Here is a 284,382-nt window from a genome sequence, read left to right as displayed (position 1 = left end):
CGGGAGTGCTTAGTGCTCAACTGTTCAGTCATGTTGCGAGGGCAGAAATCAACAGCAATATCAGCTAAAGAGAGTTCGTCTTGGTTCTTTATTTCCAGGGCTGAATAAGGTCCTAATCAGGCTCAGGAAATGTCTGCCCTTTACTCTTAGAAACTTGTAAGAGTCTGTCAACTTGGTTTAAAAAAATGCATGAGTTACATAGTGTGCTGTCAGATACACTCTTACACTTGTCTCGAACTTTGAATTGAAGTGTACTTTCCTTTAATTTTAAGTGCCAGCAATTTGCTTCACGCCATAAAAGATGAGAAACGGCTCTCATTCTTGAGCAGAACTTGTTCTGTATAAAATAGACATAGAAAGATCTAGATGTGCTGAGGAAGCTAGGGGAGAGTGATGTAATAATTTTTAATTTTTTGTTTTGATTTAGTGGGATGTTATTTTTGGATGTCAAACTATGTGGATTGCGAGGGGAAAATGGAACAGAGCCAATTCTGCGATGAAACAAGATCGTAGAAGACAGCACAGCTACTCTGCACTGCCATGCAAGACATAACTGGAGCCGAAAGAGGCAAAAGTGGAGCAGTTCTCAAGGCATGGTAACATCACAGGGGCCTGATATCACCAAATTCCCATTCTGTGAGTTTAAATGGGTACTGTGCTAGTTGTGTAGGCATAGTTTTCTCCTATGTCATGGACTAAGAGAGAAAGGAGCTATTCCAAACTCTGATTCATCCTGGCATAGAACTAAATTAGGACAGACGATTTGCTTCCTAGAAGAGTCTCAGTTGCTTCATCAGTTATGAAGGGACCCAAGCCACTTGTTAAAATGTGATGCCTAAAGAGTAAGGCGGCCTTACCTGCTTGTAGAGGCCAAGGAAGCCCACTAATACCTGTTATTTTGACCCCTGAAGACTGTAATGAATTCGGCTCTGTCAGCTTGATTGGCTCATTGGATTTCATTTTCCCTGGCAAACGGAAGAATCTAGAGCTGATTTTGTTTCATTTGGAAGTCTGGTGGTAGACTAGAGAACAGAGAATTTGATAGCAGGCAAATACCGCCTTTCAGTGTTTAGTAGTTGTCTTTATGAAGGCTGCGCAGTAACTCTGGCTGCTTTGGCACGGCATTGCTTATGGGTTTATCTCCAGTGACAGTGCTGTGTGAAGAAGCACGTTAGTGTACATGGTGATGCAGGCATGAAAACTGTGCTTCCTAAATTGCTTTGATCTTGGTCTCTTTGGTGATCTCAAAGCCGAGGGATGAGTCTCTTCTGGAGGAGCCATTCTGTTGTGACTGATGAAGAAAACAAGCAAATGGAGGAACAAGAGAAAAGAGGTTAAACTGGACAAAAGGCTTGGACCGAAATCTGAAAAATGCTTCCTTTATTTCTCTTTGCTTTACTCTAAACAAGTCTTTGATTTCTTTAATCTGACACTGGCTAACTTCAAACAAAATGAGTTTTCTTCTAGCTTGGTTCCCTTCTGCTTGGCATCTCTCTCCTTCCACACCTGCTGGTCCTTGGCAGAGAAGAACAGGCCCTCTCATTTTGCTCCCCCTTGGATCCCAGCTCTGCCTGCATGAGTGACAGCTGCTGTCTGACCATTTGGTCGACTGATGATTGTGCATTTGTCTAAGACTGCACAATGAGGTACGATACAAGTTAGACAATCTACAGATGCCATCCATCTGTTCTATCGCTGGCTTCTCGTAGAAACGGACTTTCTTCCATTGTCCTCGAAAGTTTCTTTTCTGGATCTCTTCTTCCGCTCTGAAGACAGTGAACTTTTCTTCACAGGTGCAGTTCTGCAGTGCTGGTCCTGGCCTGAGTGACTTCTCAGGCTTTTCGATATTTCAGAGCTACTCTGGCAGTCTGTTGGGGTGCACCTCATGTCTGTCTGCTTCCTGCAGGGCTCTGTTTATGAGCTGCTCTCATATGTCCTCACTACTTTCGCCCTCTTGTTTTCCAGGATCCATCTTCTAGCTAAGGCTTCTCCGGTCATAACAGAAATGATGTCTGCTGTCCTTCCCGGGGAGGTGAAGAATTAGAGGATTTTTCCCATGTGCAAAAATGAATGGTATTTCTAGCCATCATATTTGCCCTTCTCTATGTTATGAACTGTGAACCACAAAACATTTTTTTTGTCCCATCAAAGGAACAATTGGGCTTCCTGGTGAATTTATTACTTTTTTTTTTTTTAAAGCGATTCCCTGAGGTTAGGACTTTGAGAGTCCCTAAAGCTGAAGGCTGCCACCAACATCAAGGAGAAATTATTTATCTCCTTCTGAAGAAAATCCTGGGTTTGGCTGGACATCCTCTCAGATGCCCAGTCTCTCCTAGGGTGCTTCCATCTGACCTGCCATTCTCTTTCAACTCTGCCTTGGGCCTACCTTACCTGGAGGCAGTTTTGATCCTCAGCGCTCCCTCCCCTCTCTTCATCCCTCCTCCCAAGCCACCGCACACTCTTCAGCCAAGGCATATTTGGCAGGATAGACAGGAACTATTCCAAGAATAGGATCTTTATCAGTCAAGCAGTTGCCTGTCATCTTGTCCCCTCCTGATTCACAGGTGGCTTTGAGCTTCCCCGTCTGGCAACACAGGAGGCAACTGCTAACAGAGCCTCGTTGATTCAACTCAATAAAACAGAAGAATTTGGAATGACAGGATGAAAGACCCCCTTTTTGCACTGTGGTAACCTGAAGGCAGGCTTCTTATTCTGCAAAATCTTGGAAATTGTGGTTGACGTCAGCCTTGATGGAATGAAATATGGGTCCTGTCCAGCCCAAGGTTCCCATGTTGTGTTTAATGTTTGATTAGTTGGTTCGTGGCATCACTATCTGTCTCCTGTACCTGTTGAGAGTATGCCATAGACTCGCTGTGCCAGTTTATCTATGTGAGCTTAATCTTTATTGACTTGGATTTTTCTGTGGTCTAACCTTTGCAATTGGCCAGTTCAGCTATGGCTGTACTTAGCTGCATGGCAAGTATGGGTCTTACTGCTTGCATTCCTAGCTATACGATAGACATGGGATAATTCAGATTGAAAGGGACCTCAGAAAGCCATCTGGTCCACCTCCCCACTTTTAAAGCAGCGTCAGCTTTGAATTCAGGCCATAAAGAACAATGGGGTTAACAGCACTGGAAAGAAGGTGCAGAAGGCTGATTTGCTGATTGTGTGTATCCAAGTCGTATTTTGTTGGGGGGTATTAATTGCTTTTTGGTGTAAGGGTTGCTCTTTGGACAGTGGAGTAAACCAAGTCTGGTTTCCTGGGAAATTATGTCCAACAGGTTCCTCCCCATGAAGACTCCTAAGACTCCCTTAAATCGCTCTGGAGTACCCAATGTGCTCTGCTGCGTCCCCCAACTTCTGGGTGGATGAGCGGCCATCTGTGTTGTGGATTCTTGTGAAATATACATTAACATCTCGCATATCTCTCATATATTAGCATACGTGCTAACCAGACACTAGTTCACACATTTTGACTGGTAAACAGATGGGATAAACAACAAGCTACTGCTGAGCTCACTCTGTAGCCTTTGTTTTAGTGAGGGACTAATTCATATTTCTGAACTTTGCATTGAATTTTTTGCACAAAATTTATTGGAGCATAATTTTTTTTAAATCTTTTATGCCTCTGCCACATTTGGTTAAAATGGACTAATGGCCTAAAAAAACCCACCCTAGAAATTCGGAGAGAAGAATCAGTTTGGATATATCCATGGTGAGATCCTGAGCTTACATTCTGGTTTCAGTTTAGGAAAAAGCTTTAGTTCCTAACATAGGAAATCGTGAAGTCTGTAATGGAGGTGACATGCGAGGCATCGCAAGATCTATATGTTAAGGGAACAACTAGTCCTTTAGCAGGTAACTGCTGAAAAGTGCCTTAACTGTTGCCATTAAGTGTTCTTCTAGAAAAAGCACAGTCTATAGGGCTATCGGATATGAACTGGAATAAATTACAAATCCTTGGGTAACAACCCATCTCCAGTTCTCACCAGGTTTTCCACCTGGCAGCTAGCATTGCCTCAGTCACACCTGGTTTAAAGCTTAGCCAGGTAACTCCACTTGCAAGTGACATTCAATCAGATAGTGGCTGAAATAATTGGGGTTCGCTTAGCCAGATAAAACAGAGACACTGGACTCCCCATGGAAGGTGATACAGCGTTATTCCTGTGCAGCAGTTCAAAGGCATAAATCTGAAGTAACTCTTTCCCAGGCTTGAGGGCTTAATCTTTATTACAGTGTCCTGTAGCAGCACGGAGCTCAGGGTGGCTTTGTTATGCAGATTTTTACTTGAAATTCTTCGTGGGGGCCCTCTGCTCTATGGGTACCCTCGCAAATGATACGTGTTTCGCTTGTCCCAGCACAAAAGACAAAGAATACTCCCTAAAAGTCAGACGATACTGGGTTGGATACGTGAACGAGGGGTTCGTTTGGTGAACAGGCTGATGTGACAGTGAAAGATGTGTTTTGGGGCCACATTATGCAGAAGGCGAAGTGTTGTGAAGCTGCAGAGTAGGAGTTGTGCCCTCTGGAAAGATTCCTACGGGAGTGGGGCACTGATGGGAAGGTCTCTTTCCTCCTTCTCCTTGCCCAAATGCGATCCAGTGCTATGCTTCTCTCCTGCTTTCTGTCCAGATGGTGAATGAGTGAGAGTTTCTTGGTCTGTGTTTCTGGTATTCAGGCTAGCTCGGGTATTGCTTTTATGAAGGGCAGTCCCTTTTATATAGGAATAGAAAAATAGCTTTAAAGCATATTTAGAATAATATGGTCTTGGTCCAAGATGGACACTAGCTGTTTTTGAAGTTCTTAGGCAAGGACGGAAAAGCATTTTAGCCACTGAAGTTCCTGATTCTCCAAGGAAAGCTTTTTTTTTTTTTTCCCCCATACCTCTGTGAAATTTGTTTTTTTGCAATGTGGCTGTCATCTGAGGTTGGAGGAGCATGGCTACTGATCTCTCTTTCCAATACACAGAGGAGGGAAGGTGCCTCGCTCATAACCCAAGCAGAGAAACAGTTAAGCATCTTAAGCTGTGTAAGCAAAAAAGAGAAAAAAAGTTGCCAACATATTTTTGACAAAAGACAGGAAAATGACAGGCTGTTTGGGGTATGCAAAAAATTTTTCCTTTCATACATATTGACAGCCAGAGGGGGGTTATTATTGAGAATATGGGTGAAGTTACTGCCAGTTTCTGCTGGTACTCATGTTTAAAAAGAAACTATGGAAACCAGGAGTAGGAATATTAATTAAGTTCAAATTTGGAATGCCTTTGCCAGGAGTGGCTGTATGAATTCAATGAAGCAGCCTGTTGGGTTGCAATTCACTATGTTGTTTGCAATTTAATAGAACGCTGAACTTTTCATAAATTAACGTGTTGTTTCAATAATCTGATTAAAAGGTTATATGTTGATAAGATTAGCCTTAGCTGAGTTTTTTCCCCTTCTTGCTTAAAGAACCAGTGTATATTTTCTTTAATCAGTGTGCAGCCGTAAACTGTACCTTAGGAGCAAGATCATTGACTCATTTAGATTGTGGAAGTGCAGATGAAGTCAGTGCAGCTGTGACAGTTTACACCACCTGAGGGTATGACCCCAGATTCTGGTGAGCATCTTAATTATAAAGATATTCCAAAAATATTGATTTTGAAAAAGATTTTGATTAGCTGTGGAAGTAGATGTAATCCTATTTTTATAGAATAGTATAGCACTGATGATACTTTTCTCTTCTAGTTTGTCTTTTTCTTACTCATAATTTGACTATATTACATACCGTATGTTTAAAAAAGTTGTAAAGATACGTATATTTGTGTATCAATATACATATATGCAGAGAGAGAGAAGGGGAGACACACACGCTCATAAACAGATGCAGGAAGAAACCTTTGCTTGTGGAGGATCACCTCCTAGGACGTTTAAGATATCTGCAATGGAAAGCTGAGTCGACTGAACACTGCAACATCCAGTTTAGAAACTCAGATCCACAAAAGTACCCGGGTGTCTAAATCCCATAGTTCTGAAGAGGCTTTACATGCCTGAATAATTTTAATGGGTCTGTGCCATCGTTTGGCATACCCTAGTGCTCTGCAAGCATTAGCTGATTCCACGAGGATGGATGTGAATGATGGGATGTATATTGTTTTCTCTGGTAGTAGCCAAAGAAATGGAAGCACAGAACCGCAGATGGAAATGCCTTCAAGCAGAGCAGACAGGTCCTTGTTCATGTAGACAGCTACCTTCTCTGCCTGATTCCTTGTGTACCTTCTCCTCTACATGGATTTAGCCCCACTTGAGTCCCACAACTGTTCATCTGTGTGCAGCTCTCCATATAACTTGCATGTGCAGGTACATCAGTTGGCATGACAGTTGTTGAGCAGAAATAACCAAAGACCAAGAATGACATCAATTTTACATCAAATAAGGAAAACCACATATCTGTTTGCCTGGAAAATCAGGTACTAAGCGATGAGTTAGGGGCCAGAGCAGCCAGTTCTGTTAACTATTCCCATAAACTATTCCCAGCTCATGACCCAATCCTGAGCTCAGTCCACTGAACTGGCATATACATTCAACGTTAACATTTGTTGACCAATCTCGCTCTCACATGGCCTTTTCCAACAGCGAAGGAGAGACTTTCGAAGCGGCAACTCTAGCTTTGCCGAAGCGTCTTGTAGCTCAACCAGGGGAACGTAGGAGAAGCGGTGGAGGAGGGGAGAGGTGGGGGACAGAGTAAGAAGGCTGAGAGTTGAGTGCCTTGCGTGCAGGATGACAGGCAGAGTTATCCATGGGATGCTGCTCTGGTTTTGGAAGTACGATAAAATGCATTCCAAGTAATTCTCTCAAGACCCTTCGTGTGAGAGGCAGTGATTCCGGAAGGCTGCCAGGTCTGTATAAGAATAGAGTAGCTGCTCTGGTTTTTAACTGCCTTACATCTTTGTGATAAGAATGGTGAGTGTGTTCAGAAAGCACTTATTAAGCCAAAAATAACCCCCCATTTTTCTGTGAAAAGCGAGTTATAAATATAATCGCAGTCAGCAGTAGTTCTCAAATCTAAATTGTGTGCTTTGCTGAGACTTTTTTTTTCCCCAAACAGAGGTAAGCAGATGGTGAAGATGCACTTCCCTGAGATGGTAGAAGGGAGGCAGCCTTGTTTCAAGTAATGCTGTTTCTGGGCGATAATCCAAAATGCACAGTAGGCAGAAGTTAAAAGGAAGTGCTTGCTTTTAGGTTTTTAAACTATATCCCTTAATCCTGGGTGATGATTGACAATCGTGATTTAGAGTATGAGGTGCCCCTTTCTAATCCGGCAAGTTTGATGTTATTTGCGTATCTAGTATGGCTTTATTCAACTAAAACTAAATGGGAGCCTGTGCAATTGATGCCACATTTCAGAGATGAGTCCTGGACTGGGAGTCTATTTACAGATTAGTGGATACACAGTATCCATAGTACTGGCCTTTTTTAACGTGCGTGTGTAATTTAAAGACTCCAAAAGGCAAATTTACAATTAAAATGTTTCTTGCTGGGTAAGAATACTAGTGGGAGACTTTTTACATAATTTAATTCACCGTGAAGGGAAGCAATATACAAGATTATATTAATCCTAGTTTGATAATTATAGTAAAATAAGAATACATGTTTGTATTTAATAATGATAAAAAAGCTATCATTTATTGCCTTTGTGTTTTTTATTATAACATATGTGCTTGATCTTAGTTTCAACAGAAATGCTTCTCCTCTTGCTGAAGTTTGCAGTAAGTGAATATAAAATGAAGACGACAAAACAGTTAATGAGTATTTGCCCACGGTTTGTTATTTGTAAAGGTGAGGTGACGCTTCTTATCTTCTGTGATCAGCAGCTTTTAAATCAATTTTGCTTAAAGAAAAGAAGTAACAGATCATGATACATTAGAAATGGCAAATAGAGGAAGCGTTTGAAAAAAGCTGGATAAACTTAAGCATGTAAAGCTTTGCAGCATCTTCTGCATTTTATAGGGTTTACTGTTGATTTACCAAATACAGACTAGCTAAGATGCACACTCTTGCTGATTGAAGCTTGGCATGTATATTTAGCATTAATCACAAGCAGCTGTGGTGGAGGGAAACCTTCTTTCTAGCCAGCCAGATTATATTAGATTAAAATGATCCATATGTAAGGTGTTGCAATACCTACTACTGGGGCAGGAGGGAAATCACATTATACTTGCAACTAGATTAACACAGGGATTGAGCTGACAAATAATTCTCTCCTGCTTTTTATTTTGTCAGGTGGGAGAAATAAAATGTTGCTACACCAGTGAACTGCCTCGACGAGGCATGCTTCTGTAATTGCTTTGGGCGCACACGCCGGCTCCTCGAGCCCACGGAGGATCCCGGCAGAGCCCGATGCCGTAGGATATACGTGGTTAAACCCCAGTTACACAACCCCGTCTGCAGGGAATGCAGCTGCCTGTAAGCTGCAATGGGCCAATTAGTGGATGATGTTGGGTGCATAGTTTTGCACCTCAGATGCTGGAGAAAGCTGACTGTCAGCCGGCCGAGGGGGGAGCCCGCTGTTGGGACAGTGCCTAGGGTAACATCAGCGGGAGAAATAGGCTGCACTCGATTATAATCTGGTGTACCATCCATCGTGAGAGCGTGCTACCATGAATGGGGCGTAAGCACGTGCTGTGTGCTTGCAAAACTCATCTGTGAGGGCAGGAATATTTTCCTTTGTGGCTTGAGACTGTCAGTGGAGGACAATACGTGATGTTTTCTGTACTGTCCTAGGGAAACAATAGCTCAATAAAATATTGCATAGAGCTAAGGATTGGGGGACAGGGGGGCTGAGCTGCATTTGCATAACGCCAGTGTAGGAATTTGGCTGCCAGCGGGGCAGGGGGAAGCAGGGGGCTATAGAATTCAGTCTCTTGATCGTGAATAGCACCGGGGGCTCTGCGCTGAACTACAGGGATGGAGCCGTGGTGGGCCTGGGCATGCTTCCAGCACACTCTGTCACAGAGGAAATTCCTCTCTTCAGTAGTTTTGTCTGAGCAAAGAGGACAGGGCCAGGATCTTGATTATCTGGGACTCTTGAGGAACCCATCTATATTGTCATCTTGTTTTCCTGATTATTTTTTTTTTTAATTTTTTTTTTCCCCATAACCTCTAATGGCATCAGATTTTGGGACCCCATTGGACCCTCTCAGAACCAGGTCTAAGGCTGTATTCTGGCATCCATTCATTCCTATGCTAAGAGCACCTCCTTACTAATTTCTGGTCTCATGCATTGAATGTGAAGCTCAAAGCTGGCTCCTGCTCCCTGAAATGGAAAGCCGGTGTCTCATACACCGGCAGTGCAGCGCTGCTGCCCTGTGCTGCTCTTCTACCTCGTAGGCCAGCTGTAGCTGTCTTGAGAGAAGGGTCTTGGACTGCGAGAAGGGCCGTGGTGCTGTACCGCAGCTTGGGTCCTGTGTCCCCGCGGCATCTTGTGCTCTCCCGGGGAGAGGCATATTGCTGGGTTGCAGCTGAGCACTCAGCTTTTCCTGGTCCTCTAACTCAGCCGGTGAGATGTCGCATGTTGGGAGAGAAAAGACCTGAGAGGTCTGGTCTGTTACTAGGAAATAAGGTCCAAGCGGTGAACGCCTGTGGAATGGGTGTTTGCCATCCACAGCGAGGTGCTGGGGTAACGACAGGGTGGCCAAAGGAGCAAGGGGGCTTGGTCAGAGCATACCCAGCTGCAGTTTCGATGTTTGTTATTAGACCTTGATCCCTGCTTGCAGGGTAGAATGACTAGGATGTATGATTACCCCTGGCCCTCTCCTGGCTCAAGGGGAGAGTGTGTTTGGGCCACAGTCCAGCACTTCTGTTTTGTGCCTTGCCTCCGTGCTGCTCGTAACAGACTTTCTCTTCTGCTCCTTTTCTTTTCTACTGGTTAGCCAAAAGTTGACTTCACCCGATAGCAACATGCTTTCCTTTTTCTGCTTTTTGCTTGTACTGAGCCCTCTCTCTCATTGTCAGTCTGCTTCCTTCATCAATCTGCTTCTCAGCTTATTTTTTCATTTTCCACCTGCCTTGCATCACCTAAGGTCTGGTGGCATAAGAAGTTTGAGTCCTACCACACTCAAAGAGCTCTAACTGCGGATGTATTATTGTACCCTTTCTAACATAAGGTCTGTATTACGTATTTGAAGAACATAGTAGGGTCTGAGTGTTTATGCTTGCAGAGCTGTTATGGTCTCCAACCAAATCCTATGGGTGATAATGCTCAACTAGCAGTTTATTTTAGCTTTAGTGTTCTATACACTAATGCATTTAATTGATGTGACAAAAATCTCTGGGTAGGAATTTTTAAAATGCGAGGCTTGCAGAGGAAGGCTCACTTGGAAGCTAACCAATGTGTACTGCAACATATCTCGAAGATTCTGGCCATCTTCCTACCCTGTCCTGTTAAATATGATACCATGGGACTATGTGTGATGCTTCAGGCCATTTACATGTGAAAAATGCAGGGAATACTTTGGTTTCTACCAGAACTTGGATGTCTGTCATTTTTTCCAGGCAGCGACTCCATTTTCGATGGGGTCTCAGGCTGCATCTGCAGCGTATTGCTGCAGTATCATTTTTCAGTAACAATGCTGCAGCTGGAGGCAAAGCAGGGCAGGGACTTTGAAGCACTTTCAGTAAGTCAGGAGTGCAAAGATCTGAAAGGCATCGGTGTTAGGACTCCTGATTTCACTCAGGATTCCTTGAAAATGAAATCTGTTGAGCTCAATTAAACCCTTTCCTGTTTAGTTTAATGAATACTCTGGGTACCTGAAACACATGCCAGTAAACCTTAAAAACATATTCCACAGCTTATGGCTTCTTGTTATCTTTCCTTGCATTTCAGAGTATGACAGCAAGCTAGTGTGTGAAGGATCAGCTGAACAACAGTGCGGTAGCATCACTATTTAGGTATGAAATCAGAAAGGGCTTTCAAATGGTGCCTATGAAACGTCTGTCCCTGCAATTACTGTCTCTTCAGTTTAAGATGTGTATTTCTCAAGCAGAAGTGGTGGGAAAGAACTTTCGTACTCCTATTTTCATTCGGGCTGGGTTTAGGTATGTGTCTACCTGTAAAGCCACATGTCCTTGTATCATAGGTCCAATGCAAGGGCATCTTCAGGAGGGTGGAAGTGATAACTACAAGAGCCCAGAGCAACTTTTACAGGTTATAATCAGGAATCTGATCTCTCATAGCCTAGGACATGGCCCCTGCTTATAAGCTTTGGTAATGTGTTGAGAAAGGCAAACTCTGGTGATGAACTGCTGTTTTCTCCCTGTGTAGGTAATACCTTGAACAGGACTTGCCACTGCTCTAAGATTAAATGTTGTTACCATTCTTCTAGGGTAACTCTGTTTCCACCCATGTGAAAAACATCTGTTTCTTGTGAATTTCTAGATATAAACAGTGGTGGTTTGGACAATTGATGTCTTTAAAAGATGTCTTGTTCTGTACATCTCAATGAGATTTAAAAAAAAATCAGAGTCTGAAAACTGTATATTCTCCACGAATCTAATGAATGCATGTCACTATGAGAAATTGCAGCTTGCATTATATTTTGAATTAATTGGCAAACAGTTACATAAAGAGATCATATTAAGGTCTCTGAAGGAGGAAGCTGGGTTAAGAATGAGCTTTCATCTTTAAATCTCCTTTTTCTGACTTTTTAAAAGCTTGATTTGTCAAGATGTAGTTGACTCTTCTGTTTTGTGTATAGATTTTCTATCTTTGTTTTTCTTTTAAACAAAGCATGTGGCGGGGAAGCCAATATAACATCAAAGCATTAAAATAAAGAGCTTTAAGGGAAGAAAAAGAGAGATGTTAAGATTAGGTGAATGAGGGAAGGCAAAGGTGCAGAGGAGATATAATCAAGTAAATAAAGACATGGCAGTGAACTGCTCTAATGAGACACAAGGCTAATTAAAGAAAAGGAACAGATTTAATTATTCTCAGATATTTTACAAGGCACAAGAATGAGGCTGACTGAATTCTCAGTCCTGCTGCAACTCCAAATTTTTTAATTTTTTTTTTTTTTTTTTTTTTAAATCTTCCCCTATGAAGGCACTGAAAACCTCCCTGAGACCTGGCCTCATGAATCATGTGCTATTTTCCTTCTGGTGATGCTGTTTCAAGAGGTAGAGTACGTATTGTTTTCCTGGCCCTGCTTTCCACTTGATGTTTAGGGAACCATATTTGAAACCTGGGTTTCAAACAATTTGCAGCCTCTGCTCCATCAGAAGAGTAGAGCCTGGGTCTCGCGTTTATTCCTGGATGAGCCCTATTTTAGGACTCAAACTGTGGGCCATAGCATCAATTCCTATTAATCTGAGCCTACCTAGAAATGAAGTGCCTGGCCCTGGCCCATCGCTCCTATCCTGCGGTGGAGGTAGCAGCTTGGACCTAGTCTGCATCTCTTGGGCTATAGGCTGGCCTATGGGCATATTGTTCCTTACAAATCTCAGGAAAGGATGGAGAAAAATGGAAGTGCGAGTTGTTTGGACCGTGCTGAATAAAGGTCACGGGCTTACTGTTTTAAGCATGAGCTGCGAAAGACTCATCAGCCAAATTCAGAGGCCTCCAGCTCTCCCCACCCACTGATGAAGGAACCCAGGCAGGCACTGCGAAGCTGTAGGGTCTCTTGGGACCGAACGCCTGGACGTTGGGCTTTGCTACCCCCAATTCATCAGGGCCTAAATGCTTCATTGGGTCAAATGTGTCAGCCTAAAAACCTGAGTGCTTGATCCGCCTCACCTGAAAAGGGAGCGATTTGTAAAGATTAAATTATGAAAATCGGGCTCATTCACGCTCAAGGCTGGGGACTGAAGGCTCAAGGACTGAAGCTGCCTCTGCAGAAGTTAATGGCAAACCTTCCGTTGCCTTCCATGGTCCGGATTATTGTTGACCTGTTCTGTTATCACGAAAAAGGAAAGACCTTTCTGACCGGTTCAGCTTTCAGACAAGACGCCTTTCTCCCCCCTCGCACTCCTCACCCCCTCCTCCTTCCGTTCCCCTCGTCCTCCAAAGAAAACTTGTGCGCGCTCGCGTCTTTCGCCGCCTTGGCACTGTATGAGAATACGTGCAGCGAAAGGAAAGAAAGGAAAAATCCTGAAAGCCATGCTTTTCCCTGTAGGTTGGCACCATCGCTTCAGCTTTCATCAGCGGGAGCAGCGTGCCAATCTCACGCCAGCACAAACAGATGTGACTCTAGAGCTTTGAGTGTCCAATGAAAGAGGCATTACTCGCTGAACTACGCTCTGAAAGCGGCCAAATGCACCAGCCTTAGGATTTTCCATTGAGACAGACGGTTTCTCAGAGCTTTGCTTCAAGGTGCCTGGATTTTGGTTTTCTTTATTTATTTATTTTCCCTTCCTTTGTGCGCTGACATTATTCCAACGTTCAGCATATGATTTCTGTTTCATAAGAATGTTATCAGACCAGGGTAAGTGCATGGGAAGGCTGTTTGCTGCTCGCTGAAAACCACTACGTACATAATGCAGGACTGTATATATAGATGGGATGAAATGTATTCCACATGCATTGGGAGCTCACGTGTATTGAAAATTTGTGCAACAGATAAACTGTATTTTAATTTCCACAAAACCAGCCAGTTTTCATGCTATTTGAAATATATAAAGCAGTAAAATACGTACGATTCAGTACGCTCCGCTGAATCAGAAAAAGGAGGTGCTTAGTTGGCAAAACCACTTAATCCAGACATCTACAAGGGAAATCATGTAAGTCCAACGATGCTTAGTGGCAATGAGTGCCACTTAATAGGGATTGTAGTTCCGCTTAACTGGGACACCTCCAGATGCTTTAGTAGGCTTAGTGGAACGGGGTGAACAATTTGCAGGCTGTATTCTTCCGAACACGTCCCTTTTTCTGATATGCAAAAAAAAATCACCGAATGGCCTGCAATATTTGGGCTATTTGCTCCTCAGAATTTTGCAAAGGCTTCCCTATGCTTGCTCCTTGCATGGCCTGCGTGCTGATACAGTAAGAAATCACTGCTTGCTCATGAGCCTGAGCTGACAGTTGGCCACAGTGGATTAGCCAATTTTTTGTAAGACTAGCAGGATCTACTACGATCATCTGTCCTGACATCTGACCTATATTAGCTGGAGAATTTCATCCTGAAGTCTCTCCATCAGGACCATCAATTTTAAGTTGAAATACAATTCAGCTTTTGTCAGGGTAGGAGTCACAAAACTTCCTTCTTCAGTGATGCCTTCCTGCTGTTCTTGCAATAAACATTGAATTAGAGACGAAATCCCTTCAGACCCAGAAGCCTCATACCAGGGTGAGAGAAGAAACAGTTCTTAAGTGGCAAACCATATTGAGAAGCAATGATGTAGCTGATCCATGGTCTTCCAGACAGGATCAGTTTTGTTTAAAACATTCTGGAGAGTTTTTTTTTGTCTAACCTGGCTTTAAAAGCTGCATACGCAATGATATCTTTTGGTGTTATTTCACTGGTTTTCACTAATATTGCTACATTGCTTAAGGGCTCCAATGGCATTGGATGTCCTGCTCCACAAAGCAAAAGGTAAATATATGCTAAGAAACTATTTCCTAAATAACTTAGGGTCTGGAGAGACTGAACAGACAACCAAAAGCAAGTGGTATTATCCCCGTTCTACAGAGGGAAAGCTGCATCTTGGAGGGATTAAACAAGTTCTTCAAAACTCAGAAGCAAGATCGGGACCTGAACTCTTGTGACTTTGCAGCCTAGTCCTGTCTTAACTGCAAGACTAGCTTCCTCCTGAGATAAGGAATGCTCAAGGTAAGATTAGATCCAGAGACTGGAAAGCAAGTTGAATGCTGAGCTGTATGACAAGATGTTCTTGTGAATTTTTAATCGTTGGCTGTGTAGACATGCGTGTAAGGCAATAACCTGAGGAAGTCTGTCCTACATTTTGGAAACTGTTGTAGTTTTGCAGCTCTTGGAATGAGTCTCAAGTGAAAAATCTGTTCTGTTGCACATTCCCTATCGTGTTCCCTCTAGATAAAGCTTTAAACCTGTCAACTTAGTGGCTGTTATTCCAGGAACTTATCCTTGGAACCAACTGACAATATCCCTAATATTTGGCTAGAAAGAAATCTCTTCTGGGAAAGACTAAGATGGTGCAAGCTGATCACAAATTGATAGTTGTCTGTTTCCTTGTTATACAAATTCAATGCTCTGTGATTTTTCTACCAAAAAAAAAAAAAAAAAAAAAAAAAATCAAGCTAGTCCCTTACAAAATAACTTTGAATCTTTTAGCAGCTTGAAGATAAAAGTTTCTTTTCTCTTTTACCTGGTTCATACCTATTGGTTTCTTCTTATAATTACCAGTGTGAGTTTAATTCCCAGAAACTAAAACTGTGTTAACTTGTTTTAAAGAATACATAAAAATGGAGTTGTACTGCTGTGGTTCCCTACTCCATGGAACCTCCCTGGAGGGTAGGCTGAAGTATCAATTCTGTGGAAAGTAGGATTTTAGAGAGATTTTAGAGATTGGATTCAGTAGAAGAGATGAACATACCTTAATAATCAGTATACAAATGGCTTCAGCTCTAGCGGCAATATTCGCGTACTCTTAGTTAACAGTGCTTCCATTGCAAAGGTGCTCATAAATTTCTAAGTTTCTGCTTTGCTGTCACCAACCATGTGAACGCTTGCAGTCCCGCTCAGCGCAAAGTCAAACAGTGGAGTTAACATCACCAGCGATGTAGCTGCGGAGCATCCCGAGAAGCTGTTCCTTCAGCCTGAGCTCCTCCCGCACCACCCATGGAAGGAGTTCCCACCCTCTTCCCTCCCAGCTCCCCAAAAGGGCTGGTTCTTCTCTTACCCTACGCTTCCTGAAGGTCTTCAAGCATCAACCTATAGGTGCATTGAAGGTTAACTGTGCAGATAATTATTCAGGCTCAGACACAAGCTTAACTAACTGTAGATACACTGTGAGTCACTGGGAAGGTTTTGAAAATCTCACCTTAAAGGTCCAACACAACTGCCATTGAACTCCAAGTACTGACTTCAGTGGAAACTGGGCTGGACCCTTAGCAAGGAATTCTGTGCATGTCCAATAGATGTTACAGTGTTTGTTTGAAAATCACTTTTAAACAGGCATGATGTGCTGAAACACCATGTCTGTGTGTTTGGAATAACTAAGTGGGAACAAATGGAGAGCCTTCTTTTCTCCTAAGGAAAGACAGGACAGGGGAGAAAAGCTTCAGTTAAAACTAATTCATGTTTTTCCTGTGAATTGGATCTAGATCCACATTGTATAATATTTCCTCCTGTTCTTTTGTTCATCTCAGGTTTGAAATATTTCTTAAAGTCTGTCCAGTGTGAGGTGAAGTCCATATTTCTAGAGAAGGATTTTTACTTTGATAGGGGTGTCTTAAGGGCTCTGCTGCTGAAATGGAAGGAAAAGTCAAATTTCGTGCATTGCAGTCTGTAAATTCTTGCTCCGTAATCAGCTGCCTTCACAACTGGCACATACAAAATGGATGTCTGATGGTTTCTGTGATTTTACTTCGCCCCTTGGGACAAGTCAGGAGCTGGACCTGCCTATCAGATCCTTTAAAATTGTGTCCAGTTGTGAAGTCTGGGGGAGAAACAACTTTCAAAATTTAGGAGCTGCTATATTGGAACTCAGCTACAAACTCATTTTAATTTTTTTGATAGTGGTATGGGTCTTAAGATGGGTTATGGGTATCCTACAAAGTGTAATTCATTGCTTGTATTTGGCCCTTACCTACCTGTAACTTCAGAGGGCTCATATCTAGCAGCAACTTCTGTGCATGGTTATTTGTCCATTCCTTTTCAAGTTTGCAATTTGCTCATTCTGAGCTGATAAGTGTTTGCTTGTATGTATCTGCATGTATCAGGTGTAGATTCACTCAGAGCTTAGGAATGATTAAACAACCATTATTACTAAGTGGGACAGTGTGTGTTCCTACACTGTATGACAGCTGTGCATTGCCTATGTCCCCCTTTCATATTTAGAACAGAGCTGCACCGATGCATCCATGGAATAACCAAATGCAGTAGCACTGCTGGTAAGGAACTGCAAAAGAAGCCATTTGCTGATGAATTTACGTTAAAAAAGGAACAGAATTTTCCACTGAATGTGTAAGCTATTAATTATGTTGATGTAACCCCCTCTTTTGGAATGATATGAATTATTTTATCTACCAGACATTGATTAAGATCTAAGAGAGACAGCAACTATCCAAGGTTGGACCAGAATAATAAATCAATAATGATTAATAGCACAGAATGATTTTCATGCGCAGATTGTCTGTTTGGCAGGGAGGAAACCTGAATGGGATGTCGATTCACCAGCAGGACGTGGAGACCCTTTATGGGACCGTAGCCACTGCATTAGTGCTGCCTGATAAAATAGAGGGAAGGAATCTCATAGCCTTACACTTTCCTCTATTTCCATCCTTTTTGCGACTGGACCAGTCTAAGCAAAGTTAGCCAACACCTACGACGATAACATAGTCCAGCTGATGGCAATAGCAAAATTCCTATGGACCTAGAAGCGCAGAAATATTCTGCATCCAATGGACTACTGATATGATCCAGATGGTAAATGTAATGCAAGGAAGGGAGGTGTACATGGGTGGCTTGATTCTCATCTGAAAACTCCAGATTTCCTTACCCTTCAGTGGAATTAGACCTGATTTCCACAATTAAGTGAGACACAGATGCATATGCATGTGTAAGACTACGTACATGTGTTTCAGTCCATATGCAATATCAGTGAAAACATGTATCTTTGAATAACTTCTAGTCCACATCATATAATGTGATGTGCAATTTGCATTTGGTTAGATAATGAAAACAGTGTTTTATGCCATGATGATCCCAATTCCATAGCTGACTGCATGGTCATTTAACAAATCTTTCACAAGCAGGAGATCTCTTTAATGAAATTGTCCCTTTTCTCTCCCTTTTGCTCTTGCTTTAATATGCTGATGAGACAAACTGAGCAGTGGAAACATGTGAACTTTAAATTATTTAGAAGTCGGTATGTTTGAAAGTCAACTGCTTTATAAGCCGTGCTGACGAAAGGTCTCCCAGTTAGTCCAGAGAAGTTTTTTTTGCTGTCATTTCTGTCCTGTTAATTTGAGCAGAAACTGTAATTAGATGTAAGTGGTCTTGTTCCCACAGAAATGAATGGCAGCATCTGGAGAGAGACAACCGTTCCAAATGCTTTTGGCTACCGGCTCTCTACAAGTTAGCAGTATGGAGCAAGGGCCTGAATCCAGACTTCTGTCGGCCTAATTTTATATCTGTGGAAGCACAACACTAAATCCAATATTCAAATGCCATGCCGTGATGGGTGTAGGACAGAGTACATTCCAGACTTTTATGTTGCCTGCTCCTCTTGGGAGGCCAATCCTCACTGCATCTCCGGGTGGGATTGGATGCGTTTCTCCAAATGATGAGGGCTAGGGAAAGGAGGGATGCTGGGGCAAAGGCGCTTTTTTTTTTTTTTTTTTTTCTTTTTTTCCTTCCCCACTCCCTTTTCCTTTTCCATTTCATTATCCAGTTTGACAGTATCTGGGCTCTGCTTCCCCAGACAGGAGCAAGGCTGTGTTTGTAAACAGTAATTGAGTTAAAAGATGTTTTGTGTCAGAGCTGAGCTCATTTCTTTATTTGCTTTCTCTGCAGAAGGGCTGCTCCTGTTCGGAGGTGCGGCTGCTGCCGCCGCAAGTGTCTGCCTTGGAGCACTGGGTCTCCACAAGGTCACGCAGCTCCTTATCGCCACCAAAATACGTCTTCAATGAGCATTTATCGTAATCAGCACCAGGGTGTTGCATTTTTATCAAACTTTCTGTCCCCTAAAGGAGAATCAGACTTGAAGCTGATAGTGCTATTTGGGAGTAAATATTTCCATTCAGCCTTCCCAATTAATTGAAATGGGATGAATTTCTTTCCTTTCTTCAGCTTTTTAAACTTATCTTTCTTGTCATGTTCAGTAGTAACTTGCAGTCTTTCAGAAGGATTTTCATCTCTGGCCAACCGCTATATGCAGCTAACTTTACCTTGTACTACGTGGCATTGCAACATCCCTCGCTTGATACCACGTGTGACAGCTACACGTGCAGGACAAACGTGATGGCACGTCTAAGGCCCTTTTATTAAACTTTCCTGCCATGCAAAGCCAATTCTCTTGTTTTACCTTGCTAACACCGATGATAATGTAGCCTTCTCTCTGCTTGCTGCTCTTCTCCAGGGCTGTATCTAGTTTCTTTAAAATATGCAAAGGGAGGGGGAAGGAATTTAGATTAAAATTTTTTAGAGCTGCCTGAAAGATTTACAGGAAAGGTTCCTATGAGTCTAATGGGACTTGTGTATCTAAACGCTTTCAAAACTCTCAAATCTCTGACTTCTGTTATGCAGGCATCAATGATGGCCCAATAAATGAGGGGAATTGAGATTTACAGTTGAAGGGTTGTCTCAAACTTACTGTTGTGTATAAAAGAAAATACAGTGTTTCTTCCCCAAAGCCAGGGTGCTTACCCTGAGTGCAGAATGAAAGTCTGAGCACTTACAAGTAAATCTGTTATTCAGTGTGGGGAATTAAATTAAATTATTCATCCTTTAAGAAATTTAGGAATGTCAGACTCTTCTTTCCTTGATAATTTCAGTAATACGGTGGTAAAGTCACTTCAAACTTGTCATATGGCTAAGGTTCAGTGACATCTTTTCTCTGTACATTTGGCACTGTTGACTGTGTACATAAAATTATTTTGCAGTCACAAATAGGTATATTCTGTGGGCAGTGATTCATACTGTTAGATGTAAGGAATAATCTTTCTATCGCAAAATCATCTTTTTACTGCTGGTTTTGCAGACTCTAGAAATCTTTGCTGTTATAAGTTGCCCTCTTTTCTCTCTGTCAAGGACATGCTGGTAGTTCTCTGCAAAAATTCATGGACCTCTGAATTTTTCAGAAATGCTTGATTTTATTTCTTTGTCTTCTGGTTGTCTGCAAGGGTGAATGCCTGTAGCATGGCCTTGCCAGAGATGCTTAGTTGGCCTTTCTTCAATCACACTCAGCATTTGCATCCTATTGCTACAATGTGGATTTCATTATGCTCACTCTATTTAGCTGTTCCTATATTTTCCATACTCTCCTATTAGATCTTCTACAGGCCCACAGTCTGAACTCAGGATTCATATTAATGCTATATTTTGAAAGGAAGGGGTTTTTGTTTAGTAAACATCTAGATATAACCATCCACATAAGAACAAGAAGCCCTGCTGCTTTCCAGTTTGGTCTTTTTCTAACATTAGTGATGGTAGTCTGAAGAAGGCTGATCTTGACTGGCATTTGCAAGGCCTGTTTAATGATCCATGAGAATCCATGATCACAAGCAGGAGGAAGAGTAGTTAATTAATTTTTTTTTTGCTTGGTTGTTAGGAGACTAACAGTGCTCTTTTTATATTATTCCCTTGCACAAATGCTATTGGCATGGGGATGTAAGCTACCTGAACTATTACCTACGGTTAGTGAAAGCTAGATAGGCTTGTCCAAACCCTGACCTGCCTCTTGCCATTTCTTCAGGCATCATCGTATTCTGTCGGAGGCTGATTCCGAACTGAAGAAGACTTTCAGTGATTATAATGTAGACTACAAGAACAGAGAGATGGTCTAGGTGACTGGACTCTTAATTATTGTTTTAATGGGATGGTGTGAATTCCTTTGTGAAGGGGTTTCTCTTCGTTACCAGGGTAGCAATTTAGTTGGCTCTCTTTCCAATAGCCTGCCTGGGAAGTTGGAGGACAGGGGTGAGACACACAGGGGATCCCTCATGCAAGCGCTGAGGAGGACAGCAGCTGTAAGACCACTTGTGCTGTCAGAGCAGATGCATGGCAGCACCACTGAGGTCAGAGATTTGGGAATCCAGATGTTTCTGCTGCAGGGGAGCTTTGCCAGACTCCAATGCAGCACTGTGGAAGGAAAGCAAGGGGTGGCCTGAAGCCCACTCACCCTGTGTGCTCGGGCTCAGTCGTATCATGGCATCCCACCGGGTAGGCAGATGTGGGGACAGGAGGAGTGTGGAGAGCACCTAAACCATCATCTCCAAGACCCTCTGAGGCTTTGCAAGGGAAGTGATCTGAAATTACTTCTGCAAACAAGCTTGCCTCCATTAAAGAATTTCCTGGGATACCACGGGTAACATCTCCAGCAGCTATGTATCATGTATCACTTCACTTTCAGTCCTCTGTCTAGACCAAATATTAATGACTTGAGATTAATACAGTTCCCGGTGCTTTAGTCTCTGGTGCTGTAAAACCTGCCCCATTCAGGATGTCTCTTAGTCCTGTTTGTCCCCTCGAGTTATGAATGTGACAGAGCAAGCATAGGGGAGGCAGGAGAATGCCAAGAGGCAGAAATATCTCCAGTCATTCTCAGCTGTGGAATGTTCTCCATAAAAAATCCTTCGTCTTAGTCTGTAGTAGAGGTGGGTAGTAGCTAAGGTGCTGCTGCTAACTGAAGAATAGAAGAGACCTCCCAGGTCACAGAGTTAGGTCACCTCCTGACCCATGCAGTGATGTGCTGTAGTGCCATTCATAAACAGATCAAGGTCCACTTTAATCCTAGCTGGGGTTTGTTTTCTTGGGTGGAGGGGTAGAGCTGTCCTGCCTGTCCACTTAGCCAGGCAACTCTGTACCCTCTCTGATCTTACACTCCAAAACCTTCCTCTAATTTCCAGTCTAAATAAGATCAAGACTTTCTTATGCTTACGTGCGTTACTGTCCTTTAGCTTCAGTAGTTAAACCAACAGATTTATTTACAGCAGATCTATCCCCTACCAGCCTTTTTTGCTAAGGCTGAAGAATTATGCTTTATGTGCTGTCTTGCCCCGTCAATCCCTGTGACAAGGCACGATCCTACTTCTCAAAGAGTTATTGGATATCTGAAGCTGCTTTAATAAGAAGTCACTTAGCTTTTCTCTCCACCAGCTCTTGCATTATTCCCTGAACAAAGCCACTTTGGTCTGCGGAAAGTCTAGAATTCGGCTCAATGTCAGAGTGACATCCAGTGGAAGAGCGGTAGAGCATCTCTATAGCACACCCACCTGGCAAAATCTCGGTTGTCATTGCTTTAAATTTATTTTATTCTTGCTCCACTGAGCAGGGCAAAAACTTGCCAAAGTCAACATGTGATGAATGAAATGGCTTTCGTTGTAAGACCTGTCAATACACTTCAGCTTCCTTACAATAAAAGGGTGACTCCTTTGACGTCTGGGACTTGCACCTGTCCTCCTTCTGAAAGCAATACATTCTCGATATGCTGAAATGCCACTCTTAGGAAATCAACAGAGTTAATCTATTGGGAACACTAAGGTCTCAGGGCCAGCTGTTCAGCTTTTCTTAGTATCATAGCTCCATTGATCTAAAGCAGCTCTGATGATACACACTGACTGCTCATACCAGATAAAATCCCTTTTTTAGTTATTTTGTGCAAGGAGAATAGTGATTAAGGCTGATCTGGGAACAAAACAAAATGGATTATCATAATAAGTAATAACTGGGAAAGGGGAGGTCTCTATAGTTTGGCCATTTAATGTTTAACTTGAAGTGGGAAGGGGTGGGGGGAAGCAGGAGATGCTCTGGGTTTTTTCTGCCCATATTAAGTAGGTGGTGGGCAAAATGAACCTTTACTTCCCATTTCCGTGTGGTTCCCACATGGCTTGCTTTTCCCCATGAGCCACCAGCATCAGTGTCTGGGACTCAGTCCCCTTCCCTTCCCCTACTCACAGGGTTTGGTCACCGGGGTATTTCGTTCAATGGGTTGTAATGATTCCTGATGGTGGGCAGGCAGCGGTTGCTGCTTCAACCCCATGGCAAGCAGAAGGAGAAATGTCAGTTATTGACCCATTTATTGTGATGAGTTTTTATCAGCTTTTTAATTCTCCAAAGAAGGTGTCTAGCTTGTGGATCCTGGAGTACTTGTGGGATGCTGGGAGGATCTTTGACCAGGAAGATTTCCCCATCTCTTCCAAATGTCTTACAGGCAAACAAGAGAAGAGCTTAATTCACTTGAAGAAGCACCAAGTGTTTAAGGTAATTTGAAATCCTTTATCTGTCAGTATTCTTGACAGCAATCAAGCACAATAGAAAATAAATAAATAAATTAAAATCCCGTAGCCATGGAAGCACACTTTAGATCAGATTTCTATTTGCATGCTTCATACATATACATAAAACATATTTCATGTACCAAGTTAAATAATGCACAATACTTAAACTATTCTTACTTTTTATCCTTTGGTTATTGTAATTACAAGTAATTTTGTGAAGGATTTTCTATTTTTAAGAAATCACACTTTTGTACTTGATCCAGCTAACAGGATTTTCTTACATTACTTCATAAAGAGACCATCTTTAAACTTCTAATGTTATTTCTTATTCATTAGTACATATGCCTGTAGGGTATGTTCATAAATGGGTTAAAGTTACAAAGTTATGCTTATAAAAGCTCATGGTAATTTGGAGTATCAGGAGGATTTATTAATTTTGAAATCTTAAAAGAGCAAAAGCTAAAATGAGATTGGATTAAGTATATTCTTGCATGCAGTTATTCTAAACACCCTTAAGGACCGCAGACTAACTTACAGAGGACATTATGCAAATATGAATATATCTCTAAGTGCCTCATAGGCTTGCTGATGTAATATTTTACATGGTTAGTTAAGTACATCAAGTAAAAGGTTTGACCTTGATATACTGTAAAAGGTACTTATCCCACAACACCCAATTGTTTTCAGTGCCATTGTGAAATATATCACTCAAACGTGCAAACAATTTTGTGCATAAATCTCATTAAATGTAGCTCTAGCAGCCAAACAGCTGTCCACAATACCCGGTCTCTTTAGAAGACCAAAGAACTGCTTTATAATTTATCTTTATCAAAATGCTGTTTCTATTTATCGACAGTACCAGGCTGTACTTATGTAGTGAGATGACAATTTCTTACGAGGACAAATAGAGTTTCTAGGCTTTATTACTGGCACCTGTTCCCATTACACAGTTCAATTTTTTTTTTTTTTTTGAGGACATATAGAAGGTGGAAGACTACAATGCCCTAAAGGCAAACAATGTTTTGGGGAAGGAAAACAAGTTCCAGTTTTGATCTCAGCTCGGAATTTCTGCAAATTCTTGGATTTACTTGTCTCTTTGATTATGCAGCAATAAGCTTGACTATAGGGACTTAAACGTTATGTTTTCCTGTATCTTCACTTTTTCTGCCCCCATTCCATTCCATATATATATATGTGTGTGTGTGTGTGTGTGTGTGTGTGTGTGCACGCGTGTGTATTTATATGTATATCCATTGAGGTGGTAATGAAACAGAATAGAAAAATGGATTGCTAAATATTTGTGTTATCTTTTCTGTATGTGTATCTGAAGGGAAGATTGGCTGATGTGGCACCTGCAGATTACTTTAGGGTAAATCCTTGTTTGTTCTGTTTAGCATTTTTGTGGTTATCACTAACTGAACTGGAGGGAGAGACTCTGTAGAGGGATGGGGTAGGTGTGGATTCCTTATATTAATCAGATGAAAAAAACAGATATTCAGTCTTGCACACCAAGATATCAACCCCCTTCTAAAGTCTGTATCATATCAAGCAGTTCCTGTGGGGTTCAAGCAGTAAAGAGTATAATCTCTCTCGAGTCCCTCCAAAGTGACCAAAGTGCTCCAAAAATATTTATGGCACATCATGCTGAACTGTAAATACCCAATTAGGATTGCCTTTCTCACGTGGTGGGTTGACAGTGATCAAATAGTTGGGGGTATAACAAAAAAAGAATTAAATAATGCAGTTTCATTGGGGTGATGTTGATGGTGTGCGATATCGCACTCCGAGTAGTGTTTTTTCATTAGGTCCATCTTAGGAAAATGATGAATTAGCTGGGAAGTACTACTGAGAATATTTCATTAGCATTTGCCAGCTACTTGGGAAAACTTGACCTACTGGATGTGGCACAGAATGAAATATTATCCCAGAAAAAAACCCAGAAGAGTACAACCTTGCATGAGTAAGAGCTATTTCTGTGACTGCCTGCCACGTTGTGGTTTTGCTCAGTGGAAAAAGCCAATGATTTCCAGATCAGATGAATGGCTCTTAGCTCTTCTGTATAGTAGGATGTTACTTTCAAAACTGAGATTGTGTTTTGTGGTGAAATGTTAGCTCTCAGATCCATTTGGTTTAGGGGTCTCCTATTTTGAAGGTTATGTCCCCTGAGAGGAGAAGAGTTTGGAGGCAAGATGAGATTTGAGAAATTATGTTCCTCTCTGAGCCTTACCTGTAAGGAAGCCTGTAATGGTTATGTACCATCAAACGGGGATCGCTCTTGTTTGGCTAGCACTTGAAATGAACCTATTTCCATGTCACGAAGACACATCCAAGAGTGCATGTCAGTTTGTCCCGTAGAGAATAAACGGAATAGAATAGCCATGAATAAATATTCTTTTCCTTGTCTCTCTCCCTTCTTCAGACCAATATTTCTGTGTTCATATGGGTAATTCTGGATATCCATTTCTTCTGTTGGCTGTATCTAACCAGAGTAAGCCTGCTTGCTAAATTAGGATAATGAAAGAAGCTATGTTTTGGGAAAGCTACTGATTTCTTTTGCTTTCACTTGGCAAATATAATTACTACAAAGGATAGTTTTACTAAACGCAGAAGTTACCACCGGGATCTGTGAGGACGTGGTGCCTCTGAACAGAAGCTTCCATCTCTGCAGGAGTGGACGTTAATAAGGAAAGGACTGATCTTTAATGAAGCCTGGTACTTGAAGTAATATGCCACACACATCGTAATTTAGGACCTGATCCACAGAAGTGGGGTATTTGGATAAGCAGTTGGGTGCCTCGTGAATTTACAAACACAATTAAACAGATTAGGTTAGGTTGGTAACTCACTGGAAATATTTGTTGGTTCCTTTTGGCATCTGTCTGCTACTTTGGTCTCCGAGAAACCTGCCTGAATGTGTCTTAATTCTGCATGGTGTTTGAAAGAATTTCTTTTCTTAAGATGAGTTAATTAAGTAGGTTCTCAACTATGCTTTTTTTTTTTTTTAATCCCAGTGTACTGCTATGTATGAGCACACTACATTTATCCTTTTTATCTACTAAAACCTCATAAGCAACAAAAAAAAGTCATTATTAACACATTCATAATGCACACACATAGACAAATCCTGTATAGAAGCACATGCAATGCAGTACGTATGCACATAAAGCAGCAAGTGGTATTCCTCCATCCAAATCTGACTCATTTTAAATTCAGATGGGGGGGGCGGGGGGGGGAATCACTGGAAAGATAACTTATCACGCTGCTGAAGATAGCTTTTCTTTTCTTTTTTTTTTTTTTTCCCCTCACAGTGCTGACTGTGGGTGCACATGAGCTGTAAAAATCAAACCGAAGCAAAATATAGATCTCTTAACGTGAGAATAAGTACAATGCAGTTCTTTAGGGTCCTACAGATTTGTGTTAAGGGTTTCCATGTACATTCACTTTTCTCACTTTCAAGATGACTGGAGAGGGAAAGATCTTTGTTTTGAACTGAAGTAGAAAACTGCAGGGTGAAAGAACGGGATTCTTCCACCTATGCTAGACAGGCAACACAGCTTAATCCACAGGGACCTGGGTGGAAAGCCAAGAGAGCTGGGGTAGATTAACCCCAGGCATACGCGGCCGAGTCGGCGAGCGTAATGTCGACCGGACATATACAGCTGTGCTAGTCACCCTGTGGGTCTGGTGGGAAGCAAAGATGCTTTTAGGGTACAACTCAGTTGACCAGCTTTTGATAGCTACTTTAAGAAAAAGTGAATTGCACCCTATGCTCCACTGATTTATTGACTAGATCCTCAGCGGCTTTAGAGAGAACTCAGAGTCATTAGCTTAGATGTAGCCATGTACTTATAGGCAGAAAAACATAATGCTGGCTGTATAACAAACTTATTTTTATAATCTTATAGTTCCTTCCATCCTCTGCTTATCCTTTATGTTGTAACTTTGAATTAGGGTTCATCTCCGGCACTATATGAAATACAATAGGACATGATGCTGCTTCCAGCTGGGCTTTCTTGGTGTTGCTGAAATGCAAATAACATTTTTATATTTTTTCAAGGAAGCGTAGCAAATATTTTGCACAAATTACAAAACATCAGATGTTTCCTCAAAGTGAATGCCTAGTATCTGGGACATGTATAAACTACTAAAAGTGCAAAAATGAAAGTAAAGCAAGAACCACACCGACCCCCCCAAAACCAACCACTTTTCAGGAGAGCCAAATCTACAACCAGTTTTATTCGCTTGACCCTTCCGCTTGTAATACGTTGGCAATGCCTTGATGATGTGACATCACGTCTCTGCCTTCTCGTCCTGTTGTTGGGATGTCTGTGGGTGGGGGCACTATGGGAAATTGCTTATCCTTCTTGCTGATACCGACTTGCATCCTACCGTCAGAAGGTTAATGTATAAAGGAGCTGGCTGGCTCTCAGCCTTATTGAAATTATCGTGGTACTGTAAAACAATGCAGCTGCATTGACTTGCACTGGCTGAGACTCAGTGCTCCAGAATCTTTATGAAACAATTACTGGGAATATATTAATAGCAGATGATAAGGTCTTGTGGAAGGAAAGGGTCTGTAACACTAATATATCAGCTCATGGCTGTGCTTCCAAAGAAACTGATGACAAATCTTTCTGATAACTGGGATTTGGGGGGAAGGGGATGTCAGTGATGATAACTGAAAATTGGCAAAAATGCTTTTGGTCACATACTACTTTTGAAAAATTTTAATATTCCAAGTAGAAAAAAAAAAATCTCTTTAGGTGGAATTAAAGGTCTTTGAGCCCTAGGTCTTAGAATTATTATTTTTTTAATAAAATTTAAGTATATTTTGAAATGGGAGCATTGGTTTCAGAGGGACCAAAATATTTAGTTTAGAAAGTATTTTTCATCTAAACAACTTGTGATAGTTGCATTAACTTGCTGTGCAGTTTGGTTGACCAGCTTGTCTCTCATGAAAGATGTGTTGTGCACAAACATCCTCTGGCTCTTTTCATTTCTTCCGTTTCCAAGCTCATTGTCAATGTCTGCAGATGTCCCTCCTTTTTCTGTCTCTCTTGCCCATTTTACATTCTCAGATCCTCTTTTGCCAACAAACCACATAAAAGGTTAAAGCTTTTGTCTCTTCAGTTTGGTGTGGTTTTTTTTTTTTTTAACTTCTAGCTTCCTTATATCTTCCATCTTTCATAAAGTGCAGCTATTGCTGGGCACAGTGTACTGCTCTGCAGCCAGATCCTTTCCCTAGCACGTCTTTCAGACTTCTTTTTCCACCACACCTCTCTTCCAGCACATTTCCTTTTACATCCCTTGTCCAGACTTCTCTTCAAAGGCCTTTGCCTCTCCTCCAAGCCTCAATCTGTGGCCACAAACCTTGCAACCTCCCACTCCCTTGGGACACCCAACTGTCCTTTGGTTTATCTCATGTTTGGAGTCCTGGCTTACCATTTCCAAAACATACTTTCACCTCCTGTATTGCAGCATTTTTATGAATCGATGATTTCATAGGTTGAAGGCAAGTGTGGAGAGAAGTGCAATAAAGTGTGGCCATGGGGATCGCACCAATGACTACTCTCCAACCTAGCTGGACACAAGCTAGACCCAGTTTGGAACCTGTATAGACACATTAGCATGGGGCTGTCCCCAAGTTAATAAGCCTTAATAAGCTAATATGGCTCCCTGTCTTCTGGACCAAACCTGGCTTATGCTGTGTCAACCTTGGATCCATCTATACCAGCCTATATAAACATATAATTTTATTTTTCTTGAATCTGTCTCAAAAATTCCTCATGTCTCCTCCCTATGCTGTTGGGAGCTTTCCTGGTGGGTTCTGCTACAACAGGCAATCTGTTGTGTGCAGGAATACAGTTGCTGCCTCTTTCTTGGATAAGAGTAAGGGAAAAACCAGTTGTTGCACAACAGCTCATCTCTGGCGCTGATGAGCGTTGCAAATGCGCTCCCGGGCTGGAGCCCTGGGTGTAGGACGTCACTAGCTGTTCGAAAGAATTGGCAGGTGTAGGAGCGATATGGAGGTGCAGCTGAAATTTAATTTCCTCCAGAACTGTTCTCCACAAGCTGTGCAAACTTTCTTTAGCTAAATAAATACACTTAAAGACAAAGATTTCCCGTTTTCCTAGAAATACTCTTGGTAACAACTGCCTGTGCTTTCGCTCCTGGAGCCTTAACAAACAGTCTGCACATTTGCATTTTCTCTAATAGTCTCAGCAGTAAACTTCCTTCCAAAAAGAGGGGAAAAAAGGAAATCTTGTGTTCCCTGAATGCAGAAAGAAATTACACATTCTGTCTCTGTCTCTCATACATACAGATACACAATTTAGTACTTTACATCTTCAAAGCACTGCTCAAATAGGGACTAAATTGTGTTTGTAAACTCTCGCTTTGGGAGACAAGTTCAAATGGGGCTTAAGTCCCAAATGAAATGTTGATGGTCTCAGTCAAGCTCCTAGTGGACATTTGCCACAAAAGCACAGCATTGTTTGCTTGTATTGATAACAATTAGTATGATTACTCTGTGTTACAGCACAGCCCTGATCAAAGACATATTGTACGATGCACTGGGCATACACAGAATAAAAGACTGGCCTGCCTCAAAATGTGAACACGAAAAAAAAAAAAAAAAGCAGAAATGATCTGTTCTTCTTTCTGTTTTGCAGCGGAGGAACCAGGGGCTGCAGTCCACAGATACAGTTAAACTGATGCTTACTTCTGTCCCGGTTTATTACCTATTTTGCTAAATCCAAGGTAAAATTACAAAGTGGTGTGACCATGGTCACGGGGGGAGTCTATGTCAAAGCCAGGAACAGAACCTAGCTCTCACGAGCCCATAGAAATTGTGTTAACTGGAAGGTTACCCTTCCTCTCCAAATGGAGTTTAATGAATATAACACACTTCAATAGGTGTATTCATAAGAAGTTACCCATTATGGATGTAATGCATGAGTTTTTCTCTCTTGGAAATAGGTTACTCTTACTGGCCATTTCCTGGTCAGGTTTTGATGAGTCCCTTTCAGGCACAGTTCCCATTGAAATAGGTTTGCCTGAATGAGGACTTAAGGAACAACTGAATAAAGACCTCTATAATTGCTCTATAATGATTAAATGGTTCCCATGAGCAAGGCAGTTCAGAAAGACGTGCTTTCACTTAGCAACATTCGCGCTGCCAAAATGAAATAGCCACATCTACTGCAGGCAGAACTTAATTCATTATTGTTGCTGCTGTTATTGTGGCAGGCTAGAGACTGGACAGGATGAGGCCAGGAGAGTGGTAGGCCCTGTACAAGCACACTGTACATGGCAGTCTAAGTCCACGCAGTCTTGGGGTTCTTGGTCTGCTCCCCTGTGTGCTGGTGATGTGCCCATTGGGAACAGTTTCTTTACTTTGCCTTATTTTTGTCCCACCTGTTCTGCTTTTGAAATGATATTTGGGTACAGATGTTAGTGACGCAGTTAAAGGCAATGTTTCTTCAGAAGGATTGGACTGGAGATGAGATGGATATATAAACTTTATTTTGAGGTGAGATGCAAACCATTCCTACAGAAGTGACCGGTTCTTCAGGTCCCATAAGTTTAGCCAACAAAAAAGCCATTTTATTTCCCCACACTCTCAGGGTGTTTTTTTCATTATTTTTTTTTTAATCTATGTACTATGGCTTAAGAGCAAGGACAAGCATTGTATTGAACTCTTTGGTACTGAAAAGGGAGGAGCAGGATAGCCCCTTAGGGTTGATCAAAAACCCACCCCAGAAAGTCTTGCCCTTTGGACCTGTGGATGCTAGATCTGGTCCTAGGAGCACTGTGGGATGGGAGTGGAAGGCAGGAGACGGTGGGTGATGGACTGTTACAAAGCAGCAAGAGGACGCCACAGGAGCTGAGCAATCTTCTTGGAGTTCCCGAGAGCATCCTCTGGTTGTGCACGCATCTTCCCCAAGACTTTTGAGGCTGTTTGTTGAAAGGCTGGAGTTTTCCTCAGCTGGTTTTGAAATGCTCAGCCCCACTTTGGACACACAGGCTGCAGGTCAATGTCACCTGGTGAATGCCTGCACCCCCCAGAGGTAGAAATGGTAATGCTCCAAGTCAAACCATCTTTAGAGATTTCCCTTGAAACTGTGGCTGTCAAATAATGGAGTTGAATCTCTTGAAAATGAGGAGCTCATAAAAATAAGCTATGCATTGTCAGCTGTAAAGAGGGAAGAGCGTTTTGTTCCTCAGGGCCATATTCTAATCTCAGATGCACAGTGTGCATTACCATATAGCTTAAAAAAGCAGATATTGCTAAGATGATATGTGGAGTTGTGTGCAAACCTCTCAAAGAAACCAGTATCCTTTAGTTTTTCATGCACTCAAACATACCCGGCAATGACAAGGGCCCCTCAAAGAGCATCTTTGGTTAACGGGTAAAAGAGAGGATGGAAGAACCAAAAAGGAGTGTAGGAGAAGCAGCAGAATATGCCAGAATTGGAGCTGGAAGCTTGCGAGCAGCCTTTCACTTCTGAGAAGGACGTTTGGCTGCAGTGTGGTAGGTTGTGTATCTCATGATAATATAAGAAGACATCACCGGAACGTAAGACTGGAGAGTGTATTGAGTCTTACAGTGGTACTGAGACAGTAAGGGAAGTTAATACATTTTAAGAGGCTGTGGGTTTTCTCTGTTTATTTGTTTTGGGTTGCTTTTTGTTGTTGTTGTTATTGGTAGTCTTAGCTTGCAACATGAACAGATCATTTGGGCCATTCAAGCCAGAACTAATTGGTGTCAACAGCTAACTGGTGTCTGACCTCTGTCTAGCTGCTGGGAAACAGCTGCCAGCATCGCAAACCCACCCTGACAGCAGGTGGTGGTGAGTAATCGCAGAAAGATGGGGCCAGAAGCAATCTCAGGAGATCATATAATCAATGAACAGGTGTCTCTTCTGCCCCTGCAGGCTGAATGTCAAAGTCTTCACACGTAAAGAGTCCCAACAGGCATACCTCGTGCCTTTGGGAGCTCGTGGGGTGGGGGTTTTAAGAGTGGTAGGTAGCAATGACTCCCCTCGGTGCCGTTCTGCAAGATGGGGCTGGGCTAGGCAGGGTTGGGGTGCAGTGACGCTTGGCAGCCTGGTCAGCAGTCCTCGCTAACTTTTCTCCAGAAACTGCAGAGCGGGACTGCCAAGCAGCCCTTGTGCTGGCACAGGTCTGGCTGGCAGCCGTGGGATGCCGTCTTCCAGGGGAGCTGCGCTCGAGCTGGGTGAGAGCCAAACGGCTGCCCCTGGAAGCTGGAACATCTACTGCTAACAGCTAGTTTTGCAATAGTTAATAGGCGTCCAGCTTAACTGAGGGTGCTTGCGATCATATGGTAGCGTTTCTTGTCTAGGACAACATTTGCGAAACATTGTATGGGTCTACGTAAAGATTGTGAGATATCTCACCCAACAGGATGGGGAAAGCTTAAGCCAGGGTGCAGCACCCTAATTTTTCTGTGCCTGGGTGGTCAGATGTGGCTTTGTGCACCTGAGAGCTGCTTGCCTCAGTTTCACACTGCATACTGGTTACAGGGCTGGTGTCTGAGATGGGAATGGCCCAGTGAATGCTTTGCAGGTTAGCACCTGATTTAAAGGGGTGCAGAATCCTCGTGCAGCAGCAGAACGCTCTCCCTGTTTTATGTTAACCCGTATCAGCTTTCCCTTGGATTTTGGCAATCGCCCTTGGGTGGAACAGGAACCAAGCACAGATACAGCACGGTGGTGGCAGCTCCAGGTTTGTATCTGAAAGGAAGCTTGCATTTCTTGGGTAACCAAAGTGGGGGGAAAAAAACTCCATTCCACGTTGCATGGGAGCTGTAATAGAGCACTGTCGTCCTGATGGCATGTTGAAGGGGTTGAGATTTTAGGGTATTTCCTTTGCATGTTTTTCTTATCCCCAACATCAGTTCCCATGACCATGTGTTGGGCCTTAGCCAGCTTCTTTGTCTTTCATCTAGGAGCTTTTCTTTTACGGGCATCGGGACAGCTGGGGGAGAGAAGACAATTCTGGCTGTGATAGGGAAGTTTCACAGTTTGGCAGGCACCAAAGTCAAATAACATCTCTGAGCCTCGCTCCTGGAGTTCTCACGCAACCTGGTAGTAAAAAGAAGACACGAGTTCGCCTTGTGCATCCTCGAAGAGACAGAACAGATGCTAGTTATGACCCTCCGGGATCCATCTGAGAGGAAGAAGCAAAGCCAACTTCATGACTCTGTTTATCTCCGCCAGGCCTGTAAGATGAATTCAGTCATGCCAGTGTCAAAAATCGCTGTCAGGTCTAGGAGATGAATATGGATATTTGTCATCAAGCTAGAAGCTCTGCTTGCCCCAGCAGAATCATTCCTGTGCCAGTCAAGGATCCAGTGCAGCGTACCTGGTCTTTGGGAAGGGGATGCCACCATAGATTTGTCTCCTGACACCACTCCAACTTTTTCCCTGCCTGCAAACTAGCCTAACCTTCAGTAAAATGGATCACACGGTGACGGCTTCTCAAACACTGGCTTAACTACTGCGTGGCTTGAGGAAACCTCTCTAATAATCTCTTAGAGAGATATTGACCTCCATGGCCAGCAGTGACCTTCTGTTGTGCTATTCTCCAGCCAAAACTGGTGCAGTTTTGACCTTCAGATCCTTTCCAAAGAAGTTCAAGGAAGAAAAACAACAACGACAGACTAGGTTTTGATGGGAGCTAGGGCTCTGCTCTTCACTAAGCGTTCAAGCAGCTCTCCAAAGTCTTAACTGTGCTTTTCTATGGCTAAACGAAGCCGTGACAATGAATTTACAACAGTTATACTCTGCCAGGCCCTGACCCAGCAAAGTACTTACACGAGTGTAACTTCAAGACCATTGAGCGCAATGCAATCGCTCGCGCGCTTAGGCTCGAGCACACCTGTAGTACCTTGCTGGAGGTGGGCTGGTGCTCAGCACCCGGACTCCAAGGCAGGGCTTGCTCAGGAAAGGGCTCAAATAATAGGAAAATAATGACCAAAAAGCCGCCTGTTCGTTGCAGCCTCTCTGGAAACATGGGAGGTGGGTTTGGGGAGCAAGGACAAAATGAAAGTGACAGAACAATAATCTATTTCAAGCACCTGAGAATATATTTCGAGTAAGAGAGAGGTAAAAAAAAGAGACAGTGAAATTTCTGAAGCAGCACTTGAGTGCATTTTTTTCTGCTGCTGGTTGATGTATCACCTTTCTTATTGAATTTTTTTTTTCTTTGCACTGAAAATATACATTATCTTCCAATCCTTCTTCAGTGAAGTGAATCTAAAATGAAAACAAACCACACATTTGGCCAACCCTGCCTTAAAATTACACATCAAGAACATTTCCAGTGACAAATACTTTCAAGGCAAACAAACTGAAGAGAAATTAAAAAATCTCTGTGGGGCATAAATATGTAATTACACTCACACAGGGAGCATTTTATCAGGTAAACCATCCTACTTTGTTAATTGAAATGCTGCAGCACAAGGTTTTTTGACAAAGGGGCTGAATATGCATGCATATTTCTCACTGCTGCTGCTCCATTTCTCCCTCTCCTCCCCCTGTGTGCTCCAGCGATGGGGTAGTGATCACTCCTGCTTTCTTTGTTCAAATATCCTCGTTGCTACCACTGCCACTTAATTCTGGCAGGGAAAGTTTTCCTTTCACTGGAGGCACAGGTTTGTGGGGGGTTTTGTTGATTTGAAAAAGAACCCAAACCCCAGAAACTAAGCCTTTTTCTTAAATTAAATTCTCCAGAAACAATAAAACCTTGAGAATTAAAAAAGAAAGCAGAAAGAATAAAAAGAACTGCAGGAAGTAGGTGCAGCTGTGTTGACCGAATCCCTCTAAAACAATTTTACCAGGGTGAAGATGAGTTACGAGAGTCGATGGGAGCAAGGCTGAAGTTTGGGACTGAAGAGATTTGAGGTCCAGATACCAAGCCTTTGTTATAGAAGCATTTGTCAGTATTTAGTGGCCATGGGCAACACTCAGTGAAATATTTACGGCATGATCACTTCCAAGAAGAATGGCTGCTGGCAGGCTATTTAATTGTCTAAATGCAAGCTGCAATGCCAGCTGTGGTTTTGCTCACCCATCTGCGATGGCTCTGCCATGCCAGTTCTCCTGCTCTGAGAAGGAAGCAGGGCATAACCTTCCCGGGAAGGAGGGGTACAGGCTAGTCCCATAAACGGACCAACTGCTAACGCTTGCTCAGCAGTGGTGACCTAGTGTGACAACAGCTAGGCAGTGAGGATACAGTGCCCAGCCTTCCTCTAGAGCAGAATGGGATGCCGACATCTTTTCTCCCTGCAGATGAATGGAGAATAACATGTTGTTCTTCTCTTTCGTGACCTATTGCCTCATTTGGTCTTTCCCTTGCATTTTCTCTCCCTCTAATATGCAGTACAGAAGGTGCTCCAGTTGCACAGCCTTTAGCCATCATCATGTGGGGAAACTCAAAAAGGTTTCAATGCTTTTCTTAATGAGTTTTGTATGTTCCATAGTCCCTTTTCTCCTCATGCCCATCTCTGCTTTTCTGCATGTATCCTTCTCTTTCACAGTCCCCTTTGTAATGTCCCACAAGTACAATGTTGACTCTATTTCCAGCTCTTTTTCCAGGCTCTGCTGTTTGTTGTGAACAAAATATCCACCTGAGCAATAGAGGGGCTGATGTTTCCAGAGAAGGATGTCTTTACCATACCATGTACTTCTCTAGGTAAGTCATGTCAAAAGCATGTAGACATGTAACCCCCTGGAAATCATTCTAAAATGGCCAAAATAAGTTTGAATGATCTCTTAGTCCGTCTCTGCTTCCTTCGTCTGGCTTTACAACATGATAGTAACAGCGTGTCCTCTCACGGGAGTGATGTGATTGAATAGCTAAGGAATGTGAATTATTTAGAAACGAAACCACTGTGGTTAAAGACCAAGAAGTTGCCAGGACTCGGAAGACATGGTCTCCCTTTCATGTAACCTTGCCACGCAACATAACCCTTCCCCATGATTTAAGTGGATCTGAGGCTAAGATATGTCAGAAAAAAGGCTGAAGAATGAGCCAAGAGCTATTTGTGTGACCAGACCTTTCTTCCATGTCTCAGGTGGGTCATGACCAGGTTAAGAAACAAGTCAGCCCCACAGATCCTATTCCCTGAATGGTTTTAACTGTCGAGTCAGTGAATGACACAGGTACATGCTGTGATTCTTCACAAAAGAAATCAGGTTCAGGGAAGGAAGATTTGCATCCAATTCACACACCAAAATGGAGTCAGGGATGCAGCTGGAGCCTTTGTCTGAACAAAGCTGGAAACATCCCTAGGTCACACAGTTTATACGTGGTGTGGCGCAGTGCAGTCCTACCAAGCTATATGTTGGAAGTAGGAAGGAACTCAAGCTGACCTCTGCCTTTGTTACTCAAATATAATATTGCAGGCACTCAAAATCAGAGGGTGCTGTTGTGTAGGTACTGTACAGGTACAGAACAAAAAGATTATGCCTGCCCCAAGGAGCTGATAACCTCGGTATAGAAGGAGAGTGGAGGAGGCAACATCGTAGAGAGGTGGAAACAAGAAGTTTGTCAGCGTTGGCCGACACGGTTGACGTCAGTTACACTGATCCGGCAGTCTGACAGCTGCCGAACCATTTGGACTTACCAGAGCACAGAGGGGAGATTTGAGAAGGATGGTGAGATATAGGATGCACGTGAAGAACGTCCTCACAGGCATGAGAGGCAGCTTGGAAGAAAGCACGTGTGGAACTGTAACGGGTAGGCAATAAGGCAGGAGTCAGGTCTGGAGAGGCATTATTGTTGGTAGCAACAGAGAGATGGTAGGTTGTGTTAGAAGGGGCTGGGAAGGGTCTTGGAGGGTAAAAAGGAGTAGCTTGTTCCCAATGGCTAGGAAACGCTGATGGTGGCTCCCTCAACCTCAAGTTCACTTAGGTGAACTCTCTCCTGGCGCTAGGTACTGGGGGAGGACAGCCCCTTCCCGCACGCCGCACAGGAAGGTGGCTGGGTGGATGTGGGAGCAGTTGCCTGAGCTGTGAGAAGGACCAGGGCTCTGAACTCCTCTCTAACCCCTTTCTGGAAGGAAGCTCCAGCCGCTGGGCTGTGTTCTGAGTTTAGCCTCTCTCTGTCTTTGCCACAGAAACTGTTCTGCTTTATATGAATATTTAAATATTCCTTCACATCTGGCAAATTAGTACCTTCAACAGGCAAGCAAGAACTGTTTTCTCTCTGACTCTGAATTTTGAATAATTTTACACAAGGAGGATCAGGTTCAGTACAGGACATGCAAGAAATCTAGGGTGGTATATCAACATTTTAACCACTAGAATGTCCTTTCCCTTTTACTTTTGATTGAGTATAGCTTCCCTGTTTCCTCTCTAGAAGAATCCAGTGTGAGAATCCCACTTTGGGATGCTTTGCAGCACCTGGGTGGGCAGATAAGTGTCCAGCAGCTGAAATTCAGGTGCTATGAAGACTTTTCTGGTGGAAACTGGAGCACCCAGAGAATTTAATTGTCTCGAGAGTTAAGCACCAACTTGGCAGAGCTTTTAATCTAGACATCCAAGTTGACTTGTGGTTCTAGATTTTGGGACACCGCGTATTTTATCCTTGGCCTGTTTCATTAGACAAACACTTCTGGCAATAGGATATTTGCCAGACTCTTCAATGTCCTTGGCTGGTTTGTGTCCCTCCTGAGTCACATTCACAGGGATACTTGTCCATCTTTTTCTCTTACCTTTCTTTGTCTTTTGAGCTGTATTGTGGATGTTTGCTCAATAAACAATGTTTGAAGTCAGTCGTCTCCAGGTATCTGTGTTGACTGAAACCACTGTACTGTGGCAGAGAGTGCAAACAGAGCAGCTTAGTAGATACTGTTATGGTTCACGTGAAGCCCTCAAACACGGCTGATGAGGATTTCCTTAGTGACAGATCAGCGGGTGCTTGAAGGAGGTTGACGCTGCATGATTTTTCTGTTTTATTACCATTATTTTCCTAAAATACAGTATTGGCTTACTTGAGTTTATATAAAATGCAAATAAGGCATCTTGCATCAGTTTGGCTGGAAAGCTGGTTATTCAACTCTAATTCTCCACACAGTATTTTCCCAGGAACACCTTTCTTGGACATTTCAGTACCCCTTAGAAGATCTGCAAAACGGAGCAGCCTTTCAGACAGCCACAGCACCCAGTGCTGAATTGTCAGAGATGGGGATGCAGGGGCAAAGTCTTATTGAAAAGTGATGATATGATACTGTGGTTTTGTTTATCATTTAAAAAACAACTTGGGAGCATGCCGAAAATTGGAACACTAACTTCAGCCTGTGGTCTTGCCATGACAACATCAGACTGGTTGGCCAGAGGTTTCCAAACGTTTTGATTGGTACTTTTTCCTTGCATTTTAGTAAAAATATTATGCTCTTGCATTTCCTGCTTGAGCTTTTTGTTATTTCTAATGGGTGAATCTGTATCTATTTCAATGCCTGCCTTTTCTTCCTTATAATGTTAATTAATAAATTCAGGCTGGTTTTGCTGAGAGCTGTAACACTTGCTAGTGCTGGTGGGTAGGGCATTCCATTAATCCAAACTGTGATGCCAACTAAAAGTCCACCTGCCTGTGGTCCTTTAAAATCCCTCAGTGATTTTGTAAACCAGATGATGAGACCAGGAAAGTGTTTGCCAAACTCATATTTAGTCTGTGGTGCAGTGCTGGATGAAGTGTTGAAGTACCGGTTGGATCATATTATTTCCTGGTAAGGCTGCCCTGTCCCTTCTGTAGAATGACAGGAGCGCCTCAGAAAATGGAAAACTGATTTCCCACCTTTTTTTGAAATAGGGAAATTCCTTCTATAAGACGTTGTCTTGCCGTTTCAATGAGTCATTTTAGCTTTCTTCTTCTGTTTCGTTTGCATTTGTCACCAAACCAGGCTGCTCAGTTATCTTCTTTTTTACTGCCTTGAGAGTATGCAGCAGTCCAGAAGTGGACAGGGGCAGCAAGAGATGGGAAGGTTACATGGTGAAGCAGGCTGCAGGGCAGAATTCCTGTTAGCTGGGCTCCATGGACAAGGTCACAGGCTTGGTAGTGGGCAGAAACGGGGAGTCCTGCCTGTGGAGTCATGCTGTACAAACACGTGAGGAATAGTTACAGCTGTTGGAGAGCAGAAGGAAAAAGGCATTTGTGTGAGCATCATACTGGGCTGGTTGGATAAAAACCCCATTTCTTCTCCTCTCCAGATTCAGTATAGGTATTTCTCGAGTAGAAGTCCAGAGAGAGCTATGGAAATCTTCAGTCAGTTTGCTGGCCTGCATTGTCCAACTCTTGTTTTTAATTGAACCATTACATGTATCTTAAAATATTTTTCACAGGTTTTCCTGAGCCTGAATTGCTTGGGAGTAAACAGTGGTGATTCTTAAAGCAATTGCATATATTAATTTTCTTTGAACCTGCTGGCCCCTATTTTGACTGCATAAGCATTTGCAAAGCTTTGCTGGCATACATTAAGTCTCGTTCAATAACTCATGAGCAGGTACTCAGACAGTTTTGTAGTGAAAAGCCAGGCAGCAGACTGTACTTGGAAGAGTAACCTTTCCAACAGTGTTACTCTCAAACAAGGCTTTGACAGTTCCATCCGATGGACTTCACCTCTCATGAACATCGACCACCCCATATAAACCCTGGTTGTCATCTTGATGTTATCTAAATGCACCTGGAGTAGAACAGAGTACATGGCATGTGAATGGGCCTGAAGGATGCTGGAGGGCTCAGGTGTTCAGCTCTGGTATATCTTGGCGTGGGTTGTGTCTTCAGCTTGGTTAGAAGAGCAGGTCAACCCAGCAGCATCGCGTGTGCTCTACACATCTCAAGAATGCTGTTACACAGTGTTGCTTTGCTTCCTGATCTTGTAGACAACCTTTTTTTCTGAACAATGCAGATAGTAACTTTGAAGGGAAAACTGACCCTCAGCCCCCCTCATAAACAAATCCAGCTTCACTTGAAAACCCACGCATTTTCTTGGCCTTGCAGCATCTATCAAAGAGCTGCTTTAGCACCTTAGCGCTTGGGAGCTGTAACTTAACTTCTCCCCTGAACCTATTTGGCTTCTTCTGGTATTTTCTTGTGCTAATGCCAGTTTTCTGTTTAAGTAGGCATCTTTGCTTTGTTGTGGTTACTTCCCTGCCATATTTCTACAGGGCAAGCTGAATGGTTTTGCATCTTCTCTTGGAAGATTGAAACTCCCATCTCCCTGACTCACTCTTCTCTGTACTTGTTGACATGGGAGAATGTCTCCTGAATGAGGCACCCTGCTCTACCAGAGTCCTGGAGAGGGTCAGTGACACTTCCCCAACTCCGTTGGCTATATCTGGCTGGATATACCCTAGGATTGCACTTGGCTTTTCCACTGCCACAGGTTGCTGAGTCCTGTAGGCACCCTGGTAATAGCATATGCTAGTTTCATGTGTCTGTTTTTTGTCAGCTAAAGGGCCTTAAAGTGGGCTTTCTTAAACTACTTTTACATCTGTGACTCCTGAGATTGTCCTCACGTTTCCACAGTTTTTCTGCTTCTCCTAGATGTCTCTCAACCTCATATCTTCAGCAAACTGAGTTTGTATCTTCCCATATTTCTCCCTCCTTTGAAGAAATACCTTTCCATTTGTCTTTACACTCAGATAAACATTTGTTGCTTCATTTCACTTGGGCTTCTTTGCCTGGGCAAAACCTAGAGTCTCTCCATGAGACTGGTTAATGTGACGTGTCAGTGCGAAGAAGTGTCCTTGCTTGGCCATCTCTACAAGGACTTGCCTGCCTGAGCTCTGCAATTATGTGATTTTAATTGGCTTTTAATTTGGGAAGATTATATAATATACTTAAATGAAAACCACAGAGGTGTTGTTAATACGTAGGTTAGAAATTGCAAACAAAATGATAAGTGACTGAATTGCTTCTGAGCTCATACAGGCAAATTCACATTTACTTTCCCATGTACTTAATGTGAAATATACCAGAAAGTCCATAATTAGAAAATTATAAGGATTTAAAACCTATATTGCAAAAATACATTTCTGTGGCTCTGGAGGTTGCAAACATGCTTTCCATGTAGAGCTGTATGTTGCATTTATGCTGATTTAATCATTCATTACACATTAGTAAGAGGCCAATTATGCTGTTCAAGAATAAGATGTTTTACGAGAAAATGACAAAAAGATACATGTAATCATTGAAATGCCAGTTTACAATCAGATAGGATGGGAAATAATCCCTTTAGCAAGCTTAAGCTTTTACATATTAATGGCAACATTGGGGAGAGTGGAAAGAGGGCTTTAACAGCCTTGCGGCCTTCCGGCCCTAATCAGAAAGTGAGTGCTTACGATGCTCCGGACAAAGATTTAACGCACTGTTTTATTCTGTGGCAGAGATACCATGAGACATGCTCTTTAATTGCCCTAGCTGTAGTTTAGCAAGTGTGTGTCGACATATAGATATATAAACATAGAAAAAAATAGGGGTTAGAAACATTATTCTGACTCTTCAGAGAGGTGAGATGTTCTGGGCAGGGAAGAGAGTCAAGATCCACTGGGACATTTCCATACTTATATTTCTGAAGGCCCGTGTCAATCACTTTGTGGAAAAGAGAGGACGACAGAGGGAGGACATATTGGTAAAATCACACCTGTGAAATCATGGCTGCTGTAGAAGCAGGGAGGGACAGAAACTCATTTCTCTACCTCTCTTCCAATACAAGACTTAGGGACACCATACAGAACTCTTGGGTCATAGGTGCAAAATAAACAGAAAGAAGTGGTTCTTTGCACAAAGCGTTGTGAAGCGGTGGAACTCCTTGCCGCAGGACCTGGTGGATGCTCTAAGTTCACATAAGTTCAAAAAGCAAGCAGATAAATTCATGGAAAGAAAGTTGTCTGGGAGCTATTAAGCACCATCTTCCTCTTGCTCTGGAAGTTTCTCAGCTGCAAATTTGTACACATTGGGAAAATGTGCTATGGAAACATCAGTCTGGTTCGTAAACCTACCCTTAGCCATTTGCTTTCTGTGGCTCTTGGAGGCAGGATGATGAGTCAAATGGAGCTTTCAGCTGAACCAGCATGGCCGTTCTTATGTTTTCATATGTGCGTGTATGTGTATATACATCAGTAAAAGTTATTTTTAAAAAAATCTCTTTTTGTGACCTTGCACAGACTCCCGTAAGAAAATCATTCAGCATTGTTTCTCTCACATATAACGTGCACCAGGGACCTAAAGAAGACAACATTCAGCACACCACGGACTGCACTGCTGAGAGAACTGAGGCTGCTTTGGTGCGTATGAGATCAGAAAACAGAAAAGGTTACACCAGGCCAAAAAACTACAGAGGTAAGCTAAAAAAGAAGAAAACAAGACAATTGTTAATTTTAACGTTCCATGAACTCTACTCCAAAGTGACTCACCTTTGAATCTCTCTGGGTACTTTCTGTGTCTGAAAAATCTCACAGTTCCCAGGTTTCCTCCGGGATCTGAGCTCTCCTGTCTTTTTCTCTAAGCACATTTGGACTGAGGGCTGAGTAGGGTTGGGCAAAGAAAATCCATTGTGATCTGAGAAAACACTCAATCTTTATGAAAAATCTAGGACAGGAAGCGCAAAGGTATGGGGACTTGTTTGCAATGAAGAAAATGAATGTGGGACCAAGAGGTCCCGGGGCGAGGACAGAAAAAACAGGGAAGACCCAGGTGAGCAGAAGATGTGTTCCAGATAAACTTCAGCAAAGCCTCACTCCAGCTTCCCAGGGCCGTGCCAAGCATTGATGTTCTCCGGCTGCTTTACCGACTCGTACATCTGGCTGCCCAAAGACACAGCCCCCTTTTCCCAAATCCAGTTGGTCAGCTGTCCCCGTTGCCATGCCGGCCTCTGGGCAACGGACCCGAGCAATGCTGTTGAGAGGGAGAAAAATGTATTCCAGCGATAATATTGAAGGGTTACAGCTGCCAAACACACTGTGTCTGTGGAAACACCTGTTGAGTAGCTGTTGCAGTGGGAAGAGCAAGATGAAGAAAGACAGCTGTAAAAGTGCCAGCAGCAGTAGGAAGCTCTACCAAGACTGCTTTGTGCCAGTTAGAGATGTGCCAAATTATTTGGCTGCATTTCAAATATCTGGGTGTCCACTACATTTGCCAGCTCGCGCTCCCAGGGAATACTTCAGCATTAACACCACTACTGCCATGTTCCCGCTGCTCTTCCACTTTAATTTCAGCCTTTACATTTCTGTATTTCTTTTATTCCTGGTTCCTTCTTGTGCAAAAGAAAGCCCAGTATTGCAGTGCAGAGCCCAAAATATGGGCTGGGATCTGCAGCTGGTAGGAAGACAAAGCATCACTGTAAAGGTTTTTGGCAATTGCCTTGTGAGATCTGCTGGGTTATTATTTTATGTCTCTCCTGTTGTTGTTGTTGGGTTTTTTTTTTTCCCAGAGAATAATAATTTTATCTTTTACAAACAGTTAGCTAACCTGCACACTTCTTCTGCCTGTCCATCTAGAAATCCTTGGAACTGCAGAGCTCAGCTTTGGGAAGTTTACAATGGGAAAGGAGCTGAAATTTGAAAGTTTAGGTGGGCTAGGTGGGTGGTAAGGTGGAAATACAATGGCAGAATGCTATAGGGAAATATTTCCAAATGCTTTGTACCTATTCTGGAGGACTTATGAGTCATCCATAGCACTGGTGATACCCAATGAGGAATGAGCTCACAGCTGGAAAGCGAATTTCTCTTTTCAAAGACAATCTTTCATGAATTAAAAGTGCTCTCTGTAGAAACAAGAAATGGAGAGAAGATGGAGTTGTAGAGTAATGAGAATCGGTTTTAGGTACTCCTCCTCCTAAAGTCCCCAAAAGGTGGAGGTTCATGTCCTGGACCATACCCTCTCAGTTCTTCCTGACTTTCCTTTAAGCCTGTCTGCATCGCCAAAGCCCTGTAAAAAGGCCGCAGTGCAAATCCATCACTTCTCCACAATAAGACCTAGAGGTATGCCCAAAGTTAAGCTTGTCTTTTTAGGAGTTTTGAAAGCTAAAATGAGCAACTAAATCTCAAAGAATTAAATGGCTGATGAAATAATTCCTGTAACTCTCCCAGCTTCTCACCTTGCCCCAGTTTGAATACCAGACAAGCCAAGAGACACCTGAATTGCAGTGCGCTGCTCTACCTATACTGCTGCAGCAGTTTCATTGATTTTCTGTTTGACACAATTGTCTGTTGTCATGGTTTTTTAAAATTCCAAAATCCTAAGGATGATCAAAAACTCCCCTGGACCAAGCAACTAATACTTTTCTCAAGGAGCTTTTTTTTCTTCCCAGGAAGATTTTTCTGTTAAGCATTTGTGGGAAAAATTCATCTTCTTCTGTTTATTTATGCAGATTTCCGAGATATCCTTATCCATGACAGCTGATTAGCCTTGGAGGTGGTATTTCTCTGCGAGGTATCATTGATTTGCTGGTTGCAGACAGAGATGGAAAGGTCTGAGCTCCCAACAAACAGAATTGTAGTGTCCTACCCATTTTGTGTGCCTTCCTTCACCAGGTGGTAAGCCTTCTGGGGCAGAGATTCACTTCTGTTGTTTATTTTTTAGAAAAATAGGGTCCTGTTTGAGCTGGGGTCTCTGGGCCTGACTGTAATGCACATAACAGTGGCTAAACGAAAAATCTTTCACACACCTTCCCTCACAACAGGACCCTTCTTGAGAGTAAAGCTCATTTATTAAAGACAGACAAATCTGTGCTTTTTGAATGAGAAAAAATGTAACATGGTAGAAAGTGGCAGAAGACCAACTATGTCCAGGACAATTTATTTTCCCTTTTGAGCTAACCAAACACCCTTTGCTCCAATTACCCTTTTCTTTTGCCAAGCACCAGTCAACCTGTTCTTCTTCTGGACTGTTTAGGCCAGGATTAGTATCCATATGCCTGACTTAGTCTGATTTTACCTGCAGGTGCAGGTCAAAGAGCCAGCAGTTGTACTTCAATAGGGCTTGCAAGGCTCCTTGCTTAATCTTTGCTCCAAGACTATGGGATTGTTTTACAGAAATTCCTGCTGCTCTGTTCCTGTCTCTGTGCTAACCAGAGAGGGAAGGACAGAGCTATTTTTCCCTGAGATTTCCAATGTCCAGTGGAACAAGAAAGCTACAGCCTCTTGAAAACTCTCTGGCTGGATCTAATAAATAATGAGAAAAGTCTCTGACTGTTGCCTTGGCCATGTCAAACTTCTCTTCAGACAACCAGAAAATTCATCTTTCCTATTAATCTTCCTGACTTTGATGCCAGATTCATGGGTTATGGTCTGTTCATCCTGAGAAAATGTTATCCGAGTCAATATTTAGACAGAATAAGCCTTAATCACAACATAGTTATGCTTCATTAAAGAGGGTTTCCATTTGCTTCATTCGGAAAATAATGCAGAATGTACCAGATGCAAACAAATTGGGTAGATTTCCTATTCATGAAACTCTTTCTTTCTTCCATAGAAATAAAGGGCTAATTACTTGTTCAGAAGCCTTTCTTTTCTTCCTTCAGAGGAGGAATAGGGATACAGTTCCTCGACCTCTCTGGTATAGATATGCTTGTTGGGTTGTGCCCAACTCCACCCATTGCTGGCGAGCAGACCCAGAATGACACAGACTGTTGTCCTCTTAATCCTTCCTGTAGGTACCACCCCAAAATGGTGTTCATCTATGATCCTTCTCTGGTCACAAAGACCATTCTGAAAAACCTACGTTTAGGAGTGGTCCCAACCTTGGTGTACTCCCAGGTCTCCCAGGAGTGTAGCTCAGGCTGGCTGTAGATCCCATTTCACCTTCAGATGGGAAACATCCAAGGAAAAGTCCCCTGCCTGACACCTCCCGTGTCCCCAGGGCTCATACCCCGTCTTTGGCCCCATGGCACAATCACAGGGGACGAGAAAGTAGATGGAGGGGCTGAGACTAAGTCTAAGCAGCTGATCCTTTCCCAGCTGGGCACATGCTAAAGGGCAGATCTCAGGAGCACGAATATGTAGACTAGAGTGTAGGGATGGCAAATATGGCCTCAAAGCCCCTCTACACAGCCATGTGGCCATATTACCATAGTAACTGACCATTCAGCTGTCCTTGATGTATTTCTTTATCCTCACAACATCCTGGCAATGTAAAAAAGTGCTTTCTTCTCCGTGTTGCGCAGAGGAACCTGTGTGCAGTGGCTCACCCAAGGGCACGTAAGCAGGCTGTGACAAAATGATGCTGCCTTGTCTCCCGCAGCCTGGGGCAGCACAGAAATCACGGCGTTTTCCTTCTTTCTTCCACTAAGGAAAGAGGTTGCAGCTCTTCTTCATTTGCTGTTACCCTTCACCCACGAGTGCAGATCAGACTAACTGGGGGAGGTTGCAGGGAAGCCAGTGATGGAGGGAGGCCAAGCGGTGTGTCAGAGCCCGTCCCCTTCTCCAGGGCATGGAAGAGCAGATGATTTTGCCTGCAGTGCTCATAAAATAAATTGATTTCTTTCATCTCTCTCCTGAGCAAAGGCCAGTGCTGAGCCTAGCAGATTATTCAATAACATCCCATAAAAATATTAAACTTCTGTATCGGAACCAAATTAAAATTGTATTTCATGATGTGAACAAAGGTACCCAAGTTGATTTCGTCTCTCTCTCCCTCTTTTTTCAAATTTAATATCACACAGAAGAGAGAAACGAAATCTGTATTTAAATGGCTGTGGAACATTGTGCATTTAAAGTGCACAGCAAGTCACTCCCTAAAGCACTCCATATGATATGTAAATCTTTTGATCTTTCACAAAATGCATGAGTTCCATAAAGAATAATGAGTACTAGCTTGGGAAGTACAATATTGACTGTCACTGTAGTGCACTTAGCCACAATTATTATTTGCATGGCTTTTGCAACATAACTGGAGGGGAGAGTCCTGTGAATATTTTTAATGCATTCTAATAGCTACTAAAAGAGATTTTATTTTATAATAGATGCATTCTTTCTTTTGGGTTTACAAGCATTTTTTTCAATTTATTCATTACATTTTTTGCTCTTTATAAGAAAGCATCTATGGGGAAAAGCAGAAGAGCATTTAAGTCCTGAGGAAAGAAACAATTGACATCCTGCCCTGCCATTAGCTGCAATAAAGCAGAGAAATCGACAATAATGTTTTTTTATTCTTTAAGCCAATGAGTAAAGTTTAACTTGATAAACGATCTTAGGTATGATCTGCCTGAGGGAGCTTGAAGTGATAGTTCCACTTTGAGGCATTTCTGAGAACCAGCCAGATACTCTGCAAGGTGTAAATGTACGGAGATCTCGTAGGATCAGTTTGTCAGTGACCGCTGAGGTCAGCGGAGCCTTCGGCACGAGTCCAGCATGTTGCCTCCGACTTTCAGCATGGAAAGGATTTAAATGCACCAGCCTGGTGGCAGTTGGTGCTTATTTCCAATACTAGTGATGGGGAGGGAGAAGCTGAGCCATGGCAGCCTACGTGCTGAGCCTTTCCCATCTTTCCTCCCAGCTCTCTGGGGATTCATCAGCCCAGACCCCTCCTGGAGGTGGGGATCTGAACCCTGTCTCACAGAAGAAGAGATTTCTCCCGTCTTTCTCATGGACATCAGCATCCTGTTTGTTCACCCAGGAGATGAGAAGACCATAAGTTCATGGTGCAGGAAAGCAAGGGAGGAATAAGGGCTATCACTAATACCACGTTAAAGAAAGTAAAATTAAAGAATTTACTTATTACACCTCTGCTTTCTGGTTCCCTTCCTGAAGCTCTCAATACCTCTCTGAAGGTTTGTTCCAAGTAGCTCGATGCATTTTTTTACTTGCATTACAACAAAGCCCAGAAGCTACAGAGCAATGTTAGAGTTGGTTGAGCTGGCGGGGAGATGGCCCACACTCCCAGGAACACAAAACACAGCAGCTGGGCATGGATGGCTCTGTTTTTCTTGAAGAAGAGAATTTCCTGTAATGCAGAAAGGATCGAGCGGTCCAGAGAGGCGCTCAATGAAGTCAAGTGCTGTTTTACCATTGCCTTCTCCGGGAAGAACGTACATGTGACGGGTTGTGTGTGTGATCAGGCATTGACCACCTGACACCTCTTTGGTGTGCAGTTTACCCCGTCAGCAGGACAGATTTACAGCTGAAGAAACAACGCATGCACCAAAATCAAACCCAAAAGAACGCTCTGCGTCCCTGGTGACCTCTTGGTTCAGAGACCAGACCTTTCCTTGTATCAGGCAACAATGATTCTTAATAGTTTGCATTGATCTGGTCTCAAGGTCCAGTCTACAAGGAGAAAGTAACGTTTTGTCTTTTTGTGCCTCAGTTTCTCTGACTGAAATAGGCATAGTGTCATTTTCTTTCTTTATGAAAGCACTTTGATGGCCAGGAAAGAAAACATTGTAATTAATGGTGTAGCTGAATACTGACAGAGTACTGCAATAGAAAACTGGTCCTCTGATTCGAGGCAGGCTTCAGGAGGCCAGGGTGGTAAAAGACACTTTCTGAGCTCACTGCAGAATCAAAGCCCATTTTCATCCAAAACAGGATTTGTGAAAATTTTTTCAACCTGTTCCAGCTTCATCCTAACCTAGGAAGGACTCAGGACTTGAAAAATTAGTTCTGTCTATGGCAAAGAAGCATCAAAATCCTTTTGTCTGTTTGACTACTTGGTTTAAACTCTGACACGTCACTGGGACATGCTTTTTCCCATTTTTTCATTGCTCTTATCTTTGAAGTTTTGACTTCTGCCCAGCATTGATCATTCAGCTGGCCTTTAAAAGACTAATGAGACTAGTGCAGAGGATGACTTGGATCTTGTGACGTGAGCTAATTCTTTCTGTTTTATTTCCTGGTGCTGAATTGCCCTATGTCTTCTGGTATAATTTTCAGTTTCCCACCTTAGAAACATTGCTCCATGTACAAGCTTATATTTAATGGTAAGAAAAAGACAAATAAGTCTGGGTTGAATGACCATATTGTTGTCTGTAGAACAAGAACCAGACTGTTGATTTTAAGGTTTTCTTTTTTTAAGCCTGGACCATGAGGATAATTTAAAAAAAAAAAAGAATTCCTCTGTGAAAACATTTGTCAGAAATAAGCTGCACCAGTTCCCAAAAATCTACTGAACTTGTTTACCTGGTAAGACTTGTAGTAATTTTCTATAACATATTGCCATTTATTATGCTCTGGAAAGGCACTATAGTGATTTCAAGAGGAGAAAACCAAGAAAGATTATTCATTTCACATCCTCATGCAATTCTTTTGTAGGTGGCTTTCAACAAAGGGTGATATTGGATTACATTCATTTTGGTTCTTAATAAACTAGTAAATCTCCCATTGTTCTATGTTGTCCAATTATAAAAGCAATGAATATGAGACTAAGCACTTCAAGATAACCATAGCTTTAAAGATAGACAAAAAGCTTTATAGATTAGGATCAGAATAAAACTGCCATTTTTGCAGCATTTTGATGAATAATATTTTGTGAATTAAAGCGTTCTCTCTTAGGAATGTCAATAAATTACTCTTTAAGTAGGAACCACTGCAAATCTCAGGAAGAGTTTCCAAATATCTAGGGTACTGAAAAAGAAAGGAAGTAAATCCTTCCTAGAAGTCATTTCCTTGCTGTCTGAAGAGGTGATTATGAAGGGTATTTCCTGAGGTTTGTTTGCCTGTAGGAGTCATCTGTTGGGATTTTCTTGAACCATTTCTGTTGCCTTCCCATTTAGGATGTGGTGCCTTTTCAAACATGCTTCTAAGCTACCTTGTATTTCAAGAGTTGAATCTTCAGTACTTTGTAAAGGCTTAATTGGCAATAAAATTAGCAATTTGAAGTCAGGATTTGCTTATTTTGCTTGGTCCAAAGCAAGGGGTTCCAAAGTCTTCCAAGAACTGCTTCTGAGAGGTCTCTGGAGGTAATGAAGAACAACAACATTGGCAACTGGTTTAAATACACTGGGCAGGGGCTGGACCACTGTAGTAAAATTTTAAGCATCAAAAGTTGTGGGGAAAAAAAAAAAAAAAAGAGTTGCAAACCACAGCTGTAAATATCACAGACCAGATTGCTCTGTGGGCTTGTGAACTGGGATCGTTGCCTTACTCAACTCAGTAAAAATTCATGAGACATTTACAAAAGCATCTATTAATCTATTAATTGCCAACAGATTCTTCGTCAGCAAATCCTTAATGGAAAGTAGAGCCCTCCACCCCTTTAATCCTCATAATCCTACCTTGCATGCAACTTTCCAAACTTGTGATGTGGAATGGCTTAATACTGTAAATTTGTCCATTGACAGAGAAGCAGCAATGACATATGGCTCTCTCCAGTGGTGACACAGGATAAACGTCCCATCCAGTTGCTCATGCTAGTTGTATGTTAAAGCGCAATATAAAGGCAATGTGCACCACAGATGTCAGTTTGGTAAGGAGGAAAATACATAATGAAGAGATGTAGAAAGATGCACGTGGGCAGGCGTGGGGTTTGTCTGGATATCTGAGCCCAAGCATTAAGCCTTTGTCTTGTCTACGTGAAGGTCCAGCACTCATGTCTTCCATTAGCTTGGGCTAAGATGAATTTTTTCATCAGGAAACTGCTACAGCCCCAGAGAAAGCCTGAATCCTCTCTTTGAATGCAGCCTGGGAGGGACACCACGCTTGACAGGTCTGGCAGCAGCATTAGTGGTATAGCTCAAAGGAGAAATGAAGGGTAGAAGAGAAGATGCTTCCCTGCAGTCAATCCTCTCCTCACATCCTTACCCTTTCACTGCTTCCCAGGATTTCAAGCATCTTCATCTCTTCCCGGATGGCTCTTCCATTCGAGAGTGAGCTGCTGGGTAAAAATAATTCTTTTGCTCGGGATTGTCAGTCACATCATGGGACCGTGCCTGAAACTGCAATCACACTTTTTGATCAGTTCTGCTGAAACAACCTGTTGTCTTTTATAATAACATTTCCATTGGGAATATTCAGATGCTGAGGCTAAAAAGAACCATTTCATAGCATACAGACAACTACACACGCAGTGACTTTGCATTTTTATCTTTTTGATTTTCCAGTGGGTGTATTTGCCTGGGTTTTTTTTCAGACCATATCCATCTGCTTCATAGTTCTTACAAAAGCTAGTTTACATGCAATAATTGCCATTAAAAATGTGGAGAGAAAGCTCGTTGCACAAATGCATTGTTTTGCTCCTTTTAAAGCACACAGAAGCTACAAAACTACATGAAGCTGATTGATGGATGGGTTTATTTAATTATTACTTTCAGAAACATGTTCTCTATCTTGCCCATAGCAGGTGCAGGCTGTGACGTGGCATTTGCTCTGGTAATTATGCAGTTTTTTGTAAATAGCAGAACAAGTCAGGATGAAAGATAGCACTGCCCTCAGGTTGTGGGAAATTATTCAGCTTTCTCTTTACCGAATTTCAAATGATACGTTTCAAAGATAGGGTTGCTTTGATTCCTGTTGCACCTCCCACCCCCACCCCTCCTTACTCCTGTGACATGAAACTAAGAGAGAGAGAGGGAGCGGGACTGGAGGATGAATATGTGGAAGGGGCAGTTTGTGATGGATGTTGTTATCGCAGTGAGTGACTGCGGGAACCGAGTGAATAATAAAGCTGATTTGGGTACCCTGCGCTGCAGTATCGCATTAAAAGGCACTGGGATGTAAGAATTAAACTGGTCTTTTGGCAAGGCTAGGGCTTTCCCAAGTGAGGCACTGCAGCTAACCTTCCAGCCATGTGCCCATAGCCTGTCTTGCTCAGGTCTCCTCCAACCTCCTCCATCCTGTGCTTCATCCTGCTCTTCTTCTGTGTTTGAAGGAGTCTGTAGTCAGAGTTCAGGCCATTCTCCAGCATCGCCATCCCTTGTTTCTTTCCCTAAGCAAAGGATAAATAACAGGTGCTGTGCAGGTGGATGGGTGTACTGAATTTCTTCTCCACGAGGAAGACAGCCAACAAGGAATGCCAAGGCAAGCATCCCCCAGCCACCAGGAGATCCTTCCACGGAGAAATGGGATCTCTGAAGAGACTTTGTCGTCCTCTGCCTTGTAAACTGTTCCCTGAACACCTCCTGCCCTTGGGGTCCAAGAACACAGCGTGTGGCTCATGGCTGTCTGCTACATTCAGATTTGGAGTGGGGGGTCCAAAGCAGTAGCTGTCCCCTTTCGCATCGATGTAAGATAACAGGAGATCAACAGCTAAAGCCTATTCCTGTACTCTGCTCAGAGCAGAGCCACAGACAGCTCTTTTGCAGTGGCGTTGGGCTTGCATGCTTCCCAATGGCTTGGGCAACGTAAGGATGTATAGAATCTCCAGGCAGTATTTCCAAACTTGGGTGCCTAAAAATTTCCATCGGGGCCAACATTTTCAAAGCCAGCTAACAATCTTGTGGACTTCTTTTGACTACTCAGTTTGGTCCCTTTGAAGTGGCTCAGCTGGGTTACCCGGGACCACTGGCCACACTGGCTAGGTCCTGGGTCCAAAGCCACATCTGGGAGATTTGGTATCTTAGCATCTCCATTCTCGGCTCACGCTGCTGCGAGCTGCCCGACGTTTTATCAGATGTACTGTTGTACTTGCACTTCACGTTGAAATCAATAGGAATTGATGGTGCTTGGCACCTACTGAAGACGCAGTCTTGCTTACTGATGGCAGTGTGTAAATAACAGGTTGTGAAATACGCACCCTTTGGAAATGTTAGCTTCTCCGCTCTCTATCATCAAGTGTGTGACGAAATGAGAACAAACCTGACAATGAAAATGTTTAGTTCAGTTTATATAAGAGCTTAGCTGAACAATATAATGTTTCAATGGAAGGTGCAGAGTACGTATATGAATGAAAATCAGTTGATTGTTACCATGTGTCTATCAAAATGAAAATAAGGTCATTCACAAATCTTAACATTTTATGGAGGGGAGGAATATTATTTTAATTAGGATTAAAAATATTATCTACTTAAAACGTGCCCATGCATATAGTTCTGGCATAGCCTATGGCAACACCTATAATTTTAAAATAAAACTGTTTTTTCCAAGAAGGAAGTAATTTTGAGTGATAACTAATTTAGATAGTGCTAATTATATTGGTTGGAACTTGCAAGGGAGTCAATGGATAAAAAGTTGATTAAAGCAAAGTTATAAAACAACAATAAAAAGCTCTAACTCTGCTCTTTAAGATGTTCTGAACATTTTAATGTTTGTTCCCGCCAGCTGTCTTAGCTGGGTTGCAAAGTGAATGTTTCCATGCACCTGTTTGAAATTAAATGAGAGGAAAAAGTAAGACTTCTCAGTCAGTTTATGAACAGTGGGTGTATTCTACACCCTGAAATACTGCTGAAGATGATGTAATAAGTTACATAGCAACGTAACTCATCTGATCCTTTGGTTGTCTGTGTTTTGAACTGCTGGTCAGTGTTACTGTGGCTGAGTCAAGCAAGGAGGAGTAGCTGACAGGATTTGTGAACATTTCCATCTCTTGCAGCAAAGCAAGACATTGCCTGGGGTTGCTCACTATAGGTTCTTCCAAGGGCATTAGATGTCTTATGATGTGATGTAAATACAGCTGGACCCTACATTTATGTGTTTTCTTCTGGAAGTGCTTTCCCAGCTTGGATCCCATAGATCAAGAATGCCTCAAGTCTACTTCCAGCTGTTTCATCTTTGGTTTTACATCTGCAGTGAACCCTGGACATGTAATCTCTTAATGTCAGAATGGACAGACTCATTCATGGCTTTGTGGCCAGGAAAAGCACAGGCTTGACAGCCTTGTCCGTGGTGGAGGCGGTTAGGGTTCCTCTGCCCAGGCTAAAATTCTGTCTTTCTCTATCTTCAAGTTCTTCTGCTGGAAAAGTGAGCAGAGACGGACCAAAGCATGGACCTCCTTGAGGCGTGGGGAGAGACAAATGAAGAACATGGTGTAGTTAGTTCTAGCTGGATACTAATTCTGCCAATCATCTGTTTTGGGTTTGTGTGGTGGGGGTTTGGTAGCAGGGGAGGGGCTGCTGCGAGAAGCTGCTAGAAGCTTCCCTGGCTCCAAGTCGGACCTGCCGCTGGCCAAGGCCAAGCCCATCAGCAACGGTGGTAGCACCTCTGGGAGAACGTATTTAAGAAGGGGAACCTGCAGTGGAGAGGAGAGTGGGATGTGAGAGAACCAGCCCTGCAAACCCCCAGGTCAGTGAAGAAGGAGGGGAGGAGGTGCTCCAGGCGCCAGAGCAGAGATTCCCCTGCAGCCCGTGAGGAAGACCATGGTGAGGCAGGCTGTCCCCCTGCAGCCCAGGGAGGTCCACGGTGGAGCAGATCTCCAACTGCAGCCCGGGGAGGACCCCATGCTGGAGCGGGGCGATGCCCCCAAAGATGGCCGTGACCCCGTGGGAAAGCCCACGCTGGAGCAGTCTGTGCCTGAAGGACTGCAGCCCATGGAAGGGACCCACGCTGGAGCAGTTCGTGAAGAACTGCAGCCCGTGGGAGGGACCCCACGCTGGAATGGGGGAAGCGTGAGGAGTCCTGTCCCTGAGGAGGAAGGAGTGGCAGAGACAATGTGTGATGAACTGACCCCAACCCCAATTCCCTGTCCCCCTGTGCCGCTGGCGGGGAGGAGGGAGAGAATTCAGGAGCGGACTTGAGCCAGGAAGGAGGGAGGGGTGGGGGGAAAGTGTTTTAGGTTTGGTTTTACTTCTCAGTATCCTTGTTTTGATTTGATTGGTAACAAATTAAATTGATTTGTTTTTTTTCCCTAAGTCGAGTCTGTTTTGCCCGTGATCATAACTGGTGAGTGATCCCTCCCTGTCCTTGTCTCGACCCACAAGCTTTTTGTTATATTTTCTCCTTCCCATCCCACCGGGGGGGAGGAATGAGCGAGTGGCCTTGTGGTGCTTTGCTGCTGGCTGGGCTTAAACCATGACATCAGCATTTCTCAAGCCATGTGTTCCCTACCCTCCTGGTTGAATAATTTACACAAGAAGATGGTAAGGTTAGTGAGTTTTCCTGAGAAATCAGGAAGATCTGACTGAGCTCCAAAAAGAAGCAGCTGATGCTTTTATCCTAACTGCTGGACCTTGCCTGTGAGCATCCTGGTTTCCCCCAGCTGTATGTGATACCTCTTCCCACCACATCATTCCTTGTGCTCAGAAGGTTCTCCTATGGGAGCTACGCTTTTGTGCTCTCCTTTGCTCAAATTTTGCTGTTTCTTGGAAACATAAACAGCCCAAAGCCTGGAATTACTTCACTTTGTGCATAAATGTGGGCTGTTGCCAGCTGCAGAGAAGTGGCCGTGGATCTCTTCTGCTGCCATACGGTGGAGCATCCCAGGACAGTGCATTGCTGTGAGGAGAGATAAATAGAAGGCAGCAGCAGTAGTAGAAGGCAATATAAGCGCTCCTCATGTTTTACTTGTGTGCTGCTCCTCTTAACCAGCCGCGTGAAGGTCAGGTTTTTGCATTTTAGGCTGTTTTCCTATGCAGATAATCATCACTGTGCACAGTGAAGACCGTGTGTGCCTAAAGATTTTGTGTGTAACGCAAAATTCTGATTATGAAGTGTTGAGGCAATTTTTACCTTTCCAGTTTAAATTCAGCATTATTATTATTATTATTATTATTGGTGTTTCTAGGGCTCATATTTTATTTTATTTTAGCACATATTTGCTTAATGTACAATCCATGGCACCCTATGAGCACTTGAGCATTTTGAAATTATCGAAAGAATGGATAGATGTTAAAAGAAAGGGAAAAACAAATAAGAAATAGAGATATTTAATATAAATCAGCTAGACTGTCTATAAGCAGCCTGGCATAAGTCATCCTTTAATAGAGCTGTAAGAATAATTAATTTTTCAGTTCAGTGGTCAAACTGAAAAACTGTGAGGGAGGAAGGAGAGGAGGTGAGTGGGGTGGGAAGAAACGGGGAGAAATGTTTGGGTCAACCTTAAGTAACAATTTCTTGTTTTCTCTCACTGAAGTGAAACAAACACATGTATTATCTGTTCCTTTGAAAAATGGCCCTAGCTGAATTTCTAAACAAACCCTTCCTTCTAGAAGCAAGACCTGAAGATCATGGATAGGTGGTGCTGACACAGAACATCTTTACTTTTCTGAAATTTCTCCTTCACCTTTCCTTTCCTGGCCAAGCCCACTCAATAAATTTACCGTTAGCGTGCAAAGACATTTATTAAATATAAAAATTGTCAAAACCTGCTGCCCAGCTTCAAGCTGATTCTTCAGCATCATTTTTCAACAATTCTTAAACTGTGGACCCTGTAAGATATTTTCTGCTGGAAGCAAGACCCCTGCTTTTAAGTCTACTAACAATAAGTTTACTTTTCTTAATGAACTTTTCAAGGATGTTCTAAAAGGATCCTCCAAGCCCCCAGGAGTGCATTGCCCAGGGTAGGGGATGTACTATGGATAAGGCCATGGATGATCTCAGAAGACGTGGATTTTTCATCATGCCTCTGCCGTGAGTTGCAATACAGACTTTGTCCTCTTCTTCCCTTTTGTAAGAGCCACTTGTTTTCACTGTATTACAAACAGCAAACCAGACCTCTAAAATATACATATAGGTGCCTGGCTGATAAACACTTAAGGGTAAATGTCTTTGTGGGTAATCAGCAGAGATCCTAAAAACCAGAGATGCTTTAAAAGCATGCAAGCAAAAGAAGTTGCAATAAGAAAAATCTTTGAAGGGGTATTATCCAATTAGTACTGATAGCTCTGCTAATATGGCAGCAATTAAAATGTTGTTTGTGAAATAAATAGGAGAAGACCTAAATATTCTTTGGACTTACATATGAATAATGCTCTAATATCTGGTGGAATAATTATAATGAAGCTGTAAGTATTCTCTCATCAGTTGTTTACTGAAATAGCAGTCTATTTAATCAGTAGCAATGCATTCAAGGTGACTAAATATTAAATATGATTGGCAGCTTACTGCTTGGACTAAAACGATTAAGTAACATGAGAAAGAAAGTGACAGGTGACTTCAGTCCCCTCGAGGAAACATGCCCCAGCCAGGAAATGGGTTGAGACTTCTAATAATATTGGTAACAAATAAGTGCTGAAATGTTTGCTTGCAGCAGTCAGTCTGGAAAGGAATGCAAATCCTGTTATACATCTTTTTCATCTTGGTGAGGTTGCAGTGGCAGCACTCGCCAGCTCTGAGGTACCGTGCATTTTAACTATCCTGCAGAGACACACACTTGCTTGAGATGTGTCAGATTGCCATGCCAGCAAAGCTACTCGAATCCTCAGCGCTGAAACAAATGCAACCGTTCCTGTGCAGACTGGCTGAGCCGCCGTGGCCTGATGCACCATCAGTTGCGTGGTCTCTCACGATCACCCTTTTTGGAGTCTTTCCTTGTTAGGTATCCCATTGCTTTGGATTCAGTTAGACCAATGGGGGTGAGGAATGAATTGCAAATCGATTCCAGGAGCCTCCAAAGATCGGCGTGAATTGGCATTTGCCCCAGGCTCTGATCTGGGGTTGCTGGTTGCAGCTCTGGAGAGGGAATGCAGCAAGCAAGGCATTTCCACCACACTGTTTCACGGGGGGATGCGAGGTGATCCTTTCTCTAAACTTCATATCCAGTGAAAGCATTTGCCACTTTGGGTAAGTCTGTGTTTCTATTTTTAGAGGACTGAGGTTCCTAAATCCCTGCACTAATGAGAGCTTCCCCTCCAGTGTGCACCGTATCCTAGTTGTGTGTTAATTGTAGCTAATGCTAACTCAAAGCTGAGGTAAGGACAAATATTTGTGAGATGTCCACACCAGAATATGCAATAGCGTCACCTTCCCCTGGGCCACATTGTGATAACCTCTCTAGAAGAGTATTTTGCTCCCTGGCAGGCCCAAATCAAAGCACCACTCTTCTTTACCGAGCATGACAAATTCTCACCCTACTGCTGGCGAGCCCCAAATTAAAACTAAGAAATTAAGGCACAAGTTAGAATAAGAAAACTGGCCAGGGTCATGCAGGATATCCATAACGGGGCCAAAACCTGAGTCCAATTCTTCTGTCTTCCATCCCAACATTCTCTTTCCTGTCTGGTCCTTCCAGGTTCTCAAGAGCGTCTCCCTCCTCTCTGGTTCTGTGGAATAGGTGTCGAACCTTAAATCTGCTGCATGGCATGCTGTAGTCATTGCTGCTGCTATCATCTGCTTCTTGGCCAAAGTAGCCCAGTAAAGAAGTTGGGGAGCTTGGGGCAGCTACAAGGGCAGGAAGAGAGACTCATTTCTCTCTCCGTGTCCCTAATGGGATCCTAAGTGTAGTGTAGACATGAGTGTCAATGCCCTTTTACACAGAAAATAGAGAATGAATTCCAAACAGTACTGGAGACAGCTGACCCTTTTAGCACAATGCTTAAATATTCTAGTGCCGTGCCAAGGCAGCATGTGCAGAGTAAATATTTTAATCCCTAATTAATCACTTTGGTTAGATTGGTAAAACAGAAGTCTAATGAAAATAATTTGAAATTTCCTTCATGAATAATTGCATTGTTCAGGGGATTCTGGGAAGAGTCAACTGGCTGACCTTCCATTCTTGGGCTGCTCTATTGCTATGAGACTTAATTTGTGTCCTTCAACCCTTTTCAGTCACCATCACGAGATTAGAAATACCTTTCATGCAGTTTAGCAGCAACTATGCAAAAGGACAGTGCAGTCAGCAGAGAGGTAAGAAATTAGCACATGCTTCCCTGCGGTGAAACACATACAGTATGGCACATAGGACAGGGGCAAAGCTTCTTTTCCACTCCGTGTCCCTTTATTATGTCCTGAACATGATGGATTGCGTTGTTTATTGAAGTATTCATGGCCATTTTTAATTAGAGATGTGAGGTCTGCGGGTGCCAGGGGTTTGGGTATTTGCAGGATTGGAAAAGAATTTGCTTGTTGATACATCCTGGTGACCGGCACCATGGTTGGTCTCGTGGCTCCAGGGGAATTTATTTCCTCCTGCAGGTCCTGTCTTTCCGGTGGCCCAATGTTAGGCTCCAATCCTGTCTGGAGACGATGGGTTGGCTTGTAGGACCAGGCCTGACTGGTCCAGTGAGAGCAGAATTACACCCTCCCTGCTGACTTCAGCTTGCATTTCTCTACAGACCAGTTACGGTTTGCTGTGGAGGGATGATTTAGGTGCAGCAAGGTCTGTGGTCCTTCTACAGACTTTCCCCTTGTTAAAAAACCCCACAATATACTGTCCTCTATCTCAGTATAGTTTTTCTTGCGCGTGATGGTTGCAACAAAGGATTGGGCAGCTGGGAGCATTCATGAGAACAAGTTGTGTTCTGCAGGCAAGGATGAAAAAACACATCTTGAATTGATAGATCCATGAGTATCCTTTCCAGGGGGGTTCTTTCCCCAAGCTGTTGTGGAGCAGACCTGTTGCTGGAAGATTTGTTTGCTGCAGAGCTGCAACTAATGTGTCTACTGAAGGTGGAGTTTCTGGGGACAAGTCAATAGCATCAGACACTGCAAAGCTGCTGGGCTTCTCCATGGTTTTTGTAGAGTTACTTCTTCTCCAGGATGGTGGGTTCAGCCTTTGAAATGGCCACCGAAGCACGTGGGATTCATGTGAGTGTGCAGGTCAGGGCTTTATCCTGCCTGCAATGGTGCAGGAGGACAGGGAGCGAGAGGTGAGCCATGTTACGTGACTGCTCTGGATGCTTCTCATCCACAGCAGTTGGGTTGGGCATCTTCTTGCAGTCGTTTGATCCCAACTCCAGCACCAAACTCTGCTGTGTGCTCCTCAGAGCCTGCGGCTGAGGGCATGAGCAGAGGAAAGTGGGACAGGGAGGAGAAGAAGTAGCACAGGGGCAAGGAGGATGGGCAGGAGCGTAATTAATAGGGGCTGGATTTCGGGCTTAGGGAGGTGAGGAGGATGGGGGGAAGCAACTGTATCGTACATCGTTCAGAGAGGGAATGCAAAGTTTTTGCAAGTAAGCGGTCATGAAATACGTGGCAGAAGCATTGACAAGGGCAAGGTGGTTTGGATCCTGATTTAGGGGTTGGTTGTCTAGAAGAGGAGTAGAGTTATGAGTATGGGTCAGAGCCTTGCTTTGGCAGAGAGAAAGATGTGGTAGAAAATGATTTCTTAGGCCAGGAAACACAGTTGTCCTTGCCAGTGCCTCTAGCAAGCTGGGGACGCCTGTGAGCATGGCTCAGAACAGGGGCTGGTGAAAAACTCCACTAGAAAGTGTTTTCTATCTATCAAGGGAATGACTTTTGAGGCAAACAAACAAATTTAAAATTTTTATTTTCTTTTAGAGGACAAATAATAATCACTGTTGGTCTGCTAGTGGTTTTACCTGATGAAGCCGAACTTTTTGCAACGATTATCACTTCATAGCATCTTGCAGTCTCCACTTTCATTTGTGGTTTTTTTCTCCCACATTCACTAATTTACTTTTCTATTCGTCTGCGCAGTTGTCGCTTATCAGCCATGGAAATTTACAGATATTAAATTAGCTACAGGAGGGCTCTGATATTGTTCCCTCAATGCTAGAGAAACCTATTGAGAACTAAAGGAAAAACTATTAATGAAAACTGAATGAGAAGGCTATAAAGTTCAAACAAAGTGTGTTCCCTACCTCACAAGATCTGGATGCATGCAAAATTTCATGAAAATTACTCATAAAATGGTATATTATGTTTTGCTTCTTCAGCCAAAAGTGTTGTTGAAATATTTTTATTCAGTGCAAAATATATTGGATGATAATGATAATTAATGTACTGAACCATTTAACAAGGAGATAATAAAGGATATGAAGGGTTTATTATAAAAAATGTGACCCTCACCACAGGACTTGAACTTGTTACTTTTGACAATACAAAACAAAACCTCTACCCTGTAGGCTAGAAAATGTCTTCTCCAGTTGAGATGAAGATCATAAAAGAATGTAATGAAAATGAACCTTGGTTTTACGCATGGGGAAGGAGACTAAATTGGTGAGTGTCTCCAACAATAGGGTAAATATTCGGCAGTTTGGGTTTTTAGGGTGATTATGTCTGGACCAAAATGGAGGATAAAGCTTAAGATCTTACCTCTCCACTATGATGGTGATGCTCAGCACAGTGCAGTCTTTCTATGTGATCATAAACCAAAGCTAAATAAAACCAAGTCCCACTTGTGAAGGAAATAGTACAAAGACTCCTTGCAAGCCAGTGGAGCTTTTGTCTGTGTGGAAGCTGCCTACAGACTTCCAGCACAAACGGCAATAGGAGCTTAAAGGAAAGAAGTAGAGACTCAGTCTGCAGTGTGCAGTAAATCAGCCTTTATTTTAAACCTGCGCCTGGTTTCAGTATCATCTCATGGTGAGTTCTGCATATTGCCCCTTAAGCAGGACATGGACAGTCTGGCAGTTCAAGGGGAAAGTAAAGGAAAACAAGGAGTAAATCCATGTCTGCCCATTGACAGAGCCAGCAGGGCCAGCCAGGAAGAGTCAGAAGCTCCTGGGTCTTTTGGACTTGCTGGGGCAAATTGAGATTTGCTCAGTAACACTCAGATTTCCCCCAAGAAACAAACAAAAAAGTAAAATAAATTGAAAAATTGAAAAGACTCTTATTCCATTGAAATTCTCTCATATATTATTATTTTGACACAAAGGATGTAACAGAGAACAGATAAAGTTAAAGTTTGCTTTTCAGCCTAGCTTTCCTAGCTCATGCCTTTGCTCTATATTGAGGGAAACCGGCTAGAGCCATTACTGAATTTAGCCAAAATACCTGAACCAAAATGATAATGAATCTAAGAGGCTAAAGTCAGCTTCAGCACCCCAAAACCCACCCTGCATTATGATCTGAGGATGGACAAACCTGCACCCGTCCAGAAGACAGAACTGAGCACCTACAGCCCTACAGCGGTCCAGAATATTGATCCAGCATTAACATACATGGACCTTATTGGCAGCAGTGACCTAAATACAGGGAGAACCAAGTGCTGTCCTGAAAACCAGAGCAAGTGCCATTGCTAATACTGGAGAAGCTGGAAGCTTGTCCGGAATATTGAACAGAGCACAGAGAGTGCTGAAACCCATCTGAAATCCTGGGTGAAATTCAGACAATAGTTTTGCAAATTAAAAACTGGCATGTCAGAAAAATACAGTCAGAAACAACAAAGGCACGGGATGCCTGATGCTCTGAGCAGCCTGCTGACTCAAACTTGCTGCTCCGGGTTCCTAGCGAGCCATTTTAATTGAAAGTGAGAGCGTCTGTTGCAAAAGGTTGGGAAGTCCTGCTCTAATTGACTCTTTCTGGGGTTAACTGTTGCAAAGAACGAGTCAGATCCCAGCTCTGCCATCAGCACCAGGAGTCAGTCCTCCCCCATCATTAATTACTTTGGTTACATTTCTTAATCAGCACCGCTTGGATCTATTGGCGAGATCCCTGGCACCACGCCAGCACCGCCACTCTGACTAGATAAAATACGCCGCGCGGGTAAGGGGAGGAGGGCAAGCTTTGCTCGTTATTTCTTCTCTCTTTGATGCTGAATTGGTTGGTTTTCTGACACGGACCTTTCTGTATGGCTTCTTTCTTTAATAGACCCACAGGATTGTTGTCACTGTAGCTTTTGTTTGGTTGTTTCTTTAATCGACCTTCCAGCATTTCGGAGGGTTGTAATTTAAATGAACCGATTCCTGTGAATGGCTGTGTCTGGGCACTTTTTCCCAAAACGTCAGCTAACCACAGATCTTGACATAGCTGTAAATTAAGGCAAAGGTGAGGACAAAGAGGCCCTTGAGACTTCTCCATGCTACATCCCAACTATCTGCCTATGACGCTTGCTGTGCGACAACTGGAAGTGGGACTTCATCTGCACATTCCATGAAAAATTGGACCCTGCAGAGCCAGACAAGTCACAGACCTAGAAACACGGGCTTGGAGAATCTGGGTCCCAGCACGGCAGCAACAAGCGAGCAATACGTGCCTTGGAGCGCAGAGCCGTCGTGTCCCACCTTGCTCAGGGCTGCTGCCTACGAGTTTTCTTTGGGTTCCTCACCCCATTTTCATCCCCTTGCCCCAGCACGCTTTTATTAGCTGAAGACTTACAGTTTTGTCCTCTCCAGGTTAAGCAGGGGGGCTGCCACCCGCTCCACCTGCCACCCACTCCGTGCAACTCTTAGGGACTCCTCACCAGACATTTGGGATTGAAGGGGATAGGAGAAAAGATGTTATACCTTCACGTTGCACTTCTCTTGTAGGCAGAGGGTAAAACCAGGACGTTATCAGAAGTCCTCTGCAGTTACGCTGCTGGGAAGGGAGGTTTCCTGCAGGGAGACCTCTTTGTGTCCAGGAAAGGCGTTTATGTGAACTGGGCAGCCAGCTGCTGAACTGGGGGAACTGCTAGATCCAGGGATGAGCCTGGCTCCTCACTTAAATCAAGCAGTTCAAGTCCTCTCCACTGCCATTTGCTTTGTGGGAGGGAGGATGAAAAGCAAGCATGGCCGGTTTCGGCTTTTTGATCTCTCAGATTATGTTGTCTCACCGTGAGACCAGTCAAGGGGGAGAGGCAGGGTGAACCCAGAACAATCACAGCACATTTGCTGTAAGGGATTACAGTTTTTTCCCTGGAAATTTCACAACTGACTTTAATTAAGTTTTTCCAAAACCAGCAAATGCACAAGGCATTAGAGAGGGAAAGGGTACGTGTGCGTGCGTCTGTTTGCCGGATGGGATTTTTTGCAAGTTTTCCTTCATCTAATGAAAATTTGCTTGGCCGTTCCCATTGAAACAGGCTGTCGCCAAGCTTCAGGTGAGCTGATTCCCCGTGGCGTGGCCCTAGGATCCCACACTCATGCCAGGTGGTGATAGCTGTTGGGGGGGTAATCTTTCACTGCTAATATCCCTATGGCCTGTGCAAAGCATGTGCAAAGAGTTATAAAACTAGTGATATATATACATAGATATATATTGCTAAGACCTCCCATGGCATAGCTGTATTATTTCTTTAAATACGCTCTTTGGCTTGTTGATGGCATCTCTGTCCCTGGCACAGTGGGACCTGCTTCACTGCCAAAACCCCTAAAGGTGCTGGTTTTGCTATCACTTCTGCTTGTAAAATGTGTTATCTGAAACCACCTCTTCCTTGGCAGCATATTTTCTGAGCAGGTCACTCACTACCTCTGCAAAATAGTGTGCGTTTCATTCGTCTGCACGGGGGTTACTAATAAAGGATGTCATGAGCTCTCAATGAAACAAAGTCTTTGGAAGTGGGGACCCAGAAAAATGGACACAGTGTACTCGCAAAATGTTCTTAGTAGCACATGTGAATTTCTTTGCACTCAAATTAAGCAGGATTAAAGCAGCTAAACTGTTGTTGCTCAGTTCTCTTGGATCATGTGACAAAGCCTGAATCGCTTTTAGTCACTGGTATAGGCCTAAGTCAGTCCCTTGATCTCCAAATTAATTTTTGAATTGAATGATTGTGTGGGGTTTTTTTGTCCTAATTGAGTCTTCAAGTGAAAAATGCTTAGCAAACAGATGGAAAACTGAGGACAAAAGGCTCTATTATGTAATTAAAAAAGGGAGAGTTCACTACAACAGTTTGAAATTAGTACTTGGAGACTCTATTTATTTTTTTCTTCATAAAATCCCAAACAGTAAGTGATACACAGTGTGTTTTGCACAGCTTGGTGGAAAACCATGAAAAAGGAAGAAGGTGAAAAATTTGTACTGGCAGCTCTTAAGGGATAGTACAAAGTGTCTGAATAATTTATTGATCCACTCCTCATTTTTCTTTTATTGATATGGCAGAAGCAACATTTTCCCCAGGAAGAAAAATGTTTCAAGTGAAAGCAGCGCAAACCTCAAAGGTAGTTCACGTATGTGTTCCTGAAAACCCTGAAATTTTCCCTGAGAGATGCGCCGGCTTGTTCCAAGTCCTGCAGGACCCTTGGGGAACCCTGGGGTTTTCTTGCTGTTCCCCGGACACTGGGAAGTAACTCCCTACAAATTTGGCTATAAGTTAACGAGCTTTAAAATTGTACTGAGCAGGTCTATACGAGGTCAGGATCCTGCTGTGGGAGGCACTGCATACACATTGCATCCCAAAATTCGTATTTTCCGTAGCCAAATGAAGGGTGGTGAAGGGTGACCGCTCTGCAGGCAACTGGGCTGGTGAGCAGAGGTGCACCAGGGCTTGCGGCTCGCAGATGGGGCAGAGATGGGCACACAGCCCCAACCTCCTTTGGGACAGTAAATTAGCTTTTAAGGAATTTCTTGTCTGCTTCGTGCAGCCAAGAAGAGTTAGGTCTCAATCTCATGTGTCTCTTGCTGTTGTTATTAGTTTTGGAGGGGGGGTGCTTTTTTTTTTTACCCTTGAGATACTGAAGCAAGGTACCTCAGACCAATGTTTTGGATCTGTAATTTTCTTTCTGGTGGGCTGCTTCTGCTTTCCAAAATATCAAGTTTGGCTTAATGGAAGAGTCAGTCCTAGACCACCTGAGACAGCACTGGGCTGGAAAGAGGGGGAAATAGCTGGAGCTTCTTCAGGATGCTCTCTTTCATTCCCAGGTGCAAAGTTAATTAAAATCTGTCTCTGCAAATGAGCAGGAGTACATGGGATTTATTGATAACTAGCGAGTAAATGGGATTTATTGATAACTGCTGAGGTCCAATTAGAAATCCAGGTTAAAATGGGCCACCATTTATCCAGTTGACTGCTTCACATACAGCTAGTAGGTGACATTGCTCTTTGCCCGTGAAATCCCTGTTGTTACTCACTCTAGTTTAGCATGAAGCTCATCACTGTAGTTGTGCTTGTGCCGACTATTTTTCAATGGTTAGGGCACATGTGTTTGCTACCTCTTTACCTCCTATTGTCCTGGCAACTGAGTATTTTTAAAGCTATCCCAAGTTACAATCATTACTTAATATAAAAAAGAGAGAAACCACCCAAATAGTAATTAATTTTCATCCATCATTATGGGAAGGCCATCAGCTTTGCTCCGGTGCAGAGGCAACCAGCACCAATAAGAAAGCAAAGAGTTGCTTTTCTATACCTTGGCATTTGCTTCTAAGTGCTGCTGCCACATTTTGTGGGAGTTTCACAGTTTTGTGGCTGGATGGATCTTGGACAGAAACCATTGCTTGTGTTGGGCTCTTCCATAGCCCTGCATGGTTTGGTCCTCTGTATGTGATCCATGGAGATGCTGTGTTCACCTGGGGCATCAAATTGCTCATAAATACTGTGCAAAAGAGTTTGATTCAGCTTATTCAAAACCTCCTCAAATTTCCTGGCATAATTTGTTGCTGAATGGTAGAAAGGTTCTGGCTAAGTGTGTCCATATGTGTAAGAAGTGAATTTTCCCCAATGAAGCATCTGGAAGATGCTTGGGACTTACCAAGCTTCACAGAAACCTGCATGGTATCAAGTCCTTCTCCTGGCCTTCATGTCAATGCTAGCATTTATCTCTCACTGGGATCTTGTCCTGCTCCTGTTGGAGTAAAGGGATAGCTCTGGCATATGAAGAGGGAGCAGGAAGGTCTGGGCTATAGACTCTGAAAAGGAAAAAAGTTGGGAGAAAAGTAACTGCAAACAGAGCAAGTAACTGCAACTTCTTTCCTGAGGTGAAGACGTGGCGCTGAGTTCAGTACAAGTAGGACCTGGCTTTGTTCGGGCAATTAGTGAAAATGGGATATCAGCTGGATGGGAGAGACCTGTTGGGTCTAACTCTTCAGTGGGATATTTCCACGGGCCCAGGGTTTTACTGGTACTTGCGGTTGGTCTGCACGGCGCTGTGCCCACGCACCGGGAGGACCACCGGGGTGGGATCTTCCCGCAGCAGCTGCCCCCCTTCCCGGCAGGGCTGAGCACGCAGGAGCCCAGTGGGTTTGCAATGCCTGCGTTAACAGCCGACGTTCAGCAGAGCTGAACCACAAAACCGGCTCTGCTCCCTCTCTGGGCTGCTGCCAGCACACCCCACAGGTCTCCAGATCAGAACTAGCAAATCAACTTTCCTTCGTTTTCATGATTTTCCTGAATGAGAAGTTTGGGGAAGGCTTTTCTCATTCTGCCTGAAATAGCAGCACATGAACTGGGGAGGAACAGGTCTAGCCTTTCAGTAGAGTTCAGACTCTGCAACGTCAGCAATTGTTTCTTGCCATCACAGTGTAAAACTCTTTTCCCTTTCAGTTCACATTATTTCTTTCTGCAGAATGCTTTCAGTACAGATAATGCACATGAAGGTACAATACAGCCAGTTGTCTGAGAAAAGAAACCCGTTTTCTTCTAGTGGGTGGTAGGTAAGAATTACTAATCCAATCTGCTTGAGTTAACGCAAAACAAGGATTAGGGTAAAGTTCCCGAATATGTTAATCTTCCTTTATAGAAGTAAACTTTAGCACCGCTATCAGCCCCGTGGTTTATAGTTCATGGGAACAATGAACCAATTAAACTTGAGCAGAAAAAAATCTTGCACAAGTTTCCTGATCGTTACCTAATACTTTGAATTCTTTTGATTCTTAATTATTTGCCACTGTGTCATAGACGGAGGAAATAAAACATTGTTTATTATTCATTAGACTGTTTCTAAACATATCCATAATTAACTGCATCTTATTGTAGTTGTTCTTTTCATCTCCCCTTCTATGAAAGTAGGTATTAAATGACACGTAAGGGCCTGGATAACTGATATAATTGTTGGCAGCGCAAACTGGCAGCTTACTGGAACGGTTGTGCCTATTCATAGTCAGCTAGTTGTGAAAAAAACACACTTCTTTCTTGTGAAGAAAAGGAAAGGGTCATTCAGAAGCATTTCTCTTAGGTATTGGGAAAGGAAGATTACTTTATTATTTCATTTTTGTAAATGAACACTCAACAGAAAAATGTCCTCTGGCTTTACAAAAGCGAGCCCATTCAGAAAAGCCTTAAACACTGCTTTAGCCCTGTTGATATCCAAAATATTCTTACTTGTTGCTGGATCATATTCGCTGCTCTTATTTTCAGCAATCCACACAACTTGGAAAATTGTACTGTGTATTCTGGATTTTCTTCTGCCTTTCAGATTTCTGACTGGGGAACAGAGCAAAAGGAGGATAATTGGACTTACTATATGAGACAGAAATGTCAGGGATTTACTTTTAAATGCTAAAGGGTCTATTCTCCTGTCAATACATGCACGTGAATCTTAGGCACATCAGTTCAGCAGCTTCCATGGTGGTGGGTCAGAAAAGCCACCTTGATTTTAGAGTAATAATGTAGATGTAATACCTAACCAGCCTTTGACCCTCGCAATAAGTGAAAAATGCAGCAGGCAGTCAGGGTTGTACTTGCAATATCAGTATGTACCTGTGCTTGTTATAGATCAAATCCAATGACAATCCAAAGGAAACACTATTTCTGGGAGATTCTGATGTCACCACCACCTCTGGAAACCTCAGTGATTATTGAGGATTTAATTATACCAGAAAAAGAAGGGAAGCAACCGTCTACCAAATACATTTTTGTGTACAGTTTCATAGCCAAAGTTCCAGTGCAACATGTTTTATAAAAAAAGACTTGGGAGGAAGCATGTCGGACACAAGGACGCAATGAATATTGCAATCCAAGCTAGAGTTCAGTTTATTAAGTCACATTTCGAACGTTCTCGGTTAACAGAATTGCAGTTTAGGGAATGTAACAGGGCACAACAGATCACTGGGCAGAATACAGTCATCTACAGCAAAGTGCTTGTGAAAGGCTCATCTTATCTAGTGAAAATTTAGTCAACTTTTAGATCCCCTTGGTGTAAAGTGGGCTCTTGTACAAGGCACTGAACTGACCCCTTCATTCTGGAGTTAAACTTGTCAGCAGGAGGCAGGGACTCCTCCGAGGCATTGACCCAGCGTTTGGTTTTCAGTCCTTTTGTTCAATTCCCTTGACTTCTGCTTTTCACCTGAGAGGAGCAGACAGCTCAGCCATCACCCTCCTCGGGAACGGTTGCTCCATGTCTTGACCCTCCGATTCATCTCTGTCCTCCCCTCTGCCAAGCAAAAACCTACGGAAAAGTGCAGGTGAGGTTGGGGGATTTTTTTAGACCAGCATCGGTGGAATCAGCGTGGCATAAGAAACCGCAATGCTCAGTGCATCACCGCCTCCCAGCACAGATAATAAGGGACTCCTTCCCTGGATTTAGGTAGAAACAAAGTGTACACAAGTCTCAAACGCAGCCAGGACATCTCTCCCAGCTTCGAGTGCATTTGCTGTTTTCTGAGAGCTCAGAGAAGCACTTGGCTGCAGGGCGGCAGGTTAAGTGCAGTCTGTCTGCGGGCCAGAGACGCAGAGGTGTAAACTGGGAGCGCTCCCAAGATGCCGTGTTACATCTTCTGGAGAGCTGCCCTGCTCCGTCAGGCTCCGCCACACCGGGGCCCCATCCCGTGAGCTCTGGAGCAGCCCCGCGGCCGCTCGGAGCCAGTGGGAACAGATGGCACTCAGCACTTGGCAGCATTAGACCCCAAATCCCAGGTCCTGGTCTTTTTTTTTTTTTTTGTCTAACCACCAAAAATCCTTTTCAGTTCCCAAGTGGCGAGGCAGCAGCAAAAACAAGGTGGAGCGAGACGCACCGGGCAAACCCGGCTGCTTTAATAAATTTTCAAAAGTAGCAAGTCCTCTCTGCAAGTCGGCCGGAGCACAGCAGAAATTGTCCAAGTTTGAGGCTGGGGGACTTTTCAAGCTTGTATCCCTGCTGTGGCATATAACGAACAGACAAAAACCCCTTTCTATAACCTCCGCTGGCTGCGACATTTGTTGGTGTCTGTGGATCTTATTCACAGCGCTTTGTGCAACACTAGTACTAATGTAACTGTATTGTGGCAGGAGACTGGAGAGGGCAGCGGATCACTCGCTTGAAAACATGACCTTTTAATTTAAACAAAAGACTTGAAAAAATGAAAGTGGGTCTTAAATGCAGTTTAATCAGTCAGGCGAAAGATGTCTAATGAAGCTGCCAGACAGATTTGTAGCCAGACTGTCACTTTACCCATCATGTTTACAGCCTCCAGTGGTGAGATTAGGACTGGGTGAAGGCACAGTCTATCCAAATTTCCCCGGTCTGCTCCTCTACCATGTCTGTTAAGTTTTGACAATTTGACAAATTATTTTGCTGTGTTGTCTCTAGACCTGGAGGAGCTGAGCGTGGCACTCCCACCTTTGATCGCAGCTGAGCGTTGCCTGGTGCAGGGATGAGAAACCCAAAGGGATGCTCCAATGCTACAAAATCAAGGTAAACCCTTTTAGACTTTCTGCTTTATGCCATTTTGCTCCTAACTGATCAGCGCTAAACCCCCTGCCTCTTGAATAAGGACAGCTGAAAAGTTTCAGAGCAATTTTTTAACATCTTGATTCCCTCCACTGTGAATCGATGGGCTTTTTTTACCAGAATGTCTATTTCTTGCTTAAAGCCACTGGAACGCTACAGTTATGAATAGGGCAGTTGTGAAAATCTCTAAGCAGTTGTTGCTCCATCAGAAAAGACCTACACCAAGAAAGGACTGGCTTTAACGAGAAGCAAGTTAGAAACCTTCCCCAGAGTTAAAATTCCTGTCTATGTGACCATCGAGGCGGCGATCACACGTTTCTTGCCAATACCAAATTGGTTCTATTTTACGTTTCTGGATGTACAATAGGTATTTATTTTGCAGGGAATATTTGCTACTTAAGAAGTTTTACGTGGCTGCCTGTTGTAGAAACTAACTTTTCTGTTTATCCACAGGCTAAGCAGGGCTCAGACACGCAGCGTCTGAGCTCCCCGCACAGCCATGTCGGTGAACTTAGGCTGGAAGGGGAGGAATTTCTTCTCTGGAAGATGAGAGGGGATTCATTTTCCATGCTAGCTCTTTGCTGGGGGGGCTTTGCCAAGAAGAGAAAAACCACTCACGGTTTTCTGTCTTTTCACCATTTTTTTTTTTTAAAAGAACATCAAAGTTATCACTTCTGCTTTCTCACCATAATCCCGCAAATCCTAATGTGTGTCTCCTAGTCCTTTCATGCTAAAAGCACAAGTGTGTGTGTTTTGCAGCATTTAGGAGGGTGCAGACTGTTTCCACATTTGCATACACACTGTGTCACTAAAAGAGCCAAACCAGGAAAAGTAGTTCAAACTCAAACGTGGTGGGTTTTGGTTTTATTTTATTTGGGGACTTCAAAGCCGATTATTATTTAAAAAGTCACTTATATGACGTGATGTCTAATTCTGCTTCAGTGGAACAAGACAACTGGACAAAAATGACTTTTCTAGTGGTTTTTTTCCTCTCCCTTTCCCTAAACATTTTTTTTCAAAGTTTCATGCTTAGCAAAAAACCCCTCTGTAATTGTCTTGTCATGATTATAGTTTTTCCCATTCACTGCCGCTTTACATGGAAGCCCCAGGAAAAGAATTCTTAAAAATTAAATTTCATGCTTGCATGTGTTTCTGTGATCTGCAGTGTGTATGATCTCCGAGTGGAAAAACTTCTCTAAAAATAAATGGATTACCCTTGCTCCGACGCCGTCTGATGTCTCTTGAGCAGATACCGCCGCTCGCCTGTGATCTCTCGCCCACCGCAATCGGGGTGACAGGCGTTGAGGCGAGGGCCTGGCGGTGGCACCTTCCACCCTCGCCCCCCATTTTGGCACGGGCTGGGGGAGCGGGGCAGCCCCACTTGGGATCCGCATGCCAAGGCATCGCTTGCCGGCGGAGGACAAAGATTTGACCTTTTGCAAATGGTGCGGGAAATAGCATCGTTACTTGGTTCCTTGGGAGGACCCGCAGCTTTCCACCTCAAAGACCGTTTTTAGATTTGTTGTCGTTGCAGCCCTCCTCCATGCAAGTTTTTTTGCAAGGCATTTGGTTGGGTTGAGGGGGCCGGTTTGGACAATGCATGCAGCGATGCAGCACGGGGTATGCCTGTCTGACGGTGTGCGCAGAGCTCCATCCAAACCCTCCCTAGCCATCAGAAAGGCTCCCATGGAAGTTGAGGGCTTGTACCTGCCCCCCGTGGGTTATAAAACCATCTTTTCTATGCAGCGTCCAGCCCTGGACTGGGGCCTGCAGGTGGTATTGTAGCGCAAGAAATAAATACTGATAGAGTCCAGGGATCCATCCAGTATACAGCTTTCAAGACTTTTTCTTCTTGTCTTACCGCCCCATCTTAAAAGCCTTCTTCCTACATGAACACGTTCCTTTGGCTTTGCTAGGATGGGAACTGCAAATGCAGCGAGAGCCACAGCACACAGCCTCCTCTTTCCCTGCCGCCCAGTGATTTCACGGCAGGTTTTTCTGCCTTGAACTAGAAATGACTTTGTAAGTCCTTGCTCCTGCGATGCCACCCAGCAGTGGCACCTGCCAGCCGAGCCAGTGGTGCCCACAGGACGAAACAGTATGTCCCTCTTTGGCATGGTTGTATCAAGCCCTGACCCACATAAGTAACAGTCCCTGAAGGGCTACCTTGAAAAGGGATTAGGTAGAAATGGGTAGGAAAAACCACTGAGCAGATGATAGCAATAACACATTAGCAGGAACGGGAAGGCTGGTCCGGTGACTGAACACCAGACTTGGACTCAGGAGATCAAGGTTTAATCCTCCATTCTTCCACAGATGTTGGCAAGTCACTTAATCTCTCTGTGCCTCAGTTCCCCATCTGGAAAAGGAAGATAATGGTAGTTCTTTTGTCTGCGCTGCCTGTTTAGATTTCTAAGTTTTCTAGGGCCAAGGATGCTTCTTCAGGAGGGTATATACAGCACCTACCTCTGTAGGGGGAATCACACTGCCGCCTTCCATGCTACAAATGATAATTAATAATAGCAATATCAGTCCTTTAATCATCAGGGAAGTCATGCTGTTTTGCAACAAAATTTACAATTACTGCATGATCAGAGCTTTAATTGAAGTTGAATAAACACTTCATGTAACAAAATGAGCATTTCCAGAAAAATTCTTCATGGAGTCTCGGGACAATCTATTTGTAAATTGTATCTTTAGATGACCACTGCAGTCATCCCCATCCTGTAACACTTGAGAGCCATTTTCAAGTTGGGTGGCAAGGCAGAAGTTGTAGTAAGGGGATTTCAACCGGTAAGAAACGTCGACAACAGCTTTGCCACGGTCCTTCCCAGCCCACCAAAATGGATCAGGTCCTACTGTGGGAATCTTCAATCCCCCTACCTGGGAACACCCTGGTTCTCCATCACTTGAAAAGCATGGGCTGAATTATGTTGTTATCACCCTGGGGGACCTACCACAGCCAAAATCACCCAGCCTACTTTTCAGGAGAAAATTGCCCAAAGTAACTATTTCTAGAACTTTTACTTTGCTGCTGTGCTCTGACATGAAAGAATAATATTTTGAAGACTGTTCACTCTGCTTTCCAGTGGGAGAGAATTGGTATCTGTCCTGATTATACTTAGCATCTACTGGAGCCTTCACTGAGGTTAAAAGGAAATTTCAGCAGGTAGGATTATCTCCAACAACTATTATATCCTGCCAAATTGTGTTTGGATTTTGCTAGACTTATTTACTTGTTCACAACACCCAGGGAAGCAGACACTTTTTTCCTGTAAAGAATTTGGCTGTGTTTGAAGACATGGAAGCTGTGTTTTCAAGATGAATCAGACTCAGATTGACTTTCGGATTTGACATAGTATTGATTTACCGACTAACCTCGCTGTTCTGCTGGACATGCTGTGGCTATTGTGAGCGACACTGAGCTATTACAGGGTTGCAGGATTGCTTTCTGGTGGCATGTTTGGTTTAGGACAGTTCAGATGAAGCTGTGGGGATTAACTAGTTTATGGCTGTGTCTTGGATCCTGCTTTGTCTCCAGAGCTGTGGGATGTGCTGAACTCCCTCTGCCTTTCCTCCCTCTCTCCATCTAAGGTCTTATTCTGACTTCTCTGACTCTGTCCAAGAGCAAGAACCTCAGGGAAAATGCAGGCCAGATTGCGATGCCTTTGCTAATGCTTCTACAGATAAACCTGTTGACTTCAACCCTATGGTCCTTCATCCATCTCTTATTTTTGCCAGTGCAGGTCTCCTATGCTTCTCTCTCTTACGCATGCCTCTGCTTTCCAACTCTTCCCGTCTTGCTGGTCAGTCCTGTACCCCACTTTTATTAATCAGCCATAGGGATGTTAGTGAGCTCCGGGCCTCTCAGTCTATTTTCCTTTTGTCTCCGTGTCTGATGTAGATCTTCTGTGCTTGTTTTATGTATCAACAGTGGATGTCTCTCTCATATATTTGTTTTTAAGGGATGATCTGACTGGGGAACTGATGATAAGCATCTACCCCAGCTGCATCTTATACTTGCAAATCCTCTTTCATGGAACAGGTAAGGGGCTCCGAGACTGCTACAGACACAGCATATTCCTAATGAAGAGGGAAGAGTGGGGTAAGTGGAGACATTGCCTTTGCAGTGGGTTATGTGTCACCACAATGGAATAAATGCCCTGGAGTGAATATTCTGTGTGCACACGATAAGCCTTAACTAGTCCTGATTATATGCACATTGAATAAGATGGCAAGAAAATTACAGATATTTTTCTCTTTATTTTTAAATTTCAAGTATCACTTTTTTCTGTGCGTAATTGCACTGAAATGTGTGTGGAAAAGGGACTTGGTTTGCCAGTTTGTTCCAAATTATGAAGAAAAGAAAAAAGTTGTCTTTGTTCCCCAGTTCTGGTGAAAATGCTCTCATTTCTATCAGCAAAACCTCTGTCGTGCCCCCTGCCCACAGTAGTCTGTGTTCTTGGCATCCTCCTTGTCCCATGGGGTACTATTTTTGGCATGCTCCAGCTCCCTTGTCGTACTATTTTCTTGCCTCTGAATCAAGAGAACCGGGGTGTTGTGGGGATGCTGGGTGCAAATAAATCCTGCAAACATTTCTACTTTTTCCACTGAAAATTTTCCATGGAGGAGGGGGATTTCTAAACGGCTGCAATTTATAGCGTTTTACTGCACAAGGGGTTTTAAAACATCAGATCTATTAGATCTAGTCAATGTAGGCCAAGTCATTGTGAGAGATGGAAATTCTACCTAGATCTTAAATCTTCCCTGGCAGTGACAGATGCCAAAGCCTTTCTGGCAAAAAAAAAAAAAATACACAATTGTTTTGTCAAAGCTCACTTTATAAATACCTTTTGCCAGAATGATGATGCTTTGTATGAAACACACTGCAGAAAACTGACAGTGAGGATGGAAAACGCTGACCTAGTTTTATCCAGAACAAAAGCAGGATTTATTTTTTTGTACAATTTTTCCTCTTTTTCTTTTTTTTTTTCCTTGGAAGAAAAGAGAGTTCAATAAATGCTAGTGCTTAGGGACTGCAGAATCTGGTAGAGAGAAGAAAAGCCAAGCACCTTCACGGTCAAATGTCCACAAGAAACCTTAATAATCTATCTAGAGCTTTTGGGCAAGTCAGTGGTGCTCTCTCTGAAGTGTCTGGGTCCTGGCGCTTTTAATTGTTATAACAGCCTTATCAGTCTTCAGCCCTACAAAACACCTTCAGCTTCTGCTCCGAATTGCAGGCAGATCTGGGGTTTTAGAAAAGGAAGATTAGAAGAATATTAGTTGAGGCATCTCCTTGAACTGAGGTGGACGTGTGGGCCCTGATTTGACAAGTCATGTTTATGTCCACGTACGTGTGTACGTCCCCCCGAGAGCTCTTAAACCAGAGGACATGCTGGATGGGGACCCCGGCCACCAAGCCAGGGATGTTTGCTCTGATTCTGCTGGAGGTCAGGTGGGCACCTTCTGATTCAAGATTGTCATCTTCTTGTCTTTGGGTGAAAGACATCATCTTTCTCTAGACAAGTGGCTCAGTAGGTGCAAGAAATCGTGTTCAAGCTTCTGATAAGGAAAGGCAAATTAATGGGACGAAAGTCCAGCAGGGCTAGGACCCTCCAAGGTACAACTTCTGGACATGCCAAGGGAAACACAGTGGTGTGCTTGTTCTCTTTTCCTTTTTCTATCAGGCCTCTGCTACTAGCCATGTGAGCAAGGGGATGCTGAGCTAGGGGTGCCTTTGACCTGCCCCATTCGGTCACTCCTTTGTCCCTTTATTGGAAAGAGACCTCCGTGCTCTTCCAGGTAACGGTGGTGTTTCGGCCGGTCGTCCCTCACCACAGCTTCTGCCTCGCCACCCAACTCCAAAATGCTCTTATACTTAAGTCACGCTTTGCGCAACTAAGGGGACAGGATCCGAGGTCAGCCCCTGCGCTGCCGGTTAACGATAGTAGGCGTTGACAGCCTAAACGCACGAGAGGAATTGATACAGCTCCGACAGTGTCAAGGTGAGGGAGGGAGTTAGTTTGAGAGGATAACTAGGCAGAAGTCATCCTCCCAGAAAATTTCATAAGTGAAAGAAAACAGACAGAAGATCAACCAAAGCTTTCCTTCTTAAATTTGGCAAAGACATATTTAAAATTACTGTATGCAATGAAGGAACAGTGTAACGGTACTTAATTTCTCCTTTTTTTTAACACCTTCAGAGTTTCATGAGTATTTGGGCTCTATCATATTTGCATTCTTTGTTGTAATTTTTTGATACTTACACCAGGTGTATCTTCCAGAGTATTCCAGGTCATTTAAATTCACTCTCTCTCTCCTTTTTAATCTCTCGCCTAGTTGTCAGCCTCAAGTGTGAGTTCCTCCCTGGAATGCTGTTCCTTTATTGCTTATTGTCAAAAATGTTTTCGCTTGGAATTTTCCCGGCTGGTGACATAGTAGGCTATCGCTGTGGGTCAAAGTTTGCATATCAAGCCATCAGTTTTCATCATTGTGTTTGTCATGAGCTAAGGACATTTTTATTAGATGAAACAACAAGAGGGTAAAATGCATTAAAATTCAGCCTGCCTGTTTCAAGCTGTAAATGGATCCAACTTTTGGTAAAATAGAATAATTTGAAGTATCCTGAAGATAGACTATTGATATTTGCTACCACTGTTTTTCTCTTTTCTGTTGTTACATTGGCTTGCATAGGGCAGGAGAGGGTTTTTTGTTTTTTTTTTTAGTAATATTAGAGGCATTTATACTTTGCTAATACTTGTTTGCTAGTTCCAGAGATCTGAAACTATGGAGAGGCTTGTAATGCTTTGAGATCTACACATAGTAAAAAAACTCTGAACAAGATAGTCTATAATTATGGCTAATTTCTCCAGAGTTTTCATTATTAGATTTTTCTGGTAAAATTGTTTGCTTTCCTCAAGAATACACTGAGGTATTTTTTTTTAGAAAACTACATCCTTTGTGCTCTAGATTTTCAGCTACCAGAAGGTCTGAGGCAAACTGTCATTTGGAGATGTTTTTTAGATTAAATGTTAAAGGGTTCTTAAGCAGTAAGTGCAAACAGCTGGGTTTTATTCAGCAAAATATGGGTTTGATTGTATAAGGAAACAATAAATCCAACCTACTGCATGGAGTTAACTGTTCTTCACACAAAAGTTGCCTTCTTTGTTCCCACCTTCAGGGACTTTAATTGCAAATCCAAAGCCGCCGAGAGGTGAAGAACGCTCATGAAGATGAGGTTAAACGTGAAAAATCCCACGACTGATGCAATTTTGCCCCTTACTGCTGACTCCTTGGCAGTAGAGGCGTGTCGAGCTGGGGTCTGCAGGGTCTGCACTGCGGTGTGCCAGTCCGGGGGCCAGCCAGCCGTGAGAGGTAACGCGTGGTTCTGCCCTACCTAGGTGGGAATTGCTTGGGAACATCGTGTTGAGTTCCTGGGATGGTGCGGAAGGGTATCCATCTCCAGAGCCAGCCCCTGCCTGCGCGGACCCCCACGTTAACACTCCAGCCTGCGATGGGCTGCCTCATTTTCTGTGGGGCATTTCAGCCACTTTTTAGCACCACCACAAAAAGACCCTGGCCGTGGCGAGCATCTTCTGGAGTGCCCTCCGGCAGGAGAGTTAAGACCATATTTAGCACTCAGTGACTAAATACCCCCAGGGGCTTCTGTTGCTCTGAATATCAAGCCGCTGTTGACTACATGCTTCAGATATCTGGGGAATGAGACCAGCTTGCCACAGCAATTAGTCTTGAGAAAAGAAATGAAGTGTTACAAACCGTTTCAGGTGGTGAAGTTATTCCTTTAAAAGGGAGATAAATCATTCCAAACAGTACATGAAAACCAAAGGCAGAAAGACACGTCAGCAAGGTGTGGAGGAGACACAGTCCCTGGCTTCTCTAGCTCAGCCCCATCATGGTCAATGCTTTATTAGTCTCCTTACATGTTGAACAGGGAGACAGCAAAGTCGAATCGCAGACCATGGAAGGGAGAAAGGGCCATTTGCTAAACCGCCAGAGCGGTATGCAGAGGTGCTGGACACTGTGTCAAAGGCACCGAGATGCTGAGAAAGCCTTGTGTGTCGCTGTTTTGATATGTTCTTTCTCTTCAGAGTGAAATCAAAATGGGAACACATCTGAAAAAGTAGATAGTCTAATGAGTAAGACATTTGGTAAATAAGACCAATTAAAAATCAAAAGCAGTACACATCTGAAAAGGCAGATAATATGGTGGGTAAGACATTTGGTAAATAAGAGCAAATAATGATGTTCTAAACCTCAACCTAACACACTCATGTCAACACTTACGCTCTCACCCACAGCAGGTTTATACCATTTTTAAAACACATCTAGGGTTTTGTTCTTTACAAAAAGTATTTTGTTGCCTTCTAATCAGGTATTTAACTTCACTTTGGGGGATGCAGTAGGATCCAAACAGGGGAAAGTAAAGTCTTCCCCATTTTTTTTGCATTTAGAGCACGTGAAAGAGCGAGCTGTCATGGAAATGCTTTTATGCTCTTATCTGTTAGGAGTGTTATTAGGACAAACTTTGCAACAAGGGAGGGGTCAGAGTCCTGTCTCCCAGAGCTTGCAGTTTAAATAGACAAGTGGTTTTGGCTTTGGGGAGAGGGGAACAGAGTGGCAGAACTGGCGTGCTTGGGAGCCCATAACAAGTCTAAGGTGAATCAAGAAGGGAAACCCATGTATCCTGAATTCCATAGGGTTGGGTGGCAAAATGTTTAAACCGTGTTTTTGTGGAGCCCTCAGGATCTATAGAAAATGCTGAAGCATGTCTTGCCTAATGTATCATCTGCCCTTCTGATGCAGAGAACTTCCCAACAGCTTCAAATTCAGCCAAGAACAAGTCTAGTCCCTAAATAATGTTTGGCCCAGGCTTTAGGTCTGTGGGACAAACTGGTCCATCTCATGAGGCAGTCACAGAGCCATGCGGACCTCTTTGCTTTCACAGAGTCAGCATTTTAAGTCTAGGTGGTCCTTAGATCTGACATATTGCACATCCCAGACAAGACAATTTTACTAATTTAAAATCAGTGTAAAGTTCAACATTTTGTGATGTTAGTATGTCCTGTCCATTCTTGATTTGAAGACTTCAAGAACTAGACCATTCCTCATTTTGCTGGATGTTTGTCACTAGAATTAATCCCTTTCAATATTATAAATATTTACCTCATTTCTAGAATTTCTCTGGCTGAGTTTTCAGGGCATTGCTTCTTTACGCATCTTTGTCTAGGAGTTAAAAGGCATGTTTCTATCAGGTGTTTTCGCTAGATTAAAGTACCACCTAAAATCCTCTGTCTGGACAAGTGCTATAGACCACAATTAGACTGGTCAGAATTGCTGCCTGACATTTTTCACATTGCAATTCAAACTAATCTGTGCAGAGCTCAGTGCACAATTCATGTGATACTTGATGCGAATTTTTCTGATGGAGATGAATGGCTGAAAAATATATTGAGTTTTCTCAAATTCACTTCTGCTTCAAACTGCTTTTGGAGAATTCTTGGAAGGCTTTTTGTTTGTTTGTCTGTTTAGTGCGCAACTTGCTGCTAGGAACTGAATATTTCAGCTCAGCGGTGGCTGATGACAGATGTCACCCAGCAGTGCTTCTCTGCCAGCAGTGGCTGAGCGTGACTCCCAAGGCCAAGTTTCCAGTTTCAGTACTTGAAAAAAAGGAAATGTGAATTCACTCACTGCAGTGTTTCAAGGGGCTATATAGGAAATTTGTGTTCAGCTGGTTCTTGTTTGAGGAAAATGCAAATTCAGGCTGCTCCTTGGCAGTAAAAATGACAGTGGAATAACTAGGAGAGTAATTCATTCAGAAATAGGAAGAAAAAGCAAAATACAGTACTCCACAGCTTATATTTCATTTTCTGAAATACAGCATGTGTTGGCGTGATAGCAAACCTGAATACTGACAGTGCTTGGTTCTAGTATCATTCACTTAATGAATATAGTTCAGGGTTATTTTCATGAAGGCACATGTTACAGATGGTATAGGTGGGGGGGAGTGTGTCATGTAAGACATAGGGGTATGCAGCTGGAAGAGTCTTGTGCATCCAGCTCCCTGGCATTTTCAGGAATTATAGTAACTGTAACATTTTGCTGTATAGGCAGACCTTTTCCTACACTTATTTAGTTGTTGGGTCACAGCTCTTCATCTTCTGGGAGACAGTTTCCCCCCCTAGATGACCTCTTTCTCTGGCAAGTAAACACCTGGGAAATTACCCATATCAGCGAATCCAACCATAGGTCTTGATAAGAGAAATATCTACTGCAAACTCAGCACTTTGGTGGTGATTAAGGATGGATTTATTCCATTTTCAGGGTGTCGTACTTTGGTCCGCCATCCTGCAGTTCTTTGAGAAGGGGACTGTCTGTTTTGCTGCTTGTTGTACAGTGCATCATGGAAAGTACCTGCTTATTTAATTCATGCTATAGCCCCATGTGGATACTTTTATTTCTGCCTGTGAGCCCCAGATTTTAAAGCAGGGGCAAATGTTGGGCAAGTCCCATATGACTTATTGAAAGGCACAGGACACAGCACTTCACCCTGGGATTCTTGCCTCAAAACCATGAATGTTGGTGGACCTGAGCATATCTTAAAGGAAAATATGCACAACTCCCCAGATCTCCATAATTCTCCATATAGTAGAAAAAACCCTTCACAGGTGCAAACTGAGTGCATAAATGTAGAGGACTTGGTGACCACGAGGCACTTTTGGATATCGGTCTGACTTTCTTGGCTACAAGAATTGAATTAGAAATCCTAGGGTGCTTTGCAGGGTGCTTTGGAATACATTAAAAATGCAGAGAAAATGCGACAGTGTGGCAATTTCCAGGGTTGTAAATGTGTTCGTGTGTATGTATGTGAGATAATTCCCCTTTTTTTACTGCAAAATTACGCAATTTTTGCTCCTACAAGGTTGCCAGATTTTTGGCTATCAGATGGTAATTTTCTTGGTCTAATTACTGCATATCTGGGGCCTGGGGTTGATGGTCTTTTGGGAGAAAGCTCAGAAACATATTCACTGCCGTTGTGGATTCAATAAATATCTGCCCCTTCTCCCCTTTGGAGAAGTGACGAGAAAGATGAATCAACTGATGGGGATGGCAAAAGAAACTGGAAGTGGTTGAGTCTGTGGATCACCCGGCTTCCAGCTCTGCATGGCTTTGATCTTTGCCTCAGTGCATCCCGACACAGCAAAACCTCAGGACTTCTTCTTTGGTATCCATGAGCAAATCTGGTGAGTTCCCTGAAGGTATGCATTAATGATACACACCATGAAAGGCATTGCACAAGTTGATTTGAAAGGGGTTTGCTTCTTTCTTAATCTACAGATTGATTGTGACCACTTTTCTGTGAGTTTCAGCGTTTGGGCTGCTCCAAGTTGGTTTCTATGAAAGTCTGTATTTGGCACACGAGGTAGGGGTCATCTCACCTGACTGTGCGCCCATCATCATCTGAGCCAGTTATTCTGGACTCCCTTTAGAGTCACAGGGGATAAACAGATACTTTTAGGATACAATTCATCTGATGTGGGACTGAGAGAAATTGTGCCTGTCTCTCTTGACTGACTTAAAATGCATTAGGAGGACTGGTTCTGATGGAAGTACCTGTGTAGTGTATATGTACCCCGGAACAGATGAATCCCCCTCCAACCAAAGTTTTTCTTGTTGTCCCCTCTTAGACAAGCAAACAAAGCTTGAAGTAAACCTCAGACATATGAATAGGAACTAGAGTAACAATGACACCTTGAAATTCACTATGTGGTGGTGCAGTGCCAACATCCAAAGGTTTGCAAAACTAGCAAAAAGAAACAATCCTAATGTGTAGATGAGCACTGCAAAAAAAAAAACCCAAAACATTAATAATATAGTTTAACACTTACTGGTAAAATAAGGCTGCGGGTACAAGCATGCATGTGGAGCTTACAAATGAATGAAGAGAGAAGCTACTACCCTGGTTCAAGGTAAGGACGTCGGACCCTGTACACAAATATATGTACAATCTCAACAAATTTGTTGTAAAAAGAATGAAACCTATCATCAGTAATGCAAGGAAGAAAGGAAGATTGTGCGATAATGAAAGATATGACCCGATGCGGTTATCTTTACTCCTATCATAAGCAGTACCGAAAAAAAAAAAGAATTTAAATCTCATCAATAAGAACACCGTTGCACACCTGGGGTCTAAACATCTGGGAAGTGCTGTATTAGCGAAACCGTCTCCAGGCTTACAGGGTGGATGAAAACTGAAAGCGCCAGCCACCTGCAATTTTAAATCGCTAATTTGGAAAGATGCTTCTGTGTCATCCAATTTCAAAAGCACCAAACAAGCTGCATAGTCATTGTTATTACTGTGATCCTAACATATTTGCATCTCGGTGTACAGGGATTTAGATGCGCATAGTGACTCTGTGTCTTAACATGAGACTCTGCACCCCTCAGAATGCTTTTAATTCCTAAACACTACGGGTTGTATTTCCCTCTTGATGTGCTAGGATTTATAACCATAACTCCTGGTAATACTCATGGGAATTGCATGCATGAATCACCATTCAAGAAGATGAATCCTCACAACATTTAGTTTCTGGAGTTTTCTCATGTTTCTCGTCCATCACGTTTCTTGCACTTATTAGCAAGCCCACAGTCTGTTGATGAGAACTGTTAAAATCTACATATTCCTGAGTGAAATTCTATTATTCTTAGGGTAGGAAATGCCTTCAAAGCAGGCTATATTTTGTGGATATTGATAATGACATGAAAAGGAGCACCTGAGTAGGGTGACACTTCCAAATAATCTGCAAAATTACATTCTGATCCCCACCTGGGCTTGAAGTTCTCACCAAGAGAAAAAGCAGGGCTAAAGCCTGGTGGGTGATTTTTCCACCCTGAGAAAATATGGTCAGAACGGGTGCGCAAAATGGCTGTCAAAACGCTGAAGAAACCAGACTCCATGCAGAATTGTTTTAGTAACCTTAATTCAAATTGCACTTCTTGGGCAGAGCCGCAGTTCGTGTCCATGGTTTTCTGAAACAAAATGGATTGTACACACCAGTCAACAGCTAGTCTTTGCTCCCGGGGAGCAGTGTAGTTGCACCTGAGAATTTCTGGATGATGTAAAAAATACCCCCTTCCTCCCTGTCCCCCAAAGGCTTGTTAATCTAGTCCATGCCATTTCCATCCCGTGGACATGAAGGAAACCTCCCGCCTCGTAGTATATCAGTTCCAGCTTATTGCCTCCCGTCAGCTGAGCTCCCGCTCCCGAGCGAGCTCTGTGAAGTTAGCCAAACGCCAGCTAACAACCTCATCAAGTTGTTTTGATCCTGGAGACCGTGCGGGTCTGCCTTCTCGTAGCAAACACGTGTCAGGACTGCAGGGTGAAACGCTAAAATGGACTAAATAAAGCTGCAACTCCAAGTCCTTTGTTCGTGGAGTCTCACAAAGATCAGCTCCTCTCCGGCCTTTTTTAATATTTCTGTGAAACCCAAAGATAAACTGATTAGGCAACATTGCTTTGAGTGCCAGCAGCACACAGATAACACACAGCCTTTCCTATTTGCCACCACACAGAGCTACATCCTTCACATCAGGACAGTCTTGTGAAGGAAGAAGAGCTCATCGAAGCTGAATCTTCGTGAGGCAGAGGTAATGCTGTTGCTTGGAGGAAAGGATTTCAACGAGTACGTAGCCGTAGCACTGTCTTTTTTTTTTGTTGAAGGTATCCATTCAGCTCAGTCTTCCCTGACAGTAACCTCTTCCATAGCAGTGTGAGCAAGTAATATCCTCTGCTGTTTCCTTCCAGCTCAGATAGGACTCCGTCCTATCTCTTCTGGTGGTGACCTCACCTTGTTCCTGCAGTATTTTGTCATTTTGCAGGAAAAGTGCAGCAGTGTGAGAGAACTGTGCGTAAAGGCATCAGCATTTGGAAAACTCTAGCTAGTAAGAAATGCCATTAGGTACCTCCCTAATGATACCAGCTGCTCAACTGCATCGTACCTCCAGTCCTTCAAGTGGCTTTTCAGAGAATTTCAAATCCAGTTCATATAGTCTATTCTTTGTTGACACGGTCCAACAAGCCCTGGGAAAAGGCTACTGGAAAAAAACATTCAAGGACCCCTGAGGGCTATCCTCAAGAATTTTGCTCCTCTGAATTGTGGAGCCCTGTATAATAGCATGAAGAGCCATCCTGGTGAGAGATACAACTTCCCTGAAAGCCAGGGCAAAGTTGGCTCCCTGACAAAGAAATGAGCACCACAAACCTCACTCCCTTCTACTCCAAGTGTATTCTTCAATCTTACTTTCTTTTGTACCTGAATCATGCAAGGTAAGAATTCTCTTTCTGAAGAAAACCCAAGCAACGCAGCAAACTCCACTGAAAAGAAAAGGAGCGAAGAGCAAATCGCTGTGCCCAGTGATGTGCACAGTGTAAGAACCAGTATAACATGGGAATAGTATATGAATGAAAATGGTCATGCTGTGCTCAGGGTCTCGGTGCAAATATTGCATCTTACACACACCACTCTACTGAGATACCATACAGACATACTTAGTGCATGTTGCATGTAAAGTAGGTGAGTTGCACTAAAGGTCAGATTTGTAACTCCAGTCACACCAAAGGGTACTCTGCTACTCTAAGCAAGCTGTCCATGATCTTCCCACAGTTAGTGAAGATTTTGCTCCTAGCTTAAAGTACAATATTGGGTGACACACAGTCATGTGGTACAGAGTACGTGTTGTGCAAATTCCCCTCTTTCCAACTTGCAGCACGAGAACTTCTTTACGAAGACAAGTCAAGGTCCGAGATCTGCACTTGCAACCCCAGGGTTAGCATGCTGTAGGTCATGCTGTGGTCTGGTCAAAGTGAATACAAGTAAAATAGCCCACAGCAGCAGAGCTTTAGTTCACGAGGAGCCCCTCTTGACTTTGATTGGTAGGTCCTGCCTTCAAATAGGCTTTTACAGGCATTGAGTGTTGGTGCCCTCACTTGCGGAGAGTAATGATGGTAGAGTGCACCAAAGTGTCGGATATTTAGCAGAAATAGCCTTTCTCCCTGTATTTGCTAGGCATCAAGTTTAAATACTTGCTCCTGAACACAAAGGAGCAAAAAGCTTTAAGCAATCAAACTAGCTGGACTTTACTCCTTCAGTTGTCCTGCACTCACGGTCTAATTTTCAAAAGCAATGAGTCCCCTCCATGCCAGGCCAGGGCTGGATCTTCACCTCCAGATGAAATAAAAATGCCTGCTACCTTTCAGTGTAGAGCTAAAACTCTCCTTTGTCCACACAGCATTTTTCTATGAGCAGTTTTCATCTTAAAATTACCCAGCAACCCCAAGGCTGCCTCTCGTTAGTGACAAAGGTTGAGATACTATTGTTACCCTTAAGCTTATCTGCCAGACAGCAAAGTCATCCTGCATTTCTTTCCCTCTCCAACTGCAGTTTTCTCAGAGTACCTGCAAGCAAGGATGACTCTGAAATTTGCTTGTACATCAGATGAGGCTGCAAACAAAGATGAAGTGCTGTGACAAACACATCCAAAGTTGGTGTTTGCCTCTCTCTCTGGCTCATTCATACTTGCAAACCTCTGGATTAACTGACCTGTGTGTCACGTCTGAAAAAAAATCAGATTATATTCTGTCAAACGGAGAAACAGCAATAAGTAAGAGTTTAGAGAACTAACCAAAACATGTCTAATTATTTGGGCTTAGGATTTAACTTACTGGGTTTTTTCTTTTTCTTTTCTTCTCCCAGCCCCTGCCTGATACTTAAAGCACAAAACCCAGCAGGGAGAGAGGTAATGGAATTTGGAGGCAACTGGTGTTCAAAGACCTCGCTTGAAATGGGTCTATGCTAATGCCGAGGGTCTGTGCAAATTGGGTCAATGTCCTGCGTAGTCTGAAAGGGGCAACTTCATCAGGGCAGACTACGTGGTACAGGATTGTCTCTCTGAGTATTTCACAGGGCTGCACCTTTGAGCCAAAACCTCAAAGAGTTTTTGGCTATAACTGACCCGGCCCTTGGCCAGAGCAGGATACATTCATCCCCCGGAATCATCCGGCGCGTGTGTGGTCTCTGAGCTGGGCACGGGGAGGGCACGTTCATCCCAATGTAACTGAGTTTAATTGCTGCCTCCTGACTCTTTTCATAAAAGGAATCCGTGCTTAAAGGCTCAGAGCCTTTTCCTTGAACTTTCTTACTCCAGATTGAGCTGACGTAACTCCCTTGTCCTTGATGGAATTACACTGGTGAATTATTGGTCAGATGCAGGTTTCAATTTGGCAATGAACCTCATCATATTCCCTTCTTTGTCTCCTCTGTGTATCTTCATGAAATATTAAAAATGGTTCTGCATGTTTGCACATGCGGCTCTCATACAAAATACTTGCACAAAATGGAAAGTTAAAGGACTCACTATAAATTAAAAAATCAGTTTTGCACAAAATCAGAGTAATGCTCTTTCTTTTTTCTAAGGTAGAGAAAAAGTTTTTCAGAAACAGAACTTAAAAAGACATGGCACTGAGAGTAGGTAAAATATGAGCTCTAATTCAAGCCCTCAGGTCTTTCTGTTGAAAATGTGGGTGCAGGCATCATACTGGCACATGTTTCTTAAAAAAAATAGGCATTACTAAGCAAGTGTTGACACAACTAAAAGTTTGCTGCCTTGGAGAAGAGGTTGTTGTATACCCCTGGAGGAAACTGGCCCTTGGTTACACTGGATAAGAAAGCCTGTACCAAGCCATTAAAGAAACCCGTAGGTGCAACGCTGAGCACCTACAGCTGCAGACCCCATTTGAATAAATTGAGGCATTAAATGCATCATATTCACAGTAAGCAATAAATGCAGGTAATTATGGAACTAAGAGGCAAGGTCAAGGGGAATGGGTGAAGTGCTTGTTCATATGCAGAGCAAGGCCTGAACAAAGCAGGCAATTCCTTTATCGAGTCATCATTTACAGGTTGCATGTGCCCTTTCATTGAAAAGGGAGTTGTAATTTTTCGGGGTGGTCCAGACAGTTTGTCCCATCCCGGTAAGAGACAGTAGTGGAAAAGCCAAACCTCAAAATCCCAGCTTTGGATTAGAAAAACTATGACAATTTTTGTTGCAAAAATGGTTTGTGTCCCCTGCAGTTTGCCCTTTTCCCAGTTATGTCAGCTGATCATCTTCCCTCTGCCAGCAGACATTGCCTTTTTCACGTTCTTAGATAACTATAATTATGTCACTGTAGAAAGATAATTATCTTTTTCACTTTTTGTAGTAACAAGGTTCCACCATAGTCTTCTTTTCATGTAAATTCACTGAGATAAGTTTGCCTCCAAAGAGCAGTTCACAGAAGTATCCATGCACCCTGCTGTTCCTCAACACTTTCCCTCCACAATGCAGAATTAGAAGAGGCTGGTGTTGCTTCTTGAGGGATAAATACGGATATTTCAGGTGAAATGGAAAAACAGCACTGACAGCCTTGGAAAAAGAGATACTCACATCCAGTGGGAGACCCATCGTGCGTGTTGACAGTGTGCGAGGCATTCGCAGGTTGGTGAGCAGTTTCTGTGTGAAGCAGTTTGTCTGATTAATGCCTATGAACTCAGTGCTGATTCCACCTAAATACTGTAAATGAACTTCAGTGAAAATGATATTTTTCTTTTTGATCAACCGCATCTCTGGCAATATAATGAGCACAATTACCCTTGCTTGACTATGCAACATTACTCTGTTTTGCCAGTTAATTGCTGATGATGTTTCCAAGCTTATTAAAACCCGACAATGTATTCACATATGTTCAATCAGAAAATTCTGATAAAATTTAGAATAATATCTTAGGTCTTCTCTACCATTTGTCTTCTTTTCTTCATTTTTTTACAAACAGACATCAAAATCCAATAAAGTCTATTTAGCATCCCAAAGTTTTCCTGCTTTGGTACCTGAATGAACATTTTATATTAGAGCTGTCAAATAACCGTATTTGTTATCTGAGGCCCAAATCTGCAAAATTCCCCATACCTGAGGATGCTTCTGGAAATTAATTCTTAATCAAGGTATCAAGAAATTGTCAATTCCAATTACAGTAGTAGTTGTAGCAGCAGTAGGAGAAATATCACAGAATTACTACAGCCTGTTTGTGGATTATTGTGCTTTTAAAGGCAAAAAACCCCAAGATTTTTTCATCCTCAGAGAACTTTGAATCCAAGTAGAAGTTTAGAGCCACTGAATGGATGAACAGAAGAACTTACTGAGACAATGCAGATCAATATGAGAGGTAGTGGTCTCATCAAACCTACTGCCAAATTCTTTGCCTTGAATATATAGAGGAGCTGCTATTCTACTGTTCTGCTGTTCATTAGGGTTTGGAACAAGAGGACCTGAAAACATCTTGCCTACCAGGAGTGCAGGAAATCCAATTTCCCTTTGATCTGTTGGGTGCTGGAGTTGTCCATTCCCATTACCCATACAAGCATAGGAGGTGTAAATTGCAGGAAAAACTCTTGCAACCCAGAATCACTATTCTATTTAGATCATAAAGTCAGTAAGACATGAGCAATTCTTTGTTACATATTTGTGCCATACATGAGGACCCAGGGTGACTCAAGAAACGTTGGTGGAATTGGAAGGTATGAAGAAAAAGGCTAAACAGAGTTTGTTCAGTTCCTAAGGCAGTTCCTTCAAAGGCGCTTCATTGTAGGGTAGAATTCAACCGTGTCTGCATTTCTGCAGCTTCCACAGTAATGCTGGCACTAGCAAACCTCCATCATGTCCCCCAGCTGCAGCCTGGATGGTTCAGCGTGGTGGTGGTCAGCCATCATTCTTCCTGCATCGAGGGAACTCACTGGCCTCAAGGCTGCTCAGACTAACGGCTGCCAACAGCTCCCAGCCATTGACTGTGTGGTGGGACACAGGAACATCTCAGCCGTGCCTGCTCCTGATGCATAAGAGTGACCAGGAACCACCGTCACAGCTCTGTGTTTTTAGGATGAGTGTGTCTGGCTGTGCTCGCTCTGTGTTCAATCTCTCTTTCTATCCACTTGTCACCCTTCTGGGGAAGGAGCAGCAGAGTACTCCTGACTCTAGGGGGGTCTGTTGTATGTACCATGGCCTTCAAGCTTTCACAAGATCCATAGTTTACCTTTAAATGGATAGCTAACTCCAGAAAATAATTATCCCAATGACTAAAACATGTTCTAATCACCAGGGGAGAAAGCAGAATTCTGGACTGATGTTCAACAAAACATTGGCAAGTATTTCTGCTTTTGTTCAAAAATCTTCCTAACTTTGCTTAGGCAAGTTGATAAAGGCTGTGTGACACAAATACCAGGGGAAAAGAGATTAATTTTCATTTTATCTGTTTTCCTCTGCCTTATCTTTACCATGTGATTCATTTCCAAGAGATTTTGGTGGATGCTTGGTTCTGACTCTGAGCTGTTTGCTCTGGTAACCCATGAGTTTTGGCCATTCCTCCCAGCAGAGCTGAATGACCATTCATAGAATCTTAGAATGGTTTAGGTTGGAAGGGACCTTAATGATCGTCTAGTTCCAACCCCCCTGCCATGGGCAGGGACACCTTCCACTAGACCAGGTTGCTCAAAGCCCCATCCTAACTAGGTTGCTCTAGCCTTGCCAAACAGGGTGTCATTTCCTACGTGGTTTGAATCCTCCTGATCTGGAGAGATCTGTGGGATCCTGAGTACTTCCAAATCCCATTGGATTTGGTGGAAGATGGAGGTGTTCATCTATCAGCAGCCCAGAGCCTGTAAACATGAACTTTATAGTGATAATCATGAAACTGAACACAGTCTTGATTCCAAGTGTAAGGGGGAGCTAAACATAGTTTCCCCTAATCTCTTGGGATCTGGGCATTTATCTCTCTGCTTAATTGAATGAATGGGAAATTAGATAAAACTTTGCAGAGTAAATCTTTTAGCAAATGTGATACCCAAGTAAAAAATTTTCAGCAGACTCTACATTTTCACAGCTGCTCCTTTGTTTTGTGGAAGTGTATTTTGAATGTAAGTCCTGCTTACATTGCATGCCTATTAATTCTATTGTACATATTAAATGTCCTCTTTGTAGGGTGTAAAACCAGAAGGGAGACTAAAAACAAATAGCATGTGTTTAAAATGTTTTATGGAAGATGGCACCAATATTTTCTGAAAGCCTCCATGAGTCCAAGGCAGTGCTCTCTGATAACAGCGTTATTGTTCAAGGCCAAAACTGGAACCTAAAATTAAGTAGGAAATAATGGAAGAGAAGAGAGACAATATGCTACTTAGCCTTGCAAGAGACAAAAAAAACCCCCAAACATATAGACAAGGCACAAAAAATGTTGCTTGCTTCTCTACCAGCCTACTTGCATCTCTGACAATTTAAGTCCCATTTGCTCTCAATAGCTAAGAAGTAACAGTTATTTTCCTTTTATTTCAGCAAATCCTGTAAGTCATTAGGAGTGACATCAGTGTCATATGTTATCACCCACAGCACAGTGATGTCTCACACACATGCTGTGAGAGGCACCGAGAGGTACCTCCTCTCCCCTTCTGTAACGTGGGACAGAGTTCTGGGCATTGGTCTGCAGATAGTTATTCTCTTCTTCCAGATTTGTCTTTTACTCGGTTGACTTTGGGAAATAGGTTTGCAAGAACCTGTCCTTAGCAGCTACCCTGAGGTCTTCTTTATCAGGGGGCTTTCCACATGGAACTGGATGTGCTTCCATCCCGTGAAGAATCCACAGCTGGGGGCGGTTCGTGAGCTGCTTTGTGGTGGGATTGCTTTTGAGCATCTCGTCAGCTGACCCCAGGCTGTTTTCGCACTCTGTCTCATGACAGGACATGCATTTGCACTTCCAGTCTTGATACAGAGTAGGACCACGGCATGTGAACTTCACGTTACTCCATGAGTGGCATGGACCAGCCTCACCAGAAGACACCAACACAGCCACGTTAAGAAAGGATGATACATCCAGCTGTCCTAGAGTCAACGCCTGGATAGCTGTGTGATATCCAAAACCTCTGCCAGAGGCCTGGCCAAGGGAAAGGAGATATGGCCATGGTGTCCCACACGTTCTAGTCATCCCTGGCTGTCCTAAGGGACAAAAAAGCAGCTGGCAAAATTTGGGGCATCTGTCAGGTTATTTAATTCTGTGTTAGAAAGGCTGACTAATACAGAGCAGGTTGGAAAAAAACACCCTCTTCCCAGTTGCAGCGTGCTTTCTTTGGTTGCAGCTGTGGCTCCAGGTCTTTGCTTACCAAAATAAATGGTAGAATCTGTCCATCATAGCTGCTAAGGCAGGAAAATACTGAGCAACAGAGACAGACCCAGCAAGGAAGAGGACGGACTTAGCGAAGGCATAGGGAACTGGACTGAGGAGGAGAAGAGGCACTTTGCCAGTCAGGGGAGATGCAGAACTTACCACCTGCTACCACAGAAGTAATTAAATTGCACTCCAGAAATGGATAGTCCATATCCAAGTGAGGCAAAACTGATCTCGTACAGATCTGTTCCAACCTGGAGAGTTATTACATCTCTCTATTTCTAATTACGCTGTTACCCAGTATGATGCCAACTCCAAAGGCAGAACCTATGTCACTAAAGAACCTTTTCTTTGTGGGAGCAATGATTAGTGGAGGCAATTATTTCTCACGAGAAATTCGGAAATAGTTCCCTTTTCTATCTGAAGTTCCTATCATTTTTTGACCAAAAAAAAAAGGAATGGAAAAACTTTGAAAAGTAAAACTGTGATTTTTTTTTTATTTTTAGGATAAATATTCAGTTTGAGATAAGTGTCTAATAAAACTTCTACCAAAAAAAAGGCATTTTTAGAAGAAGGGAAATATTGTGGGGTTTTTTCCATATGTAACTGTAAAACATCAAAAGAAACAGAAGGCACCAACAAAAATTTCCTAACTGTCCCCAAAGTAATTTTTTTTGATAGAAACATCTTGATTAAGAAGTTGAAACAGCCATGGTTGTCAAACTAATGGCACTTCACTTATACACTGTCCACCTCCTCCAGAAAAGCTGTCTCTCCAAGACCTGGGACAATGCGTAAATGTTCAGGTAGAATAATGTTGCTTTGACAGTGACATCTGGACCATCTACGCCCGTGAAGCTTACATACCCGTCAGAGTGGGTTGGTATAGGCAGTGAGATGCCACGCAAAGTTGGCCAGGACTATAAATCCTTCAGGAAGAGTTGCCCAGTCAACGTGGTCCCTTGAGCGAGATACAGTCTGAGTGCACCTTGTTGTAGGCATGGCTCTAAGTGTTGGCTTTATCTCCCTCCTCACTGATGCCACCAGCCTCCGGAAGAGAAGAGATGAAGACATGGTTGAGTTAACATCATTGTGCGTCTCACCTCACCTAGCCACCAGCGTTCATCCCCATCCCAGTCGGTCCCACTTGCACTGCTCAGCTCCCAGAGTGATGCTTACAGGCAGTGTTGCCTGAATGGTTTTTCTCATAGGCAGAACTGACACTGCATGATTTCTGATTTGGCGGTGGAGGATGTTTGCTTAAATTGACCCAAGTCATGCCATGTTCTTTCTCACCTTTCCTATGTACATGTGATTTTAGTGGAGCAAAACATCGCTGGGCAAGCCAAGCTGTAATGGGTGTTTTGATTTGAGACCCAGTATGATGGGAAACCTTTATGAACAAGCAGAAATATGTGTTTGGAGCTGGAGCTGCAGTAATCAATTTAGTGAGTGACTTGTCATGCATGGGGTATCTCTAATTACCAGTCCAGCCTCATATGTTCACGGTGGCAGTTTCTTCTGGTGAAGCCACTGCAGTTTGATGTGCCTTTGCCCATGCGATGACCTGTGTTTGAGGGGAGAAGAGTAAAGTGCAGATGCTTTTGGGATGACTTTTAGTCTGAGCATGCATCAGAGACATTTTGCTCCATGTGTCAAGGCAAGGGCTCTGGGCTCTTGATTTAAGTCAAATGCCAGCAGGAGAGATGCCAATTCCCCTATTTTAAACCTTTGCGTTTAAACCAGACATTTCCAAACATGTCACCACCGCAATGTCTGTTCATTTATTTTACTGAAAGGTGCTGTTTGGCCCTGATTTACACTGGGGGAGCGGACTGGGACAGGGATGAGGAGATACAGGGTAAGCCCCTGTGCCCCATCGCTCCAGAAGGACCTGGGCAGGTGTCTCTGGACTGTGGTTTCCAAAGATGACACCTCTGCAGTATGCACCGAGCCCCCAGGAGGAAAGGCAGCCACAGAAGGGATGGTGATGCCTACCCCATTCCCCTCTGAGCTCCAGCTCTCCATCACACCCTTCTGCTCCTTGGCTGGTCGGTGAGTGAACTCTCCATAATCCTTTTTGGGTATTTCCTACCCCGCTCTCCCCATGCACAGCAACACCGTGCCATGACCCCAGGTCCCACCACCAGCCTGATGGCCAGCAGGAAGGTCCTGTCCATGGGTGCACTTGGAGGGAGAAGGGTGCCCCTTCTTTGCCTCCGATGCTGATGGCAGCCCGTCTCCTTGTCCTCCCTCTGTCCCCATCAGCAATTTCAGGGTGGTATTACAGCCGGTGCCGGCAAAGCGAGGATGCGTCTGTGGCGTCAGGCGGTGACGAGGTGTTTTTGCAAAGTGCTTAGCGCGGTGATTTCTCGCTGCCTGCCTTGCCACGAAGGGCAGCTTTCTGCCTGGCATTGTTCTGCTCCCTAATCTCGGTCATGTGCTCTTTGGCATCCAGATTCACAGTCGTAACCATCCAGCGCTTTGATATTTATTCTGTGTCATTCGATCAGTTTGGAGGGGCCAGCTCTTTCCCCCCGCCCTGCTTTTCTGCTCGGCGGCATGGTGGCAAGTAGGCTGGATACAAGGAGCCAATCACAAAATTGCTGCCGGGAGGAAAGGAGGAAAAAAAAAACCCAAACCCAGAGAGTAGCATATACAGCTATATTTTATTGAATGGACGTGGATACGTCCCTCTCCCAACAAAGCCCTAGACGGGTTCAGATGCAGCCCCTGCTCATCGCGGGTACCCCTATGCCCCGCAGATGCCACCCCACGCTCCGCTCCCCGAGTGATGCTCGCGTAGTCCACCCCATCCCTCAGCCAAAAACTTTTGCTGTCGTATCACAGGACACGATAATCTCCTGTATCCCGTCTCTGTAACCCAGAAGCCGCCTCCCCCTAATATTTTACATATTCCCTAAATTCGTTTGCAAGGGGGCAGGAGAGGAGATAACGGCGGTGAGTTGAGCCGAGTGGGAACTGCTGACTGACAAAGTGTGTAGTGCAGTACGGGTGCTTTCTGGCTCTCTAATTATCCTTTTCCTTCTTGACTCCAGTATCACATGTAGCCATGTGTAGAATCATAAAATAATTATGCAGTGTACAAGCTTTCTGGGAGCATGTACCACTGTTTTCCTAATTCTTTATCGCTCCCATTGATCGTGGCGTGTGTGCATTGATCCAAGTCGGCCATCTGGTTGGGGAAGATAAGCGTGCGAGTGTCTTTGCATTGCACTGTCACTCAGGGAGGGGGGTACATTTTGGCTGTAGGGAATTACAGGGGCAGGATTAGCCCTCTTCCTAGGAGTAAACTGAATTTTAAATGTAGTGTTGCAGCTGCATGGACCATGTTGCTAACTTCTGTTTTTGCCCATAGACTGGGTAGATTTTATATTATTATTATTATTATTATTATTATTATTATTATTATTATTATTATTTCCTTCTCTTTTCTACTCGGACTGTGTTTGGAGACAGAGATATGGCTTGCATTAAATGGAGGGGAGAGAAGGGAAAAGGAGGAATGTCCTTCTCTGCACATACTAGACTTGTGAGTGGCTGCTGTGTTACAGGATTTTGAAATGGCAAAACCAGCTTTTAAATGCAGGCGAGAATCTGCTGGATTGAATGCATTTCACAATAAGAATCATTGGTCCAAAAAAAAAAAAAAAAAAAAAAAGATGAAGTTATCAGCCTATGACAGGAAATTAAAGACTGGATATTAATCAGCTCTCTTAACTTGGTTAATCAAGACAAATAACCCTAATCGCACATTATGGGGATGTGTACGTTTAATAATCAGCAACAAAACAATAGAGATTTCTTTTTTTAAAAATTATTTATTTTTTCTTGCCTGCCAGCTTTCCCCCTAACAATAGGCATATCCTGCAATCGCTTGAACTTAGCTGCAATATTTTATTGGAACGGCCGTTGTGCGTGCGTGTGTGCCCGCTCACACCCCTGGTCGTCCTTTTGTAAAATGTGATGGTGGCCATTGTTGTCTCATATTCTGCAAATGTATGGAAGGTGCCTCAAAAGCCTTTCCTCTAAAATTGAACAATTCTGTCAAAAAAGATTAGTTCTATTTTGTCTGCTGCTTGCTGACTATTCATGAATGTAAAGAGAGAGGGCTTGGGTGTCATACTAAGTTGCTAAGGTGGCTGGCTTTCGGCTATTGACTTGAGGATACCAAACCAGAGCCTACAAAAGAGCAGCCAGAAGGAGAGGAGAGAACTGGTCTGCCATGTGTTTCAGCTATACCTTCTTTAGCTGCCCATTTATTTCTTTTGTTGCCACAACTTTTATTGTCATACAGTTGAAAAAAATGTTAGACACAGGCTTCAGGCTGCACCAAGCAGAAAAAAGGATTAGCATATCACTAGGATCATCTTACACTGAACCAAATTCTTTTCAGGATGTATAATTAGTGAATACAGTCTCCCCCCCCCCTTTTTTTTTTGAGGGGGTGGGGGGAGCCTATGGATAGGGAAAATTAGCTCAGATCTCTGGGTAGGAAACAAGAAGAAAGGAAAAGAAAGTTCCCTAGTTTCAGGGAGGATTTTATACAGGCTATTTCCTCATCTTAGCTCCTGCATCATGTTTAAGAAGCCTTTCGCACATTCATAAAATGTGTGAGAGTCGCTTGTTACAAAAAAAACCTTTTTTTTTTTTTTGAACAAGAGTATGCACACTCACTTTCCCCAAAGGGGACCGGGGGGAAAGAAATTGTTTTCGGAGCCGGCCCCAGACCTGAGCAGCCGGAGATGGGCAGCGTTTCTGTGCCTGCTCTCTCTGACAGGGGCTCGGCATAAGATCTGATTCTGGAGGACGTATTACTTTTTTCTCCTCATGTGTGCTCCCAGCTCCCTTCTGCCATCTGGGAACCACACACTTCTCTGTGCACTACAATAAAAAAATGCTGTTTCTCCTAACGCTTGGATCTGTATGACTCAGCCATAAAACTGAGGCTACTACTGAACTATAACATATGGTATATGCATTTTTAAAACAGGACAGAGCTGGATGGGGGAATTAATGGTCTATTTTTCAGAAGAGTATGGGCCATTTTCAGTGATGACAGAAATAGGTGTGAACCAAGCAGCAGGACTGTGTGTTTAACATATTCCTTGTCTGTACAGAAAGCAGAAGAGCTCCCAAATGCGGCTGATATTGATGAAAAACGCGTCGCCTTTGCCAGTTGTCCGGACAATTCAAGTCCCAGATACTTGGCCCTAAAAATCTTTGATACAAATTACATTTGCATCATGGTGTACTTGCAAAATGTGCCGCTGAGTTGCTCTACCTGGGGTCGAAGTGTGGTTCTGCGTGAGGATGAGGGTGAAGAGGAAGCATTTGACTTGCTGCAACCGTATCAAAGCTCCCATGCATGTCCCAGTCTCTGCCGCCTTCCAAACTCAGCTGCACCTTTGCCCTGGCAGATTCGGGTGTTTCCTGCTCCTATCAGAGCAAAATTCGAAAGCAGAATTACCCTGGGAAGGAAACAGAGCTTCTTTTTCAGCTCAACGGCTGGTAATTTCTCTGCGTTTAATCACGCCGCACATTTGACATCATTGCCTTTTCAAACCGTTCAAACCAATTGTTCCACCAAAGTAGCAATTGGACGTGAATATTCAGAAGCTGCTCTGGGGTGCTCGGTGGTAATTGGTCACATCACTCACATGGTCTCGTTCCCATTCTGATGAGAAGAGGGTAGAAATTTGCTTCACGCGGATACTTAAACACCCACACATAAAAATCTCATTTAGCACAACTATTTTTTTTTTTTCCTGGGGGTTACTACAGCTGCTTGAACACTCATAGTCGGAGGGCACAGAAGGGGAACAAATGAAAGGAGAAGTCAATTAAAATAATGAACGCAAATGCTGAAAAATGTTTCTTTCTTCATCCAGTTTGGTCCCCACTGTTGGCCCTGCTGATATGCAGGATTTTTGTTGGTTGGATGTGATGTAATATACTGTGGCCAGGTGAAAGGGAGGAGATTTAGGTGAAGATCCCAACTGGAGTCGTACTGATGTTTCCAGTGACCCAGAGCTCATACTGGGAGGTGGTTGTGGGAACCCAGATGGAAAGTCTAAGAGAGCGAGCATGGTGAATAATGAGTATCCCTTAGGGTCTGTGTAACTCATACACCACGGGGCTGAGAAAAAATGCTTAAGAGCCAAGAAATATTTGAGGAGAAATTATCTGAATAATTTAGGGAAATTACACAGCTATTTTACAACTGATGGGTCATACATATAGCAGGTATCTATTGTCCACGTGGATCTCCTCTTGACTTCAAAGAGAGAATTTTTGGTAAGGCATGTCTGCAGAGCAGACCGTCGTGTAAAGCAACCATGTCAGGCGCTGTGGCTTATGATATTTATTCATTATGCTCTGGTACACGGAACAGCATGTGAAATTACGAGAGGGGCAACTTAAAAGCTACCGTTTATTTAGAGTGCAAAATAGAAAGCCTAGTGTGATGTTCCTCGTTTGGAAAAAAATTACTCCTGATGGCCATTTTTTATTAGGAAGGAGGAGATAACCCAGGAACCCACGGGTGATATTTTTAGAGACTGATAAAGGTTCCTGGGTAGCTACTCACTAAGAAGTAGTAGTTCATCTTACTCAATTCAGATGTCCTCCTTCCTTCTTCTTCCAGTAAAACCTAACTAAAGCAGAAGAAAAGGTAAATAAAAATCAGACCAAATTAAGGACAGAACAGCAGATATTGGGATGATTGTAATCTACCTCCCATAATTTTGCAATCACACTAAAAATGCAGTTAGTTTGCAAATGACCTGATTTACCCTAATTTATCCCTGGTAGCACACAATAAAAGCACATCACAGCAGTCACCTTGGGGTGGTTTGGTTGGGGCTGGAGCTGTGTGTCTGTCGGTGCTAGATCAGCCAGCGGGTGTGTCTCTCTGAAGCTTGCAGAATATATTTTCTGTAAATAAATGCTATTTAATAAGTATTCCATGTGCATTTTGTCATTAGCCTGATACTATAGAGCCGTGCGGACCCAACCTTGATTTATAAAGCTGTTAAAATGTTTGACCTTGTTTAAATAAAAGACTCAAGGTTAATTACAACAAGCATTCTATATACACTCTCTCTGTTCCGGTCGCCCTGATGATTTGTAGGAGGAAAGGGTAATAAATTCTCATCTTTTAAAAGTGACTGCAGTGCAAAAGTGTAAGAGTTTGCTTTTCTGCCATTTTCATGTTTTACCACACTTTGATATGTGATATATTGAGCGATGATGAGCTGCCTCTTCCTAGGGAGCACTAGAAATTTGATATTTTTACTTAAAGTATAATAGGAAGCATGTGAGAATGAAAAAAAAAAAAAAAAGGATGTTGGGAATAAGGAGTTGGAGCTTTGCTCCTGGATAGGATGTATCCATAATGAGGTAAACAAAGGCATTGGTTTTTTTTTTTCTTTTCTTATTGCACAGAAAACAAATTTCACAAAATAAAAACCAATTTAAGTTTCTTTTAAAAGAACTGGGAAATATTGAGGAAAGTTAATTGAAGCACATTCAAATTACAATAAACACATACAGGCACAATTATCTTCTTTTGACTAGTGTGTGGCTTAGAGATGTTTTTATCTTTTGTTTATTGCACTATTAAAAATATGGAGAGGCATCAAGAAAGGGTAGATAGCCACCATATGGAATTACATATTTTCCCTATTTATATTTAAATAACTATCCATGAGAAATTATGCACAAATCATGCAATAATTCCCAACTGAAATGACTGTTTAGAAAATAAAAATTCTGAGGCACAATATTCTTTTCATATTAAATTGCCCATTTTCTGTACATCATATATGTTTGTATAATACCAAAAAACCGCTGCATTACAGCCCAATACAATTTGTTCACAATGCTAATGAAGATGGATAGAGGACATTGTAATATACTGTAGTAATTCATAAGCAGTGTGGGAAAACAAGACAAACAGGCTCAGAAAGCTGGAGCAGAATTTTTTGTTCCCATTTTCAGAGTGAATAGCGGTAATTTTAATAACCTGCTGGTTTGACAGATTTAATGATGCCGATTAACTTTTATTGCTTGATTCATGCCACGCTCACATTTGGGGTGAATATTTGTGCTTGCAAAGTTTGAGTGGCTGGTTTTAGGCAACTAAAAAGAAGCTCCTAATACCCTGCAGAGAACTTGGCAAGGCTGAAAGCCTTGTGTTTGGGATGCCACCCTTTCCCTGAAGAGGCACGTTTTGAGCCTGCGTCTCACTTTGCAGCAGAGCCGTTCCCCCTTGTTTGTGGATGGAGGGTCCATCTGCCCACAAAAAGGCTCCTGGACCGCGCAGGAATATTAACTCTGGCTTCATTTGCAGGCAGAAATACAACGTGATGTCTCTGATTGCAAGTCCTGATTAACTGGGACTAAGCTGCGAACTCTGAGATCATTTTCACCCGTGATAAAGCCCAAAAGTAGAAATATTTTATCAGTAAAATATCCAGCTTTAATTTATACCTCCCTCAAAAAGGAAAGCTATGAAATATTTTGACTTTCTAAAATGAGCGAAAACTTCCAAATTAGCTGGTGTGTCCTTACATGCTCAATACGCGTCAAATTTTGCTTGTCTGTCTGTCTCTGTGGTAATTCTAATAATTTTAAGTTTTGTAATTCATTCAACGTCTCTTACTCAAGTCCTTAGATTAATAGGTTTTAATCAGGCTTCTCTTTTCACCTCCTCTCTAATCAAGGAGAAGAGGTGAAAAGGCTGAAAGCTCCACTCACCAAAATGAGCCCTTCCTCCTCTTAAGATGCAAAACTACAAGTGAGCCGGTCACACTGAGAGGCACCATTTCAGGAGGAGGCTGAAAACTGCTGTACACCCTGAAAATGGTAACATATAAATATCTGCAGCATCTGCCTCTCTCTAGATAACCACCGTGCATGCCTAATGATGGCCCCGTCCTTAAAAGCACGCACCCGACAGACAGCAGCGCACAACGTAAAAAGTTTCTTCCGATTTCACTGGATCTAGTTTTTCTCTAAAACCTGATATAAGTTTAACTGGGTGTTCAGGCTCCAAGTGCACCTTCCATCAGCTGCTACACATCAACCTGCCCGGCCCTCCACGTGCCCCATCGTGCTAAGCCAGCTGTGACAGCTGTGCCTCCTCATTTTGACCCACCAGGCACTGGAGTCTCTCCTCCCACCAGAGTCCTGCAGGTCCCCTGGGAACCCCCTCCCCATCAGGACATCCTAATCAGGATCATGTCTTGCAAACTGATTTACCGTAGGCATTTTATTTGTGTGTATAAGTGTGTGTGTATATATACGTGTATATAGGGGAGGGGGTGGGGGGGAAGTCCTGCTGTAGGGTTAAGATGGTGGTTTATTTATTTATTTATTTTAGAGGAAACTCTTCCAAGAAACCTTCAGGTCTGTCAGAAATAGGCAAAAAAATTCAGAGAGTTTGATCTGAGTTTTATGGCTTGTTTCTTTTTAAAATTTGATTAGATCTCCTCTTTGATGCTGTCTTGTAGATCGGAAGGCTCGGTTGCTGCGTAAACTCCACTTTGTTTCCAAGGGGTTTTTCTGGTTGCTATTTTGGGAATTATAAGGAAACCTTAGTACCTTAGGACTAGGGAAAAGAGTTTTCAGTCCAGTAAAAAGTGGCCTTCATGGAGAGCTGCTGTCACACTCTTCTGGTAAAATACATCACTGTGGTCCTAGTACTGCTGATAAAGGCATCTGCTCCATGCTAAACTCTTAGTTTTCATCCTTTCCTTGTGCTTCCAACTCTTACTTATCTAATTCGTGCCCTGCCTCTCCGTCTGTTCACATGAGCTCAAACGTGAAGTCAGGGAAAAGCTGGAATTGTAGTTAAATGGTTGTATGAAGGGCTGCAAGGTGGGATAGTGGCACCACACCAGGAGGTGGGACATGTATTCTTGTGTGCCACCAGCCAACGCTGCACCCAAGAGCCATCTCTTCACATGGGTGTGAGTATATGGCACCATGTTACTGAGAATTATACGGAAGGATCTATGGAAAAATTAATTTCTGATCTCACCCCTATAGCTTGGTACTGCCATCACCAGAGGTGTTCCCAATTTCCATCTGTAAAAATGCCTCACAACCTTCTTTCCTCCCACATTTAATTAGCAGTTAGCAACAGTGTCACTGTAACCGTGATGGTCTAAAGATATAAGTGAAACAAGGTTGGCACGGAGGAATAACAGCATTTAATAGAGTGACTGAGACCAGTTTTCATTTTTAAAAATTGCCGTGAAACACTGTAGCATTTATTTTAAAAAATGGTACCTCAAAGGGCAAAAATGTTTGGCCACAAGTATTCTTATTTTACTTTTAAAAACAAAAATCTATTTTTTTTTAAATTTTTGGTTCATTTAATTTCAGTTACATTCCAACAAAACCCAGAATATTGGCTGCTACAGAGCTAATTTACTGGGGAAAACGTGTTTTGGTTGAAAACTTGGAACCAACCTATACCAAAGTCAGGGAAAAGAACCGCCAAACTGTTGCCCAGATGTCACCATACTAAAATAACCTCTTGTTTTCATCTGCCATTAATGGCAATGAATGTCAGAGGTGGAGAAGTGAAATGTGGACAGTCCAGAGCTGGGGATGAAGCATCCTGCCATGCAGCTGGCTGCAGGCTGGTGCCTAACGCTGCATTGCTGGCACAGCCAACCGTCCCACTCAATCTAATGGGGATCCCTCCTGGCACTGGTGGATGCAATATAGTTTGGATGCAGCCCGAACCAGTCGAAGTATGGGATATCTGCATATGGAGCCGAAGAGCATTTCATAACCTGCTCTGCTCCTCACTCCTCTTCTTCTCCCATTTCTTTGGTTTCTCCTGGGGAGAACCAGTAGAGAAAAAGATATCAGAAGCCTGGTTTAGCACTCACGGTTTATCTGGGAATGGGCCTTCAGCACTAGCACTGATTTGTTCAGTCTGTTGGCTTTGATGATCTTTGGGCCAGGTGTGAAGGAAGATTATTTTGAGCCGCAGTCTTTGCCTTTGCTTCTGGTTTCTCCACTGCTTGCTGGCAAAAGAGCAGGCGAGGACAATTTGGGTGGGATATGGCGGTGTGCCACTTTCTCCTGCCCTCCACTATGGGAAGGACACAACGGCAGGGTCTGTAACATGCTGCTCTTCAGTTCTTTGCTAGATGCACACTCTAGCTCAGCTTGGGAAAAGCACATGGGAGGCAAAATTGGCATCAGGAGTTTTCAGAGTTCTATTTTCCAAACAACTCCAGGTAAAAAGTTGTCCACGTCCTTTTTTGGGTTGCAACTGTCTGCCATCACTTTGGCTGTGCTTCTTTCCTCAGGGGGAGGGGATAAATTTGGATGCCATTCAGGCAGTGGGGTGCAAAGGGACTTCCTTTGGCACTACCCAGTAGAGCTTCTAACTGAGAAACACGGTGGGACGAGCAGCCCCAGCATCCACACAACTCCTCCCCATCCCAGCCCTGCTGGCGAGATGCAAGCTTTATGGATTTTATTTAGCAATTTATTTTATTTAGCAATTCCCATTTATTTCTGTCCCCCAGGGTAAATTTTCTCTTTCTGTCCATGACAATCTTAGGGAAGGACCTGTGCGCATTACTCCCCGAAGAAAATTAAATCCAGGAATCTGCCCTGTGGGGCACGGAGCATCGCGTTGTCCTATGTTTGGGCAGTGCAGAGCACAGGGGGGCCCTGGCCTCCGAGGCGGTCAATCCAAATAAATAATACGAAGCCCTGGAATGACTCGTTTGTCGAGAGCACACCTGCATAACCCATCCCACAGCTGTAGGGCTGGAAAGGCAAATAAAACATCTGTAACCCAAGCCTGGAGGGCGCTGGGGACTCAGGGGAGGGAAGCCGGTTTTTCAAATCACTGTAACCCAAGGAAGAAAATCATCAGCCTATATGCCTTTCACAGCATTTGATGACAAAATGGTTTGTGGCTTAGCCTTTGTTTAAAGGCCATTCCTCAAATTCCTTGTTTACTGTCAGCAGGGTGAGTTGTGGACTCTGTGACTTTAGCTGTTAATGGGCCTAAACACTTCTGCCAACAGATTAAGCTTTGCTGAAACGTTAAGAAAATTGGCCCAAACAGAGATAGGGAGGATTCTTGTTTAGCTGTTGTTTCATTTGCATGAGAATCATTGTCTGCAGACAATAGCACTTCCATATCACCCAAAGAGCGGGCAATTGGGTGAAACTCATTCAATTTCTGTTAAATGACAGAAATTGTTTGTTTGTTTGTTTCTAGAGAGAAAGAAAAATGCTCATTTTCAGCTGCAAGGATGAGTGGATCAGAAGTGAAATCCAACCCCCAAATACCTCCAGCTCATGATGGACTGGGAGCTCACAAGTTGGGATGATGCTGAAAGAAAACAGAAATATTAAGTCATAAGCATGTTTAAAACAGTTACTGTCTGCGGAAGAAGAGGAATAAGCAAAATCAGTCTATTTGGGGAAGGCCAAGAACAAATTCCTTTTAAGAAAAGCCAGATGTGTTTTTGCTATGACTTGGGCTACTGAATTTCCCAGGTGATCGATATCCTCGTGCTGTTTCCATATAAAAGCTGTCCTAACAGGTACTGCCATCGCCTGAACTTCTCCCAGGTTCAGTGTTCAGGAGAGGGTTAATTTGATGCTCAGATGACATATATTCTTGCCATTTCCCTCTCTGTTGTTAAAAATAATAACCTGGATCCTACAATTATTATTTGAATTATAGCAGCACCTGGAGTCATCAGCCCAGATTGCAGCCCCCTTGCAGAAGGCACTGACCAGGAAAATGGCGAGGTGGTTCCCCAGCGAGCTCCCGCCTCCCGCGGGTAAGGCCGCCAGAGAAGGAGCGTCGTGGGGATGGAGAGTGAAGGCTCGAGGCCACCTTCAAGACTGGGCCACAGGGAGCAAAGGTTATGTGCTGCTCTTAGCCCAGGCATATCTGCGACCCAGGTGGCTGCGTTTGGCCAGGCGTGACTGCATGGTCAAGGCCAACGTCTACCGCGTTATCGGTGCGAGGAAGGATGAACCAGCTCGATACCTCAGAGGCTATTTTCTGTCTTTATTCCTGATTAGTGACATGAGATTTAATTCAAACCCCATTCGACATTTCCTTGCTTCAGGAGATCCTGCTGTTTTCTTTTTTTTTTTTTTTCCTCTAGATCTAATACTTTTGGCCATCACTGCTGTTATTGGCAGTTACCTGTGGCTGCTTTAAATGCCACCGGATGCGACGGGATGTTTACATTTCCCCAATTACACTGTCTTTGAACGGTTCTAAACTTGACTTTGATTAAACACGCTAATAACAAGAGAGGTTCCTTTTTTTTTTTTATGAATGTCACTTGCTTGAGTTGAAAAGACATGCTCTTAATACTCGCTTTTCATCTAAATCAAGAAAGCAACACTAAGCAAAAAAGTATTTAACTGTAGCATATAGGATTGTAAAGATGGTAATCAGGGACACTGGTAATTGAAGCTTTTGGGGGAGAACCTTTCTTCTGAATCCTTCAGTCTGTTTAATAGGATAAAATTAGCTTGAGTGGCTTGGTGTTTGAAGAGGTTATGATATAATTGGAGCTGCCTCCTGGGTTTGCTGCTGGACAAGGCGATCAGGTGGAGACATGGGAGGGCATGGGAACCTCTGAAGTACAAGACTCAGCTTCTGCCATACTAATTAGCCTAAATTAGCTATGCCAGTTTTCTGCTTGCTTTTGAATTTCCCTGATAATGCTTTTATCAGGAGTGTAAGAAAAGGAATATGAAAACACGCACAAAGTTCACTGCAGAATGGCAGAAGCGGTGGCGACTGCCGACGTAAGTCTCAGGCTTATTGCTGCAAGCTTCAAAAAAACAGGGGGAAAAAAAGATTGAATAGCATTAGGAAATAATAAATGGATATCAAGTACAACCCCTAGGGATTTAGAAAGTACTATGGCTTGCGCTCTTGAACACGAAAGTTTACAAAGCATCTGTAAGAAATTGATTATCTTGAGGATTATATACATATTCTTTTCAGGCCAACCCCCTCCCCCCAAAACCCAGCTCTGCTCTTGAGTGTTTAACCCAAGGTGAAAGAGGCGGTCCTCCTCAAGGCAGAACCAGCTCAGGCATCTCCGTTTGTGCTCCATCATCCGCAAGGCCCAAGAGAGGCTGCCATTTTTTAATTTTCACTTCCAACCCAAATTAATCAACTTTAACCATGCAAAGAGATTTGCGGCGCATTCAGTAGAGCTTGCACAAATCTATTTTAATTGAAAATGTGCGAGGGGGAAAGAAAATAAGGAGGGGGTTTTGTTTTTCTTTCTATCCTGGAAGGGATGGCTTCTGTTGCCAGTGGATGAAGCAAGTCAGGAGAGAACTTCGACTTTCAAAGGCGTGTTAGGAGCCTTTTTCACAGATAAAGACAGCTCCATCCCTGGGGAACTACAGGGAGATACGGATATTTCCTTCCCAAGTAGTACCAGCCTTGGTTTGGAGGCAGTTATTTGGGGCCAGAATTGTCCATGGCTCTAATTGCACATACAGACATTAGACACTGCAAGAACAAGCCTCACATCAGCAACCTGCTCTGCTAATCATCATCGGGGTCTACTGGTTCCAAGAGGCCTCCATTTGCTGGATGACTGGGTGGAATGAAGTCCTGGGAGATCTGCTGGACAAGCTCAGACCGTGTCGTGGTTCAGGAGCTCTCAGGCAGAAGTTTTCTTATGTTTCCCACCACCCCTTCTTCCACCCAATGCCCTTGATTTCTCCCCATCAGGCTGTCCCAGAAATGTTTTGCAAAGACCTGTGTGAAATTAGGAGAGGATCTGAACCTCATTCAAAAAGCAGAGCTTGCAAGACTCACCCAGCCCTTGGCTTGGTCATGGTTTTCCACCATCTTTCCTGGGTCACATCGCAGGTTGTTAAACAGACTTGCATCAACTCCATACTTAGAGCCGTGATGGAGAGGGTAATGGGGTAGTGAGCTGATCTGAGGGACCATGATGGATAGGGGTGACTTGTGCTCCAGAGAATTTCTAGTAAAACTAGACTTGTTTAGATACATTCTGCATCTCAGCACAAGAAAACCAACCTGAGGGCATTGCACTGTTACTATTCATCACTGTCGTCTTTCCATGGAAAATCAATAAGGATATCAGGGTTTAAAAACCCTGCTAAGCCATTTTATTGTATTTTATTCTTTCTGGAGAGGTAACTGGCTGAGCTCGCATTTCTAGCAACTGCTTGAGAACAAGTTTGGAAGGACCTAGGAAAATTACTTGGCTCCACTGTCTCCATTGTTCCCACATTCAGGGGAATTGCTCTTGGGGTCCTCTCTTAGAAGGGGGGACATGGTCCTCATTGAAAAATACAGTAATACAGTTCAGATGCTGTTTTTTAGGGCAATGAATCATTCAGGGAAAGAGATCGAGTCTTGACTTCTCCTCTTCAGTCTCCCACGCTCCCACAACACTTGTCCTGGCTTTTTATCAGGTGCAAACACCTGAGTCCTGTAAGCCCTTCAGCTCTGGCACACACACTTTATATATTCACTCGAGTGCCTGCACACAGACAAGTGTTCGAACAGCTTCATCTCCCATCCCCGCGGGCCCCAAGGCACAATGTTGGGTATTACCTGTTCAGCTACTCCACATGCTATACTGAGGGCTGGAGCTTGCAAATGCTTCTTCACAGGAACAGCATTACTCTTGTGACCAAGTCCTCTCAACACAGATCTGGCAGAGGTGGATTTGTATCAGTCCACTCAGTCTCTTTACATTCACGGGGTTTTCTTTTGCATGGCTTATTGCCTCCTCCAACTACAGGATAAATACAGTGAAATTGTTTTTAAAATCACCTCAGTCCAAAACCGGGATTTTTAAGCTTGCTGCTCTAAACTCTGCAAGGGAGGTATTCTCTTCTTGAAAAGTAATACACCCAGATTTGAGCTTTTAGAGTTGAGGGGGGTCTTTTTAATTAGAGAAATGAGAACCAGGAACTCTTCTGTTTGGTTTGGGGTTTTTTTTTTTCTGTCAGACTTTCCTCTTTGGAGCACTGTCCTTGTTTGATAGAAATATTTAACTGGTAGGAACCATGAGGCAAACTCCTGAATGACAGCTGAAGAAGAGACCTCAAGCTGTTGTCCTTGAAACCAGTGATGAGTTTCTCCTTGACTTCACAGGGCACAATATCCAGCATAGCCCAACTCCAGACATTTTTATTCTGCAACCAGCTGCAGTTCCTGATCAGAAAAGACAGACTGTTCCCCAGAGGAGACGTGCAGCATGGAAAAAAACCTTGTACAGATTAAAGGCTGGACCAAAGCCCCATCAGAGCTAGTGCGAAGCCTTTCAGTGGTCCCAGTGAAGTGGTATTCAATTGTCAGTGACCAGATTGACCACACTAATGTCTGCTGCAAATCTGTGAAAAATGTGGTTGGGCACAAATCAGGTCTGACCCAGCCTTGCACCTATTTGAACACAGGGGGCTTTTGCTCAGTCCATGGCACAAAAGGGTTTGTCCCTTCAGCCCTTCTTTGCTCTTGCTCTTGTACCCAGGACAGACAAGAACTGCAGAGCATGAACCAGCTTTTCAGGAGAGCTCCCCTTCTGTGTTAGCTCCTGTGACAAGAGAGAACCACTTCTCTTGTGCTTCTTGTTTGTCCTTGCGATGACTACACGACACACAATAAAACAATAATAATTTCAGCAGGTTTTGTCTACCCTTAACCTGAACCCAAATCACCCCACAGACTTGGCAAATGGGTCACCTGCCTGATGTCTGATCTGCAAGCAACATACCTTTGCCAGGGATGTCCCAGCAGCATGATGATGTGAAGTCAGGACTTTTCGGGGAAAAAAAAGAAGAAAAAAAAAGAAAGAAAGAAAAAAAAGTCAAGGCATTTCTGGCTAAAGACACAAGCACTCATTGGTAGGGAGCATTTGAACCTGTCCTCAAGGCTAGACCATAGCTGCAGAAGGGCAGGAGAAGCGGGGCTCTGTTCGACAGGCACGGCAGCTTCCCCTCCTGCTGGCAAGATGTCTGGAGGAGATGCCCCAGGTCCCAGCCTTCTCCCTTCTCTCAACAACCCACAAGGCCAAGCCATATGAAGCGGGTTTCCACCTTCCGCGAGGTGTTTGCTGGCTCGTGCCCCCCCATCACTCAACGGCGTTGCATCCAAGACCTTTGAGAGACAGAGGTGCTGCGTGACCCTGCTGCAGATTGCGTCCTGCTCCCTTCCAGGAGCAAGAGGTTTCAAGCACAGTGTGCCAAACCTGGTGGGTGGGGAGGGGAGGGAAAAATCCCCTCTGCTTAAACCAGTTCCCCCAGGGCTCTGAGGAGAAGTAAACCACCGCAATCCCACAGTGTCTGCGGCATCCACGAAGCTTTCAGCTCAGCACAGCACGAGGGAGGGCTGTCTCAGAGAGCACCAGCAATGAGAGTCTCTCTTTGGCTCCATCAGGCAATACGGCAAACAAGTCATGTCTCTTAGAAGAGAAAAAAATCTATTTTAGAGCTCTCTCTTTTTCTGTGTGGGTGCTTATCTCTGGTCACTGCTGTTCACCATATAGAGAAGTCTCTGTGGCATGCATTTCTAAGAGGGCAAACTGTCTAAAATTAGCTGTTAGTTTAAAATAAGAGACTGTGCAGTTCTCCAGGGAGGGGCATTCATCCTCCAAAGGAAACTGTCAAGGATTGTTCAGGATTACTCTCCAGCTGTTCAGAACTGCTGCATCCTTTTAAATTATAATGTCAACATGTCACAAATAATATGGAATGACAATGTCTAATTTCTGTCCTGTGAGGAATGAAAAGGAAGGAAAATTGCTAGCATACTAGATGCATACCACATTTGAGAGACCAGGTAACCTTTCTACGTGGCTGTAAGAGAATAATTAGTCAAAACATTAATGAAAATGTAATTTTCTAGTAGCCTCTGAAATCTAGAGGCTTTACGTTACGAATTCCAGGCTAACGCTCTCCACAATAGATTGCGTTATCTCCGGGGCCAAGGGATGTAGCAACTTCTCCACTGATTGGATTCTTTATGTTGAGTAGCTGGGGTTTTTTCCCCAAAAATATTTGTTACCAGCATTGCTGGCTTTGAGAAAGGAATTTCAATGCCAAATTGCATCAGTATGTAAGAGGCCAGACCAATGTCATAGTTATTGCTGACCTTAACATCCATGAACAGCCCACAGTGAGTTTATGCCCCCCAAAACCATGACTGAAATAGCCAGCCTGACTCGTGGGGATACAAATGGAAGCCACGAGGTTATAGCAGGTCATGGGCAACTTGCGCTGTGTACATGCATACCCCATCCAAATTTTAAAGTAGATCACCAAGAGAAGGGAGGTTTATAACAGACACGGGTTTTACCTGTTATTTGAGGTAGTTGCAGCTCTGAGGACTGAAGCAGACACCTAGTTTGGGTTATGAGGTAGCAGTGAGTTTCTGGGGCTCTGCTGATGAACAGTAACTCATGAAGTTGTGGTAATGTGATTTCTTCGATCAGGTGCCCACATCCAGAGCTTAAATATTCTCGTAAGCTCTCAGGGTGGCTGCCTATAAAATATAAACAATGCAATATGAACAAGAAGTGTCCCAAGGTATACATTTTAATGCTCAGATTCCATGCAGCACTGTATATTTTTCATGTTAAGTTAAAGAAGTAAATGAAACAGAAAGAATCCAGCATGTTTTACATTCCCTTGCAACAGGAAGCTATTTTGATAAAACCTACAAATGATCCATATTGATATTAACTTTTTTTTTGGTAAACTTAATTTGAATTTAGAAAGTCTCTAAATGATAATTGAATCACAAGTCTGGATTAGGATTCTAGCAGCAACACTTGACTTGGTCAAAATCACTGTTATGAAGAGATGCAATTTTTACACAGTACTTCACATTGATTAAGTAATGTGCGAAAATGGAAAAAAAGTATTCGAATCTTAATCATAGTAATTTGCATGAAATAAAAGTCTCTGTCAAGGGAATGCACATTATAATAACTCCTGGGTGTTTTGGTTGCATCAGTGAGCAAAGAAGTTGTGTGCATTTTTTTTTGTCCTGATATACAAGAATTTCCTCTATTTTTAGTGTACCTTTGATTATATGAGAATTTAGAAATATGGCATTGCAGTTAGCAAGAGACCGAGACAAGCAGGTATTTTAAGAGAAGCCAGAGTTCACAGATGACTGACGATGTATATACCTGAATTAAGTAGAAATATACACCAGTACGTTGTAAACATGGGAACTCAGTTTGAAGCTAATTAAGGCTCATTTGGTTTTGACCTGCATCAAACAATAGCACTAAATCAGAAAAGCAGATGCATTTTGGAAGCTACTGAACTGAAGAACCTTATCTGGAGCCCAGTGGAGTCAGCAGAGACCTTCTCACTGACTTCAGTCAATCAAGCCTTAGAAATGTTTGCGTTTATTTACACAAATTGGTCTGAAGTAGAAAGGGGTTTTAGATGCAGTCCCCGCTCCATTGCATGCACACGTCAATGCTGCTGAACGCCGCGGTGGTGCCACTGTTATCTGTTACTGAAGCAGACCCGGGAGCTCAGGCGCGTTTCTCTGGGCCAGCGTGACCGTTGCGCAACCTGTTTTATTTTAAAGAGTTGCTGTTTCAAAAATCAATGGGCGTCAGCTGCTAATTACAGAAAATCTATGTCTCGTCCCTTCAGCAGGTTTTGCATTTTTCCCGCTTGCCACGCTACCTTTGCTATGGCTTGACAGCACGGCTCCATAGCAATAAGTCATGGCCACCCCCCAGCCCCCTTTTGCATTCGTTCCAGCTTCCTCCAGGGCAGACTTTGCCACGTGAAGTTTCTGGTGAACGATCTTTACCATACCACACCTGGATCCCCCCACTGACCTTGAGATTAATTTGATGCTGTATTTTCTGAGAATGTAAGAAAATAGAGGCAAGCTTTCTTCAGTTATTGAAAACACTTCACACTGTGTGGAAGCTCATTTGTCCCAGGAATGTGATTTTGTCAGTGGGAGGCATCTGTTCTGAATGAATATTTGAGAGCCGTGATCCCCTTCTCCATCTTCCAGTGATCATAAATAAGGAGAGGGACTCCTAGACATTTGTGAACGGTCAGAATACCTGACTGGTTTACCTTTCTTAGAGCTTAGCAATTGGTCCAAATGCTCCAGGGTGAGGAAAAGAGTTTTCTAGGCACCAGTTTTTGCCATTCCCTCTTTCATTTCTGCAAGACGTGCTTATAATGGGGGACGGATTCAAAGACCCCTTTGGGGGAGGGCTCTTTTTCTGAGGCATGCTGTATGAAATCCACTGAGACCTGCAGAAGTTGCCGTGGTATCACTGCGTTGTACCAGAAGGGCTATTCAGTTATCCCCAGCCACAATATCATTTGGACAATTACTTCTTGCAGGGGATCGAAGCAGGTGTGGGGGAAAAAAAGTGTTGAACAACTAAGCTTGGAAAGGAAATGTAGGTTGAAGTTTATCTCTTGTTGCTGAAGCTGCCAGTAAAGCTAGGCGCAGGAGGGGGGTTTGTTTGAGATTTATTCTGAGGGAGAAAGGCCCTGCTGTCTTCAGAGTGAGATGAGATCAAGTTCTGCTCGCAATACCTCTTACATGTTGTAGTTGCAGGCCAGGAGATTTTTTTACATCAAAATAAAGGGATGGATGGGCCTGCACTTATAAGAGAGTTGGCATTCCTACAACAAGCGTGTAGGTTGATAAGGATTTTCTTTATTCTTTTCAAAAATAACCTTTCCTGTGAAATGCAAGCTCAAGAACATTATCGGTTACATAGAGAAATCACATGAAAGGCTGTATTACAATAATGAAGAAAAGAGATTGAGATGAGAGCAGTAGCAAAGGTACTCAGTGCCTCCTTGGCTTGAGCTGCTCCTTCTCCACACAACTGATGTTTTCAAACCCTGGTTTTCAGGAAAATCCTACTTGAGGGGAAAAGTTAGCGCACACAAACCACCCTCCAGGCACGATGCTGGGATCCCGTCTTGCTTTCCCCAGGGAATATCCAGTGCATGGGGACATTCTCAATGTGTGGGAGATGTGTTATAGTAATGGATGTATCTCCATTTATGAGCTGAGGGGAATGGTAACATACCATCCTGTGTTTCTCCTAATTTGAGGATGTGCCCCATATCGGACGGTATTAATGGGGTGGCCATAACTGTCGTCACATCCCTGGCCCTGCAAACGCAGCCCTGGCAGTTTACCAAAGTGAAGTCAAACCTACCGCTCTCATAAAGCATCCTATGGAAAAGGGAAGAAGGAATTCATAAGAAAATAATCCTATTAATTAATGCCCAAATGGTCCCTGTGCACAGCCTGCGGAAACACTGTGCCTGCGAGGGAGCAGAGGCAGCGGAAGGGAAGGGAACACAACCCTCCTCTTCAGCTGGAGCAGCGTTCCCGCTTCCCTGGCTGCCAGCTCCGCTCTGCCTGGCGTATTCCCAGCAGGTCCCACCAAGTGCCACCCAGCGCAGAGCTTCGTGGCCGGCCCTGGGTTGTCCCCGGAGGAACGTGGCCGGGACCACACAAGAAACTGTGATGAGAAAATAGCCTTTTCTCTTCCCAAGGCAGTGATGAACATATTTTGAGTGTCCTTACAGAGAGGGGCAGCTACAGTCCGTACTTTCCCACTCTCATATTCTCATTTTTCACTAAGGAAAGTGCTGAATTAACAGGAGCACTGAGCAGAGGGTCAAAGGACCTTGTGGATGGGTTTTAAGAGCAGGTTAGACAAATATCTGTCAGGAGTAGTTAGCTGGCCCTAATCCTGCCTTAAGGCAGGGGGTGGATGAGGTAGCCTCATGAAATCCTCCTGGTCCTGCATCCTGGTGTCCTCCGGCTTTGGGCATTGAGATCCTTCCACTACAAACAGAGGGAGTTACTATAAAGAAGAGCCTGTGGTTATTGTTTCGATGACCCTTGAGATCGCTGCCATCTTGGAGTTATGTCTTTCTTGGCTATATTTCAAGGGACAATCCATATGCGTTAAGTCAGGAGCTGCGGACCACAAAATGCTTGTACGCCTGAGATGCTCTTTGATTACCAGAGGACATCAGGTGTGCCTGGGGTTCCTACCCCAGGCTTTGCAGTACCCAGTTAGACTCCTGGGGGCAATAGGTCCAGGAGAAACGTGTTAAACTGGCTAGGACTCACTCTACAACTGCTCCCCAAAGCCTGAAGAGTGGGCAAGGCTTTGTAAGTGGAAAGTCCTCTGCTCTGGAAATTATATCTCCTGGTGGGTCATCAAAACTCATCTCTGACGCCAAGTACAAGTCTCATTTCCAAAAACAGTGCTGACCCATGCCTTCTTCCTCCAAGACCTGCAGCTTTAAAATCTGTGGCCCAATTACAACCAAACTGCTGGAGGGGCACAAGATCTCAGAGATACTCGATTCTTATAAATGTGGAATTTGCCAATTGGGAACGTCCATGCTGAACTTGTGGGGAACACAAAAGGAAGCTTCAGCACAAAAGGTATGTGGGGAAGGGACTGGGGACTTGGGGCACCAATCTGTAGCAATGCCAACTTCATTAGTTCCCAGGCTGGGAAAAGATCTTCTTTGAATTGTTTTCCTTTAATTGCAGAGGATTTCCACAAGTCCTAATTTGTTGGCAGCTCAGAGCATGATCTTTAACCATTGTGAACCATTCCCATGCAAGGAAAAGCGTGCTCTTTAGATCTCCAGCTCTGCGATGCTGCCCTGTTAAGGAAGTGTGTAAGTGTAGCAATGAGCAATGACGGTGATAAATAAATTACCCAGAGAGTTTAAAGTCAGAGCGGCTACAAAAGAGGAGAAATTTAGCTTCCCCATGCATAAATGTAAACCTGCTGTGAGAGCAGCTGCCCTTGCATGGACATACATATGGGGAACAATACTTGCCCATGGCATAAAAGGCAGCAAACACAGATAATGCCAGGTGATATTTGACTTCTCGGCATATATGTAGGAGGGCTGTGCTTCGCATTCATAGGAGCCATCTTTCTTTTTGTACTCCATTTTCTGTTCTTCTTATTAATCCACAGATTCTTCCCTTTGCTAAACCGGGAATCCGAGGCAGAGCCCTAGAGAATTTCTTGAGTCTTGGATCCTCAAGCAAATTCAAGCTGTAGTATGCCACAAGGGCAGTGTTATCCCTACAGAGTTTTTAGCAGCATGCCTTCTAACCCAGTTTAAGCAGCTCTGTTTTTAAGTGATGCAGCAATTGGTATTAAGATATTCTGAACCATCATTAGCTCTATTTACTGAGCTTTAGATGTATGAATCACTGCAAACATCTGGAATGAACAGGTGGAATTCAACCGCACTTACTGTACATTTCTATTTTAATGTTGTTTGGCTTCTCTTTTAATTGAACACCAATTCTTCCTGGAGACCCAAATGTTCCTACAGGCATATATTAATTTAATTTAATTGGCAATGAGTTAAAAATGATTATTTCAGAGGAATTTTTGATGTTAACTAATGAGGCATCATATTCTGTACATATTCCTGCCATTTCAGCCTGCTTCCCTGAGGAAGCACAGGCTATGCAGTTGCATCGTCCGTCTGGCAGACTGCCTTAGAAACTTTTGACCTTGTTGGTGAGCAGGCTGGGGCCAGGGTGCGGTGGAACATGAGGGCAATGGGGTGGTGGGAGACGCATAACTAGTCAGGGTGCCTGCCACTGAGTTGGGGTGCAACCCCAAACACCTCGTGCCGGTGCCTGGCGTGCAACGTCAGCCACGTCTGGTCGGTGAACCCGGCTCTGGACATAGGGGTCCCATCCGAGTGCCTAAAACCAGCAGGACTGACCCAATCCTACTCCGCAACAAGGTTTTCTGGTCTGAGGGTACTTCTGCTTTTGTAGCTCTTTCACATGGTATAACGTGTTGACGCTTTGGCAGGGACTTGAGCTTGACATTTCATCCGAGGTGAAAGCCCTGGTCCTGTGTCTGTTGGTCCCCAGTTCCTTCTTCGCTTGGCTTCATCTTGGTGAGGAAGAGGACTGACTCCCTTCTCCATGCTGGAGCAGGCATGTCCAAGCTGTCACCTCCTTCATCGCCACCCTGTAGCTGGAGCATAGCACTTCTGGATCCTACCACGTTCAGGCAAGTCAGCAATGAGAAGGGAAACATTATTTTTAACTTAAATAGGAAGAGAGTGGCAAGCCTCAGTCTCCTTGGGGTGAATTATTCAGGCTGTCTCCTGCCCTTTGAGGCATCTTCTCCAAACACCTACAGCAATGCTGCAGGAGCAGGAGTTGTCTTATTTACACCACTCACCTTTGCTGATTTTTTGGAGATATGCCAGTCTACAAAATACTGTCTCAGATACATTCATTTTTACCACTTGTAATTGTTTTAATTTTTATCCTAACTAGCAAAACATCTGAAATCAAGACAATTATCACAGTGTCCACACACATGTAATGGTTATTCCCCACCACCACCTCTTCTCCATGTAGTGGCAACATTAGGCTACTCGGCGCTATCTGATAAATGTGTACAATGGCCAAAACCTATTTCTGAAGGCAGACTTTGGAGGGGAAGGAGAAGGAGGAGGAATGCAGCCATTACACCAGTGTTTTGTAACATCCCTCCTGTAAAATTATTGTTAAATGTGTAGCGCATACGATGAAGCAGCTGGGAGGGTGCTGTTGTTCACGCTGATGGGATGTCATACACAACCTCTGGGAATCCTTTTCCCCTTTTTGCAAAGTGTGCCTGCTAATATCAACCCCTCTGAGATGTTGCAATGCCTGATTAATTCATCTTTGTAAGTCACCTTCCGATCTTCAGGAGATACAAAATATTAATTGCCAATGTGATAACAAGAAGTTCAGATGCAAGGGGAAAAGCGTGGATCTCTGCACCTCTTTGCTTAGTTGGATTTCCACTGTTCAATGAAAATCACCCATATGTGCTGGAGAAAGTACAAGTTTTCTCACTACAGAGAACTCGCTCAGTCATTTTTGACATTTAGAGGAAACAATTATTTGTCATTAATATTTCTTTTCCTTATAATTGATTTTTTTTTTCAATTAAACTGCAAGGTTTGCCATTACCTAGACTGTGAGTTTATTTATTTTGTAATGGTAGATTCTTAAAGTGGATTGTGTCCTTCCAACATCGCTTTTCTTTTTCCACCCCTGCATACATAGTTCAGCTACTAGTTCTTGCACCAAGGTAATACCAACCCCATTTCACAGTTCAAGTTTGCTCCTCACTTCACCCAAAGGATTGAACTGTAATGCCTCACATCGTGGTATCAAAATAACTCATTGGTGGTCTTCAGAGATGGGTCCTGCTCGGTTTCTCCTTGACCTCTACAGCCTCAAGCATCTCTCACGTCTAGTGAATATTGAATTATTTATACAAAATAAACGGCACTTCTAGGCTGGGTTGGGGGAGCTCTGCCTCCAAGGCAGTAGTCTGATAATCAGCATTCTCAGCTGCCTGGGGAGACCCAGATTTGTGTCTTTCTGCTGCCTGAATCAGGCTGGGTGTTTGAGCCTGACTCTTCCTTAGCTGTAACCACAAGGGATGCCCATCTCATGAGCAACTTCTGAAGGTCTCAGTTTCTCCCTGCAAAAAAACAGTAAAACCATTACATTCACCAAAACGTTAAAAAAAAAAAAAAATCAAAAATAGGAAAGAAAAGTCTGGAGCCTGACCTCACCATGCTGAATATTGTACAAACATGGAGCGAGAAGAAAGTCCCAGTGTCAAAGAGTTTGAGGTCTAAATAATTTCTCTAAACAGAAAGTGCTTCTTCAGCTGCCAGGCTGATCCAAACGCGCTGGGGCCGTGCTGTGTGTCCCGCCTTTCCCACGCCGCATTCCCATCAGGGCCCCGCCAGCATCCACACCTGCTCCCACACACATCGGTACTTCCCAAGCAACCTGGCCGGGGCGGTATTTTTGTGTTTGCACAAAAAAGGTGAGCAATTACCAGGCCACGCCTCCGCACACAACTTCTCATGCCTCTAAAGTTTCTAAAACTCTGAGTATCGGGTTCCCGAAATCACTGCTGCCCAGGAGGGAGCCGTTGCACCGGCTGCGGGGGTTTTGCTCCCGAGTCAGTGGGGTTGGGCTGCTCTATGCCACACATTACTTTTGGACCGTCATGTTATTCATACTTCTTTTTTCACCTTCTAGCCTAGCTTTTAAAGAATATTTCTGTTTTAAAAAAACTATCTTGCTTTTGGGGGGCATTAACTGTGGTGCTTTTTGGCTGCCTGTTCAGTGCAATGCCATGTCAGTGCTTTCTTTCTTTCTTTTATCTTTTTTTTATCCATGTTCTCATGCAAACTGGCCCTTTCCTAGTAACAGCAATGGGCATCTGGTTTTCCATCTCTATGAACCCAGCAGTGTTGCTGCTCCAAGACTCAGCTGGTTGGAAACATATAGACAGCAAACATTTACATTCAGCATGTCTAACATCATCTGGGACTTAAACCCACAACATTGGTGATGCATAGAGATAGATATTTAGTCACATCAAAGCTATTTGCTAATTGCAGACACTTCATTCTTGTTTAATGTTTCATGTGCAAGATTAGTTGGTTGATTTAATTGGTTCAGCAAAACTTATGTTTTAAGGCAAAACATTAGTTAAGACATAATGTATTCCCCTATGGAAAATTCCCATAAAACTGAATACATCAGAAGTCAGTTTGTGCTTTGTAATTCTGTATTCGATTCTGTAGTCAGTCTGCCTACAGAATTGAATAGAAAACTACATTTTCCTATTGGAAAGTCTACCATTTATTAGCAATCCAGCAAGGTATTAAATCATGTAGGGTTGTTATAGGCTCAAAAAGCATAAAGTAGGGTTATAATTGTCTTCTACAGTCTGTTTTAGCTGGGTTTGCAATATATGAATGGGTTTGTAATAGAAATTGATGCAGAAAAGGAATAAAAAGGTATGTCAGGGTGAAATGCATATAGTTCTTATCCATATATGTCCAGGACAGCATATCTACATGAATATATTGAATTTATGTGCAAATGTATCTGTTCACACATGTGTCTGTGTGCCACACGTATAATGTAAACATTTATACCATGTGTCTACACGTGTATTCCTATATTTATGTTTACATACAACCTAGAACCTGCTAGTGCAATACAGACTGCACAGGAGGTTAATTCAGGCACCTCTCGGTGACTCAGTATTTCCCCAGAAAACACCCCAAATCTTTGCCAAGCTTTCCAGCAGCAGTCCAGCAGCGCTGCCCAATGTACCTCCAGGGAGGAGCCAAATTTCAGAACCTGGTCCCACGTGAGAGGGGACAAGCAATTTGACCCCAACACAGGAGTCAACCATGAGCACCGCAAAGCACAGCTTAACTGCCCCCAAATGTTTTGAGATCTCCATTATGAATTTTTTCCTGAAAAGCTTTAAGAGGTTTTGAACTCAGTTTGCTGCTAAGGAACATTTTTGAAGCCCAAACACTCTGTATGTTTGCATGTCTGTATATGAATATTAAAATGTTGAGTACATGGACCACCAAAAGTTTGTTTAGCTTGAAGTTAGAGATTTGTTTTGCTTAGAATTTAGTCTCTTGATATTTGGCTGATCTCTTTGTACTGGCTTTTATCTTAATTGCTTTTTAAACTATAATTATGGTGCCACATCCACATGGCTATAACACCACTGTAGTTTAAGTTCAGTGTGTGTCTATTACGACTTCTATTTTTAAGTGTTGGGTTTTTTTAATTCAGACATAAAATTTACATACTGCAGCCACGAAACTTAGCAAACAAAGTCTAAGTCAGGGAGAAAATCCTTTTTTACAATGTTTGAGAAAATAAAATAGTTTGCTGAATATTAAATTAGAGGCAAAAAATAATTAAATTAGTTCTCGCCAATGCTGCAATTATGAAAGAGGAAATATGTTCCATTTAAATATCCAGCTGAATTTTGCATGCCATTACCCCATAAATAGAGACTCATGCTTACGAGCATTTTAATGTGTGTATACCAAAGCCATATTGACACTGCAGACTATCATTACTCCTTAAGGAAATGTCATGGGCTTTCCTTTCTTATTTGAATGAGCTGTGAATTTATAATTCTCTCAGGCAGTTGGTTTTAATAAGGTATCGCTCGGTTATTCACATTTAAACCATTCTCTAAATACCCATTTGAAGACTAAACCACATCAATCCATTAGGCCAGTAACACAGCCCAGCTTTTAAAAAGTCCACGTAGGGCTGTTAGCATGGTGTCCTACCAACCCTAATCCCTCTCCCTGCAGAAACATTTCTTTTTCTTTCATCTGAGACTAACATTTGGGGGAAAGAAAAATGCAAGCCACTGTTTTGTAGCATCCCTTTCTCCACGCAAACATAGGCAAATAACATTAGGACTGTGACCGGCGTGGATGAAAGGGGGAGGCAGCGCATTTCACCTGCCCACTTCATCCTCTGTTATTAATCCCGCTGGTGCATATGCCATAGGATTTCTGCAGAGGTCTGGGGGTAAACTGAGGTTTATCCATCTATAGGGCTCGAGGGGGGGGGTAGCTTCTTACCACCTTACCATGTGAGAATACTGCTCTATTATGCAAAACACTGTGCAGCATCGGACCTGGCTTTGAGAAGATCGTCTACGCACAAGCACGCTTAATATTGCGTTTCCATGGGTGAGCATGCTCCTGCCACAGTTTTACTGAAAAGGGGAGATCTGCTCGGCTCGTGTCATCTTAGGGGCCAGGTCAGTTTTAAGCAAACAAAAGCTATTCTTATTTTTAGTCTTCTCACTGCACTAATTTAAGGTTATTCTACGAGGTCCAAAGGTTACAGACAAGGTAGAGGATTTTTTTGCTTAAACCATGTTAAAAAGGCATGACAATAAATATTGCAGAATGCAGAAGTGAATGGGAAAACTCTTGTTGCGCACAATCTGTTCCGAGTGAGATGAGAACAAATATATCACCGCTTTGTTTTCCTTCCGTCAGAAAATTACTCTGAGCAGCTATTTACTCCCCCAGCCATTATTTTCTGATTCTTTTCTGTGTAAATAACGTGACTTTCTGGAAAGGGAAAAGGTGCCTTTCCTGGAAACGCAGCTCACGGCAGAGTGAAAAACTCCCCTCCCGACCCCCCCATCGCTGGAGACACTTTCCCCAACTCCTCACGCTGCCGAAACAGCAGCTGACGAAGACCTGAAACCTTCACAACAATATATTTCTCGAGACCGCTGCCGCTCCATAACTCTCCCAGCCATTTCCAGCCCCGCGATATTCCCCCCCCCCAGCACCTCCTTTGTGCTCCATTCAAGGTTTTTCTGAAGTGAGACAATCTTTCCCATTTTTTTGTCTTCTGTCTGCATCAAAGTTAGGACTTTGTTAGGGATTCTTGCTATCGGCATCTGTTACCTCTTTTTCTCAGGGGCTAAGGAGGAGGCTGCTGTATGGCTGAAAAAGGCTCTCATTCAGCCTGCAATTGCTTCTCTTTGCTTTCCTGTCACACTGTCAACCTCAATCAGAAGGCAATGAAAGTGATACAGAAGCAAAGCTTTGCTGCCTCCTCCTAGAACAAAGAGCGTCCCATAGCCTAGTACAGATTTCACATCCAATTTAACTCTTTGGAAAAGGATTTCAGGAAATACATAGTCAAGAGTTGAAAAAATGGAGTTGGGTCTACTATAAAGGCTAAAAGTATTATCCTGGCTTAGATAAGCTACAAAGATAGGTTGATACTATTTTCTAGCATAAACCACATTAGCTGGCATTACACATTGAGCTTTCTTTACTCGTTAAGTTGCAAGGAGATTTGAGAGGAATTTAGCAGCTACATAAAATGACTCTTTCATGATTCTAGCTTTAACAGTCATTTTAGTTGTACAAGGTGCATGAATAGCAAGGACCTAAATCATGTTGTTTAACAAATCTGGTATTAGAGGGTTAGTCTCAGTTTACTTATTAAGAATTTAGTTGAGTAAAGGATTTTAGGACTCAGTTCTTTGTGTGGATGACAATGAAACAGGCCAGTACTTGTATTTTTGGGAACCTAAATCAGCTACACATGTTTGAACTATGCTTTTGGGCCTATAATTGCTCTTTTGCATGGAGAATATTTTTCTGTTTGGATTCACACTAAAAATAAGGCTCACTGGGCAGGTTGTAGAGTAGTGAGGTATTTCACTGCGATATCTCAAGGCAACATTTCCCAAATTTACAATAAGCTTAAGGTCCATCTACTCTCCTTTGCCTGCAAATACAGAGCCTCATGCACAATGATAAACTTTTTTTTACACTGGTCCTACGGGGGGAAAAAAAAAAAAAAGAAGATTTGTTATTTCAATGCATTTTTTATCATTAAAAGTTGTCTTCCTTTACAGAGGCAAGGTCCACTCTAAACACTGATATTACCACTTTCTCCAAGGCAGTCTTTCTAACAGACAACCTTGATCAGTGTGTCTTAGCATAAAAACACCGCTGCTAATAACACAGTCCAGAACAAGTTTTAATGAACTCAGACTGAAAAAAACTACTTTCCTAGCTAATGAAACATTTTTGCTGCAAAAAGGCAGGAAGGGGAACTGCCTTTCTATATTTCCATATAAAAATGGCTCAGCGTGTTCTCTGCTTCTGCAGCTCTGCAATAAGTAAAATGTTTAAGGAATGCTGACATCTCCTCTCTGAATAACTGAGAGAGGTTTCGTATGTTATGATACTGATGGAAATGCCTCTTAAACAGCTTCTAAAAGTCATCTTGCCAGGAGAGAACACATCTCTCTAGAAATTCCCCATGAACAAGAGATGATTACAAGGAAGCAGTATGACAGACACCAACATTTCATCTCTGCATACAATTATGGTACAAATTAGAAATGCTATTATGTTAGTGCTCCATAATTAAGTAAGCAATTAAAAACAAAAACAGTTCATTAACAAATTGTCATAGCTATGCAGACAAGTGCCCAGCAAGGTCATGATAGGCAATTGCCTGAGACAACTAAACGCTGGGAGTGAGCGGCAGAAATCTGAGCACAATACCATTTGTGGGGTAGAACTCACTTATTTTACAAATTACTTTTCCTTGGGAAGCGTGAGATATGACAATAAATATCATTATTTCTTGAGAGAGTGCAGTAAAAAATCCAAATGCAGATTGTTTCAGAAAGTTAGAAGAGCAACCGGTAACAAACCTTTCTCCTACTAACTATATACTATCTGGGCAGGGGGACCTAGGAGGAAGCTGAAATTAGTATGAACCTGTTTTTCATAACACCTCACTGTTATCTTATGGTTATCTGACAATTTAATAGATTTATCTGCTTTGCTGTATTCAAATAAATGTTCCCATAGATATTAAATTCAGTGGCCGGTTGAATAAATGTAGTGGATGGGGTTGTAGGGTCTGATTTTTTTTACCTTCTGCAACATCAGTCTAATATTTTCTCTCATCTACATCAGATTTATTCCCCAGTTCCTTTTAAAAATATTTTTAGCTATGTCAACAAAGAGACTTAAAAAAAGCCCTATCACTGCTAAGTAGATTTGGTAAAGAAGGACAATAAAACAGCGAAACAGTTAATCGCCGTGCTAATTATTTGTCCTATTTTTCTTAATACAAATTAAATGTTTCACTTGGTTAATGACAAGTTTGATCAAACAGTTTCATAAACTGATGGATTGACTTTGAAATGAATTCAGGGGGAAAAAAATGACATGATGCAGATTTGGCAGAGGGCCGTCTCTAGTGGGAACAGATGCCCAACAAATTTGGCGACTAGTTTTGTTCTCTTCTATCTGTTGCAGTTCACAATCCTAATGAATGTTATGTTTAAATAACATGAATAAAGATAAAGTGAAAATGAATTCAACTCCAGTTTGAGCAGCAGAATAGAAATGAGCAAACTGTATTATCTTCTGCCACCTAATCTGGGTTGAATTTCCTCTGTATCTTTTTTTGTTTGTTGAAGAATCCTTTTCTTGAGTCTCCTTGGCCATTGACAAGGTCTTTTGAGATGAATATGAAAAGATAGATTTAAAGGTTAAGGCCAGGGTCAGATGGTTGCAGATGTTTTGTGAGAGATTGTTCGGTTCAGTTGTGGTACTTCTCCTGACTAAGGTATTTCAAACAGGCAGAGTCATGGCCAGCAACTGTCAATGAATTTTGTTTGTTTCACAAATGATCCATGCAAACACAAACACAGATGAGACGAAGTGTTTGGAGGTTTTGGGTTGTGGTTTGTTGTTTGTTTTTTTTCCAAAGGCAGGCAATGTTTTCTTTTTTTTTTTTTTTTCTTTAAGGAGTCGCCTGAATCCGGAGACCTTGCTCGCGTTTTGTTTCTTGGAAGAAAGGGAGGGGCGATGCCCTGCTACCCATCCGCACATCTGTGAAGATGTACTTGTAAAATGTGATGCCTGCTTTTGAAAGGAATTTAGCAGAGATGCTGGGCAGCCCCAGCCAAGGTAGGAAGAGGAGGCACAGAAAAGATGCATGTAGGCTATACCCTCTCAGATTTACTCAGGTGAGAAAATACCATTTCTATTAATATATGCCTCTGTGGAGGAGTAAAAGTCTGCAGCGTTAGGCTGGATGTGTGTGAGCCCGTAGGAACCAGGTCTGTCATTCCCACCCAGGGGCACCAGAGCCTGTTCACTGCTGCTTCCCTTTGCGCTACACAAGCCGGTGGTTTCTCTGACCCCGGAGAACTGGGCAGAAATTTAGGCCTTGATGATGGCCCACAATCCCACCATTAGAGAAAAAAAAGTACACTGAGAAATGCTGTTTTGTAACTGTCTCCATGGGAAAAAAAAAGTTCTAGGATGATTTGTTTTGACTAACCGTGCTGAGCTATATTCCTGTGAGACTGTGGTTCTTACTGAGCAGAGCTCGAGCTGAAGTTGGGGGGAATCTGTGCTAACATCCTGACCCACCGATCTGACATTTAAATGGTACAGAAATAGATGCATTTTCCCTGCCCTGGAAACATGCAGCCTACCTGCTTCCTACTGGGTTTTAAATGAATTCTTCAAAAAAGCATACATAAAGTCTTCTGTAATACTCAAGGACTAAAATTCTCCCCCAAAACTGCCATCAAGGCTTCATGTCTTGTTCATCCTTTCAGCATCAGCCATGTAATAATAAAGATTACTTTGAAACCCAAGCAATTGATTACCCCTGTGAGTTTCTTTCAAAGAGGCTGTTCTTTTCTGCCATTAAAACCAAAATTTTGTTTTCTGTTTGAGTTGCCTGCTGCAGAAGAGAAAATGAAGATTTGGTACCAAAGGATTCGGTTTTCTCGACAGCTTCTTACAGTATATCGTACATCGTAATAGATTTTAACCCCAGTGCTGACAGTCCTGCTTGCCTTCATGACAGAGGCAGTAGATCGTAGGAAGAACCTCTGCCACACTGGGTAGCTACTCTCATTTTCTCCAAAAGGCTAAGAAAGCTTGAATGGGCAGAAAAATATTCAAGTGGTTTCAATATACTTTCATAGCATGTCCATGTCCAGCATATTTGCAGTAAAGGAAATACATTTAGGATATGCCTCCCTCTAACAGGGTATCTCCTGGCTTAACAGGTTGGAAACTAAAATTCAGTGTGTCCTATAAAACTTTCCCTTTTCATGCAGGCATAACCCCACCCGTGATGTGAAATACCAGGTTTTCAGCTCTTAGTTGATTAAATACTGTTGCATAGCTTCTGTGTGGAAGCGGAACATCATTTGAAGTAGTTGGGGGGGAGGGTTTTGCGCTGTGCTAGATGCATAAAATGTATGGTTTTTAATCTATAGCTCAAGTAGTCAACTGCTTGAAAAAAATGTCACTGACAGTTGTGGGGTTTATGCAAGTGCCAGCATTAAATAGCATTATTTAAATTTGCTTCTAAATACTTGTTTGATAAGTAGGGATATGTATGATTTATTCATATCACAATTTACTAAAGCATGTTAGCTGGGTTTTTTTTTCTAATTTATACCCTACTGTCACTCTGTTTTTATATATGTTAGTTTAAAAAGATTTGCCCAACGTAAATAAGAACAATTACAGAATTACAGAGGAGGATTACTTCTGAAGGGAAAAAAAAATAACTGTGGCTTGTATTCTCAGTGGCTATTCTGTTTGACTTCATCATTAAGAAAAGTATTCAGAGCGTCTAAAGGGTGAAGAGTGGAGGAGTGTGTTTTCTTTTCGATATGATAGCTGCATTCAAGTTATTCTTTCCTTTACAATAGATTTTACCTAGCTTTATCTTCATAGGAAGCTGCTTTCAGTTGAAAAGCAGAAGTGAATAGGAGTGTCATGACATAGGATTAACAGTACAACCGGATAGTAAATCAAATGTTTGAGATGAAAAAATGTAGAATGTGACATGCATCAGGAGAATGAACCGGCAGCGTTTCGCCGAGACGAGTGAACAGATAATGTATAATTATCTGTGGAGGTTCTTGAGACCTGGACTTTAATTCAACTTCCAGAAACACACGGCCCATTTTAACCAGTCAATCTCTGTAATGAATCTAATCACAATGTAAAACATTCCCAGGAACTGCGGGCCTTACAGAGTGCTAATTACAGATGAAACTAGCCTAAGCCTTAGGAAAAAAAAAAAGAAGGCATAAAGAAGGAGAGGCACAGTGTTTTAGCTGGACCTGCGATTGCAATTCAGGGCGAGCCACGCAACTAAAGAGAGATCCAACAAGTGCCAAAATTAAAGAACAAAATTAAGATTTAAAGTCTTGTACATTTTATTATTTGTCAAAAACTTAATAGCCTTACAATAAGCAGGAACAGTGTGACCTCTTGCTCTGACCAACAATATCTGTCAGAAAACACATATTGCCATCAGATCCTTCTGCAACGTGGCACTACTATCACAGTAACAAACCTACACCAAAGATAAATGCATTTGATCTTGCTATATGATTTGAATGCATTTGCGACTCTGTACTTACGGTTTAAATTCACTGTAGAGAGCAACTTGCAATACTTTTAACAGGCTCTAATCTCTCTGGTTTCAGTTTGAGACCAAGAGGCATTTCATATCATCAGCAGTGGATTTATATTGTATGCTTAGAAAATAGAAATGGATTTCCAGGGGGTTTAATTTATCAATATCTAGTCTTTATGGGAAACATTAGTTTGCATAGGAAAAGGGGTTAAAAGAAGGTTTAAATTATGTCTCTAATATTTCCTGAAAACTTTGTACAAAAATATTCTATGCCACAAAAGCCCATTAAATATTCAAACTTTAATATACATTCCTCAGTAACAAATGTACAGTTAGATAACACATAAAGAATTATGAATGACTAATTATATTTTGCATATTTACAGCAAAGACAATTAGCAAATAGCTTTTATATGCAAAATAAATGAAAAAGTAATTAAGATGCACTAACTAGAGCAGCAATATCAAGTCTGTTGTCTTGTGATTCATTCCTAACAAACATAATAATTATGCATTCATTGTCATATAATTAAAACAGCTCTGTCCTTTAGAAAACTGGTTATTTACTGTATAATAACCTGAAGAGTGGCAGAAGTTGCCCATAATGGTGAGAAGGATAATTAAATATTTCTTCCCGGTGTCTGCTCACTCAGTTGAGTTTATTATCTTAAACTTGTGCGAGAAAACATTTCCTCCGCAGTTCCAAAAGCTCACCTATTCACCCCTGGGAAAGGTAAGCCTTTGCCATGCTGCGCCCCCAAGCCAGCTATCCAAAACCTCCCGGGGCGCTGCCAAAATGGGCACAGCATTAAAACCCATCCCAGGATGAGAAAGCTCAGGGGTCCAGCCTAGGGAGGATGGGGACACTCTGGTTAGAGCCTGGGGGTCCCTTCTCCTCCATGCTATGACCTTGGTTGAACTTCTTCAGTGTCATTGCCGGAGATGGCCACATGTTTCATTTTGGGCGTGGAGAATATCCGCCGACCTGAACGCGTGGGCAGAACTACATCTTTGTAGGACCAGGGACTTATTTGTCCCACACCGCAGCTCCCCAGCTGTAACACAGGCATCACCGCACCTCCACTCTCTGTCTTTTCCCATTCCCTTCATTTCCCAGCTCTTATTATATCTCAATAAAACACAATAAATCGTCCAGTCTCAACTGGAACCCTTAATCACTACCGAACAGAATAGTAATATCCAGTACTGTAAGCCGTCTTTATAATACTAATATCATCAAGCACTTTTTTTTTTTTGTCTCAAAATTCTGTTTTCCTATAAACCTCAACTGCAGAACCCGCCGAGCTGCAGTGGAAGAAAAACAATGTAATTGCTTGGCTGCACGTACGGCTGGCCTGGATCAGTAATCGGATTTCCAGGGACTCAATAGGTAAGGGGCAGGGCAGAGGGAGCCAGGTTCACCTACACAAGCTGGGACGGACGGACTTAGCTCGTGCTGCCAGACAGACTTCATCCTCCTCTCTGAGCCCTTGACATCGGTTCTTGCTCCTGTCCCAGCCAGTCACCTTCCCGCAAAGGGAAGGGATAACCAGTCCTTTTAATGTTTCTCTACCAGACTCTCTTTCCTCTTATTATTTGGGCAAAACTAGGCATGTTTTGCTGGTGAAGGGAGAATCCCCAGGCATGGAGGGGTCTGTGCAAGGGAGCCCAGTGAGACCAGAGGGGTCCCCATGGGCAGAAGAGGACTCAGCACCAGCCCCCTGCAGAGGCATCCAGGGTGGGTTTTATTGCCTTCGGTCTCCGTCACCTCACCCCCATTGCTAGGAGTATTTGGGGAATCCTGATACTCACCCTGAAGGGATGGGTCAGCTAGACCCTGCTGCAATATGCACAGAAGGAAAGAAAGAAAAGGACCACAGCTCCCAGACACACTGGAAATTGCACTGTGCTTTTCACACAGTGCCCTCTGGAAGGCAGGGGATTTTTGCACAGATTTCTTAATACTCCAGCGGGGGGGGGGGGAAATAGAGTCCCTTTGGACTTTGTTACACAATTCATTTACTCAGACTTTCTCATCTGCTTGTTTCCATGTCAGGAATGCACCGAGACTTCACCTGACCTACATGGAATGACCCCCCCGAGCTACTCCCCTGCAGTGCGATATATTTCTTTTAGGAGAATTGTGCATCCTATGAAGCTCCAGTCCCAAAGGGTCCCCATCCCACCCCATTTCTAATCCAGCACTTAGTGTTTAGAACAGAAAAAGGAGACAGATCATATTTTCAATTAAATCCTACAGAGCAGGTCTTTGCTGGTGCAGAGATTTCAGTGTCTTTGGGCTGCACTTACACTCCTTAAGGCTGACCTGTTGCTTAGGTGGATTTCTCAACAGCTCTGTCTTTCTCTCTTACCCCCTTTGAACCAACCTTAAGAATGATTTGTACTTCTGAGCAACCAGGGTTTACTCGCTTCTTGCATAGCCGATGCTTAGCCCGTTGCTTGAGTCAGATAAGGATGGAGGGGAAATACGTGTAAGTATAGGCAATTCAGCTGTGATCTCTTTGAGATCCTGACCCATTTTTCCAGTCCCGCAAACCATCTCCACCGCTTATGAAGGAAGGGGGAGCATTAGCCATCCTACAGGGTGCAGTAGCCTTCCTACGGGGTGCAGTAGCCATCCTACAGAAAGCATTAGCCATCCTATGGGGAGCGTGAGCTCCCTAGAGACTACAAGGTGTCAGGATATAGCAGTTCTGTGCCCAGCTCTGCACAGAGCTGTCAGGATGACAGACTTAACCTCCCTCTGTCCCTGTTTACCCAAAGTAAGAAGATTGTAAGGCTTAGTTAGTGTTTGTAAGTGCCTCAGGGTTCTTATATTATAGGCGCTATGTACATGCAAGTGTATTATAATACATGTCATAAGAAGAATTAATAAACCATAATGTATTAATTTAAAGGTAGCAGACACTCGTGCATGATAGCCTTTCTAGCTGCTTCCTTACAGGCACCCAGAAAATGACATTTAAGTTAAAATCAGGTTAAAAGAAAAAGAAAGCAGTCAATCACTACTGGATACTGAGTCTACTAGTAAATATCAATTATATAAAACGAGTCACCGATAAGAACTTTGATAAAAACAGGTGTTAGGGAGAGGTCACTTGGAGAGAGAGATGTGACATACAGATTCATTTCAGAAGTTATACCACTCTTTTTGGAAACCTGGCTTTTCTTTTGGGCACTTGTATTTTCTTCATGTCCTTTCAAAATATCGGGGACCCCAGCAGCAGCTGGGCACGAACCCAGAAGGATGGCCCTTTTGCCTCAAAACTTTGATGGCAGACAATGTGAGCCCCCAGGAAAGAACCAGGAGGTCCTCTATGACCCCATCTGAAAACAGGGTGAGAATCAAAAGCCCTTTCAGCATTCCCAAACGTAGAGGCATCCACGTGCTTTAAGTACTGGGAGAAAGTAAAGTATACGCAAAGCAGGATGGTCAGGCTCACAATGTAATCATAGCTGCTCCTAGACCTGTTAAATGAGGGATGGCACGGAAGTAATACTGGCTTCAAGAAGTAGGATGGACTAAGATTTGCCTGTAGCCCGGATTCAGGATGGCGGTGACGATCCTCAAGTGCTGGAGGATCCCGTGAAGAGCTCTGGGACCTCGCTGGTGCTTATAGAGGCATGTGCATGTGCTTAAAGACATTCTCAAATGGGAGTCAAGAGGCCAAGCCATTAATAAGACACGAGTGCTCACATTTAATGTGTTTTGCACATGCAATCCAAACCCGCCAACAAGCTCTCCCAAAAGCAGAGCTACCAAAATTAAAACGCTACCTCTACTTTGGCAATGAGCTGTTGCACCTGAAGCAAAGAGGATGCAGCAAGGCCAGCTCCCTATTTCAGCTTTTTCTTTAATCTTAGATGAAAAGCTGGTTTCTTTTACCTTTCCAAGGTGCTGTACCCCCTGCATTTCTCCGGCTGCAGAAGTCACCCCAGCCGCGTCCCCGTGGGCACAACCTCAGCACAGCAATGGGCCAGCAGCTGGGCTTTACCTCCAGTATAGGTATATGTACCCTTTCTTATGGGTAGGGATAAGAGGCCTTTGGTAAAAGAATAAAATGAGCTCTTTCTCTCTCTCTCTCTCTCCGCGTAAAAGAAAGAGAGTAAATAAAATTGCAGCAGCTACAAGCTGGTGACATTATACTGTCATAATCCAGAAATGAACATTGATTCTGAAGAAGTCGCTTCTTCAAACTTTAACGCAACAATTAAGTATTCCATTGTCATGGCTCAATTAAATGGTATGGCCTGAGAAAATTGGGGATTGTAAAGTGAGGATGGAATGTGCTTTGATCCTCTTTCCAGGGTTATTGTTTCATTAATAAATGAACATGTCATTTGTCTCACCAGAGGGAGCTCCTGCCCTCCAGGCTTTTTCCCTTTTTTGTTCAGGTTTTATAAAGATGAATTTCCAGTGCTCTGAAATACCATGGATTAGTAGTTAAGCCTGACAGCACTTCGGGGAGTAGTGGGCTTAAAGTGCCTCACACAGGTCTCCAAAGCACTTGTTTACTAATAGAGGAAATCAGCGACCGTCTGCAGCTGCTGATATCGCATTACCATTTGGAAAGACAGTAGCTGAGATAACAAATCACACAGTTTTAATAATTACTCCTGCATTCCAGTTTTTTGTTTCCTGCGTAACTGCAAAGGCTGGATTTCTTCCAAATAAACAGATAAAAACAGTATGGAACTTTTATCTTTTAATGATAATGACAACACATCATGTTTCACTAAAAGTTTCCTGCTGAATTTTTTTCTGATTTCTAGAGTTTCAATAAAATGTAATTATACTTTATAATTCCACTCTTTTAATCTTCACTTCAAAAACTATTCACAGTTAGCAAGTTTGCTAGGCGCGGAGAGGGGGTGAGGAGCAGAAGCGGACTTCCCCCACATCGGGCTGTTCATAAATTCTGTCTGGGGGTAAACCTGTCATTGAAACGGCACAAACTGAGCTGCTTTGCATTCAAATTAATACCTAGTTTAATTTGAATATAAAACAGCTCCATTTATGTGGTTATTAAGAAAAAGTAACAAAACCATTTGGCAATGAATGGATGTTTAAGATAGGATACACTTGCAACCTATTTCTTTTCCGTTCTTGGGGTTTTCTCTTCTTTTTTTAATCCTTTGGATCCTTTGGTATCAGGATGTTTTCATATCGCTAGATAAGGCTTTAAAACAAAACAATACCTATAAAATCCAAATGGTTAATATATACTCTGGGAGCCAAAAATTCCCATTATCCCAATACTGAATTAGACTTCATGGGTTTTGTTCGAGTACATCTTCCCATCTTGTCCTTTGCTATGCTCAGAGAAAAGCCAGCGATTTCATTAACAACTTTTCTTGCTAAATAATTTCATGGACTTATTTAGGAGAGCAGAGAAGAGGAGGAAGAGAGGAATACCTTCCTCTTCCAATTCAAAATGTTCAGACTTAAAGGTAAGGTAAACTTTTCTCACAGCTTTTAGTTTGCTTACCATCAGCCCATGTTCCACTGGGTGATTAAAGAAAGCTTTTTTAAAGCATTACTTCAGAATGATCTTAATTGGTGCAAGGTTGAGCCCTTTCTAGGAGGGGAGGGAAAAGGTTGAATAGCCTTTTCAAGTCACATGAAAGTTTCTAGGATGAATGTACGATAATTAGATTAATAAGTAGCTTAATTTATCACAGCTAAGGATTTCAACAGCCACACATTAGAGCAAGAAAAAAAAGATTAGTGTGATTCCAGTTTGTAAAAAATTGTACTGAAACTTGATTAACCTTAAATACAAAGTGCCTTTCTTTTTGTGTGTAAATTCAGTAGTTAAGGGAAAAAAAACACTAAAATAATCAGAAAAGTCCTGTTCCGTTCCTTTGTGTTCGCTAGCTAATGAGAGATATCGGGGTTGTACAAAACAACTTTTCCCTGCGAGGTTATTCTTCCTAGAACATGGATTTAAATGAAATCTGCAATCCCTACCACTGTTGCGGACTCTGAAGATTTGTGTGAGGCGTGAGATAACGTATGCAGGGGTTAAAAATATCTCTAGCATCAGCCATTTTCATTTTAAAATAAAAGAAAAGGAAGCAGCAAGAAAATAGGTGAAATATATGTTCTAGCACAATGCAAAGTCATATTCCACTTAGTCCCAGTAATGAAAAACGAATGAACAGGAGCCTGCGTGCCAGGCAGAGGTATGGAAAACAACTGTAGCCAAAGCTAACGCGGAGTGTGCAATTAGGGATGACATTAGCCATGCAATATTCGCTCACGCAAGCACGACGTCTACAACACGGCGTCATTTCGACAGCGTTCTCCGTTGCCGGTATCAGCCTAAAATCAAACGTGGCAAACGCAGAAGCAGAGTGGCAACTCGGTGCAAAAAAAACCTCGCTCACCGATGGGAGATTCATGTAAAATATTGCCAGACCATCCAGCTTTCCCCTCGCCACCGTCTCTGCTTCCTTACAGGACAATCCCTTAATAGAGAGTGAAATCTGCTGTGCTTTTTGATGTTGCCATCCACCGCCGAGGTTGCTTTCGGTGGTGTCATTATTTATCAGCGCTAACGTCAGATTTCATTAATCTAACTCCTTAACACTTGTATCACAGCAGACAAAAATTCCCAGTGCTTTTTATTAAGGCGGCTGGCACTGGGGCTAGCAAAGCCCACGAAAAGGTCTGGAGGACGGTGGTATGGTTCCTGTCAACGCTCAACAGCCATCGTCATTTTGAGGAGGCCTAATGCAAACCCAGCGGTAGCGAGATGCGAGATGCTGCGTTTGTGACTCCCTGTCCTGAATCCCTCTTTGAAAGCGGATGATAAGGGGGAAGGTTGGTTCGTATTCGTAGGAAACCGCAAATGAAACTACTCGGGGCCTAAAATAAAATAAAATAAAATGAAACGAAATAAAAAACTGTAATGAAATGAGAAAGGAGGACGGTTTCTTTAATTTTATCTCACACTTAAGAGATGACTAAGAGCGCTAATGAAAGGGAGTGTAATTATAGCCCAGATAGTGCATATTGCACACGCCGTAACGTCGGAAAGGTTAACTCTGGCAAAGAGAGATCATACAAATCAAAGTGGCTGAGGGCACTCATGCATCGGCCTGTTTGATAAGATTGATAACTGTAACCAGTAGCTTAGGAGAATCGATTTCCACTGCCGGGGATCTCTCTGGATGCTCTCATCTTTTCTTCTGTTTATATGAAAGTGAAGCTTTAAAGATGTTTTATCATCTAATGGCGAATATGACACACAGTTACAAACAGAATCTTTTTTTAATCTCAGAATGGAAAATTTAAGCGGGGCAGTGATTCGCTTTAATTATGTATATTGAACAAATTTGAAGAGATGAGAAGAAACTTGTTTTTCAGCCCACTGAACCCAAGTGCTTGCCTGTAATCTAAAATGGATATCTAATTATTGTTTAACATTATTTATTTAGGAGGAGTTACGACCTCTAATTTGCCTTTAAATGATTAATTTAGTGTTTAAATAAAGCTCCCTTTATTTAATAATGTTTTCTTTAACCAATCTTCACTAATGTCAATAAACTCTTTGTTTAACCTTCTTAAAGGAAACATTTTCTCAGCTCTGAGACAATTATGAATTACCAAAACCCGTATAGAAAAATGAGCTAAGTAATTACCTAATATTATTGCAGTGTGCTTAAGAAGAGAATATTCCACACCAATAACATAAGGCAGGAGAGAGGAAACAAGCTTTTCTAAATATTGAGCATTTTAAGCAGTCAGCCTCTTTTTGAGGTGATAAGGTAGCACAGAAATACCCCAAAATACTAATAGCTTGGCTAAATAAACTCATCCACTTCTATTAGCATCCTTAAGCGGTACTTGGTTCAGGTCCCAGGCACAAACCGAGCAACCCAAATATCCCCGCTCCATATGTAGAGAGATGGTCAGATGAAATGCGGGTGCCCTCGTCCTGTCCCCAGCCCTCAGCAGGGCACTCTCACCTGCGGCCAGCGTGACTTTGCACCACCACAGTGCTCCCTCCATGTCTGGGACCGCGGGGGACGAGCTCAGACATGGGGCAAGGGAGCACCAGTCACTGCCCCGAAACTCCACTCCAGACCTTTGGCTATTTTCTGAAGCTGACTCTCACGTAAGGGGTGTAATGGCACATATATATCACATTAGAGTATATACTGGCCACCGATTTTGAAAGGGAGCGCCTTTTGGGAGTCCAAGTGTGACTGCTATGTATTAACTATTGAGCACCATTTCCACATAAAAAATTATGTTTGTGATAATGTGTATCTTTTCTTGGTCTTGCTTAGGTCCTCCATACTTTGCTCTGAAGTACATCGAAGCTGGGAAGATCGCAGGAAAAAATAGGCAGCAAAAGCAAAAGTGAATTGATGTCCACAAGGCCTGAAAGTGGCAGGAGGTAAGCAGTGGAGGAGAAAGAGGGGAGGCAGAGCTTCCAGCAGGAGCCAGATGAAACAGAAAAGCCAGGAGTGGGAGAAAGCGGTGAGAACTAGCAAGGAGAGACTGGGAGGAAAGGAAAAAAAAAATCCAAGGAGTGAGGTTCACAGGATCACAGAAGCGTTAAGGTTGGCAGGGTCATCCAAGAGCGGATCAGGCAGGGCTAGCTACAGCGGGCTGCCCAAGACCGCGTCCAGCCTGGTTTTGAATATCTGCACGGATGCAGACTCCACAGCCTCTCTGGGCAGCCTGATCCAGTGGTCAACCACCCTCGTGGCAAAAATGGGTTTTCTTAAGTTCACATTGAGTTTCCTGTGCTCGTGCATGGGATGAGGTCTCATTCTTGGGCTTGTCTTATTATTGACCCAAAAGCTCCCTGTGGGCACCGAGGAATGTCCCCCACAAGTGAACACGGGGCAGGTTCATTGTTATAGTTGGAACAAAGCCTGAAGCTGCTCAGGAGTGGTGGGAGAGCACTGGGATGGAAACTCCTGTCTCCTGAAGATGCAGTCTGGAGAAATGTCCTAAGTGGGAAAAGAAAGGATGGATAGCTGGGCCACAAACTGGGAAGGGGAAAAAATTACAGCAAGCTCTCAGAAGAGAGCAACGTATGTTAAGACAAGGTGTGAGTCCCAACTAAGAATTAGTAGCAGAGCTACAGGAGAGACTAAGAAATGTATGGCCTTCCCTTAACCACACTGGTTTCTGTCTGGAGCTCAAGTGATGGAGGTCTGAACGAGAGCTGTGGTAATTTCTAACTTGGGAAATGTGCTGCCTTTATTATAGACAGAGTTGAAAGGGTCCTCACATTCAAAGCTGTACTTTTGTACAGCAAAAGCAGCAGCAGAGCATGGGCGTTTTCTGTGCAATTACTCCTTCCAGGTCTTGTTGAAGATCCCAGGCAGAAGAGGGGGAGAAAGTCTCCAGATTTGAATGAGGAGGGCTGAGCAACAGTGAAGGGCAGCATGAAGGCCACAGCATTGCAAATGTACAGGGAAAAGGAAAAGAAAGAACACGGGTGTGTAATAAGCATTGATAGGAGCTCTTGGGAGTAAGAAAGGAGAAGGAGACTGGGGAGAAAGCCTGGTGATCAAAAGGCTGTATCTAAATGGATCCGTCAACATGAAGGGGGAATTAAGAACACGCTTAACCATGCATCTCTTACTTTAGAGCTCTTGCAATGTGTGGTGGGTCAGTTTGAGGAGGCAGGTACCTGGCCCCAGGGGCCAGATCATGGCTCCAAACTGGTGGTAAGGTGCACAGAGATGTGTGCTGGCACTAATCTGGGGTTCAGGAGGAGCAAAGCTACGTTGGTGTGACTCCAAGCTCAGCTAGTATTAGGCATCTTTCATAGCACCTTGCTCTTTCTCTGCTTTTTGGGATGGTGGGAGCCCGGGAGAGGTGCGGTGGGACTAGCACACCCAGCCAGGAGTGGAGCTCCCTGCCTGACGGAGACTGAGGGGTCACCCCGGGCCGTCAGCACTGCTGCTCCCCAACACCTCAAAACACCCAGTGGGTCCCTGCCCCCCTCTTAGTTTCTCCATTCCCTGACACAAAAGATTCCCCTTTGGCTTCTTTCTTTATTTTAAAACCGGCAAAGAGCTTTTGGCTATTTATTTTCTGAGGTTTTGACGTTATAGTTTCAATTTTTTTCCCCAACCATATGGGCTAAGATCTCATCCAAGTTGTAGATGTCTAAATGAAGCAAAATCTCTAATCCCTGATCCTTGGTTCTTCACAGTCCATATCTAGGATGACACACTGGGATGGCTAATTTGCAACTGATTTGGTAGGAGGAATATCTATGCCCCATTTATTCCTTTTCTCCCACCTTGTCCTGACACTTGTCGTACCCCATCCCCTGAAAATCCAGAGTGTCTGAGGCCACATAACAACAGAGTCCAGCTGATACCATCAATACAACCAGGAGTCTCTTTTAACACTCACCCGCAAGCTGACCTCTGTGTAAGTGACGATTTGGGTCCACAAAATGAATGAGGAGGACCTGGGAGAGCCCCAAACTCCCTTCTAAAGTGAGCAGAGTTGGGACAAGCTGCTGCCACGTCGTCCCCTCGATGCTGGACCAGCACATATGGAGTGAAGATTTCAATCCCGCCTTCAGCTTTGCCCCTGGTTCTCCACGTGGGCTTCTCCTCCCAGGGAATGCAGCTGCGGCCACCAGTCCAGATGTTCAAAGTGGGACCACAGCCCCTATGTGAAAGGTGAACAAAAGGATGGTGAGCAACTACGTGCCTTAGAATCTTCAGACGACAACCCACCATGAACCGTCGTCCCCGATGTGGGATAGGAAGCAAAGCGTAATCTCAGCTGTGTTACAGGTAAATGGGCAGATGCATTTGCCTTCAGGCAGCCTGAGGATACGCCAGCCCCTTCTGAACATAGCGTGTTAAAGAAGGACCTTCTTTTAAATCGCAGTTTACCTTCAGGCAGCTAACTCCATGAATGGCCAGCTGCTCATTAGGGGTCAAGAAGTGCCTGGTTAAAAGGTCCTGCCCCACCTTCGATGCAGCACGGACAGGTCCCTCAGGACTTGCTTGGCAGTACAACAACCTCCAGAGCTGACCCACAATACCCACTGGAGTCCTCCTAACATTAGAAGATGACGTGGCTTGCCTCAGCAGACGTGGGAGGAATTTTCCCAAGAAACACCCAAAAAACTCTGCTGTGATATACAGGCGACAAGTCCTCTCTATCAGCCTATGTGCAATCCTCAAACAGGGATAGGATGCATCCAACCATTTTTATTCTTGTTTAAAAACTGTGCTATTGTGACTTTTTTTGAATCCCAGACAGGTAAGAATAAAGTGAAGGAATTCCTGCATACCCCTCCTCTTTAGACAGGACTTGCACTGCACTCTCAGCTGCTAGAGAGCCTTACCAACCTAAAATAAGTAAAAATTTACAAATGTAATTAAAATAAAAACTGCTGGTTAGCAAAGAATTTATTTTGCTTTTTCACTTCTGCTTGCTTTTAATCAGCCCCGCAAAATTCCCCCTGCCTGCATGGGTGGGAATAGGTAATATTGTTTGATGAATGAATAAAATATCAGGTAGGAAGTGTCTTGTTTGTCTGTGTCTTCATTATCTCCTTCCCCGTCCTGCTGAGTTAGTGCATGGACTGCGTGTCTGGACCAGTGTGTTCTTCTTCACCGGTCATTCACTGTTTGGTTTGTACTAGCAGCTACCAGCTGGGAGTCCCGGACATAGGGTAAGATCGAAGGTGTTCGACGCTGTACAAATAACAAATAAAAAGATAATCCCTCCAGAACAAGTTCAGAGTTTTGCCAGATTTTGTTTTTCCCTGAACATCTTTCCTTGCTAGAGCCTTCATACAAATTCGAAATCTGAAGCAGGGAATTGTTCAGATGATAAATCACCATTTTTCTCTTTTTCCCTTTTGTAATTATTTAAAATGACAACATTATGGATTTTTCTCTAGGGCTGCAAATTCATTTAGATTATGTTGGGCAACTTTTACAGTGAAGTGCAGAATTTGGTGCTGTTCTAGGGACGGGGAAAAAAGCCAATTCCAGCCACAGGAGAGGAAAAGTTGATAGAAAATTTCAAAATAAAAGGCTTTTTTGAAAGACATGCAAACCCCCTTAAGAGTTGTAACCACTCTCACTGGAAGAGGTGTGCAAGAATCCTTTCTTTCAATTCCCCATTTATTCTCTCCTTTTCTACTGAAGGCAGGTAATCTCAGATTACTTACCAGCATCTCATTTCCAACTCACAAGAAACGCCTCGAAGCCAGAAAAAAATACTCTCCATCAGCCTGTTTTTGTTTTGCTCTCGTGTTTATTTTCATCTTAACATTAATTGCCCCATAATGTCTGCTTGGTTTTATCAATTAGCCTTTGCAGTGGGAAAATATTTTAGCGCCTAATACAGCGTAATGATTTTTTTCCCTATTTGCCAAGGGGGTTATTAATAAATGTCCCCACTGGGGTTACAACTCTGGTGCTCTGGTGTTTGCTTTAGGGGAAATGAGGGATTGGAGGAAAATCCTAACCAAACGGAGCTATAATTAGAGCGAAAGCAGCTGCAATTAGAAGTATATGTTCAATGACACCCACGGCACTAGGGGACAAACCTCCCCTCGACTCGGGCAGGGGTGACAGCAGAAACTCTGCCACGGCAAAAAGGGGAAAACTCTTGGTTTTCCTGCTTTTCCAGGTGTTGCACCAAAGATCTGCACCCTCCGCTCAGCCTGTTTCTCCGAGGAGGAAGGGCGTTTTTTCGGCGCAGGAGTGCTGGCCCGGCAAAGCCAACAGCAGACTCCTCCAAGTCGGGATTTCACCCTGATCTCTCGCTCCTCACTATTTATTTAGCCTGAACCGCTGCCACCAGCGCTGCTGGGCTCTCTGGTTAGCTGCCAGCCGAGCAGGCCCTTCAAATGACACATCTCGGTGCACATCAGACATCCACGCTGTTTCCCACGGCGTCCTCTCCTGCGGCTGCAGGTACTCCAAGGTTGGACGCCGAAGCCTGGCAGACCTTGTTCTCCACCCCGCTGCCGCAACAGACTTTGTTCATGGAGGAAAAACCAGACGCCGTCCCTTTGGCTTTTCTGTCTGTTACAAATCTAAATTCTCCATCGCCGGGAAATGAAGCAGCTAATAGGCTGTCCTAGCAAAATTCAGTCCTGTCATCAGATACGGGTTTCTGGAAAGCCAAACTGGAAGGAGTTCTGCAGCCTGTTGAGAATTCAGGCTGAGTTAAAATATTGGTGCTTGATTTTATCAATTAGCCGAACAACAAGTTTAACAATAAGCACTTTCAGACAGAAAGGACACATACGGAATTAAAAAATGCAGCAGATGTGCAATACTGCTTAATATGGCTTTTAGCTTAATTCATCCTATTGCAGAAATCTGTAATTCTCATGGTTTGGTTTCTGAACAACAGCTACTGATGTAACCTTTTGTCTTTCCTTGGGTTTTTTTGGTCAAAAAAAAAAAAAACCCTAAACAAAACAATTACTATTATAGCACTATTAGCTTTGAGGATTTACAGCTTTGCTTCTTTCACAGCAGAGCTCAGAAGTAATAGAATTTACTCCGGGCAAACCTGACCATGTCCTTGCAAGTCTCTGTAGGGCTTCTCCTATTGGGGTCCCATACAGGCACCCCATATATCTCTTTGTAGGAAACAGGTTATTGCCAGCATTAGCTGGCTGGCTTTGTTTGTAACACCTTCCATCCTACCAACCCACAGAAAGCAGATAGAAAGCAGCAGTAAAAGGTAAGGTTGTGCCGCACTCCTGTCCTCCACCACCTACGTGTGATACAGGCGGTCCATCAGAATGCTGGATCCACAAGATAACAGATTTCCCTAAACACCCAAAAAGAGGCAACGTCATTCCTGCAGATTTGCGAGCACCAGAAAAGTCACCGAAATGAGGATGGGGCTTGTTGCCCGATTTCTGTGCTCCTCCAGAACAGCACCTCCTCCACATCCCAAATCTCTGTTTTGACCAGAAGAAGGGATCTGGTGGATGTTGGGATTGCTGGTTTCCCACTGTGAATGAACAGAGGTTAAAGGTAACCAAATGAAGAATCCACTGATTATTTGTATTGCAAAACAACCTGAGAGCTGTGCACAACGGCCACTGCGGTGCCGCGAGAGACAGCCCTGCCCTGCTGAACACCCACTCGGAACACAGAGTCCGTAAGACTGCGTGGGAGAAGCAGGTATCCACCACCAGCATTTCTGAAGCAAGGAGCACTGTCCCTGGAAGGCGCGGGTATTTTATACCCTGCTTGTTCTTCTAGCAAAGCATTCAGGAGCTGCACAGAGGAGTTGAGAACTGAACCCGCAGGACAGCAGCTCAGCACCTTTTGCTGTAAACCAAATATTTCTGTCCTGAGAAAAGCAAAGACGATGTTTCCACCGACTTCAGGAGGGCCTAGGCTCAGCTGATGTCTGCTCTGATTCCTGGCCAGGCATTCACCACAACTAAATCTTTATTCAAAACCAGAACCTTTCTGAATTGCCATCAAAGTGCCATTTCTACAGACATCAGACCATTTGGTTTCTTTTATTTCCTTCTTATCCTTTGAGTAGGGGGGTAATTATGTGTCTCTCCATGTATACCCTTAATCACACACCCACTATATATGTGTTTTATAGACCTTTAATACTCAAAGAAGCTTATAATTGATTTTAAATGTTGTTTCAAAGGGATATGCATTATACTAGGGATATGTGTATATGTACGTACACACCGACGTGCACAAACGTGTATTAGTACGCCTATGGGTGTGTATATATATACACACAATAAACATATGAGACCGTCCGTAGCTAACCACAGAGCTCAGCACCGTACCCTTTCCCCACTGTGCTTAAGGGTCTAAAACGAATACCAGGCTTTTAAAGCTACTTTTATTACCTTACCACGACCAGAAACAGCACAACCTTGTGCAGCCGCTTTGACACAGACGTTAATTTTCACTTGCAGCTGTGGCAATTAGAAAGTGTACTTAATAGAGTGTCATGTTAATTGTTGCGGAGTTAACCAATTTCTCCATTTAATTGTCAATTGATTAACCTATTGAAATGGTAAGTGACTCAGTTTCCTTCCAGAACAAACAGCAGCCACATATTGTAGCTTCATCCAGCTGGAGGGGGTACTCTGTGATTTGCTCAGCCTCAATGTGCTGGTATTTTTCTACACCTCCCTGAGCTTTTAATTAGATGAGCCAATTTTACATGTATTTGTCTGCTGGAAAGGTTATCTGTGCCGGAGCTGACCTGCAGAGACAAGGTTGAGCCTAGCGGTCTTAATAGAAAAGGATTTCAGCTATGACTGCTGTACTTGATTGCATTGTAATGGTAATTAACTTGAGACTTTGCCTCCCTCAATGTTTTTTTGTAGCTTTAACTATGCAATGAGATGTTTCCTCTGTCATATATATGCACTTATTAAGCTCTCATTGGATTCTAATATGCATGCAAATAGTCAAGAGTTTCTTAAGGCTAATACTACACTATGTAGATTGTAGTGCCATTAAGTCACTACAAAGATGTAGCCTGAAGCAAACTTATAAGTTTTTTTCTTTTTCGGCGAGCGTATGTGAGGATATGATTTTCCATTTTTGTCCTTTTTTTCAACCTAAAGGAGGAAGAACTCCCTCTGCATACTTTTGCTCCTTTTTATCTGAAGGATTCTGCTCGCGAGAACCCATTTTAACAACTTTCCCTTCCCCAACGAGCCTAAAAATGTGCTTGCGTTTTAAAAGGAAGATCCCAATGTCCTTAATTCAGTTTTTCAAGCTGGTTTGTAATCCATCCCCATTCCTACTCCTTTCTCCGAGCGGCTCGTTTGAAAGCCCTCGGTATCTCCTGTGTTTCTGCATGTTCTTTTACAGTACAGCGCTGTCATTTAATTACGAGACAATCCCCCACAACTGAGCAAGCATTTTCATCATTGATAATGTTGGTAGCAGGCAACTGAGACAAAATGATTACAAACCTATGTTGTGCTCAATAGTCCTTTAGAGGATTTCTCTCTTAATAGTCCTGGCTCATTCATGTTTGGTTCAGTACATTTGTTCTTTAAAAAAGGCATAGATTAGAAGAGTTTCAGGGTAGGTTAATAACTCAACTGAAAATGGCTGCTTGCATTGTCAAAGTCTGTTCCTGCAGTTGCCTGGTGCTTTCTTCAGTTCTTCCACACTGCAGCTTTGGCCCAGTTGGTAAACAGCTTAAGTCCAGACATCTTTTCATTCTCCGCGCAGCGGATTGAAATAAAAATGCATATAAGTGGCGACTGACTGGCGCTGGCCTGACAATAGCCTGTAACATTATGCAAGGGTATTTACATAGGAATAAGGCCTTGGTAAAGAAGACAGGGGCAATTAATGACTAGGGCCACACATATAAGGAAAGTTTGTCCAATCTTTTCTTCAATAAAGATCTTTTGTAAAGTGCTATGGAAACTCATGGAGGCCCCCAAACAGACTAGGAGAGGGACTTTTGTGGTGGGGTTTTTATGGTTGTAGGGTTTGGGTTTGTTTTTTTTAACCTTAAGTTAAAAGGGCCAAATTTTGTAAAGGTGAAATGTAATTCTTCTGTAGTTTTGAATTTTTACTATTGTGACTTTTTTTTTTTCCTTTTTTTTTTCCACGGGAATCGGTTTTGTGTAGCTTTCTCCCTAGGAGAATGCGTCGAATAAATAAAGTGAATGATGTGTCTTGGCCAGGCAGGGTGGTGGAGGTGAAGGGTTTGGAGGAGACCTGTCCAAATGCTTGATGACTCCTGCTAGCACAGGTTTGGAATCTAAGCTAATTTGTAAGCATTTAAGGCCTGATTCTCATCTCTCTTACACACCAGCAGCTCTGAAAGGCTGTCAAAGCGCTTCCCTGCAGATGCAAGATAGGCAACTCCGCCTTCCGAATTCAGCTTTTTCCTTCATTTTGTCCTGGCAGATTTGGGTGTGAGTGTTTTTTGACAAACCGAGGAAGCCCCACGCTCTGGCTCCGGGCTGCGGTGCCAAAGGCAGAGCACCGTCAGCAGCGGGTGTTGCGGGGACGTAGCCCAGGGCAGAATTTAACCCCAAGGCTTCATCCTGCCAGATGGGATGCTCTCCCCCTCCCCAGGCTTGCAGACACAAATAATGAGCCCATTTCCCTGGGGGACACCAGCCCGCATCCACCCGGGGCAAGGATGGCACAAAAGAGTCACAGCTGATGATGCCTCCTCCACCCACGGGGACTTGAGTCGGTGGGTTTGCGCATCCTGGTGTAGTGTGGACACACCACTTTGGGTCTGAAGCCATCGCCACCAAGACGGAGCTTCTGACAGCTTCTTCATCAACACTGTGCGCTCCTTCGGTGTCTCCTTTTCCTTCCCAAGAAATTTAAGCCACTGTCCTCTAAGTCTCACCTGCCCCCATGGAAGTGTCGAGGACCGTGTTTTCCACGGGCTGCCATGGCACGTCTGTTGACAGCAGCTTGAATATGCCCACACCAGTTGAGCAATTTTAATTTCAGGCTCATCCGTTCGTGTTTAGAGACTGCTCTTTATTCTAATGACTGTGGAGGGCTCCTTGGTTTGGGTTGATGCTGTAACTTTTTTAACACGCTATTCAGAGAGCTGTAGGTGTCTATCTTGAAAGCAGAGCAGGGTCCTACTGCTCAATCCATCGTATGTGTTCAAGAAATCAATCCTTTGGTGGGCATGAATGAGGAAAGCCCCACTGATTTCTCTACAGTTCTGCCAAGCTTTAAGCCATTTCATGATCTACTGCTGAATCCTTTTCCTCCTAGGTAGAGATTTTTATAGCAGAATATTACTCAAAGAAGAGAGAAGTACATTTCCCAGGACCCCCTGTCGTGCCACTTTCTTTCTTCAAAATAATTTAAAAAATCAACTCTCCCACGAAAATTAATTCCTAAAATGCTTGCTGGACATTGAAGAGGGGGAAATAAACGTTGATAGCACAAATGCATGGATCCTATGAGAGAAGTGTGCACGGAGCAGAGAATGTGTTTCTGCTGCAGCCCTGGAAAGCTGCAGAAATCAATGCTTCATTCAAGGCTATTGATCAGTACTAAATTAATTAGACTTCAAGGCTTATGGCAGTTGATAAGACAACTTGTTAATTTAGTCAATGATAGTGTTTTCCCTAAAGCAGCAAATACCCTCTTTCTCAGAAAAGACATTTCTAGCACTTGCTAACCAACTTCTTTTTTCCCCCCCCCCTTTTATTAAAAAAAAAAATTCACTTTACATTTAAATTAAGATAAGAATTGGACGGGGAGATACTTCTATTTACCCCTATTTGCCTTCTTTTGCTCTAACGTCGAAGCGGGGTGTCGATAACATCTGATGTAATTTAATAGGACGGCAGCATAACATTTAGCTTCTTCGACCCCGGCCCATTGACGGCAATGTTCATTTGGGAAAGCTGGTGGGGAGAGGAGGGAGGAGGGAGAAAACCCACTTTCTAAACGTGTTGGCTTTTTTTTTTTTTTTTTTTTTTTTTAAGAAAGGCAAACCCGGAGCTTTTGCTTCCCAGGCGAGAAGGATGCTCACGGCCACTGACAAAGGCACGGGCGCTGCCGGTCCTGCGAGAGGTGAATGGGATGAAGGTATCCCAGAATACCCCGGCCATGGGGCTGTACTTCCTGCTGGCTGGGAAGGACAAAAGGACAAAACCGAAGGAGTGCCGGGGTCCCACCACCAGCTCTTGGAGGCACCAGTCTGCTACCAGCAGCACTCCAACCCTCGGAGAATGCTAATAAGCCACTGAAGAGCTCAGCTTTCCTGCCATAATTCTATAGCGCCGTTGAGGACCCCATAGTGTTCACTAAATAAAGACAACTAATTGAGAATTTTTTGCACATTTTGCTCAGTGGACTTGTTGTTCAGGCGGTTGGTTGGGGAGAATGTCCCCCTACTGACAACAGGGGCTGATTGTTTTGGCAGCCGCCGGGTTAGCGCCATTTCCCGGGTCTGAGGCTGACTTTCGAAGTATGACAAAAATGTTTAATTTGGGAATTTTTTTTTTCTTTTTTAATTATGTGGCTGGGAATTATTTGGGCTTCGTGGAGAATAGGCCGTCCGGTGTTCACGTGGAAAAAAAAAAATTAAAAAAAATTGCTGGCAGAGTTTCTCAGAATAAAACCTTTGGTCTTTCTCTCTCTTTTTCTCCCCTCTCTCTCTTTTCCCCCTCTCTCTCCTTTTTTTTTTTTTTTTACTGTATTTTCTGTGGCGAGGCCTACATTTTTGTGTCTGCAGGTGACACTTTGATTGAAACTAAAATTAATAAATCAGCTGAAAAGCTCACACCTACAGCTCACAGCAGGGCCTTGAAAACACGGTTATAAAGGGAGCTTTATGCCCTTGTGTAAAGAAGGAATAAATTACAGAAGCACTTGTTGCCCTTGGACTCGATTTTGCTTTGCAGGCTGGTATCTTATTTTTGGAGCTTATTGTTAATCAACAGGTTCCTTGTAGGTTTAGCAGGTGACTTTGCTATTAATCTCCTATTTGACCACTATAGCATATTAATGAGGTAGGCTTCTGGATGTGGCTATGTCTCCAGCACAAGGAATTAGTTTAAAAGGTGCACTCTTTACTCAATTGCTCACAGTTAACGATGCTGCAGCCCAAATGCAAAGTAGCATTTTCTACAGCTTGTGTAGCATTAGGAGTGTTTTACTAACATTATGTTCCTCACTGTGCTTTTCTTCTGTTGTATACTTATTTCTTCTCCATGGAGGGCTATTATCAGGCTTACTGGTCCTTCCTTCTCTTTATAGTTTTGGGGGCTTTCTTCATTTTTTATTCCCCTAACAAAATAAAGAAATTATATATAAATGACAAAATGATATCCTTTCTTATTAATGTGCACCTTGGTTTTAATTAAACAATTCCAGAGCGCTTTGGAAGTACCATTGGATTTAAATGAAACGCTCGGCTCAACATTTATCTTCAAAACTAGCTTAATAAATATCATTATAAAGTGCAGGAATTCAACGAGCCCCATTTCACCTTGTATTTTGGGTCTGATTTAAGCTTGGAGTGAGGATACCTATAGGGGTACTTTAAGAACATAAAGAAAAGCCGAGGATTTAAGACTTAAATTTGTAATTACAAGGATCTGCCGAAATACATAATATTATGAGCCGGGCTACAAAACACCCTGGTGGAAACAACAGCTTTGTTGTAATACAGTAATTTCCACATTCCAAGGAACGTGCTCTGCCATAGATGGTTATTATTGGCGTTTCCTTTCATAACTTTCAGACGTGTGGTCTACCTCCCAAACAGATACATTTTCCTATTTAAATTAGCTCTGTCAGGCTTATGCCTGCAGATTCCCGGCATTTTTTTTTAACAAGGACTCTTACACGCAACGGCATATTTGTGTCAGGTTAGATGTCAGCCTTGAGTTTTAGCCTGAACCGTAAAATATCTGTCTTTTATGGATTAAGGTCAAAGTTATCACGTTACTTTAGCTTGGTATTTTGGTATTCCTCTTCTTTCTCCTCTTTTAATTGGGATATATATTTGGGAAAAAAAAATGTAGAAGAAACGAAATCTGCTAGAGAGTTATGTTTAAAAGCAAGGATATTTAAGGTATTAGTAACACCTTTACCATGGGCAATAAGGGTTAGGTGCTGGCACACCGCACCTCTCATAAAAAAGCCTGTGGAAGGAGATGTACAGCCCATATTCAAAGTCGCATTCAAATTTCTATCCATATTTTCAAAAATTAAAGTCAATTTAAGCTGCAGCCATCGCAGGGTGCTCAGTTTGAGCCCCTGACAAGGGCTGAGGGCTGAGCTGAGCCAGGGAAGACACCCCAAAATGGTGCATTGGAGTGAAGCATCCCCACGGGCAGCCAGATATCCCTGGTCATGGGGAGACAAACTATGGGGGGAAGATGAAATCCATCTGCAGACCTTGCAGCATCCTGGCCTCGGAGCAGGTACAATGAACTGTCACGGCGAAACACCCAGAAACATGCTCACAAACTTGGATCTGACCCGAGGTGCTCCCAGCGCAGGACGTGTCGAGCTCGTGCCCGTACATCTGTGTCTGCCCAGGACGAGCTAATCATCGGGCTCATTTTCAGACATCCATAACTTGACCGGTTAGCTTGTTAAAACCAAAGTGAGATCTTCCCTATCTCAGGCCAACAAACTACCTAACTTCACTTGGGGGAAAAAAAAAAGAAGGAAAAGGAAATAGGTGTTTTTCAGCTCTGAGAACGCACACAGTAATTACCACTGACTTTCACGTTATTTCTTTTTTAAGAAACCACCATTTAAACGGTTTTGTTGGATTTTTGTTTAGAGGTTTTGTGTTGTGGTCTTGTTTGTCAGGGTTCAAAGAAGAGCAAATTTTTACCGCACAGGCACAAACCCCTATAAATCAGGGTTCGTCGTTAAAACACTGGCAAACCCTTCACTGAAGTGGTGTTAGCAGGGGCTGCTCTACAGTGTATTTCTAAGGAGGAATAGTTAATGTAACACGGTTTGGGAACCCTTCCCATCCCCAGCCCCCATCTCCCCCGAACTACTTACAGCACAAGGAGGTTTGAGCTTATTTTGTCTTTTCACAACTTAGCAAGATCAGACACATTTCTGCAATGCATATGCAGATTTTACCTCTTGTTACTTTCTCTAATGAGCTTTCACTTAATCAATTTGACAGTAGCCTTTCTTCCTTTTTGCTTCGTATCCACTAGGAAAGTATTCAGGAGAAAGTGTTAACAGTTTCAAGGGGTATTAGCAAAATGAAATGGTGGCACAGCCAAATTTAGGAAGATCGCAAGAGCGCTTTACGGAAAGAAAAAAAAAAAAAAAAGACAAGTTAAAACAGGGGATGTAGATTTAACAAGAATGTTTGTCTAGGAAATGAGCAGGACTGCAGACACCAGTTTTATTTCCCTGCAAATAATTCAAAAATAGTGCTAATAATGAGTAGAGAAATCCTGATTTTATGTAATTATCTGGGTTATAGAAACAAGCACTTTCCTTGATAATATGTAACCCTTTTGAAAATAAAAATGTCCTCTTTAATGAGCTATTGAACGGGGGCTCTAGCCACAACCAGTCACCCAGGACAGGGATGCTGGAAGTCCCAGTGACCTGCAGAGCCATGGGAAGGGATCTGCAGAGCCGTATCAATCCTACGCGCCCAGGTTATCAAAGCCAGCTACGTATTTAAGTCTTGTGTGGAGGGGTTTGATGCAGAAACCCCTCTGAGGATCAGGCATTGGTAATTTCAATGAAGCAGATGATCAGAGTAAGGGTGATCTCTAGAAAAGAACAAGGGGTGATGGTGCCCCAACAGCTATGGCCCCAAGGGATGTCCGTAGAGGACATTTGATGCTTCATTATAGTCACTGTAATTTATTACTTGTGGAGACGGATGAACGCTATTGCAACCTGGGAACCCTAGGAGGGAGCGAAGGTGCCCAGGACCGGTGCTGCCTTGGCTTGCAGGAGGATGCTGCGCCCCAGTGCCCGGCCAGCCAAGCTGCGCTTGCGCCTTCTCTTAATTTGCAGGCTCTGCCAACCCTTAACGGAAAGGACCTTCCCTCCTGGAGTGGGTGTCCTGGAGCGTGGCAGTGGCTTTCTCCAAGAAACTGCCAGCTCTGATTTCATCCCTCATTTAGGGGTGTCACTGGGCAAGGAGAAGCCAGAGCATACTGGGTTTCACAGCACCTGCAGGCACTTGACCCCTAAAATGTACATGCAGAAACAGAAGTCAGTGCTCTACACGGTATGAAAAGCAAAACCAGGCAGGGGAATTACCCCCAAAGTGGAGGTGTTGCATGTCTCTGAGTCAGAGCTTATGCACTCAATGTCATCACTAAGCTGTGTCATCCCTGAGAACATCACTTAGGCATTAAGTTTGTAATAGCAAAGTGGCAAAGGACTGCTGACACATCCTTACTGACGAGGAACACAAAGCTGTAGCCGGGGCTTTCGTGAGAGCCACAGCCTGCAGGAAGGTGGCACGGGCAGAAGGAAAATACTCACGGACAAATGGTTTGGGGTTCCCCCCAGTCAATAAATCCACTGGAGACTCCTGGCCTGGTCTGGTTGTCAGAGAAAAACTTCAGAGCCCAATTCCTGCTAACCAGGTCCTTCACATGAAGTCACCGAGTCACTTCACAAATGCCGGCCCACGGGACCACAGCCCAGTTTGCAGGATTAGACCACATGCGGGGAGTGGGGCTGCACCTAAGGAAAAGGTTTTCCTTTCTCTTCATGGGAAACTTGCATCTTGATGCAATGGAAGACGGAGCCTTACGGGTGCCAAAAACAATGACCATGTTCAACAGTTTGCTGTGAGCCAGTTCAGGACAGCACCAAGGAGCGCTGAGTGCCTGACGCCGGTGCTGCTTGGCTAAAAAAATACCCTCACCCAAAGTCATCACTGAGACGGAGAAAGAAATAGAGAATAGTATTGCCAAGTAGAAGGTCTCCTTTGAACTCAGTATAAAGTCCACACTAGCTCTTGTCTTACTCTTACCAGGGAATTGAGCCTCACGGAAGGTCCTTTGCTAAACAGAGCCACGGTTATGTGATATGGTTATTACCAGGAGTGAACTATGGCTGTCGTTAGGGGACGTGCCTAAGGATGTGGGGGACATGGGTCCTACTCCTCACGGTGGTGCAGGCCTCCTGCATGATCTCAGGGGAGTCTCTCGGCATCCTTTCCTCACTTGAAAATAAAGATAATAGGATTTTCCTGCCTTGCTGAGACGTGAAAATAAATGTGGAAACGGTGAGGTGGTCACTGGGAACTGAATGGGTGTCTGAGACATTTAACCTGAAATTACCAAAAGGATGCTTGTGTTGGATGTGGTTATCTCCACGTCTGAAAACAGTGACATTTCTAAAGGAAAATGCAGGCAATCCTCTCCCTCTAGCCGATGTTTTGTTTCCTTTCTAAAATGGATTCCTCCCTGCCCTCCCAAGCCATGAAAAGACCACTTTTCCACCCAACACCGACCAGCTCCATCGTGAGATGCATAATTACCAAATCTAGTAAAATGTGAATTTCCCCACTGCCAGACCAAGCTGCTATACCCAGAAAACCGGTAAGAAAACGTGACTGTCAATAGTCAACACTGTATCTAGTTTTCAAAATCATTGCCTGCAAACTGAAGGATTATGCCCCAATAAATGCTCCAAGTGTCTGCTTTAGTAAGCGGGGTGCTAATAGCATTGCCTTTATGTATTTTGATGTTATTTTGCCCTGTTATAAATTAAGGGTGGTGTTCAGGCAACGTGTGCTCATCGGGAGAAACAAGGCAGAGCCGCAGAGCTGAAGAACCTTGCAGGTCTGCAGAGCAAAGGGGGGGACACGGACCCAGAGAGGTTTTAGCCGGGCTTTGCTTTCCTGGCACTATTTCCATCCCGAAACAGGGGACCACGCCACTGTGGAGCCAGAGTATGTGTTCCAACACGACTTTTCCAAAATCACTCTTTTCAAATATTTTATTCTGATCTTATTTTTAAGCTGGGGTCCAAAACCTTTAAATCAGAGGCAATTTTGTTTTCCTAGCTGTCAGCAATATTTTGGCTATTTTAAGAATGTAGGACAGGGTTAAGGATTAGTACCAGCATTTCTTTTCTGTGTATCAGAGCTGCTTAGCAGTAATTAATTAGGACATTGGGTTTTGTACTCTTGGTTCAGGTCATTTGCCTATGAGCAGCTCAAGCCTTTTACAAAGGCATGCTGCATATGTTTCTGGGTACCTTTTTGAGAGAAGATTTAAATTGGCCAGATGAATAATACTTTGCTACAAGTGTTTTGCCCTAGGCAAAAAAGGTTTTCTTCATATTATCATTGCCTGGAGCTGGAATCCTCAAGCTTGATGTGACTGGTGTTATACTGTCACATGGCAATGATGTAAGAACAGGAGCTCTCTGTGTCAGACAAATCTGGATTTAGGGGAATTATAGCAGATGTTGCAAAATGGCAACAGTTTAGCAAGTTCCTTTCATCCCGCGGTTGGGAGGCAGGTCCACAAAGTACACCCAGACAGAGAAGAATGTTATCTTTGATCCCTTTCACTCCGGGGCAAGGAGGCTCCACCCGATGAGGGATGCAGCGAGGCTGGAAATAAAAATAAATTTACAGTAGCTGTTTGTTTTGCAATATGGAAATCGGACATTATTTATTCATGCTGTTTGCCCAGACGCGTATAAAAGATTTTTATCGGGGGGTAGCGTGTATTGTGCGCTATAAACAGATTAGAGCACTCAATATTAAGATTAATGGCATGGAAAAACACTTGGAAATTTGTGCATGGTTAGATTACAAGAAAGACTTGCAGCTCCTCTCCACCACACGTACATGGACGGTGGCACAGGCGTAGTTTCGTGCCGAGGAAATGAGGAAGGAAGGAATATAATTGTCTCTGATACAGTGATGGAAAGCAAAAAGTTATACATTACGGGAGATCACATGAATTTTATCTACCATTTAGGATTTTTTTTTTTAATGAAAGAAACTGGAAATGTCTCTATTTATCTGCTCCTCCTTCGTTTGGGTAAACAGCTCGTTTATACCTATGCAGAAACCGAACACATGATGACAACGTGACAGACCCCGTTTACGACAAGAAAGCACCACCTGCGGTGAACAAAACATGCCAGTGTAGGACAAACGGTAATTCTTTTCATGAGTTTAAATCTGATTGGAATTTGGTCAGAATTTGCAGGTTTTTTCTTAAATTGGTTGTTTCATTAAAAAAAAAAAAAATCCATTTGGCGACAGGCACAAAACCACCCCAGCTTTTGATTAGGTTTTAATAAAAAATCCCTCTTAGCACCTGACAGTAACATGGAGTCGGCGATGTACGGCACGGACACAGCTGCTCACGCTGCACTGGTGGAGCACAACCCTTTCACCCGACATCCTCATGGCTACAGCCACGCTACCCAAAACCACCTTTCCCCGTCCATCCTTGGGCAGTCGTACCAAGTTCCCATCCCCAGAGGAGCTGAACCAGAGGGTGGTTCAGCTACTGAAAACCAGAGGGTTTCGAGCACATGCACGATACCAACTGTATTTTGTATCGAGGTCTCCCTTGCCCGAGCGTGCAATGTTCATTTTTAAGAGTAGAAGCTCAGCTGGATTCAGTTCAGAAAAGTATTTAAGGGCACGCTTAAATTTAAATATTGGAGTCATGGCGCTGCGCTTCAGGTCACAGACGAGGTTAAAATCTGCCCATCCTTTCATACCTGCCTGAATTCAGGTCTAGCCCTGCCTATGGTGCGCCATGCCTGATCCATACAGAAGACACTGGTGGAGAAGACGGCGTCAATCTTCTGATGCACCTTTTCCACGGGTGCCCGCAGTCATGTGGGTCCCCCCACACGTGAGATGTGACAGGACCAAGCTGAGAGACAGCCATTGTGTCCACCGCCCACACTGGTGGCCTTTTGGGACCATCTTAGGGAAAGCACTCCCGAGCAGTTCTACCAGGAGAACAAAAAGGCCCTTCTCCATCTCCATGCCCATTTTGGATGCTCCAAACCGGAGGAGATCTGCCGTAGCCAAGCCAAGGTGACCCCGGCACCGTCTTGTTTCTGTCTCTGCGCTGGCCTGCACCCCGGGGTGTCTCCTAGTCTGGTCCTCCAGGCCAAGGTGGTGTTTGCAAGGCAAGGTCCTAACTTTTATCCCTCCAGAGGAAATACCTGCCCCCATCTGCCCACCAAACTGCTTGTGTAGGCACTTCTGCCCATGGGGAGCACCACAGAGCCCATGCCTGCAGCTCCTGGTCCATAAGCAGTGAACCCATTTAGCATTGGGGTGACCTTACAAAACAGTATTGACCCCTCTGCGTCTTCTGCATCCTCCTGTAGAATCAAAACCCTACAAATGAAAGACTACAACGAACATTTTGCCAAGCACAACAGAGCCCGGCTCAGCCAAAGCCTTTAATTGTTGCCACCAGGCAAATATCGATTAAAGCAGCTCAATGCCACAATTACGGCATGGCCAAAAAAATGCTACAACACACACTACAGTCATAGCACAAAATTGGTCACGCCACTTAGGGTCCCAGCCCCGTGTGCTGGGAATCAGAGGTGTTATAAGGAAAACACGGGATCAGCACACTTTCCCATTCAAGATGCCTAATCTTGTCTACACTCAAAATGGTACCGGCTAAAATTGGTTTTCAATTGATTTAAGTTCACTGGCACAAAGCCCTATGTAGACATTCTTAAATGGGTTTAAAAATGGCTTATCAATTTAGCTTAAGACACTTAGTAGCTAAACTAAGCTAAATAGGCATAAGCCAGGTTTAAATTGATTTATGATGTCCACAAAGAGTTTTGCACTGGTTTAACTAAATTACTTTAAAAACACACCGCCACTTTAGCCTTCAAAAGTGAGTGCCTATGAGTGTAAGGATTTAGGGTAAATGTCTTTAAAAGTGCCTAAATATCTGAGGAGCTTATGCCCCTTTTCCCTAAACAGACTTAGTCTTTTCGAAATCAGAAACTGTCCTTTGTAAATGCTACTCCAAAGTGCCAAAAAAAAAAAAAAGGAAAAGGGTCAGATCCTCCATGGAGTAAATTAGGGAGATATCCCATTTTACATCAGCTGGAGGAAAGCCAAGCCCTGCCTCAAATTTTTAAAGGGAAAGTAAAATTGTCCGAAACCCCACGTTTCAGGGGGCTTGCGCTATTTTTTTCTGCTAGGGTTTTGGTTTTTTTTTTTCTTTACCTCTTTAGGTATAGTGTTTACATATGATACTTATATATTCAAATAATCACGTCACCCTTCGCAGCATCCCCGCACACTACAGTAATTCAGGCTTTCATGTTGATGTGCATAGATGCAGTTTGGAAGATGTTTGAGTGCTCGTAGCCACATCTGTTGTTTTCTCTCTTAATGATTTGTAGTTAGCCAAAATAATAGAAAGCAGGCAGAGCTTTTTAATACCGGTTTGCTTGACATGAGCCTACCTTAGTCAAAATGTTTATTCTGCGGTGTTCCCGCTAGCTCTGGAAATTCATGTAGCTATATGTATTTGCGTGTTTTGCTTGACTAGGCACAAATTATGCTCTCAACTGGAAATATCACAAGTGTAAATAATTTGGAGACATAAGTGTCTGAGCGAAACTCATGTAAAAGCTATTTGTTTTATGGATTTTGATCTCCAAAGTTTAAAATATGAGCAAACTTTTCATTAAGGGTTTTGCCATTTGTTTGAACACTCCTGTAGTAATTGGAAATGCAACAATTGTTTAAAAGTGGCATTGTCCATGAAAAGATTTAGTGAGGGATGAAGAAATTTCTTGAACCTAAAGACATAATCTGGTGATCCAATTCTCCCCACTGTGTCCATTCCCGTGAAACTCCATTTACTTTCTCCTATCCGTCACCAGCTCCCCCGCATCCCACCTAGCCAATCCTCTAGGTTTCCCACATTGTTTCCCCTTTTGTCTTTTCAGTCCAAACAGAAGAACAACAGACAAGGTTTCGAAGGGCAGGGAGCATCAGGGGCTGGAAGAGAATGGCTAAGATGAGGGTCAGAGTCCTAGCCCTACTGCCAACAGTTACTAGGGTTTGTGCTGCCTGGCTGGGCAGTGTTCAAAGACTTTGCTGGGCTTTGTTCCACTGTGTAGGGATTAGGCCTGGCGGTCTGAGAATTTGCCTTCTAATTAAAAAGGATAAAAGATAGAAGTAGCATTAGACTAAAACATAGCAGTGATACTTCACAGGCTTTTTTTTTTTTTTTTTTTTTTTTTTTTTTTTTTTTTGGTCACAAGACAACGCACGAAGTTGTCAGGTTGTTTTATTTCTTTTGTTTTCTGCACATATGAAAAAAAAATCATAATAAAGAGAAGGGAGGGGAGGAGGAGGAAAAGTTTTGAAACTCTTCCCAGCTGTTCCATATGGTGAGTGAAGGCTGAATTTCTGTGTGCACTGTGGCAATTTTGCTCGCTGACTATTGCATTTATTGACAAGGATTACACCAGCTCCCTATCACATCCTTTAATGCTGTACCAAAAGGTGAGGGAATTCCCCACGTCATCCTCCCTGGCTGAAGGACTCTACAGGAAACCTGAATTTCTTCTTGCACAACCCCTTCTCTTTTTTCCTTGTGTTTAGTCCTCGTTAGGGACACTCAAAAGCAGCCACAAACCCTCCCCTCAAATTAACCAGGACGTATTATTTTACCCCTGCAATGTGAAAAATGCCAGAGGCCACATCCAGATAGCCATTGCTTATAGCACCGTTTTAATTATGCTTAAAAAAAAAAATCATGTGTTTCGAGCAGGAACGGGAGGCCAAATCCCCGCAAGCTGTTACTCGTGTGAGTAATCCCGTCTCCTGCAAAAGCCCTATTCAGGGCAGCCGCCAAGATCCAGCCCCACGCAGGACGGTGAGGATGGGCGTAAATCCAGGGTCTGCCAGCCCGACAAGGGCCGTTGGAAGAAATCCCTGCCATTTACAACTTGATCTGCCTTTAAAAACATCCTCCAAAGCCGTACGCGGGGCAGGGGGAGCGGTGGTGTTTCGGGGCGGCTCTGCCGACTTCCCAGGATGACCGCTTTTACCCTAAGAGAGAAGCTGAGGTGAGCAGTTGCGTAAGGGCCGCTGATGAGATTATATTAATTACTTTTCAGAAGGGGAAAAAAAAAAAAAAAATTAGAAAAGAGGGGGTAGGAGTTTGGTGGAAGACTTGAGAAGCTTTCAAAGCCGCCGAGCTCGGGTTGCAGGCAAGGATAAAGGAATGCCCTTTTGTTCCCACACATCTCCCGTTACGTCACGATGAGCCCAATTTCTTCTGAATTCTGGCTGACTTTGCACGTAGTAAATAATTTGGAAGAGACGACAGACCAGGCAAAAATTATTCACAGCAGAGAGTCGTTGCACTTCATCGTACAGGATCCTAATGGGAAAGCATTTCTCCCAGGAAAGCATTTTCATTCATTAAAATTTTTGCACGAGTTTTCTTTCCTCCGAGCCAGTAAAGATCATATTTGTCCTGAGCCATAACACGAGAAGAAAGGAGAAGACTTATAAGCATCGCTTGGGCAAAAATGTTGTTGTCTTCAACAAAAATAAGCGCTGTTAGACTGCTGTGAGTTAGCTCGAAAGCAATACTAATGTGGCAAATTATCCCATTGATTTTAGGCAGGGTTCTTCATTGATTTTTGCTTAAAAAAATGGTACTATGATACAGCCCATGGTGGCTAACTTCTTAATATCAGTGCATTTGTGAAAGGTTAGAAATGGACTTCTGCTCCTACCCTTCCGCTGAGTTTTAAGGACATGGAAATTTAATAAAACCTGCGTGCTGCTTTCTGGATATCAGCGTTTGAAATGAGACCTGCTCTTCTTTGGCGGATTTAGAAGCAAATAGATTCAAGGTCCCCGCAGGACAATATTCCCAATTCCCTCCAGGCCTGCAGTCAGCTCCTTTCTGCCTCCATCCCAGAGACCCAGATGCAGGATCAGGCCACGCTTTGGTGCTGCGAACCCTCTTGTATTGATTTATGTGCTTAGCATCGTCACAGAGAGGCCGAAGCAAAAGCAAAGGTCCCCCCTCCCATTTCGTATTCCAGAGGACCGCTAATAACTGGGAGGAAATTCCCAGTTTGCCCCACGATGGGGGTCACTCGGAGGAGCCCGCCTTGCTTTTTCAGCTGGTTTTGCGGTGAGGAGCAGGGATGAAAACCCCTCGGAGGAGCTCTGCTCGGCCGCCGCGCATCCAGACCTCCCCGAGCCTCCTCCTCCTCCTCCTCCTTCTCCGGCACTGCTCCTTCCGTGGGGCTCAGCCTGTTCCCATAACACAAACTGGGGGAAGGACCCTATCATCCATTTTTCCACGGGGCAGGGAAAAATATGCAGGGCATCGAGAGGAATATCATATTTTTTAAAATACAGAATCCAGGAAGAAATAAACCAAATCTATTTCCGTGGTGTGTTAGAAGCACTTAGCACGAGCTGGGTCGTCTTGAACGCCCCAAGAGAGGTGCGCGGACGAGTGCTATTTCTCTATTACTCTTCACTTATTCACCGAAGGAAGGAAACGATCCGAGGAGGCTTTATATTTGAAAGAACGTTCCTGATATTTGCATTATCGTCAACGAAAATATTTTTAAAGGCCAAACGAATATTCATTTATATTTATTTGCTTAATCTAATGATCTATTGTGATTCTCCCTTTCATCTATTCTTCCCTTGATGAGTGTGTGGCACTCCCATTAAGATTAATAGCGGTTTCACATGCACAGTCAGGGGAGATTAGACCCCTGCCCCGGCCTCCTGCCAGCCCCATGTATGTCTTTGGATTCAAGCTCCGAACCCTCACTGATGTCAGTGAAAGCGCCATGTGTACAAAAAGGCCCGATCCTGCCCGGCGCTGAGCATCCTCCCAGCCAGCCGAGGCATTTAGAAGCGGCAGGGCACAGCATCTCCCCAAACGCATTTATAATGCCGTAAAGTCTGGGACTGTCTGGGGAGCATATGTTTATGTGGGGTCACTGTTTTTTGTGAGCGCGAGGGGGGATTTTTATGACAGACCGGTCTAGAACAGCATATGGGGACCAGTGCGGGGTGCACTGGAACCGTTTTCTAGCAAAATAAAACACACAAAACCTGCCTCTCAACATGCACATTACAGTCCTTCTATGCAAAGTTAACTCCAGGCACAGAAATTGCATTTTGTGAGCGTTTCGATTCTTGAGCACACAACGTGAAATACCTCTGCCATCACACAGACTGGCCCAGAGACATATTTGAGGCGCCCAGTGTTGAAAATGAGGTATATAATATATGATGCTTCTTTACCAGGCAGGGTCTGCTCCAAAGCCCTGGCATGGGAGCCCTCCTGTCGCCTTCGGTGGGATTTGGAGCAAGGCCTTCCTTCCAGTGGCATGAGAAATCCTTCTGTTGCAAGCTGGGATCCCAGTCTTGCAAGCATTTACGCTTTCGAGAGGCAAAAAGCTTTTGAATAGTCCTGGCGCAAAAAGCTGCTCAGAGGTGTAAGGGTTTGCAGCACCTGAGCAGACGAGGTTTCTGTTGTGTATAGGGCCTGATTTAAGAAAACACTTTTTTTTCTGTTGCTGCTTGATGAATTTTTATCATCTTTTCATTTGCAGGAGTTTACCAATATCCCCTATTACACCCCACTCCTGACCTTGTCAGATTAAGTACACCAGCTGCCTCAGTCCTTGTACATGGAAGATTTTTTCCTCCTATTTCCATGGTATTTCTGGGAAGAGGAAAAGAAGGATTTACTAATTGCTAGCACAGAAGGCTGGACCACAGCCTCCGTGTGTGACTTTCTGAAAATTACTAGTACGGCCTCGTGCCTCAGTTTCCCCAGGCATAGCCTGCGTGTGGTGATACCTCTGGCTTTCCAGCAGTACCATAGGAAGTAAGTGAAACATTTATAAAGCTTTTTGAGGCTGACAGGCATAAAGGGCATTTATAATGATGTTTGTCAGACTACTTCCGATATTCATCCAGACCCTCTAATAGCAACACTTACTATTACTAATTTTTACTGCCCCGAAACACTGAAAAACGCTAAGATCCAGCCTAAGCAACGTGACCAAAGTCAGACATAAAGAGTAAGGAAGAGCCAGAAAGTGAGCAGGAGTCAGAGGCTAGCATGGAAACCGCTACACCATCTGTCCTCTCGGCTTGCTCGAAAGACATTTCACAATTAGAGTATAAGTGAGTATATGACATTGTTTTCCTGCATTGTATTCAGGCTTCGCTCTCGCTTGCTGTAATGATCTCGTTATTGATTGTGTGCCTTCCACTTAGAGCTTCTGCAGCTTTCACAACACGTAGCCTACATGCAGGCTATAAATGTTATATTTATGTCATGCTATCTATATCACAATATCCATCATATATTATCATACCCTGGATAATCACGTCCTGCCAAGACTTACAGGTATGTTTGAATGTAAATATTTCGGTAACTCCTATTTAAATATGACTATAGCTGTTTACAATATCAAGCGCTAAATCTATTTGATCGATTAGATACATATGAGTAAATGATGAATATGTATGTTTATCAAATGCCTTCCTGAACATTTGTACGGCAGTATCCGTATTCTTTTGGATTTTCTAATAAGTAATAACAATAATTAAAAAATATATTTAATTGCTGCAATTTATGGTCATGGCTCATTAGATGTTTTAAAAAGAGAAAATAATCTGTAGAATTTCAGCGATTTCAGTAAACACTTAGAATGTGTATTTTAATCTCTCCAAGATCATCATCCTTGTTCTAAGTATGAGTTCCTAAAAAGCCTGTGTTGTGATTTGCTTTTATTTTCATTTTTGGCTTAAGCAATAGGCTTGAAAGTGGCAGCTCTGAAAACAGATTTCTTTATCCAGAAGCCAGTTTGGAGACCGTCCACACAGGCTGCTATTCTAAGGCACCATTTCGAAGACTGCCATCTCTACGATGGCATATGAGATGTAATTTAGTCTCTGTGTTAATTTAGCCCAGGGTCTCTCCTGAACAGAGAAGACTGGCCGTGCCAAATTGTGTTAAACTAGGGATGGTGCTTTTGTGATATGGACAACTGTCTACGAGGGATTGAGCTGAGACCACCAAACTACTTTCATTTAGATTCTCAATTTAGTCTTGAACCAAGGTCAGAAGGTAAATAGCCAGGGCTTTATCTTCCCAGCCAAGCCCCTGGTAGAGGGTCTCTTTGAAGTGGAGTGTGATCACTGGCGGTTTCAGAACTAATGTCCAAGACAGTGATGTATAATACATTTGCTTCCATTTTACATCTGCTGGTGTGATCACAGGTTAATTTAAGTACGGTTTCCTGACAAAGGAGTGTTTCTACCCAGCTGTAGTCTTAAAAACAAATCTGAAATTAACTTAAGATGCCCTCTTGACATTACCCCCTCCCCAAAGCATATATGTATTTTTTTTCCCACTCCTTTGAATGCCAGTTGCTTTGGGTCCAATCCTGCTCTTATTGAAGTCAATGGCATCATTCACATTCACTTCAATGAGTAAGGCACTTTGAAGATGTCGGCTCCCTACGTTGGCTGGCGTTTGTGGCTGCCACTCCTCCAGGTGGTCAGAGGGAAGGAGATTTCCATTTGCAGGGACATTTTCTGCCATGATACACCGATAGTGGTATCTGGCAGCAGATACCGCTGCGCAGGCAGGCTCTACACTCACCATTCAAGCCAGTCAAGCCACAAACCTTGAGCACTAGGACACATTTGTGGTTGTCTGGTGATACTAATTTAAGAAGTCCTATGACTTCCCTCCTGTGTTGCCCCATTCACTTGTGCCAATGCATTTGGGGTTTTTTTTAAGGATCTGAGTTCAAAACCCTGAACGTTCCTGCCAGGTTTATTCCCAGATCAGGTCCCTAACCCAGTTCACATCATTGCCCTGCAAGCAGTTGTGCCAGCACAGGGCAATGATGTCAACTGGGTTAGGTACCTGATCTGGGAATAAACCTGGCAGGAACGTTCAGGGTTGGGTGCAAGGAGAAGATGGCCACCAAAGACCCTATCTCTTCCAACTGTGCCCCAAAACTCCCGCAGGTTGATTCCCCTTCCCAGTCGTGTGCCATGATGACCACACTTCATGCAGTTACTCAGCACAGCAATGCAGCCATCCTCCTGCTGATGGCCCCTTGCATCTGGGCAGGAGCAGACCACATTGCTGTGCTGCACCTCAAAGCTGGGGGACAAGGGAGGCTTCATACACCTCCCCGGCACCAAAAAAACCTGTAAGGCTAGCTTTCATGCTGATAAAAATGTCTCAGAGATATCTACCCCATGGTGACGTGCTTCTAGCCAGAGCTAATCCGATGACAGCATTGGTAGAGTGTTTGCTGCTCTGTGTCTGCACACCTCTCACCTTGGGTTGGTTCTCCACATCAGCATCCCCAGGTGTAGGATCAGGGCTTGCGTGAAAGGGAAGGGAAATTGCTACCATTTTGCCTTTAGTAGTCATGTTTTGCTGTGAAGAGCTGCTACAGAAGTGGATTTGTATCAAAATATCCCTTCTTATCAAAGCTTTTAATTGAATACACCTGAAAAATCTTTCTTTTCGTGCCACAATTTCTTGATTAAAATAGAGCCAGACTTCACCTGGCCGAGTCTGAAGTTTTATGGCTAGCCAAGAAGTAGACTGGAAACAAAATAAAGCCCTGCAAACTCTGACTACTGTGCCCAGGCAGAGACATATGCCATGCAACACCCTCCATCCCCTGCACCCAAATACTGACGGGCAATTCCTGACATCTCATGGCATGAAATTTTGCAGCATTTAAGCACCATAGGCTAAAGTTGAAGAGATATGTTTACTTTCTCCTGGTAATACTGGTGAGTGCACTGTAAGGCATGGATGAAGTAGGTTTCTCTTCAGATGCATCCAAAAAACCAGATAATTTTGCAATACACAATGAAACCACAGAAAAACGAGGCTGGAAAGAGCATCAGGAAGCCACCTAGTCCATTCCTCTGCCCCAGGGCAGGGTCACCTGTATTTTTCAGGCTGATGTTTCTCTAACATGAACTTAAAAGCCTTCACGACCCCTCCAGGCAGTCTGTCCCAGCACTGCACTGTGTCTGCTCAAGGGAAGTGTTTCTTAACATCTAAGCTGAACCTCAGGGCTGCACCTGATGCCCTTTCCTTCTTGCCCTAACCCCTTGGACATGGAGAACAGACTCACGCCCCCCCCCGCCTCACAACAGCTTTGTACATGTTTGACAGCTGCTGTCACCTCTCCCTGCTCCAAGTTAAACTCATCAAGACTTTTTCAATTCTGATCCTCTGCTTTGGTGTAGCCATGGTGCCTCCCCAGGCTGGTGTCACCTGTAACCGCTGTCTCTTCCACTGAGCAGAACCAGGGCAAACTGGCAAACCCCTAAAGGCCTCCACGCAGGACAATCTTCCTTTTTGACAGTGGTTATAGATAATTTGTTTCTGGTGAAGTTATTTGGCCATGTCATATCCAAATTATGGTATTTTCCTTTAAAGATTATTCCACTGTTTTGAAACTGTCTGTTCTTGGCAAATCCACATTGACTGTCATTGACTGCAAGAGCTGTATTGCATTTTATTTATATTCTGTATTATCAGCAGTTCCACCCCATGACTTCGGCATTTCAGAGAAATCCCTGCTAAAAAAATGCTTGATCCCAATCACAGAAGAAACTCCTGGAACTAGTGGAAAATAAATCCAGAGGAATACTGATCCATAGCTATTAGGCTACAAAATAAATAGCATGCATTTCAGTCTAGACAGTGTTAGTACTGTCCTGTGTGGTCTAGGAAAAATCAGCTACTTCAGGGGAAGATTTGTTCTTTACATTGGATCCCTAAGATAGGAGTATATGGTGCTGCTTGGCAACTGGGGAAAGGACTCCCTTACTCAGGTTCTGTGAAAGTCTCTACTTCTACCCAATAACTATACCGGGGGCTTAAGTTAGCTGCCTAAATTAGATAGTGTGCATACAGCCTGCAACATCCCTGGTGGGAATTCCCCATCTGTAAAAAAGAAAGCAATTTCTGCCTAACAGTGGGCTATGAGGGAAGAGTTAATAAGCTAAAGAAGATGAGGCACTCCCATAAACAGTCAAACACTGTAAAGGGCTGTGCTGGGTCACTGCTCTCCAGCTGGAGGAAGCAATGCTGCAGACTCCTCAGCACACTGGGATAACGTATATGACCAGACCCCTGACCACCCACCTACACCTCTTCTGGAGGTGTCAAGGTTTGTCGCATCTCATAGCTGCCATCAACAGAAAGACCGATGTTGAAGTCATGACATGTCTACACTGTGGGTGCAAAGCCACCCAAGCCAGCTTCACGCCTGCTAACCCCAGCAGCAGAAGGAGAAGACTACGAACACAGCTTATTAACACGACTAAACTACTTCCACGGTCCATCTAATACACCTGCATAAATGGCTTTTACATCACGCATCATTAGAAGCTTCTTGGCTAGGTGGTATTGGAGATGACAGGAAGAAGTGGGACCATCAGGTCCCCTGACTGGAAGCTAAATAATGGGATCCAGTACCTGAAACCTGAAGGTAAACTCACTGAGCCTTATTTAGCCTGTCTAAATTCCCTCCTGAATAGCTCAAGGCCCTCAGAGGCACCAGGCTAACAGGCACCTCCTGGCTTAGCGTCTGGGGTGGGAGTAGCCGGCAGATATAAAGAGGAAATTGGGAAGTAATTAATGACCAGAGCAAATGGCCAAGTGCTGCAGTGGAGTCTCCACTGCTGGAGATTTCCAGCTCAAGACCGGATATTTTTCCAAGTGAAATTCTCCAATCCAAACATGCATTAATCCACAGATTTCCTCTGGACTGCATTAAACAGCAAGGCAGATGAGACAAGAACAGTTGTCCCTCTGTCTTTTAAATCTGTGACTCCCCACCTACCTGTACACCAAAGACCCTTACTCTCCCAATGAGTAACACCAGTCTGACACAGGCATATCAATTCTCCTCCAGAAGACCTCTCAACATACCAGGTTTGCGGTAATTAATGACACATAGACAACCTCGCTTCTTCCCATCCAGGAGACGTATATGACGATTTGATCCCATTCGGCCTAGAACCATAAAAAGATGCAGTCCTTCCAAAAATGCATGCATCTGTGCCTACCATTTCAAAACATAGCCAAATCCACTGCCCAGATTAGGCATTTTGGCTGCCTATAGCAAAAGAAGGGTGAAATGGGATCCAAAATAGCCATGCTGTTGCATGGAGAGTTGTTAGTGCTGGGCAGGAGATGATATCTGCCAGTTAGGAGAGGCTCAAGACCCTCCTCTGGGCTCCAGGAGACACCATATCTCCCACCCGGACTCAGGGAAGCACACGCCCTTTTTCTATTCAAGGAAAAGTGGATAAAGGTTCGTAAATTTGGGTTCAAAAGGTGGCGGCATGATGCTTAAATAAACTGGATATCTTGGTGTTTACGAAGCACGGGGACCTGGCTTTGCTTTCCTTCTCAGCCTGAACATCTTACATCCTCAGCTTGTGTCAGTCACAGACTACAGCGAGGCTGTGCTGGGGATACTCACCATCCTCCTACGGACAGTGGGTCACTGTGCAGAGGGGACCGCAGAAATCTTCCAGTAAGAGAGAAAGCCGCTGTCTCTGACCACAGCTGAGCACAGACCCTTGAGAAGAAAGCTCAAAAAATCCAGTCTGTGACCTTTGCAGGGCTCTCACGCCTGTGCATCTTCTCATCCCCCATAAAATGCCATGCCACCTCTTTTTATTTTGGACCCTGCCAGTTTTGAGTGTAGCGGTGCCTGACGGTGGTGGGCGCTGGTGATGGTGGCAGGGGTCCGAGTGAGGATGCAGTGGCTTCCTCTGGGAGACACAGCAATTCGCCCCACCACGTGGTGCAAGTAGGGCTGATAAGAGAGCCGATGTGAAATGGCATAAGTGCTTTGTGTCAGGCAGGAACGTCAGTCCACACCAGATGAAGATCTGCCCTTAAACTTTAATACAGATGAGCACCGACAAAGTCAGAGCCAAGTAAACGTGACTTTTCAAATTCAGATTCAGCACAAACCAAAATAGCGGTGTGGCTCTGACTCAGGAACAGACTGACCCAAACCCCCACAACCACTATGACTCTCAAAAAGATTGCTGCTCAATCCAAACTGTGAAATTGGGACTTGGCCCTAGACCAAGCCAACATCTTGGCTGGACTGAAAAAAGCCACCAAGTAGACACTGAGAAATGAGTAGTCTGCTCCCTTTCTACCAAAATCTTTTCCAAGGTCTCAGTCAGGTGCCCCAACTTTTCAAACCTTTATCACCTGGTATAAAATAATAATATATTAAAAAAAAAAAAAAAAAAGCAACAGAAGAGCAGTTTTATAAAAACATGAAGGACTTTTACAGATAGTACACAGGAATTTGTGTCGATTTTCATTTGGGGGAAAGGGGTGGATTTGTAGTGAAGCACTTGGACCCAACCATCTGCACCATGTCTCTCAAAAATTCAGCCTTCATGTACTTCTCCTCCATTCCCCAGCCTGCCTCCCCATTCCCCCCACCCACCAAGAAAAACTCAGAAATCCCATAAAAATTAACTGCCCAAAGTTGCAGTACAAGTCCTGTTAGGCAGCCAGTTCCCTGTGTTCCACAAACACAAAGGAAGCTATGGGAATTTCTTTGGAAATTCAGCAGCGCTGGTGCAGCATGTTTACTGGGATGTAAAGATACAGCAGAATTAAGGTACGTCCAGGCAATTTTTTCAAACGTGTCTGGAAGAGATGGCAAGGATTTCTCTCAACAGTGTTGAATTCAAATCTGAGACACAAGGTTTGGTGAAAAGGATTGCTATTTTTAATACCCACAGTTTTCTTGTGTGATTCCAGCTCTCCAAGACCCTAAGACCTTTAAATTCCATCTAGTGTCTATCACATGCCATTGAATTGGCATGTTTGCAAATTGCATGCAGTGAGATCCTTCCATACCAGCAGCTCTGTCTCAGATTCCCCACCATCCCTGCCAAACTAGTATTGCCTGCACATTTTTTTCATCTTTTCATTGAGTTCTGTGTGTCAGCCAACACATTCTTTAGAATAGGCTTCAGTAGGCATGGTAACTGGTTCCTGGTTGCAAGCTGCCTTATGCATTTGCTCCTATTTCTTTCTGGATAATTTTCCCCCTCCTTTTTCTTAGGTGAGGACTTAAAACGCGTTTAGCATTATCCGTTCCATCTGTTGTGTTTGCGATAAATAGCCGAGATATAATAAAAAGTCCTAATTGAGGTAGTGATGCGGTGAATAAGCAAAGCTTGTTCATCGGGACTGTGAATCTGGACTGTTGATAGCTGCAGGTACCTCGGGGCTGCTCAGCCTGACTGCTATGTTGACTTTGTCTAATTGCAGGGGAGGAGCTAGAAAAGCAGTGAAGGGCAGTGGCACACACAGCAGGATAGCTGAAAAATACTGGCATAACCACGCAGAGCTAAACAAACTGACTGACAAAGCTCTTGGCGTATTATTAAAAAATCTGGCAAAATGCTCATCTCTTGACAAAAATGTAGAAAGACTAGTAATGCATAACTTTATCCCATGTTGGATTTTAAAGTGGCTAATGCCAAGTTGTCTGTCAAAATTAATAGGGCATTGCTTCTTCTTATAGAATAGGAAAAAGAAAGAGATTGCGCATACATTTTATTCATTTATTCATCTCTAACAAAAATGATGTATCTGCTAAAAATTTATTTAGAGAGGGCTTTGGTAGATGCTAATGTTAATTCCGAAAAAGCAATACTCAAGGAGTGATGTTAGCTTATACTTACTGGGGTTAACGGATAAAACCTCCCAGTGATATCAGAAAAAAGCCTGCGATCATCTCAGACCTCAGTACGAGGAAGTTTCAGCCCAGAGACACTGTTACCGATCTACATCTCTGCCCAGATGCATGTTTTCCTTTTCTGATGATTTTCATTTAAATCTAACAATCTCATTTTAAAATGTGCTGCTTCGGTAGAATGACATTGATACTCAGGGTCTTCACAGGCACTAATCCATAAACAGATTTGTTTACCATGAGCCATAGTTACACTTACTCTGCTTTAGTGTTTGCAAGAGATTTTTGACTCTGTTGCTTTATGGATACCTGACACCTGAGCTACCTCTCTCAGAATATTCTCTGATGTTCATGGTTTTTGCAGGAGAACTTACACGGACATTCTCCAAGCAGCAGCTCCATTGTACAAGCCTAGCCACACAGTGTTAAAAAAAAAAAAAAAAAGAACAAATTTGCCTAAGTTGCTTTGCTATCTTTCAAATGACAAATTACAGGTCCTGAAAATTTCCGAAGACTCTCCCTTTCTATATAAAACTCACGGGTGCCACTACTGTCCTTCCTGCTCTGGATAAACGGCCACATCAGCCTGCAAACCCTCCAGTGCTTCTGCCCATGGTGCAGAGCACCCAGAGCTCCATCCGGAGCACAGACCACTGTGAAACCAAAAAAATGCCAGGATCAGTGCAATTTAAAATGAAGACACAGCTGGCTTCCTTCCCAATTTGAGGGATTTTTGCACAGCCTGAATACAATATTACAAAACGCTACTGAAAATAGCCTGGTGTATTTGGGTGTTTCCAGGAGGGACCGAAGTCAGGAAGTCATTTCATTAGCACACCCAAATAAAGAAAAGACTTTCCCTGCCTTAAGAACTCGATAGTCCAAGTAATGATGAATTTTCTTGCCTTTTTTTATAGTAGGCTGTGACCATCACACACATCTATCGTAAAACTACCGGCGACTCACTGGTCAGTATTGATGAACTGATGCACTCATGGGGTGCAGCACTTTGTATCCGTAGTTCATACATTGGCAAATACGGCCCATTTTGTTGTGTTCCTGAAGTCTGGGCTTACTCTTTTCCCAAGGAGCCTAATAAGCATTGCTGGTCCGTCCTCACAGCGGCGATAGAGAATACGTTTGAAAGCACAAGCATTTTCAACAGGTAAGGAGAAAAGTCCCGCACCCCCGGCACCTCCCGAAGCCACCAGCCCGGTGCACGACCAAGTATTCCTGCAGCTCACATGGGCACACTCAGACTTTGCAGCTACTTGGAGTCACACGAGGTATTTCAGCATTTTAACACCACCCCCCTTCCCGATGGGACACCCTGAATCCGGGTGTGCGTACGAGAGCCGAAGCCTTTCATCGCTAACAAGTCACCCCCCCGGAGAAGTGTGAGTAAACGTTGACGCTCCACACACACACACACACACACAAAAAAAAAAGAATCGTGCAAACGTTCTTCAAAGGCTGATGGAATAAACATGTAAATACAAGATGGGCTGATTTCCTACTGTTCTTGTTTGCTCACTGTGAACATTTGGTTCACTTGGCTTTCCTCATTATTTCAGCTGGGGAAAGTCACTATATGAATTAATAGCAGATTTCCCCGCTGAAAATAAATGTTTACCAGTATTTTTTTTTTTCCTTTTGGCAGAGACCAGGCTTTTTTGTCTGACTGCCTCCTTTTTGGCCTGCACATCCCTGAGGTGTGTAATTAAAGTGAGGGAATTTGCGCATAGTGCTTTAGGGGCTTAATGAATAGAAAACACAGGATATTTCATTGATTTGGTGCACAGATATTGTCAGAGTGTACATTTCCTTTGTAAATGGCAGAAAGAGAGCCATAATAATATATGTGCATTCAACCCTGTGTGTAAAAAAAAAAATTAAAAACCAAATAAAAATAAAAGAACTGTATCTGTTTCCAAATTCTGATGTAAAATACATTCAAAAGAACAATTTAGATTAAAACAGAAAAGGCAGGAGCTTCAACACGGTTCAGAATTAACAATCAAGCTATACTTTCCTCAAGATATAATTTCACTTAGAGTAGGTGTGGAAATCTTTGAAAAATTCATTATACAGAGCCACATGTGAAAATAAGATTTGTGTTAGTAAAAGATTCTTCGGCTGCTCTTAAAAAAATAAAAAGTATGTTAAATAGCATGTGTGTATAATGTATAAGTAGCGTACAACCTGTGCAGGGAGTAGGCATCTGTGATGCGTCTCGCATGTTCTGTGGCTTGTGCGTTGAAATAATGTTGTGCGTTGGACTAGGAGGGGATAAGCGAAAATAAATTCTCTTTTCTGGAGGGGTCTTTTTTGGGGAGCTCTAAACAATTCACATTGTGGAACTGCCACGATGGTCAGGTCGGTGCAAATGCATTTTCTCACTACGAAAAGGAGACGGATAACTGTGACCCAAGTTGTACGCCCTTTGGACCTGACGAAGAGGTACAGCCAGAGAACAAGAAGCACGGCGACAGCCTTCCACGTGACCCAGCTCAACCCAACCCAACTTCTGCCTCCCCAGGTGATACAGCACGTGGGACACGTTTCCTAGCGTTCCCTGTCCTGTCTCCAAACACTACACCATCTCAGACATCAAGGACAAAGACAACTGAAGCAGCCCATCCACATCTCCTGAGCATCATCGAGAGGAGGAGAGCTCTCTAATACACTTTCTATATGCTATTTATGTAGATTGTGAATACCAGGACTCTGGCCAAGAGCCTCTGCACCGCGCGAGCGCCAAAATACAAATAATCAGCGTGCAAGGAGCAAAGCAGGTTCACCAATCTCCCGTTCCATGGAGAGCAGTCCTAGCCCGCCTAGGACTGAAGGCCCAAGGCAAAAGCTGATGCTGTGATCCTCTGCTTAACAGATGGATGGTGACACGCTGGAACAGATTATCTGGTGAGACGGTGCAATTTCCAGCACTGGAGGTCTCTGAGGTATCTTCCAGCCCTATTGCTCAATGAATCTATAATTCATTGTTTCGTGAGCGAGTCAAGACACTCCCTCAACTCTCAAAACAGCATGCAAAGGACAAATTGCTCTTTTTGCATCCCTTCCCACTAAGTAGAAGGGAAAATATGACATGGGATGGGAATGCAGAGAGAAAGGAGGAGAGTTCAGCATCTCCCCACAGCTCTATTCTGTCCAGGCTATAAAGCTTTGTACGTGTTTATTCATATCCCAAGGAAATGCATGTGAAAATATAATTTTTCTCTTCTTTCCTTTGACCCTTCTGATATCTTCTTCACAGCAGAAGATTAAGTTCAATTTCAAGAATCCATTGGAGAAGAAATGCATGTAGAATTGAAAAAGAAGCATTTTATCATTAAAGGAAGACATCCCAGGGCGTGTTAGGGGATACCAGCAGAGAGAGGCTGTTTTGTTGGGACCTCAGACCTTATCCTCCCTGAATTTCCAGCTCTGTCTGACTTGAAAAAAGCAGCTAATTCAAAGAGTTTATTTCAGGTCAGTATTATTATTACAATACATTTCTATAACAGGCAGGATTTGGGGACTGGGATTATGAATGATCTGAACTTCAAGGTATTTCTTCTAACTGTAAATGACCTTCCTGACCTTCTCTCATTCTCACTCCAGCAACGTGCTGGACTTCATCATTTAAAGCCAAATCTAACATTACTTAAAATCCAAAGCAGCACGATCCACTTGTAACAACGTTATTTGCAAACTGTCACATAAATGAAATATTTAATTAATGCACTGACAACCCATCCTATTATTTCCCTGATCTGGAAAGACAGAAGTAAAACCCAAGTATATCATCCCAGCTTTCTGTGGACATTTATTTATGTCTCACAGTCGTATCCCAGCACCGTGGGAGTCGGAGACATTTTGGTCTCTGCTCAGCAGATTCGCAAAGTCCAGTCAAAGTCAAGGCAAAGTCAATCTTGTTGAGTTAGCTGTATTGCCTCATCCACTAGTCACCCACTTGCCAAGCAGTGGGGCATTTCCAGAACAAAAATTTGCATTATGAAGTCAATATATTTTATATTAATTTGCGGGTTGTCTTTTTAATTTAAAGAGACTAAGAAGAGAAACCAGCACAAGTACACTCGAAGAACAGCGGTGCGAGAAGTACAACATTGCATGCATAGAACTGGAAAGGAGAAGTGTATTTAATCTCTCCAGCTGCAAGGGTTTCCTTGCCTGCCGGCCATGCAGCAGTATCTGTAGGACGTGGGAACGGCTTCAGGAAGGCGGATTCATCTGGCACCCCCAAGGACAGAGTTAGCAATGCTCTTCAGCAGTCAGCGCACACAGAAACTTTGCCATTTATATATAATGGTTATGTGACATTCCCTGATCTTAAAATAACAAAGCATTTTAATCGCAGAGACTTTGACCTTTTGGTCAAGTGGAACGCTTGCTATTTAATTTCTTCACTTTTCATACAACACATTAGATCCTCCCTGTAAAGTAACTCGGGAGACTGCTCAGCAGGGAAAGGCTGGTTTTGTGGTAAAGGCAACCACAAAAGGCTCAGCTCACGTCTGTGTACAGCCTTCCTGGCTGGATTCAAAGAATTTGCTCACGCTTTGACCCATCCAACCCAGTTTTAGTTGTCCACGGGGGACACGCAGGTGTCTCTCTGCATCCTCTGGGAAGTCAGCAGAAAGGAAGGAGCATGTCCACATGATAATTCAGCCTATCCAGGGCCTGAAACACATTTTAGAGACACCTCTTTCTCCAGCTCCTGATCTGAAGCGGACTATTGGGCCCCTACATGCAGAAATTTGCTGCCTTGGTTACATGCCTGAAGTTTCTTGGGTTTTTTTAATCTTCTTCTTCCAGCCAGGAAGATTCAGACAGCACCAAGCAGTCAGATTTTGAGGACCAAAAGCAGGAATGAGACCAAGAAAGAGAGTTCCATGTTCTCATATGAGAGGTGGTTCATACAGATGTGTGACCTCAGTCGATCCAAGCAGGCAGGACAAGCCTGGGCTAACAGCCCTAATTGCGATCCCCCCCCTAATTCCAGGCTGTGTTTGGAACCCACCGAGGTTCACCCACCTTTAAAAGTCACTCACACAAACTACAGAAGAAATCTATCAAATTGGCCGAGCCTCTTCAAATAGCACATTCCTACATTTGCCTACCCACCAGGAAATGGCGTGATTTATATTTCTTTGCACATGGTCATTGAATTTTGTCAAGCACCGTTAGAGTGGCAGTGATGAATTGGAGTTTTGTAGCAAATCCACGCAACGCCAGCAGCCACAACGGCTAGATGAACCACCTCCCACCCTGCTTTCGGAAGGACCACACCACAGCCTGTTGCATCCCAAATCAGAGCTTTGCTCCTTGAGCTAAAGGAATTCCTTTTACAGGGCATCGCTGGTAGGTTGCTCATCCTTCTAGGAGATGGTCTAAAGAGCTGGCCGTCACAGCTACATGGACACATCTATGCACAAAAGGCTGCAGCAGCTCTGGTGACAACATGGTGACATCCCTGGTGACAGTGGAGGGAAGAGATCACATGGTGGCATGGTAAGTCCCCTTCAGAGTCCTCCCAGCTCCCACCCAGAGTGTACACTTCTATACACAACATGCTTTACAGCCCCCTCTTGCCCATCCACCCAAGCCATCCCCTACGATCACCAAGAAGAAATTGCTTGTACACTAAAAGCAGTACTGAATTTTTATTTGAAGCTTTGTCCTTTCCTAATGAACCTCTGTAGCTACTAGCCCATGATGGAATTAAAGGTCTTTTGCACTCTACTGGCAGGACATCTGACTAGGGGAGAGAGAAGAAAAGGGACACTCATTCTAGTGTCCACTAAAAACCAAATTAGGCACGAGTACCTAGCACCTCTTTCCCAACACTGCCAAAATTGTGACTCATATACAAAATGGCCTCATATACAACTTAGAAGTTACGCTTGTCCTGGTGCTCACAAAGAACATTTCAATGCCAATAACAGATGTCTTCAGAAGGTCGTCAAGAAAAAGCCTTCCTGCCAGACATTCACCCATACCTGCCACAGTGTTGATTGGGTTCAAAACTGATCTGGCAGCAGGGTGGACCAGCCACACGCTGACCTCCCTTCAAGCCTCATCTTCCATGGTTTCCTAAGAGCATCCAGTTAGACTAAAGGAAGGCGCAGAGCCCCACTGTGTAGATCTGAACGTTCCTCAACTCCAGCGGAGCCTGATCCCTTCTGGGGAAAGGGCTGAACTCTCTTCATCTCAAATCAGCAACAGCCCGGTCACCTAAACAGGCACTAAAAACCATAATGAACATAAATGCAGTGAAGAGAGGTGTTGATGCTCCTCTCTCCTCTCTCTTTTTAAGCAGCTTTATATCGTTTAACTTGTCACAAACTTCTGCCCCATCCCTCCTTCCCCCATGGCCACCCAGCACAGCCGGGCAGCAGAAGGACCCGCTCCCAATAGCAAGTCTTTCCATTTTTCCTCGCAGCCAAGAAGTGGGAACGTGAAGGCAGCATGACTCAGGACTTACCAAAAAAAAAAAAAAATAAAACAACAAAACCCCACCGTCTGCTCCTCAACTTTCAGCCTTTCACTCTTCACCCCCCCTTTTCGGCGGGCTCTCATTGCAAGCTGATCATGTTCCCGAATACCACAGGTCATTGTCTTCCCACAGCCTCAGGAGCTGCAACCTGCTGAGGCCGCAGTGCCAGAAGGCAGCTCTTTCCCTCGTTGTGGTTTGCAGCTTATTTTTTAACATTTTCCTGAAGGGAAGAGGCGCTCGGGCTGGGTGTTAACCACCACACGTATTTTCATTTCGCCGTGTTGGCGGCGGCTCTTGGTCGTGTGAGAGCCAAACGTAAAATCCAACAAGCTTGGGCTTTTTCCCCCTCTGCGCTTTTCGAGATGACTTGCGAGGAGGAATTGGTATGCATTTGTAGCTGCGTTTTAAAAATCTAACTACTGAGCAGAGACTGCCAAATTTCAGCCCACAGCAAATTCTTACAACCGAGCTGTAACCCTTCAAAACAGAGACTGCTAACATATGGTTGTGTCAGTGGGAGCTTCTGTAATGCAATTTATTGTTGTGTAGGCTCTTTCAAGCTACTACACATGAAAGGTAAAGGGAACATTTACTCTTCGATGGGAGTTTAATCTTAGATTTACCTCATTTAAAACAAAACCATCATTTGCATCTCTAATACATAAGCAATCACCTGTAAAGAGTGCTTGTGAATAGAGACATTTCTTGACTGTCATCAGAGCCTTTGTTCCTGACTGGGGGGGTTGCCTAAGAAAAGGCGGCAGAATTCAGTCCTCTTCCAGACAGTATGCACAAAACCCACTGATACCACTAGAAAACAGTGATAAATAAAGGCAAGCGCTCTCATCAAGTGGAACAGATATTCACAGCTAACGTGGGGCTTGTGCTAGGTTCATTCTGTTGCATGCATATATAATATATAATTTAATTCCTCTATGCTTTGCTTCCCGTGCCCTTTTTACACTAAGTGTTACAGTCTACGGTTAAGGCTTCAAACAGAAGTAATCTCCTGTTGAAGTGAACGTACTTGATCCTGTACAAGCAATAAAAGATAAAGCTATTCCACAAGATGGTGAAGCGTGCTCGCTACTCAGCCTCCTCATCTCCACAGCTTCAGTAAAGGGTGGTGCATGATCCTTTTGTGTGGCCCACTCCATCTCAATCAAATTGGCATCATGAGCTCGTTGACACCTCAAAGCACTTCTTCTAAAGGAGGATACAGAGTTTTGGAGTTGAGGATGGATAAAAACAAGTCCCTTTATTTGATTTAGGCTGGGTCTAGCAAGGTGACAAGCGCTCTCTCCCAGAGCCAGCCAAGTACTTGCGCAACGTTCAGCTTCAAGCCAGGCCACAGTGCTAGGGCTTTTCTTATATGAGAAGGACAGAAAGCCCACCACTTTCAGATTTTTTTCCTTTCTTTTCCCTTGTGTAACTTCTACCTACGAAAGCACAGCATTAAGTAGTCGCTGACCAGGCCATAATTCAAGAACGTGACCTCAAGGTCTGACCTACCACTGCCTCCAGCTGAATTCCTTAGTCTGAATGCAGGATGAAGGTATCTAAAATACATCAACTTTGGGAAGGGCTTGCTCTGAAGTCTTGTGCTCCTCTTGAGGGGTTCTGAGTTGAGGCACAGATTGCAGAAAACATAGATAAGTCTTTTTTTTTCCCTCCAGGGCAATTAATTTAACTTGAAATTTCAGTTGGGCTAACACATTGAAAGATAGCTTAGATATTCTTCTGTGGCTCTGAAGCGGGACATGCAGAAGCACACAGACTACAGATTAAAGACTAGCAATTAGGGGGGAAAAGACATTTTAAATAACTTTAAGAGATGGAGATGGAGCTGTTTTCTTTCCATGATGCAATGACTCTGAAACCTATCAATTGCCTTTACATACCATCAGTGTTAACTTTCAGAGCTGATCCTTTTAGTAGAAATTCCTATCCAATATGTATACCGAGCATCTCCACGTGACTCCTCAATAGCAAATATCCAGGAGACCCAGCTCCAGATTGCCTACACAGAGGAGCATTTGCAAAGGACACCAACTCTCTCCTGTAATACACATGATCTTCTCCAGCTAAAGTCATGAGATATTAAAAATTGCCTTTTTTTCAGTAATTTACTTTGCCGTCCTCTGACTACCAAGCAATGAGTGCCCTGGTTACTATAAAAGTCATGCACACATGTCTTCTGCCAGCATGGTGTCATGTCTTCTGTCAGTGTGTTATTTAGTACTCAGTGTTCCTATTATCTTCAAACTGGCTCTGGATTTGTTCCAAAGATTGCAATGTTATTCATGAAAACTTTGGTGGAGGGTTTACAGTCTGTTTGAGCAATAGATTGAAACAATGCAGGGTTTGGCAGGGGGAAGACATGGGGATTGGGTTTTGGGGGGGAAGGACAGAGGGAGTTCATATCTATATGTGCCAATTATCAATCTGAGAGTCCGTGTTAATCTGTCTGGATAAAAGAAATTCTGTGTGGTGAGGAAAATGTGAAGCACTGATACATGGAAGGAAGAAAATTGCTCTCCTAGACAGGAATCACCAGGAGAACGCCCAGCCAGGTTAAGTCCCCTCGCTACTTTGATTATTTGCCAATTTATTACCATGTCTGCTTTTCCAAACAAACAAATAAACATAGCAGAAACCTGAAACATATCCCTATCAGGCTTCAAGATGAGGCATTAGCAAAACTTTCATAAATGATAATTTTTCAGAGCTAATTTGGCCACTTCTTTGTCTCCCCAAATCCTGTCACTCTAAATCAGTGTAAGAGCTACCCTCTCTGGGTGGCTCCATTTTACTATCACCAGAATTATTCAAGCATATTAGCAGACTTCTAGCCAAGAATACCTTGTGGTCTGATGTAAAGTCTTGTTTTCCTTGATTAAACCTCCATTTCTTATATTTGTTAGAACAAACAAGCAATTGAATATTTTATTAGAAAGAATTTGATTTATTTTTGTTAGTTAATACATTTGCTCCATGGCAGAGCCTCAGGGGATGAATATTTTACTTCCTTGACAGCCCTAAAGGGATGACACTTATAGAGTCTGATCTCAGACTCTTCTAGAAGTCCGCAAGCGGCGTTTTTTGCAGTACAGAGGCAAATTTTCAGATGCTAAGAAAACTTCTGCTCATGAAAAAAAAAACAAACCAAAACCAACACATCATTTTCACCCTCCTACTTAGTTATTGCGGTTTTGGTATCTGCCTCCTCGTGTCTGAATTCACATTTTTCCATGGATAATCAGTGTTGTCAATGCGATAGCAAACCCTAAGAGGCTCGCACATAGGTAGGAGCATTTGGCCCGAGAGTAAACAGGTTGTGGGATGTGTGTTGTGGAGAAGGCTGGTGTGCAGGCGGGGACCATGCCTTAGATATGGGGTGGGAACCTCTCTTCAAAGCATTCATTCTCCTCCTGAGACCTGTTTCTTTTTTTCCCCAGACCTGTAGCAGTAAGCGAAGGGGGACCTTGAGTCTTTTTTCTGGCCAATGCACACTACCCACAGATTCTCTCTTCTTGCTACTCTGCACACCCTACATTCACTCTCAGCTCCTCGCTACCAGCCCTTACAACAAAGGCCCAGCATTTTCTTCAGAACAGATCATCTAGATACCTGTTTTAATAGGACAACCAGTTTATCTCAGCCTCAGCAGTCTGGGTTTTGACTCATACGTATATTTGGGCTACTAGCAGTAAAGAGTAAACTGAATTGGTGTGTAGTGTACCGATCGGAGATAAAATATTGATGCCATATTAAATTTCCAATCAGATCAGGACCCTGCTGAGCTGGGTATGATACAAACACAATGCAGGAGATGCTCTGTACTATGGAGAGTTTAAAGTGTGACAGATCAAAACACACAAAGGGTAGGATGGGGAGGTATCCAGGGCCACACCAAGGTCCAGTAGCAAAGCCAGAAAGAAAATACAAGATTTCATGCCTTCCCTGCTAAAGCATCCAAAATCTGCCTATGAACTGGAAAAGAAAAGCTATTAAAAAGGATATAAAAGGGGGTCCTATTTAGGTTCAACCAGCATGCTCATTCTTGCACTGTCTGAGCCACAGATCCAACCATGAAGCACACAGATGATGCAACTTCTCCATGACCCACTGTGTGAAGAGGTACAAAGAGGAGCTGCAAGGATGAATGAAGACAGAAACAAGCAGAGTAAGTGATTGAACTGGGAGCTTCTGGTTTGTTCCAGGCAACGAGGACAAAGATCAAGGTCTTTCCCAAGCATTTATTGCAGGTACACATCTCTGGTCTGCACATCACCTAGCACCCAATATTGCAAAGACAAGTTTACTCAAGAGGCAGTAAGCTCTGCCAAAGGCACTGATTGATTGAGGACTTGCTTCCTGACAAAGGTGATCCCAAATAAAAAATGTAGTCCCAAACCTCTCTAAACCCTGAGTGTACATACTTCAGCTGCCTGCTATCTCTGAAATCAGATCTGGATTCAAAATGCACAGCTTTTGCTTGTCTTTTCTTCCCAGGAATGATACTATAAGGGAAGAGGCAGTGTATTTAACAAAGCTGTTATGCGGTTTACTGATTGTGATTATTCAAGGCAAATGCTTTGAAGTAACAGCTTAGTGCAGAGTGACAGTAAACAAGATATAGAGATATACCTAGATGAGAAGAAAAATAAATGGCAATTAGAATTGATATTCTAGGTGTAGGAAATGCCAGTAAGACCTCAATCTCCAGCAACGACACTCTGCATTTGTGTGGCCACTTCCCTGCAAGATCTCCAGGACAAATTACAATTGGCAATTAGACATCACTGAACCCCCAAATGGCACATGAACATTAGCCCAGCTACTGCATAGCTGAGGCAAATGAAGAACAAAGAAAAGGGAAGCCCTATTTAGACCTCCAGTGCTCATGCTTAGGGTTGACCTAACCACCTGCAACAACATTTAAGCTCAATATAAGGGTTAGCAATTCAGACCAGCTCTTGACTTCCAACACAGTGAACACAGAGGAGTTGGGGACTCTATTCAGACAGGCCACTATAAGGATATTTTTTTTAAATTGTCACTTCCCTTCCCCATTAACTGCACTGGGAACTAAGGACTGGCAGGCATGGATAACATGGGGCTGAACTGTTCCTCATCATCTTAATAACATGCAGCTATGTTCATCTTAGGTATGGGTACCCATGGGGGTACCTGAGTCCGGGACTAAAGGATTTGCTCAGGACTGACCCCAGAGTCCAGGGCAGACCCAGGAACAGAATCCAGCAGCCTTGACTCTGAAGTAGAAGGTAAATGTGCAAGTTGAACACTCCAGGACCTCTCTCAAAGCCCATGTGGGATGGAAATCCTTACGGGAAGCATGGAGGTCCCTGCACGGTGTCCTAGGAGAGGTGGCAGTTTGTAAACTTATAAACTGAGCACAAACTGAAGAACGGTCAGCAGAAGAAATACAGTTTTCTCTTTTCTAGTCTCTTTTGGCTCCTCTTACTTTGGTTGCAAACCTGCTTGCCATTAGCTTTCAGTAGTCGGGACAACGACAAATCTCATTTTAATTTTCTGATTTCCATAAATCTCTCTTCTTGGACCCCAGACACATCGGTTGTACTGCAGGAAATCCTTTGGTGGTGAAACTATAGCAACCCCATTGCTTTCAGTGGAGGAGTCTGCATACAGACTCCAAATTGTGTCTATGCAAACTTGGCATGGCCAAGGAGCTACCATACACTCTCATAGAACTGCAGGCTTTTGCTGCAAGTTCCCAAATACACTTAACCCACTAAAATCATATACGCTTTCTTCTCATCCAGAAACCCCCGTCTCCTGTAAACAACCAGAGATGAACAAGGAGGTGGCCAGTACAGCAAAACAACGACCTGCCTTCAGGGTGCCAACAAGACTCCTTCCTAGCACTGGCATGAGTGAGAGCCCATAAAATACTATAGCGTTAAGATTCACTCCAATATTAACTTCCTCACTTATCTTTCCTCCTGAGCATTCCTGCATCTGAAGTCTGTAAAATGCCACCGTTCCAAGGGGTAAAGCAAAGAATTACGACTTACCATGAACACTGTACGCGGAACATTGCTCTCTTTTTTCCCTTTTGTTCCTACCTAATTCTATTTTTTAGAAAAATTATTAAAACTAATTGCATTATTTAATCCCATCACATGAAATCCTCCAGTGTTTCATTAATCAATGTAATCAAGCCAATCAAAACAGATAAAGGAGATCTTTTAGCAGGCTTTGATGAGATTTTATCAAAATCTCAGTGCATATTGTAAAGCCTTAGCATCCTCAGAAGCAAACTAACTGTAGAATGTGGAAGCTTTATCAAGCAGGCACTAATAAAGCAGATGATGCTTGGACCATTTATAAGAGGCTCTCCATATTAAACTAATAAGAGCAATGCTTTTGTATTATATATAAAAAATATAAAAGCAAATGGAAATAGCATTCATTTTGTATACATAGAGAGATTGCTATAAAGCAATCACTTTTTTAAAGTAATGAAGAAGATACATGTCTGTGAGTCAGCAGACCATAAAGCCAGAATACTGTAAGGAAAATGCAGTGGGTAATGCAAAGGTTATATCAGAACAGCTGTGAAGAGCTTTATTAAAAGCACAAACCATTTCCTTTTAAATGTAGTACTCTTACTCCACATCTGAATCATAAATAAATATGAATGAATAAGCTGTGTCTTGTGCAACATTGGTGTTGGCGTCTCTCCTTCCTTCAGGTCATAGCTCCCATTCTTCATGCTTTTGTACTGACTAATCAGGAGTATGAGCTATTGAAATACTACCACAAGAATGGAAATTAAAGGGGTGTTGATGTAATACAGCACCATAAAACCAGGAAATGTGTGTAGATGCTACACTAGAAACACAGACTGGTGCCAGGTTGAACGAACGCCTTACCAAACACTTTGGCCAGAAGAGGTACAGCCAGGATCCCATCTAATGGACTTGGTGAACATCGTAAAAAATGCCATCAGTATTTCCCTGTTGCTCCTGCCCCTTGCAGTTAGTTTGGCTTCTCAGATATAACAATTGCAGTAGTTACGAATCCACAAAAGCAAAGACTTGCCGACACAGAAAGTCCTAAAACCTTGGGTTAAACAATCCCTGTCTGATCTAGACCTATAAACTGACACAAGGCCGCTGCCTCTCAAGGGAGGTCCTCTCCTACCACTGGATTTCTAGCAGTAGTAGCAGAGATGGTGTTAACAGAGTCTCTTGGGCATCCTGCGGACAGAAATACCTTTTACTCGCCTGGAGTCCTCCAGCTCAGCTCGTACAGGTCATCCAGGAAATTCACTGACCGCGTGGCATACTCTGAATATTGTGCCACACTCCAGTCCTTGTCCTGCCTTCTTCATTTTCGTGTGTGCCTGGACCAGCTGTGGGGCCACCAGCACAGCTGGGATGAGGAGACACTGTGCAACACCCAGTAGTTATGTGCAATACTCCTTAGGATCTACTATCCCAGGAAACCTCGGGCAACGACCCCCTTGGCTCAGTCCAGCCTGGCTTAGGAGACCCCCCGAAAAATCGCATCCCAGGGAACAGACCTTGGAGCACCAAAGAAATCAGCCTGGCAATTAGCACTCATTGCCTCCAAAGCAGAGAAAGTTGAAAAATGAGCACCGCCTTCTCTTAGAGCTACCTTGACACTTGTTCCAGCTGAAAACACTGGAAGTTTCACCACTTTCTTTCATTAAAAGACTCCTTGGGCCAAATCCTCCTACACCAGCTGGAGCTGTATTCTCCCTCCCTTTTTTCTCTTAGGCTACAACACGGAGATAGGCAACAGGTAGAGCTCAACGTTGGCCATTTTCACAATGAGTTCAGCACTTCAAAAGGCACTGTTAGAGCTGAACAATGACAGGGATAAAATCCAGCGGAAATAATGAAGGAGGAGGATCTTGGGTTTTATTTAAAATCAGGCAACATGGCACCACTTGATTGCTTAGAAAGCTGCTGGACTGAGTGTGTAGGTAGCAGCCCAACAACAGCAAAATCTAATGAATGCTGTAATTTCGCCTTATGTTGTGCTTTCGTTTCAATTCTGTGTTGCAAATGGTTTTAAATGGAATTAAGCTTGTCTCCCTCAGAAGCAGACTTTGCTTTTTTTCCCTTCCTTTCCTTTATCCAAGCACCCAACAAATACAGCTCAATTTAAAAATAAAACCAGGACTGAGCAAAGGAAAATGTGGTAGTCACACGAGCAGCTGAGCTCTCCGTAGTCTGCAAAAACAGCGCGAGAGGCCATGGATGAGCAGTTGTGGGCACCTCCAGCCTGATCCACCTGTCTGGGCTGTGTACTCAAAGGAGCAGCCCTGCTCTACATCTGCTGCAAAATTGGACCTGATACGCCTAATGCAATCCCTTCGAAATGGAGCTAGAGTTTTGCTTTGAAAGAGTTATATTTACTCTTGAACTCAACTTTGTGTTACCAGACCTCATCCGTAATCCCTACGGTGCCAAAAAGTCACTTCACATTAGCTGAAATCAGAGCTTTCTAGTTACGGACGCGCAAGGTCAAACTATTCTCAAAACATTTTCCAGCAAGTTGAAACACTGAAAATATTCTCTGGAAAAATCAGTATAGTTCCACTGAAGGGAATGGCATGCGATCAGCAGGGGCTCTCGCTCATTCCTTATAGCCATTATAATCTGAGGATGAGTTTATTACGTTAACTGGTTAATTAACCAATATAGCTCATCATGTCCTAACTACTGTCATCAGAAGGAAAAGATTTGTTTCATCTCGATATTCAGCCATTAGAGGAATAAACCCAGAGATCTGGGGTTTGCGGAGGGGGGGTTCCCACTGTCACAATTTTATAATATTTTTTTCATTCCATCGGAATGGCTTTTGTTGTGCTTTTAAGATGTTTAATTACATCAAGGGGAGGTATAAAATTTGTATTGGGGTTTCTTTGGGGGGGGAGGTTGCATCTTTAATTTAAAATAATATTATCAGGAGGGGGAGAAACTGTAGTGGGATGCTGGGATCCCAGTCATCCCAGCACGCCACGCCGCTGCTCTTTGGACAGCAATCACAGGAGCCCGGCAGCAAGCTGTGGACGAGGTTCTTCCAAGCGGCAGCATCTGGCTCTCTGGCAAGCAGAACAGGCGGCCGCACCGGTCGCGTTGGAGTTGCCCCCGGGTTTGTCACGTGGGGAAGCTGCTGACGGACTGTCTGGGTTGCTCTGTCCTTGTCTCAGTTACGTTTGCTTTCGATGCAAAAAAGGTACATAAATCCCCGTACCAATCCCCGCTGCTGGTAGTTTCCGCTTGCTCGTGCTCCTCCACGCGTTGCGTTACGGTCAAACAAGTGTATTTCCCTGTGCCCGCACCCAAAGTGCCCCAAATTGAGCCACAGCTCACACCCATGCAGAAGGATGACCAAAACCAACGTTCCTGTGAATTTAAGGCTGTCTCTCAGGATGCTGTATTAGCAAAAACCTGCCTGGCGTTTTAACATAGTTGCGTTTTTATGAATAGCTGGTTAATCAAAAGATTTTTCTGATTCTTTTTCTTTTCGCAAAAGCTTTGCCTGTTCATGTTGGGGAAGGTAAATGTCTCCTTTCTTGTACTGTAAGCAACACAACTGCAGGTGGTGGTGATTTCTAGAGCGCTGGGGTCGACGTCGCTGGTGCCGCCGGACACCGGCATCGAAGACACGCTCTGAGCAGGGGATACTGTGTTTGGCACACGCATGCTCCCTCCCTTCTTCACCCACTTCCCACCCGTGGAACAATTACAGCAGATTTGTACAATAGTGGAAATTTTTTTTAAAATTCGTCTAAACGCAACCCAAACCTGCTCATATTAAAGCAATTAAGGAATTAAGGGATGTCACAGCATGTGGGGAGAACTAAGCTATTATTTAATATCTTGATAGATAGTAAGTTCACTGAAAATTTGAGTATCATGCCATTCAAAAGTATTTGTGAGTGTGGGTGAAATTTGGAAAATAAAAAAAGTCTTAATTCATTTGGATGTCCTTTTAAGGAAGACTTTATTTTGAAAATGCCAGTGGTTTTTTTTTTTTACTTCTTGTAAATAAAACTTTTTTTTATTTTAAAATAGCATTTTCCTACCAAAAATAGACTAAAAAAAGTTTTTAAATAGCCTAAAAATAAAATATTTTATGTCAGCTAAGCACAATGTCTGCAGTTGATTCAAAATCACATTTCCAAAGATTTTTAAATTATCTGTAAAATCGGGAGGGGGGAGGGGAATACCTGTTTTTAGCTGTATATAGTCAACTCTTATCCTGACTGTTTTCTGCTTCGGTCACCAAAAAGAAAATGCATTATCCAGCCAGCTCCATACGTAAGGTGCTCAAAACTCTACTGAAGGACTTAGGATTGACGCGCCAACTCTCCCATTAGCCGGACAACTCCCTTCTGCATGGGCTCAGGAGAAGAAAAAGTTGGAAGCCCAAGTCCAGAGCAGATGAATGGGTTGGTACTGGATGAGTTTTCTAAGAAATATCCTAACAAGAGTCAGTCGGGGAAGAAGTTCAGGCTAAAAGCTTGTCTGCAGTGCTGCAGAGAAAAGGGAAATCCCAGCTATCGGCAAGGTGACCGCTTAGGGAAATCACAGAAGGAGGATTTGGGGAGTGAGAGACATTCCCAGGTGCTTTTAAGTCCTTTATAAGGATTCAGCATGGAGGGTTGGCTGCCTTAAAGGGAGAAAAAAAAAAAGGAAAGAAAAAATAAGGAAAGGCAAGTATAAAAACTGCTTTTACCATAGGAGTAAAGAAACACAGAATAATTAAAGTACAAACTGACATTTGATGGGTTTCTAAATGTTCCTTTGGGACAAACACTTGAAAGTGTTGGATCCATGCTGCAATATTTTTGTTGGTTTTAATAGATTTGGAATCTAGTCTCTCCTTCCTTCTCCCAAGCCACACACCCAGGCAAAAACCGGCTCTAAGAGGAGGGCATATCCAGTGCCGCTTCCACCGCCACCGCTGCCATGTTCCCTGAGAAACCTACAGCCTGGCTCTTTTTCACTTTCACCATAAGGACGTTGATGTTAGCGTATGAAAGGAAAAAGAAAATATTTCAGTGAAAGGAGAAAACTCCCGGGGCTATTAATTCATATAACCCAAGATATCCGATGTGCTGGGGGTGGGCATGAAGATGCCCATCTCCCCCTCGGGATGCCACTGCTTTCTCACGGACCAGGAGCGGGAGGCCGCAGGGGAACTATGCCACCTCTAGCAAATTTGGGCAAATTTCCCTCCATATTCTTCCACCTTTTAAAAAGGGGGAACTTTCCAGGGTATAAGTTTGCAATTGTTTGGTTCCCAGCGAGGGAGCTGGCTTTATAAACTACAACTGGTTCTAATTAAGGCAAGTAGCCAAATTAAGCAAGCCCTTGAAGCTGCATGGTGGTGTACTTGCAGCAGAGCTGCCTCCAAGTCCAGGATCACGAGGAGAGCAGAGGGCAAAAGCAACTTTTTGCAAATGTTTGTGAGGCTCGCTATTGGAATGAGCACCTTGCACTCTTGATCTGCCTCAGATGTGTAGCCGCGTGAGTTTTTACACATCCTTCAGTTAAACCTGAGCAAAATTTAGCACTCTGGGAGATCATGTGGAGTTGTCCATTTGCTCGCTTCTCCGTGGGTCTCTAAACCACATAAACGGTGCTTCATCGAGGACCGTAGAGGTGTCATTTGAAATTCCTTCTCTGGGAGATGCTGTGAGTGTTATTTCCTTGGATTTTGAAGACAGGCAATAAGAAGCCTGAAGAAGGGATGTCAGTGCGTATGTGCGAAGCGGTTGAGGCACCACACCGATCCTCCCACAAGCTTTTTGCTTGACCTTAATTCGTAGGACAGTTCCTCCCTTGCAAAATGGAGATAATACATCCCTATATCATCCAGGTGTGGTGTGAATTAATTCACTAGCACTGGTAAGGTATTTAAATGCTAGATTTATTCCCTAACTAATGGTAATTAAAGAATTTAATAATATACAGAGTAATAACTAGAGTTCCATTCAGCATGAAGTTCTCTTACTGGCTCGCCCACAAATACCTGATTGTTGGTCAGCCTTTTTTTTTTACAATCCGTAACATCCTTGTCTACATTTTTCTAAGGTCTCCAACTGCGTTTCTCAAAACCATTGTGCCATTTCCATGCCAGCCTGATTTTTCCTTCAAGTTTTTGAGTTATGCACAAGTTTGACAAAATGGCCACGTTTGGAGCAAGAATGTACAAACTCCTAAGGCTCGGTGCTGCAGTGTGAAAACCATCTTTGTGAGAGCATAGAGTTTTCTCTCAGAAATAGTTTTCCTTGAAACGAAGGCCCCCTTGGGCTGCAAAATGAGCTCTTCTGCCTGAGAAACAGTTTTCACCTCTCTTTTCTTTAGCAAATGGACTTGGGTTTGTGATCTTAGTGCATGCAAAAAACCTGGAGTGTTAAAAGTCCTGTGTTTCATCAATAATAATTTATACATCTCACACTGGAAAGCTTTTTTGAATGACTAGTGCAGGGTAAAATACAGCCAGTGGTGTTTATATTAGTTCTTTTTTTTTTTTTTTCTAATAGGCTTTAAATAATAACCCCTGTTACAATTCAAGCACAGAGGCTCTACAGTACAAGAGGATAGCATGAAAATAAAATACTTTATTAAAAAATGTGCTCTGGTTTAAAAGTTCTTAGTTATGTGAAAGGAATTGGCTTGCTTTCTTTTGTAGTGTTTCTTTAATAAAGAACTGCAGTAAGTTAAGGGGAGTTGGGCAATTACACTATTATACTATAATTTGCATTTCTTGGTAATGCTTATGTCAAAAAAAGTTGGAAAGTTGCATTTCAGTAAAATATTTAAATTGCTGACATAGACTGTGACTGTGCCTGTGACATAGACTAAAGACATACTGCAACTTGTTCTGAATTTCTCAGCAGATACCAAACATGTAGGTTTATGGACTGTATAGACTAAATCACAGCAAATGCCCTAAATACGGAGGTACAGAAACCTACTCCCAGCTCCATGCTCAGGTAGGAATCCTATAGCAGTAGTCCAAAATCCTACAGGTAGTCCAAAAGCAAAGTATGACACAAGAAAAATATGCTGAGGCTAAATGCAAAATATGACAAAAACCCAAATGGGGCTGAAGTTACTGCTTTCCTACATTTCACTGAAGACAAGACCGTGAACCGAGGAAGTGGAAATACATACTCTCATTTTCCTCAAAAGCAATACAAGGAAGAGACACGTGGCATAGCAAGTCCTAGCTGGACATTCATGCCCCGACCGACTCCATCCTCCCGCACGTACACGCACAAGCACCAGCCCCAAGGACTCTCCCCACACCCGGGACTTGTGAGCGCTGTGCCGATCACCATCCTCCTCCTCCCAGCCGCAGGCAGGGCTGAAGAGCCCGTTTCTGCCCTTTCTCCCCTCCAGCAGACTATTGCCTTTGCACCAGCCCTCATCCCAGCGCTGCCCGGAGAACGGGAGCAGAAAGACAAGCTGGAGCATTGGTCATGGCTCTCCTCCTCAAAGGAACACCTGCAGCCAGTTTTACTCTCACCCACCCTCGCCATAGCAAGCTTCAAATAAACTACCGGCGTATTTTATCTGTTATCTGCACCTCATCCCGATGGCTCTGGGTTTACACATTGAAGAGAAGAACTTCAGGGCTTGGAGGATGTTCTCCAGGTCTCATCCACGGACTCAGCGCAAAATGCTCCCTAGGCACACACCAACAAGCAAGAATATGCTTTGGGTGGCCAAACCAAGACACCTCAGAAGGATTCTGCTCTCGTTAATTGGGTTGTCGGCGCCTCCCGACCTCGGACCCCCCCCCTTGGTGTTCAACGTTGCCTTGTCAATCAAGATGCCGCATCAGTTGAGGCAGCCACATCACTGGTCCGCCTAAACCAGGCACCAAGAAATGGTCGCAGTGATTACAGGAAAATACACGGGCAGGTTTGTGTTATTTACCGACTCCTGCATTCCAGCCGTGGATGCAAAAAGCTTTAACGGAGGCGTCCCCTTGCACCAGGAAGGAGCAGCTCTAGGTTAGAGCAGCTCAGACTGTAAACGTGGCTTTGTTGCCTAAATGCAGGTGCCCAGTGTCACCCGAGATGTCCCCGGGTGTCCCGGCTGGCCTCCAGCTGCTGAACCAGGGGGGCACAGATCTCCTGCCAGACCCACCGGTGCCGCCTGGGTGTCTCGGGGACTCGAGGGCATCTTGGATGCTCCTGACAAGCACGTTCAGGCAACCGATTTGAACCCTGCGCCGCAGCAGTGCGCAGGGATGGGGCAAGGCTAAGAAATGACAAAAAAATCTACCCAGAAGGCATTTATTTTCCCAAGAAACCTCCCGCCAAAGGACCTCATCGCGGTGTTTATCAGTGAGTGCGCACGAAAGGAGGGGTTTTTCTTCTCAACAACCTGTTGATAGCAGATTTACCTACACCCTCAGTATGAAAATAAACACAGAAGGCAGACGCGCTTCCACGGAAAATCCTGCTGCGTCCGGTTCAAGTCCCTGCTTCTTAGACACAGGCATAAACCAGTGTGTCATTAACGTCCCCCTTACGGGGACAGACTTTCGAGAAATAAAGAGACAGCCCCTAGCACGGCTGTCTCCGGAGAGGAAAATGAAAGCTCCAGAAACTCCTCTCCTCCTGTCAAAAAATCCCTTCGCGAGCAGCCATCTGAGTAGGTGCGGGAGAGGGGGAGCTGCGGGAAGAGCAGTGCTCCGGCGAGCGAAGATGAGAAGAAGGAGGTGGGCATGCCACCGTCCCCGGGGACTCGCATCCTCCCGTACCATTAAGCCCGCGGGCAGATCAGCCGGGGCTCTGGGAGCAGGCAGGGGAGGGAGATGAAAGGCTCCTGGAAGGAATCAGGTGCAGAGGGTGGGCAGATGCTGCTAAAGAGCAAAGAGACCCGGCCAGGCTCATTTGTCTGGAAGGGAACCAGCAGGAACTTTCTTTTTATCTCCGATTGCGGATGTTAGGGTAGTTCCTAAAGGCCACAGCCAGTTTGGACCCCATCGCTCTGCCTCTCCCTGCCTGTACAGGGAAGGAAATCGCAGCGTTATTTTTTTCCGCGGGTAGAAAAAACCCCTCGCTGTGATGGCCACGGCCGCGTTAACACCTCTCTGCCTGCGGGACCCGGTCGGGCTCTACCTCTCCCGGCAGAAACCCGCCCGGGTGACGTTTGGTCTGTCTGTCCAACAAGCAGTTGAACGCGGCCGGGTGTTCCTGGCCCGAAGCACGGCTCTGCCGGAGCCAGCCCTGCCTGCCCGCGCCGGCCGCTGTGCCCGTCTCTGCCCGAGGATTAGCCACGCTCCGCCTGGGATTTCCTGGGGCACCCCCTTGCCAGGCGGGGTGAGCGGGGCACAGCCCCGTCTGTCTGTCTGTCTGTCTTCCTGGGGATTAGCCTGGCCCCACCGGGGTGGACCCAGCCTGAGCGGCTCTTCTGCGTGGGCTGGTGGGCCACAGCTGTCTGTCCCTCTGTCTGTCTGAGAGTTAGGGATGAGCACTGCTCTGCCCATCCAACCACCGTGTCCGTCCGTCTGTCTGAGAGTTAGGGATGAGCACTGCTCTGCCCATCCAACCACCGTGTCCGTCCGTCTGTCTGAGAGTCAGGGATGAGCACTGCTCTGCCCATCCAACCACCGTGGCTGTCCGTCTGTCTGAGAGTCATGCTCTGCCCATCCAACCACCGTGTCTGTCCGTCTGTCTGAGAGTTAGGGATGAGCACTGCTCTGCCCATCCAACCACCGTGTCTGTCCATCTGCCTGAGAGTCATGCTCTGCCCATCCAACCACCGTGTCTGTCCGTCTGTCTGAGAGTTAGAGATGAGCACTGCTCTGCCCATCCAACCAGCGTGTCCGTCCGTCTGTCTGAGAGTCATGGATGAGCACTGCTCTGCCCATCCAACCACCGTGGCTGTCCGTCTGTCTGAGAGTCATGGATGAGCACTGCTCTGCCCATCCAACCACCGTGGCTGTCCGTCTGTCTGAGAGTCATGCTCTGCCCATCCAACCACCGTGTCTGTCCGTCTGTCTGAGAGTTAGGGATGAGCACTGCTCTGCCCATCCAACCACCGTGTCTGTCCATCTGTCTGAGAGTCATGCTCTGCCCATCCAACCACCGTGTCTGTCCGTCTGTCTGAGAGTTAGGGATGAGCACTGCTCTGCCCATCCAACCACCGTGTCCGTCCGTCTGTCTGAGAGTCATGGATGAGCACTGCTCTGCCCATCCAACCACCGTGGCTGTCCGTCTGTCTGAGAGTCATGCTCTGCCCATCCAACCACCGTGTCTATCTGTCCGTGAGTTATGGATGGGCACTGCTCTGCCCATCCGACCACTGTGTCAGTCTGTCCGTCTGTCTGAGAGTTATGGACGGGCACTCCTCCGCCCACCCTACCATCGTGTCTGTCTGTCTGGGAGTGGAGGCTGGACACTCTCATGTCTGTCTGTCTGGGAGCGCAGCCACACACTGCCATGTCTGTCCACGAGGAGCTGCTGGGCACAGCCCTGTCCATCTGTCTGTCCGTGAGGAGAGGCTGAGCACCGCCATGGCTGGCTGCCCACGAGGGGATGCTGGGCACCGGCACCGGTACCGCCGTACCCCCCCTCCCCGCTGCCTCCTTCCTTCTCCTCCCCCCCCCCCCCGGCGGAGATTAAAAACTGCCGGAGGGGGAATAGCCGGGATTAGGCCCGGGGACCGGTGGGGAGAAGGGGGGGGGCAGCCGGGCAGCCAGCGGCCGCATTGTCTCCCGGTGCCAGCACCAACAAAAACACCCCCCCCCCCCCCCAAAAAAAAAAGCCTATTTTTTCCCCATAGGAGGCGGCTGAGCGGGACAGCCCCCCCCCCCCCCCGCGGGATGCGGGACCCCAGCTGGAAATCCTTCCCCCCCCCAAAAAAAAAAAAAACCAAAACCCAACTGTGACCCCCCCCCCCAGAGTTACCGGCTCTGCTTTTCCAGGCTCGGGGGTCCCCCCCCCCGGCTCAGTACAGGACAAAGATCTGCGGGAAAGTTGCCGCCGGGGATGGCGTTGGTCGGGGAAAGCTGGGGGGGGGGGGGGTCGATTTTCCGTTGGGTTTGGGAATTTTGGGGTTGGGTTGGGTTTTTTTGGAGGGCAAGAGTGCGCTGCTCTGGTTTAATTCTTTTATTTGTAATTATCAAATCAACTTCGCTTCCGAGGAATGGGGGGGGGGGGGGGCGTTGAGCAAGACTTTGTTTAACTCGGGGAAGGGCGCACACCGCTCCGCGACCCCCCCGGCCCGGCTCCGCAGCCGCGGAAACACCGCCCGGCTCCGGGGGAACGGGGCTTGACCGAGCGGTCCCTCCTAGGGAAAGACAAAAAAAAAATCAAAAAAAAACCAAAAAAGCCACCAAAAAAAAAATACAGAGCAAACCCTCAGCCGCCAACACGCGGCATAAATACACCTTATCAGCAAATCGAGCGACTGAAAGTTTAATTTTTTATTATATATATATATATATATATTTTTTTTTAAGCCCAAAGAAAAGACTTAAGCGAAGGCGTCGCTCAGGCGAACGCTGGCGCTTGGCAGCGCTGGAAAGGAGCCGGGGGGGGGGGGGGGGGGGGGGGGGGGAAGGACTTTTCCCTTGGCTGTGGGGCACGGATTCGTTTGCAAACTGCAGCTTAACCGCTACCACCACTCCGCATTGTCATGCTCTTAAATGTCCTGAATTAGGCAGCTCTTAAAAGTCCCTTTAAACCAGGCGGCGGGGGCGAGCCCTATTTGCACAACTTCTTGGGGTTGTGCTGCCATGAAAAAAAAAAAAAAAAAAAAAAAAAAAATTAGGAAAAAAAAAAATAATAACGCGAAGGGAGGGGGTTGAGGGGGGGGCAAAGCGGCGGGGACGATGCTGCTGGGTTTTTTTTCTCGGTGGAGCGGGGGAGACGGCGGCGATGCCCGGGTGCTGCTGGTGCTGCCGGAGGAGGGGATGAGCTGTGGCCGGGCAGGGCGGAGGGGGCCGCGGGGTGCAGTTTCCCCATCACCTCTCAGGTACGAGCACTTCCATTGACATTGATGTAACTACATTAGAGTTAATGGCAGCAGCCTGGTCCTCATTATTAATTGTCTTTGTGTTTGGATAAAGTATGTAATCTTCTCCTCAACCACACCATTAAAATAGGTTGCCTTTTCAATTAAGAACTGTCTTGAGCACAGCAGTCAATTTTCCTAATGAAGATGCATTATATTTTCACTTTTTTTTTTTTTTTTTAATAATGGGAAAATCCCACGTTTTCATTAGGCGTGATTACGGAGAAAGTACAAGAGGGGGTTTGTCTAAACTAAATGTGGCCCGTGTAGTGTATTAAATACCAGGCTTTTAAATAAATTGAAATTTCATACAGATAAGACGCGAGGTTGGGGTACAAATACGGTCAGATTCGCTTCCTTCAGATTAAAAAAATGCAGGGTCCATTCTTTAAAACGCACTTATCAGATAGAAAATAATGATTAAAACAACTAAAGTCGACTCTTAGCTGCAATTACTCGGGTAAACTTTTCACTCAGCCTAGTTTGCTTACATTAAACCTGAGGATGATGCTTTAAAATAGACTCGCACTTTCTGCTAATGTGCAGCTTTGGGGAACAAATAGCACAGTTTAATCATGCAGAAACACACAGGAGCCAGAATAGTCTCACAATTAATTTACAAAAATAAACCCGAAGCTGCCTGCATTGTTTAATATTTAGCTTCCACTCCCCTCCTTCCCCTGGAGAAAAACAGCCCCGGTTCTTTAGAAAGGAGAAAGGTTGGGGGAGCTTTGGAGGAGTTGGGATTTTTCCTCCTTGCTTTTTTACGTTGGAAAAGAAATATTCCATCGCGTGAAAGCAAAGAGTTAAATTTTACATAATGTAAAACACCTTAAAAAAAAAAAGAAAGAAAGAAAGAAAAGAGAGAAAAAACCCAAACACTACGGGGGGAAAAAAAAAAAAAGTGCGATATTTGTGAGCCTGAGAAGCTGCAAGAGGACCGTGTCTGGATTTCACCGCAGTCTTGTACTTGTGGGATCTTTGTTACCGGACACACAGACACTCGCGGACGCACAAGCCAGCCCCTTCCCGCACGGAAAATACTATTACCCATATACAATTTAAGAAAGGAAAAATTATCTGTAGTCTTCGGAGCTAGTTTTAAAGTTTCCAATATGAAAAATCACTGTCTGCAAGGGAGAAGGAAGTTAAGCATAAGAGTAATTTCTTATTCACATGGTAACAACAGTTGGTTTCTGATCTTTTGCAAGCTTTCTGCATTGTGGCTTTGTTGGGGGGGGACTGTTTTGGGGGTTTCGGGGGGTATTTTTGTAATGAACATTTGTTTCTCCACCAGCCCAGCGGCTAAAGAAGATCTGCAAAGAATGGCAAAGAAGATTTTCGATTAAAACCTTAGCCCATCTCCACGGATTACTTTATATCGATTCCTATATATATGGCTGCAATTGATGGGCTCTAATTAAAAATCCAAAGGGGGGGAAAAAAAATAAAAGTTCTTTCTGGGTCTCAATAAAAGGAGCTTTTCATATACGGGAAATAAAGGTTGTAAAAGGTTACAAACGAATGACTAGTTTAAAGCTTCTCTGCGGTTTTCTTTTCTTCTTTCTTACAAAACCCCTTTTCTGGCTCTTTCTCTCCCTCCCCCCCCCCCCCCCCCGACCCCTTCATTTCTCCCAAGTTTGCCAACACGCAAGATATGGGACTGTAACCGTTATTTTAATATCTGGGTTGGGAGCTATAATCTGATTGCTGCAGAAAGCTGCTCATCAAGGTAACTTCATGGCCTGGAGAGAAAAATTATGTAAACTGGCAGTATTAGCGCCTTTCATCAACACACACGGACACACACACACACACACACACACACGGACCCACAGACACACAGCCCTTCCCCAGCCTCCCGCACCGGCCCCCGGGGGACGCCCCGCACCGGCCCCCACGCGTGTCCCCCCCCCCACGCACCCCCCACGCACAGCCTCCCCCCCAACACTATTTATTTATTTATTAAATGCGGGTGATTTATTTCTCTATTTCAGTTTGGGGGGGGGGTTCTTTTGGGGGGGGGTACGATCCCCCCCCCCCCCCCCGTCCCGGTGCACAGAAGACCTTCCCTCAGGTGCAAGCCCCGACCTCACTTTCTCTGCTTTCGGGGTAGAGTTTTTAGGACTTGTCTGGCCCCGAAATGAGCTGGACAAATTGCAGATCGCCCCTAAATGCCTCCACCATCCCCTCCTTTCCTCCCCCGGGCCCCCCCATCCCAATTATGAAACTTGGTTTCATCTAGGTGAAGGTGCTGCCTTTTTTTTTTTTTTTTTTTTTTTTCCCTTCCCCAAAGGAGGTGACGGCTCTGCCATCCCTCTCCCAGACGCTTGAGTAAGGAGGGGGATTTTTTTTTTTTTTTTTTTTTTTAGCATTCCGGCATTTTAAAACGAATCCGACCCTTTCTCGAAGTGACACAGCTTTGCTAGTGTCTCTGGCTTTGCACCCCCAAAAAGGAGATTTGGGGGTGAGGGGGAGTGTCGAACTAAAAAAAAAAAACCAAACCAAAAAAAAAAACCCCAAACCCTTAAAAAAACCCCAACCCGCAATTGAATTGCAGATAAACTTCAAGGAAAGTCTGGAATATTTTAACTAGACACAAATCCGATGAGGGAAAAGCTTAAAAGTGCGTAGCATGCATCGCTTTCCCGAGCCGATCAGAGGTACAAAGATGACAAATAATAAATCGGTTCATTTGGGGGGGGGGGGTGCTTCCTTCCTTAACTTTCACCCGACCTGTATAAATGTTTTTGTTTTTTTTTTTTTTCCCCTTGGTCATAATATTACAAAGGCATCAGCTCAGCGCGATCAGCCTGGTGAGCGATACACACGGCAATAAAACCACTCGCGAAACGGTCGCGTTAGTAAGAAGAGTCGGAAATTAAATCAGAGGAAGGAGAAGTAAAGAGGGAGAAAGAGCAGAGAAGAAACACAGCTATGCAGAGAGAGAAAATGGCTCTGTAACACGATTGGCATCGGAAAGTTGGAGAACTTACTGAGAAGCAGAAGTTACAGTTTCTTTTCATCCCAGAAGCAGATTTTGGTTCTCTGAGCACAAAGTTCTTAGAGGGCAGAAAATCACACATCTCCACTCACTCCCCGTTAGCCCCAGCTAGTCTGGCTCTCTGGGACTGTACCTGCTCTGAAACGCTTTCCAAATGGACCAGAAGAGATTGGAAAGTTAAAAAAAAAAAAAATCATTTAAAAAAAAACCCTCAAGTTCCTACAGCTGCAACAATTATTAATTTTTTTTTGCAACTTTTCCCCGAGCTGCAGAAGGCTGAAGGCAGAGGCAGCTGCAAAGTGTGTGCAGGATTGCTCCAGGAAAGAAGGTTCCCCCTTTTTCCCCCTCTCAGATCCAATCTTTGCAAGAGCCATTCCGACACATTGCTAAGCTAAAGGGAAATTCTCTTTGATAAAGCGGTGTTCCCAGCTTCTGGGTTTTAAAACCTAAATCTATATTCAAATCTGGCTGAAGGTGTGTTCTGGGATTTATGAAAGCCTCTTAAAGGGGTAAATTTACCAAACCGTGACAAAATCATCACAATCTTACTTTAGACATCTGAAGTGGATGAGAATTTTAAAGAGACCCTTGTTTATTTAAGTAACACTGTCCATCTCTGCCACTTGTTTTATTGGCCGCGTGAATTATTCCCAACTTCTCAGGCTGGGGGGGGGGGGGGGGGGGGGGGGGAGGGGGGGAAGGCAGAGGGAAAGGCTGGGATGTCCCTGCTGCCTCTGGCAGGCTGCAGGCAGGGCAGCAGCTCTGCCTGCCCACTGCCCCACGGCCAGGCAGCCCGGGCAGATGCAGGCAGGGATGTCAGCCCGGCTGGGCTGCAAGGGCTACGCTTCCAAACCTGCTCTCCCAGCTACTTTCTTCAGGCACTGAATTTTCTTTCTCTGCCTCAGCCCGGCTTCCTCCAGCCCGCAAACACCCCTTTCTTTTTTTTTTTTTTTTTTTTTTTTTTTTTCTCTTTTCCCCCTTTTATTTTTAATCGATTTCGAAAATACCCTCCTGGTCAGGATACACGGGAACGAATTATCTCTCTCATTCTTCCAAGGTGGATTAAGGTTATTAAATAATATGTGGGGGCGGGAGACGATGGCAAAGGCGGGGGGGGGGGGGGGGGGAGAAGGGTTCAATCGGGATATTTATTCCTGGTGCTCTGCTAAAGGAGAGGCTGAGGGGTGGTGTGGCCGTGCCGACATGCGGGGAGGTGAGAGGGAAGGATTTGCCCGGTGCGGATCTCTGTGTAAGGGTTGCGGGGAGGAGGGATGCTGCAAAGGGATGGGGGGGCTGCAGCCGCCCCTCGCTACCCCCCTCCAAAAAAACCCTCAACTAAACAAACAAACCGTCCCCCAAAAGAGTCTCACGGCTCTGGGAGGAAAAAAAAAAAAAGGCAAAAAACCCCCCTAAAATTCAACTCCAAGGAGTGGAGGGACCGGGCGTTCCGAGGGGGTACGGGGGGGTACCAACCGGGTACCAACTTTCCGCGAAGTCGCCTCGCAAAAAAAAAAAAAAAACCAAAAAAAAAAAAACCAAAACCAACCAGCGGGCCAAAGTGGGAGCGGCTCCGGCGGGCAGGGCTGCGGCTGCTCCTGTGCGAGGGGTTATTTTGTTTGTTTGTTTGTTTATTTCTTTAATTTCCCCTCCTCTCCCCTCCCTCCTTCCTTTCTTCCCCCTCCTTCCTCCTCCTCCTCTCTGGAAGGAAAGGAAAAAAAAAAAACCAAAAACCAAAACCCACCCCCACCCCCCACCCCCAACCCAACCCCGAGCATCCCAAACCTGCAAACCGCCAGCCCGGGCTGCACCGACACCGTTCGCTATTGCCCTAAAGTCCAAGGACAAACCACCTCGGATCGCACGCAGCCAGGCTCAGAGAGAGCCACAAAGAAGCGAATTAATTGCTATCACTTCATTAACATAGGTCACCCCATTAAAATGATCGAGCCGCTGCATTCCCCCCCCCCGCCCTTATTGTCAGAAGTGAAGGAAAGTGTGTGAGCTCTCCCACCCTCCGACCTCAGCAGCCTCCGTCCTCCTGCCTTTTGCCAAAGCTTTATTTTGGGGGTTTCTTCGACCCGGGAGAAGTTGAGAGGGGACGGGGGGTGCGAGATCCACCCCCCCGGCCCCCCTTCACCCCCACCCCTTTGCTGCACCGAGTTTATTTTTATTAACATTCGTGCACGTCCAGATTTTGCAAATTCAACGCGGCTCCGCCACCTAAGTCCCATTCTACACCATCATCCCTATATATCTTATAAAAAAAAAAAATTAAAATACATTTCTATCCCCCCCCCCCCCGCCCCACCCAGGTGACTCAATTCCCCTCACCCCAGGGACACTTGGCCCCTGGGAAAAAGAACGGGGGTGCGGGGGGGGGGCACCCGGGGCTGGGAGTACCCTGGCACCCCACTCCCCTCTGTCCCGAGTGGGGGGGGGTGTCTCCCATTTCCTCCTGTGGGTTTCCCCTTGCCCAGCTCCACGCCGCTCAGCCAAGGGCTCCTGGCAGGCTCCGCATCTCCCCCTTCCCAAATATTTACTTATATATTTTAATAGCTTTTGTTGTTATTATTATTATTATACACACACACACACACCCACCCCTAGCTTTTTGCTGCTCCCCTTCCTCTCCTTCCCCGGGCAATACGCTAACGCCATCGCTGCTGTCCATCACATTAATTTGTACAATGACTTCATACGCTCCGCTCCATAATGTATATTTTTAAACCGAGCAGGTTCTTTTCATGTATATTCTCGTGTCATTTCGGTGGCTGTTATTTCTCGCTTGATTGTCCCCCCGGTACAGCAGCGGCCTGTTTTTTCCTCCCCCTGTTGTGTGTTTTTATTATTTTCCCCCTGGCTTAGATGTGTCAATCACTCTCTCCCTGCCATTGGTTGGAGAGTTTGCGTCAAAAAGTTGCCAGAGAGGCGCTTTCTCAGCAAAGCTCCCCGAGAGAGGTAGAGACCTCAGCTCCAACGCACCCTGCCACTATTATTAAAAATAAAATCACTTGACCAGCTCCGGCACCGGCCAGCTCTGTATGTACCGACCCCAGACCCCGAGCATCCCTGCATCCCTCTCCCGCACCGTCCCCTCCCATTTCTCCCCCATTTATTCTCCTTTTTCAAACATTTTTTTCTCTCCCCCCCCCCCCCCCCCTTTCCGATGTCGTGGGCATGTGCATGCGGCGAGCTCTCTAACCTCCCGCTTTGTGCTTTCTCTCCCAGCTCAGCCCGACCCCTGAATTTGGCGAGGATCCGGGCTGCAGGTTTCACCCCTCGCCCCCCAGCCCTGCCCGCGGCTCCGGCGAGGCTCGCAGGTAAGTCCGACCCGCTGGCTTCATCCTTTTTTGGGGGGGGGGGCATTGCTCGGTGGGCAGAAATACAAGGGAAGGGGGAATTAAAATTATTAAATTTTTTAAATTTTTTTTTTTAAAAAGAGTATGTGTGCGCTGGGATGGGGCGGAGGGGGGGGGCACTGTGCTGGTAGCTGTGAGCCGGAGGGAAGCAGGCGGTTCCCCCGGAGGAGATGCGGGGGCTGCCCGGGGTGGGGGGGGGGGCCGGGCCCGGCCGGGCCAGGCCGGGCGGAGGACGGGAGGCAGCCCCGGGGGCCGCTCGGTCCTCGGAGGAGAACGGGAGGTGCTGGATAAAAAGGCGAAGGGGTAAATCCGAGAAGCGGGAAGGGGGCTTCCCATCGCCTCCCACCCGTCCCCCCGCCGCCGCGGCCGGGCTCTCTCCCCCGGGCCGGCGGAGGTCGGGCTCGCTCCTCCGCAGGCAGGCGCGGTTCTTCACCGCGATTTCGTTGGGTACGTGATTTTTTTTAATTTAATTTTATTTTTTTCCGGCCTGATCCTTTGGCCTTTAGTTATTCCCTGGCCCCAAGGCGGAGTTTTAAAATTAGAAATAACCGGGAAGAAATTTCTCCCTTCTCTCCGTTCCTGCCGAGACCCCCCTCTCCTTCCTCCTCCTCGCGATGCGGAGACTCAGCAAAGTAATTTTGCAAAGGTGTCTTTGAGCACTCGCGGCGGCGGGAGAACCGGGCTGGAAATAGCAGGGAGAGAAATCTTTAAGGCGTTTTGGGGCCGGAGCTTCATGGCTCCGTGTGGGTGAAATGGATGGCGAGAATGGCATCCAGGTCGGAGAGGGGCTGGACCTGTTTTCCACCTCCCTTATCTTTTTTTTTTTTTTTTTTTTTTTTAAAGCCGTGGGAAAGCGCTTCCCAAAGACACCGGCCGGGTATAACGCGCACTGCTCCGCGCCCCGGCCTCTCTCCTCCGAATTGCACCGCGTTGACAAAGAGAAAGTCGGGAAAGTCCTTGTGCACCGGCACAAGTTTCTTTAGAGCTAAAAACCTCTTTCGCTGCAGAGATTTATTTAGATTTCGGCTCCTCCGAGAAGTTAAGCTTTATTATTTCTTTCTTTGGAAAAGATGCAACTCCTGTTAAAAAAAAAAAAAAAAAAAGCGGTTAAAAAATGCCACCGGCTGGCGGTGGGGAGGCAGAGATGGGTCAAACGGCTCCGCTGCGGAGGTCGCTGCCCGCCGAGCCGGGCTCCATCGCTCCCGGCCGGCCCTTTCGTTCGCCCGCACCGGAGAGGGGCCGGCGGCCGCGGAGCTGCGCGCAGGTTTGGGGGGCGAAGCGCGGTGGGGGGGGGGGGGGGGTTGCATAGCAGAGCCAGTGGTGGATCCATCGCCGCTACCTTCTCAGCTGGGGGAAAATTCCCGTGTTGGGAAATAGCAACCCAAACCCTCCCTCCGGGAGGGGGGGGGAAGTAAAAAAGAAAAAATTAGGAAAGAAAAAAAAAAAAATTAAGGAACGCGGTGGAGGCCGGTGCGGGCAGGGAACCGAGCTCTCGTTTGCAAAACAAACCAAACCAAAATTCCCTTTTCTATCTCGGCACCTTTTCCCCCTCCCCTTCCGCGGGAGCATCTCCGCGCTGCTCCGCGGACCGAGGAAGCCCCCCCAGGGCCGGCCGCGTCCCCCCGCAGCGCGGCCAAGGGCAGAGCCGCAGCCTGCGCGCCCGGCCGCGGATCGCTGCTTTGCATTAATCAACCCGGGCGATCAGCGGAGCTGGGGCCGGTGGCCCGTAATTAGGGAGCGTGTGCCGCCCGGATTATCTCGTTAGTTTATCAAGAAAACATTTATTATAATTAATTCTCGGACGGGGTAATTATTATTGAGCGAGGGCAGAGCAACTGGTAGCCGGGCTCTTTGCGGAGCGAGGAGTCGGGGGGGGGGGGGGAGAGGGGGGGGAAAGGTGACAGATTGCGGAGCGAAGCCGTTGCTCCGCGGGCTGCGGGGTGGCCCCGGGATGCGCGGCCGCGGGCGGGCGGCTCCGCGGGCGGCCGCGCTGGGCTGGCGCCTCAGCGTGATGCCGCCGAGTTTAATAGAATGGAGGTTTGGGGTTATGTTTGGTTGTTTTTTTTTTTTTTTTTACGAAAGGGGTGTTTGAGGGGGTTGTTGTTGTTGTTGTTGTTTGTTTACACGTTTTTAAGCGGGCAGCAAACCCAGTTTTGCTCTCCCGCGCATCTTGTGCTGGTCAACAAATTGGCGGGCGAAGCTCCCCGAAACCGGCGCGGAGCTGGGCTCCCCCCTCGGCAAAGCTACCCCTTTTCAGCCTCCCCCCCCCCCCTTCCCGGGGTGTGTGTGTGTGTGTGTTTTAAAAAACAGGGCCCGACCCTACGCCCCCCGCGCTAGATGCGCGCCCTCTCCGCCGCTCAGCGCATCTGAGGGCGGCAAAGCGCTTCCCCGAGGGGAAAAGGGAAAACTCCGCACCGCGGATAACCGGGCACCGACGGCGCTGGCGGGGGGTGCACCGGGGCCGGGGGGGGGTCCCGCAGAAGCCCCCCACCACCACCCCCGGCAGCGGGCAGCCCTCCCGGGGCGGCGGCTCTGCTCCCGTGTGCGCTTGTTAGCTAAAACACGGGAGTTTTGGGGTGTTTGGGGAAGAAAGTTATGCCGGAGTTGGTTTTTCCGACGGCCGCCGGGAATGGAGGGAAGGGTGAGATTTTGCCCCCCAAAAGAAAGAAAAATTTTTTTTTCCACGGGAAAACAGTCCTAACCCTTTCAAGACCCCCGGGCTGGCCCCTTGTCGGCCATTTTTTTGGCAGAGTGTGCGTTCGGGTCCCCCCCTTGACCCCCCGCAGCAGAGAGCCCGGCCCCGCCGGGGCAGCGACGGGGGAACCGGGGGAGCCGGAGCCGGGCCCGGGGGAGCCGGAGCCGGGGGAACCGTTCGCCCACCCGCCGGGGCCGTCCCGGGGCCGCTTCCCCACCGAGGTGTTTGTTTAGCTTCAGCTCCGTCATCAAGAGTTTCTTGAAAGCCTAATAAATCTGTTACTTGCCTCCAAATCTAATTACCCGGAGTACTAATTAGGTGCAAATGGCCGGTGGAAATTACTGCAGACGTGGACTGATGGTGGTAGAGCAGAAAAGTTTGTCTCTTCCCGAGCGGGCATTTGAGCTCTGAAATGCAGCAACGTCGGGGGGAAGGAGAAAGGCGGGGGGGGGGGGGGGGGGGAAGGTTTGAATGTTGCCCAAACCTGGGATAATTAAAGTCCTTGCAAGAGACTAGGGGAGAGATAGGTTTCTTGAATTGTTTCTTTGTTTCTCACCCTTGGGCTTTGTTATCTGCATTATTTATTTAGCCGAGGGGTTCTTTGTGTCTGCCAATGGCCCCAATCAAGTTTTGCTTGAGACAATTAGCCGGTGCCCGGCCGGGAATCCTATGCAAATGCCCCGGGCTGCCGTACAATGAGGGCAGTTGAAGGCGTTGGGGGGGGGGGGGGAGGTGGTGGTTTTGTTCGGGCAGTAATTACTGGCTGGGATGTGCCCCCCCCTCCCTTCCCTCCCCTCCTCGCCCCTTTTTGGGGAGAGATGCGTTTATCTAGTCAGTCTCTCCCAGCTCCCAAATCCGACTGGGGTCCGGCTTTACGAGCTGGAGGCTTGACCGGGGAGGAGGGGGGGGGGGGGGAGAAGGCAGCGGGGATAAAAGCTGGGGGAGCAGCGAGCTGGCCTGACTCCCCCCCCTCCCCATCTCTCCCCATATCCCCCCCTCCCTCCTCTCTCGCCTCCACAGGCACCTGGCGGCCCCCCCCCCGCCCGACGGCACCCCCAGGCACCGCCCGGGGCAGGCAGGGCGCTCGGGCGGCTTCCCCTCGCCCGGATTTCGGCCAACTCTCCTCCCCGCTCCAACTTTAGCATGATGTCTTATCTTAAGCAACCACCTTATGCAGTCAATGGCCTGAGTCTCACAACCTCGGGCATGGATTTGTTGCATCCGTCCGTCGGTTATCCCGGTAAGCCACGTTTTTCTTTCCCTATTCTCCCCCCCCCCCCCCCCCCCCCCCCGCTTTTTGCCCCACGGAGGAGAAGCCAACGGGCTTTTTTGGAGGCACAACACACCGTGATGGCTGGGGGGGGGGTGGTGTGTGGGGTCCCCTTTTCTCCCTTTTTCCTCACCCTCAACTTTTTAGCCGGGGAAGGGTCTGCAAAAGAGGGGACACCCTCCTGCTGGAGGTGGGGGGCAGATGCTCCAGACCCATCCAGGGGAGCTGGGGAGGAGGCAGCAGAAGTGGCATCGCTGGAGGCTGAGGACTGGGGTGCGGGTCACCCAGGAGAGGAGGAAGGAATGGGGGTACCCCCTTGGGGAGGGGGCTGGAGGGGACACACGGGGTTGAGGGGTCGTTGACTGACAGTCAGGGTCTCCGTCTCCTTTCGCAGCCACCCCTCGAAAGCAGCGGCGGGAGCGCACGACCTTCACCCGGGCGCAGCTGGATGTGTTGGAGGCCCTTTTTGCCAAAACCCGCTACCCCGATATCTTCATGCGGGAGGAGGTGGCACTGAAAATCAACCTGCCCGAGTCCAGAGTACAGGTAAGAAGCGGGGTGACCCCACACACCCCTGCCTGTCCCCCACCTCCATCCCGCCGTGGAGGGTTTGGCTGGCAGGGAGGCGAGGGGGCTGTTTTAGGGGATGGGGTCGGTCCTGGAGGGAAATGGAGCCGCTGTGGGATGAAGGAGGCTCATGGATGGGTGAGGGTGCAGGGGGGGGATGGAGTGGCAATTTGCCTCCTCAGGGCTGCTGAAGTGTGTCCCCCCCCATCCCTGTGCACTGGGACGGGGGGGGGTCGTGCAGCTCCCGGGTCCCAGCTCCTGAGCCCTCTGCACCCCTCCTCAGCCCCCTCTGAGCCGGGGAGGGCTCCCCGGCATTCCCAGGTTCTGCACCGTGCCTTGCTCCGGGTACCAAATCCCAGCCCGTCCTGCAGGCGTTTTGGGGTCCCTGCGGAAGTCATAGAGCATCCCCCCTTCCCCAGGGATCGCCGCATCCCTGGAGCGGGGCCAGACTGGGATGCCCTTCCCCACCAGTACACACTGGGGGCTTCCTCTCCCCTTGAAGGGACTCTGATGAGCGAGGGGATGCCTTGGCAGAGGGGACCCGTCTCCTGGGGCTGAGCTGTGTCTCCTCTGCGAGGGCCCAATCCAGCCGACATTTTGGAGGTGCTGCTGGCAGGGCAGGAGGATCCTGCCCCCAGTACGGATCCAGGACACCCTTGCAGCAGGAGCAGGGCAGTTCCGAAGCCATCGCTCCCTGCCAGGCTTTCCCGAGGCTGCGTGGTGCTGTGTCCCAGTGGAGCGTGGCCACCGGGGACCGGGATCCCCCCCCATGCCAAAGCCCAACCTTGTCCCCACCAAACCTCCCCGGCACCCCTGCTCCCCAGAACCAGCCCCCTTGGTCCCTGCTAAGACAGGGTGAGATGGGTTGGGGGGTCGACCCTGGCTGGGGATGGGGGGGGGGGGTGAGAGCAGAGACCCTATTTAGAGGGTAAATGAGACATCTTTACCCCCCCTCCCCAACCCCTGCCTCTGTTTCCCTAATTGTTCCCTCCCTTTCTGATGCTCTATTGTTTCTAATTAAGGGCTTGACTTCAATAGGCCTTAAATGGCGATTCCTGGGGGTCCCCGGCTGGCAAACAGCAAATAGGGAGCGCTCCCCCCTGCCCCCCCCAGCTTTCCCCCAAAAGTGACCTTATTAAGCAGTTTGATTTGCCCATTTCCACTTGTTATTACTGCTAATGATCTCAGGGAGGGGGAGCCCCGGAGCTTTTCTTTGCAGCAGCCTGCAAGCCTCTGCTCGCGGGGGAACGCTTTTAGTGTCCCCTCCCCGGCGCGATCTCCCCGCCGCCGGCCCTTTCCCCCCGTGGGTTCGCCTGCGCATCCCTAACACCAGGTTTTTTCTCTCTCCCTCCCCGTCTCTCGGTCTCAAGGTATGGTTTAAAAACCGCCGAGCCAAGTGCCGGCAGCAGCAGCAGCAGCAGCAGAACGGGGGCCAGAACAAGGTACGGCCAGCTAAAAAGAAGAATTCGCCGGCCCGGGAAGTGAGTTCGGAGAGCGGGACCAGCGGGCAGTTCACTCCCCCCTCCAGCACCTCGGTCCCCACCATTTCCAGCAGCAGTGCCCCCGTATCCATCTGGAGCCCAGCATCCATCTCCCCGCTCTCAGATCCCCTGTCCACCTCTTCCTCCTGCATGCAGAGATCCTATCCCATGACCTACACCCAGGCATCAGGCTACAGCCAAGGATACGCTGGCTCGACCTCCTATTTTGGAGGGATGGACTGTGGATCTTACTTGACCCCTATGCACCACCAGCTTCCCGGACCGGGGGCCACCCTGAGTCCCATGGGTGCCAACGCGGTCACCAGTCACCTCAACCAGTCTCCAGCCTCCCTCTCCACCCAGGGCTATGGAGCCTCCAGTTTGGGCTTTAACTCCACCACCGATTGCTTGGATTATAAAGACCAAACCGCCTCCTGGAAGTTAAACTTCAATGCTGACTGCTTGGATTATAAGGACCAGACATCGTCATGGAAGTTCCAGGTTTTGTGAAGAACCTTTGTGATAACGAGAGAAATCGCGACGAGAATGAACAGGCTGGGCTGAACGCTCCAGTTTTAGTCAGGTCTTGGTTAAATTAAAGAGAAAAATAACTCAACGGACAAACAAACGAACAAAAAAACCGACAGCAACAAGAGGGGGACAGTGTTGGTGTGATCCCGTTCAGACTCATCTCCTGCTCAGACGCTCTGGAAAAGGAATAATAAAGAGGAAAAACGGAGGAGGAAGGCCTTAAACGGACAGATCATCTAGTGAGCAGAAAACAGACAGACCCATCTGTGTTCTTTCTAGTTTTAGGCAATTGTTGGGTTTCTTTGTTTGGAAAAGGTGGGAGATCGTCCCACCTACGGGCCAGTTTTAAAAAAAAAAAAAAAAAAAAAAAAAGTAAAAAAAAAAAAAGTCTAGGTTTTTATTTCTTTTTTTGTGTGTGCGTGGAAAGATCCTTCACCCAGAGGTTTCCAATGTGTTAGCCAACCCTCGGTTAAAATATTCGGAATGGACAACATCTCTCTTTTTCTCCCTCTTTTTCTCCCTCCCTCTTTCTTTCTCTCTCACTCTCAAGCTCATCCAACTGTTTCATGCCCAACTTGCTCAAGTTGGCACCCGGAGAACTTGGTTCAGGGCTGTGTGGGTTGTGTGACTGATTGTCCTAGCTGCACTACTTTATTTAAAGATAAAAAAAAAAAAGATAATGTTCATAAGGAGTCAATATGTAGTTTTTAAGAGACAATCAGTGTGTGTCTTATATAAATGGTACATCTGTGGTTTTTAATCTGTGCTAGACTTCAAAACTGTGATCTCCTGTATTGTATGCAACTATGAACTCTGCACCAGCGGGAGTTCTGCTGTGATTTAAATAGGTTATAATTATAAGTGAAATTCAGAGCAACTGAGTTACCTATTATCATCTTTTAAAAAATAATAAAAAAATATATATTAAAAAAAAAAAAAGAAAAATGCAAAAACACGATCGCCTTTCACCCGAGGTGAACTGCACTGAAACTTTTTACAACAAACTGTCTCTGAAAGAAAGAGAAAAGACCGAAAAAACCCCACCCGAGGACATTAAACTCCTCTGGAGCTCACTTACTGCTGGCCACGCTGGCAGTAACCGTCAAATCCAACAGGACTTTGGGCAGTTGCTCTGACCTGGATGAATTTAAACCGAGAAATTCATTGTCGTTTATGCTTGCAGATGTTAACTGAAAAAAAAAAAAAAAAAAAAAAGATATATATGCATAAACCTTTTTTCCTGGATTTGGCAGATATGTATAATTATATTAAAATGGTTCTAGCACACTTGATGGTTGTCTTCCATTTTAATCGCATCCGGCGAGTGACGGAGAGGGGCGATGCCGTCTGCCGCAGGGATTTCTCGGTTGCAGCCAGGCGCGGGGCGACCAGGAGGGTCCGGCTGCTTCTGCAGGGCCGAGACAAAGGGGGTTTTGCCAGCGGCTCCCCGAGGTGAAGGAAGCAAAAGGAAGGGAGGATTCTATTTTTTTCATTTATTTTTTAAAGCCAAAAAACCCCAGTTGTCACCAACGGACCTTGGATAACGTGACTTCCCCCCCCGCCCCAGCTTCCCCAAATCTCGTCGTGGGGCAGGGAGGGGTGCGTTTGCTCAGTGCCAGTCCCCGGCTGCGTTTGGGGCGAGCCCTAAACTTTCCAGGCTGATCCGGGGAGGAGAAGGGGGGGACCTGGGAACGATCAGGCAGGATCACGCGAGCGGAGGTGCTGGGGAAGGAAGGGGACAAGTTTTTAAGCTACAATTCCACAAGTTGAAGCCACAGCGCCCTACGATGCAGGATCAGGCCCTTCCCAAGCATCCCTGCTCTTGGTGGCTCTTTCTCTGTCCTTCTCCCTCTTTCTCCCTCTCTCCTTCCCGCGCACGTCGCTGGGGTCGCTTGAGCCCTGAACTCCGTTCGGATTTAACGCAGCAAAAAAATGGACCTCTGGAAAGAGAGACACGCAGGAAAGAAGCACCCGTCACCATCCCGCTCCCTGTCACCGGCTGTCCCCCGTGGCTCGTCACCAGCACCCTCCTGGCCGCCAGTCACTCGGAGCCACAGGCGTGCGGTCGGAGCACGAACGCCGTCGCGGTGCCTCTCCGGCCATCCCTCGGGCTTCGCATCCCTGCATCCCAAAGGGGTTATCCCACTCCAGCAAACCCTCTCCTTCCCACGGCAGCATTGATGCCCCCAGCCACCGTGAGCAAAGATCAGCCTTTAAAATAAACATATCGTCCGGCTCTGAACGAAGGCGAGATTATATGCTGCTTCGTGTCAGCGCTTGTCGGTCGGTGATTTTTCTCATTTATTTTTTTTTTTTTTTAATGGGAGGATATGTGCAGGGAGGATTTGGGAAGTGCAAGGCAGCGCGGAGGCTGGGGCTGCCGGGGATGGCTCAGCCGGGTCCCAGCCGCCGGCTGTTCCCAGGCAGCAGCGTGGAAAGTTTCATTTCTCCACTGATTTGGTTCAAACCAACAAAGTTTACCTCCCCCTCAAAAAAACTGTTCAAGCAAAATACGATCGGAAAAAGCAAGTCCTTGTTGAACTGGGGCGCAGCATCCCACCTGCCTGGAAAAGCTCTTTGTTTCCTGGGCTTTTGATTTTTTTTTTTTTAAAGCCTCTTTAAAACCTCTTTTCCCATTTTGCTTTTCCCATCTTATCTTTTACTTTTCTTTCCTGAGTATTTCCCTGTCTGTTAGGGATGAGCTCCTCCGGCTAATGCTCATTTTTATCAGAAAAGCCAATTCATGGCAGGAATTTCTCTGAATTCCCCCCGGCTTTTTGCACTTTCCACATTTTCTCTACCTGTTTGTTTCTGATTTTAATTTAAATGGGCACTCTCGTGGGCAAAGGCCAAAATCCCAAGGTGAGCTGGCAAACGCAAAATATTATATAAAGAGCGTTTTAACTCCTTTTTCATTTTTAATGTTTTAGATCTCCCTTCCAGCTGAATTTGTTTCCTCTGAACTCAGGCTGCGGGAGGCAATTCTGGGTCCGATAAAATCGGGGGAAAAGCTGGGGGGGACCACATATGTTTACAGTCGGAAAGCTGGATTTAGGGGCAAAGAGCTGATTAGAAGGTTGGTTGATTTGAGGTGTCCTCCCAGCCCCCCCCAAAATATACATATAAGCAAATCCTCTCCCTGTTCTGCAGGTGACGTTTCCCACCAGAGGGAAAAAAAAAAAAAAAAAACTCCGCAAAATTGAAAAAGCAGAAAACCAGGAGGGAAGTCTTGACCGCAACCACAGTCGAGCTGCCTCAAACGCCGGCTCTGTCTCTCCTGCCTGCACCCTGCCTACATTCTGCCCGCTCCTTGCCCGATATTCCTGCCTGATCCCTGCCTGCTCCTTGCCCCATCCTACATGTTGTCCCCTGCCCACATCCCACCCATTCCCTGCCTGCTCCTTGCCAGCACCAGCCCACACCGCCCAGTTTCTCCCCAGTAACCAGCCCTCGCCCGGGAGGGCTCTGCTCCCACCCTGGGCTGAGCCAGCCCAGGGATCCCCAAAACAGGGACAAGTTTTGGGGTGATTGCATTTCCAGGAGGAGCCCGGGGCTGGGGAACACTGCCAGTTTCCAAGGAGACAGGGCAGAGTGACTGAAAAAAAGCCGGATTTAGGGATTCACAGCAGAGCTTCCCCACCTGGCGCTGGGGTGGGGGGCACAGGGACCCCCCCAAAACCCCACTCACAGCCCTGGTACTGCCCTTACCTGAGATTTCGGGGGGGTGGCGGGGATGGGGCTGGAGGGTTGGGTGTGGGTTTAGGTTTGGGAGGGCAGAGTTTGGATCTGGGAAGGTTAGAAAGAGGATTGGGAATGTTGGGCAAGGATATGGATTTGGGGTTGAGAGGGCTGGGTATGAGTTGGACTTGGGTTCGGACTTGGTTTGGGTCCTGGACCCCATCCAGTTTTGGGGACCAAAAGCGAGTGGGGACAGCAGAAGGGCCCCCAACCTCTGTCCCCCATTTCCCAAAGAGCGGGGGAGGACGGGTCCCCCCAGCCCCTGGGGCCACACAGGTCTGGGGGGGCCCGGGGAGGCAAACCCCCAAAGGCAGCCCCCCGTGATCGCAGGGGGGGGGCCACGGCCTCCCTCACCCCCAGCCCGTGCTGGGGGGTGTCATCTGGGGAGGGGACACCCCTGCTCCCCACTCCCAGCCCTGCAGGGCGCAGGGACCGAGGGGTGCGCGGGGCTCAGAGCCTCCACACACGCACCCCCCTCCCCGCATATGCCCACCCCACATATACGTGCATAGAGCAGAACTGGGCGTATCTATAAATGCATATAGCATGAACGCTCATATCAATGCACAGCCATAAATGGATATAGCATACAAACGCATGCAGAAATGCATGTCAATGAATGCAAATAGCACAAATGCACGTATCAATGCATATCTATAAATGCACACGGCACCAATGCATATGGCATAAATGCAGATATTGATGCATATCACAAATGCCTATTGCATGAATGCATATATCAGTGCATATATATAAACGCATATAGCACGGATGGATATAGCCATGCCTATAGCACCAGTGCCTGCAGGTGTAAGTGGCTCTGCCGGCGCTGGGGTGAAGGGCCTGGGGGGGCTGGGGGGGTCAGGACGTGTATCAGGGCTGGGCTGGTGCGGTGCTGGGTGTGGTGAGGTGTCGGGGATGGGGGGGGTGGAAAGAGAGAGAGAAAGAAGAAGGAAAAAAGGAAACCGAAGGAAAGGAAAAGAAGGAAAAGAAGGAAAGAGGGAAGGAAGGAAAGAAGGAAGAAAGAAGGAATCCCCCTCCCTTTTCTCTCGTCTATCTTCAGCGGATCTTCTATTCTTGCGCGTCTCTTCTCTTCCGTCCTTTCTTTCCTTCCTCTTCTCCTGCCCCGTCCCTTCCCTTCCTTCCCTTCCCTTCCCTTCCCTCCCTTCCCTTCCCCCCCTTCCCTTCCCTTCCCTTCCCTTCCCTTCCCTTCCCTTCCCTTCCCTTCCCTTCCCTTCCTTCCCTTCCCTTCCCCCTTCCCTCCCTTCCCTTCCCTTCCCCCCTTCCCCCTTCCCCCCCTTCCTTCCCCTTCCCCTCCCACTCCCTCCCCTCCTCTCTCCCTCGTTCAGGTCCAGCTGCTGGGGCTGCCCAGTGTCTCCCCGCTGCTGTTATTGCTGCTGCACCTCTGCGCCGGGGCAGAGCAGAGGGAGGTGATGGCGGGGGGGGAGAAGAGGTGGTGAGGAGATAGATAAATATATAAATGCTGCACAAACTGTTAAAATCTGCTCTGAGAGTCAATTTTGACTTTTAGGCTCATGAACCATTAATAAAAATCTCCTTATACTCAAATGGCTCTCAAATGCCGTGATAGCGGATTACAAACTCCTAATGGAGATACTGTATGATCAAATATTCTCTAAGCAGCAAGGTCTAACGTAGCAGGGGTGGCCGGGCCACCTGATTATCAGCTTATCGGCAAATACTTCTTAGTGTACGATGTGCCAAAAAGAAAGCGTCTTCCTCGGCGTGGCCTTCCCTGTTTTTCATTTAAACAGATTCAGAAACGACATCATGTGGTCTGGGGACAAGAGGATGACCTGTGACAATGACGTCACCACGCGCGGGGTTGCACACCGCACTGTCATGGGGCTTGACCCCAGTTTGGGGTTTTCCACATTAGAGATACAGAGTTGAAGGCACCGGTGGGGACTCCCCTTCAGGCTCCTAGTGCACAGAGAAAACACCGTCCTTGGTCTCAGACACCTCCTGGTGACACTCAGCCCTTGCCAGGACCAAGCCACTGTACGTGATGTATAATTACTTGGTAATTAAGTTTGGAAGGCTGAGGTAGCATCATTACAAGGGAGGGCAAGAGGAAAGGAGGTGCCTCTGCAAGACCAGAGACCTCCTTACAGAGATCTCTACGGAGCTAATTGCTGGAAAAACTGGACCGTATTTCTGTTGTTTTCTGTTTTCAAGGAAGAGCTGCTTCTCTCCCTGCCTCCCCTCACATGCTCACAGGTAGGGACCCTGATATTTATTCTCGTGTGGATGCTGGTAACAAGAGATGCAATATTTCTGCCAGAGCTGCTGTTGCTTAGAAAATTCATTGTCTAAATCTCCATGGGGGGCAACTCGCCCTGCAGAGCCCTGTGCCCTGGGAGGGTCTGGGACCGGGCTGGAGAGGGAGGAGAAGGCACGAGGGAGCAAAGAGGGCAACTTAGCTCCTTTATGCTTCAGAAAATATATTTTAAAAGTCCTGTCTGGCCTGTAACCTTTCCAACAGGGACCGTATTTTGTGTGTGCGTACAGCACCTAGCACAGAGCGGCAGCAGTGCTTCCACCCTCCATCGCCATTAATAGCAGTTCACAGCCTGCTCAGAGATGATTTAACTCTCACTTTGCTGAAGTAATGACACAGGAGAGTTTTCAAGACTTGGAGCATTTTTGACTTTCCCAAAGGCGGTTGTGAGATCGGGATGTCAACGCCAAGAAGAAAAGACTTCCTACTGACCTCCTTTGATTCACTTGTGACTTTTTGGTAAGGCTTGCCACGTACCTTGTGTTTCCAAGCACCAGCCTTTGGATGCAGCGAGGATGCCCACGCTGGGATACCTTTTTCATCCCTCCCCTGCGCAGCTCCGGTGCCCACGGTGTGTTTCCCACCAGGGCCGGGTCCTCCTGCATCCTCATTCCCTTTAGAAGTGACAAATGACAAATTGCTTTTCCTTTCAGACACAGTTTAAAAGCGATTTATCTCCTCATGTTTACTGTTAAAAGCCAAGTGTCCTTCCATTCATGCAAGCCAGTCCCTTCGTGCCACAGTGGTGGAAGGACAAGTAACCACGATCCGCTGTGTCTCACTGATTTTTGGGGACCCTGTGGGCCACGGCAGCTCCTCCGAAGGATGTGGGGCTGCAGGTTTGACCCCTCAGGATAATCAGGCTCGTCTCCGTTAGGGAAATACCTGGAGCCACCCCCCCCAGGGAAGCTTGTCTGGGGAGTTACCGCAGGCTGATCTGAGTAAGGGTATTGCTGCAAGGGAGGAGTGTGGCCAGTTGTGAGGGTGTTTGTTCAGTGTCGCATGGAAGAGGCAGCACGAGCTTGGCTTTATTTAACATTTTTATTAGCAATGTGAAAGAGCACGCAGGCGGAATTGTTAAACACCGAATCACCAGAGCTGGTGGAGGAAGAGAAGTGGTAGAAAGAGGCACCCAGAGGATGGAGAGCTTGGGAAAGAAAAGCAGGGCTGGATGGCAAAGGGCAAGCAAATGCACCTGGAGAGATAAACGGAGCGATTCAGCATCCCTGCAGGAAGAAGGTGTTTGGGAAGACGAGCCATGCACAAGCTGGTGAGCGCTAAGCCCTCCCAACAGCCGTGAGGTTGCAGGAACTGGGGCGGTGGGATGGTGAGAAGGGTGATGGAGTCTGGTGGGAACCCAAAAGGCTTCAACCCTGGGTCACCAGGGGGATGAGGGCAGGGATGTTGCCACTGAAACCCTGGAAATCTCCAAATCGGGTGGGAGAGGAGACCTCTACTGAAATGATATTGTCCAGTCTCAGGGCCAGGCTTTGAAAATGGAAGTGGAGGATTAGGAAAGGTTCAGGAAGAGCTACAAAAGCAACTCAAGGAGTGGGGAACCTGCCTGGCAGAGGGGTGCCTGAGGAGATCCTGTCAATGTATGGAGTTATCCGAGAGAAAGTTGAGATGATGTAAGTATATTCAGTGAGTGCAGAGTATTACATGGAAGACAAAAGCATGTGTTTATCCATCTGGTAACAGTACCCAGGTTGACAGGTTAAAATAAGATTAATCCAAACTGGATATCAGAGACAAATAAAAGTTATCAGCTGAACAAATTGCCTTAGGACATAGAAGATATGCAGGATTTTTGAAGTATTGCAGCCAAATAGCTGGGTGCCTTGCTAAAAGATACACAGTATGTGTTTGCTCCTGTCCATAGTTATTTAAAATACAATATGGCGCATCCCTTACTGAAACCATCCAGTTTACTCTGCTGTTTCAGGGCTATGTGCAGGACTTTTTAGAGGATGGAGTATTCACTAGATGATTCCTGGGGAAATTTGCTTCTGGGCCGTCTTTGGACATGGCAAATCAAACACAGATGCTGTAGCAGAGAGCTGAGTGATGGGCGCCAGAGATCAGGGTACCAGTGGTACCAGGTGGCCTGTGCTGCTGAGATTTTATTATGGTAATGCCTCCCGGCTGTAGGACCTCCAAGCTGATGGCTCATCCAAGGCAAGTGTGGCAGAAGCACGGCATGCTATCGGTGGCCGGCTTTTCTGACGTGCATGGAAGAGGCCATCTGCAGTGGAACAAGGGCCGCTCTCCCACTGCTGGTGCAACGCTGGGATCCCTACGGTAACCCAGTCTTGGGAAACACCTTGCAAGAATTTCCTGGAGCAGTTTGGGTCACCCCTGCTGCACAACTGCTCTTTCTTTTTTTCTTTGGCAGCTCTCTCGCCCGCTGCCTCCTTGTCATGGGGACCAGGGACGCAGTGCCAACCTCTCCAGGTGTGCAAACTATCCGCCTACTTTGGCAGGTACTGCCAGGGGTGACTTAAACTGCTAAAGGCTGCCAAAGCTCGTTTTTGACTCATGGCCTCCCATACCAAGGGGGAGGAGATGACTGCAGACGGGGTCACTGCAGAGAGATCTGAATCTCTTTCGCTGTGTTTTGGGGGAGCACCTTCAGCATTTTGTGGGGTGTCATTGCTTGAATGGATCATCCAGGTCTGCTGCAAGTCTGTGACATTGCAAGGGGTGGTGGTGGACTGGTTGAAAATTAGTAATAAACAGCATGCTGGAGCTATTTGGAGTTTGGTGGGAACAACTGTGCAGATGCAGAGGTCACCCTGTTGCGTTACACTGGTCCCTGCGTAACTGAGACCAAAATTAGAGCCTCACTACACGTATTTAATTACTTGTATTGATGCAACCACATTAAAATAGTCCCAATATGTCTGATTTCCCGGGGAAAATCCTAGTCTCTGACATTTCATTTTTTACTTTGATGGCATCACTGGCCAGTGAGGGCCTATTGGGGATCCCCTCACCACCTTACCATTGGGTCAGACCGCAATAATCAGAGGCAAAAAGAGCATCGAGTCGCACCCTGGGGTGCCAAGGAATATGCAGGTCCCTCCCTGCCAGGGTGACTCTGCAGCATCCATTTCTCACGCATCTGTCCTGGGGCCTATATACGATGTAGGAAGGCCACCATGGCTCTCAGGAGCTGTCTATGTGGCTTTTACGCTTCTGTCTGCAGTGCCTTAATTGCCTCAACCTTTGGATAGATACTGCAGCAAACAGTTGTTATTACTTGGCCTCAGCCTTTAATATTTGCTGCAAGAAGATGTCTGGTCCTTTCTAAGACTTCTGGGAGGCTGAGATTTTCTAAACCCAGGAGCCGAGCCTTGTCGAGGGTATCCTTAGACTATCTGGGAAAGGGATAAGCGGAGAGGACCCAGGGACAAGGGCAGTGCTTACCGCTGGCAGGGCCTGGAGGACCACTGATGGTAGGGGCAGAAGCAATTTGCTTTGCGGTCTGCATCGGTCTTAGGATTAGCTTTGTTTGTGCGATGTTTGTGAGCAATTTTGTTGCCAGGATGACGAGGTGCCTGGCAAGGGAGCCTGAAGAGACTTTGGCCACGGGCGTTATGCTCGCTGGGCTGGGGACGAGGCAGGAGGGTCAAACAAGGGGTCTTCCCCCAACCCACGTGGGCGATGCCACATGTGGTCACGTGTAGGTGGGTCGGAGCAGATGAGCCACGAGGTTGGTGTTCCCGTGTCAGACACAGCCCCTCGATGGAGCGCAGGGCAAATCAACCAGATGTGTCTGGCACTTGGGCGTAGAGGAGTTGAGGTGTTGCAAATGCAGGAGATGGGCTGAGCTGCATGGGGAGAGGGAGTGTGAGACAGAAATCAGCTGCGTGACCCCCCCGGCAGCACCAAAGATGTTTAGGTGTCCTGATAATCAGAGAATCCAGTGATGCTCGTGGGCTCATACTGGGAATCTGACTGTAACTGTCCCCATCAGTATTAACAGACAGCCTCTTTATTCACTCTGCAGTTTAATAGACAGTGTTTAGATATTATACAGAGACAGATTACTTACGGAGACCAGGCATGATGTGCTTATTTTTTATTTGCCTTCAAATCACAGAAATCCACAAGCGACATTAATTCTAGACCCAGCCATACCAGCCTGTTCTGGGAGCTTTAAAATTAAAGCAATCACAAGGCTGCCCTTAGATTTCCAGTGACTTATGCAAGAAACCAAACACATGAGAACAGAAGGACAAATGAAAAACTGAGGTTTCAGGCTGGAATTCAGCCTTCTTTTGGTTTGTACCCAGAGCAATGCGATCTTGTCAGTTTTCCTGTGTCAGGAGAGGGGAGGGAGGGGGTTGTCTTGATTAGATCCAATTTCCTACCTGTTTACTATAGGCATTTGCATAATGATCACCCTGCAAAGAGTGGTTAGCATATGCTAACACCGATTTTTGAACCCGTTAAAACACAAAACCCACGCAGACTGCTGCTGTTTACAGCACATCTCTTCCTCCTGATTGCATCCCAGTGGATGTGGCCAGTGCGTGCCCCCACTACCTGAGATGGCTGGAAGCCTCTTCCAGATGTCATCAGGACAGGATGCAGAGAGATAAACACAAACTGTTTTATTTTCTTCCATAAGGAAAAATCAGAGGGCTGGAAAGAGATCTAAAGGTCTTTTAGGGGTAATTTTCCATTTTAGTTCCTTGTTCAGCGCTGGAAGAAAGAAACTTCTCCGATACCCCATATTCCTGGCCCAAGCGCTAGCATGGTGACAGCAGCTGATAGATTTTGAAGCAGTGCAAATCAGAAGAGAGGCAAGGGCAGCGATTTGGTCCTCCCCAGTTATCTGAACCCAAGCAGGATACATGCTTCACCAGAACCTTCACCAATTCAAATCTTCATGTATAGACTGATGATTTACAGACCCTCGCCCTAATGTGGTGGGAAGTTGAGCTTATTTGTAAATCGTTTGCTTTCAGTGAGGACAGGCACGAGTGTGCCATTGTTTTGGAAGAGTTTCTTGTTGGCTGAATTACAAAAAAAAGAAAGATAAAGGAGATGGATGCAAGGCAGACACGACTGTGCTATTGCCAAAGGGTGGCAGAGGATTGCAAGGTTTGAGTATCCAAGCAGCGAGGTGTCAGCAAACAAACCCAAGCTGGTTCACCTTTCAGCAGATCTGTTCATCGCTTCGCTTCGACAAACAGGGTCACGACATCCTTCCCCACCTCCTCCTTTTCAGTGTCTCCCACGTGTGTTTTCACAGGTTGGCAGCCGTCGGCAGAGTCACGCATGCTCCTCTCGCTGCTGTGTGCTGAAGAGTTATGCCCCCTCCACTTGCACATCTTTTTAATGGAAGCATTTTAGTAGCCTGGGTGACTCTGATAGCTTAGAGACCAATTGTTCATGGAGCTGTGCCAGCAGATCTCTGAGGGGACGGGAATATCCAGGGAAGGGCATAGGGAGCAGGTGGGAGGCAGTAACCTCTCCCCTGGGATGGAGCAGCCCAGTACCTTGCAGTTGCTCCCTGCTCTGGGTAGATTTGTTCTCGACAAATTCACGTTGGCTGTTTCTTGTTAGACAATATTCTGCATAAACTGGATAGTCATAGGACAGAAAAGTCATGGAACGAAAAAGAACAATTCAAGTTTGAAGGCAACTCTGAAGGTCTCCAGTCCTAGATCCTGCTCAAAGCAGAGCTAACTTCAAAGTTAAATCACGTTGCTTCTGTCAAATTTTGAATATCTCCAAGGATGGAGAGTCCTCCCAGCTTCTCTGGTCCCTGCCCCAGGGCTTAACTGCTTGCACGGAGGGGAGTTTTTTCCTATCTGTCCCTTGTTGCAACTTGTGTCTATGACCAAAAGGGAGCCTGAGGAATCGTTGGCACTTCCCGTGCAACCCCAGACCTCCAGTGGAATGAGGGATCATTTGCCCCAGCTCCCTTGAGCACTGGTCTCTCCTGTTTTGTGTCCACAACACAGAAATACATCTTCCAGAAACATGGATTTCTTAAAGTTGATCACTGGCTTGATTTGGAGGATAAGGGCTTGTAACTAACTGCCAGTTGTATGCAGTGGTAGGACCAGATAGTCTTCTGCTCTGTTCTGTTTTGTGAAGCTCTGAAGGCCCTTTGAGCAATCCCATAGTGTGTCCCCTAGCAGGGACACCCTTGGCCCTCGACCTCCAGCCAACTCCTTTGGCAGCTGCTGCAGCTGGGCATTGTCCTCTTGGACCCACCTCTCTTCCACACCGAACGTGTCCTAACGTGTGTCCTAACGATCCTTCATGGCGTCTGGAAGTCCTCTGGGACAATTGCTCTCTGTGTCATACCTGGGACCCTGATGCTACCCTTCCTAATTGGAGTCATTGCTGTGGGGTTGGTTCTGCTGCTCAGCACCCTGTGCCTGCCCTGGCCACGTCTCACAGGTGAACCTGTCCCTAATTAGGGACTCGATGGTGTCTGCAAGGCAACGTTACGATGCCAGAGTTCCCACCTCTGTAACACAAGTACCTCTTGCTGCCCCTCCTCTTGATTTTGTGTAACAAACAGTATCTCGTTCTGCCGGGGTTCCTGCAGCTCATCAAATACCTTTATCAGCCATTCCAGGATGCCTGGCAGGATTCCTGGAGGTGGTGTTTCACTCACTCCTCTTCCCTTTTCCCCATGAGACTGTTAAGACTTCTATTTTCTCATATTCATCCCTATGGTCAGCTGCCTATGTAAACGCTTCCGTGCTTGTAGGAGGTCCTTTGTCTAGAAATCCAGCATTTCCAGTGGTCTGAGACCTGCCTGTTTGCTTTCTTTTCTAATTGCTGAATGCTCTCCTGTCTGTCATTATCCTGTGCTTGCCGCGACTCACACTGAATGATGGCACCCATCACATTTGTTTTGCCCTATGCTGGGTAGGACAAGTCAGGAGATCACATCTTGGGAACCTGAGAAGTTTTTAATTAAGCAACTGATTTCCAGAGACACTGCTGCAGTGGCCGTCCCAGCAGGCTGTTCCCAAGGCTGCTTCCAAACACCTCCTTCCTACGGCTCCAAGCCACCAAGGAGGCTGACATGGGTTGCTCCATCCTACGTCTCTTTTGGTTTCTCAACAGTGTTTCGATGATGTATATTGCTATACCAGCTCCGACTCCCTTGGGCAGCACGGCACAAGCAGAGAAGTTGCAAAACAGTTATGTGCTCCTGGCAGAAAGGGAAATCTCATCATCCCTGTTTTACCAACAAGGCATGGAGACACTATAGGTTGGATGGACCTCCTGTGGGATGGGTTTGGGATCAGCCAGGTGTCTCAGGCACATCTCAAGCCTCCAAAGGCGAGCTACGGCTGATACCTCAAAACTGTGCTTTCCCCATGGCAGTCGGAGCTGGCGGTTCAAAGTCCTACACCTGGGAAAAGGGGCAGCCCTTGGAAGCTGCTGTTTTTCTGCCATCACTCCCTAGCTGCAGTGGCTGGCGCAAGAGCCCAGCTCTCATGCTGGAACCGCATGTTGCTTTCTCATTATGCAACTGCTGTATTTTAATAGAAACCTCTTTTTAGGCAGTCTCAAAAACAGTTGGATTTTTTTTCCTCCTTCTGTCAAATGACCAACTTAATAATTCACTAGTTGTGCTGGGATTAGGTACTTTGGGCCACACTCTGGATTTCTTATCTTTAATGTAGTTCTCGACGACATCTTCTGCACTTAATCCCCTGACAAAACTCCCTTTGATTCCCACGACAGTCGCTCACAGAGATCAAACGCAGAACGCTGCTCTGTCAGGTAGAGCTGGGCGAATAATTTGTGACAAATAATTTACCCACAGACTTTCTCCTCATTTTCTGTGCACAAATTGTCCATTCGGTTGAAGCTCGGGACTGCTGATGGATTTGTTTCTGGCTGCACGAGTCTGAGTTCAATGACTTGCTCATGAGAAAGAGCCTGCAAGTACATTTAAAGTGCTTCAGCATTCATGATGCTTTGACCTCGCTCAGCATCAGCTTCGGTTTTCAGCAGTCGAGCCCATCTCACCCCACAAACGACATCAATGCACGCCCCAATGTGCTCGGCACTCATGAGTCATCACGCTGTATTTCTGTACCAGATGGGAAGAGCGTGGCTTTTCTGAGCCGAGAGTTGCAGTGCAAATAATCTCTAGTATCAACTTAAAATTTCCTCTTCGGGGGATGTGCTGTAATGTATGCGCCTGATGTGAGTTTTATCACTTTCCCTTGCAAGAATAGTCTCCAAAACCCAAGCAGAGGCGAGACGGGGATGTGCAGAGATAAAGGGACCTGGTTTCCATGTGGGATCAGCTCTAGCAGGGATGAGGGGTACCCACCCCTCCGGCAGCGCTGCCCAGACCTGTCTGCACCCCCCATTGCACGACTGGAGACTGAACAGGCGTCCCATTTTTAGCTTTGCATTGCTGTGGCCTCCATACCAGTTTAACTGTTTAACTGAACAATAATGGCATCTCTGTGTGTGTTATATTAATGCAGTCTGGGTGTTTTAGGTAGAGAAAAAATTAGGAATTAGTATTAATTAATTAGGAATTAGCCAGAAGAAAGTTCTGGTATAGACTGATTTGAGCGATATTTATGACTGTAATTTTACAGACGGGAATGTTTTATCTTGCAATTTGTGTCAACTTTAGCTTTTTTTCTTCCTTTTTTTTTTTAAATTAGATGCCTGCAACTCTCAAAAAGCACAAAGGTGGGAACTTTAAGGTCTCCATCTATTTTCCAAACAGCCCTGGTAACGCCTGCAGGGAGCAGAGAGCAGTGCTGTCTTACCAGGGCCCACAGAGACGCTTCATTAACCCAATTAAGCAGGTGGATGGAGAGGGTCTCTCTGATAATTTACACCTTACTAATGAAGTGTGTGACTCTTAATCTCCTCCAAACAAGATACACTCATGAAACACTGGTGCAAGGAAAGGGGAAATTAATTAGGTGAAAAAACTATGAGATTATAGCAGAGGGATTCCAACGAGGCAACTGTAACATGGCTGGTGATTCATTTGTGCCTGTCTTAAATTAATGTCTGAGCTGTCAAGTAAATAAGACCCAGCATTATTTTGGCTTAAAAGACATTCTTACCAGGCCTAGCATGAGGCACCTTATTTTACTGCGTGACACACCATTTTCCATGCCCCAGCTGCCTGGATGACCCCGGGGTGAAATGAACCCACTGAGCAGAGCCTGGCCTTTTTCTAAGATGTCTAGCGGAGGGCTAGAAGGAGTTACTTATTCTATGCAAATATTTTCAACGCAGTAATAACTTTGGGTCATATAAAATATCTGCCTGGCTGCCAAGCTTCCATTTGGCTTGCAATGGGATGGCGGGGAGGTGGTGTCTCGTTGCAGAGCAGTCGTCCCACCAAGTGAACCGGGTCTACTAAATGCTTAACGTTTGCTTCAGTCCAGTGGCGGGTAAGATGGAAGGACCGTTTGTTTGAGCTGTTGCTTTGGATGATGCTAAATAAAAGCCTGGAGTCAAGCTCTTTATGGCACAGTTGTGGGTTGATCTCCTTCATTTGGGTGCGGTGCCGTACAGTGATACTGCACGTCAGCATTCACGATAGAGCAAACCAGTTCAAATCGTGGTCAGCAGAGACCAGCAGCCTGAGAGCTGGCTGCTCAAACCAGCATGACTTCTCCTAGCCTCCGATGGCATTGGAAGACCCTTGCATGAGTTCCTGTTCTGCTTGGTTGCTGGTGGGTGATTGCCCCAAAACTGGGTGTGAACGTGACTCAGAAGACTGTCTAGTTTTGTCCCCAAGAGCCCATTGGAAAGATGCTGTTCATCTTGTGATCATGTATGGTAACTCTGCCTCCAGTGTATGGGGTCTTCGAAGTTTCCTCGGCAAGAATGCTACAGAAATGCATTTTACCAGCTAAATTGAACTGCTGGCTACCGAAAGATTCCCAGAGTAGCAGATCTGAGCAGATTTAACATTGGAAATTGTATTTTGTCCTAAAAGGAACTAAATTAATCCAAGGATTTCAAAGCTTTTGGCAAACATGAATTAAATCAGCAATTAATTAAGCTCTGCGGCACTCCTGTTTGATAAACAAGAGATACATTATGATCAGTCAGTATTGCCAACTGCAAACATTCACAAATTGTGAGTCCAGCTCCCCAAAATTATGAGATTGGCTTAAAAAATCATGAGATTAAAACCCAAAATTGTTGCATTTTCTTTATCCACCATCTGGCTTCTCAGCCTCTAGGGTAAACATGCCTCGTGTTTTCAACTACAAGGGCTAGCCACTTACTTAAAAACATGAAAACTGAGATCCTTGTGCTTCATAATGACTCCAACAGCTGAGGCTTTAGCAAAAATACTAAAAATCCTAAGACTCATCATAAAATCAGAAGAATTTGCAACACTGATCACTTGTAGCTGAAACGTTTTTGGCTCAGCAGCTATTTCTGAATGCAACAACCCAGGGCAAGAGCTGCTAGACAAGGAATAACGAAGACTATCCTTCTTCATCGAGACTGCAGGAGAACCTAGGTGGATGAAATACAATTACAGAGGCAGGATGTCATGTAGTCCTTGCTGGAATTTAGCCAGGGCATGACAGATAAACACATCAGTTCTCACAAAAACTCTTCTGGGATTGTTAATTATTACAAATGATTGTTCCTGTCTCTCTGGAAGATGATTGCAGGCAATACCACGGCATCAGGCACTGGCCAGGGGCAATAGCTTCGTACCAAACCACAGATGTGAATGCCACCCCCAGAAACCCCGCTCCCCCGGTTCTGCAGCCCTGACAGACAGTTTGTGTCAGGAAAATCCTGTCTCAGGCTGATCCGACTTAGCTTGTGAGACAGGGCCATTTTGGTAGCAGGGCTGGCAGCCACCGCATTACTGTCTGGAGAAGAATTTATGCTGCAGTGGGAATGGCAAATTATCTGGAGGGAAAGTAGCTGCAGAAGGGCCATGGCTGGCTGAAACCAGGAAAACAGATTTCAAACTAATGTAAACAGCTTGGGTTTATCACCAGTTTCGCAGGTTCAAAAATAAATATCACCGTTTTCGTGGTTCGAAAGTTGGTTATTTTCTACTGACACTTCAAATATAGTTTTCCAGTGACCTTGAAAACCACTTTAAATATATTTTTCAGTAATTTAAAAACCTGAGGTTAATAAAAGAGAATCAGAAAAAGAAAGAAAGTTTCAATTCTTTAAGCGGGTCTATTTTTCAAGGAAGAGAAGATGAACTTGAAGCCACCTGAGCATCCAAGCACATGTATTTTAGAGAAAACTAGCTCTAATGTCTTCACCGCAGCAGGATCCTCATGGGCATCAAGAAGCCGTTTTCTCCAAGGAAGAACATTATAGCTGTGCTTAGGATAGACTCTGATCTTTGCACCTAAACCTATTTAAAGGGACGCTCAGGGCTTTTGTACCGCTATGAAATTACCTTGGGCCAGTGAGAGCACTCACTGGTTGTGTGCTCCCCTCTTCTCTGGGGAAATTGAAGCACAAACAGGTTGAGAAAGCTATAGACAAATTCATGCAGTGAGCACCAGCCAGGGCTATTTTAGAAAAAAAAGATAAAGCCTCTGACTTGGGAAGCTCAGTGCTGCAGGGAATAGAGGCGATAAAGGGACGGCTGGCCTTGTTTTTATGGTTTTTCTCTAAGCATCTCTACTAGACGGACCTTCAGGCCAACCCACGCATGGTCACTTGAGTTCTCCTGTCCCTCAGGATTCCACCCCCCACCCCAGCCCAGAGGAGTATCACCAGGAGGAACTCCCAAACACATGGGGCTGTGGGCAGGAGGGGCAATGCAGGTGCAGAAGAACATTGGTTAACTTGGGAGCCATGGACCTCACGATGCTGCACTCCATTTGGACCCATCTCCCTGCTTTTCAAGTAACGTTTGCATATTAAATAAAGCATTTCCAAGGGGTATGCTAAATAGGTACCTGGGGCTCAGTAATTAATGTCAACATCCATAAATGCTGTGTTTCTCACTCAGGTAGTGCCCATGCCCTGATGATAGAACCAAGTACCTTATCAAGTTGCTTGCTTTCTCCAAAAGATGTACCAGCAGGTTGTGTATAGGTTATATATGGCAGCTCTCAGGAGTGATTTTATCCTGTGTGCAAACCTGGTTTATAAAGCTTATCAAGAAGAGAGGCTTGGTATCACAGTCTAGTACTCATAATTAATCCTGGAGACAGCGCGGATTTAGGTTCATTGGGGCTGACTTCAAATTAAAAAGTCACTATTAGCATGTGATACAGACACCATATGTTATGTATTAACACTGTAGATGTTACAGAATGTTGTGTATTTTTCGTTTCATGTAAGATAGCTATAGATACATCCTTTTCAATAGGCAGTTGTTTGGTTATCTATCTGTATTTCTCTTACATAAAGTAGTCTCCATTACGGATGGTGGCACATGTCTTTACAGAGATCTGTACAGCTACACCCGGATCTATTTGCATGCACACATCCATATAGATGAAGTCCTTGTTTGCACAGTCATTTATATTTGTACATATAAAATTATACTTATTTGTATGTGTGGTTTAGATGCTATTATTACAGTTAAAACACAATACTGATCAGTACACATGCACATACCAATCAAAGAGAAACGGCATGTATATATCAAAATATATGATATATTTACACATACAAAGAACTCAAAATATAGAGGGAAATACTGTCCAGGGATGTATTTGGCAGCATCCTGTAAAACCTCATTGTACCGGGAGTTAATACAATGTTCTCAGTGTCTTCAGTCATCTGAAATTTGAGTTTAAAGTTTTTGCACAATCACAGTCAACATAAAATGCAGCAGGAAATCGCCATTAGTCAAATGTGTTCGTCTAATCCCACTGCAAAATGGAGCTTTTTCATTTTTATCCTGCCACGGGTTAGTTTGTGATTTCATATGTCATATACATCAATTCTGCCAAGAAGAGAAGATGGGCAAGAACAAATTAAAAATATAGACTCCTTTGCCTTGGGGGAAGTAGAGAGGGCAGGTCTTTGTAGAGAACAGTAATAATGATCTCATTTAAGAGAGTTTCTGGGTTTGATTCTGTGCTGCCCTTCCCCATAGTTAATTACTCCCTGGCAAATTGAGGGCCTAACCAGCAAATCCAAATGAATACTTATTCACTCTTCTCTGCTGAAATTGCATAAGGAGAGTGCAAGTAAGGAGACATCAGCCCACATCCTCTGACACCTTCATGCTGGGGACGAGAGCCCTGACCAGTCACTGATGGGAAAACCTGCCATTTCTTTCTCTCTTTCTGTCCTTGTCTCGTTTTGTTTCTCACTCTCTCCCACTTTCTTCTTTCTAATTCTCTCCCTTCATTCGCGCGACCACTGGGATAAATACAGCAACAGCCCCTCTCTTCCCAGAGACTCATGCTTGGGAGGATATTAGTGTGTGCCACACTCTGCTTGCCGATTTGTCTTAAGGTAATTATTTCTAATGGCTGTTGTTGTTTTTCCTGCAGAAACTGTAATGTAGCCCCTTTTGTATCATTGGCTGAAGCCTGTTGTTTCTGTAAGAAAAACAATAGGCCCACAGATTAGGACTGCATATTATGGCTCTACTAGCACAGCAGGCTTTTGGTATTGGTACCAATCCTATCAATTCCTGGCATCCTTCCCCCTTTACTCCTGGTAATTAATCTTTTCATGAATGCTGTCACATTTAGAGCCATTTCATTAAGTTTCTGGTTCCTACATTTATGTAACTCACTGCATCTCTCATCTGCTCCATCAGCTGGAGAGATGCAGAGAGAGGCGATGCCGGGCGGTGGGGTTGTTCTCCCTGTCGTTCCTCCTCTCCGCAAAACACGCTGTCCCATAAATGAAGTCACACGGAGATGACAGACAAGCAGCCACACGCTTCAGACAGCCTGAAAGGGGCAAAATTGAGCCATCAAAAATTAGGAAGAGCCCCTATGAATGAAGTCCATGAAATGTGATGCCCATTTCCCATATATATGTACGTATCAAGGTCCTGATAGGAAAGGGCTTATACACTTCGTGCAGTATAAAACATTTTTCATGTAAAACATTGCAGATTTCTTAAAGCAAGGACAGCAGTTTGGGACAATCAGCTTCTCCCGCCACACTCCGATGTTCTTTCCTCGTCCTCAACAAATCTCCAACTCACCTCCCACAAAATGCACCAACTTCAAACCACTTCTATAAAGCAGGAGGCTTTCTGTGTAGAGAAAGGAGAAAGAAGGTTTAAAGCCACTTTTGCTGATATCGCTCCAGACTGTTATTCCTGATTTTGAAAGGGAGTCGGGCCCGATGGTTACAGACAGCGTGAGGCTGCAGCGTGCATATTCGTAGGGTGCAGCAGCGGGGTGAGAGACAAAAGCTTGTATTCCCAGCCTTGCCTCAAGTGACCTTGTGCAACCTCTTAATTACTGCAATTACTTGCCTCCTGAGATGACATTATTAGGCCGTGCTCGGTAATAAGGGCTGTGAAGTTCACAGAATTATTCGTGCCGGTTGGTGAAAGAGCAGAGAGTAAAACACCCGGCCATCTTGTGGCTTCCAAACCAGCTCGGGGTCAAAAGGGGATGGCCACTGGCTCTTCTTGGAAATTCAGAGTTGGTGGCGTCTGGCAATTTTATGTTTGGGGCTGGGATTTTTGCAGCGTTGCATTTGCACCACGTCACTGGGGGTGTGCAAACAGCAACGCTGCAATGTGGCTGCACCTAAATATGTTTTACCGGGGATAGAAAACACTAACTGTCCCCCTCCACTACTGTCCATCTGCCAAAATCCATGTTTCTCCCCCAAATCAAACATGAGCACTCCTAAATGGCAAAACACTAATTATAAAATATGAAAGGGTTAAAACTGACAGCTGCTGAAGCCAATTTTTAGCATTAGCAACACTAATTCAAAACTCCAAAAGGCTGGGGCGTTTTGCTGTCCTTGGAAAAAAAGAAAAAAACAAGAAAAAACCAAACCAAACAACTAAAACCAGAAAGAATCGCAGAATTCACCCTACGGCAGAGAATAAACATCGAGGATCTCAAGTGAAGTGTTTAGTTATTGAGAAGCAACAGCAACTGAAAACAGGAGACTAAATGGGAAAAAATTAAACAGCCTTAACTGTAATCATTGCTACCTCCAATGGCAGATGTAACTGCGTTTGCCTGTAGCTGAGGATGTTGGGATGGAGCAACAGCCCTCCCGCCTTGACGTTTGCACCACGTGTGAAAATGTGGCTGTCACTTCTGCTTCTGTTGTGGTCAGTTTTGACCTGGAGGTCCCCCATTTGGCTGAAACAACACACAAGGATGCCAACCCTCCTCACTACCAGCTGTAATCCAAGCCCTGATTTCCCAGTCCCGGAGAAGGGCTGTGTCCTCCAGCCCAGGCTGATCTGTGGCAGGCAGGAGGGGTTTTCTTGCTCCCACCGCTCTGCCTGCCCGGCTGTACCCCTGTGCGGGGACCCGCTGGGGACATGGGAAACTCCCGGGGCAGCTCCTCTGCTCAGGTTCCCCCACCGAGCACTGCTGCAGAATTAGCAACTGGTGTCGAATGGCCTGTCCGGGGAAGGGGTGGAGGGCAGAGGGGGTCAAAAGAGCTAAGTGGAAGAGAAGGATGCATTTGGCTTATCTCCATGGGCAGGGATGCCAATCGATCCTCTGTAACAGGTTTGGGTATGGAGGGGCCGTGGAAAAACTCATCTCCGTGATTTTGGAGTGGAAGGAGGTGCCATGCCGGGCCAGGCAAACAGGAGGGGAAAAGCACAAGAAATTCGCTGTGGGCTGCAGGAAGTGTTTTGGTACCCTTTATTCCCTTGTGAATAATTCAGCTGCTCTGTATGTGCATTCGGTTGAGCTCTTCTCCGCCACTGCAGTCTAAGGGAGAAACCCTGCCCTCCCTCCAACATCTGCCTTGCAATTGCGTTATGCTACACCATTGGTTTTTTTTCTGTTTGGGCTTTTTTTTTCGTTTTTTGTTCACTGACACCTCTGTAATAGAGGAGGTAAAATATTTTCATTATCCTCTCCCCAGAATGTGGAAATCTTCAAAGAGGAGGTAGGAGGGAGGTTAGCTCCTCTAGCCTCATTTCCCTACCGCTGCTGTTCCTTGGCTGTTCATCACAAAATGAGTCCACACGCCCATTGCATCGTGGCATTGAGCCCGTTGTATGTTTTGCCTTTTTTTTTCTAAAATTATTTCACATTGCAAACCCGGCGATTATTTCATGCTGTTTAAACTATATTTGTAATCTTTGATCATACATAAGTAGACTGAAGTAAACTGCTGATTGAGTGAAGATATTGTTCTCGGTGTTTCTCCTCTCGCTTTGTTCATTACATTATGCCTATAAGCTTGCATAAAATGTTCATTGTGGCAATGCACCTTTGTTATTAATTCTTGCGGTGCTACGTATTTTTATGAAATGTAATTCATTCACAAATGGACTGATTAGGTAATCTATGCCAGTGTGTATGGGTGTACTTTACACACAACACGGACACATACAACACACAATTACATGCACCCTGAACACATACTTATCCATATAAACAGAGGGACCAAACCATCATGTCCTATTTATGTTCAGCAAAATACTTACATTCCAGTTTCCAGGGCTCATTCTCAAACTAAAACCTTGTTGACTGTAGAACTACTTTGCTGCCTTGAGATCTGGCCCAACAGCAGAGAGACACAATGGCAGCCAGCAATATCCAGCCCAGGATTTCATGGCAAGACACGTACAACAGCCCAAGATATCCCACACGGCACCCGTGTGACTCCTTATCATCGGTGTCGTTATTTACAAGGAGGCAGAGGAGTTAAATGGATACTTCCATCATGCAGCAAGGAGACAGGAGGTGGGGACTGATTTGTGGTGCTTGAACCCTAGCCTGGCTCCTGCTTGCTCCATTTATAAACCACATGTATTAGGACATGGCCATGCTAGAGGGTGGGGCTCCTTTTCAAAGAGAACAGGTACCTAACCCCACCGATTGCCCTCGTTTAGTGGGAGACAGATGTCTCGTTCCCAGGTTTCTCTGCAAATCACAGCTAGTCACTCAAGTAATTAAAAAACTGTCCACGTGCAGGACAGGGCTAAGGTTCTCTCCAGCCTTGACTGTTCCACACTTGTACATCTATTGTGTGCAGTATATAAAGGTGCGATCTGTGTATGATTCCTCCATTACTCTGATATATCTTCATCCTACTTTTTTTCCTTTATAATCTATATTATTCTAGTTACTACAAAAGAGAGAGAAAAAAAAAAACCTCCATTTTTTTTCTCGAACCACAGCAATCCTCCCCTCCAGCTCAAGTCCGGTTGAGCAGGGCAGGTGAAATAGGAGGGCAGATATGATGTGTGATGACAAGAAGCTGCTGAACTACATCCCCCTGAGTGGGCTGACTGGGGAAGGCCCCAGAGCCATGCCTGAGCAGGAGACCAAGAGGTCCCTTCCAACCCATAAAGGAAATAATTGATGGTAACACCAGAAAGTGTCAGGAGAAGAGTGGCACCATGTCAGCATCAATCTCAACTGAAACCAGGAAGGCTTTCAGAAACGAGACCTTCAAGAAATTGTTGGGCAACTCAGCACTCAAATCCCCTGGTCCTACGGTAGCCACCATCCCTACTAGTGACAACATCTGAATGACCTGCACTTGTCAGTCAAGGATCTCTTCAGCTGCCAACAGGAGGAGGAGAGACCCATGAAGAAGATGAATGGGCAGATGATGGTGCCATACCACGTCTGGAACGACGACCACCGGACAACACATTGCCCTCACCAGGATATGCTGGGATCTGGACAGGAGCTCTGTGAGAAGTTGAGATAAGAAAGCAAAGCTGTGGGAGCACCTGAACTGGTGAAGTCCCAGCAGAGTGAGGTGGGTGAATACGTCCCAGCCTGCCTGCAACATGCAGCCAGTTACCATGGGAAGTCCGTGGACCTGCACCACAGGACTGGCCGTAGCACCTCCAGCCCACCCAGCCCTGACACCTCCATTCTTTTGGCTCCGTTTACAGGATCTGCACAGCCAACGCCTGGGACTGGGCACCCCAAGGGATTTCCCTTCATCGGCTTCCTTCTCAGGTGAGATGGGCCCATGCTGTTGCAGGTGTTCCCGATAGCTGCTTCTTCCCCACTTGCAGGGGGGCTTTTCCACCCCTAAATGACTTCATTTTGATGTGTGGGGCAACCGATACTCTGTGATGGGTTCCAGTAACTCAGCTCGCACCCTGCAAGTCGCGTTTTAAAGCCCCAAACTCTTCCTTGGAAGGCATCTTCTCTTTCTAGGCTTGGTAAATACAGAGTGTCCAATTGCAAAACGCTGATATTGTGCAGCATGGAAAAGGCTTTTTTCCCCCTGAGTTTTATTATATACAATTGATTATACACCATTTTTCTCTCCTTCTGAAACCTGCACAATTGGACTCGTGTTGCCAGAAGAACCTGCTGTTACCCAGCCCCAGGGGGAAGAAACAGAGAACAGGAAGAAAGCCATGTTTTAAAGCTCTTAAAAGTTTTAAAAAACCATTTCTCTATAAAACATCTTGCAGCTGTATGTACCAGGGGCCTCGTGATTGTCACACAGTATTGGGGCCACCACAGCAGTCTATGTGCACTTCTGTGTAACCGTTTCCAGGCAGAAATGAGCTCGCTGCTCTCCCTCTCCCAGGCCACCGCTTCCTTTCATACTCAGGATACCAGTGTCTTTTTGCACCTCACAACCTGCCAAGTTGAGGGACACAATGTTCCTCGGTGGACCAGAAATAACTGGGAACGAAATGAAACTCAGGAAAGGAATGGGTTTGCAGAATCTCGTCTTCATGCAGGGTTTGATTCCTGGTCTGGAGGCTGTGGAAGAAGAGAGGATGCCTAACAGCAGAGATGGCAGAAGAGAGAAAATCAAGCCAGAGAGATGTCCCAGAGATGCCATTTTTAGCTATGGTGGTTCAAAGCTTGGGTTATGCTTTCTCAGCAGACTAGTCTGGCTGCACAGCACCATGCTGCACTATGCAGGGCTGTTAGTCTGGGGTCAGGGAGCAGAGTAGCCGAACAGTGATGGTCACACTGGGATCCACTGGCCCAGCATTGCTGATGTGGCTCTGTCCTCCGGGTCCTGAGCTGGGCTGGCCAGCACAAACTCTGGGCTCTCTGCACCTCACTGGACTTGCTTGGTGTAGACGGGCCAGAAAAGAGCAAGAACACAGTAGGAGATGCAGTATTAATCACCTGGGACGAGCATGTGGGATATTTCTCAGGTTGCCAGAAGTGCAGCTGGATGCCCTTGCTCAGCCCTACCCACTGCCACGAGCAGAGAGTAGCTCCTGGCTGTGCCACCAGCAGTAGCTGGGACCAGCACTGCTCCTGCCTCCGCACAGGGAACATATAGAACACAGCATATACACACGTAAGTGACCACTTGCAGCTCCACTCCCAGCTGGGCTGAGTTAGAGGCACCTCACCATACGGCCCCTGTCTGCATCCCGCTGATACAAAGCCGTCAGGTGAATAATCCTCACTGAGCATCAGGTGAGCCGAGTTTAACTGTAGGGCATTACAGCTGGTGGAAATGGTTTGAGCCTCCAAATGCTTCTGGGAGGAAAGGGGAGGATGCTAAAAATATTAAAAAAAAAAAACCCAGCCTTCCTTTCACTGACTTTATTAACATAAAAATAAGAGTATGTAGAACAGGAACCATCCTTTTTTAGTACAGGGGTTCAAACACCGGATCAACTTTTGGGTGGCTATCATGGATTATTCCTTTACGTGTATGAAAAAGGAGCCTAACACAGAGACAGTTTGTAAGACCCAAACTAACCTTCCTAACTGTGAGGATTTCCACGGCCAGAAGCCCCCAAACTATCCTCTAATCACAATTATATATAAATATATATGCACATACACTATCCTTCCTAGCTGTGAAAATTTCCATGGCTAGGAGCCCCCAAATCATCCTCCGGGCATGATTATGTTTAAATACACACACACACAAATAAATAAGTAAATAAATAAAAATTTTGCTCAAAGGAAAAAAAGCCCAATATTTTCTCCATTCTTTTTTTTTTCAGACTATTACAGCTGATAAATCATTATGATTTCCTGAATTATTGCTACGTAGATCAGCATTACAACAGTCTTTGTACATCTCAGTCTCACTACCCAAGAATGTAAAAACACTTTATGTGACTTAGCTATTTTTTCAGTGACTGAGAAATGCTAAGCGATTGGGAAGGAGCAGTAAATACACGCTGCTGGTATATAGAGTAGCCTTCCGAAAAGGATTTCAGGGTCGAATCCTGTCTCTGTTTACACTGCGTAAATCAGGTGTAACTCCAGTAAAGCTAATAGAGGTAGTCTGGTGTCAAACCCACGCGGATAAAAGGATCAGGCCCTCTAAGCTTTAAAGTTATGAGTCTTTTCAAACTGCAGATCTACTGTCAACATTTCAGTGATTACTTCTCTTTTTTTCCAACACACAAACATAAAATAGTAACAAGATTATCAGATTAAAGAGCCAAAGAACAGCCAGTTTATTATACTCTTGCGTCTAAAACACTCAAATCTTATAGGTTTCCTTCCTACTCCGCATCTCGAGGGGGGAGATCGGCATGTTTGGTTTTATTTGGTTCTAATTTTTTTTAATGGCAGTCTAGTATAGCTATGTAGGAAAATAAACCAGCCATAATATTAGGAATTGTGTGGTGCAGTCAGCAAGAAAAAAATACTCCCGGACCCCTAAACCAACCCTTCTGAACATTTCAATTTAAAAAAAAAAAAAAAAAAAAAATCTTTGCTTTCTTTCTGTCAGTCCCCATGAAGAAGAAATGACAGGACAAACAGAATGAAAAGGACAGAGCTGTTTAAAGCTAAAAATGTGCAAATGCTGCATTCCTTCCGGGAGAGGGAAAAAAAAAAATACAACCCACCACCTTTGCATCAGTATAAATTATTTAAATCAGAGATGGTTTGTGTGAAGGGTCTTGAACAGATTGCATAACTGTTGCACAACTAATGTGTACAAGTGTGTCACTAATTTAATTTTAATTTTACTGTATGAGTTTGTATAAGATCCCCCAGCTGTCATGTGCTCATCATCTGTCACAGAACTATCACTAAGCCATGCTGGGCTAAGACAGGATTATAAACGATGAACTGCCATGTGCTCTAAATCTTCTTATTTGCCTAGCCTGGAAGGTATGCCCTGCAAAATTTGATTGGCAGCGTGCTCTATTCTGTCAATTGACTTTGAAGGCCTTTTCTATTGGCGCTTTGAGCGGATCTCAGTAGCTGTATTGACTGTCACCTGCTGACTCCAGCACGTGCCTGACCTCAGCCCCGCGCCGAGGCTCCTTCCCACTCGTCGCTGCGTCGCGGGGCCGGCTCGCTCTGGTGGCACGTGCGGCACATAAGGGCATATGGCTGCCTAGTTGTGTGCAGAATAGAATAACTGAAGCCAAGCAGCCCCGCACTGTTATTACAGCAGATGGGGGAAGCGTGGCATTCAATATTAAGACAGATGCCACCTCCTTATTCCACCTGTCTGGAACTTGGACATGGGACAGAATGAACTGTCTGCCTAATAATTAAGGAAACAAAGACTGCATTTATGAAGCTCAGCAGAGCACCATATCTGCGAAGCATGCACAGATATAATTGTTGACTATAACAATAAGGAAATGTAGACTACTGCTCATCAGATGTTCAGATACGTATACACAATTACAGTAGGAAACTGTACTGTTCCCAGCTGCTTTTGTAGTCTTTTATTTAGGCTGGTTGTGTATTAAATTAAACGGGAGGAACAAGTTGGCTGTCATTATTACTATTATAAATAACGCTCTAAAATTACAGTGAAGTTCCTTAAATAACAAAGCGCCTACCGTTCCCCCTAACAGTCGCTGCTGCTATTGTGCTGTGCCCTTTCTTGCAAATTTGCTCTTTGCTTCTCAGTAGTCAACTGTTTTTGTAGCAGCCAGAGAGAAGAAAAACATTCTTTCCAGGACCACTATTATTTTCACGTATTTTTACACAACAATTTGCCTCTTTCTTTGGCGTTGTTAAAAAAATGATAACTGTGTAAAAAAGAAGGCCTGGCTTCTTGGCATTTATGCTACGTTACGTTTCTGTTATTTAATCCTACTTAATTTGGGACCAATTATTGTAGAACCCGCCGTGCTTTGTGACGGGAATGGCTGCGGTGGAGAGGGCCAGATCCTTCCTGGGTTTGAGCCTGGGCTTGCCGGGGTGGCAGCGGGGCTGGGCTGGTGGCCGTGGTCACGCTGTGCGATTGCACCAGCTCTCCGGCCCTTGGGCAGCCCATCTGCCTCCAGGACTCCACGGAGGCTGAGACCGGGGTCTGCAATCACTGCGTAGGCTCAGTAGGACCTACGTGCTGCCGGGCTGGGGTCTCAGCCCTGCGGAACGGCAGGCGTCAGGCTGGCCCGAGGTACGCACCCCGTTTTCAGGGTGAATTCCTCCCTCGTTAAGGGAAACTCCAACCACGGCGAAAGCCAGTGATGCTGCTGACAGCACCAGGCTCCCCCTTACGTACCTGCACACCCCCACGAGTTCAGTGGAGTTAGGTGCTTGGATGTAAAATTGAGCAGGTGTGGGTGCGTTGGCTGGGCAAAGGTATTTCTCTGTAGAAGCAATATGCAATTAATGCCCACGATTGAGAACCTAATGTCAACCAGGAGATATTTTTAGTATCCACTTACCTACCTCCGACCCTCTTTTAAATGGCCTGTACCGATGTGATCACGCCCATCCTTAAATCTTTCTAATTAATTTTATTCTCTTTTGACTGAATAAATTCAAAGGCAGCTTAAAAAAATTCATCTGTGTGTCGGTCCTGGGATTTATCTGTAGATGGCAACTGGAATAAAGATGAATAAGTCGCAGAGAATGAAAATGCAGGAGCAAGTGTTAAGGGCATGTGTACTATGTATATATTATATACAAGATTAAGGACACACAGAGTGCCTATTGTCTCAGCAAGCCATGAAAGTGGGCTTTTGTGTTTATATACATATATTTGTATATACACACTGGCATATGTATATAACCTCTATAAATAAAAATGAATAATTGAATTTTCAAAGGTAGAAAGATCACGTGCAACACAATAAGCAAAGCTTGATCTTCACTTATGTGCATCTAAAAATATATATACTCATTTAGAAACATATACATTTAAATATTTACAGTATAACATGATTAATTAGACATCATAGATGTATGTGTGTATTTAAATATATACACGTAGACAAGCATGCTGAACCTACTGTAGGTCTGTAATAATACTCATAGACCGTTCTATACTAATTTATAACAGATGTATTTAAACCAGACAGCTCGTCCTCCGGAAAAAACAACTACCAGATGTATTAGATTCTCCAAAGCAGAGAAATCACATGCAACAAATTGCAAAAAGTAATCAAAGCCCAAACTTTTTTTTTTTTTTTTAGTAGAAAAGACAGCATTAAAAAGGACACAGATACATATTACAAGATGAGGATCAATTTGAAAAGATCCCACAATATCTGTTACCAAGAGCTTTGTTAATCTTTAAAAACCTAGAATGATTATTTATACGGAAGCTGTGAATTAACTAGGCTTTAATAAATAGCTCACAGGCACGTGTGTCAAGATTGTGCTTTTTGTTTTTATATGTGTCTGTGTTTGGAAAAAAAAAAGAAAAAAGGAAGCTATTATTTGTTAATTTTTTCTGTAACAATTATTTCAAATTAAAAGCCCATCTGACGAAAGGCATATGGATGGAGAGGGGGTTCAGTCCTAATTGAACAGCCCAGGACTCGTGAGGTTAATTACAGATATTAACGCTGTTGTTCTTCAGCTTCTTGCCCTCACGAAGGCTCCAGCTTCCAAATGACCTGGCTCCAACAATAAGACTCTCTTTAGCCCATTAACTAATTGATAAAAATGTGAGTGTTTAGAATGAGTCTAATTAAATCACCGAGCCTTACAATTACGAGTCCATTTGGTAGCTGTCGGGAGATGGGTAACCTCAGCTGGCATTGTAGGCGAATAAAAGATAAAAATAAAAGGGAGCTTAACCAAAGATCATTTTGAAAGCTGTTCATTTGAAGACAAAGTACACATTTGCCTGAAATGTATACATACACCACTTCAGACTAGCACAGTGTCTTGAAAAGAAAATGGAGCGTTTAGCAATCATGATTTTTTTTTCCCAGCGCATGCATGAAATTCTCTCCAGCCTGTGTGATGGAATGAGCTACTTTTATAATAATTTCTGAGTTACAGTGAATACCTAGATTCTTTGAGAGCACCCAGATAGCTGATACCAGGTACCTCTATGTTATTAACATTTTTTTTCCTCACTCTTTCATAACTGCAAGCTGTCTGCAGACCGAGATCCCTAAGTCCCCGTTCTGGTTGTAGCTGCTGCTGTAGGCACAGTCACTAGTTCTCAGATGTCCCATTTGTGAGGTTGCTTTGCTACTGTAGGGCAGATTTTCTCGTACACGTCACAGGTGGCCTTTGCAAGGGAGCTGGAAAATACCTTGCGTGTAAAGACTCTTGTTGAAGGTGTGCCTAATGGCCTAAGCATCACATGCAATGCTCATCTCGTCATGCCAGGCAGAGATTTAGATGTAAAAAAGGATGAAGAGGTGGGTGATAACATTTGCTAAAGGAATGGCTTCTGTAGAAGGAATCCTAAACTTAATCCTAGACTTTACAGGTTGAACAAGAAACGATTGAAGCTGGATATAACAAGAGTCTATAATATCAAAAGTGGGACAGAGAAGGTGACCAGGAATGATTATGCACTGTCTCATGGGAATATTAACCAAAATGATCATTTGATAGATTCAAAACAAATGAATGGAGTAACTTTTTCGCTGTTAAGCTGCTGAACTCATTGCCAAAGGAAGTTTTGAATGCTAAAAGTTTAAATCAAAAAGCTCCTAAACAAATCAATGGAAGAAAAATCCACCCCAAACTAATAAACATAGAGACACTGTCTCTGTCTCAGGAAGTGTCTGAGCTGCAGATGTCTGGAAATGGGAACAATATACAGAGGAATTTTCACTGCATGTCTGCCCTACTCTTACAGTCTATAGCTATTACCAGTAACAAGACACTGGTTTTTGGTTCACTCCAGGACTGCAGTTTGTACAGTCTTAAGGTGCTTCTTCAATGAGTGGACTATAGAGACCGTGTCCATAATGGTGTCACAGGCACTCAGGGAGACTGGAAGGAGCTTTGCACAGTCTGTGCATAGCAGAGAGCGAGAAGACGAAGCTCATCAGGTCAGTGAACTATGGCGATTGCGCTTTGGCCTCTGAAATATGGCCAGGGAGTGAACTGCACCTATGGCATTTCTTGGCTCCCTGCATCTCGCTAAGGCAGGCAGCTGGAGTCCACCAAGATTTGTCTCTGCGCAGTGATGAAATGTACAGCACAATGATCTGCAGGTAGTCATGTGCGGACCGGGAGTTTGTTCCCTTAGGGAATGTCTTCCCATTATTTCCCAGGATGGAAATCTTAAAAAGCCAAAACACAGTAACGCAAACAAATCCCAAACACCTTTCTGTGTCACTACAAAGAAATCACACTGCTTGCTGCCTGGCATGCCTCTTCGCTGACTGTTAAAACATACTTACGGGGATATTGGGGGAACTTGGAGGATGAACTAGTTAATGTGCATGGTTTGATCACAGGGAATGCTACACATCAGCATTAAGACCAAATACACTAAATCACAGCTCTCAGGTGTCCTCTACTGCAAGTGCTTTCCGCACAAGCAGGGAAAATATCCATCCTATGTTAGCATAACAGAAGAAGAAGCCATCTCCTCATCTTCCATCTTCATAGCCTCTCAAATCTTTCTCCTTCATCCTTTGATGAGGAAGCCTAGCTCAAAGATAAGCAATCATCCTTCTCTTTGCTTTTCTGCTCCTGCTTCCTCCTCTCTCAACATAACGTTCTTGCAGCTAACGCTCCCCACTTTGCTTATGGGAAAACTCCCCTTGATTTCCCGGGCTTTGGGTTCAGGCCCCACAATGCAATGGGCTGTCAATGGAAATCCTTAACCAAGCAGGGCATCAGCCGTGAGGATATGGATCTGGGCTCAGATGGTATTTCAGGTGTTGTGACTAGGCAAAGCAGAAAAGCAGACTTGGATCTAGTCAGAGCTTAGTTCATTTCCGGCTTTATCGATATTTAACCAGTCTTGGATGCTACCCAGGAGTGACTTGGCAGCCAGTTCAGAGCACGGAGCACAGGTGTGATATCCTCCTGCCAGTTTGCCTCGCTCAGAAGATGGGCAGCTGTGCTCTGCACTAGGCGATGCTTCCAAGCAGCCTTCCAGGGTAGCCCAAGGTAGGGCCTGCATCCTTAGATTAGCCTTGAAATGGCAGAGACGAAGATAACCACGTGAAGGTCCCAGAGAAAAGAGGTGATCTCTTGGGTAGGCCAAAATGAAAGAGAGTATTTCCAACCGTTGCTGCTGTTGGGGTATTCAGGACTGGAGCTACACGAGTTCACAAACGACTTGGAGAGAAAAGGACAGAGGTCTTTTAATAGATGGAGCAGGCACTGTCTTCCAGTTCTTCAAGACTGTCTCCCTCTGCCAAGCAGCATGGCTTCTGCCTTATCTGGATTGACCTTCAGCCAAATGGCTTTGATCCACAGCTCTGTCTCAGCCAGACTTTGGAAGAGGAGGGAAATGGCACAGTCGGGCAGGGGTAACTGGAGCACAGAGCTGGGCACCGTCAGCGGGTGAGTCTATGGCACAGAGAGCTTCACCGCCCCTTTTCAGGGAATTCGCACATCTTTTGAGGAATATAAATTGCAAGAGCAAGTCTGGTGGGATGGGACAAGCTGGAGATGGAGGAGGTTCTGGTCTAGCTTCTGACAGAATGGAGAGGTTGAGTCCAGGCCCCTTGAGCTCCGCTCCAGATGTCTGCGTATGCACTGACACCAAGATAAAAATCTCCATGAAACTCAATTAATTAGTGAAGAGATTTTGGTAGTTAAAAAAACCAAAGGTTCGAGCTGGTTGAAATTTTCTGTATTTTCTATATTTTTCATCTGCCCAAACTTTCCTGAAATTGCTTCACAGCAGAAATTCAACTTTCAATAAAAAGGGAAAAATAGCATTTTTTAGAATGAGATTTTGTGCATGGGTTGTGAGGGCCAGCAGAGGGACGAGAGGGTCTATCAGCCCATGGTACATAGGCTGACATTTTCTAGTCATTCACATTTTCCTCCAGTGGTGACGGTTATTTTCAAATGGAAAGAGAACCCTTAAAAAATCCAACATGTTGTAAATGGGCTTTCGTGAAAAGCCTTGCAAGAAAGTGGAAAATAGACACATATATACTAAAAAAAAAAAAGACCTACTCTAAGAGATTGTCAGAGTTGGATAGTGGCCTGCTGCAAGAATTGGTGCCTGGGTTATCCTCCTTTTTCCCTTTTCCTACCTCAGGAATAACTCCCCCACTTAAACCTCTCGAGTCCCTTCCTGCAGCCCCGCCATGCACTGGCTTTTATATACAGCAATTGTATAACTACTCCTACCCTACTCCTGCTCTGCCAAATCACTCCTGTCACCAAAGAGTCACAGCTCTTGTAGCTGAAATAACAGCATTGCTGGGCAGAGGGTTGAGATGAAGGCTGGCCACTTGGCAATCTGTCTTGTCCAAGGGTACTTGCAGAGTTGCAGCTTGATTGGATTTAATTGCCTAGGATCACACACGGTATTATATCACAGGTGTGAATGGAAAAGCATTAAAACGTAGAAAGAAACATAATTCAGCTCAACCACAGATTCAGAGCTGCTAAGAAGACACCTTCTGCATAGTAAAAATCTCACTGTTTTTCGTGCTATCAGCCAAGCAAAGGGGATGTAATACAGAAGACTGAAGAATGTGTGTGTATGCAGGGGGGAGAAAAATCATTTAGAAATGCCTGCAGTAATATCTGAATTAAAGTGTTACCCTGCAAGTCACTTTTTTAAAGGCAAAGAAACTACTTACAAATATAAAGTTCCAGACCTGGGCACATATGGCAGAACTGCAGGGTAATAAAGAAATGGCCCATTAAGGAATGAAATGCTTGTTTAGCATCTACCATGCCTGCTTTATCTCAGGACTTATCATAATAATTGCTTGGTAACATACTAAAAATATTAGTATGTATTCCACCGTAGGCCCAGGAGAATGAAGAGAACAGGTTTCAATTTTAGACATAACATTGCATCCTTAGCATGTAGTCAACAGTGGTTGTGAGTCAGTAACATTTTTAGGTCTTTGAACTTCAAGATTTAAGGGCACAGATCAGAGAGTTACATATTTATATTCTAGGGATTCTCATACCCTACAACCCTAACAGAACTGATTAGGATGAGAAAATATTGAATGCAATGTTTAGATACATTTAAAACCAGCTTTCTACCAACCTTCAGCCAAAACTGACTTGTTTCTGACTTAACTTTCAAGATAATCAGCAACTTTCAAAATGTTAGGTGAGACTTGCAAAAGGACTTCCGGTAAACCTTATTTTGAACCTGTCAAAGTCAAGAAAACCTTGAGAAAATCCTATTCATAGGTAGATGTAAGTTGATACAGCTATGGAAAGCAAATGAGCATATTCTGCATGCACAGACACACCCACTTCAATGTATATAGATTTTAATTGTATAAAATATTCTCCCAGCAAGTCCAAAACACTTTCTCCTGCTCTGTGCAAAAGATGAGAAGATCCAACCAGCCCCTTCTACCAACCACCACAAAGAAACTGCAGACATCTGCTCGGGCTTTAAAAAAATCGCTCCCTTAGTTTTCTCTTTCCTCCCTTATGACAAAACCCCATCCCAATGCACTGTTGCAGTGGGTCGCTGCAGAAGCTCTTTGTTCCCCTGCAGGCCAGCCCATCTGCCTCCAAGAATCTAGACTTGATCACAAATGTATTTTTAATGCACTGGTGAAAGCATTTACTTAAAATTATCTCATTTTCCCTCAGGGAATTTTCAATTAAACAAACACATAATAATTATTTCCTTTAATTACTCATCTCTCCTTACCTGGAGCTAGGGCACCTTTGCCCTGTTACACATCTGAGAGCTGTCAGATTGATTCATTAGTATTTATTTGTTTCTTATTTTCAAAACATACCTATGTACTATGGGAGTTTAATGAAATGCTGCTGATGTCAAAGGGAATTTTTTTCTCTAGATGTTGACAGCATAGGCTCAGTTCCTATGCAGTGCTTGGGAGCCTTTTCTAATGCAGAAAACAAGCCAGCTGCAGCAGTTATGGTGAGTTACCAGGATCTAAAGGTGGTGCTTTGTCTCTAAGGCTTTGCCTCATTGTACCACACTTACCAAATATCAATCCCACCCTTGTACCGTGTGTCAGCGAGGCTTGCCCCAGTTGGGGGGTATGGAAGATGGGGTAAGGTTGACTTTTACAGCTCTAGTCCCCAAAACCACCCACTCACAATTCCCACTCACATCTATCTTACTTGGTGCCTCTGCTGAGCCCACCTCTAGCAATGGGATGGGAGAATACATTTCTCTCGAATTTCCAGCACTAGGGAGGTCTAATTCTGTTCTCAAGGTCTACAGGCAGCTGTCCCCAAGCCTCTGCCAGCCTGTAAAGTTCTGGCTAGTGCAGGAGTTCTTATAAATACCTCCGTGCCTGAACTCTGTGTAGTCTCATTTCGAAATATCAAAGGCAGAGACAAGCACAGCAAGGATTACATGAGGGAGAAAAGGAGGAAGAAGAGGGTCCTCAGCCCACTACCCAAAGCATTTGTCAGCCCAGGACCTTGCAAGCAACAGTCTCGCCCAGCCCGGCCCAAACACCACCAAAGTTCTGGTGTTTTTATCCTCCTTCACATCCCCACAAAGCTTCCCACAGCTCCTGAAACCTGCTGATTTTGCCTTAGAGAGCAGCACACAGACGGTCAGCTGGGATGCAAACAAGAAAGGGCTGGGCAATACCTCTTAAGCCAGCATTAATATGACCGATAAACTAAATTATTTTTAATGAAACTGTGAATTTCAAATCGGATCTCCCACTCCCAGCCCTACCTGCTGTCCCTTCGGGCCTTGCCAGGTCTCACCTGCATCTTTCCAAGCTCCCACCCAGACCCTGTTATGTTCTTCTTGTAAAATTGCATATTGATGCCCTAAGGAGGAGGGCAAATAAAATCGATCTTCCTTACACTGCTGAGCAGCCTCAAGCACTGGTGAATCAGGGAAAGACTCTGTGGCTTTTACCTCCCACAGAATCCCCTCGGGCAGGAAGGAGTCCAGGTTGAGTTGTTTGTTCTTTAAATCTCAGTTCCATGTGGTGCAGCCATGTAGAGAGCGCTTTCTTCTACCAAAGGAAACAGAAAATATTTTAAATCTCCTAAATATTGCCAACCCTTCAATCATATCCTAAAATACTCCATATTTTCTTCATGGGAAATGCATTCCTGAAACAATTTTTCTGAGGCACCAAACTGACCTGGTGAAGGAACTGTAACGTCACTATGGGGCTAAAAGCACCTTCCCATACCAATATTGTAGCCGAGCACTTTCTAGAGATGTCTTGTTAGAATTCAGCCCCAACTTACATTTGCAGAAATGTAAGTTTCTTTTACAATGACCACAAATAACCAACCTTTTAAAAACATTCCTCCCACCAAAAAGGGTCAAAATGCCTCTCTGCAGAAAATATGGTGAGGGGGTTTTTATTTTTTGGTCAAGGTATTTGACTGTCTTCTCTTTGAAACAATAGCATCAGCCTTCATTAAAATAAGGTTCCTAAAACTGTTTTCCAGTGGAAAACGTCATGCAAATCTACGTGATCAGAATATACTGGCAAAGGACAGAAAAGATCAGCATCATCTGCAACAACCAGTCATCACTTTACAGGTATTCTTCTATAAAATATGAAACATGCCATGAACAGAAGATTTTGAAGATTTTACAAATAAACCTTCAGTAAACATGACCAAACTGCTCACATGTGTGAAGATAGTCATGTACATATGCATTTGCAGGATCAGGGCTTACAGAACCAGGACACAGGGGGAGTTAGAAGATAATTATCCAAAGAGACCTACAATAAATATCTGTGGGCCAAACAGCACCATATGTACTGTATATTGATTTGGTAGTAAAGGGATTACTTGAGTGATAGTGTCTATCCTGTATATTATTCAAATACAACAGATGGGAAATTGGCATGCCATGTAAAATACAAAATTCAATATTCACCCAAGTGGGCTGATAAATTATCATAAACCATTTATGAATATCCCTCAACCATGAAGCCTAATAATAAAATAAAATTAAAAAATGGAACTCTCAGCCCAGCTCTATCAAATGGCAGAGGCGGATGCATACTCTGGAAAAAGGGCCCTGCTCTGCTATCCAAACTGATCCTAGGCTGTGTCCTCTTCTGCAGATGGTCCCACCAGACCCAGGAGAAGGTACATAACTACTGATGATAAAAGGAGGAGTCCTTGATTCCATCCTGAAGAGGAATATCAATCATGAGAGAGGTTGGCATGAACTGGGAGGTTTAAAAGAAATAAAGCTGAAGATATGTGGCAGTAGTACATATGTTATTGCAGTTTTTCATGAGCAGTGAGTAAACCAGGAAAACCAGAGCTGTTTGACTGAATGAGAATGGGAAGAAGATTCAATAGTCCTAGACAAAGACATCAGCATATTGAAAGCACCATGACTACAGGATTCATGCAGAATATTTCACCTAAGGCAGCCAATACAACACAGTGCTCTCTGATCACCCCTCAGTCTGCTGAAAAGACTACTAAACAGAGACTTCAAAAAATAATCTCTAGCAGGGGATAGCATCATCGTTAGCCTCCTTTCCAAGCAGACTGCTGTTTTACATTGGCTGTGAGGTGGACAACAGCAGTCACTGAGGTGTCTGGACATCGGGTATATTGCGAATATCAAAAACAAAAGCCAGATTAGAGACAAGCCTCCAGTTCCCAGTCACCTACTGGGCTCTTCACATTCCTACAGAGGAGGGGGTTCCCCATGCACATAGAAACCAGCTGTGGCCTACTTTGAACCCCATGAGCATGGATCATACGAAAAGTAAGAATTCAGGGCAACTAAAATATTTGGAAGTCCAAAGGAGGTTGTTTTCTGATCAAAGATGACTTTTAGCCTGGCCTGTGTGGGGAGTTTTTTCCTTAAGGAGGACAAATGTGGAATCGGGGACACTGATAGGGAGAGAAGGGAGGCTTGAGCATTGCAGTTACATTTCTGCAACAATCTCAGCAATTTTAGCTGGAAAGTAGGGGGAAACAGAGTCTCTACCCAGAGAGTAGCGTCCAGCATAGTCTAGTAATAAGCAATTTCTGTCTCACAGAGAACAGCTCATACCAGGTCTTAAGTGGGCAGCCAAACTGATACATGAAAATTAGGAATATCCTCTGTCTTCCTTCTGTTAGTTTAGATGCCTGATAGACTCTTTTGTCTAGACTGAGTTATTGCACATTCCTGATAAACCTATCTGTAAGCTGTTAAGAGTATTGACAGGAAGTTAGCCAACATGGTACCATCTGGACCAGGTCTAGCCAGTCTCCATGACCATGGCCAGCGATGACCGTGCCTGTCATTGTCAGGGTTATTAATCAGAAGAGGAAAAATTACCCCCCCCCAGACACACATTTCTATCAGTGAATCATTCTAGAAATAATAATAAACCTGCAGGTCTCTAAAGATCTCATGCTCTAGAAGATTAAGTCCTCTAGAAATGCTGCATGTTTGTTCTGCAGCATGTATAGTTGTATCCAAAAAAGGTATCTAGACAAAAGAATGCTTATTGTGAGTAGGTCTTCTGAGAAAAAAATTAAAGGCTTGCTTTCACCCATAGACAAGATTTTCAGAATGAAGCGGAAGTAATTCAGAAGGAATTTATAGTTAGGGGATTAATCCTCAAACGATGCACAAAAATAGATTACCTGATTTTTAGTATTTCTTAGCATCCAGCAGCCTCATTCAGATTTCTCCTTGAAAGAATGGCCACCTGTTAGAGCACCACAATATGGACTTATCTCTTGGTCTTTGGAAAAAAATTCCCACTCGTTTCTGCTCTTTAGAGATCAGTTCAGTGTTGTAGGTCTTTGCACTTAACTCTGCTCTATCTGTAAACTGGTACATCTAGAAAGAGTCCCACTTACATGAATATAATTCCTCCGCTAAACCCACTGCATTCCTAGGGTATAAATGCCTCTGTTATTAAATTCCAAGAATTTAGAGGATGACTAGACTGGGAGGCTAGAATTGCCTCCCTGGTTTTATCACTGACCTGCTCTGTTAGCCAGGACACTTAATCTTTCAGGCCTTCTATTTAATTCCCTGTACTTTGTCAGTCTTGCCTATAGAGACCACGTAGTCCTGGAAGATCTCTATGCCCCAGGCTCCACTGAGGCCAAAAGTCACTGTTCATAAGAGAAACAGTAACTGCACAGCTCATTATCACTATGTGTGCTAGCTCCTTCAGGGGACAGACAGAAAAGGAAGGGAAAGGTGCACATGTCCTTCCACAGCAGTGCACAAGGAAACAGGTGAAAAGACATCCAGAGTCATCTCTTGAATCCAGCCCTCGTGATAATAGTGCTGGGCAGAGCTGTGATTCAGAGCATTTCAGAGCTCTTTCAGGTCATTCAGAGCATTGAATTCAAATACTTTACAGACATGAATTAGACTCCACAGCAACGTCCCACAATGGTCAGTCTTGGGGAAGAAATCTGATTCATGTCTACAAAACATTTTCCCTAGCAATCACATAAAGCAATTATTTGGGATTTCATTCTTTTCAAGCCATTGACATCTCTTTCCTCCTTCCACTTTTCTTCTTTGCCTAGCACATGAGAATCACCAGATTATCAACACAGAACACCTCAAGAGACCCTCTTAAATCCATGGTAAATGAGTGTCCTGACTTTCAAGACCCTGCAGCTGTCCCTGTTGATCCTGCTTAGTCTAAGGCAGAGAGCTCCATGAAGCTCCTCTGCTCCCCTTTTTATGCACTGACTTGAACTTTGGGACCATTGGGCCATAGGCTGAAGATACGTCTCTGGTTTTGGCAATGGGGGCATCATGTGTAGACCAGAGTAGCTGCTGGCACACTGCTGGTCTCGGTTTTGCATCCTGTGCCTGTGAGAATGGGAACTTGGCCCATCCTCCATCCTTTTTGAGATAATGCCACCTCAAACCCATGTTTTGGCCACTGGTTCCCCTGCCATTTATTTTTTTTTTACAAATAAGGGTTTCAAGCTGTGATCTTTCACAATCTTAGTTGTCATGCAAACTCGGTCCTTTTCATCCTCCCAAGAACAGTAACTTCTACCTGTAGCATTCAATTTGCATTCAGATGTCTGATCACATAAATACAGGCTTTTCTTACACCCCTATTACTTTAACATTTGCTTTACAAGTGACAAGCAACGTCACTTTTGCAGCTGTGTAGGTTTTTGCACCCCAAAGTAGCAGTGCACTAATGTGCCATTACTGTAATTAAGAAATACAGGACGATTCAGTAGCAAAGAGAAAAAAAGACAGAAAGAAAGAGAAGCCCCCTGCAACATAATTGGTCACTGCTATGAATCTTTACTCAGGGGACAGATAGCACGACCAGAGGTAATAGCTTACACACGTATTCTTGAGCTGTGCAATAGATGGAAAAGTGTCCCAGATGGATTGGGCAGGGGCTTAGTTCCGGGATTATGATGAGACAGTGGGTAATTATTGAGTGGCATTGCCTCAGCGCTGATTATATCTGCAAGCTTGTTCCTTTCCTTCAGAGGAAAGCATTGATAAAGATAAACCATGCTGCTCTATGTCCTTCATGTAGCACAAAACAACACATTTCAATCTAACAGGATCAGGTCTCCACTTTGATCACAATCTGTTACCTAGATGTCTTTGCAAATTAATCAGCCCTGCTTGTTTAGCTCCAGTCAGTTTGTACTGCTAAATTAATAAATGTACTAGGAGCAACAGAATACATAATTAAATTCTACAGTTTAATCTCCACATAATAATTTTGACCTTAGTCTGGGGCCTCTGTTATAGCCAGCAACACATTGAATAGACACAGACCTTGCAATGCAGCTTACACTAACAATCTACCTTGAACGATTACTCAGGGGCACCGTAATCAAGAGCTACTAAAATCAGAGAAAGCAGGATGCACAATTAGGAAAACAAAATTGTAGCCACAGATTCTGTCTATATAAAATAAAAGGGAGTTAATGCAGCATAGACACACATCTACCTCAAAAAATATAGAAAGACACTCTGCCTTGGTTCAGTTAACCAGGAACAGTCATTTTGTATTTCCAGTATCTGCATCAAATGCAATCCAGAAGAGCAGAGGACAGCTTGTGTTCTTCCCAGGAACACTTGCAACCTTTTGAGAGAACGGGCCATGCCGTGAAAGGGTTTTCTGTGCCGGCCTTGTCGAAGGCACTGAATTATTGTAGCTGTTCAATATATCTGTATATAGTGGACACCTTTCTCCCATATTATATGAAATTTACATTTAAATCTGTTATCTGCCCACTAGTAGATAAATGCCTTCCCCTGTGGAAATTCAGTGTCTCGTTGCAGGAACTGTGAAGGGCTTTGTTCCATGCATTTTACACATCTGCATCAGCTGCAGAGTACCCCCAAAAGGTCAAAGATGTCTAGTGTTGCAGTAATGGGAAGAGAGAGGTAACTGCTGAACACACTGCTCACAGAACTCAATGAGGAAGGGGTAGGGGGACCACAGGGAGCTTTTGTCTTTAACTTGCAGTCTGCAAAGGATGTATTCTAAGGGACTCGCAGAATAACCCCAAAAAAGGGAGACAGAGGCTAAATGTCAGTGTTCAGGGCTCTGCACCTCCACTGCACATTCGTGGGCATCCATAATCACTGACTGAGCAGGTAAGAGGAAGACAAAAAGGTAGAGCCTCCTCCAGAGTTTCCATCCACCTCTGCCTTCCCTCTAGTCATGGCAGTTCTAGACAGACATCCTGGATACTTGGCTCATTTGTGAACTCAGGACCTTTCTGTGAGGTTTCTGACCTTCCCAAAAGTCTGTGTCTTGTTAATGTACAAGGAGGTACGGATCTACAAAGATAACTTGGATCGGAAGCCCTGCTTTGTTGCACAAACATTGCTTTAGATCTTAGCTTTATATCATCATGCTTTGCTGTGAGTGTTATTGTAACAGTGTTGGTTTAACTCCAGGCCTTTCAGGGCAGGAACAGTATCTTTCTGCCTTTGCCAAGTCTCTGTCATATAGCTCCCTGGAGTCCAGCTAAGGGTTCCCATCACTGTTTTAGTAAAACAACAATAATATACGTATGATGAAACTACTCTCTAACTCTCTCCCCAGATGCTTTGTTGCAGAGCACATGAAACATCTTGATGGTCACTTAACAGGAGACAGAGCAAGGCGGACTTACAAAGTTTAGTGGTGATTTCAGTACTTAGCTTGACACACCTCCCGGACACTTGGCGAGAGCTAACAGCTTGCTGTAGGCAGAGTCTCTGAAGCTGTTTCTACACAGGAATGTACAATAGGAACATATATAAAATTACTGGGTGTCCTAAGAACTCTGATCTTGATCCTCATTTTACAGACATCACAGACAGCTAGAGTTTCCTACATCCACCCACCAAAACCCAGACGATTTTTTCCAGAGAGATTAACTACCATGAATCCCTTCTTTCCACTTGCATCTTTCTGAGGTTTTGTGGCTAAATAATCAAATAAGTCCCATACAATGTCTCGATGTGTTGATAGGATCAGGTCAGACATTGCATCGTTGACTTTTTGTTTTGTGCAGTAAGGCTGCAACGTGCAGCATAATTACTGAGGAGATGTGCACAGAGTAATAGTGAGACACACAGGATTAAGCTCCAAGATGAATGCCCAGTCCCCATGCTTTACTTCACCCTTGCTTGCCTTGAGGAGAAAGCTCAGGGTCCCCAAGGCAAGGAGGAATTTCTGGCTGCCACACATTCAACATATCAAGCTCTAACATAAACAGGCACTGGTGAAGAACTAGAGAATGCTGTAGCTTGATTCAAAACCAGCCTAATTCATCTGGACCCATTGGTTTTGACTGGTTGTTTTGGGGCCAGCAGACTGGAGGCACCAATGATGTGGTGCTACTGCAGTTGAACCAGATCCTCAATCAGTATATAACGGATCGCTAGAACTTGTTCCTGTTGTACAGAGCCCTGTTGTAAATAATAAACTAAAATACTTGCTTTAAAAATCAACACATTTGAAGAAATAAAAGCAGAACAAAAATGAAAATATCTGACAGTAATTGTATTTGTGCATTTCCTTTAAAATACTTAGATTAAAAACCAGCTAGCTGCCTTAATGCTTTGTGATTGGAGATAGTATCAGAAGCTTAAAAAACAGTTTGGCTGCCAACATTCAGTAGACCACATGAGGTCTACTGACATACCGACGGAGCTTGGACTCTTTGTCTAAGACCTTGACTGTAGTAGCTGGCACTAGAATCCTCTGAAGAACTGAAGGTAAATTGTAATATCATTCACATTATCTGTAAACAAATTCAGTGTGATCGGTCCAAGTGTGAGCAATACTCAGGGTATTCAAAATAATTTAACATTGGTGGTCAAACTCTCAAACTATATACAATAGTGGCATGGGACAGCTGGCAGTGCATGCTCCTCTTAGACTTGCGAGTTCTCTCCTCTCACCTCTGCTGGCAAGGTGTAAAGTCTCTGTGCGCTCACATTAAAAAGCCTGTGGTCAAAGACCATGCATTACAGGGACATATTTTGATTCACAATTTATGGTGCAAGCTTGTTTACTATTTACCTCATTGTCCTTCTCCAGTACTTACCAAGGTTTAGATGTAACTCACTGCAGAATGGGGTAAATGAGTGAACTGGAAACTTGTTGAGTCAGATAAAGTTGTTTCTAGAAGAAGTTCCCAGCCCATAATAATGTCTTGATCTAATGGGAACAAGGAGGGATGCAGTAGCAAGTGTAAGGGGTAGACTCTTAAAGCAAATAATCAACAAAAGCAAAGGAATCACAATGCATGAGAGATGGCGCCACAACCTGCTGAAAGGTAACTGAAAACCAGAGTAAACCACTATCACTAGGCACCTGCTGCAAAGCTTGTCCCTGCCTGCGTAGCACAGAGGGAACAATCCTCCAGCCCTGCAGTTCTTGAGAAGTGTTTTGGATGGATGGATGGATGGATGGATGGATGGAGTGAGTTACGGCATAGCACAGTGGGACTCATGAGCAAACACAATATCTAAAACGGAGATGTTTCTCTCCGAGATACTCATCTGCAGCTCCTGTTAATAAACGGAGTAAGATAGGCACTTTTAGCATCCGATTCTTCTGATGTCTATCTTAGTCACCTAAGCTTAGATGATTCATATGTCTCTGGGCTGAGCTGTCAAATGGCTCTGTGTCTAGATCCTATTTTGATTGCCTATCAACTACACGCTCTTCCTTGTGGCAGCTCTCACAGACCACTGTCCCCAGGTACTGCATGCCGGGTAGATAACAGACAAGGAGTCCATGACTGGAGAACCAAACTGGTCCTCTGCAGAGACCACTATTCACAGCAAGTTTGTGTGGTGGCTTATGCATTCAGCCTGGTCACACAGACTAACCTCCACACATCTCCTCAAAACCTTCCCCCCCTGCACTCAATGTTTCTCCTATATCCATCAAGGCTGGATATTGGTATGATAAATGAGGTATGAACTGGTATCATACTAAATAAACATGTTTTACAGCCTTTCATACCTCAGAGAAGTGTAGAGCACCTTACTATATCCAAGACTCAGGTCTTTTGGCAGATGCTTGTATCATAATCAAGTACAGTACTTAATACACTTGTGTTATTTTTCATGTGCGCTCAATGTAAAGTGATACAAACTACCTTCCTCTTTACACTGTGTACATGCAATATTTATTTTATTAAAACAACATTATACATTATAGAAGAGCAACCAGACATGCTTTGTTTTAAACATCTATAAAAATAACATTCTTATAACTAATTTATTAATAACTTATTGTAGTAGTGGTTTATATTATCTATTATTATTACTAATCAGTAGCAAGACACAATCAATTTAAATTTTCACATTTATTAAAAAAGGGAGAAGAAATGCAAAAACAGCATTAGGAAGGAAATTTACCATTCTTAAAGAAGAATAAATGGACAGACTTTTTATACTGAAGGGACAATTCAGGCAATCAGCCCTGCTCACTATTTATATCAATTATAAATTTAAAGATCGACTGGAATGTGGAAATCTCTGGAGGCCAGGGGTATTAAAAATATTATGCAGAATTGTCATGCACTGCTCTTAAAAAATAAACTCCAAACCTGTGCGTAATGTTGGAGCAGATAAGCATTTGCAGTCAGGTTGTTGATCCAAAGAGAGTAATTAAAGAAGGTGAGGTCTAAACTTGTCAAAGTCATTTTGCCCTACTTTCCTATTTATAGGTTTCAAAATGGAAAAAGCCTTCAAAAGGATTTGCATCCTAGCTTCCCTCTGTAAGATCCTTCTGCAAGAGATTTGAGAATTAGCTGCTGTGCCTGCAGTATATTAAAATCTTTGACAGCCATCCACTTGGGGAATCCCTGGGAAAAAAAGAAACAACAAAAAAATAACCACCTCACTTTGCTTCAAAAGGTTCACAGTATCACTTGAAAAGTGGCGAATAAATCACCGTTCTTCATAATTGTTCCTAAGGCTTACCCATTCTGTGGGGTCCTTCAGTGGGAAGAGCTGTGTTGCCAGGCTGGAGGTGCAGCCTCCTGCACGCCGTCCAGCTGCTCACCTGCTGCGAGCTATGGCCTAAGGTCTTTCCCTGCCCTTTGACCACAGACCACAGCAGGGAGGAGAGAGGAGGGCTACTTCTTTCTCCCTCGGTATGGTTCGGTTGGATGAAGAGTAGGTCTAGTTGTCTTTTCACCCTCAGCGCCGCAGCCAATAAATATGAGCAGGCACCTGAGAAGTGCTGTATGAAAGGTAAAGGGGAGCAGCTCTAAACATCTCTCACAGAAACCTGCTTGAAATGAAAAGTCAAGACAGATAGCTGGGGTTTGCTCCTGTTAAAGAAAAAAAATTGTTTGGGTGAAATTTGCTCTACTTTTTCCTGCACCAGTAATTTTAAATCTTCTTTAAACTCAGTAGAAATAGGTTGATAGGAATGTTTTACATGAAACAGAAAACAAGTTTTTAACCCTGAAAGCTGAAAAACTCTACATTTTTGTTATTCAATATTTTTAAGAAAACCCAGAAAAATCTATCTTGAAGAAATTCAAAACTGCATCCTGATGGAAAAAAAAAAAGAAAATAAACATACAATTTCAGTGCAAATTGTTCAACTGCTACATTCTCAGCTACAAAAAAAATCCTTTGTATGGACACTTTAAACATCAAATTTTCCACTTACCACAAAAAAATAAGAAGTTTTCTTTGAGCAGTTCTCCAATAGACCAGACCTGTGCTTTACTGAGCCCCACTTTGCCCTGTGACAGTGCAATTAAATGCGACCTCTGGCTCAAAGTATATTATTATGTCCCACAGGCAAATGAAGAGATACGCAGTGAGTAGACAAGTATGTGCTGTCAGGAACACCACATTAGCTGACAATGTAACTTTTCGCTTCCACTTACCTTGGCTCCCTTGTGCTAGGCCATGAAAAGGCAAGGAGTTATCTAATTCCAATATCATACCTGTGTAAGCAGATAAGATAAAAAGGACAGCTAAAGTGATGAAAATTAAAATATTTTGGGTAAGCCAAGAAAATTGCTGACTCATTTTCTAAACTGTTGTGATTATTTGGAAGAATAAGTCAGTGAACAGTTTTGTTTCTTGCTTACTCACTCACTCAAAATTCCAAGACATCATTAAGAAGTTTAAACGTTTCTCATCACAAGGATTAAAGGTGAACTGACATGGGCATATATCATAAAAGAAATTGCTTCTTCTACCTTGGCACTTTATAATCCTGAGGGATGAGTAATGCATAAAGAAATGTGCTTTTTATGCCCACAATGATCTTGCTGAAGGAAACAGTGTGGAAAGTGTCATTAGATAATTAAAAATGAGAACTAGCAGAAACAGCATCCAGAGACAATCAAAACTTGCCCAGGGGCAAGTAGATAGGCTGGATGCCTCCTTTCTCATATACTGTTTCTGATTTTGTGGACCACATCTTTAGCTGCGTAACATGATGCAAGTCCACCCACAGTCAAGAGTAAGCTGGTTTGCAACAGCCGAACATTTAGTCCACCAGCTTTATGGCATTTTAAACTCCTCCTTCTAATTCTCCCATTTTTCCACTGTTATTACACTTCCAAGAGAGCATTCATCCCACACCACCTTATCTCCAAAGGGCTCTGCAGAAGATATGACCCTGCAGCTACTTGAATGTCCAGGGAGGTAAGGCAGGCTGGCTGGCTGGCTTGCTACTGTTAAACTGTTTTAGTTATTTGTTCTTCCTTAGATCATAGCCTAAATTATCTGAGAGTGAAAACCAATGTTTTAGAAAAAGAAACCCCACTCTCCACTATGTATTGATGTCTTTAATAGGAGATATCCTCGGTCTCTCCATCTTCAGTTTTAAATGAGTCTTCAAATGACATCCTTATTTGCTGCTTCTGCATTGCTTCTACCACCTCCTTACCTGGTTTGCAGACATGCAGAGTCACTGACTTCACAAGCATGCCACACCCCTGAAATCTGGCCATTAAACACAATAAATTTTACCCCAAATATCACAGGTATCCTGACTCAGGAGCCAAAGGCTCTGCAAAGCGACATAGTGACATACCAGTGGTAATTGTTCTGACAAGGACCCTCTGAGCAGTGTCATTGGAGGTGACAGTCACTGGCAGTCTCCAGCTTAGCAGCAAGGTCACTGGGGAAAGGCAGTTTGCACTAATGCTGTCAGGCAGTGGCCATACAGAGTGCAATTGTAGACAAATCTTTCTATCCATGAGCAGTTTCTGAGCGACCACCATCATAGAGGGCAAGAAATGGCAAGAAGAATGACAGAGAAAGCACAACACTTCAAAATGCCTATACTTTTCCTCCTCGAATGAAAAAAAAAAAAGAAAAATAGCACAAAGGAAGGAGAAAGGGTTTGTTTGATTTTTATGAAGTATCTTTGCTAAGGAGCTGGCTGATCCATGGGCCTGAAGGACCTCTGTCAGAAGAAGTGAGACTAGGATGGAGACCTGCCTCCATTTCCATGGCTTGCCCTTGTCCCCCAGAAGCAAGGTTCACCACTCCTGACCCTTGGAAGTGAATAGCTGGGGAAAACGGCCCATTCTCTGCTCAGGTAACTGAGCACAACTCCTTTGCACATGGCAGACTTTTTTACTTCTCTGCACACCCAGGAACTTGGCGTCTGCCTCCTATTGCAACAGCTGTATGGGTACCCATGTCAAAGAGATGTTCATTTGGAAAGAGGATACTCTGCAAACTGATATGCAAATAAAAGCCATCAGCAAGGAGATGCAGCAGACACGCATGGGGGCTCACACACATTGTGTTCTCAGTAAGTTCAGCATTTTACTGATCCAGCCTTCCCTGGAGGTACCACTTGCCCAACAGGTGATGTTTGACTCAGTGGTCATGAGGTGACAATGTGCTAGAAATAGGAAATTCATATCATTTGTATTCCTTTTCCTCTGCTATTCTAAGGGTTGAAAGGGCCACCATTTTAAATTTAATTTACAGGGTATACTGTCTATCTGTTGGAAACACGAGGAAGCAGACCTTGTCCTAGTATTTATCAGACACATGCCGCCCATCTGCTTGAGCTGGGTCGAGGAGGATTTGCTGTTAATCCTTCAGACCCATCTGCAGGGGGTTCAAAATGCTGACCAGAAAGCTAGACAAGATGAGGTTTATTTAATTAAAAAAACTGCTCCGGAGGTTACTGGAAATCACTCTGAAGAAGAAATAGCTTTTGATCATGTCACTTCTAGGGAAGGCGGGAGGGGAAGGGGGATGGGGGAGGCAGGCAGAGTTTTGCATCAAAATAAGACTGTGACTATCAGTAAATAAATAAAATGATAGAGCTGCACCAAATAAACCTGTTCCCATGAGGGAACATTTCTATCTACCTGTTACATCAAATACAGAAAAAACTAAGCCCCCACTCCAGCTTGGATGTTTCACCACCACATTGCAGGGCTTGGCCTCTAATCTGGGCCAAGTATGAAAGGCAGAAATTGGGTTACTCGTGCACACACACATACACACACACACACAAACACAGACACTAATCTGCAGGTTTGTTTGCATGGATCTGAAAAGGAGGCAGACACAACCTAGAAAACAACTCCAAAACTGCAGCAGGTTAGCACTTTAAAACCTGGCATTTATGTTTCCCTGCTCTTTGGAAGAAACACAAGTTTCTGGGGAAGATGGCTAACCTGAGCTTTATTACTTCAACATTTAATTGCAGCTTTTCATAATCAGGGCTACCACCGTTCAAGATCCGTTTACGTGGAAGTGAGAAACAATAAAATCCCATCTACATTGGCTCTGCTGAAAATGGACATCTGTTAGTAACGATATTATTTCTAATGAAATATTATGTACACAACTGGTTTAATGCAGTGCTGCCGTTTGGGAGAAGTGGCTTTTCGTGGGAATAATCCTTGTTCTTCCAGCTCCTGATTGTTATTTTATGGCAATATAATGCATGACAATTTTCAAAGTAACTCGCACAAACAATTTGCCCCTACCTCTCCCAGGGCTCTTTGAAATGCTGTGCCTGTTCCTAATCAGATTCCTGTACTGGGGGTTACACAATCATTTTCTTTTTCTTGTCTGTTTTTTTTAAGCACAAACATCCTTAGAAAAAGCAAAAGCAGAGGCAGAATGGAGCACCAGGGAGAACAACAGGCAGCAAATAGCAATATTCCTGACAATAAGCTGTGAAACACAGGGGCTGGCATTGCTGGTCCTATACCCGGCACACCGGTGAAATACAGCTCCATCTAGGGACAAGGTACACCCACCCTGCAGAAAAGATGGATTTTGGAAACCACGACCAGGAACAATGGGGAGATCTTATTCTCCTGCAGAGTGGCAAGTAAAGATTCATGCTGCCTGGGATCAGATAGCAAGCCTTCTGCTTTGTGGCTGAAGATAACCTCTGAGCAAAGTAACTTTATCTACAGCAAATTATTCCTTAGCTTCCCATTGCAGGATTTGCTTCACCTTAGTCTGAAGCAAGTGGTGCTGGCTACTATCAGATAGAGGGCTAGAGGGCTGTCTGCTTTGATTTAATAGAGAAGTTCCCATGGAAAGTGCTTGAGCAAAGTAAGAAAATCTCATCCAAAGATTGTGGAGAGAGAAATTCACTGAACTTCTTTTATGATGACCAGGTTAACCAACTATGCAGAGATTTGACCATATAGATACAAGGTCTCTGATGTTTAGGCCACTAAAATAGACGTGCTCTCTTCTGGATGTACAGCTTCAAGTTATCTGTGAGTCTTTTGTTCCCCTGAGCCTCCCAATCCATATCTTTTTACTTTTTACTGAGTAAACTGGGCATTTCCCCTAGTTGTTTCTTCTCAGTCATGTAAATGTGACACTAACCCTTCCTGACTGTCCATCTCGGGTGCTTACAGCCCAAGGCTGTGTGAGGGATCTGACACCCAGTCCTCGCAGTCCTTGCTGCACGGATGGAAGACATCACTGCTGCCTTAATTCATCTTAACATTTTTGCTGGCAGTTACTTCATCCATCGCAGTGTTGACAGAAAGGAATATGCACCCCTACTTGCCAGGGCAAAGCCGGGCAAGCTTTGGATTTAAGGTACTGCTGTATTTATATTTCTAAGATGCTGGACTGAGAGTCAAAGCCACTCAGGGTAACAGCATGTTTCCTTCTGCCATCTCCATCAGAGGGAACGTGTATGCAAGCACCTCAAGCTGCAGCAGAGTCCATCATATCCCCTTTAACGGGTTTCAAATCTCTGTGAGGCCTGAACATCACAAGGCAAAACATCTGTTTCAGACACCTCGCAGGACTTAAAGGGAATTCTTAACAAAAGTATTTAAAAGGTAGCAAAGCCCAATTTCCCAGTACAGATACTTAAACCGCACACAGATCCTGTATTTACACATGCAGAGTGGAATTTGCACATGCAATTAAGTTGATTGACATTTTCTCACTGTGTAGATACCTTCATCAGCAAACATTTGTGCAAGCAATCAAGTGAGCTATATTTTTAAATGCTCACCCTGGCATGCAGAAGGAAACATCCCAGCCAGGCAAGGAAACAGCAAGGACGCAACTTAGATGAATTCATCTGAGCACTTGTCAACAAATGTAATGAACAGGAAACCAGAGAAGCAAATGACAAAAGCCATTGGTTCTGGGAAAAGTGCCTAAGAGATGGTGTTAAAAGTGTCTCAGGAACAAGTGAAGATCACCTGGTATGTCATTTTTGTCATAATTAGTTGGCAAAGAAAACAGCGAGGTCAAAATCACAGTGGTACACCACAGCCCTCCTGTTAACAGAGCGAGGCTATCGATCCCATCACTCATTTATTTAGGAGATAGAATTTTAAACAGGAATGAGAACATAGTTACCATCAAATCAGGTGTCAGCTGGATATCACCCTAGGCAATTAGCATGCTCCTAATGTGCTACAAATTTTAAGCCCAAATTATGTCCTCAGATGCCTGCGTTCAGCTCACACTGACTTTGCAGAACACACAGTTTAGAGCACAGAAATAACGGAAGATCTGCAGGTAGATATTGCAGAGGCTTTAGACAAACAGCCTTGGCTGGGAGAAAAGGAATGGGAGAAGAGATCTACCGTGGATGCTGCTAACAGAGCAGAAAGTGTGAAAAACCTTTCCTGCCAGACTGAGTAAGCAAGCCTGCAAATGTGCTGTCTTCTGCCTGAAGCAGCACTGGAAATGGACTGTAAATACATTTGTAAGCACTACAGGTAATTAGCTATTAATATTTCTGGGGCTGATCCTTGGCAGGTACAAGTCATCCAAATTCCACTGATTTCCTTGGTTCATACCAGCTGTGGCTCCATCTCTGTGTTATTATTAAAGACAATAAATCTCTTCTTTGGGCCAAATTTAGTCCTAGCTATGTCACCGTGACTGGATTAGCTTCACTGAAACTAACGGGGGAAAGTCTGAGCTCAGTCTGGTAAATGAGAACAGAATGTGGCTGTAGCATTTGTTAAAGTAGAAGAGAAGCACCTTCACACACACACACACACACACGCACACGTATGTCAACGTATTTGTTGCACATTGGATTGATTGAACATTTTCCCTTAGAAAAAAAGGGAAACAAACTACTTTCCCTTCAGAAAATGAGATTTTGCACAAACCAAGATTCTCCACACAGGGAAAAAATGTTTCCCAAAAGTGTTCCAGTCAGAAAACTGATGGTTCTTGTGTTCTACATCTGTTTGACCCAGCACACCGCATGCTGGAAGACTCATGATTCTCCCAAGTAACTCAACTGCTGGAAGAAATAAGGGCACATTATGGTAGATACAGTTTAGCCAGTGGTGGGCTTTCCTGGGATCACAGGAAATGTAGAGCTACAGCTCCTGTAAGCAAGAGGCTGTTCAGGCAGAAGCAAATGATGACCTGACTCAAGCAAAAATATTTCATTTTAGCTCAAAATGTCAACATGAAACACTCTGACATTTGCAAATCAATTCTTTTTAGGAACTAAGTGTTCCAATTTGAGATGAAAACAAATATGGAAATACCAGAATTTCCCATGGGACAGAAATTCTATTTTTCAATGAACAGTAGAAGCTATCTCTATTGAGAGGTCATTTCTCTATTACAAAGCCACTGTTTCCTACAGCTATGTCTAAACTTAAGTAGAAGACAGTCAGGGACCAAACACTTGTCTCAAAGCTGGATGGCCAACTGGCTTCCACAGTGCACATGGAGATCCCACAACTTCCTGATCCCCTGTTCCAGTGTACCCTCATGTGGATAATTTTTTCTTAATACCTAACTGGAATTTTCCATGGTTCAATTTGTGGCTGTTGCCTCTTGTCCTTCTGCAGTGTGCCTCCAAGAATAGTCTGGCTCTGTCTCCTCTATGACCGTTAATTCATTGAAGTCAGCTTGTAGATGCCCTCTCAGCTACCCCTTCCTCTGGCTGAACAAACCCAGGACTCAGTCTCTCTGTGCACACCCTGTACTGCAGGCTCCTGATCACCTTGGTGGCCTCTGCTGTTGTTCAGTGTCTTGTATCAAGGAGCCCCAAACTGTACACAGCTCTGCATATTTAATCAATGAGTGGCACAGGTGACAAGGCGTGTGATGTTTGAACTTGCTCCTTGCACTTCGTTTCCTTAGCAGCACAGTCTGCCTGACGGTTTCAATGGCATTTTCTAACTCTTAGCAGAGAGTGACAACACTCCTGGCTACTGTAAACCACCTCAACTCTGTGGGCTTCAAAATGGAGCCAGGCTGATTTATACCTGGTCTGGATGTGTCTGGCTGACTCCTGGACAGCTCCGTTACCATTCCTGTTCAAACAGATGAAGTCATGATTGCAAATCATCTACCTGCCTATTTCAAACAGCAAAATACTCAATGACACAACAAATGTTCCTGGGGAGAACAACCCAGTTACGGAATTCATAACTGGACAATAGACGGGGAGCTGTAGACTGTGTGTGTTTGGCACAGGGGCAGCAGATCCCAGCATACGTGCAAAGCAAAATGGAAAAGTAAACATTCAAGAAGAGCAATATGTAATTCTTTGCACCAAAGCACACGGTAGTTATGCTACAAAGCCGACTGCAAGGAAAATGCTAAATGTATTTTCAAGCAGCTTTTCATCATCTTTTAATGCAAAGTAAGAGCTGGAAACAAAAGAGGGAAGCCAGCTCTCTGCACACCTCCAGCCAGTGCTCTGTGGAGAAACAGTGACATCAGGAAAAACAATCTCAAACCACAAGCCACCAGAAAGTGCCCCACGCATCCAATCACTACATGTGACTGCCTTCTGTTGAGACCCTGATCATGAGTCTAGGCATGAACTGCTTTTCCCCATCACACAAACCGTTCCTCACAAAACAAATACCCTGCATGGGGATACCTGCTCTTTTGGTTGCCACTAACATTGTGTTTCCATGGGATGCTCCACCTTTCTTGCCAGAGGATGAGCTCCCCAGTATCTTTGGGAGTCCCCTGTTTTCTGTGCCTTGTTACCAGGGGGTTACATCTGGCCAAAGGAGGACTTTGCTCCCCAGATACCTGTGGAAAGGCTTTCCCCAATCTAGCTTTGGAAGAGACCCTAAAATCCCCAGAACATGAAGCTCATTTCCAGTTATTCATCCTACAGTCTCATCTTCTGTTCTCTCACCTGTTCCAAAATATTTAGCCTTTACATTTCAGCCACACAAACTAGACACTGTTGACTAAACCTAGGCTTCCACATTATCACAGCAATTACACATCTCCTGTCCCCAACTTCTTTAAATAGAGCTGATTAATATTCAGACTTGGCAATCCCTTGATTAAACAAGACACCCACAAGGAAGACACTACTAGAGACCAGTTGCCAAACTGGAAACTCCTTGTCAAAAATTATAAAAGAAAAAGGAAAAAAACCCAGCTCTTTCATCTGCTTCCTATGAAGTCTCAGCTGTGTCTGTGTCACTGTGCAGAAGGCAATAAGAGGCAATGTCGACAGATGGGGAGCTGAGGACACAATTCACCCAGCCTTCAAGAAAGCTTACAGTCCCGTACTATACATTAATCCACAAGGTCAGTAATGGGGAGGGGGGGAGACACTAACCGTGTAAGCAGATAAAGAATTAAGATGGAGGTAGCAGACAAAGCAGGCATGTCTGCAGTATTTAGTGTGGATGGGGGAATCTGGTGGAATGTCACAGGGGGCATTTCAGCTATGGGGCCCTCCGCCAAAGGCATGACCAAAGGCGGAAAAAAGAGCAGAAGGAAAGAAAAGGTGCAGGAGACACTCATCCAAGTGACAGCCAGTGCTGAACAGGGAGTAAATTAATCCAGGATGACACTAACAGACTAGGATTAAGTAGCTCACCCATGTCATTAGGTTGCATGCACATATAGATGAGCTAACAAAGATAGGGACAACGCTTACCCCAAATAATTGAGGACACAAGGAAAAAAGGGTCAGGGGAAGGTTATAAAAATAGTAGATTGGGAAGCTTCCAGAGAAGGCTTTCAAGTCAGCCCTTTTCTCACTCGCTCCCTTGCTAGAATACCTATTTCTGTTCTGATCACCACTCCTGTCATCTATCTGACTTCCCATTCTTTCTAGCTCCTCTCTTTCTCCTCCAGCCTGTCCAAAATACCAGTTCCTTTCCTTGATTTACCACACACGTTATCTTGTTTGCCAACCACTTCATCACCTCCCAGCCCTCCATGCAATCCTACCAAGCTCCATTTCTTTAATAGACGCCATCACTATGGTTCAGCTGATGAGAGCTAACTTGCTAAGGAATGTTAACTCAATCACTTGCAGTCGTGTGTTCAGAGCAGATCAAACCAACGCACATCGCTTTTTAAAATGGTTAAGACTTTTAAGAATAGGTTAGACTTTTAAGTCACTGAGCTAAGACTGCTAAATAGTGGGCTCTGGTTCTCTCTTGCCCGCACCACTGACTTCATGCGTGACCAGATGCACCACCTCAATTCTGTAGTTTAAATCCTTCTGCCCTTTGCCAAGCCTCCTAACTACTTCACCTGATATTTTCCTGGGGAGCTTCGCTTGCTTTGGCGGTGTGAAGCTCACACAGCACAACCTCTCAGGTATGGTTTCAGGACCGGTTTAAGCCAATCTACAACAGCACAGCTGTCAACAAAGGACAGGGCTGCATTTTTCCTCTTCTTCTTTCATATTGGTTGATATGCTCAAATTTTTAACTATTTCCAGGGTTGAGGTACAATTCACTGCAGAGCTGCAAGAGCTCTGGAGTGGGCATAAGGGAGGAGGTGGACATGCATCCTTAGAGATGGAGGCAGCAAGTGACTTCAGGCTTCACCTCTGAGATCTCCTGGAGTACGGACAGTACTGACAATAAGAGAGCAGGGCCTTGCATATAGTGCTGCTCTGTTCATAGGCTTGCCTGACACTGTACTTTGAGTTTCTTACAGTGCTTGCCTGTTCTGGGTTCTCAGTGCTCTCTGCCAGCAAACTTTCATTCTCCCACACTGGAATAGTGAAAGCTGAGGACTGGTAATATTCACACCAATGTGAAAGTGGGATAAATCATGTCTAGTAAATTAAAAAATGATCAATCTCACTCAGAGCTGGCAATGAGATAAGACTGAACTATGTATCACCCAAATGGGAAAAAGAAAAGAGCTGTTTCCCCTCTAAGGCCTCTGTTAATGGCATCTCTGTCCAGAGCAGGGACATTCATCAGATGTGGCTATCCTTTTGTTTCAGTTTTCCTTCCTCAAGACTGTTGCAATTAGCATTTCTTAATGCAGCTCAGCTGAAACTGCCACTAATACAATCCGGAGTTGCTAACTACAATGTCATTGTGCATCGTAACGAATGTTTGCTTAAAGATCAATAGGTGAGGCCAGTGTTAATTGTTAAATTAAACATAAACATTGTCAAAACACATCCATCGTTATTCTTCCACCTGATGACATGAACCTGGAGATCCCTTGGTGACCTTATATTCAGGCTCTGTGACCTTCAGGTGGTTTGCATCAGATTATCTTTACCTTATGCAAACTTAGTGTTTTAATTGATCATTTTAGAATACAGCAGATTGCAGAACTCATGCAGTCTCAGGAGGGTTTTCTTTGAGAAACACTCTCTGAGGGGGTAAAAACATCTATAGGGTACTTGGGAACATTTGTAGGGTACAGGGAAACTTGGAGTTAAACCAGTCACAGTTTGGCTGCAGTCTTTCATGATAACATCCATTTCTAACCTGCCTTGATTATCTGCTGGGCTCACCAGAGCCAAGAAATTGTTGCAGAACAGTATTTCAGGTGACAATTTCCAGATGCTTTGCTGACTGGTGGGATTCAGTTCCTACTATCTAGTCACAGGAAGAGTCACAGTTCTGAGGACAGGCACCATGGATGATGCAGGAAGCCTCTATTGGTGAATATAAAAAATACTGGATGCCAGCACAGCAGAAGCACCATTGCTCTCAGTGACTAAGTATGTAGCTACATCGCTTGTAGCAGTGAACAGGAACTGATTCCTGCCCACTCCACCTTCCTACTGTGCTGCTACTGCCAGGTAATTAAAGCTTGCCAGAGGATGCAGAGAGCCTAAAATAATTACTCCAATATACATTATCTGTCATATGCATCTTAGGATGTTAAATTCACTGTAGAATTTGAAGGGCTGTTCTAAGTCATCAAGTCTGATTCTTTAGACCACAGGGAACAAGAGTGCATAGATTTCATTGGTTTATCAAACAGCGTCTTAAAACTATTGAATATTTTTTGTCCCGCTCACACTGGTGGGGTCTGTTGCAGCCCCTTTCCTCTGTCAGTTTAAAGCTCCCCTCTAACTTCCAGCCTTTATTTATTCAGAGCCAGTTCCTGCCTATTTGTTCTTGTGCCAGCATTTCAGCTTATATAGCTCTTATCCCTCCCTAGTGTTTACCCCCCCCAATGCATTTCTGGAGAGCAGGCCTATCTCTTCCCAGCCTTCATGTTATTAGGCTGAACAAGCCCTGCTTTTTCAGTCTCCTTTTATAAAATAGGTTCTCCATTTCCCCAGTCACCCCAGTAACTCTGCCAGTCTGAATCTTAAACATGGGTTAACCACAACTGTCCCACTCAGGTTTTCCTTTGTGTCTTCTACAACAACATTAACACTACTACAGTTCTGCAATAAAATGGATATATTCTAGGATTATGGTCGTTCTGTTCACAGCCAGGTTGCACAGTGGCCCATCTTTATTCTCTAAGCATTTAACACAGTCTTCCGTTACGTCTGTCTTTCAAGCTGAAGAGTCCATGGTTTAAGGCAGCAACTTCTGTTATTGGTCCCAATGTGCATTGACTTTGTATTTCACAATACCCAAATTCTGTAAGTTGATCTGAATCAACAAGGCTCCCAAATTTTCTATCAGCACTGTGTTTCATTAGCTCAGGCAACTCCATAACCATTTTGCAGTTCCTCACTTCTTCTTCCCAAGTCACCTTCCATCCTTGCCCCTTTGACCACTCTGCCCCATGACAGAACACTGGTTTTAATCCTCACCTTGTCCATCATCATCACAAATTTCCCGTACAGCACAATGTATTCAATTCTTCAGAGGAACCCAGCTAGACTGGGGCATCACACTGTTCTTGACTTCTGCTCAGTGAAAGCTCTCCAAGGAGCCCAGCACAATCTCTCTCTCAGAAACCCATCTTGCATTTAGCCCATATTTCATGTGCCTTCACGTGTTCAGTTATTTAAAAAGCTGCGCTAAAGCACTGCATAGTATTGAGGTACAGCCAGGAGTTTCCCTAATCACTATTCAACAGCTGCTCCATCTTTTATTACAGGTATCGTGCTTGCTACTTTCTAGTCAAATGCTCAGGGCAGAGTACTCGGGCTTTGAACAGTTTATTGAGAATCTTTGGTATAGGGATGGTGATTTCATGTGTCGGTTCCTTCTCTCTCCTGGGGCTGATCTGATCCTTACAGACTTGAACACATGAAGTGCTTGGATTTCTGCATATTGCACATGACCCTCTCCAGTTCTATTCACTTGTACCCATTAGCCATCTTCATCCCTAGGGAAAGCCAACGTAGTGTCCCTTCAGTGTCTGGATGACACATACTAACCCCTAACGTATGCTTATTGCATGGTAGACCCGTTTGTTCTTTTTCTTTTAACTTATATGGCTACTGAGCCTTTTATTGTTTCTTTTCCTTACTGTACCATATCCTCCCAGTTTCATACTCTTAACTTTAGACCTTCATCTCCTAACCTTCAAGACATGGCTTCCTTACTTGATCTACCCCTTCTTCCATTGCTAGCACATTCCATTTCACTCCATATACCCTTTTCAAGGCTATTATTTATCTGCTCATGTCTAAATCCCTTCCTGACAGGTTTTTCTTACTGGTGAACAAAGCAAATTCCAGATAACTTCTACACCTTTTAAAGAAATCCCCAGCATTTTACATGTCCAAACCCTTGAGTTGCCCTGCCCTACTAATTTCACCTGCTTTAGACATCAGCGTGAGTTACTGCTGGCCATGAAAATGTACACTTTGGGGACCCTCTCTTTGCCTTTCTTACAGGAGGTCTGAAACCATTAATAGTGTTAACATTTGTTAACTAGCTACTCAGTTAAGGGCAAGATGAGTCCTGAACGGTTGTACACACAAGCTGTCTTCCTAGCTCTAGGTAGCTTTGCAGTAGCAGGGAATGTGTGAAGGTTTGTCTGTCTGGGCTCTGATATACAGCCTGCTGCTTTTTATAGTCCTTGGTTGAAGCTTAGACAACACCCCAAGCACCAGTTTGAGATTTTGAACGCAGGTTAACAGGTAAGAACTCCTCTGCACCATGACCATCCCATAGATCAAATTGTCTGCCTGTATGATTGAGGCTACACATGTCTCTCCAAGTCTGCACTGGCACGACTGAACTGTTATCGGTGTTACACAGAAATCAGTTGCCTTCTGATGGGATTCTTGAGTGGAGCACTGTGTAAACCCTGCAGTTTTAATTTGCTGGAAGGAAGAATACCACTTTGATATTCACCCTGACTTCTGTCAAACAAGATACGTGCTCTGATCTGCCATGACTGCAATTTCATAACTTCAGAAATACACAGCCACACAGCAGCGAGGACATGTTTTTGCTAAAGTCAACAAACCCAACACGATACTGTCTTAGGCTTCCTGTTATTTTCCACTGTGTTGTTAAGGCTGTTTGGTCCTCTCCTAATAAACACATTTATTCACATTACACAGACTTGAGATTTGATAATTATGTAAAAGCATGCAAGTTTCAAGTGTAGCAGGATCCACAATAAAGCAGTAACAATAAACACTGAAATTTCATCAAGATAAGAAGGACATGCAGAGCTAGAATTAGGAGAACTGCTAAAAAATTATAACAGCCTCCTTACCTCCTCTTCTTTCTGAAAAACCTGGGGAAAAAACAACAAAGTAAGAGATGGAATGAGATAGAAATCTCCAGAATTCAACTTCTCCACACCATTAATTATGGCAGTTAGAAGAATCAAACGCTTTCGACAGATTTGCCCAGATTCAGGAAAGCGCTTTAACATGGGTTTAAGTTTACCCTCTGTTTGGAAAGTACTTAAGTATAGGCTTAACTTCGAGCAGACGTTTAAGTCCCCTTGACTTTAACATGTGCTCAAGTGCTACCTACAAAGGAAGCATTTTCCTGAAGCAGGAGACCATCTTGGCTTAGGCACTGGATTAGCTGTCAAGAGACAGGGATTTGTTCCTGGCTCTACCCCTGGCCATTGACAGGGTGAGCCCAGGCAAATAACATCCCTACTCTGTGCTTCAGTTTCACCACCTGTAAAATGGAGCTAACTGAACTGCCCTTTGCAAAACGCTTCAACGTTGATGCATGAAAAGCATTATATTTAAAAAGTACGTATTCATATCACTATACTCAGGAGTTTCTTGCACCGTCCTTTCAAAAAACTGGTGCTGGCAACTGCTGGACAGTGAAGGATCTCGGCTGCACATTCTCCTTATCCTTCCCTGTTAATTCAGAATAAGGGCTGACTGTATTGGCCAATTTCCAATTTTTGTACATCTCTTAGAAACACATTTTTTTTTTTTCTTTAATTTTAGCATAAAAAATTCCATTGAAGTTAATGGGTTATTAAGTTGTTGGATGCATTTTACACCTTCATATGTGAAGTGAGTTTGGATTTTCATTAGTTAGAGCTAACACCAATTTTCAATAAAATATTAACCAAACACACACAGAAATAGTTCATGTGGATCTATCCACTACTTCAATAAAATTAATAGACTTAGATATTTACTCTTGCCCCAGCAGTAATATTTTCCCACATTACATTTCAAACAATGAAATGACACTAAATTCATTTAAAACAAATTTATATTATTGTTATTTTAAACAATGCTTAATTCAATTTCAGTGTTTGGCATGCAAAGTTTGAAAATATCAATATTATTGTTTAATGTAAAAAAATAATAATAATTCAGCTACAAATTATTAGCATATGCAAGCTTCCCAAATGACTTCCAGGGCTGGTATTTACATTAAACTGAAAATGAGCAAAACCAGCCAGATGTAACTGTGCCATTCAGAGAACGGGGCTGCTAAGATTTTAAAAAAAAAAAAGAAAAGGGCATTCAGCCCCAGTTTCAGTCCTCTCACCTGCACTTGGTGGTAGCTTATCCAGGGGAGTGTCACCATGGGTTTGCTGTGGCTGAACTGAAGACAAAACAGAGGGACACGAACATGAAGACAGATGGGGAGGCAACCCATACGTTGCTCACTGTGGAGCTTTTTGGGCTATACTTGTCACCAGCAAACCTCTAAATATGTGGCAGATAGCATCATTTCCCTCACAGATGGGGAAACTGAGGCACCACAGCTCTTCTTACCACGGAGGATACTGGAGATATGGGCATGCAGGTGGGGGACATGAGCCCCCGCCATTGCAGCCTGTCCTCCCAGCCACAGCCCAGCCATCTCCAGCCCTCACCTCCCTGTCTCCCCCACAGTCAGCATGGCTTCTTGCACAGCTGTGTCTGCCCGTGGTGAGGAAAGGCCCCAGCCAACAGCCCATCCACCACCATGCACCTGTGGTGAGGCGTCCCCTCAGGGCCACAGGGCAGTGGCAGCCATTTTGTGTGTGCTCCTCACTGCTGTGGCTTCCTGTCATGGCGGTCCCTGAGGGCAGCAATATTATTACTTATATATTAGCAATGGTATATATTATAGATTATAATATAATAGCCTACGTTGTGTTTACCTCTAATATATTATTCTAACATTTAGATTAGCACACATGCTGCAAGGAGATTATATGTCAGCTTCCCGCTCACCATGGAGCGGTGCTGGTGGAGTGCGGGCCATAGTGGGCGAATGCTTCAGACAAATGGCTCTACCCAGCTGTTTCCTTAAAGGAAATCAGATGCCTTTTACTATCTTGGCCTCCCCGTGGTCTTGCTGGGTAAAAGGCTGTTTTAATCTTTTGGGCCAGCTATTTCAGCTGAGGAAGGGGATTGTAAGTACGAGGAGGTTAAAATAAGACCTGGGTTTGTTTGAGCTGCTGGGAGGATGACAGCATTTGCAGAAATGTGGGGCTGATTTCTAGTGCTTTCACCCCATGTATGACCGGTTGGGTTAGCCAGCCAGCATCACCCCTTAACGCCAGTGTTGCTGAGCCATGCATTGGCTGTCCCACGGCCAGAGCAATCTGTGGGATCCAAACCCTTCCGCACGTGGGATTTAAGACCAACTCATGGGGAAGCAGCGTCAGCACCGTGCAGGTAAATTCCACTTTGGGCAAACAGCATTTGAAACAACAAACGTTTCAGAGCTTGTAAACCGCGTGGGCAGTCAAGGTAAATAACATGCTCGTGCGTCCCTGAATGCTCCACCAACAGGAAGGCGATGCTCCATCACTTGGAAACGAGCTGCTCCCTGAAAATTGCCAGGATGGCACCGACTGAGCTTTCCTGCTAACAACACCTCCTTGTTGGAGCTTGGGAATGCCTGCAACAGACCGATGACTCAAGGCAACCTTTGAGGAAATCACAGACTGTATTTAGATTTGAACTTTACCCGCTAACACAGTCCTTTTAAAACCCTTTTAACAAAGAACCAGTTGCCATTTGAGGATGCCTTCCCCATGTTCAGCACTCAGAGGAGCTCTGATTCAGACCAAAACAAGTGGCTAGAAGAGTGTGTGGGTATTTAGCTAATTATATGTTTGGTAAATTTGTGGTTTAAAACAATGCTGCTTGTCTCCTCCCTTTGCAGAGTGCCAGTTCACTGGAGTGTTTCCCATGGATTGGCAATTAGATGTAATTAGGTCTTGTGATTTCCACATTTGTCTTCATGTCACAAAGTTTACTACTAAAAAATGCTCATTTTGATGGTAGGTGTTTTCTAATTGCTTACAGCCTGCAGCAGTAATAGAAACCATTGGCAGCCGTAGCACCTGAGTTTACTGTTGGATCAAGGCATTACTCCCTGCTCAACTTTTCAGGAGGATTTTGCAGCTCCAGAAGTCTCAGCCAGCACTTCGTCTGGGTCAACTGCACTGACGTCAAGGATAGGGGACTTACACCTGCTTGCTGGCTGACACGTCAAACAACTAGTAATTTGGGAGGTGGGTAGGAAGTTAGAGCCCAAATTTAATAGCTGCTAAAAATTTAGAGTGGAGGAATCGAGCTCTTCTTTTTTCCAGAAAAACATGTCACTATTGAAGTGATAATTTACAAACCTTTTGGAATTCAGGTCTGTGACTGACATTACCTCAGTCCCATGCAAGGCAATTTTGTGCAGTTTGTAGAAGGGACCAGTCTGCTGTGCATTTCCAAGGTGGATAGGACAAGAAGCAACAGGATTAAGATGCAAGGGAAAATATGAATTAGGCAGTAGGAAAATCTCTGCAGAGTGAGAATTGTGAAGTGGTGAACTAGGCTGGTGGTAGTACGGTTTCTTCTACATTGGAGATCTTTAAGAACAGGTTAGGGAAATATCTAGCAGGAGTGATTCTGTTTTTGTTGGGTACTGGGACTGGGAGGTGGACTAAATAGCTTTCTAAAAGCCTTTTGAGCCTTATTCTTTGGTTTTATGAGTAGCATGGGTCTTTCTCAGCCCACCATTGTAGGTATTGTTTCGTTGTGTGTGCAGTTGTCACGTAAGTCATATGGGCACCAGTCCCCTCTCCTGGCTGGATCTTCTAAGCTCTTAAATGCATTCCCCTGAAGAGTGCATAGCAGAAGGGCGTATTTGACAAGCACAATTGGAGATAAGCAGCCCTGAGGAGTTTTAGGACATTGAAGAAAGAAAATAATCTTCTGGTTTCTTCTTTGCACAAAAAAGATTTAAAATAACTCCATCCCCTCTGGACTGCAGAAAGAGACACTCTAAACCAGATAATCTCCAGCTCTTAGACAGAACATTTTCTCTGTTGATCTCAAAGATCTTTGCTAAGGAGGTCAGCAGAGTGATCCTGCTTTGCTGATGCACACAGGTGTGCAGATCTGAGTTGTGGCCGCACTAACAGGTAAGCAGAGGTGGGAGCTGCTTTTTCTGCTTGGAGGCAGATCCAGGCTGTGCTCACCCCTTCATGCAGATGGAGAGCACAGCACCTCCAGCCTGTGCATCTGTGTGGGCAGACCAGCTGGGCCCCAGCAGAGCTAAGCTTGCCACGTCTAAGTCCATCAGCAGACACCGTAAGACCGGCTCTTTCTTAGCACACTGCAGATGCTTTGTGCCTCACCGACTGCTTGGCAACATGGACAAGAGGTGCACGTGGGTCACAAAATATAGTTATTACTCTCATTCCTCCTCTTCACCATGCTGTGTGGACATATTACTAGCAACTGGCTTATGTTCACCCCACAGGTCATAGGGTGGAGTAGAAGTAGAGCTAAAGGCACCATCCGGTTGTCCTGATCCTTTCCAGGAGTGTGTCTTTGCCCGGAGCAAGCACACTTACGGATGACGCACGTGGTTGCGCACATTCCACCTGCAGAGACTGCAGCTCTTTGTCTAGTAAATGCTGGTGTGACAAAGCTGTTCCCTATCACTCCTTTTTATTAAATATTTGCTACAGCACTGGCTCAGTGCTTTTCTCAAACTCCACAATCTTGGATTTAGGACTGACAATAGAGAAGAAGCACAGAAACAGCACATGTATACACAGGGATAACACCTAAAAATTCAAAGTCTGGTGGTCCTGACATCACATGAGACTTCATTTGTTTCTTCAGTCAAGCTTTGGGAAATAAAAAAAACAAACCTAAAAACTATCTAGTTTATTTTTGTCTGGAACTGCAGGGCAGATGAGTTTTCCAGAAGGGATAGAAAGCTGCCATCGATTTTATTATTGAGTCAGTTTTAATGAGTCACAGTATTTTTGGAAGGCTTTTAAGATTACTGTAAAGTGCTTAGTTACAGTGGCTACAGGTGCCAAGGCAGGAAAGGAAATAACAAAGAAATGCACAGCAGCTGTATTGCTACGCTTCCCCTCAGAACTGAGATCAGCAGAACAACACACATGGAAAATGCAAAAGAAAATAGGAGAAGATGTAAGAGATGACAGAAGTCAGCATGGTCAGCTGCTACGCTAAAGCAAAATGCATTTTATTTAAGGGACTGTCCAATGCTCCTTAGCTGCAAGTTGGAAAGGGCCTCTGACAGACTCTGGATTGCCAGACGTTCAATGAATCGCATGTTTGCCTTTCAAGCTGTCCTTTGGTTGTAAGTCATTTGCTCCCATAGCTGCCAAGCTCTACCACTGCCATCCTGTGTTGAATGAAACTGTGGAAACATCTCATTTAGCAGATGAGAGAGTGGAAGGCAGAGAAGGGGGAAAAGAGGTGATAGGAAGAAGAAAAAATTGTTTTTTTCTTTGTGACTTGAACAGACTCGCCTTTTTTTTGCCTGTACTGTTCTGAAATACACAGGGCACAACTTCCAGAGAGCTCACAGAGATGGTCTCTGTTATATGGCAAAAAAACATTCAGTACTTGCTTCTAAAAAGAATGTACTAAAAAGAACAGTCTAAAGATCTGAGGATGGAAAACAAACAGCCTCAAAAATACAAGGCTAGAGAAAAAGCTTCCAGTTATCATATGATGTGCCAGCTAGATTTTCAGATACTTCCCATGATGATTGGTCTCAGAGTTAGGTAGAGGCAGCAACCATATTTCAGCGAGCGAGCTCTGAGCAGGATCCATTAAACATGCACACGCCTGCCTTTGCTTCAGCATAGCAAGTGGCTGAATGCACAGCTGGATACTTGCATATGCAAATACCGGTTTGTACATGCAGATAGCTGCACGCAGCCCAGAAATCAGTTCTGACTTTGGAGGCCCCTTTTCTCTTTCCTCCCGCCGCCCCCCACCCCCTTCACCAGACAGGGACGTGCAGAATATTCTCCAGGCTGCAGCAACATCGCGAAGGGTCACCGCCGACTTCACAGCATCTTCCAGCATCCTCAGCGCCGGCATTGCTCGCCCTGGAGATGCCACATAGCAACCTGGGCACCAGCCACCCCGCGTTTGCACACAAACACGCGCGCACGAGAGAGGCAAGGGAGAGCAAAGGAAACTACTTATTGTCTGCGGTGGAGCGGAGTCGCAGCGGATCCAGTCTTGTGTCTGCTCTTCATGCGTGACTGGCATGAGTCCCACCGCTAAGTCCTTGGCTGACGGCCAAGCGCAGAGTGGCAGGCACCTGTCCCTGCTGGGAGACCTGGCGACCCCGACTTGCCCTAACGGTTAGTTCTTTTCTAACATCACGTCTACTCGAATTTACCTCAGGATTTCCCCCCTCTGGGTGCCAGGGAGCTAGGCTGATGCCAACTGCTTCACCATGGATAAAGCAAGGAGCGTTCCCAAGCTGCACCCGGGCACCCTTGAAGCATTCAGCTGTACTCTCCTCGCTGGAACAGATGGGGCCCATCAAGGTGTTAGCGTCCTCCACCACATCAGCAAAATACCCCAGCACTGGGACAAAGTCAGGGGAGAAAAACAAACCCCAGCGGGGCTCCCTCTCAACTGTCCTTAAAATGGAGTTTGAGAGGTGTGCTGAGGAGCAGGCCTGGCTCTGTGCTCCCACCTCGGGGTGGCAATGGGCCTAAGGTGTCCCCCCCTGCCCTATCTTTCACACAAGGACATTGTCTCTGTACCCAGGGGATCATAACTCCCAATTCTGGGCTGAATTCTGGTTCACTTTCTTTGGGAAGCCTGTTCCAGCATTTCCCTGCCTGCTCTTTCACGCATGCAGCAGCAGCTTGCACGCACAGATCAAAAACTTTCACAAGTGGCTCTGCTGGAAAGGAGGACAAGGAATTTCATTTCACAGGAGAAGAAACAGAGACCAGCCGGGAAGGGTTTTTTTGCAGGAAGTTTAGGGCAGAGATAGGACTAGGACATGGATGTCCCTATTCTGCAGCCTGTTTCTTACATAAAACTCTACTTTCTTCAGCGTTACAAATGTGAGTGGAAATATTTCCAAAGCGTGGAGAATTTGTGAGTGATCTCCCATTATTTCAGCTTTATTTATGGTCTCTTGTCCCAATATAGGCACATTTCACTTATCCTTCTGAGGAAAAAGAACAGAAGCTTTTGCTTTCTGACAAATTATCTGCATTGGAAATTGGCAAGTTCTGTGTACCTCGTCCTCAATGTTAATGGCATTAAGTTTATCAGATAGAAAGAATGGCAAATGGGGTTGAAAAGACCTTATTTTGTATGGTTGGCTCTTGCCAATAAAAATGGAGCTATATTGTGCGCAACAAAAGCTGCCTGCTCTGTGATGAGGAGGAGAGGGTGGCTGAAGGCAGAGCATCCCAGCTCTACTGCCTTGTGCCAGGCACTCAGTGGCTCTGCAGCCGCCTTTCTCCTCAAGCAACCGTGGCCCATAGGTTTCTTCTGTCTGTCCTGTCTCCCCTGACCACAGATCTTCATGGCCCAAGCTCTCATCTGCAAGGGGAATACAGTACCTACAGGCTGGAAGCTTTATCTCAGTGGGCTCCACTGCAAAAGAAGTAACAACGAGGAAAACTAAAGATCCGAATCCTCTCTCTTAGAAATCAATGCTCATTTTGTATTTAAGTTCAAAGGGCTGCAGAAGCCAGCATAACCGAGGCTGGAAAATAGAAAGGACTGCCCAAAAATTGCTTTGTGTTAGAACCACAGACCAAGACTGGAGTCAGTAATATTCTCAGGCCTGCTCATCTGTAAAAACATGCTAAAAACAGCCTAACAGCAGTGAGATGAAGGAAAAGCCATCATTTAGGGCAGTGGCAACTCGTTAACCCAAATGACCTGCATCTCTGGCAAGCGCTGACCCAAGGACTTGCGAATTTACCTCCACTGCCCAATAAACTGTCGCTGCCCAGCTTCTCTAATTAAAATAGTCCTGGATTTGCAGGACCTACCCAGAGAATAAACTGGAATTTATCAGATTAGCTAAGCCAGATCACACGTAGAGCATATAGGCTGGCCAACAGCCTACTTTGGACCAGATTAACCAGCTAAAATAATTGGGGATTTTTGCAAAGTCTGCCCCTAAAGACTGGCATTAAAGAAATGCACCAAAGACTGAGCGTATATTGCAGCCCATTTCTTTTTACCCTATTTAGTTCTTAGCTTGATGCTCTTTGGCAATTGCTGGGAATCAGCTTTTTATCTTTCACTAACCAGTGAAAAAAATTCTCTCTCTGCAGCTCCTTCAGGTGAGCTGTGTCAGTGGGAACTAGTGGACCTCTGAAAGGGTAGGGAGGCTGTATTTAATGTATTCCTGCATCAAAACTCTGTTCCCCTCATTCCTATGCTCTGGTCCCTGCATTGTCACCCTTGTGTAATGAGGAATGATTAGTGGGGAGTTTGTGGACTGATGTGTGAGCGAGAGCAGAGCTGCATCTTGTCCTGATCAAGTCAGATATCCTTGCTGGAAAAGGATGAGCAGGTAAGAAAGTCTTGCAGCCTGAAAAGGATAGAACCCAGGTGGCTGCAGAATGCCCTGGGGGCTACATGTAAAATGGGGGTCTTTCTCCTGGTCTCCTCAAGGGAAATATGGTGCAGTGGTGCATCCCTCCACCTGCTCTCACTGAGTTATGTGCACAGGAGCCGGCAGCGACATTCTGGCAGATGTTTCTTTTGAGCAATATGGACTTCATCGTGCTCAGACAAAACAGGTTTTGCTACCAGAGCCAAAGGACTGCAGCCACGGGGAGGAGCAGGAGGAGGAGCAGAGCCAGGAGACACCTGAGAGCTGGATTTCCTGCTCCTGTTCTCTGTTCTCACCCTCCCTCCGCAGCTCCTGCCCAAGCCAAACAGACAGCAGAGCCATGGACATCTTGTTCCCCTCTGTGGGTGCAACCACCCACTTGGCTTGTGACTGGAGCAGGCCTTGAGCTTTCTCAGCACTGCTTTGAACCCATATGCAGCCACTTCAGAGGGGAATCAAGCCTGAAGTCTTTTGGGACATTTCTATGAGGCTCTGCTTTTCAGTGTGGCTACTTTCAGCCTTTTCCTTTCCTTCTCCTTCAACATTTACTGGTTTTTTACTACACATATTTAATAAAATGTGTAAAACATCCTAAAACCATGAACATTGTATTCTGCTGACCTCAGCTGTGAGATGTACCAGCATTCACTCACCTCCCTTCTCCTTATCAAGAATCTGCCTGAACACAGCCAACAGGGGAACAGAAAATAGCAAGTGACAAGTGGGGATATAAGACGCTGTTTTCCTGAGCCAGTGCTGGTCTGGAGTCCATGTCCCAGAGCAGTGAGGCAATAGAAAGAAGGATAAGTCATTAAAGGACAAAAAAAAGTCCTTCTCCCCCTAGTTTTTGCTGGACAAGGACAGCAGGATGTTTCTGTTTGTCAAGGACACCAGGATGTTTCTGTTTTGTTGTAAACTGAAAAGAGGGAAAAAACCCAACATTCAGTCTTTTCATACAAAAGAACCACAGCTTCATCAGAGCTGTGACTGGTTCAACCAGTGGCTCATCATCACGTCTCTGCCTGTACTGTAACTCACTCCTCCTTCACTCGCCACTCTGGACTGTACTGGTTTCAACTCCACAGAGAAACATCAAAAACCTCACGCCCCTCTTACCAGCTGAAAGCAAATTTCCTTTCTCACAAGCACACACCCATCCGAGCTCAAAGCAGCAAGCTTATTTCAGCCATGGCATTTGCAAAACCCAGCCCTGCATGCACAAGCTAACTCCTCTTCTGTACCCTTAATAGCCACCCACAACAATTCTGCACTTCCAGGCTAAAGTAAGGGAATGTGTAGCTTGCTGCTGGTTAGAGGATATGACCCCAGGATTACCACGAGGCAAGCAAGACAAATGCTAACTGGCCTGCAAATGAATCTTTACATACCCCAAACCAGGGCGTGCATCTGCTTTTTGGGCAGAGGGACAGCTGCCACAGCAGGAAAGAACAGCTCAGACCCAGCATTTGGTCTTGGCTGCAACGACCTGGCTCCTGAATTTCCACATGTGAAATTTCTTCTGATGTGAATGAGGGAGTCCCATATACTGAACAACTGCAAAACACAGTACAAATCTGAGCTGTAAGGGGTTTCTCCTGGGTGCTCTGAGAGCCCACCCAGCTTTAGCTATTCTCTTACCAAGGAGTACTCAGAGAGCTTGCTACAGGATCCAAGGCTGAACCCCGAATTTTTCACCGAATTTAGCATTTCACCCTCTTTTCTAGAAGCACGTCCAGAAGCTGACCTAAGACACCCGCACGGGGGATATTATATAACAATGGAGATTGTGTGTGTAGTTTATGTAAAAACATTTAATCTCACAGCTGCTTCCCTCCCCTACACCCTCGGCAAAATTTTCCTTCCATCTCCCATTTAAATACCTGGTATTTGATCATTTCACAGGGTTGGCAAAACAAGCACAATGGAGGCAATGTTTGCTCAGATCTATTTTTGTGTGTATGTGTACGTGTGAATTTTTGGCAGAATCAGTGTTTGCAAGAAGCAGATAAAACTTTTCTGTTCAAGAACCACTGACAGCCAGGAATTGCTGCCTGCCAGCAAATCTCTACTTACCGAGGGAGATCATGTCATTGTTAGCCAGGTAGAGGGGCTGGAGACAGAAATCTAGAGAGCTTCCTTGTTAGGCTGTAAATGAAATAGTTGTTTAGCAATTACTCTAAGACAGTAAATCTCTGTGCGTGAACCCTCTTCAAGATAAAATCCAAACTTGGTTTGCCCTGCTTATACAGCACAGATGCATATGCACCCTGGAAGCTACATAACCCAGTAATATTTTATTCACATCACACTCCAAGGAGCTCACTGACTGGAATTCAATAGAAACTGTTCTCTGTGTGAAAGTAATTTCAGAAAGTAATCTAGTTTATGGAAATGAAAGGCATCAAAACACAAAAAACACTGTTTCTGTACAAGTGCTTTGCTTCAAATATTTGACATGGAAATTTATATAATCCCTCTGGGGCACATGGGTTTCACGAGTGTTAACATCTTTTGAAATGAATTTCACAAATGTTTATTTGGAATACCAGGCATACAAATAATTTAGAATATCAAGGCATCTTGTTGAATCAGTCTTAATGATACAGATCTCAGATGGCTGCGAAGGTTAAAAGGTATGAATTTTAATTGGGTATATGGAAGATGTCATTTTCAATCATTGCACTGCATCGCCAAAGCTATCGCTTTCCAATTCTAAGCTTCCTGCTACCTCCTCCTTGACTCCCTCTGTTACTTAAAGACCAAAATGAAACATTTTTCACATTTTATTTGTGTGCTGGGCATGTATTAAATACAGAGTTTTGCTGCCTATCTTGGTTTATACAGGACCCCATCACCATTGTATTGCAACACTTCTCAAGCAATAAAGAGGTTGACTTTTTCCAGACAGATAGTGGTATATTGTCATTCCAGTTTTATAAAAAGTTAAATGATTAAAGGCAAACAGTGTCGAGGCCATCTACAGCACAAATGGTTGCTAAGACTCTGGTCAAAGTCAGATTTTACGGCTGCCTTCTCTCTTCCCTGCTCCCATGGTGGGCCCTCCTTACAATATGGTATAAATCAGAAGTGAAATTGTTTCACCATTTAAATCTATCTTTTAATTAGTAGATGCATATTTATTTCCGCCTTTGGATAATGTGGTGGATAAGCATGAAAAGAAAAACTAACTGGGTACCTGTTAAGAGATCTTTGTCCAACCTGTGTGGCAAAGGAACAAGGATCCTCTGGGAAAAGATATCGCGTGATTGGGTAATTAAAAATTATCATAAGCCATAGGCAGTAGGAAGGCAAATTAAGCCTGCAAAGGCAGCATGCGTTCTGAGAGCTCCTCAGCTACTGAGTGCTCAATATTGCAACTTTAACACTCATTTTAAGTTTGTTTGTAACCTAGATTTGTAGTCAGCCAGATTTTATCCAAGATACTGTTTTTCTGTATATTACTGAAAAAAGAAACTTGGGAGGGAAAGCTGAAGAGCAGTTTGTTCATATGGAACAAAGTGGTTGGGCCCTTTGGTGGCTCACTCACTGGCTAACCTTAGATGTGCTCAGTCAATGCGAGGGAGTTAAGTCGGGCATGTTCTGGGGAAAAAAGTCCCTCTCCCATTCAACAGCGCTGAGCCAGAGCAGGCGCTTTGCAGACCATGCCTTCAGAGGAATGAAGCAGCCAAATTTCAACAAACCTCTTAAGAACATGCACACTACTGATAACTTGGCCAAACATGGGTGGATTTCAAGAAGGGCGTGAAAAGCACTTTGTTCACAGGCAGCATACGGCCAATTTCCTTTCTACTCCCAAGTGTGATGATAAAAGCTCAGCAAATGGCTCTGAGATTTTTTTCTTTTTACAAGCAAATTTTATTCCAAGAAATCATCATTGTTTTCTTTGAAAGGTCCATTGTCAGCAGCAGGAGCAAAATGAATGTGACGCAACCATCCAACCCACACAAGTCTGAAGAGCTGGCAGAAAAAAAACATTGGTCTGCTAGTAGGACACATTAAAGATGCCCTGCTATAGACTGAACTGGCAGGTCTACCTACACCCAGAGTGATTCTGATTACAAACACATTTTTATTTGCTAGAATTGATGGCCTTAACTATTTAATAACAACCATTCTGGGCCAGGCAACTGATGGTCAGATCAACGACTTTGGCCACTATTTAAAGCAAGAAGAGAATATGTAATTGTGCTTCCTGAGAATAAGCCTCCAGCCTCTGGCAGTCTGCGCCTTTGGGATTTATGGGCATACTGGCCATAAACAAGTAGGACTGAAGAGACTGACACCCTGTGAGGCACAAATGTGTCTAGAGCATCCCTGGGAGATGCCGCACAGAACCTCTGATGAAAGGGGTATCCACGAGCCTTTGGTGCTGGCTCAGAGTTTCAACACCTTCACAAGCTGAAAGTATTTCCCAATATCATCTTTAAGAAAATCCCATTTTAGAGGATGCAGATTGGCCACAAAATTCCCTTTTTGTTTTTGCCCTCAGTTTCCCAGCTGTCCCCACCCCGGTGGGTAGCTGGGCCCTGATGCTGCACATCTCCTCTCCACGGTGTGTGAGCACACACTCCCCACTGCCAGCCCTGAAACTCCCCCCTCGTTAAGGCAGTCCGGGAGGAACACAAAGCCCTCTGTTTTGCTTGAGTCTCTCCTGTGAATAGGCGGAACAAATGATAAGCAAGGAAAGCAAGAAGAAAAGTTGTCCAAACGGGGCATCCATTTCCCTCGTGGGAAAGGCTTTCCAAGCCCTCCCCTTCCTCTCTGCTCTGCTCGGATGGGAGTGAGCCTTCTGCTGAGCAACCTGGACATCGGCTCCCTCCATCTCTCCACTCGTGTCAACTTTCTTTCCCTCTTCCATTACACATATGTCCTCCCTTGCAGCCTCGCAACTCACGCAGGCTGTGGTCAACTTTCTTTCCCTCTTCCATTACACATATGTCCTCCCTTGCAGCCTCGCAACTCACGCAGGCTGTGTCAGGCCATGAGCAATGACAAGGTGGTCGGGCTGGCTTCCAAAACTCCTCCATTAGCAGAGCAGTGGCAGAATCGTCCCTTGGAAGAAAAGCACTGGCAGGAGATCCTCAGATTCTTTTCTGAGACATCCTTGTGAGTTGTGATGTCTTCTCTGTGCTACAAACAACCCTTTCAAAACAGCAGGCCAGGGAAGAAAAGGAGGGCAGGATCTGCCACAAAGCTGTTGGCCATGCTGGCGAACAAGATCCAATTGCAGGTTGGAGGGAGTAAAAGCCTTCCTTTGCTGGAAATGAGGTGGCAAAATGGATCCCCTGCAATGAAATGACTTTGCCGTGCTCCCTTAGGGAAGTGAATCACCTTCTGGTGCTGCTGCTGGTTTTCAGTGATGGTTAGCTGCATTGGCTGTCAGTAACACATGGAAGATTGCTACTAAGGACACTCAAAGCTTTGGGGTGCAAAGGAGTCCCTGACACAGAGCGGAGCTGATGCTAGATGCAAAGCAGGGCAGAGGCTGCCTGATCCTGCGGTGGCTGCCAACAATGCATCCCTTGGCTGAGCTGTGTGCTTGGGGTGTGGAGCATCCTTTTTGTTCCCAAGAGCATACTTACTTGTTAATATGCAGGGCAAAAATACCTTTGTATGGGTTCTTGGAGAGGGTTTCACCATTTCAGAGATGCGTTCAACCCCAAGTTTTCACTGCATACAGACAGCGGTGCCATTTCAAAGGGCAGTTCCACTTTGTTGAAGTCTTCAGTGCACTGCAACTGCATTTACTTGAGCATCTTCTGGTTTTACAGGTATGCTGAGAACTGCTCAAACCAAGCCTGTGGGTACAGAGGAGTTCCTCCTGAGTCTTCCTCTTTGACAAACCTGTTAATAACCAAGCAGCATCTGGAAACTGAATGCTTACACAGTGCTCACTGGTCCAGAAGGTCTGCTCAGGTAGTATTAGTATAATGTGTGATTTAAGTACCCAGCATTGATTGAGGTATTATTTCTTCTACTCATGGCTGTGTGTGCAACACACTGATTTGACAGATATCTAAAGAACAAGGAAACCAGTTCAGAAAGAAATTTTTCAGGATCGGGGTATATGTGTGTCTTTATATAGCACACTGTAGGATATAAGCCTCTGGGAAAACCCAGTTTTTGCATGCAAAAGATCTGCAAGATCCCACAAGTGATTGGCTTAGGAGGAGCTGAGAACCTCATAGGTATAAGAAAAAGGCATGAGTATCTTCCTACAAGCCCGCAGCAGAAAATGAGCATCAGGCAGAGGGGGGATCTTTTGAGTTATCAAATCCAGTGCGGTCATGTCATACGGTCCCTTATTCAAACCAAGTGCCAAGATGCTAGTTTGTAGTACAGAAAGTAGAATAGGTAGCCATTGGACTGACCACTTCAAATACAAAATTTGAAATGCTGAAAGTGCTAAAAATGGTCTTTTGTAATGTATCTGATGTTATATTAGAGACCACAGTTCAAGGAAGGGGCTTAAAGGAACGGTTGCCAGTTTTGTGTCTGTCAAGGATAGGAAAGCAGTGCAGACCACCGAGAGGTCAAGACAGAACATTTGATTACACCAAAACCACAGCCTTTCATCTCACTTCCAGGGCATGCACTTCAACCAGGGCACACACACTTCATCTGTGTTTGCTGGAATATACCAAAAGCCTGAAAAGTGGTGTAAATTGCCATGGTCCTCAAAACATGACAGCAGCTCCAGGACTTTCTGGGAAGCACCTCCAGCACCAAACAGGAAACTAAAACATCCTAAAACCCATTTGAGGACAAGAAGGGCCCCCTTTAATCACCAAGTCCTTCCCGTCACATCCCCGGCAACCAAGTCATACAATCCCATTTCACAGGCTGAACAAGCATCAGCTTCAAATGAGCTGGAGCATTTGCCCCAAGGCCATTCCCAAATCTCTGTTGTCTGAGAGTCTCAAACTCTCTTCTGATATCCAGCCTGAATATATTCTTCATCAGTTCATGTCTCTCTGTATTTGCAGCAGCACGGTCCGTTAAAGCTAAGCAGCCTCACCCCTCTCACAACCAGTCTACGCACAACCAGCAGCCACATCCCCTTCAGCACGCATCAAGCCAGCATAAATCATCCTGGCTGTGCCCATCTCCTCTCTTCATTCCTGCCCTAAGTTCAAAACAGTCCCCTGTTTCTGTTCCCATCGTCTGATGTTGCCAGTCTCAAACCTAGACAGTGCAGCAAAGGAGCTCGTGCAAAGGTCTATCTCAAAAAGCAAAGAGCGCTGCAAAAAGGAGATTGTGTCTTTCACTGCAGAGATGAAATTGGGGTGGACAGATGCCAGCAAAACTTCTAGACATTGAGACAGTTATACCAGCCAAATGCAACCTTGAAGATGTTCATCCTTTGCAGAATGTTTCTGCTTCACACAGTGCTGGTAATTTTGGGAAACTCTCTTAAGCTGGGCCAGGTGATCGCTGCTCTCATTGCAAATGTTTTGAAAATGAGTTTCACAAGCAGTCTGCATCTGGGTTGCTTGCCTGGTAATTGGGGCACACATTTTTCTTCCGCTTGGTACAAAGCCCCAAATAAGCCAGCTGTGCAGGTCAGCAGGAATTCATGGTTTGGTTTTTTTTTTCCTTCCCTCATCTTTTGTTGTAGTATTGGAGGCACTGGTTAAAAATAACTATGTAAACCCACTGCAGGAAGTGAATGTCCCTCACTCAGCAATTCCAGGCAAGCCTCTAGCATGCTCTATCCAAAAGTGTTCACCAAGGCTGCATGCACTTCGGGGTCAGCCTGCTGGCCTGGGCCACCCCGTGGCACCATTGGGCCCTGGGTGTAGCTAAGGCAGCACACAGGCAGGCAGAGCGGTGCTGTGCACCCCTCGGTGGCTTAGGAGCGAGGCACCCCGGGGACTAAGGGACTCGAGGTGGGAACCTCCCATCAGGACCCATGTCTCTCCCACCCAACAATCCCATTCCTCACCATCCTTTGACTAACAGCAGTCATAGGATAATTAGTCTCTGAAGGTAGATGCTAACCCTGGTGAACACCCTGAGCCGCCCAGATGAGTTCCCAAGGTTGGAGAGGAATTTGGGATAGAGTATAGAAATCAAGATGGGCTTTCCAAGACCTAGAAGGCTACCCTAAGCACCTTCCTCCTCTGTGACAGATGTGCCAATGGTCAATTAGGCAAACTACCCAGTAGGAGGGAGCTGGTCCTCAGGACTTCATCCTTGGGACAATTCACACAGGAGAAAAACAGGACCCCTAGAAATGCAGGGCTTCAAATTAAGAAGGTGGCCAAGAATCACCAAATTCCTTCCTAGCCATTAGCTTTATTTCACTGCTACTTGAAGTACCTTTTGATGGAATTTCAAACCCATTTCAGTATTGGTGCCAGTTTGATCACACTCGTCGTGATCAGTACTTATTTGAATTTGAACAAGGATTGTTGCGAATGGTGGTAAGGAAAGATCACATCTACAGGTTGTCATCTTGCACACAGAAAAGTAAGTTTAAAAAAACTACACTCAGCATCAAGTGGATTGCTTGGGAAATAATTTTCGTTCAAAAATGTAATCATCTATATTGGATAGGATGTTTATTTGTTAAAAAGAAAATAAAAATGGAGTTTGGGAGCTCTCATATCTATAAAAAGACTACTTTGCCTGGCATTTATAAATATTAATATGGAACACTAGTGAAGAACAATACATAACAATAATGAGAATCACCAAATCCCATCATTTTTGACATTGTCATATCAACAGCTTAAGGATTAGCAGGTGAACTTTAAACATATTGCTTCCAAATAATAATAATAATAACAGTAATGATAATAACATCAGAATGGAAAAAAACCCTTACTGCATTATGTATTCTTGATGGCTTTCTTCTTCTAATAGCGTTTACAGGATCACTGCTTTGAACGTTTGGATGACATGCTTAAAAAATTAACCTGAAGAAGGGGGAGGTCTTCTTATCTCTTTCCATTCTTGCAAAGCTTTGCTTAGCCTTGTCTTTGTTTCCCACTAACCCCTGACATTGACAGAGTCAAAGGCCTATCAACTAATACCCTAATTTCAGGAGGATTTTATATATACATATATCTATGCGCGTCTGCAAATGTTTTGTGCACGTGTGTACGTATATGCATAAAATGAAGCAGTGTTTTAAAAGATAAAGTTGCACCAGGTGTCAGTTTTCACACCTCTTACTAAATACGCATGGTAAAAAACGATGCCACAATTTCATTGAAAATCCAAGCTATTGAGATCTAATCGCTGCTTAAGCTGTGGCTTTATTCAAATCTGGATCACCAATAGGGCTCAGGATGTAAATGAATTGCAAAGAGAAATAAAGCAAAGGAAAAAAAATCTATGATAGCCCTTTCCTTCAGCCATTTGATTCCCAAGTCCTTATCAGTCAATTAATGCATACTAAAACTTTAGTGGCAGCCTCAGTTTAACAGACCTAATAGCTACAGCAAGTCCCAAGCATTAGCCAAACAAAACACACTTTCAGCAGCCTTAATATGAGACTGAAAAAAGGTCAAAATAGACAGGCTTTACAGAATAAATCCTGAAGATCCATTCTAATTTCCACTCAAGGATCTTTTAAGCAGTTCTTGGATGCTCTTTATGGTACTTTGATCCAAGCATAGTTTCATTAAAACTTTGTGGCTTGGTATTTTTAAACCTGATAGCTTCACTAAACTAGTTCTCAAAATGTTAGCTAAGCTGCTATGCATAAAACTACTTTACTGTCATGGTGTCTTCTAATATCACCTAAGTACAGGCTGTTGCAATTTTGAAAATGAACCTTTTCTACATTCACTAGATCTCAGCTTGGGAATTTTTGCTTTCGCACTTGAAGGCTGTCTCGCAGTATAAAGGGAAGGTGCTGCCTTACCCCCTTCCTCTCCCCCTCCTTGAAACCTAAAACTAAAATTAGCTGCTGTACCTTATTTGTTCTGGAAGCAAGTTACACAGTACTTTTATCCACTGTGGTTTCCAATTGCAGGATTAACGCTGGATGCTAAAAAAACACCCTAGAAAAATAACAAAACATTAAATGGTGGTTTAAAATCCAGTTTAATGATGGCAGGATAAATTCCCTAAAGACCCAGGAAAACAAATGTTACTTCCCACCTTCATAATGTAGCATGTTAATAAATCTGATTTAACTGCCACAGATAAAAAACGCTGTGTCTCCAGAGATTGTCCTTTGCTCCCCTGAAAATGAGGATGGCTGAAAGGTTAGGCGACAATTTTCTTCCTTTCGCCTGGTGTTCACAAAAGCATTGATTTCTCGAGGAGCTTTTGTGGTGAGTTTGCATTGCAGTAGTTAAGAGAATTACAGAAAGGTGGCTTCAGAAGAGGCTGGGCTGAGTTTTCGAGAGAAAATATAAACAAAGGATTATTTTTAAAAATAATAATAAAACCGAGGAGATGGGATTCGCACAGGCACCCTGTCCAGCCCTGCTCCGATCTGAGCCAAGGGCCAAACTCCTACTAACTGTCACGGGAGCAATTTGGCTGGTGCTGGGAAAAAACCAGCAAAACTTGCAAGGGAGCCCCAAAAACTCCTCTGGCCTGTTGGGTGGGAGACTGCTTGCACACGTGGTGGACTTTTAAAAGCAAGGGGGACATTTAAGGGCAAAACAGGAGCTTATTTGTATAATCATACATGGAAGTGCAGCTTGTGTTATTTGCGTAGTCACTCCCTGTCCCGCAGGGGTACAAAACATCATACTGAAATGGGCCTGATGCTGGGTTTAACCACAACTCGGTGGCTCTCTAGGGCTGCCCCATCCAGGGTCTGAGCCCAGAATCCCATCCTCCAACCTCACCTCTGGCCCTGACACTACCAACAAAGGAGCCAGAAGTGAGCACGAAACCCTTTGGCATCCAAAAACTCATGAGATGTTCATGGGTTTGGGAAAAAAACTGTCCCATTGACCACTTCTTGGGCAAGGGTTGGTTTTGACTATGTTATGGGAAAGGCCGCCAAATCTTTGCTCTTTAATTCTCTCAGATGCTCGCTCAAAAAACCCTGTGAATTACCAATTTTGTGAGCATCTGCTGCCCGGTGGGCTGGGATGAGACTGTCCCACTTGTCCCTTGGTCCCCATCACCTGGCAGAAACGGTTTGGTTGTTTTCACTGCTTCACACACCTCCGATGGGTCAGCAGAAAATCCTGTCAACTGAACGTCTGAAAAAAAGCGTCCCGATATCAGGTATAAAGAATGCCACCTACAGCTTAATGTCTGCAAAAAAACCCTCC

General features: G+C 44.5%; 1 protein-coding gene and 2 long non-coding RNA genes across 5 annotated transcripts; 2 read left to right on the top strand and 1 right to left on the bottom strand.

Moving 5' to 3' along the window:
• Positions 1 to 94,266: 94,266 nt before the first annotated feature.
• Positions 94,267 to 195,331, bottom strand: LOC115351300. 3 transcript variants are annotated; one of them, XR_003926764.1, is made up of 4 exons: positions 194,415 to 195,331; positions 136,955 to 137,218; positions 107,251 to 110,181; positions 94,267 to 98,561 (listed from the first exon to the last, which is right to left on the bottom strand). It is a non-coding gene; the product is annotated as an uncharacterized LOC115351300 (long non-coding RNA). The 3 variants fall into 3 exon arrangements; XR_003926763.1 differs by lacking the exon at positions 94,267 to 98,561 and adding an exon at positions 116,821 to 117,208 and having other exon boundaries at positions 104,919 to 110,181; XR_003926762.1 differs by lacking the exon at positions 94,267 to 98,561 and having other exon boundaries at positions 104,919 to 110,181.
• Positions 191,187 to 192,943, top strand: LOC115351293. The gene is made up of 2 exons (XR_003926760.2): positions 191,187 to 191,379; positions 192,716 to 192,943. It is a non-coding gene; the product is annotated as an uncharacterized LOC115351293 (long non-coding RNA).
• Positions 195,332 to 197,306: 1,975 nt separating the features above from the next.
• Positions 197,307 to 205,612, top strand: OTX2 (orthodenticle homeobox 2). The gene is made up of 5 exons (XM_030037899.1): positions 197,307 to 197,461; positions 197,651 to 197,742; positions 201,497 to 201,716; positions 202,141 to 202,292; positions 203,684 to 205,612. The coding sequence occupies exons 3-5, from the start codon at positions 201,620 to 201,622 to the stop codon at positions 204,302 to 204,304; spliced, it is 870 nt and encodes a 289-aa protein (XP_029893759.1). The 5' UTR covers positions 197,307 to 197,461; positions 197,651 to 197,742; positions 201,497 to 201,619; the 3' UTR covers positions 204,305 to 205,612.
• The last annotated feature ends 78,770 nt before the right edge of the window (positions 205,613 to 284,382 follow it).

This window comes from Aquila chrysaetos, chromosome 2 (assembly GCF_900496995.4).
Source record: "Aquila chrysaetos chrysaetos chromosome 2, bAquChr1.4, whole genome shotgun sequence".
In the NCBI taxonomy this organism is placed as follows: Eukaryota; Metazoa; Chordata; class Aves; order Accipitriformes; family Accipitridae; genus Aquila; species Aquila chrysaetos.
The sequence above is the reverse complement of the archived record's forward strand: the minus strand, read 5'-3'. Positions and strand labels throughout refer to the sequence as shown.

Coding starts and splice junctions, on each gene's coding strand:
- OTX2 (XM_030037899.1), top strand. CDS start 201,620: ATGATGTCTTATCTTAAGCAACCACCTTATGCAGTCAATGGCCTGAGT. Junction 201,717..202,140: donor TCCGTCCGTCGGTTATCCCG/GTAAGCCACGTT, acceptor CTCCTTTCGCAG/CCACCCCTCGAAAGCAGCGG. Junction 202,293..203,683: donor TGCCCGAGTCCAGAGTACAG/GTAAGAAGCGGG, acceptor CTCGGTCTCAAG/GTATGGTTTAAAAACCGCCG.